General features: G+C 35.2%; 23 protein-coding genes and 2 long non-coding RNA genes across 36 annotated transcripts; 7 read left to right on the top strand and 18 right to left on the bottom strand.

Annotated features, from left to right (window-relative positions):
* Positions 1-2,803: 2,803 nt before the first annotated feature.
* Positions 2,804-10,900, bottom strand: LOC128178818 (zinc transporter ZIP1-like). Its single transcript, XM_052846183.1, has 2 exons — positions 10,561-10,900; positions 2,804-4,461 (listed from the first exon to the last, which is right to left on the bottom strand). The coding sequence occupies exon 2, from the start codon at positions 4,140-4,142 to the stop codon at positions 3,042-3,044; it is 1,101 nt and encodes a 366-aa protein (XP_052702143.1). The 5' UTR covers positions 4,143-4,461; positions 10,561-10,900; the 3' UTR covers positions 2,804-3,041.
* A 4,957-nt stretch (positions 10,901-15,857) lies between these two features.
* Positions 15,858-19,140, top strand: LOC128176151 (uncharacterized). Of its 2 annotated transcripts, XR_008242750.1 has the most exons (3): positions 15,858-15,903; positions 17,765-18,814; positions 18,847-19,140. XR_008242750.1 is itself a non-coding variant. In XM_052842253.1 (2 exons), exon 2 carries the CDS (start codon positions 17,833-17,835, stop codon positions 18,703-18,705), a length of 873 nt encoding a protein of 290 aa, XP_052698213.1. In that variant the 5' UTR covers positions 15,858-15,903; positions 17,765-17,832; the 3' UTR covers positions 18,706-19,140. The 2 variants fall into 2 exon arrangements, 1 of the variants encoding a protein (XP_052698213.1); XM_052842253.1 differs by having other exon boundaries at positions 17,765-19,140.
* On the bottom strand, positions 19,015-28,320 carry LOC128176152 (ras-like protein family member 12). Its single transcript, XM_052842255.1, has 6 exons — positions 28,223-28,320; positions 27,019-27,288; positions 20,609-20,665; positions 20,437-20,510; positions 19,851-20,038; positions 19,015-19,664 (listed from the first exon to the last, which is right to left on the bottom strand). Exons 2-6 carry the CDS (start codon positions 27,098-27,100, stop codon positions 19,346-19,348), a joined length of 720 nt encoding a protein of 239 aa, XP_052698215.1. The 5' UTR covers positions 27,101-27,288; positions 28,223-28,320; the 3' UTR covers positions 19,015-19,345.
* A 1,035-nt stretch (positions 28,321-29,355) lies between these two features.
* Positions 29,356-39,386, bottom strand: LOC128176149 (sodium/glucose cotransporter 4-like). The gene is made up of 16 exons (XM_052842251.1): positions 39,131-39,386; positions 37,920-38,113; positions 37,651-37,722; positions 37,435-37,539; positions 35,909-35,968; positions 35,227-35,331; positions 34,795-34,900; positions 34,431-34,511; positions 34,142-34,347; positions 33,781-33,916; positions 33,498-33,605; positions 31,720-31,870; positions 30,716-30,884; positions 30,273-30,488; positions 29,960-30,083; positions 29,356-29,746 (listed from the first exon to the last, which is right to left on the bottom strand). Exons 2-16 carry the CDS (start codon positions 38,022-38,024, stop codon positions 29,541-29,543), a joined length of 1,950 nt encoding a protein of 649 aa, XP_052698211.1. The 5' UTR covers positions 38,025-38,113; positions 39,131-39,386; the 3' UTR covers positions 29,356-29,540.
* A 2,035-nt stretch (positions 39,387-41,421) lies between these two features.
* LOC128176150 (G kinase-anchoring protein 1-like) lies at positions 41,422-45,992 on the bottom strand. Its single transcript, XM_052842252.1, has 10 exons — positions 45,763-45,992; positions 44,722-44,835; positions 44,032-44,109; positions 43,747-43,900; positions 43,326-43,459; positions 42,678-42,779; positions 42,499-42,562; positions 42,009-42,079; positions 41,823-41,900; positions 41,422-41,697 (listed from the first exon to the last, which is right to left on the bottom strand). Exons 1-10 carry the CDS (start codon positions 45,910-45,912, stop codon positions 41,674-41,676), a joined length of 969 nt encoding a protein of 322 aa, XP_052698212.1. The 5' UTR covers positions 45,913-45,992; the 3' UTR covers positions 41,422-41,673.
* A 3,283-nt stretch (positions 45,993-49,275) lies between these two features.
* Positions 49,276-52,952, bottom strand: LOC128177021 (mitochondrial substrate carrier family protein ucpB-like). The gene is made up of 6 exons (XM_052843530.1): positions 52,605-52,952; positions 51,724-51,883; positions 51,337-51,476; positions 50,743-50,948; positions 50,351-50,516; positions 49,276-49,975 (listed from the first exon to the last, which is right to left on the bottom strand). The coding sequence occupies exons 1-6, from the start codon at positions 52,675-52,677 to the stop codon at positions 49,788-49,790; spliced, it is 933 nt and encodes a 310-aa protein (XP_052699490.1). The 5' UTR covers positions 52,678-52,952; the 3' UTR covers positions 49,276-49,787.
* A 526-nt stretch (positions 52,953-53,478) lies between these two features.
* On the bottom strand, positions 53,479-59,322 carry LOC128175640 (uncharacterized). Its single transcript, XM_052841425.1, has 7 exons — positions 59,293-59,322; positions 58,887-58,970; positions 58,728-58,773; positions 57,931-58,047; positions 56,650-56,783; positions 55,560-55,764; positions 53,479-55,475 (listed from the first exon to the last, which is right to left on the bottom strand). Exons 1-7 carry the CDS (start codon positions 59,320-59,322, stop codon positions 55,060-55,062), a joined length of 1,032 nt encoding a protein of 343 aa, XP_052697385.1. The 3' UTR covers positions 53,479-55,059.
* A 1,206-nt stretch (positions 59,323-60,528) lies between these two features.
* LOC128178038 (mitochondrial substrate carrier family protein ucpB-like) lies at positions 60,529-67,230 on the bottom strand. The gene is made up of 6 exons (XM_052845030.1): positions 66,981-67,230; positions 65,742-65,901; positions 65,357-65,496; positions 64,758-64,963; positions 63,703-63,868; positions 60,529-62,859 (listed from the first exon to the last, which is right to left on the bottom strand). Exons 1-6 carry the CDS (start codon positions 67,051-67,053, stop codon positions 62,672-62,674), a joined length of 933 nt encoding a protein of 310 aa, XP_052700990.1. The 5' UTR covers positions 67,054-67,230; the 3' UTR covers positions 60,529-62,671.
* A 1,500-nt stretch (positions 67,231-68,730) lies between these two features.
* Positions 68,731-71,621, bottom strand: LOC128178037 (uncharacterized). Of its 3 annotated transcripts, none has more exons than XM_052845027.1 (6): positions 71,369-71,621; positions 71,210-71,255; positions 70,464-70,580; positions 70,163-70,299; positions 69,880-70,084; positions 68,731-69,790 (listed from the first exon to the last, which is right to left on the bottom strand). In XM_052845027.1, the coding sequence occupies exons 1-6, from the start codon at positions 71,483-71,485 to the stop codon at positions 69,027-69,029; spliced, it is 1,386 nt and encodes a 461-aa protein (XP_052700987.1). In that variant the 5' UTR covers positions 71,486-71,621; the 3' UTR covers positions 68,731-69,026. The 3 variants fall into 3 exon arrangements, with proteins under 3 accessions (XP_052700987.1, XP_052700989.1, XP_052700988.1); XM_052845029.1 differs by having other exon boundaries at positions 71,210-71,275; positions 71,369-71,491; XM_052845028.1 differs by lacking the exon at positions 71,210-71,255 and having other exon boundaries at positions 71,369-71,503.
* Positions 71,622-80,924: 9,303 nt separating this feature from the next.
* LOC128178631 (actin-fragmin kinase-like) lies at positions 80,925-87,476 on the bottom strand. Its single transcript, XM_052845877.1, has 8 exons — positions 87,275-87,476; positions 83,752-83,904; positions 83,505-83,653; positions 83,027-83,114; positions 82,605-82,757; positions 82,143-82,304; positions 81,618-81,791; positions 80,925-81,279 (listed from the first exon to the last, which is right to left on the bottom strand). Exons 1-8 carry the CDS (start codon positions 87,429-87,431, stop codon positions 81,248-81,250), a joined length of 1,068 nt encoding a protein of 355 aa, XP_052701837.1. The 5' UTR covers positions 87,432-87,476; the 3' UTR covers positions 80,925-81,247.
* A 100-nt stretch (positions 87,477-87,576) lies between these two features.
* LOC128178629 (uncharacterized) lies at positions 87,577-94,058 on the top strand. Its single transcript, XR_008242982.1, has 5 exons — positions 87,577-87,750; positions 90,587-90,744; positions 93,498-93,611; positions 93,708-93,837; positions 93,976-94,058. It is a non-coding gene; the product is annotated as an uncharacterized LOC128178629 (long non-coding RNA).
* A 196-nt stretch (positions 94,059-94,254) lies between these two features.
* On the top strand, positions 94,255-94,812 carry LOC128178628 (uncharacterized). The gene is made up of 3 exons (XR_008242981.1): positions 94,255-94,388; positions 94,641-94,679; positions 94,752-94,812. It is a non-coding gene; the product is annotated as an uncharacterized LOC128178628 (long non-coding RNA).
* Positions 94,813-99,628: 4,816 nt separating this feature from the next.
* LOC128177783 (uncharacterized) lies at positions 99,629-105,513 on the top strand. 3 transcript variants are annotated; one of them, XM_052844654.1, is made up of 4 exons: positions 100,143-100,794; positions 100,967-100,999; positions 102,423-103,729; positions 103,830-105,513. In XM_052844654.1, exons 1-4 carry the CDS (start codon positions 100,758-100,760, stop codon positions 103,881-103,883), a joined length of 1,431 nt encoding a protein of 476 aa, XP_052700614.1. In that variant the 5' UTR covers positions 100,143-100,757; the 3' UTR covers positions 103,884-105,513. The 3 variants fall into 3 exon arrangements, with proteins under 3 accessions (XP_052700615.1, XP_052700614.1, XP_052700613.1); XM_052844655.1 differs by lacking the exon at positions 100,143-100,794 and adding an exon at positions 99,629-99,737 and having other exon boundaries at positions 102,423-105,513; XM_052844653.1 differs by having other exon boundaries at positions 100,147-100,794; positions 102,423-105,513.
* Positions 105,514-106,334: 821 nt separating this feature from the next.
* Positions 106,335-118,527, bottom strand: LOC128178279 (importin-11-like). Its single transcript, XM_052845377.1, has 27 exons — positions 118,512-118,527; positions 115,781-115,924; positions 115,270-115,370; positions 115,093-115,165; positions 114,537-114,740; positions 114,255-114,384; positions 114,024-114,131; positions 113,769-113,839; positions 113,222-113,321; positions 113,008-113,097; positions 112,765-112,920; positions 112,602-112,642; positions 112,016-112,154; positions 111,828-111,933; positions 111,012-111,175; positions 110,648-110,688; positions 110,493-110,558; positions 109,922-110,086; positions 109,274-109,466; positions 109,048-109,127; positions 108,841-108,921; positions 108,529-108,624; positions 108,273-108,386; positions 107,949-108,070; positions 107,442-107,543; positions 107,166-107,244; positions 106,335-106,836 (listed from the first exon to the last, which is right to left on the bottom strand). Exons 2-27 carry the CDS (start codon positions 115,916-115,918, stop codon positions 106,681-106,683), a joined length of 2,916 nt encoding a protein of 971 aa, XP_052701337.1. The 5' UTR covers positions 115,919-115,924; positions 118,512-118,527; the 3' UTR covers positions 106,335-106,680.
* A 664-nt stretch (positions 118,528-119,191) lies between these two features.
* Positions 119,192-128,979, top strand: LOC128178174 (zinc transporter 5-like). 2 transcript variants are annotated; one of them, XM_052845217.1, is made up of 17 exons: positions 119,192-119,343; positions 120,947-120,985; positions 122,198-122,320; positions 122,838-122,904; positions 123,356-123,441; positions 123,606-123,693; positions 123,898-123,988; positions 124,144-124,220; positions 124,930-125,100; positions 125,512-125,794; positions 125,908-126,116; positions 126,394-126,551; positions 126,830-126,959; positions 127,132-127,321; positions 127,812-128,038; positions 128,198-128,326; positions 128,454-128,979. In XM_052845217.1, the coding sequence occupies exons 1-17, from the start codon at positions 119,282-119,284 to the stop codon at positions 128,616-128,618; spliced, it is 2,295 nt and encodes a 764-aa protein (XP_052701177.1). In that variant the 5' UTR covers positions 119,192-119,281; the 3' UTR covers positions 128,619-128,979. The 2 variants fall into 2 exon arrangements, with proteins under 2 accessions (XP_052701177.1, XP_052701178.1); XM_052845218.1 differs by lacking the exon at positions 120,947-120,985 and having other exon boundaries at positions 128,454-128,977.
* Positions 128,980-131,238: 2,259 nt separating this feature from the next.
* On the bottom strand, positions 131,239-133,173 carry LOC128177443 (elastase-1-like). The gene is made up of 6 exons (XM_052844153.1): positions 133,015-133,173; positions 132,664-132,841; positions 132,377-132,473; positions 132,101-132,278; positions 131,645-131,793; positions 131,239-131,463 (listed from the first exon to the last, which is right to left on the bottom strand). Exons 1-6 carry the CDS (start codon positions 133,043-133,045, stop codon positions 131,302-131,304), a joined length of 795 nt encoding a protein of 264 aa, XP_052700113.1. The 5' UTR covers positions 133,046-133,173; the 3' UTR covers positions 131,239-131,301.
* A 6,788-nt stretch (positions 133,174-139,961) lies between these two features.
* Positions 139,962-149,526, top strand: LOC128175637 (28S ribosomal protein S27, mitochondrial-like). The gene is made up of 11 exons (XM_052841418.1): positions 139,962-139,965; positions 140,459-140,608; positions 140,755-140,844; positions 141,033-141,103; positions 141,372-141,436; positions 141,803-141,917; positions 142,144-142,222; positions 143,668-143,816; positions 147,458-147,736; positions 148,439-148,588; positions 149,124-149,526. The coding sequence occupies exons 1-11, from the start codon at positions 139,962-139,964 to the stop codon at positions 149,523-149,525; spliced, it is 1,554 nt and encodes a 517-aa protein (XP_052697378.1). The 3' UTR covers position 149,526.
* A 512-nt stretch (positions 149,527-150,038) lies between these two features.
* LOC128176554 (uncharacterized) lies at positions 150,039-166,591 on the bottom strand. The gene is made up of 18 exons (XM_052842966.1): positions 166,158-166,591; positions 163,897-164,332; positions 162,104-162,194; positions 161,570-161,683; positions 159,477-159,703; positions 158,836-159,038; positions 157,733-158,637; positions 157,318-157,483; positions 156,958-157,238; positions 156,608-156,793; positions 153,347-153,460; positions 153,043-153,269; positions 152,757-152,959; positions 151,722-152,620; positions 151,465-151,639; positions 151,114-151,394; positions 150,614-150,799; positions 150,039-150,475 (listed from the first exon to the last, which is right to left on the bottom strand). Exons 3-18 carry the CDS (start codon positions 162,185-162,187, stop codon positions 150,401-150,403), a joined length of 4,326 nt encoding a protein of 1,441 aa, XP_052698926.1. The 5' UTR covers positions 162,188-162,194; positions 163,897-164,332; positions 166,158-166,591; the 3' UTR covers positions 150,039-150,400.
* Positions 166,592-168,100: 1,509 nt separating this feature from the next.
* LOC128175850 (hillarin-like) lies at positions 168,101-174,755 on the bottom strand. 2 transcript variants are annotated; one of them, XM_052841703.1, is made up of 10 exons: positions 174,618-174,755; positions 174,246-174,393; positions 173,872-173,985; positions 172,555-172,793; positions 171,839-172,041; positions 170,799-171,691; positions 170,033-170,198; positions 169,656-169,936; positions 169,398-169,583; positions 168,101-169,041 (listed from the first exon to the last, which is right to left on the bottom strand). In XM_052841703.1, exons 2-10 carry the CDS (start codon positions 174,339-174,341, stop codon positions 168,949-168,951), a joined length of 2,271 nt encoding a protein of 756 aa, XP_052697663.1. In that variant the 5' UTR covers positions 174,342-174,393; positions 174,618-174,755; the 3' UTR covers positions 168,101-168,948. The 2 variants fall into 2 exon arrangements, with proteins under 2 accessions (XP_052697663.1, XP_052697662.1); XM_052841702.1 differs by having other exon boundaries at positions 174,246-174,530; positions 174,618-174,717.
* Positions 174,756-175,238: 483 nt separating this feature from the next.
* Positions 175,239-181,775, bottom strand: LOC128175849 (lim and transglutaminase domain protein ltd-1-like). 2 transcript variants are annotated; one of them, XM_052841700.1, is made up of 10 exons: positions 181,666-181,775; positions 180,211-180,510; positions 179,627-179,740; positions 179,173-179,399; positions 178,852-179,054; positions 176,972-177,873; positions 176,619-176,784; positions 176,061-176,341; positions 175,765-175,950; positions 175,239-175,644 (listed from the first exon to the last, which is right to left on the bottom strand). In XM_052841700.1, exons 2-10 carry the CDS (start codon positions 180,475-180,477, stop codon positions 175,369-175,371), a joined length of 2,622 nt encoding a protein of 873 aa, XP_052697660.1. In that variant the 5' UTR covers positions 180,478-180,510; positions 181,666-181,775; the 3' UTR covers positions 175,239-175,368. The 2 variants fall into 2 exon arrangements, with proteins under 2 accessions (XP_052697660.1, XP_052697659.1); XM_052841699.1 differs by lacking the exon at positions 181,666-181,775 and adding an exon at positions 180,611-180,972.
* Positions 181,776-182,032: 257 nt separating this feature from the next.
* LOC128175851 (hillarin-like) lies at positions 182,033-187,049 on the bottom strand. The gene is made up of 8 exons (XM_052841704.1): positions 186,910-187,049; positions 186,573-186,692; positions 186,221-186,465; positions 183,626-184,733; positions 183,261-183,426; positions 182,848-183,128; positions 182,482-182,667; positions 182,033-182,354 (listed from the first exon to the last, which is right to left on the bottom strand). The coding sequence occupies exons 1-8, from the start codon at positions 186,991-186,993 to the stop codon at positions 182,286-182,288; spliced, it is 2,259 nt and encodes a 752-aa protein (XP_052697664.1). The 5' UTR covers positions 186,994-187,049; the 3' UTR covers positions 182,033-182,285.
* Positions 187,050-187,164: 115 nt separating this feature from the next.
* Positions 187,165-190,645, bottom strand: LOC128175852 (uncharacterized). Of its 3 annotated transcripts, XM_052841705.1 has the most exons (10): positions 189,972-190,641; positions 189,700-189,863; positions 189,515-189,623; positions 189,274-189,374; positions 189,100-189,190; positions 188,725-188,879; positions 188,441-188,621; positions 188,043-188,138; positions 187,822-187,938; positions 187,165-187,299 (listed from the first exon to the last, which is right to left on the bottom strand). In XM_052841705.1, exons 1-9 carry the CDS (start codon positions 190,566-190,568, stop codon positions 187,825-187,827), a joined length of 1,608 nt encoding a protein of 535 aa, XP_052697665.1. In that variant the 5' UTR covers positions 190,569-190,641; the 3' UTR covers positions 187,165-187,299; positions 187,822-187,824. The 3 variants fall into 3 exon arrangements, 2 of the variants coding, with proteins under 2 accessions (XP_052697665.1, XP_052697666.1); XM_052841706.1 differs by lacking the exon at positions 187,165-187,299 and having other exon boundaries at positions 187,818-187,938; XR_008242729.1 differs by lacking the exons at positions 187,165-187,299; positions 187,822-187,938 and having other exon boundaries at positions 188,441-188,607; positions 189,972-190,645.
* A 1,303-nt stretch (positions 190,646-191,948) lies between these two features.
* Positions 191,949-194,535, top strand: LOC128175846 (deleted in malignant brain tumors 1 protein-like). Its single transcript, XM_052841696.1, has 9 exons — positions 191,949-192,104; positions 192,201-192,255; positions 192,351-192,459; positions 192,549-192,658; positions 192,912-193,076; positions 193,510-193,600; positions 193,716-193,840; positions 193,945-194,193; positions 194,286-194,535. The coding sequence occupies exons 2-9, from the start codon at positions 192,219-192,221 to the stop codon at positions 194,426-194,428; spliced, it is 1,029 nt and encodes a 342-aa protein (XP_052697656.1). The 5' UTR covers positions 191,949-192,104; positions 192,201-192,218; the 3' UTR covers positions 194,429-194,535.
* A 1,181-nt stretch (positions 194,536-195,716) lies between these two features.
* On the bottom strand, positions 195,717-198,783 carry LOC128175848 (uncharacterized). Of its 2 annotated transcripts, XM_052841698.1 has the most exons (5): positions 198,316-198,783; positions 197,478-197,510; positions 196,675-197,305; positions 196,336-196,421; positions 195,717-196,219 (listed from the first exon to the last, which is right to left on the bottom strand). In XM_052841698.1, the coding sequence occupies exons 3-5, from the start codon at positions 197,220-197,222 to the stop codon at positions 196,005-196,007; spliced, it is 849 nt and encodes a 282-aa protein (XP_052697658.1). In that variant the 5' UTR covers positions 197,223-197,305; positions 197,478-197,510; positions 198,316-198,783; the 3' UTR covers positions 195,717-196,004. The 2 variants fall into 2 exon arrangements, with proteins under 2 accessions (XP_052697658.1, XP_052697657.1); XM_052841697.1 differs by lacking the exon at positions 197,478-197,510 and having other exon boundaries at positions 198,316-198,781.
* A 4,027-nt stretch (positions 198,784-202,810) lies between these two features.
* LOC128178714 (paramyosin-like) lies at positions 202,811-205,245 on the bottom strand. The gene is made up of 2 exons (XM_052846008.1): positions 203,956-205,245; positions 202,811-203,760 (listed from the first exon to the last, which is right to left on the bottom strand). The coding sequence occupies exons 1-2, from the start codon at positions 205,192-205,194 to the stop codon at positions 203,539-203,541; spliced, it is 1,461 nt and encodes a 486-aa protein (XP_052701968.1). The 5' UTR covers positions 205,195-205,245; the 3' UTR covers positions 202,811-203,538.
* Positions 205,246-215,381: the final 10,136 nt, after the last annotated feature.

Genomic DNA, 215,381 nt, shown 5'->3' with positions numbered 1-215,381 from the left:
ATAATTTTATTTTCAACCATAGATCTAATTATATACATCTTCAGGTTTCACTGAATAATATTCTAACATTCCCAAGCATCCATATAAAAACGAAAATGAATAAAAGTTCGGGTTTTTAAAAACATCTTTCATCTGAAAACGGATCAACGTTTGTATTTGGTTGTGACGTCGATAAACAATTAGTTTTCAGCAATGTTGATTTCTTAACATGGAATTTACAATTTAAAGTTGCAACAACACTTTTGAAAATAGTCATTTACATACTACAATGTATATTCAATAAGACTTAATTTCAAGCAAAACTCTGATCAACAATTACATATGTACTTTTTCAAATTTAACGCAGTATTTGATATGTATAAAACATTTCCATGAATGAGTTACTAGTATTTGGGAATATCTGCCGTATGATGTAATGCAAGATTTTGATTATATGATATATTTTTACATATAATGCAATGGGAAGAAGGATGAAATCGTTCGCAAATGTTCGGATAGTTTGTGTCAAACGGCAATTTGATAAAGGCTAGTTTACTTTGTTGTTGTCCATCCAGTCATTGGCTAATAGAAAACAACGACATCATGATATTTGTGATATTTGTAAGTTTTACTACAGGGATGTCATGTTGAATCACATCCTTCGGTTTTGTTGAAAAAATCTAATTATAATATATAAATAATGGCTGTTTGGGAGGGCAATAGTTGAAAATGACACCCCGAGAGAACCATTGTCAACCGACGCGAGGCGGAGGTTGACAATGGTTTTCGAGGGAAGTCAATTTTCAAATGTTGCCCTCTCAAATAGGCACTATTTATTTTATTATGAATGCCTTATTTAAAAAACTTTACTGCTTTTAATTGTGAAAATACGCGCTATTTCCTAATAAATGAAATCAGTTCTTTAAATATTCTTGTTTAAATCCGGCCCGTGTATGAATTTTTTCTTGAAAGTACGTGCTACTATCTAATAAATGGAAAAAACAAAACTGCGTACAGTTACCTTAAACCATGATAACGGATATATTGTCAGACACGAACGCGAGTATTAGAACAAAATATAATTCACACTACCAAACTAACAGTACTTAATTCACATTTTTTTTGCATCTGGCCACAATGATATATGTATAATAACCGGTGTTTTGACATATTTTCAATCATGATTTTTTAAGGTATATATATTTATGTAAAAAAAGGATGAGACTATAAATAAAACAATAAATCATAGGATGGGATTAATGAACCTAGCTGAAAAGAAAAGAGGATAAACTCTTTTTATATCGCATCTTGTACGCTTTTGCAAGTGAGAAAACTAGATAAAAGATACAAAAAATTGATAAAGAAAGTATTGATTCTATCGATTTACTACAAAAATCATACAAAAACACATCGAGGGCATCTTTCCTTCACAAGGATTTACAATGGATCTTCTCAGTGGAAACAGAAAAGACAATTTGTCTTCCTGACGAGGACCTTAATAGGATTATTGATGGCTACTGTCAAAGATTACAATTTCACCTCCTCGCAGTCATTTTTTGGATTGTGTGCGGAATCCTATTAGCCTTCCACCATTTTATTAGCATAGACCCGACACATTTCCGAACCCTCAATTTCTCCCCTAAGAAATTTAATGTGTGCGAGAACGAATTGTCTCGATTATACCAACTTTTCCATCTAATCTTCTTATGGTTTTCAACGGACATTACTGCTCCAGCTAAAAGTCCAGATCTTCATTGTATTTGTTTTCGGACAACTTTTTAGGGAAAATAATTTGCAGTGCAATTTGTTGTCAGGCGATAGCAATGAGATAAAAGTCCGAGACTATTCCCTTCGGTTTACATTACTTAATTGAAAGCGACAACGTATTCACTCTTCCATAATGGAAGAAAACTAATCTGCGCAAAAGATCGGTCCATAATGATTATTAATCTACTAAGACCGAAAAACAGTTCGCTAACATGCAAACCACGAATTGTCTACCGACCAATGAGAGTGCAGGGGATTACGTCATAGATAAATTCGTTATGGCCAGTCTTAACTGGGTTCATTCATATCACCGCTAAACTCTACCCTTTCCTGTGGAAATCTAAGTTTTGAATTTTATAGATACAGCTAAATTCGTCATTATAATAAGCATGTAAAATGAGAAATTCAACAAACTTCTTAAATGTAATTAAGGTGTTCAACAATTCTAAATATTTACATTTTCAACAGTCTTTGTCTGTGATACATTAATTTTGAAGCCTATAGCCCAATAATTTCATAAAGGACGAGCGACACAAAATCAGCGTGTCTTATAGCATAACCGAAAAACGGTTTTGGCTGCATCTCGTAATAATACACAGCATGTGCTACATGAAACAACAGTGGTTTTAAAATTTGTTTTAAAGTGTGCAAATTGGAAATAATATAAATATAAGTAAAAAGGAATCACTCTTCTAGTAATATGAAGTGATAATTTCGGTCGGAACGTGGTCAAATCTTTCATAAAGCCCTTTGGGCTTTTTTGGATTTGACCACGCCCCGACCAATATTATCACCTCGCAATACTCAAAGAAAATTCCTTAAATAATTCCAGTGTATTGTTTGCAAATACTTAACATGTCTTATGAACACATTTTCTGACATAGGTACACATTTGCTCAATCTAATAAGAGCCATTCTGATTACTAACTTGAGCGTAAATATTTCGTCAGTTATTGCTAAACGATAGTTACGTATTTGGGTTGCAAATGTGTGTTTTCCTATATTATAGATACGGATAATGTGAGAGTGTTTGAATCTAAAAACAATTTTATCAGAATTTTTGAAGCGTTGACATTTATTATTATTATACAAATCCAACTTTATGGCTATTCTATCATTATACATGCACAGCCTAACACCAGTGTTCAATCATTTATTGATGTATTTCTTCATTAACCAATTCATATTTAGGGCTTTAAAAAGAACCATTATCAAGCAACAAAAATACATATGAACAATACAAAACAGTTAGCAAAATAGAGCAATCTGGTAAGTCCTATGTATCCATAGGAATGTCACCTTCGTGTGACTGCAAATATTATGGCCATGACAGAGAAACCAACGAAAACACACGACAGCTTTTTGACCTCTTTGTTTCCGTTCAGTTCCTTGTAAAGAATATCAAAAAAGATTATATAAAACAGTGTTCCTGTAGCCAAGCTTTGTAAGATGGCGTCAGGAAGTAGAACGTCTTCGTAAAGCTGTGCACCTGTTGAAATAGCGATCCCGATAATAATTCCCACAGCAGCCAGAAGAGAAAATGAAGAAACACTGAAAATCATTGTACGGTGTTTTACCTCATTTCTCATGTGTTCTAGCCCCATTCCGAAAGCCAATATCCCCCGATGAATTGTGATGGCGAAACATAGGACCCAGACGTTACTCTCCATACTCTGTAGTCCTAGAGTCATTCCTTCGAACACACCGTGGAAGGATAAGGCCGTAATAAAAATGGCTGACCTCATCTGTCCTTTTCTGGAATCATCTCCCCTGCTAAGTTCTGACACAACTGATTTTACCGGAAGATCCTGGAGGGGCGCTGGTTCGATGTCAGTCTCCGGGGCTTCCTTTGTTTCTTCCTGTTCCGTCGATTTAATGAATGTGTTGTGTTCAGCTTGCAGTGTATCCTGCATGCTTATAGAGTTTACACTATGTTCGTCTAAATCACTTTCACTTCCTCCAAATCTGCAACTGCTGAACGCAAACATATTTCCACCATCATAATCTCGTTCTCTGTCCGTCAAACGCTGGAGTTTCTTGTACAGAGACCTAATGGCGTGCTCCATGAACAAAACTCCGAAGAAACCTACAACAGTGAGCAACTCGGCCACAGGGTATTGTGAGTAGGACCGTGACTGGGTCATCACAGCCTCGATCTTTTTACGAGTTTCTGGAATCAGGTGAAGGAAACATGTTCCAAGAAATATGCCCCCGGAAAAGCACTTCATGGATGAGATGGAATAATCTACTGCTTTCTGTATTCGTGCGATGTTTTCGGCAAAGTGCTGGTAGAGTTTACACGGGAAGAGCCCTAGGAGGACGGATATCACGGTGGATATTATCAGCGAGATTATTTTTGCCACCACGACATCCATGTCCACTTCCGGTGGGGACATTGGTAGGATTATTCTTTGACTTCAATTCCAAAGCCGCCTTGTTTCTGGAGCCTAACATTTATGGGTTTGAAGTCGTCTCACGTGACGTGAACTTGACGAAATTTTCTACCGTCGCATTGGAGACATTGTCATTCATTTTACTAGTAACGAAGAAGAGAAACTGGCTAAGTATTCGCGGGGTAATTCGTGTCCGCAGAGAATCAAATATTGATGCTTCACATATGAGGGCTGCAATCCGCTGTACTTCAATGCTAATAACTAACGCCGGAATATCTTAACTTCCATCGGCACCTCCTTAATTTCGTCCCATTGCAAGGTCCTAAAAATAAAAACACAACATTACCAACAATCCTCGGATTGATGCACAAAAATGGACCAACACTGAACAGAAAAACACGGACCTTTGGCAATCAATGGGCGGCTATCGCTTTTTGTGTCGTTCCATTTGTGTGATTACCTACCGGCATCAGATTTCTGACAATGCCTTTTCGATCTGATTTTCATGTCATGAAGCTAATTTGCCCTTCTCATCCTCGATAAAAACTTGGGTGCTTTTAGTGGCGAGTCGAATGCGGAAGAGCCACTCTTACTGATTTCACTGCGTGATGTGTTTGGGTATTTGTAAAATTCTAAAGGGTTGGGAAGACCTTCTTTAAGTAATTTCATGAAATTATCACTTGTCTGTTTTAAGTGAAAGGCGAGTGTTGATTTTCTTGATATATAATGGGTTAGCAGCGTGTTCAGTAAACGCGACTCACTGTGTTAGAATTGATTGGGATGCCGAGTTTGGCCTGAGTGATTTAAAAGCAAATATATGTTGAGATATCAGAATTCTTCTATACCACAGCAAGACAGTATGCTTTATTATAATAAAGACCCCAGTCATAGCCGAGATTTGTCCAAATGATACAAAGATGCGATTAGATTTAATGATAAACGTAAACATTCAGCGCCACCCCGTGGTTAAACGTTTTCAAATATTAAAGAAAGTTAATTAATCCTCATTAATATCGATCCTTGGTGAACGCTGAATTTAGATGTCAACACACTTTAACACGACACAACTATTTGAGAAATAACGACATTATTTCAATAACTCTGTGAGGCGGGCAATATGGCAGATTTCCTGTTGACCCTTCGTCTCCAGGTATTTACAGTTGGAATGGCTGACAATAGTGATATTTGCCTGCTGGAGACTCCCGATTCCCCTCTCTGACTTTTCATCGAGCTTTTAATCTATATCCATTGAGTGTAATTAAACGCAATGACAAATATTTCGTTAGGCTGTTTGACCCTCCTTCCATGCTTATAATCACTAAAAGCCCTGAATTACCCAACAAAAACAGAGATTGTAGCACTTTTGCCCACTGAATTCATCATAGCTTTGAGTAATTCTACAGTTTTACCGATATCACGGCACACAATAGTATTATAGTATTGTTGTTTTATTACAGCATGTACCATACTCGGTAATGAATTTTGATTAATTAAAGAGGAACCTTACTTGGCATTATTTCGGTTAAAGTGATTTTTTTCTCTTGAAATATATACCGGTATGTTTGACATTGTGTGTAATTAAAAGCCACCAAAATTCATACTTTATCAGGTTATATTTCTGAATCTCATCAATATGTATACCCCTTTTTATAACACGTTGAAGGAGGCCGATTTGGGTTTTTTTGCGGAAAAACAACAATAGCAAAACTCTTTATTTTTTAACCATATGTAAACCAACTTAAGTTTATTTGCGAAGTTTCAAGAAAATCGACCGTCTGGTTCTTTTTAGGGACCATCTCAAAATAGAGGTACATTCACTATAGGAATATATAGGAAACTGTCATTTCCCACATCAATGCAGATTAAAAAAAATACTACACTACAATAGCTTTTTACCTTATATGTAATAAATACTATATTCTACCCTCTGGGTTTTAGTGGTGGCCATCTCAAATAATTAATAGCAACAAATTTTGTTATATATTTGTATCATTACGAATGAAGATTGGAAAAATGGATTCATTCAAAAAATAAGGAAAATGTTCTCGAGGATAGCATCATTCTGTATATAATATTTCAACGGCGTACAATTTTTACTTTTTCTTTAATGCTATTTTTTCTTATAACGTTCTCCTGTAATGCTTCATTTTATCATAACGTCATAAAAGCGCAATGGCAACGCTCCCCTACCCCACAACGGAAAAATCGTTAAAAAATAAAAATTTCCTTAAAAAATATAAATATTTTTATCTGTATTTTATTTATTGTGTTCAATTTTAAAATGATATCGAAAAATCTCATAAGAAGTATAAATCAACTGTATTATACTAGAATGCGCAAAAACATGCGCATTGAAAACTAAAGTCGGCCTCCTTAAAACCGTTTGCATTTCAAGTTGATAATTTCAAATTTTCAATGCAGTGTTTACAAAACTTCTTGTTCAATAATAATCTCATTTGAGTGGGGACTCACCTTATCCCCATAGCCCAGCTGGGCAACTCAGACCCCAAGTTTCTTTTATGTCTGCAAATATTATTAATATTTTTCCCCAACATATTATAGGGACGAGAACTGGCCAAGTGTATATAATACCCGGCATTGCATGCCATTTTGTTTAGAACAGAGGATCATGGCTTGCATGAATCTTTGTTATTAGTTTTAGCAAGCAGACACAGTAATTCGGTCTTATTAATAAATCTATAGCCCCACTGCAAGATGGCTCGGTATTTTTGAAGATCACACGAAGAAGAACTGTTTTTTGCCTGGAAGCGGACCCAATACTGGTCGTCCCCCGGGAACAACTTAATCCTTAAATATTCACCAACACGTCATTTCTTCCTTTATGGCTGTAACGTTAAGACTGTCGAGACCGCGATTAATTAACCCCAAGGAATAGTCCCCGTGCTTCTCTATCCTAGGCACTAACCAAGTTTAGACAATAGACGCATTTAGACAGCCTCCAGAAATTTATTATTCTTACAGCTAAATGCAGTCCACTGGAGAATTAACGGCAAAGTTATGTGTATGTCTGAAAGCCCTGTGCATGGTCCATTATCAATTTTGTCTGAACATTAGGAAGAAACGACTTCAGTTCTAAAAGCTTTGGAATCTAGAGCGGCCGCATCTGTTTTTTCTGGCTTTACTTGAGTAATTTGACAGCACTGCGCCAAACAGATCTCAAATTTAGTCCAGTTCACGGGAAGTAAATCGGTTAGAACGTATACATTACAATCATTTACTATATAGTATCCATTTTCTGATAACTATCAGTTGCTCAAATTTCAGTTTTATGACTTTTCTCCTTTCTTTTATTCATTTTTTTTCTTTCTAAGACATTTGAAACCAAAAAGGAAGTGAGTCTTGAATCAATCAATGGTAGATGTGCAATCTTGGGGGCAAAACTTTGTATTAACGATCCGGACCACGCCAGGCTACTTGGAACTTCAGGAAGAGATCGTAAATATTTCACAGACTTGGAGAAAGCTCTGTCAAACCATATTTATCATTGTTTTAAAACAAAGATGCCCGTTGATCGATTTAGTTTCTGTAAGTGTAAAGTCTTCAGGAGCAGCAGTTACCCTTTGCCAAATCAACAGTCACGACAAGCCATGCCGACAGTTGGCATGCATGCACGTGTATCGCATGTACTCAACACTGGCTCATCGAAATACAGGAGATTTTCTTTTTTAAAATGATCTACCTCCAACATTTGTTTATGTTAGGATTCGTATTTTAATGATATTTCTTAATCAGATTTTACAAAAACTGGTCCTTGTTGTCCTCTTATTCATTAATTAAGCTGATGACGAACTTTTGCATCAGTTGATTTAGAATTAGGAATGAAATTAAAATTTTAAAATTTTGAAATTATGTTTTTGCACCAGTTATCTGCAATTTCTTCCACGTCCTTGTCGATCTGTTGACATTTTTTTTTTTCTCTTTTCTTTTCGGTGTACATCTTTGTTCAACGACAAAGTTTATATTCGATTCCTATGTCTTATGAACACGTGTACATGTATTTGGTTACCCCCACCATATTTTTCCGTGTATTGGAATAGATGTGCTCGACTATAAGCGGATCTTTGAGACAAATGAAAGATCTTAGTCAGTCTTAATCGGGTTTAGTCATGTACGCGTCCTTTAAGTAGGTATCTTCAGCGATTTGTTTATGAAGATTTCTAGCGAAAGTTCCGTTTATGGGTTTTTTTAATTATTTAAGATTTCTGACTTAAGTTTCTTTGTAGATGTTGAACTTTTCGGCAGTGTGAAACCTCCTTAATTTCCGGCACTGAGGACATTAATTTCTGAAAGGATTTTCTTGCATTTTGTAAAAATTAAACACCCCCTCCGAAAAATTATCACAAACTCGAACTAATGAGCCGATTGTGCGTTTCCAAATTATCACTCCGAGTAATTTATCATTGTCACCTCATCCCAAAAAAATTCAGAGTTTAGAATATCAAGTTTTATATTTTTCACATCTGTGGGATGTGAATTGAACTGTAGAAATCCCAATACTACAATAGGGCAAAATTTCGATGATTGTCCCAAACGAGCATTATTATTTACTGTCATCGCGCAGGAGCCAAGAACCACTTTAAATACTCAGTTTTATATGCGTTCCTTTAAATTATTGATCAATCCAAAATTATGACAAGAAAATCTGATACAAGTTAAATGTTTTATATCTACGAGAGATCGAAGCTATTACCGTATATATTTCAAATAGTATTTCCTACTTTCCTTTTTTACTTATATTGCTATTTCGAAAAAGATAATTTATCAAATTATAATTCTTTGATGGGATAAAGGCTTAATTTGTCTTCGAATTCTATAATGTACTTGTTTGATTTATGGATGAATGCATGAATTGAAAAACTATCGAAATTTGAGTTTTAAAATCATTTCAAGGACCAATAAAAGTGGACTTAAAACAAAATATTTGGTTGTTCAAACTATCTCCTTCGATTTTAAGTCATGTCGAATTTGTTAAATAATTTACATGCGAGAGAATGGATAAGATGCACTGGTCCTATCTACATTGGCTCTCTGTCTGTATATCACCTCACCGCCAAAATGGACCCTATTATGCAATCAGCCTGTTTTAGTGAAATCGATACCCTCTCTACATCTGATCCATGGCTCGCGCTGATAGGCGGCATTAGACCGTCTTTCTGATCTCTATCAATCGTATCTCTATATTACATTTACAAATTGCTCCATAAATAAAAGTCAAGAAATTACCAAGCACACTTTGAGCCCTATACTCGTGTTTTTCCTCGTTGTTTTCTCCCAATCAATAACAAAAAAGTGGCATCTTGTGAGACATCAATTTATCACGACAACAATGGACCAATTTAAATAATCAAAATCGTTATGTTGGTCTGAGAATCGATGAACGTTTTTAAAATAATTCTATCAAAACGAAATTTGTGCCCTGCCAAAATATTTAAATCGAACAATGTTAATGAATGGGCTGGGTCAAGATCAAACACCTCTATTGAAATTGTATTTAATTACTACGGGAAAAATCAAATTCTTGTTGTAAGCATTTTTTTGTTTGAACTTCGACAAATTTTTATGAATTTACTAATCAGGAAACGATCGGTCTCAAAATACATATTTTTGTTACCGCTGTTTAAATACACTTGAATGGGTGGCAAAAAGATTTTCCTTGTCCGTGATACATCGAAGGCACACAGATTGATTCATGCTCGTATATGCTCAGAAACTTAACAAGACATTTCATGAGATAAAGCACATCTCTTCACGCAAGGAAACTATTGTATTTCTGCTGTAAAACCACTAATTATCCATATTCAGCGCTGTCTCCGAGATTCTAATGAACGACGGGAAAGGAAAAGAGGACCCCAGCCTCCGAAAGAGCGCCAAATCACGCATGGCGGACGATCCAACCTGATCAAAGATCTATCGATTGATAAGTTGAAAGTGAACACGAAACTTGATCAGAGTCATTAGGCGCAACAATCTATGTAATATCATTGTAGTCAGTGCGATCGTCATTAAATATTCATACTGACAAAAAATACATCGCCATAGTTTATTGTTTTATAAATACAAAACCAAGCCGGAGTTCGACTCCGGGTATACCTTTAAATCATTCATTACATACATAACTGTTAGTTTTCCCAATGAATAATATATAATCATCTCAAAGAAAATGTTGCATATAAATTGTTTTAAAATATTATCAGATCGTTAAAATAAACAACTTCCCATATGTCAATTTTTCACGTACATATAATATATTATAGAACAATTTTACCGTTAATCTTAAACGGGATTTTTCAATTTTTATCAATTATCACGCAAAAAGAAAATCATTTGGATGAAAGGACCTAACACTAAAATCTTCCCAGTCTGATATTAATCACAAGGTTAACACAATCGTCAGATTTACCTGTAGGGTGCCCGGTTATGTCCAGGTATCTCCAGGTATTGTCAGGTATCTCCCTCAGCAGCTAGCGTGTCCGAGAATTCTCCGTTCCACGTTCAGCTTCGGTTGTTCCGGTGACCACGAGTGTTGTCTACACAATTGTCCATGCTGAATCAGTTATTGATCTACGGATACCTGGCTCTCCCGCCCTCCCAGTAATTCACCGGCTCTAACGTTTACTTCATTAATCTCCGATAAGTTACCTATGATGTATAATGAATGGTCCCCTTGCCACCTGCGCTGTGTGCTTGATCTGCCCTAGACCTCGTAATCACGCGCATTGAGTTGCAGTCATTGCATCACAAACAAACCGGAGGAGATCTCTTCTTTCGCCAAATATTGATAATTTGTGTACTCAGAGCCTATTTATGAATATGAACGTTGGCTTTGGACCTGTTCTGGCTTCCTTGTATAAGGTTCAAATATAAAGAACTGATAATCAGAATCTAATAAAATATCGTTCACATACGTACATGCAATCTCGCGAATCACAAAAAATGGGAAGCAGTTGCCATAATTATTTATATTAACAGACACTCTCCTATATTACAGCAAAAAAAAGAAAAATTCTAACGACGAATTCCGCAATATTACATACAGAAGGCAGTTCAAAATACAAGTAGACAGGTCTCTGTACAGTAGATTTAATGATAATGTCTCCCACACAATAAGAGTAAAAATTGTATATATTTATTATAAAAAGCGACGATGTTTACTCAGAGCAACAACACTAAAAGGATCTCATTTAAGCTTTGATAATCAGTGTATGATCAGGGCACTTCGACTCCTTTAATTTTTTTTTAATAAAGTGAAGTTGAGAAATGTTAATAAATCAATTAGAATATCAATTAAAATATCAAAAATTTTTAATGAGACCATTTGTTCATCCTCAAATAATCATTAATCATGTAATCATCTTTTTTTAATTACTAGTAATTAAAATTTCCAAACGTATATTAATTTCAATTCTGTTAGTGTTAGTGTATGTATCTATATTTTATCACTATCGACAAACAAGTACAATTTACATCAGTCTGATTGAATGTAAATAAAAAGTCATTTAAAGCAATCAAACATGGCGTCTCTTTGGAAACCGGAAGTTAATCAGTACGTTCTTGGATCCGTCAAAATTCTGTCTATTTTCCGTCTTTCGCAAATAGCCTGTAGATGATCTCAAATCGCGATTACAACCCGACCGCATAACCGTTGGATCTAAAGACATGCAATTTTCTACAGAAGTCTTGAAAGTCTTTGTCAGCCACATATTCCTAGAAAATTAAACTTCAATAGACGGCATGTCTTTGGTCTTTTCAGAAGAAATGATGATATTCCAAACCTCATCGGGATTTCAATTAAAGTAAATGATGTATCGATTTATTGTTCCTGGAATTTTATGACATCAATTACAAGTACAAAGACTAGAGGATAAACGTATCAGGTTTTCCTCTCCCAATATTTTGGTTCACTTCTTCCTTCAGACGGATAGCCCGATATCTGATTGCCTGTAATCCTTTGATCTACCTCAATTATTCCGAGCTTGACATTTCAATATTGCAAGCATTCAAAGCTTTCGGCTTTTTTTAACAACACACGATAGTCTACATTAATCATGTTACACTCTAAAGAATAGGGTAACGCCTCTCAACCCCTGTTTTTTCTGATTCTTTTTTTTTCTTTGGAGTTTTAAGTAGTGGGCCGTCAAGTTATGTCCAAGCTGTCCATACGAATCAGACTGAGGGCTGCAGATCTTCAGCAAATTATGTCACTTCTTTGTGTTAAACATAAATATGACGTTTGTATTATAAATTATAATAAAATTACCACCATTTCTCATTTCCTACGTATTTGTAAATTATCGCCCTTAAACCCCCGTAGAAATAAATGATAAATCATTATCAATACTAACTATGGGGATTCTTAAAAACTTAGACACTTATTTGTTTTGTTTTGAATAAATTGAGACATCCAATAAATAAGATATCTTGTATGTGTTTAAATAATCTTCGTGTGGTTTAGCAATCATTTAATAAAGTTTATGTGAAACAATATGACTAAAATTGTAAGGGTATGTTTTTGAAACATATTTTACAAAGAATAAGAACCATTTTAACAAGAGCTTGGACATTGGATAATTGTGTTAAGCAGCAATGTGACGTAGGCCTGTCTATTTCATTGCTGGTCACTCATATGGCCTTTGGAAATCAACAAGATTGGTCTGTCTTTTGAGCTATGACTACGCAAACGGTTTAAATTTTGCTTGAACCAGCGTCATTTTAACTTGTTTTGATGCAAGAATAGATAATTACGTCCTACTGAAAGTCCAAGGTCTTGTTAAAATGGTTCTAGGTTTTGTGTCCGGAACAAAATTTACGTGAAAAAAGAAATTTTAGGAAACATATTGTGTGTCTGTTGGGTTCTACTTTTGTAAACAGTTCTGATCTCATGTTACCTATGCAATACTATGACATTTTGATTTGCTACAGAGGTGTAGCTTTCCAGGCCACTTGGACTGACATTGGCCACCTTATTTTCTTTCGAGTACTAGTCTGCAGAAATCATTTGATTTGTTTAGAATCAGTCTTTTCAATAGTACTCTTGAATTTCCCTTTTTTAGTAGTATAAGCTATAAAATAAATGTTCAGTTTTACAGTATAGATGAACAAATTATTTGCATAAAAGATTTCTTCGAAAGCTCACCCATTATTAATGCATGACAACAGAAAATGTTGCTATAATTGTGATCACACTCCCTTTTTCGTTTTATACAAAAATTTCATGAAATTGTATATTTTGTCTAGGAAGTAATAATGATCATATATTTTAATGAGCTGTCATTGAAAATGCCCCTTTAATAAAGCTATGAATCCGCCCATGGAATTGTATTGGTGGATTAAAGTAATCAAAACAGGAAAATGTTTAAGTGTTCAAAATTTACCCTTCTTATTTAATACTAGTATCTTCACTTATTGAGTGTCATTAGAGTGTCTTATGAAATGGTTATAAAATCAGGGTATCACACATTAATGGCTGCGCTCTGAAGTGTTTAATCTCGGTCTTACACAAGCTTGTTTCGATGGTGGCGATAAAGTCTTGCATTATAAATATAATCCATTTAGATAGAGATGGAATTAAAATGATTAAATATTAATCGATATTGATTCCATTGGGACTAGGTCGCTTTACTGAGTAACCGTTATATAAGTCTAAGAGCTAGGATCAATATGTGTATTAATTTTAAAACCATGAAAGTCGGATTTTTCTTTCTGATGACCCCCCTCCCACAGACCACGCCCCATCCCCACTCCTAACTTCTTGATTGTTATTGGATATTGAAATTAAAAGATATTAAAAACAAAGAGAATTAATAATTGTAATATCTTTGTGGTCTTATTTTGCTATTTTGCAGTTGTTGTTAATTCGTTCAATTGAATCGACTTAACTTCTACTTTGCTTTTTGCCAATATATTTTCTATATAAAAATGTAGTTTTTTTTCCATTGAAATAAGATTCTCATTTAACAAGAAAAAGAAGAAAAAAATACCATCTATTTAACAGCACATGAAAAAATGCATACATTCAAAAGATAAAAATTCAACATCCAATCATTATCAATAAAACAACTTTGGTAAACAAAAATTTGCATAAAAGTGTTAACAAGTGATGATCAATGTCCAAACTAAAACACACGGGGATTCTCTTAATCACGTTTCTTTGGCAGCAATCACAATCGGATTAAATAGAAAACATCAGGCGCAGGATACGAACCTTCAATGGGATGCTTAAGAACTAAAAGCATTAATGGATATAGAATAATTCCATTTGTACCACTGTTGGTGGAATTTTTATCGCTTCCTTTGGAAACAAAAACACACAATTCAAAACAATTACAAATTACTGGTGCAGCCTCGGACACAGCTAGATTGGAAATCCTTCTATGGTAATAAATAAAAGATCTTTTACATTTATTCCATCCGGTAATTCCTGGGCTCGCAAACACGTTAAGACAACAAGGTGATATCTGTTCAATCAGACACGGATTTGGAATACCCGTATTTCCTTCAAATGAACTTGCTTTGTTTGGTAATGGTAGTAAAACACTGATTCGGAGTGTCGTATCAGACATATCAATTAATTTAACGTGTATGACCGGTGACCCCCAGGTACAAAACAGATGAATGGTATACGTATAGGCTGGAAAATGTATTTTATAAAAGGGGTTCACCAATATTTCCTCGTCAGTAATTTAACATGAAAATTAAGATAAAGGTCTCGATGTGCCAAACAAGTGATAGAACACGTGCGTTTAAAGTCAGATCTCCCGAGTGTTAGAGCGACGCGTATTTACATTGAATAAGATATGAAGAAAATATAAAAAAAAATGTGTATTGAAACGTAATAAAAATAGCTTTCAAATAAAAAAACAAACATACACCCATGCTCCTTTTCTCCTTTATTTTTACCACATGCAATCTCGGTACATTACATAATATAAACATACTGAATATTTGGTCGTTACCAGGATTTGTAAGATTTTAAATTAGTGTTTTCCAATATAAACCCATTATCATAAAACTGAATGTTTTACTGAAAAGGAAGCACAAATGCAAATTTTTTTAAGAAAATAAGATTTGAGCCTCCTGTGAGTCGAAAATCTACGATTTATCAATATAAATTATTAAGAATTTATGAATTTATTGCGATGTTGCTAAATTTTTTAATTCTATGTCTGTCATATTCGCATTTTTCACTGGCACGAATTTGCACTTTTTGTACACGTATTTGCATAATGACATTTTATCATATTAACAATGATCTTTGTATTAAAAAAAACTTTGTTTCCCCGGGTGAGGCATTTTTAACACCTTTCGTTTTTGTTTAATATTTTTCTAAGATATAAATTTTATTCATATTTCAAACATATACACTAAAAACCATTTTGTTTTCATAAGTTAGTAATTTTTTGAAGAACAAAAAACTATTTTCAAATAAACTTTTACCACTATTTATATAACCTTTGTATATTTAACATGGAACGAGCCCAGCTTACATTAAAATAAAAAAAGAATTGTGAGTCAAATGTCTCGCTTGTAACTGAACAACTCCATTACATTTAATTATCAATGAAGTAAATTCAATTAAAATAAAATGAATTAAATTATTGATTTTGTATTCTCAATTCTCAACAGAGAGAGAGAGAGAGAGAGAGAGAGAGAGAGAGAGAGAGAGAGAGAGAGAGAGAGAGAATAGTCGAATACGTTCAAGTGCAACTTATTATTTACTTTCATTTTCGGGACACTATATATAGGGGTATGTATTTGTTGATATTTATTGTGATATTATGAGAGATGTACAAATATCTTTACGCATATTTACTGAGGTAGGAAACTCTTTAATTTGGATACACATGCATAATGACATAAACATGACACTTTTCAAGAACTGAACTCTAAAATCACTGACGGACTTATTTTGGGACGGGAAAGAAAGACAACTCCAATGTAATCCAAAGTGCATTGAAGAAAATATTTTTTGAAAATTGTTATTATTTTAATCTATGGATATAATCTAAAGAATAACAAATAGTCACAAAAGCTACTTATCAAACAAATGAGTTTTTTATTACAAAGAAATTGAAACGAAAATGCGAAATTTCAGACAAATTGCAATTTATTAAATTTGAACCGATTCCGATTTTAAATAACCTGATCCTGAGCAGAATTATTTTAAGATTGAATTACAAAAATACTACTATTTATTCTGAATAATTGATATGCATAATAAAATCAGTAAATGAAACCAGCTGAACAACCCGGAATTTTCCAAAACTGCGATAATTCTGTCGTGTTGTAACTTTATGTGATTAAATGTTTTTACAATTTATACTTAATTTCACTATTATATTTCAATTTCTTGTTGAACTATGATTGTATAGCAATTGTTTAATGGGAGTTGCAGTTTATTTGTAGTTTTGGTCCATAGGTTTAAAAATATCTACAGTTCTTGATTGTCATTATCATATAAAAAAAAAATTTCAAAAATATTATAAGGTATATATGGCCGTCTTTGGAATGTATTTAAGGAATAAGGAACCATTCTTTGAGAATTATGAGGTAATAATTTCGGTTGGGGCGTGGTCAAATCCAATAAAGCCCGAAGGGCTGTTTGAGTGATAGATCTGACCACGCTCCGACCGAAATTATCACCTCATAATATTAAAAAAATGATTCCTTATTACTTATATTTATATTATTTCCGATTTGTGCACTTAAAACATTATTTAAAAACCACTATTTTTTATGTAGCACATGCTTTGTATTACTACGCGGCGCAGCCACTACCGTTTTTCGGTAATGCTATAAGACACGCCCATTTTGTGTCATTCAAGTTTTATGAAGTTACTAGTATTGGGTTTTAGGGTTCAAAATTGATTCGTAATATTATCACAGACAAAGACAGTTGAAAATGTAAATATTTACACTATTTATAGATAATTGTATTATGGATTAATGGTACCAAAGTTTTAGCTATAAAATATCCTCTTCGCAGCTAAAACGATGTTTCTGGTTTCTATTATAATATACAGAAAAAACCATAAAACAATTGGAAGACAATATCATGTCATTTTTGTATGAACATTTTATAAAATGATTCTTTTAGACTTTATCGATCCATCAAATAATGCTTTGATATATCGAACCACCTTAACCATTCCCTGTGTTTTCATATATAAGTCGTAGATTGATGTTTGGCGGTATTCAAAAGATTTTTATATTTCGCGCTTATTAGGTGCCAAATATGACGCCTTTCTGTATGATAATGCGTTGCCAGAACTTCTATTATCACATAAACATGAGCCAATATAATTATGTTTTGGAGCCCATTTCGATGTCTTGCAGATGTGCTTTAAGGATAAGAAATATTTGATTCCTACCCTGGGTGCCAAGTGGAGGCAGGGGAATGACCTTTTCCATACTCCTGTGATAATAGATAAACTGAATGTTTCATCATATAATATTCCTTTGGAATATGATTTATTTTGTCTTGTAGGCGTGAAGTATAAGCTAAGATTTGTGATATATCCCACATTTGCATTGAAATACATGTACATGCACTTATTTTTTATTAATGAATTTCTACATAAATGTGTACATGTATATTGTATTTTTAGAGTGTACCAAAACTTTATGCAACGGACCATGATTTGATTACAACTGAACCGAGACCTTCCACACCAAAATGGGTCTCCTTTTCAGAGGAGCGATGTCACGTGTTGCACGGATTCCCGGCTGTGCTTACCTTTCGAGCACCACCAAAGCCACACCGGAAGTTAAAGTTCACAAAAATCGTCTCAGCAAACAGTTGACCTTACGGTCTGTGGCCCAATACCCGGAAAAGAAACCTCGTGACCTTGTTTTGTTCTATGAATGGTTATATCCAAATGGTAAGGCTGTTGACAAGTACTGTATGCTTTACCATGAACTTGGATTTGATGTTCTGACAATAAAGGGGCAGATGGCGTCCTTTGTTTGGCCGCCAGTGTCTGTAAAGCTATCGCAAGAGATCCTTGCTTTTCTGAAAAACAAGCGGAATCCAAAGGAAGACAAATATATTGTCCATGCCTTCTCCATTGGTGCTTACAATTTTACGACGTGTTCCATGATCTCTAGTAGCCAAAGCAGCGAGTTTGGCTTCTTTCGAGAGAACATCCGGGGTCAGGTCTTTGACAGTGTAGTGGCGGGGAGCTACGACCACATGGTCACTGGAATCTGTGAAAGCTTATCTGTTCCACGACCCCTCAGGAAACCGTTACACGTACTCATGGACTCGTTCTTCAAGCTCACAAAGAAAAAAACCACAGACGTATACGACCAAATGGTGAGCCATTTCTGGGGGAGCGTGGTAAAGGTCCCTACACTGGTTTTCTTTTCTGAGAACGACCCTATGTGTGATGCCTCCTACGTCACGAAAGAGATAACCAAGTGGAAAGAGAAAGAGATGGACGTGACGTCCGTCTCCTGGAAGAAATCTATACACGCAGCACATCTAAAAGAGCACCCTCAGGATTATATGAGAGAATGGAATACACTGATGAATAAACTTGGAAGGTGAAGAAGTTCCGAGTACAAAGTTGTAATGATGAGAGCGCGTGAAAAACAACCAAGACATTAGTACTTATAGTAAGACATTAGTACTTATAGTAAGACATTAGTACTTATAGGTAAGACATAAGTAAGACATTAGTACTTATAGTAAGCACTAAAAGATGTTCTTACTAGAGAATTTACTATTGTAATTATTGACAATACACAATTTCTCAAGAAGGAAAACAATGTAGTGCTGAATGCAAACTTATATTGTATGTAGCTTTGTAAATACTTTGAAATGATATCTGTTTGATAAATAAATTAAATCAACATGCACAATTAGACAAATATTTAATCATATACCCTCCTATCTAATTTGACAAGGATTTCAAAAATGTAACAACACTAGTTTATTACAAATATATTGATCTCAGTGACAATAAAACATGTAACAATTTAATGTGTGAACATATATTGCAAATTCTTAGAATTGCCAAGGTACCAAAATATCTTTGATACATATGTACTCTTGGAAATGGTATCATTACAAAATATATAAACAATGTATATGTAAGTATACCTATATCCATTCTGCAGCATTTGCTTATACCATCTGGCAGATAAATAAATACCATACTAATCAAAGAAAGTTAAAACAATCACAATCAATTAAAGATTTTAAAGCTTTTGTTAAATAATTTGAAACTGGAACTATTTTTCTTGCTTCCGGTTTTATCGTCCTTCCGGTCTGCAGGAGACCGAGGAGACTTCGGCCGTCCGCCTCTCTGAGCACTCTGAAACTTTTCTTCCGTTATAAAAAGAGGCTGAAAGTGAATGTGTTTCTCGCCTCGTTCTCGCTGAATCTCGTGCACAAGACCGTGAAAGATGTCCTCAACATACTCAAATTCCTCTGCTGCCGTTGTCTCAAAGAACAGACATTCAAACTCTGTTGCTAATGCTGCTCCCTCTTCTTTACTGATTTGCCTGTAAACAAAACACATTTGGAGCTGGTAAAGAAAACACATTGGAGCTCGTAAACAAAACAAATTTGAAGCTGAATGAATCGCTTGTTTGAAAAATTTTCAAATCTATTGTGATGTTCGTAAACAAGACGGACGACCATGTGTTTGATATTTTCAGTTTCTGAATTTGATATTTTTCAAACCCTACCTGTATCTCTCTAAGTCAATTTTATTGCCAACAATGGCGACAGGGAGCTCTTTTCCAACTGCCTTTATATACTGAGTAATGTTCTCCAGGTATTTCCGGACAGTCTGGAAACTCTCTCGGTTCGTGATACTATATACCACCATGAAGGCGTCGGCCCAGCGCAAATACCGCTGGGGGTCGCTGTCCTCCTGCAAGTGTGCATGCTCAGTTAATAATTCCTCAAAGACGTTTAATAGTTCAAATAAAGTTTACCATTCAAGTAAAAAAGTGCACCTGACTAGCTCCAGAAATAAAGAAACAGGTCTTTGACAACAGAGATTTCAATTATTGTTTTTTACTGCTGCAGGGGGGAGATTTAGGTACAAATCGTAACAACACACAAGGAGTTCATTAATTTCATTTGAAAAGTTTTTGATGCAAAATAATCTCCGACATCAAAGTGAGTACAGTACAATTTTGCGGTCGCTCAGTGCGCTTTACATTTTACTTGACTTAATCGTGATAACGTTTCTGACAAAAAATAGGAATCACACTGCTTTAGAAATAGATTTATATATTCTGTATACACAATAGGTAATTGGCGCACCTTGTCACTGGTGTCCATGACGTGAATGGACAGTTCCTGCCCGTCAATATCCTCATGTTTTGTGTATGTGTCCTCTGTAAAAAGATTATAGAGAAATAACTGTAATTATTGGAGTTTTATAGCTAGGAAGATGCTACCTGCGATGTGATGAGTGCAGTCATTATAATTATACCTATGCAAGGATCATATTCCATGATAAATCTTCTTGTAATGTATTTCACTGTCAGTGCTGCAAACAGAAATAACCGGATTATTGATATAAGTCATGGAGAAAAATGACTCGAATATCTTAATGAACGATATGAATAGATTTATAATCAAAATGAGAACGCTGCTTAAGTTCAGAAAGATTCGTCATTGTAAAGTTCAGACTAGCGACGGGGTACCTTTCTCAAGGTAATTTCGGGAGTAGTCTCGTAGATAAGACATTTTTTAGATCCATGTACATAAAATACACAAGAGATGCACCGATAATTTTGACGTTTATTAACCTGATTGTATTGTGTTCCATGTTGCTTCAACGGGAAATTCAACCGAATGTTGCCGCGCACTAATGGCGGATACCAGCTCGTCAGATTGCATCTAAAGATTACCATCTACAACTGCCCGAGTCGAAAAATGTTTTCTTGTAGATTTTATTGAGTAAGTTAACACAGAGGAGACAAAATTACGAGCATAAAACAATTTATTCTGAATAGGAATACAGATGGTGCCCAGAAAACTCTTGTGTAGCAACTTTTTTATGGTAAAGTGCTATTCTGCCTTTGCGTTAATATTCGATCATTAAATTGATAACGCTCTGTATTTCGAGAGCATTGAACTTTCTTGCATTAAATGGTTACATGCTGAATTTATTTGCCTACAAATACACTTGTCAAAAGAATTTGATTTAATAAACCTATACCCTGGGTTTTGCTATAAAAGTTGCCGTTATTATAGCAGATATGTTTTTTATGTAGAATTTGTAAATTTGGTTACAGCAAATGTTTTAGTAGAATTTGTAAAACTGGGTAAAAAGATGAATAATTGAAGATATTAATAAATATGGCGATCTGCTGACAATAAATAATGGAAGGTAAAAGCTCGTTATTATAAAAAAAAACCCATCGAATAACATCGTTTTATATATATTCCAGGGTATTTTTAAAACAAACTCTTGGTTAATTCATTTAGTGAAAAAATACAAAGAACTGTTGAAAAACAGCCAAAGCAAGATATGACCAAATAGTTAAGAGATATGATATGTACAAATGCACTAACGATTTAATCTTTGTAACATATTGAATAATAATAATTTGTTTAAAAGCACTTTTGCTCACTTTATATGTATATGGAAATACAAGATATAGATATAAAAAGAGCCGATAAAATGCTGAAAATTTTACTTAACATGCATGAACAGCTTTCTGAACTATCAAAGAAAGCATTTGGTTTTGTTTAAACAACAAGCAATGAGTAATACATTTTACAAGAGGATATCTGTCACTTCATCTATATTAAAAACAAATTCGCGTAAAATACCTTCTGTTTGAAGGAGAAGAAATGAAAAATCAAAACCTCGCATATCTAACATGTTTCAAAAATGTATTTTCAAATACGTATATTCGATTATATATTTATTTTTGGCAATATCTGATTTTATTCTTGAACATTCAAGACACACTGACACGAACTGTTTTTGCAAAAAAAAATGTGTTTTGTCATTTTTTTATGAACTTTATTGCAATATTTATGAGATAGATTTCTATTTATGTGATGGTATGTTGCAAGCATGGTTTGAAAAATGACATGATCAACTGAATACTAGTATTGTAAATATGACTGATGATAAACTTTATACTCAGTACATGTATTGAAAATATTGTTAAGTAACATGTTTGTATAAAAGCACATTCTGAAAAAAAATGACTTATTGAGGCCAAAATAAGGGAGACAAGTTTAGGAAGAATGTTTCATATTTTTATGTTTGGCATCTGATCCCAATTTTTTCTTGATTTTTTTTTATTTGTCTATCTATTTTTGGAATTATTTACCACCACAATCTTCTACAATAGTATTGTGCTACTTAGAGTTCCAACGAGAATCAACACAACGGTTTAAGATAATTCAATGAGTTTTAGTGAATTCACGGCCGTCTTGAGCTTGTTAACTTTGGCCCAGAAGACCTTGGGGTTACCTAACACCACCAAATGTTTTTGATATCATGCACTCAATAGTCTAGTGATGTCAGCTAAGAGACATGCAAACAATATCAGGGTATTGTATTCACCATACTTCAAACCGAATCGACCTTGAGCTGTACTGTATCCCATGTCAAGGGCGCTAACATTCCAGACTTTTATACCGCGTAAAAAAGTATAAATTTGTCAGGTCGTAAACGTAAATCAAAGAATCCTCCCTCTTTATTTCTAGATATAGCTTATAAACCTCAGAGGGATTAATTTGATATAGTGGTATACCGCGGTTATAACGACACAAACCATCCATCCATCAGTCTAACCAGATCGCACTTGGAAGTCATCCATTCTCGGTATCTCAAGCCCCGATATCAACGTTGGATGAAGGTCTTCTTCATTAACGCAATTAAGCGATGTAATATGTCTAAGAAAAGAGATTTGTTATCAAGATTTCCCGAGTTATTCAATCTGGTGGGGATATCATGCACGGGGAATGTTGTATATTGGAGTCCAGATCACAGGGAAGTATATGTGGAATTATTACTTAGGGATCGTAAAGCTCTCGTAGAATTATCTTTGAAGACCAAAGAACAGGCAGTAATGGTAGGCGCACGTGAAAGATTACATAAGCCACACGCTCACTGAAATACACTTTGCAGGGAAAACACCCCTTTTAATTGTTTTGTTAAAAGATGCAAGGCTGCGAGGTAGTGTTTCTTCTTTATCAGAGAACTTTTAATATTTTTAAACTCTTTGGTATTATAAATCAGGCACTGGTGTCTAAATAGTTAAGAAAATTTAATTGTTGTTGTTGTGCAACATCGCCATGGTATCGATTCATCGTAGAAATACCAGTATCTTTTTCTTGCTCATACACTAAAGCAAGGAGTTCTCGCCAAAAAAGCAAATTGCATGAATAAACAACGTAATACAACAAAAACTAAAAGCACCCCTGCGAATGTTATTGTCATTCAAATTTTAGACCACGTGGTTTTATTTGACCCTTTCGATTTCGTAGTAAAAATCGTACCTCGTGTATAAAGTCTATTTCACAGTATCTAGGTTCTTATAGTCAAATATAAAATCTAGAGGTTTATTGATTTTAAACTTTATCTTCATTAATTGGTGAATAAAATGTGTTCTAGAAATAAATGTAACTATACAAAAATTAGTTTTTGTCTGCTGTTGCAACAACTAACATGCTTAAAAGAGATCCCTCCTGAGGATTAATTTTCGATCCGCGCCTGACCTAGTAATAACATCAATAGTGAAACAGACTATACCATTTTATGCAGAATGTTCCTTGAAAATGGCTCGATATACTAAGTTTTAATGCAAAACAGACACCCATTATTTTTTTTAAAACATGGTATTGCACACCACAAGCATCAAACATGGCTATGATTTTATTAAGCAACCCAATGTTTATATTTTCAACCACTCTACACGTGTTTGAACACGAACGATAACTCTGTTCTAAATATTATCGTTTAATATAAATAACTGCTAGATGGTAAAATAAGACATACATCTTGAAAGCTTTTCCCGTTTTAACATAAATCAAAGTAGGATATGATATGAAAAACGACCAGTACTTACGTATTTTGAGAATATTATCCGAACACTCATACTTCCGCTCGAAATTTCACAGGAACTGAACAAATATCGGTGAAGTCTCGTGAACTTTCATTTGAGCACCTCTGGATTTATTATTTACTTAGCAACGATAAAGAAAACATTCCGAACACATTCGCAGGGGTGAAAAGGGTAGTAAAAAGAAGATCGAGCAGGACGACAAAGCGAGGCGCTAATCGAAAATGATATTTAGTGGAAGGAAGCGCCAAAAATCGTCTGTTCTTTGTACATTGCTACAAATTGCACATCGTCATAAATCCTTTAGCACCGTTATGAGAATTGAATGAAGTGGTATATCAATTGTGTATTGTTAGGGGGCTAAGAGGCCTGACTTTTGCTTTCACGTTACATAAAGCCTACTTACGGGCTCTTGACGCCTGTAATAAATAAATCTTACATTTTCCATAACGTTATCATAAACATTAGCTAAAACAACCATCTTGTTAATTAAACATCATTAAGCGCCGCAGTGTTAAAGACATCGTATGGTAGAAACCAAGAAGAACGGATATTTCCGTTTCGATAATATGTCATTGCCAAATATCAATTCGTAAACAATGTTATGACGCACTTAAAGCTTTCAATGTGTGTAATATACCTTTAATATATTGCTCAAAAGTATTTTGTGAATGTTACAATATAATGAAAATAAAAAGGTAAACAACTTTTTCTGTAAACTTTGCGTCAAAAGCGGCAGTTGCTCTTCTGGAATATCTAGTTAATGATTGTTCCAATGAGAAGTTAAAAAAAAAGATATTAATGAAGAGAAGGAACTTTCACAAATGGTTTGACTGTAGTGTGTAGCTTATAAATACCCAAACTTCCGAATTAAACGATGGGTTTTTTTTAAAATTGATATTCTCTACTAATTAAAAAGAAATTAGGAAACGAATGTGTCAAATTATGATTCTCTTTTGAGATTAGTATTGTTAACAAAGATTATGATGTGATTCTTAAAACTAGAATTGTTATCTATTATTGGATATAAAAAGTTGGTAAATCTTACAAATTTTATATTATTTAGATAATGTCATTTTACTGTACATGTACATTATATTAAAAGATGACACAAACAAAGCTACGGGGTGAAACTCTGGACTTTAAATCTATTTTAGGGGACACACTTTGTGTATCGCAAGTATATTAAAAAATATTCTTTGGGTGTTATAATAATCGTATATTGTAATATATTTAGAATTAAATTTGTACTGAGTAAACACTACAAAATGTATCATTTAATAATTGTTCGTTAATTTATTCGTTAATTAATCAACACTTTATTCATTCTACGAAAATTCAACAAGGGTTAATTCATTGTCAAGTATCTCTTGAGGTCTTTCAAGAAGCAATATAAAATGATTTCTCAGTGGGAAAAAAAATTCTAGAATAATTCGTTATAATCAGAACCCTCTATTCGTTAACAAAAATGATAATTTTAATTATCGAGAAATTTATATCGTAATAATTATTTCTGGTTGTAACGCGCTATTGATTGGCTGAAAAAAAAACCTGTTAATGTTGCTCACGTCAAAGACTTGCGTAAAACGCAACAATCTGTTGGAACGTTACCTTTTTATTTTGTACGATTTGTTGTCATTTTAAAGTCAATTGGCCTTACTTTCTTCACAAATAGCGGATAGTTTAAGTATTAAGGAATGAATCTGAGCTTATATAGGCTGGGTTGGAACACTAAGCTTTTTGATGAACCAGGAAACAAACTTTCCAAAAATAGTTTAAACTCATATGATTATTCCTTTATCAAGTATTTACATTTCATGGTTTACTTATGTCTAGTTTCAACCTAGGGCACGTCATGCGTACCAATATAATCCCGAAAAATTATTGATGATAAATAGAAAATCGCTTTTACTTAATTAAGTGCTGAGAATGCATGGAAATAAAGTTTTCGATTTCTTTATCTTGGTCTAAACTAAAAAATATTCTAATGTACAGAATACTTGAACTGGTTTTAAATAATGCAATTTTTCCCTATTTTAGATCAAATGGCAGATGACTCTAAAATCAGTGTTCGGTGTGAAGTGGGTCCTTAAACACCAATAGATGCAAGTTTTATGAATGCAATTCTTCTAGACCTCCACTATCGTAAAAAGCAGGAAATTGAATGAAGTACGGAGATAGAACCTCACTCCGACAGAACACCCCCCCCCCTTCTTCCCCCGCCAACAACAAACATTAAACCTGGTCCGACCACAGTGACAAGCTGAACATTGCACAGGTGGTAAATTGGTACCAGCAATGCGCTAATTGCTGCTACGCTGCTAAAACAACCCTATCTTCTTCTCTTGCACCGGCTTAAGATATCCTTGCGCGAGACATCGGGCAACAATTACAGTCGAAAACGGACAACATTGTAACGCCAAAATCTGTATCCAACTTGAAGAATTCAGTCAAAAATTTAGGTTTCACCATTAAAATTACGCGATTTACCAAATTTTTGCTTTGCTTAAATAGTAGGTGTTTTTAAATGAGAAAGCTATTTCACAGATCTGATTTACTGGCGCGATAGCAAGTTTGCGCGCAATTTCATTGATGAGAATTCATGGAAATAGCGCAATCTCTTTGATAGCAATGAAGGAAAAACCTATCAAACAGTTGCTAATGCAGATCACTTGTGCTTTTACAAGTCCCACTTCTGGTAAGCCAATTATTTCTACATCATTTACGAAAATATATTGTAAACAAAAATCTGCACGTCGAAGAAAAGTACCAAAACCCCGTACGACACCTATAGCAAGGTGAAACATCTCACCTGATTTCCCGACCCCTAGGTCTCCCAACAGTGCGATGTTGTATTCCGGGGAGGGCTTCCCCCCGACTCGCCGACCACTCATAATTTCTTAATTATATCACAGAGATTCTCAGAAGTTTTTGTAAGATAAATTTACACGTCCGGTCCATTTTGAAGAGATCAAGTGAGTTCATAAAGAATCCCCCGGAATCAGATTAGGGTATCGCCAACGATCGCCATGTGCCCAGATGTCGGAGTCATTGAACAGTATGGTCAGTGGGTGCTTGGCATCTGTAACAGAGAGGAAGGAACAGGGTTAACGTGCGAAATACTCCGTAACAACTGTTGAACGACCGTCAATTACTTCATTAAATATTATATACCCTCACGTCAGATTCTAATCAATCTCTCACTGCTTCATAAATGAAAACACTTTCTTTATCATTTTTGAATATAAGAAATCATAAATGTTTTTATTCAAGTTCGTGAATCGTCAGAGACAAACCCAATAAACTTTCCAAAAAATTCTGAAAGATGATAGGATATAAGAGAATTTTCACCGATTAAAAATGACCCTCATGTAAGTGTACAAAGAGAATTTCATGACTGTTTAATTAAACACGCTTTTGCTGATAAAACTAGCTAAAACCACACGTAAACTGAAATATATCACTGTCGGTTTTAGCAATTAAAAAACAATATCTGAATTCTTCAACATCATCCCTTTATGCTTACAAATAACACTTCACTGTAATTGAAATACAGATAAGAGGAATCCAACGTTTACTTCAAAATTTAATCTATCACGAAACTTCGTTTTTCAAGCTAAAAGATTATTTTTTCTGTTCTCAAAACAAAGGCAATGTTAAATCGCGAGATGAATTCGATAAAATCGAGAACAGAACATGCCACCTGTCAATTTAGGTCTTGCATCACAGATCTGGTTATTAACCAGAAAATCAAACTCGGGTTCCCATGCACCAAGAGAGAAAACAGCTATCGATATTTTATTCCCAACAACAGCATAATTCAGACTTTCTATAAATTCAAGAAATAATTCCTACTATTGAATTTTTTGAAGAAAAATAATTTCTTTTCATATAAAAAACGATATATTAAAACAAATAAGAAAAAAACACATATTTTGAAGATTATGACCCCGAAAATCCTGAATTTTCTCAATAAATCTCAATGTTATATGACAGAATAAGATTAATGAGCGTACCTGTCCGAGGATAAAGAAGTACCTGCTCTAATGACAACTACTCACCCTCCTCCTAGCCCTGTTTACATCCAACATAGCAGCCTCAGTTCGCAACAGTCATGATCACGTGCGAGCCTCTGCGAGATTCACGTATCAGGCCGCAAAATACATTATACATACACATGAGCTTGCTCTCGAGTTAGTTTTGGTGTTTTCTAAGAATATTACAGTGATTGGCGAACCGTTCTGGATACACTGGGTGTTTACTTTATGCTAGGATCGCAGACGTCTGCCCGCCAGTTTCCAGGAAGTATACATTACCTTAATTTCACATTTGGTTCCTATTCCTCTTTGGATGTATCCAAACCACGTGTAATGTATATTTCTTGGGTCTCAATCGCAGTGTTCAAATAGAATAACTGTTTGTTGAACACTTAAGAGATCATATTGATTTCCCAATCTATTTCAAAATACATCCACACGCAGCATCGGTTAAAGAAATACCTGTGATGTAACCAGGACTCATCAAAGACCCAGCGTGGTTAAGATTTCATAAAAAAAGGTGCATGAAGTGCATACAGGGGCGGCCCTCACTAGATTCGCATCAATATTTTTAAAAAGTTTAAAATTAGATTAAAGATTAACATGGAATCGAATTCCATTTCATAAGATCAAAATCCATCTTATACTCGTAGTGTATGCAATCAAAGGATGAACGCTAAGCGGTGTGGCTACATAAAATTCTGAGAAAAGGGGGATGAATCATGCTATTCATTTCTTAAAACTTCTAAAATAATGTTACATTCATAATTATTTATCGAAATATTCAAGTTATCGTTATTTCTCTATACATGTGTAGATTAACAAAAAAAAAATCTGATATTCATTTTCCCAGATGGCATGCTGAATATGGTAGATATATCCCATATACCATTTTAATCGGTTATATTGAATGAGTGTAGTTTTAGATAAGTATAACAATCAAACTGTCACGACAACTCATAGAATGATTAGTGAAGAAACATTCCCATTTACAGGTGTATCGAGATGTGTCCGAGTCTCCTGGTCTTGTATATCACATTCAAGGGAAATGTGTCATATGTTGATTCAGACTTCATGGAAGAAGCTATTATTGACACGCATTCAAAAGGCAAGGTATATTTTGCCATGCTAAAAAGGTAAAATAAAAAGCACAACAAAACCATTTTTTGGACGATATAAATTGATCTGTACAATACAAATATATACAGGAAGCAATAAGAGTTACAGATATTTACAATATAGTAAACTACTGATCCATCTACTAAATTTCATCATATCTACACGCTATTCCGGAACACTAGCTGAAGAATCCCCACAGAAATATTCCGAATGTCATCAAAATCAAAGCATTAGCATTCACGAACCACTTCCATTTGCCCTTTTCGGTAATACTCGTTAAAAGTCGTTTTTGTTCGGCTATTTCCGCCTCCGTTGCCGTCACGGGTCTCGGTGGTTCGTATCCACACACAATATACAGAGCACGGCGCCACTTCGTCATTTTGACTGTAATGAAGAAGATAACAATTCTTTATCGTATTCCAAGCCTTTTTTAAACTACAAACTACATTTCTTTTGTTTTTGTTTAACGTCTTTGCATTTATAAGCGCTGCATCTTCGCAAGCCAAAGGTGTCGGTTTATGGGCACCTAAGTGGACCGAAAACTCTTTGCTAGCGAAGATGTAAGCGGTGTTGTGATTGGTTTACTTGAATCCTCACCTTCTTTCCTCTCTTCCATTCTCTTGTTTTGAATGGACGTTGATAAGTTATTAAATTCAAGTTCCTCTTTAAACGGTTCTCTCTCTTCCATACTATGTCTCGACCACCAAGTCATACGTATAAGCTGTAAAATTAATTTGGGCCTCAAGTATGTGTAAAGGTTTCAGAACCACAACTCTTAAAAAGGACGGAATGAGGTTTCTGAATTGTATTTTATATTATGTTCTATTCAAAATAGTTAAATAGTTCGTTAAATTCAGATGGTTTGTTTTGAAGAACAGGATGATATCAAACTTCGCATGTGAACACTCACATGTTTTTCTGGGATTGGGTCGGTGAGGAGAGAGATGACGACCATGGCGATGAGGCTGAGGACGAAGAGGATGATGGTGAAGTGGAGGAAGTGGACTTTAGCGATGATGGCGGGTCTGAACTCCTCCTCACCACACTTTGGACTTCCGTACCCAAAGTCCAACCCCATCCTAGTAGCTCCAACCAGCATCCCGATGATTAGTCCCCAGAAAGCGCCCTGTACGGACAAAATAAAACTATATGTAGTTTAACTACTTTAATTTGAAAGTACATAATGATTCAGTGTTCTTGAAATCAACCTCAGGGTATAAAACTTGGACGATCTCACTTTCGATCTCAATCTTACTTTTCCACAATATACTCGAAAGTGATTCTGGAATCAAACGTGAGCGTTTTATTATCCCAAGACCAGTGCTTGGATCAGAAGTTGAATAAGTCAGGTACCTTTTCATTGGTCCTCTTCCAGAATATTGCTAACAGAAACAAGGACAGAATGGGAGGGACCAGGTACCCGGTGACTGCCTGGATGTAGTTGAAGAGTTGTCCCCCCTGGGAGGCCTGCAGTACGGGCATCCAGATGACGCTGATCACTACTAGGATCAGGATGAACACTCTGAAAAAGGGCACCTGTTGTTTTTGTTAGAGTGAATTTTACAGGGTCATTATAAATATAGAATATATAAGTATATCTATAGATTTTATGGGTATACTATTTGTATCAACTGATAATTTTTTCCTTCTTTTCACTAAAGAAACAAGTAGGGTGTTATGGTGCAGGAGGTATAAATTTTTGGGTAGTTTGTATAAATATTCACCTGTGTATACACGCCAGGGGATAGTGGCTTTGATTCGTTTTTTAAGTATTTCTTATCACATTATGTTAGAATATGTTTTCAATATATGAGGAATGAAATGGCAAATGACTACGCTTTAAGCATGGACTCGTTAGAAGTATGTTCGCTTTAACTGTGTTTTACTGTATCATTTTAAGAGGAAATGTATGATAAATTTACGGACACGTTATCAACATGTTGTACAAAAGAGCTACCAGAGAGAGAGAGAGAGAGAGAGAGAGAGAGAGAGAGAGAGAGAGAGAATTAGTTATTCAAGGCTGACATATGGCCTGAATTCGTAAGGGTGTACCTTCTCGCCCTAATAACTCCTTGAGAAGTTAATCAAACCTCGGTATCATTAACGTAAAATTTCTAATTAACTCCGTCCTTGAATGAAGTAGTATTCGGAGAATTATACACGATGAATGAATACCCCGCTATTCTTTTATAGAGACGTTTTATCTCTGAAGAGTAATAAAAGGAGTTAGAACGTCTTGAAATCTATGGGCACTTGTTATAATTATAGAATCAACACTCAAGAAATCCCAGTTTTATTTCATGTACAATTAAAGTTTAATGATACACCCTCAAATCATTTGACTTCCTTACACTCACCTGCCCACAACCAAAAGTTCTCCCTCGGTGGATCCAGGGCGCACGCGCTTCCAGATATCCATGGTGAAGAGCGTGCTCGCGCTGTTGAACACTGACGTCAGAGAACTCATCAGCGCCGCCATCATGGCCGCTAACATCAGACCCTTTAAACCTGTTGTTATGGATACCGAACTATGATTGACCAAATTAAACTGTGCTTGAACATTTAAAAAACAATGGTAGATACATGTATATTCTTTTGACAGTGGTAGATACATTCTTATGAAAATGGTAGGTGTATTCGTTTGACTAAAAGACAATGGAGCTAGTATTGCAATGTTACATCTCGACCAGATACATTGAGGAGTTGATACTTGCGTCATTTAAACCGTGTTACGTCTCTTGACAACGGCAGTATCTATCTTTAAATTTTATGGTCAAAATTTAGTGCACGTTAAAATGCTAAGGAAATTGTGCTGATATCGATACACATCCATAGGTCTATAGAGACAGATCATTTTCTGGATCCGCGCTTGGTACATGTACTTGTAAGACACCAGTTTATCGTTAGAAAATATCCAAATACTTCGAACCATTTCAACAAAGCCTTGGACTTTGAGTAGGACGTAACTATCTATTTTTTTTATAAAATGATTAAGCAGTACGTGTTAACCTTTAAAAAGACGCTGGTTTCATGCGATATATAGACCAATTGCTTAGTCTTAGCCCAAATCCAAACAAATCTAAAGCCATGGCTGAATGGCCAGCAATGAAATAGACAGGCCTACCTCACAGTGTCGTTTGACACCGCTATCCAAAGTCCAAGCTCTTGTAAAAATGGTTCTAAATTGTTAGCAGGAATAGGTGGTATGTCTTTATACGTATAAGGAGTTTTTCAGTTTTTCATAAAATCCACACCAAATTCTTACGAAGAACTGTTACAGTACATGTAACATCATGGATTTTATAAAGCATTTGTATCGTGTTGCTTATATTTGATGTTGATATCATTGGAATTAATAAGCTCATGTCCCTAAACAGGATAAAACTTATTCCGATTTGTTTGCGACTTTTACTAGCTTTGGTTGTCTTTGTAAACAAGATCGGCAACCACTGTTTATCACGTGACTCTGAATCATTCCATTACACTTTGACATGCATCTATATTTTTCCTGCATGCCTGCATAATATCTATCCCCGCATATTTTGCTGTGAGAATTGTGGCTTCCAATGATGCATAATGCCGTGTATTTGACGGGAATGTTGTTTGTCGCTACGTTAAGTCTTTATCATGCTTGTAATATCCATTATCTTGTTGACAGAAAACATAGCATAGGCGATAGTATGTGTTCTTTTATGCGTATTACTATATAATGCTATGCATGTCTTTTGTTAACATGTTTATTATATATAATTATTCCAAAGCCTTTAATATTGTTTTACTTGTTAACACAAGTATGAAATAAACATTTTAGAAAAATACCAAGCTTTCTGCTATTCCTCGTTTTCTATATGTGACAGTATGTCAACACCAGAGTGATCCTTGTGAGAACAAATATAATTTTGAACGATTTAAATTTTAAGATTTTTAGATTATTTGTTCCATTGAAAAAATATAAGGAAACTATGACAAGATATGACAAGGGTGTCGTGAATTTACTGCAAGATTACCATTTCAGGTTGTTCCTGAAAGACGCGACAAAGCCTTTTATTTTTCTTGACTTAAAACGAAAAGGGTCTTAACTGTAATTAAAAAGTTCAAAATTTTATATCAATATATTCTTGTAGAATATAAGTACCTTCGGGCATAAGCTCAACGACTAGTTTGGGGTATGCGATGTTTGTACATCCAGCCTCGTTGTCGCAGACAGCTTTACATACTTCCGGGTCAACACAGCCCACCTGATCTGCAAAAGAGGTCAGTCAATGTGCACCATTAGAACGCATACAACGTTTATGGTTCTACAGATAGGAAATCAAGATATTCGAAAAGTTGCTCCTGAAAAGATCAGAGAGGGTACTTTGAAGTAGTTTTCTTACGCCATTGCAACAGAGTCTGCATGCACTCTGCAGACCGCTTACCTGTGAATAGAATCCTGCTGATCATCCCTGGAAACACCGTGGTGAACAGCGGTAGGATCTTCAGGTAGGCCGCCAGAATGGACCCTCCCTTCACGTGATGCATGTTCTTGGCGGCCAACGACCGCTGGACCAGCACCTTCAACGTACACAAACATGCACGAATAATGAGATAGACATGGAACAAAAGACTGTAATAATCTATTCTAAAACTCTCTAAAAGACTCTCGTTTTCATATTGATAAATGATACAACAGTGTTCCTTCTTTGTTTTTTACATTCTAAACGTATATATTTTTGTGAGGTAAGTCGTATCTGCGTAGCGTAACGACTGTGACGTAAATTAATGGTTTTGTCGCTTTACCTGGTCGGAGCAGAAATACCAGCAGCTGAGGATGGTGATGCCCACCACGTTCCCGGGCCACGGGATGGAGCCAGTGACCGGGTCACGCAGGAGATGGAAGGCATCGGCGGGAGGGAGGCCGCAGTCCGAGCCGTTCAGCAGGTGCGTGGGCACCGACTGGGGGTACAGGGTGTACACCTTCTCTATCCCTCCAACTTTGTTAAAGCCTGGCGATTGGAATACAAAGGTGAATAGAGGTAGATTTGAGTTTTCTTAGAGACTGTGAAGGCGTAAATGTCTGACATCTTACTTAATATCATGAGAACAATAGCACCGGCAACCATGATGACTGTCTGTAGGGTGTCTGTATAGATGACGGCCTTAAGTCCACCTATCAAAACACAGAAAGTTAAATGTAAGTATAGCCAACAAGGGAAGAGAACCATGTATTAGATGTACATGTATATGTCTGCATTCAATATCATAAAGTTCAACATTTTTGGAAGAAAGACAACTTATTATTCGATGTTGTAACAATTCAGACGACAGAGGACAAGATGTATAAGCAATTAAAGGATCCACATGAAAAAACAATATATTGCCAATATCATATCGAAATAGAGAGGCCTGACTGGAATCTGGGATATGGATGTCTTGTGAGGGGGTCGTGGTACCTGATACAGTGTAGACGGCTGAGATCGCCAATAAAATGACCACGCCCACGTAAATGTCAAGGCCGATCGCCTGTTGAATGAAGATGGTTCCAGCGTACATGTCCACCTGTCAACATACATGGTAGATCCAATTACTGTCTAAAGACCACCCAAGAAACACATCAGGTAATATTTCAATATATAAGTAAATAATCCAAGTTTAATGCATATTAGGAAAATGCTCAGTATGTAACTTGCATGTTTTGTATGGTTTGAGCTTCATGTGTGTTTAACTTAACCTTATCAGTGTCATTCAGAGATCTCTCTACATAATAAAGAAATTCTGTCAAATTCTATCTATATCAAAATTTTTCTAGCAATGGTAATGCCAATTATTCGTACACATAGGTGAATAATAAACAAACAATTTCCTCTATTGTTTTATTCCCTTACTGATATTTTGGTGAATATGTAGATCAGCAGAGCCAGTACGGACATGTACACCTGAAGCCGCTGACCCCCGAACCTCTTCTTCAGGTACTCAGGTAGGGTGTACACCTGTAAGGAATTGTGTATTGAGAACAATGATACACCTGTAAGGAGTTGAGTACTGAGAATACTTATAAACCTGCATGGAACAGTGTACTGAGACTTGAGGAGGCTGGGTGGTCATCAAATTACCGATCAGATATCGATCAATTTTAAATTAAGATATGGAATGTTTGGCTATAAACTATAATTTATTTAAGAAAAAATCCATCACGAAAATTCTCAAATTTAAAAGGTGAAATACTTGTATGTTCGTTCATCTTTAATTTATACAGAGCTCTTTTTTATAAAGAGATAAATACAGTCTAAAAACGGCCAGACCCTCCAGCCCTCTTAATATATACATCTGTAATGTGTCCTGTGTGACGAAACTTGTTTTATTGTGAATCACAACATTTTTAGACTGATTTTATAAGGAATTATGTATTGAAACAGAATTTGGGGAGAAATATTGTATAAAGAAATTGATTTTACAGAAGAAATATGTAAGATCATACCCTGACAAAGCGCTGGAATTAGTCATTTTCAAGATATAACATAAAACGTAAAATATAGATATAGCTAGTAAATCAGTAAGGTAGCTTACCCCGCTAGCGATGTAGACAGGAACAAAGAGCCATCCAAGCATCAGCAGACAGAACAGACCCTGTAGGAGAGAACAAGGGGGGTAACACAATAACTTATACTGCAGGGACGCGTCTTACAAAACATCTCAATTATAGAAGATACATGTATTCAAAGATATATTATGAAACTTTTATCATTAGTATGTTTAAGAAAATGTTTTATTATTTAATCTGCGATCGATTAGTTTGTTCAGGAGGATGAGTGTCAAACAATAGGTATACATATTTACGTACTATCGTCTTTTTATCAAGAAACTTAATCAAGCACCCGTCTCTAATGTAATCACAATTGACATCTTGCTTTGTTTAATCTATAGGCGTCGGAACCCTTATGTTGCAATGTTTTATATACCCATAACCAAATACATTTTTTTTGGGTCAAACCTTCTGATAAGTCTAGCCCCCCCCCCCCCCCCCCCCCCGCCCTCCTCCACTTTCAATTTGCTTCCGACGCCACTGTAATCGGGTACATGTATTAAAAGAAAAGTACTATTGAAGGAACGGGGCCCATAGAATATGCCAGCTTACGTGCAATTTAATTTATTAAATTTAATGTGCGTAATAATAGAAACTGATATTGACAATGCGTTTGGAATCAAAATAAAATTAGTTGTAGTGTAGTATGTAATATGTAAATCCATATTCAGAAGTGCATAAACTTCCTGTTACGTTCGCTACCTTTCCTCCTCAAACATTCTAATGGGTATCAAAGTTCAACACTTGAACACACAAAAAGATTAAACAGCTGTAAATCAAAATCAATTTATATATGTAGTCAAGAAAAATGATAATGCCTTACAGTGACAGGGATAAAAAAATATAATTTAAAGCAAAAGGTTATCCAGAAGTTCTACAAAATTGTACAAAGACACAAATTATTTCAGATGTCCCTGTTCTGCTTTTAGGCAATATGATTCCGTTGCATGGCATAAGGTAAACAGCCTTGCCGATTATCAACATTCACCCTTTTTTAAGATTACCTATGTTGGGTAAGTAAATAAATGTTATCTAGGCCTCGTTTTTCCTGCCGTTCTCAATGCAATTTAAGTCAGAAAGGCACCATTCACCCAGTCCGCCCTGCACTGAGCTGACGCTGTTAAAGTTCTAAGTAAACGCTTCAGATGGATGACCCGTGTTTTAGAATTTCTTGTTATGCAAATGATGTAGATAATAACATGCTAGTTTTCACTCAATATTCACTCAATTCACTTAATATACATAAGGATCGTTTCCTGAAACGCGTCAAACGATTTGGTCATTCATGAAATTTACGCAATAGCCCTGCGTGAATTGCCGCAAACGGACATCAAAAAGAAAATTTTCACAACGCTTAGCGCTAACCTACGTTAATGACGCCACACTACTTCTGTTGCAATCCCTTGACGTGTGGTAAGATTAATTAAATTAAAAAATCATTAATCCTCATATATTAAAATAACCATTTTTAATTTGGGATAACATTTGCTGACTGAGATGAAGAACTTACGTTGAGCTCGTAGCTGGCCACGGCGATCCCCGAGGCCGCTCCTGTCCCCGCCAACCCCACGAAACTCCCGCTTCCTATGTTGCTCGAGAACAGCGAGGCCCCGATCTTAACGAAGACAACAGCAATTAGCAAATTACTCATTAAATGATAAAATTTTTACATATTGACTCTTTTTTCTGTAGAATATTTGGCTTTTTGAATAGATCTGACACTTACGGTAAACCAGAGCATTTCTCTTCCCGCCAGAAAATAACCACTGATGCTGCCTCTGTTCGTCCTCCATGTTGCCTGAAAGAAGCTACTACATGTATACTAGAAGACACGGGTCACTAAAACATCATCAAAAAGTTAAAGCAAGATGGCAGGATAATTTCGCCTGTTCATTAATTTCAATGCATTTGAAAAAATCATTTTCGCAAACGATTTTGATAAATGAGAGAGAGAGAGAGAGAGAGAGAGAGAGAGAGAGAGAGAGAGAGAGTTACCCAGATTCCTGTGGCCAGACAGAAGGCCAGGTAGATCACTATGACCACTACGTCCACGGTCCCCACCCCCTGGGAGCTGAAGGCCGCGGTCCCGTTCTTCGCCATTCTGGTTACAGGACAGTCACTACCCCGGTACTGAGTGGTAGAGGTGTACAACGGCCGCGATCATGTCGCTGTGTACCCAGTCTTGTTAGCTGATAATACATCAAAAACTGTTAGCAGACATACTACACAGGCTTACCTGAGAAATTCAAATACTTAATCACCTTTCTGAATCGAACGTGCCCAACCATCTTTTAAATAAAATTTCTATCTGGGTCAATTGATATCAGTTTTTTGTAGGTAAGGGGAGGAGAGGTGGGTGTGTGATATCCTTATCAAACAGTAATTGTGTTAAAATTAGCATAAAAATGATTCCAGGGTTATAACGATCTACAACATCATAAATCAAAATGAGCACGTGTAAATGTTGCTCGTATATTAATGGTGTTTCATGCAAGACGGCGGTATGTTTAAAATTCATGTAGTTCTTTTTCACGCTGTCAGTGTTTAGTGAATTTCTAATTCGAAGTCACAATCTCTTTTCGCGAATATATGTATATTGACCAACATCTTGAATTTTGAACAAGCAATTGATAGTGCAATGTAAGAAGGTGACCAAGTGGTAAGAGTACTCGAAGTCAGCTGTGTTAGGAGCTAATCGACGAATCAAGAGTCTGTGAACGGACACTTGATATATAGACTAGTTCATGTATATCTAGATGTGTATGTACACTCACTGTGTTCAGTGTGACCAGGAAGGAGGTGGAGATCTATTGCCTGATATACAGATAGGAAACAAAGTTTGAGGACCATAAAACTAGCATCTGAATATCGTTTGGCGATCTAGGTTCACAGATAATCAAATGAGTGTATAGAATACTAAATAGAATACTAAACACATTGGTATATGGTGCATCTATTTTGATATTGTTATGTTTTAAATTCTGTATGATATATTGGTTTATTCCAACTTAAATCTCACATTATTCTTATATCTTTTGAGGGATGTAGGGACATGCGGGTCGTAATTTGCTTTTGTTAAAAAAAATCCGTAAGAATTGTTGAGTATGTGCAATAACGTGTTAACAGAGAGAGAGAGAGAGAGAGAGAGAGAGAGAGAGAGAGAGAGAGAGAGAGAGAGAGAGAGAGAAGGAGATGAACTGTCTTACCACAAACTTTGGATTTCCACTTTACAGAAAACATATATTACCAACTGCTTGCGATGAAACTGAAATTCTACACGCCACAATCTAAGCCTCAGACTGGAGAAGTGCATCTCGTCAATCTTAAAATCTCTACACAGGTGCACATCGTAAAAAATCAGAAAACCGACTGTGTTCATAAAGCTACTGACAGAAATGGATCAAGATTTAATCTGACGTAACTATTTATTCAACAGTATTTCGTAGGTGTTTTTTCTTCTTAAAAAAAACATATAATAAAAAATGATTATCTTTGTTAAAAGGTGTCTAATTGTAAAGTTTTGTGATTGACTAAGCCAAATGCATGTGAATTATGAGAGGATTATTCATTACTTCCTGACCCATCTTGGTTTTTTTTAGCTAGATTAAATAAAATAATTGGTATTTCCTGACATAAAACGTTCTGATTAACAACAAATCAAGTTATTCTGATCATTTCATAGAAAGAAATGGAAAACAAACAGTAGAATGCTTTCCACGGTTGTTCATTTTTTTTTTGCATCGCACGTCACCTTCATGCTCCCATGAATAACAAAGTAAGGGCTAGTAGATTCACTAGGGATGTGAACACTCTTAGAGAGATACATGTATTAACGTGATTATAACAAGAGACCCATGGGCCACATCGGTCACCTGAGCAACAATAGCCATAATAAAAATCAGCTTTATGAAGTCATATACAAAATATGTATACAATGCAGTAGAATAGATCCTGTATAAAAAGATTTTAAATTTTTTCTCCGAATATTCTAATGTTAAACATAAAGCCCCTTTTGTAATCCCTTGTTACGCGAGAGAATTGTTCAGACCCACAGTTTAAATAATTCAGAACCAACAATGTCAAGATACTTGCATATAAGTAACACCATGAACATTTGAGTTTTTAAAAATAATTTTTAAAAATTTCCTTTATAAAACTGGACCTCTTAATGTGGCCCAACCCTACCTCTGAAGATCTTGATTTTGAAAAACTTGAATCTACACTATATCAGGTTTCTTTTACTAAGTACAGCTTTAGAAAATATTTAAAGATTTTTTCTATATATTCCTGTTTAAAATTTTATCCTCATTGTGGCCCACTCTACCCTCTGGGATCTTGATTTGGATAACTTGAAGCTACACTACCTGAGGATGCTTCCACACATTACAGCTTTTATAGCCAAATGGTTTTTGAGATAATAAAAGTTTTCTCTACATATTCCTATGTAAAAATTCCATTGTCCATTGTACGTTTCAGCTTTTTAGCCTGGATGGTTTTTTAGAGGATTGAAAAAGGGTGAGAAAAAAAACCTCATTAATTCCTAATTATCTCCCCTTGAAAGAAGATGTGGCCCTTTATTTTAACAAAAATGAATCTCCTTGACCCAATGATGCGTTGTGCCAAGTTTAATTGAAATTGGCCTACTGGTTCTGGAAAAGAAGTCAAAAATGTAAAACATTTATAGATGGACAGATAGACGGAGTCCAGACAAAAAGTTACCAAAAAAGCTCACTTGCGCTTTCAGCTTAAGGTACTTCACTACACCGAGGCTTATACTTTTTAAGACACTACGTCACAAGATGGCGATTTAAATGTTTTGTTAAATTGTTTGTATCAATCGATTTAGATGTCTATCGTCATAGCTCAGTGGTTAAAGTATCAGGCTTTTGAACTGCAGGTCATGAGTTCGAATCCACCTGGGACTTTTGTTCATGTTAACTGAATGAAATTTTTGAGAATATCATTTTTTATCTAAAATTGCAATTTTTTTCGCCTATTTGACATACATACTTATTATCCATCATGCATTCTATCATAATGAAGTAATTTTCTGCTGATTTGAGAAACTTTTTCAAGGTGTAGTGAGGTACCTTAAGTGAGTTTAAAAAGCAGAGTTTATAAAATAGGATAATTTTCAATGCAACTGATCTTAACTGATGATTCTTCAATCCTTCTTGCAATTATTTTAATGCACTAAATACCCTTCAAAGAAAGCTGAATACTTTCTATGAAAGATCAGCATCCGCTAAATAGAAGGAACACATCTTTTATTATATAGTATTTATGATGATATACTAATCTTGTTAGATCTGATAAATAAAAAACAATCAACATCACTGATGATCAGTTCAATAAAATATAAACCAATAATATCTTTTTCACTATACCAAGATCACAATTTTATCAATGATAGTAATATGGCTTTGTTCTCTATTTTAATGCGCTATTAATTATTTTGATTATCTTCCTGAGGAACTACAATAATGAAAAACAAAGATCAAGGGAATTTTTTTTTCATCAGAAAAAAACAATTTAATGAAAAAATATAAAAGAACCATTATGATAAAATTCTCCAATTTACGTCTCACAACACTGCTCGGCTACAAGACTTCTCATTCCTTTGCATCACTTGGAAACAATAAGTCTGGAACAGCCATTGTCACATTTTCTTATGATGAACTGAAGAAAAACAAAACTGGCTTTTTTTTCTAGAGTTCTTTGAGTTCCTGTATTGTTTTCATTGCACCGATCATTTCCCAACATGTTTGCCTCCCTACAAAACCAAAAGCAGTTTGTTTTTTTATAATATATTATACTCAACAAATTGCAATTATATTCTGTACTTGAAACAGATGAATTTCTAGTTGAAATCTTTTTTGACAGACAAAATCTGATTACCTTAAATTTATCAACTTCTGACTTGAGACTGTGAACTTTTGACCTTTCTTTTTCCAACTCAGCTGTCAACTCAGCTACCTGCAAATCAAACAAAATATTGTATCAAATTAAGGAAATTCTGGTGTATTTGCTTCTTCTCAAATTGGATTTAAAATTTAAAACCTACAGTTGCCATGGTGATTTTACCTGTTCTGTGAGTTCATCCTTGACCTGAGTTAGTTGATCCACCTGCATCAGAACTTCTGCCTTATCCTTCACTGTAATAATATTATTGTATGGTTTTATATGTTGTCATTTTTGTTTTTAAAATAATTCATAAAAATAATGGTTGTAACATGCTGTTTGATTGGCTGAAAATTGGTAACATTGTATATAGAATGTTACCTAGGTCACAATGAAATAGTTGACTAATTTATTCTCATAACTCATAACTTATAAGGGGAAAAACTGTAAATTTAAAAATACAACAATTTAATTTTTGAACTCAGTTTGTTATCATTTCTCTCTCTCTCTCTCTCTCTCTCTCTCTCTCTCTCTCTCTCTCTGTTAGGCATTCTTTATCGAGAACATCATAAAATATCAAGAACATCATAAAACATCAAAACTATCTCTTTCCCTTAGTCAAGCTTTTCATATGATTTTCCTGAGCCATGTGTGTTACAAAACGATGACTTACTTTCTCCCTGAGCCAGTATTACACATAGCTGCTTGTTCCTCTTCTTGACTTGTTTGTATTCCTCCTACATCATGACATTATCAATAATAAAAGCATGAAAATGTATGTAATCTGATACAAAATAAAAGTACTATTGAGATTAAGAAACATCACAGGTAAATTATGCATAGATAAATCACCTCTAACTTCTTCATAGATGTTCTTAGAAACTCTATTTCTTTGTCTTTTTTCTCCATTTCCTTTTTATGTTTTGCTGAGACAACACTTTCAACTGCAAAATGCTGTTAAAATACCAATCATACATGTACAAGAGCTTTTTAAAACCAACAAGGTTTGGTCTGATAGTTCTGTGTTAGAATTCACAGTGTCAGATTGAGTTCAGGTAAATATCAACATTGTTTGTGTCAAATGATAGAAACTGTGTATTTTCAAAACTTAAATTTTATATGAGATTCTGGTTACTAGTTAACATTTATTGATAGGTAGGTAGAGAGAAAACTCTTATATCATAACAATTCGAACACAGGTTTGATAAAAAAAAATATTTCTTTATGCTTGTAGATTATAAACTTATACATGTACTATGTAATCCCTTCATAAAACCAAAGGATATTGCAAAATTGACCATGCATGGTTTAAAAATAAGTGCAAATAAAATACTCAGAAATCTGCATTTTCAAAATCCGTTTGAAAAGTACTGGTAATTCAATTCATTTTTTTAACAAATACATGACATGTCTATCAGGTATAATAACAATCACATGTAAATTATCTAATATCTTTAGAACATGACAAGTATTTCCTTTGAATACTTCTATGTATCCAACCTTTTGATATTCCTCCTGTATTTTTTCTTTCTGTATAATCTTTTGAACACTGTCGTCGAGGTGGGAGAAGAATTTGGGATCGATCTCTGCACCGTTTGTGTGGGGAGGTACAGGACTGGGGATCTCGTCTAACTCTAACAATGTCAGAGAACAAAATGAAATCTAACACAACTTAGCCAATTTAAATTGAAATAATTTTTTACATAGACAATGTTCTGATAAATTAGAAACATTTAACTGTTGTAATTTTTCCAATTCATTTATGAACATGTACTCAATTTCTTAGTTTATCTTAGAATCATAACCTCCAAAGTTAGATACAGAAGGACCAATTAAAGAAGGTCTTTAAATACATTTAACAATTAAAAAAACTTCATTTATATCATCATGTTCAGTACATGTACTAATATATGAAACAAACCATCAGGGAAGCCACTGGGTTTCTCTGCATTCATCTGGTTGAATTCGTCGAGACTCATCGTGGCTGGCTTATCTTTGTGCTTTCTCTTCTTTTTGTCCTCTTTTCCCTGGGTCAGGATTTCAAGAGGCCCTGTCTCAGGCACAGTCTTCTTGGCCTAATGGTGCAAGAAAAATAACTCTGATATTGCTGCTTAAAACTGTACTTGTCTTTTTCTCACATACAGAATCTAAATGTCTAAGTACAGAGTGGATTTCAACTTTCATGTATTAATTCAATACACACTACCTGTTCTTTTTTCTCAAATTCCAATTTGCTTTGCAATAGTGCTTCTTGTAGGTCTTTTTCATATGCATCGGCAGTTACCTGGAAAAAAAAAAATCATTATTTCTTTTAGATATAAACCCCTAACAGCAGTACAATGGTTATGGAGATTAAACATAGAGTATAAAGATCTGAACTGTTGGTCATTTTCATTTTTCTATGTCAACCTGTTTGTCAGATAGTTTGTCAACCTTTCTTGATCATGTATTTCTGTACATGTCTTCTTGCTGCCAGTTAGTGCAGTGATTAATCTAGGTTTTGGGGGAAACTACCCTCTCTGGAGAAATGAAAAAATCAGCCTGGGGCTTCAGCCTACTGGGGGCACCAGAGGACCAAAGCCCTCAAAGTGAATTTCAGCATTTGTATGACTATTAAGAGTACATAAAATGCTTACACAATTCAAATGCTTACATAATTAACACACTTAACCCATTTGGAGTACTGTAGCTATAAGCACAATAAAAAGAAAAGGATAATAATTTCAGCATTTATTATAGTAAAGAGGGAAAGTTTACTTATCAAAAGGGGAAAAGAGGAGATTATGAAAAAAAATTCTCTTGGGGAAATAAACCAAATATTGCTGGTAATTATGCCATAGATAAATCACTGTAATGTGAACCTGAGTATACCCTTTGTACCTACACCTGTTCTCACCTGTTTATCAGTTTCCTGCCATTTTTCCCACTCCTCCTCTGAGGGAGCTGCTGTCTTTTTCTTGTTTGGCCTTTGCTGGCCTGATGTTGGTCGACCAAACGCCAAACTCCGCAACTGTTAATGATAATCCATTATCAAAAATATTTTAAAATACACGTTACTTTCTAACACCACATCACTAAAAAGTACACACCGGCATTTAAAATCACAGTACCGAATAACTGACGGGAGTTCATTTTATTAATGGTTATCTATTTTAAAATCAACGATATGTTATATTGCATGACAAGTACAGGTAGTTTCTAATCTGTATTTCAATTACGCACCTTTTTATTATATGAATTTTCAGACTTTTTCGACACAAGAATGTTGACAAAACCCCTTATGAATCATGTTAAGTAATATTTAAAGATAGAATAAATTCAATCAAACTATGTGTCAGTGATATAAATATCTATGGAAAATTTATGGACCCAAGCAATATTGAACCCTCGTCTTGTTCAACCAAACACTTAGCTATCGCCGTTAATCTCCGACAAGCAAGAGAGACCCTCTGTTTGTCGGAGATTTACGAAGACAGCCGAGCGTCGAGTTGAACGAGACTATATTGAGCTCTGGCGTAAGAATACATACAACTACAAAAATATCTATATTGTTTGTACCATTTAAAATCTAATTATTTTCAAGGTATTTATAAATATGTTTCCTTGAAAAACAATGCTTTAGCATACATTATTTCGGATTTATCAATTATTCTCAGGAACTAATTCTTGTCAGCTTTGATCCAAACACTGTTTCACTTTCGGTTTTTCAGAGTAACTGCATATGAAAGTTGATTAAAATCAACTCCCAAAAATGAAAATTATATAAATACGAACATTATTTATTATTTGTCTAATAACTTTGCTTTAGTGTTTCGCACTATACGACAAACTTGTTTAGTAAATTATTTCACTCATAGTTCCAGTGGCATCTGCTGAATCCAGTCTGATTTCTGAGACTTGCTTCGATACGCAAAAGGAATAGGATTCAGAAAGTTACCTCCTCATCTTGTTGGCCGCCTTTCTTCTTTTTGTTCTTTTTCTTGTTGGTCTGTGCATTGGTAGCTTTTTGGGCAGCTTTCTTTTCCTTGTCATCATCATCTCCTTCAACTTTTAACAGAGCAAATCTAGACGCCACAACTTTTGCCATTTTCCAGATGTTTTTATGTTTTTTTTGTTATTCATCAATCTCACGTTGTTTGCAAAATTTTGTGCATTAATGTATCCCGAGCCCGATTTTAATTCAGATGCTAGAGAAGCTTTTGAGCCTTTTTGTGAACTGTCTTAATTTTGATTAAAAATAACATACTAAGGCATCTGACGTTAAATGTTCTTCTTATACTAAAAAGATATTATTGCTTTTTATCAAGAAAAAAATTTAAAACGTCAGGTGTCTGTATTCCCATAGGATGGTATATTCAGTGCCTTGTACATCTGAGATTCTAAAAACGATGTGCAAATGTGCTAAATGTCAACCAATGTGCTTATGATCCAAAGATCTACAGTTTCTTCAAAAAGGGGGACATGTTAAAGATTACTTTAAACTGTTAAAAAGAGTATAAAAAATGCACAACAAACAAAGAGTAACGTTATACATACGAGTCAGTGATATCTGCATTACCAATGAGTACTGATGTTATTTTAGGTAACCAAATCCATCCAATTTCACCGATCTCCAAAGATTTCATGATTTGCTTTACTGCAATCTCCCTACATATTATATACGAATATTCATCATTTTGCCCAATAGTGCATGCATGTTCTAAAATATTTGCATCATTTGTGACTTGTTCAAAAACAAATTGAACTTTTTAGATTTGCCTTTTTAGGTAGCTCGACACACCATGTATTATTTGATGGATCGATAAAGAATCTTATTTAGGTCACCTCAGGTGACCTATTGCTATCCGTTTTCGTCCGTCGTCGTGCGTTAACAATTTACATTTTTAACTTCTTCTTAAAAAACTACAAGGCTGATTGTTACCATTTTTGGTGTGAGGCATCTCTGTGGAAAGAGGAATCTAAATTGTGAAATCCATGGCTCTACCACCCCCGGGGCGCCTCATGTGGGGCCAAATATGCCCCCCCCAAAAAAAAACCAACCAAATTTAAAAAAATCTTTTTCTCTACTCCCACACATGTGAGGAAAAAACTGGTTGCATATCTATGATGTCCATGAGGCCCTCTACCAAAATTGTGAAATTCATGACCCCTGGGTCAGGGGTTCAGGCTCTAGGGTGGGGCCAATATGGCCATATAGTAAAAATGTATTAAATCTTAGAAATTCTTCTTCTCTAGTCTCATATACATTTGTTAAAAACTAAATGCCTGGTTATGATGTCCATGAAGCTCTCTACCTAAATTGTGAAATTCATGACCCCTGGGTCAGGGGTTTAGGCTCTAGGGTGGGACCAAAATGGCAATATAGTTAAAATGTATGAAATCTTAGAAAACCTTCTCTACTCTCATATATATTTGTTAAAAACTAAATGCCTGGTTATGATGTCCATGAAGCTCTCTACCTAAATTGTGAAATTCATGACCCCTGGGTCAGGGGTTTAGGCTCTAGGGTGGGACCAAAATGGCAATATAGTTAAAATGTATGAAATCTTAGAAAACCTTCTCTACTCTCATATATATTTGTTAAAAACTAAATGCCTGGTTATGATGTCCATGAAGCCCTCTACCTAAATTGTGAAATTCATGACCCCTGGGTCAGGGGTTCAGGCTCTAGGGTGGGACCAAAATGGCAATATAGTTAAAATGTATGAAATCTTAGAAAACCTTCTCTACTCTCATATATATTTGTTAAAAACTAAATGCCTGGTTATGATGTCCATGAAGCCCTCTACCTAAATTGTGAAATTCATGACCCCTGGGTCAGGGGTTCAGGCTCTAGGGTGGGGCCAATATGGCCATATAGTCAAAATGTATTAAATCTTAGAAAATCTTCTTCTCTTATCCCATATATATTTGTAAAAAACTAAATGCATGATTATGATGTCCATGAGAGCGTCTTCTAAAATTATTGTGAAATTCATGAATCCTTTGTTAGGTGTTCGGGCTCTAGGGTGGGACCAATATGGCCATATAGTAAAAATGTTTTAAATCTTAAAAAATCTTCTTCTCTACTCCCACACATGTGGGCAAAAAACTGAATACATGTACATGGTTATGATGTCCACTAACTCCTTTACCTAAATTTTGAAATTCATGGCGCCTGGGTCAGGGGTTCAGGACATGGTGGGGGGGGGGGGGGGCAATATGGCAATATAGTGTTAATGCATATAATGTTTAAAAATCTTCTCTATTCTCACACATCTGTATAAAAAACTGACAAATAATTATGTTTACCAGGAAGTCCTCTAATTTTAATTTTCATGTTCCCTCATGGATGGGTTTTGACTCTAGTGCAGGGCCAAAATGGATATATAGATGTTAATGCATATAATGTTAAAAATTATCTTCTTTACTCCCACACACCTGCTAGGAAAACTGAATTCATGATTTTGTAGACCAGATCTTTCAGTTTTTTGCCAAAATTATAGGTTTCATAGTTCTTTTTGAAAGATTTCAGGCATGGAGGTGGTTGTCATTACAAATTTATAATTTTTCTACTCCAGAATGAAACCTAATTAATTAGATGCATATATGAGACTCCTTGACAAGTTTGTGTATGGGTTATATGCTACTCAGGTGACCGTTAAGGCCAATTGGCCTCTTGTTTGAATATGATTTCATAAGACAGAGACCAATGTCGGCTTTAAATTATTTTTTTTGGTATTTTTTAACAGAAACCTGAAAACTCGTTTTGGCTGCGAGCATGATATTTCAGAGCAAAACAATGCACCATACAATTACCTAGTATTCATAAATTCATACCAAATAAGGCGAAATAAACCTTATGATTTTTTTTATGAAAAAATATATACCATTTTTAACCTATCTGGTCAATGTTAAAGCAAATCGTTAGGCTAACTAAAAAGAGTAATAATACGAGACAAATCACTTCTGTGTATGTAGGACGAAAATCGAGTAATTTTGCTGAAATGAGAGTTTTTAAACCATTTTAACAAGAGCTTGGACTTTAGGTAGTTGTGTCAAACGGCAATGTGACGTAGGCCTGTCTATTTCATTGTAGGTCACTCAGCCATGGCTTTTTGAAATCAACAGGATTTGTCTGGTTATTGAACAAAGACTACGCAATCGGTGTATATTTCGCTTGAAACCAGCGTCATTTTAACTTGTTTTGACGCAAGAAATAGATTGTTACATCCTACTGAAAGTCCAAGGTCTTATTAAAATGGTTCTAAATAGTTTCCCCGCTTAAAATAGTATCGTATGGGACAAAAACATGTTACAAAAAAATCTTTGAAAATCTTTACATTTGAGAAAGTTGTGGTCCACTACTGATAATAGATGAAACACAATGGTTGTCTATGTTTCTGTTTGAGCTACATATACATGTTGAAAGAGATTGAAACTCTATGCAGATATTTTCAGAACAAATTCATCTGGTTTTCCTTTTATTTATTTTCTTCGGGAACCGTTCAACATCATAAAAAATATCTAAAACATCTTGTACAAAAGAACATACATAAATCTCATGCTAAAATATGCAGATGGGTTAAAATCTTGAGAATTTCATTTGATCACAGATCTATAATACAAGTATGTCGCTTTAATCAAAGTAGATGTAGAAACTCTTGCGTTGGTTTTGTACCACCGGGGTGAACAGAATGTTAAAACAATCGTTAAAACAATATTTTAACGGACCCCGTTTAGAGCCCGTTCCGAGACACAGTAAGGTTATTTTTTTACTCCCACTGAGGTAGAATATCACGGCAATTCAAACGAATTTGTATACAGCACACATCTGTATTTTTTAAAATTCACATTGTAGTCCAACATTTAGCCCCTACTTTTTCACTTCGTTGTGAAATACTGGGGTCTTGCTTTAGATTGACTGTGATACATTGTATCAGGGACGCATTGGTTAATTATATCCACTACAAGCTCTGTAAGTTATACAGGGTCCATTCCTATGAGGTGGCGGAGTTCCTCAAATATAAAGAATGTGATGATTGTGTGAGGTCCTATACGCATCCAGTTAGGGATGAAGCCCTTATACAGTCCAAGAGGTCCCTCTGACCTCAAAGTCTTTAAGAAACAGTCAAAGGCATTCTTGTACATACGCTCATGATGAGCTACACCTGAAACAAAAAAAAGACAGTCCCAGGTATTATTTTCATTTTAGCTCTTATGAAAGTATAAGTTCGGTCGTAGGTTTTTTTAGAGGTCTAGTCATGTATTGGATGTGCATCTCTTTCTCTTGACAACTGGTTTCCAGAGGAACAGTAGAAATGTATTAACTATGCTAAACCGGTCTATGAATCCAACACCCCCCTACATAAGTATTAATTTTCTTATGATCTAAGGGGCACCCGGATCATTTATAGTAAACACATGTAGTTTAAAAGATGTATCCGAATTAAATCATGTTTATTTCATATAATTTTCTAAAGATAACCAAGTAACGTTTAATCCAACACAGAGATATGTAAAACACACGCCCTACTTAACTTTACCATGTGACTTTTGGTTCATGATTCGTGTTTTGATGACGTCAACTGGTGATGTGGTCAGTGCTGTCATGAACCCTGCTATCATGGAAGATATCACGTGAAGAGCAGGGCCTTCCTGCATAATTTCAGCGTTCAAAATGGTGTGTTTTGCGTGATCATAGCTTGGAATCTGTCGAGAAATTTCCATATCTTTAAAATTTTGGTAGAAATTGATAAAGGGGGCATTTGTAGTTAAGGAAATAACAACGGAATTTGTTCACTACACTTTCAACAATTAATTTACATGTGAATGGACATGAGTTTGGAAGTGAAACATCCCTGCTACTATATACCAATATTCCCATTATTCACATTTACAATGATTAACTTCGTATTGAAAGAACAGATCCACTTACTTGGGTAGCCGTCAATATGGCTGCTCGTTTTACGGTGGGCCCCACGCCAGTATACAGCCCTCGGAGGCCCTGGGTCTGGATAATCTCTTTGAATGCCGAAAATGTACTCTTGTATCTGGGCACTTCTCCATCAAAGAGCTTGCCCTGGGCTTGCATCCTGACTTTGACCAGATCTGTCGGCGTCGCAATGGCGCTCCCGATGGTCCCTGTTGAGGAAACGTTTCACTATCCATTAGTTGGGTGGTACAGAAACACTGTACATACATTGTTGGGGGTATTTTTTGCTGTTAATTCCAAGAACAACAAAGCAATTAATACTACAGAGCACCAAAAAATAAAAAATATGTAACAAAATTTTAAAGGAAATGTATACTATAGCCAAAAATATTCAATTTTTAAAGATAATTATCATCGAACTAAGGAAATTTATAACGTTAAATCAAAATATAAAACATTTATTCGCATTGATGAAAATACCCTCCCTTCTTTTAATAAGGTAACTGAATTGAAAACTTTTTGTTTCCATTCCTCCATAGCATGCGATACGAAAAACATTTGACTTGAGTTCCCTCTCTATGTCAGTCTATGACCAACCTGATATAGCCCCGGCACAAATTTTCTTCCACAGCGGGGTATGAGCAGGGTCGGTGGCGCCAAAGTACACCTTCAGCGGTTCGTAGGCGCCCAGTCTGATTGTACTGTAGGACCCCTCCCGCATCAAAGACGGCAGAAGGCTGACCAAAACAAGGAACGGGGTCAGTACGAACAAAGTTACAAATACCATTATTATTGGCGTTCAATGACCAAAAAGATTTGCTTAAATGCGTAAATTCATCTTCCGTTCGATTTGATTTTACTAGACGCTTCAACTTAATTTAAAAAATGGAAAATAAAAGTTAACCCCCAAAATATACAACTTTTAACATTTTAATAAATATAGCAAAATTGAAATTATGTAGCAAAGCCTGGCTTTATTCATACCCCTTGTAGAGGCCCCCTATCCCCTCGTCCCGTACGATCCTCGACCCTCCCTTCACAAATCCGTCATAGTAGCGGTTCTTGATGGCGCTCAGACCCTCGTGTACGGCCAGCTCGTTCTCCAGCTGCATCCGGATCTTTATGACATCAACCGGGTTCGTTACTACAAGTAAACATTAAGGACTCCATCAAATTACGCTAACAATTTATTGTGTTTCATTTGTAACAAGATTTGTGAGTATTTGTATTGTAATGCGAGCAGAAACCGTGTTCATTTACTAAAAGTTCAGCCTTTCCAAAATAATGGTATACAAATGAATTACAAGTGCCTTTGAGGACAGTTCGTTTTGTATTGTAATGCCCGAAAATAATTCAGACTCATGTCCCAAACATACTTGATTCGTTGCTTCATAAAGAAGTCTTGGTTTTCAGGACTATATGTGTGTTTAATCAAAATCCCTCGGATGAGGGGCATATGAATTGAAAAAATAATAAAAATACGTGTAAATTCATGAACATGACAAGCAATGGTACCATAATATTCATCAACTAAAGCAATCAAGTTGGGGTGAAATCGAAAGCACACGTCCAAACTCTCTGTGACCCTCAATCCCCACCCCTACACACATGGTAAGACAAGCATGCAGTGCTTTAATACACTAAGCCTTGTTACTTTATGTTGACTTATGTAACCCCATTATGCTATAGTCTAGCACTAAATTCCCGCCTTTGCCACTCTCTCTCTTTCTTTCTCTCTCTCTCTCTCGGATCCGCCATCCATGGTTGGTTGATCATAAAGTCAGTGCCCTCAGCGATCAACAAATATATAAACATGGTTGAAATCAACAACAATAAATGATGAAGAGATTCTTTAGTAGTCTGACCTGATGCCCCACACATGTTCGATATCCCAGCCAGCAGAAACCGCCATTGCTGCTCGTTCTCCAGCCGCCCCATATCCCCACTGCTAGAAGTAGGGTACTATAGTGTCCACTAATATACAAGTCATGCTTCCGTGCGTCTGGTCAGTTGAAGTTTCGGTCTGGTCAGTGTTTGTGATATTGCAGAGGCGCGGATTCAGATTTTTGCCGAAGGTTTGAAGATAATCATAGGTCTATTTACAGTATCTGCATATTTCCCAGGATGTAAACATGTATATATATATAAACATATCCGCGTGTTAGTATTGACCTTAATCACGTAACCAACACAGTCTTACATGTGTTGGTTAGCTGTGGTCATCGATTGATTGCCGCGTTCATTACGGTTTTTCTCTTTAAGGAAAACAACATAATTATAACGTTACAAGAAACATGAGGCCTAGGGCAACAGACTTGATTATCAGCGTGACAACAACCCCAAGGAGTTTTATAAAATATTTGAAGTATACTAGTGGGGGCCAACTAACTACAGTACATACGATTTTTTCTATTATTTTAGATGTGTAACAATACAAATTAACCTAATCCAGCGATTGTAGAGAAAAGGGGAGGGCTTTAATCAATCGTAAATACTCGGCGATTTCCGCTGGCGAAAAATAATTTTTTTTTTTCGCCAGCGGAAATGGCAGAGTAGTTACGATTGGGCTTTAATCAGACTGTAATCGCTCTTCTTATCATATAATGTTGCTTTTTATGTGGAAAAGAATAACATTTCGAAAGAAGATACACTTACATTCAAACGAATTTACGTGAAGCAATTTGTATATTTAACCTTAAAATAAATAAAAACGAATTTTAATACAAAGCGACTTTAAAATGTAGCAAATTAATGTCTAGTTACTTAATATATATAGTATCTAAATTCACTGTTAGATTATGTCTATTTGGTATATTTCAACTTTATCCCAATGTTTGCTAAAACAACTTGTAGAACTAAATCAAACAATATGGGGGTATACATGTTCAAGAGACTATCAAACAAAAACTAGCCGATCAATTTAGATAAACTATGTATTTTGTTAACAGAATATATAACTCTTAATAAATCTTTAATAAAAATAGCATGTACACTGTAGAATGTTTTAGAAATTTCCAAAAATATGAAATTTTGTGAATTCTTTTTAAATTTGTGTGGAGAATAATTGTAATATTATTTGTATATATTTTTTGTAGAAAATCGATAAGACATTTTCATTTAACAACTATCATTAGATTTTCTTAAATTGTAATCTAATTTAATGTATTTTGGTGCATGATTTAAGTTATGAGATCACGCTTCATTGTGTTAAAATTTGGCTGTTGAATTTTTGGACCTTTTGAGCTGAAGCTCACTGTAAGAAAATATATTGCAAAGGTATGAATATTTAAACCTTTTTAGTAAGTTTATAAGTTGTTTTGTTGTTTTAACTGTACACATGAAAAAAGTTTGGTTTGACACAAATTTCTAAAACACTTGGTCTACCTTAAAGAAATGCATACCGCTAACCTCTTTCAGTAATTGTAGAATTGGTCCAATATAAATTCTCAGGTTGCCACGTAATGCTATTTGAAACCCTTTTAATTAAAACATGCCTGACAACAGAAAGAAAACAACTTATTCCAGACGTTGTAGATTCATCCTTGTTTTCTTCTCTTAAAACACAAACAAACATCGTTTGATTGTTCCAGTGTCACTTGATGTACCAACACATTCAGGCACCCAAAACTCAACAGTAACTATCTGACGTCACCAGGGAACCAAGGACATTGGCATCTTTTATTTTGTCTGTCTTTCTGGTCGAAGTTGCGATTGTAGCTCAACGAACCGTGGGCCCAAATTTAACCACATATGTCTGCAGCTATGAACGGAAATGAAACTATATATTTTTCTACAGAGCAAATGAACGAATTTTTCCCCTTTAGATTTTAAAATGGTTAAAAAATACACAGAGATCAAACGCCTTAAATCTCGTTTTTAAATAATAACATTGTTCTGACATTCTAAAGGAAAATTAAACGATGCAAAGTATTACACTGATTAATTTTACATCCATTGTTAGAAACAAATGTCGTTTCATTTTCTACACAATTTTGGAAAAATTTGATATGAGAAACTCCTGTTTAATTTCTTCATCTATTGTCGACGTTTTTGAGTCCCTTTGATTACACACTTCCGGTGTTACACCTTCTGGTTCATACAGCCAATCTGTGACATATTCCGTCCGACAAACATGACTGCCACGTAGTTGGTCGACGGATACACGCAAACCTAGTTGTGTACATATATCCTCTGTATGGTCAGAGCTAGCGGAACTAGCCTCCGAGATGTCATATAAAAAATGAGATCCTGGTGGCTCCATTGTGTTAAGTATAGTCACTGATTGGTCAGAATGCAGTCGACAAGATCCTGATTGGTTATTTATAAGTGGTAAAGGCAATGATTGGCCAGAACACAATAGGTCAAATCCTGATTGGTCAGAGATGTATTGAATCGGATCAAATGTAGATATGATAGAGATTTGTTCTGATACACAAGTTGATAGATTGGATTCTGACTGGTTGGGACTATCTCTTGATTGACTTGGTGTAGAGGGGCAAAATTCTGTTTGGCCAGAAAGTGGCTGATAAAATTCTGATTGGTCAGAAAGTGGCTGATAAAATTCTGATTGGCCAGAATTGTACTGATCGGATTCTGATGGAATAAAAACTCTGGTCGACAGTTTTCGTTTCGCCAGAGAGAGAGAATGATGACACTAGTAAGTAATGTTACGATTACAGCTGAAGGGGTAATTATTGCAACGGCATACCAATCTTTGTCCTCTTTATAGGATATTCCTGGAAAAAAATAGGTTGATAAAATGTCGAATTATCGACTGAATGTGATGTATTTGATCTCCACAAAATCAATTAACGATAGACCATTTGTAGGAGGATTCATATTCACAGCGGTTATTCCCAATGACATCTCGGCGGTGCTGGAAATAGATGGAGGATAGTCGAGGGTTAATTTACAAGCATCATCCAGATAATTCAGATCAGAAGGAGATGGCAGACTGGATACATAGACGTAGAGGGGCTGTGTTAACGGTTCATTATACTCACACGTCATCTGGAAAGTCTCAATCTAAAATGAAAAATAAACACAACAGATAATTCATGGCGAAAATGATTTTATACATACACATTATGGTAACCTACCGTTAACAAGCATTCTGAGAGTATTGCATAAGCAATACACGTCCCCTACCGGTTTGTATTATTCTATGAAAGCTTCCAAGCACACAACTATTTCAGAGCTATTGTAAAGTTGTAAACGAGATATCATGCTTTAATTAGAGAAAAAAGAACAGAGGAAATTAAAACTATATGGTTGATATAGAAATTAAATACAAAATAGGTGAAGTAATACTCTTTATTTCATCTCCTGTAATTTCGCCAAGTCTATTCTGTATTCGCTGGTAAAAATTTGTGAAAACAATGCACTGTTATGCACAATATCATTTCTTACCGTCTTCTGTACCCCGAATCAAACCAAACAGTTAAACAGCTCAACCCGACAACCAACCCGATTGTAATAATACCAATAAAACCCCTGCCGATTAAATTTACAACACAATGTTTAACACTATTTTACAGAATTTATTTTTTTGTTAGATATGATAAAAGGAATGGTACAAGTAACGCACGATATTATTACTGACTACATACTGGCCTCGTTTATTCAATACACTCCGAACCCGAAAACGAACCCGAACATTAAAAAATTGGAATATAAAAAATTAATTTTCTCGAAAATATGTCAATCAGACGCTACAAAAGTGTAAACTTGATCTGTAATTTGACATTTTGAAGCTGTTCAGCAAGTTTCATATTATTCCTCAAATGCATAAAGAAAAAAAGTGTGGAAAACTGAAGTGGGACAGACAGACGGACTGACGGACGGACGGACAGACGGACTGACGGACGCAGAGGAAAGCTATAGTCCCCTCCGGTGAAACCGGTAGGGGACTAATAAGGAGAACAATGATCTATTGCTGAAGATGTGGCCATTATCAATGAGATCTATGATGTAACTTCCAGCTGGAAAGGCGTTGGAGGATAGAGCTATTTCCAGGTAAAATCCTCGAAGGAATACAAAGGATCCTTTTTTAAAATACTGTAACATTATAATTTATCTTAGGTATTGGTACCCTTACCCGTCGGGAGTCATTTCCAACTTGAAATAGTTGGTTACGACAGGCAGTGGACTTCCTGTAGTTCTTCTTTATTTTCCCACACATGCCTTGGTTGTTAACGTTACGGCAATTTTCTTATTCATCTTTCTTGGAATTACCCATAGTTCCGTATTCTATTTTTATAACGAAGTACCTTTTGGCGGATAAATTTAATTTACTTGTTTATATATATTAATTATAAAATACTTGTAAGTTATTAATTTTTGTGTTTAATTATTAACTTTAAATTGTTTTACTTATTTACTGTACTGTGATATTTTCACGTTAAATGATACGAGACCGACATTCTTTTACGGGATGGGGATTAACTATGATTGGATAATCTTTTTAACGGAATGAGATTAACGTATCTTATTGGTTATAATTTATCGTCTGCTTTTGGCACTCTATAAATACCCAAACACTGAGAAACGGGTGCCCTCTCCTTTATGTTGTGTGCTGGGTAAGCGCACACATATTTTTGCAGCATATTATAAGGTGTGTACTGTTTCAGTATCTAAGTGACTGAAGTACATTTATAGTCATAGGGTTTAATTAATTATTATTATTCGTTATATAGCGCTAGTTTAATTCATATTTACTATTTCAGTACTAGTTATTTCGATTTATAGAGAGTTAGAAAATATTTTCGCTGTATACTAGTAGTTGTAACTAGTAGCGGAGATACTTATTCGTATTTTATCGACAGTCTTTAAGTTTTATTTTGGTCGGGGGATTTTACGTATAGGATATAATTTTGTGTCGGTAATTGTACCGATTTTGCCATCGTCCCAAGGGTTGAGACTTGTCTGATTTTCTTTTTGAACGGCGTTGTTATATGGGTCATGTTATTTATGGTTGAATAAATTATAAACTTTAGATCGTTTTGTTCTCAACACAAGGCAAGCGTTCCAAGTGTTACAATACCAATAAAATCATAATGGAACCAAAACTTGAAACCATTTTTAACTAGAACACACGTGAAGAACACCATGCATAGCGAAAATGAAAATATTTTGATCGAATTGATGAATGGATATACAAATAGATGGATAATATGATTCTGCTTTTCTCACCATCAGCAGGTCCTGCCCACGTGATCACCAGCTGAAGCCCCGCCCTGTTTAGTAGAGGACTCGCCGTGATGTTGTGACATCTAGGGGCGTCAGGGAATGGCCCAGACGTCATATGAACTGAAATCACCAATTGATAAATTGATAGAAGTTCAAATTCATGGAATAAATAAAACATGGGTCGAAATACATTTTACGATCGACACATTATTTAATTTACTGAAAGCTTACGGATCACATAGCTCACATGAGATAAGATTTTTATTTCTAGAAAGAATGCATTTACATTAATACTGTGCATGCAAGAGCATGAAATTCGTTCCTTTTTATCTTTAATGTTCCCATTATAATTTTTGCTACTACTAGTATTCTATATCTATACCATCTTTACTCGAAAGAGGGCGTGACCTCCATTTAAGCAATCTTTTATCCCCTTTACCCGAGTATGCCCAGTGCCAAGTTATTAAAAAAAATAAACTTTGTGGTTCTATAAAAGAAATTATGAAAAGTTTACGACAAAGACAATGACCAAGACCACGACAGACCACGAACTTGGAATAAAAAAAGCTTATTTAAGCGTTTGGCTCAGGTGAGCTAAAATTGTATCCGAGACTCGTTCGACACTTATATGCCTGAATTTTATAAGGAACTTTATGGGTTATGTTATGTTATTGATATGTCCTGTAACGTATGTTATTTTAAAAATACTAGTGCATAAACAGTTTCATGTTAGTATATGAGATGTTCTGGATTATCAAACTGTAAAAAAATAAATAAAAATAACTAAACAAACAAACTACCAGTTGTAAAAGGCCCTGCATCAATGAAGCGGCATGTCACGTTTCTCTAGGAAGAAGAAGAAGAATCTGCAATTAGTTACCCCAGTTACTGAGACAAAACACAGCAGATTCTAACGCTTATGCCGTGCGGTATATACAAATGTTTAAATCTATACCGACCAGTGAGGAACATCTGATGTTAGCCCGACATGAAAGAAGATCAAGAATGACGGCATTGACAATCCACAGGTGTACACACAGAATCTAAATAGAGCAACAATGGACATTCTGGACGCGTTCCATTTTACTGGTGTCGACCAACATAAATCTGAGGGGATAAACCCCGTATTTCCGATTGTAACTGTTATCTAATTTGTCAAACAACAAAGGTTAACGGGACGGTGAACTATTGTATATATTAGGTATCGGTGACCCAATAATACCTGTATACGGTGTACCTGTTTTATGTTGTGCATACGTGCAATGTGTACATATTTACGTATGGTAAAGTCCATTGACCGAACGAGAACAGACAAATGCAGGTGGACTTAGTCTCTCAGAATCAAAAGCATTTTAAAATCTTTACCTTGATTTTAAAATCAACAGATGCAGGCATATCGAACAATTAAGGCCAAGCAAATGAATAGTGTACCCCGAGGGGGATCACATCTAGGTTTTGTAAGCCGATCCTAATAAGTTTATTGTTATATAATACTGAAGGTTATAATTTTTTAAGATTCCCCTTTTTAACCTGGTCTGTTTCGCACGAAAAAATGTTATGTTCTCTGTCATATTATGCAAAATATAACAGCGACAGAGTATTAAGTTACTATACAAAACTAAATTACAAAGTTCACGTCCCCGACCTAAACCTACACCAACTGAGTGTTGCGTAATTGTACAAAACTGTTTTACCAAGTTAACGCCTCGTGACTAATGATAACAGCAACTGAGTAATATGTTACGGAACAAAACTATAATTACAACGTACACGTCCCTACATCAATGCCAACAGTAACTGAGTGTATAATCTTGTCCAATGCTTACAGTAAATGATTGTTACGTTACAGTAGAACGTCAACGACCCTCGTCCTATGCTTACAGTAACTGAGTACTACATTACAGTACAACGTCAACGACCCTCGCCCAATGCATACAGTAACTAAGTATTACATTACATTACACATCAACAAATCTCGTCCAATGCGTACAGTAACTGAGTGTTACATTACATTACAACATCAACGACCCTCGCCCAATGCTAACTGTAACTGAGTACTACATTACAGTACAACGTCAACGACCCTCGCCCAATGCTTACAGTAACTAAGTATTACATTACATTACACATCAACAACTCTCGTCCAATGCTTACAGTAACTGAGTGTTACATAACATTACAACATCAACGACCCTCGTCCAATGCTAACTGTAACTGAGTGTTACATTACATTACAACATCAACGACCCTCGTCCAATGCTTACAGTAACTGAGTGTTACATTACATTACAACATCAACGACCCTCGTCCAATGCTTACAGTAACTGAGTGTTACATTACATTACAACATCAACGACCCTCGTCCAATGCTTACAGTAACTGAGTGTTACATTACATTACAACATCAACGACCCTCATCCAATGCTAACAGTAACTGAGTGTTACGTTATAGTACAACGTGTACGTCAGTTGATGTAACATACAATTACTTATTATTCATAAATACATGCCAAATACGGCGAAATAAAACACACACACACACACACACACACATATTTATATATATATATATTAAATACCTTTTAAACCTTTGTGGTGAATGTTAAAACAAATTGTTATGCTTAGATGAAGGAATAATAATACACGACAAGTCACTTCTGTGTTTGTAGGACGAATTCATGTAATTTTGCTGAAATGAGAATTTCTAAATATTTTTTCCGCATAAAATGGTATCGTATGTGACAAAAACAAGTTACAAAAAATCTTCGAAAATATTTACATTTGAGAAAATTGTGATTCACGACTGAAAATAGATGAAACAAAATGATTGTCTCTGTTTCCTTTTGAGCTACATATAAATGTTGAAAGAGATTGAAGGTCTATGCAGATCTTTTCAGAACAAATTCATTTGGGTTTCCCTTGTATTTATTGTCTCCGGGAACCGTCCAACATCATAAAAAATATCTAAAACATTTTGTACAAAAGAACATACATAAATCTCATGCTAAAATATGCAGATGGGTTGAAATCTTGAGAATTTCATTTGATCACACATTTATTATATGTTGCTTTAAACAAAAAGGATGTAGAAACTCTTGCGTTAGTTTTGTACCATTGGGGTAAATATAATATTAAAATAATCGTTAAGATAATATTGTCCTAACGACACCGTTTGGAGCTTGTTCAGAGGCACAGTAAAGTTTTATTCTTACTACCACCGGGTAAGATCAAACGAGTTTGTAGAGAGCACACATCTGTATTTAATAAAATCACACACACACATTGTAGTCTTACTAAAGTCTTTCAGCTCCTTTTTCACTTCGTTGCGAAATACTGGGGTCTTGCTTTAGATTGACTTTGATACATTGTATCAGGGACGTACGATGGCCGATATGGGCCGGACAAAAAGTAACCATGAGATGTGTTTGATTTGCCGGCAATTCCTGAAATGCCGGCAAAAAGTAACCACGAGTTGTGTTTGATTTGCCGGCAATTTTTAGATGCCGGCAAATCTTAAATGTGGGCAAATCTTACATTTAATGTTTAATTAAAATACCAGAAGATTGAGGTCACAAAAGTCAAGTTATCTTAATTGGTCGAAAGGGTTGAAAAGAAGCAAAGTATGAGGAGAAGTAAGGGGGGAATTGCGCGCCGACAATGTTGAGGGCTTTTCGAAACTTATTTATCACGGCAAATATAGAGATGATATACAAGAAAACAAGATTCTCAGATAGCCAGCGATTAGACATTCGCTCATATATCAAACCTACTAACAGCTTCCAATACCTGCACAGACAAAGTGCTCATAGCTCATCAGTTTTCAAGGGTCTAATTAAAGGAGAATGTACCAGACATCTGAGAAATACTAGTGATCAGGCTGTATTACAAAGTATTTTTAAAGACTTTAAAACTCATCTAAAAAAGAGAGATTAAAAACAATCAGAAATTGAACCTATTATGCAAGAAACTATTTCAGCAAATAGAATTAATCTTCTAAAAAAAATAAAAGAAGAACACAATAAAAAGGCTGTATCTAATGTTTTAGTGACCAAATTTGTATAAACGAATTAAGGAAACGACTTATGAAATACTGGGATAACATACAACATGACGAAGTATGCAAAAATTATTCACAACACCTCCTATGGTTGCATACAGTAAACACAAAAATATCATTAGATCCAAATTAAAACCAAATGAAGTTCAAAGAGATTAATTGATTTATGTATAAGGTGATCTCCTGACGAAGTGGGCCATATTACAAATTTGAAATGTCACATGTGCTATTAATACCGCCGAAACGATCTTAATTAGTTATGATATATAAGCAATTGACCAAATGCTTCATTAAGAGTGTCGGGTTCCAATGAGTTTAAGACATATCTGAATGTTTTGATGCCGTCTTTTTTTTTAATTTGCTCTTGTGTTCTGTTTGATGTCATTAATAATGCACGTTGCGAGTAAAACTGCCATGTTTTTGTCACACCCTTTTGTCAATTAAGATAACGAGACTTTTTGACCTCTATATCCTCTGGTATTTTAATTGTACAATAAGTAAGATTGGCCCACGTTTGAGATTTGCCGGCATCTAAGAATTGCCGGCAAATCAAATATAACTCGTGGTTACTTTTTGCCGGCATTTCAGGAATTGCCGGCAAATCAAACACAACTCGTGGTTACTTTTTGTCCGGCCCATATCGGCCATCGTAGGGACGCATTGGTTAATTATCCACTACAAGCTCTATTATACAGGGTCCATTCCTATGAGGTGACGGAGCTCCTCAAATATAAAGAATGTGATGATTGTGTGAGGTCCTATACGCATCCAGTTAGGGATGAAGCCCTTATACAGCCCAAGAGGTCCCTCTGACCTCAAAGTCTTTAAGAAACAGTCAAAGGCGTTCTTGTACACACGCTCATGATGAGCTACACCTGAAACAGAAAAAAAAAGACAGTCCCATGTATTATATTTATATGTATTTACATTTTCCAGTGTCTTTGCCTGTGATAACACTACGTATCGATTTTGTACTATATAACCCATAACTACAAAGGCGCCAGCGGGGTATGCTTATTTATATTTAAATATTTAATGGCACTATGGCTTAAATTTATATCAATATAAGTAATAAGGAATATTATGATGTGATAATTTCGGTCAGGGCGTGATCAACTCTATCATACAGCCCTTCGGGCTTTATTGGATTTGAACACGCCCCGACCGAAATTATTACCTCATAGTACTCAAAGAATGATTCCTGATTCATTAACTTATCATTTACGGGAGTATATTTGGTCCCAGGAATTTTTTAGAGGTTTACCCATGCATCCTCTTTTAATAAAAAGAAAACATAATTTAACCTTTCGCTACTTTAAAACCTTATTTTTTAAGCAGGGGTCTACATTTTCCTGTGCTATTATCTTACTCTTTTCAACTTTTAAAGGAGGTCTTTGTTTCCGGGGGATTTTATGTCTATTATTAACTACATATAGGAATTTATTAACTCGATCAGCTAAAGCGATGGATTAATCTTGAACCCCTACACCCCCACCCCCACCCCCACCCCCACCCATCCCGGGCACATGTATTTTTTAATTTGTCCAAGTGACACCCGGATCATTAAACGTATACTTTGAAAATTGTATCTGATTTGAAATTAGTTTCATTTAATTTTCCAAAGTCAAAGCCACGTTTTATCAAACGAAAAAGATATCTATAAAGCCCACAGCCTACATAAATAATTAAAAGAAATATATTATGCCACTTTACTGTACCATGTGACTTTTGGTTCATGATTCGTGTTTTGATGACGTCAACTGGTGATGTGGTCAGTGCTGTCATGAACCCTGCTATCATGGAAGATATCACGTGAAGAGCGGGACCTTCCTTCATAAGTTCGGCGTTCAAAATGGTGTGTTTTGCGTGATCATAACTTGGAATCTGTCGAAAAATTGTCATATCTTTTATAATACTTTTTTGTAAAGACATGATAAAGGCAGCATCTGTAGTTAAGGAAATAACCACGAAAATTTGTTTACTATACTTTCAACAAGATATTATTAAATGGATGGGCATGTTTGTAAGTCAAACGTCCATGCTACTTTATACCAATGATCCCATTATTTACATTTACAATAAAAAATCAAAGTACTGAAGTACTGTCGGGAGTTGATTTTATTGATTATTATCAATTTTAAAATCAACGATATGTTATTTCGTCTGGCAAGTAGTTTCTAATCTGTATTTGAATTATGCACATTTTTAAAATATGAATTCTCGAACTTTTCCGACAAGAATTTTGAGAAAACCCCATATGAATCATGTTGTGTAATATTTAAAGATAGAATTAATTCCACCAAACTGTGTATCAGTAATCAAAATGTGTCTAAAAATTGTACACGTCTGGATTAAAGCAATATTGAACTCTAGTCTCGTTCAACCAGACGCTCGGCTGTCTCCGTTAATCTCCGACTACCAAGAAAGACTCTCTGCTTGTCGGAGATTTATGGAGACAGCCGAGCGTCTGGTTAAATGAACTCTGGCGTAGGAATACATACAACTGCAAAAAACAATGGAATTGTTCGTACTATATAAAATCTGACTATTTTCAAGGTATTTATAAATACGTTTCTTTTGAAAAACAATGGTACAGCATACAGTACATCGAATTCATCTATTATTTTCAAGATCTACGTCTTGTCCGCGGTGATGATTTCTGCTTAGGTCCAAACACTGTTTCATTTTCGGTTTGCCAGAGAAACTGCATAGGAGAGTTGATTAAAATCAACTCCCAAAAAAACCAACGTACTGAAACACCAGATTCACTTACTTGGGTAGCCGTCAATATGGCTGCTCGTTTTACGGTGGGTCCCACGCCAGTATACAGCCCTCGGAGGCCCTGGGTCTGGATAATCTCTTTGAATGCCGAAAATGTACTCTTGTATCTGGGCACTTCTCCATCAAAGAGCTTGCCCTGGGCTTGCATCCTGACTTTGACCAGATCTGTCGGCGTCGCAATGGCGCTCCCGATGGTCCCTGTTGACGAGACGTTTCACCATCCATTATTTGGGTGGTACAAAGACATTGTACATATACTGTTGTTTTTTGATGTTAATTCAAAAACAACAAAGCAATACTACAAAGCATCAAAAAATAAACATTATGTGATAAAATTTCAAAGGATACATACACTTCAACCAAAGATATTTAATGTTTAAAAATAATTATAACCATCGACTAAAAGAATTGATGACATTAAATCAAAATATAAAAACATTTATTTACATTGATGAATAACATCCCCCCTTATTTCAAACGGTTACTGAATCAACAATTTTTGTTTCCATTCCTCCATGGCTCGCGATAGGAAAGACATCTAACTTGACGATTTAAGTTTGACGAAGAAGGGGTTCCCTCCCTATGACCAACCTGATATAGCCCCGGCACAAATCTTCTTCCACAGCGGGGTATGAGCAGGGTCGGTGGCGCCAAAGTACACCTTCAGTGGTTCGTAGGCGCCCAGTCTGATTGTACTGTAGGACCCCTCCCGCATCAAAGACGGTAGAAGGCTGACCAAAACAAAGAACGGGGTCAGTGCGAACAAAATTAAAACTACCATTATTATTATCATCATTCAATGACCAAAAAGAATTGCTTAAATATGTTTCATTTTTTGTTTGCTTTGATTTTATTAGATGCTTTAATTTACTTTAAAAAGTGGAATAAAAGTAAACCCCAAAAATATACATTGTTTAACATTTCATTAGAAATAGCAAAGCTGAAATTATGTAGCAAAGCCTGGTTTTATTCATACCCCTTGTAGAGGCCCCCTAACCCCTCGTCCCGTACGATCCTCGATCCTCCCTTCACAAATCCGTCATAGTAGCGGTTCTTGATGGCGCTCAGACCCTCGTGTACGGCCAGCTCGTTCTCCAGCTGCATCCGGATCTTTATGACATCAACCGGGTTCGTTACTACAAGTAAACATTAAGGATTTCACCAAATTATACTAACAATGCATTGGGCCTCATTGGTAACAAGTTTTCAAAAAAGTTCTAATAAATCGAGTGAGGATCTTTATTGTAATGCGTACAGATCGAGTGAGGATCTTTATTGTAATGCGGACAGATCGAGTGAGGATCTTTATTGTAATGCGGACAGATCGAAATGTGTTCCTGTACTAAAAGTTCAGCCTTTCCAAAATAATGATGTACAAATGAATTACAAGTGCTTTTGAGGACAGTTCATTTTGTATTCTAATGCACCAAAATGGTTTACTCATATCTCAAACAGATTTGATTCGTTGCTTATGGTACCACTTATACTTTTTAAAACACTACGTCACAAGATGGCGATTTAAATGTTTTGTTAAACTGTTTATATCGTATATCGTCTTAGCTCAGTGGTTAAAGTATTGGGCTTCTGAATCGCAGATCATGAGTTCGAATCCACCTGGAGCTTTTGTTCATGTTAACTGAATTCAATTTTTGAAAATGTATTTTTTCATCCAAAATTGCACATTTTCCCCCTATTAGACTTAAATACTTCTTATCCATTATGATATCTATCATACTCAAGAAATTTTCTGCTGATTTGAGAAAATATTTCACGGAGTAGTGAGCGACCTTAACAAAGAAGTCCTGCGGTTTCAAGGACTGTATGTGTTAAATTCACAAAATCAAATGTCCCTCTGCATAAATGATACATGTAAATTCATGACCATCCAACAAGAAATGGTAGCATAATATTCACCATCTAAATGAATCATCATAAGGTGAAATCGAAAGCTCAGTCACGCCCGAACTATCAATGTCAAATCTGTGTGACACCCCCCCCCCCCACACACACACAGGGTAAGGCATGCAGTGATTTAATTATACTCAAAGCCTTGTTACTTTAAGGTTGACTAAATCCCCGCATTTGTCACTTTCTAGGATCCGCCATCCATGGTTGGTTTATCACAAAGTCAGTGCTCTCAGCGATCAACAAATAATTATAAACATGGTTAAAATCAACGACAAGAAATGATGAAGAGATTCCGTAGTAGTCTGACCTGATGTTCCACACATGTTCGATATTCCCGCCAGCAGAAACCGCCATTGGTGCTCGTTCTCCAGCCGCCCCATTACCCCACCGCTAGAAGAAGGGTGGGTACTGTGGTATCCATTAATATACAAGTCATGCCTCCGTGCGTCTGATCAGTTGAAGTTTCAGTCGTTTAAATACAGAGGCCTGTGTCTGTGATTATGAAGGGGCGCGGATTCAGATTTTTGCGGAAGGTTTGAAGATAATCATAGGTCAGCGTCTATTTACAGTATCTGCATATTTCCCAGGATGTAAACATGTATATATACATAAACATTTCCGCGTGTTAGTATTGACGTTAATCACGTGACCAACACAGTCGTACATGTGTTGGTTAGCTGTGTGGTGCTTGGTCATCGATTGTTTGCCGCGTTCATTACGGTTTTTCTCTTTAAAGAAAACAACATAATTATAACGTTACAAGGAACATGAGGGCAACAGACTTGAACAACCCCAAGGAGTTTCATAAAATATTTGAAGTATACTAGTGGGGGCCAACTAACTACATACGATTTCTTCTATTATTTTAAAGATGAGTGTCACGATACATGTAACAGTACAAATTAACCTAATCCGGCGATTGTAGAGAGAAGGGGGGGGGGGGGGGTAATCACACTGTAATCGCTCTTCTTACCATATAATGTTGCTTTTTATGTGGAAAAGAATAACATTTCGAAAAAAAGATACACTCACATTCAAACGAATTTACGTGAAGCAATTTGTATATTTAACCTTAAAACAAATAAAACGAATTTAAATACAAAGCGACTTTAAATGTAGCAAATTATTATTAATGTCTAGTTTCTTAATTTAGTATCTAAATTCACTGTTAGATTATGTCTATTTGGTACCCAATGGCTATCCCAATGTTTGCTAAAAACAACTTATAAATCTATATAAATCAAACAATATGTGGGGTATACATGTTCAAGAGACTATCAAACAAAAACTAGCCGATCAATTTAGATAAACTATGTTTTTTGTTAACAAAATATATAACTCTTAATAAATCTTTAATAAAAATAGCATGTACACTGTAGAATGTTTTAGAAATTTCAAAATATATGAAATTTTGTGAATTCTTTTTAAATTTGTGTGGAGAATAATTGTAATATTATTTGTATATATTTTCTGTAGAAAATCGAAAAGACATTTTCAGTTAACATCTATCATTAGATTTTCTTAAATTGTAATCTAATATAATGTATTTTGGTGCATGATTTAAGTTATGAGGTAAAATTTGGCTGTTGAATTTTTGGACCTTTTGAGCTGAAGCTCACTTTAGGAAAATAAATTGCAAAGGTTTAAATACTTAAACCTTTTTAGTAAGTTTATAAGTTGTTTTGTTGTTTTAACTGTACAAATGAAAAAAGTTTGGTTTGACACAAATTTCTAAAACACTTGGTCTACCTTAAAGAAATGCATACCGCTAACCTCTTTCAGTAATTGCAGAATTGGTCCAATATAAATACTAAGGTTGCCACGCAATGCTATTTGAAACCCTTTTAATTAAAACATGCCTGACAACAGAAAGAAAATAGCTTATTCCAGACGTTGTAGATTCATCCTTGTTTTCTTCTCTTAAAACACAAACAAACATCGTTTGATTGTTCCAGTGTCACTTGATGTACCAACTCATTCAGGCACCCAAAACACAACAGTAATTATATGACGTCACCAGGGAACCAAGGACATTGGCATCTTTTATTTTGTCTGCCTTTCTGGTCGAAGTTGCGATTGTAGCTCAACGAACCGTGAGCCCGAATTTAACCACATATGTCTGCAGCTATGAACGGAAATGAAACGATATATTTTTCTGCAGAGCAAATGAACGAAATGTTCCTCTTTAGATTTTAAAATGGTTAAAAAATACACAGAGATCAAACGCCTTAAATCTCATTTTTAAATAATAACATTGTTCTGACATTCTAAGGCAAAATTAAACGATGCAAAAGAATAACACTGATTAACTTTACATCCATTGCTAGAAAAGCTAAAGCTGTCGTTTTATTTTCTACACAATTTTGGAAAAATTTAACATGAGAAACTCCTGTTTGATTTCTTCATCTATTGTCGACGTTTTTGAGTCCCTTTGATTACACACTTCCGGTGTTACACATTCTAGTTCATACAGCCAATCTCTGACATATTTCGTCCGACAAACATGACTGCCACGTAGTTGGTCGACGGATACACGCAAACCTAGTTGTGTACATATATCCTCTGTATGTTCAGAGCTAGCGGAACTAGCCTCCGAGATGTCATATAAAAAATGAGATCCTGGTGGTTCCATTGTGTTAAGTATAGTCACTGATTGGTTAGAATGCAGTGGACAAGATCCTGATTGGTTATACATAAGTGGTAAAGGCAATGATTGGCCAGAACCCGATCGGTCAAATCCTGATTGGTCAGAGATGTATTGAATAGGATCCGACTGTTCAAATGTAGATATGATAGAGATTTGTTCTGATACACAAGTTGATAGATTGGATTCTGACTGGTTGGAACTATCTCTTGATTGACTTGGTGTAGAGGGGCAAAATTCTGATTGGTCAGAAAGTGGCTGATAAAATTCTGATTGGTCAGAAAGTGGCTGATAAAATTCTGATTGGCCAGAATTGTGCTGATCGGATTCTGATGGAATAGACACTCTGGTCGACAGTTTTCGTTTTCGCCAGAGAGAGAGAATGATGACACTAGTAAGTAATGTAACAATTACAGCTGAAGGAATTATTATTGCGACGGCATACCAATCTTTGTCCTCTTTATAGGATATTCCTGGGAAAAAAATAGGTTTGATAAAATGTTGAACAATTATTTACTAAATGCGATATATTTACTTTCCACAAAATCAATTAACGACAGACCATTTGTAGGAGGATTCATATTCACAGCGGTTATTCCCAATGACATCTCGGCGGTGTTGGAAATAGATGGAGGATAGTCGAGGGTTAATTTACAAGCATCATCCAGATAATTCAGATCAGAAGGAGATGGCAGACTCGATACATAGACGTAGAGGGGCTGTGTTAACGGTTCATTATACTCACACCTCATCTGGAAAGTCTCATTCTAAAATGAAAAATGAATAATCACAACAGATTATTCATGGAGAATATGATTTTATACATACACATTATGGCAACCTACCGTTAATAAGGAGAACAAAGATTTATTGCTGAAGATGTGGCCATTATCACTGAGATCTATGATGTAACTTCCAGCTGGATAGGTGTTGGAGGATTGAGCTATTTCCAGGTAAAATCCTCGAAGGAATAAAAAGGATCCTATTTTAAAAATAGCAATAAAATCATAATGGAACCAAAACTTGAAACCATTTTTAACTACAACACACGTGAAGAAGACCATGCATAGCGAAAACGAAAATATTTTGATCGAGTTGATGAATGGATAAACAAATAGATTGATAATATGATTCTGCTTTTCTCACCATCAGCAGGTCCTGCCCACGTGATCACCAGCTGTAGCCCCGCCCTGTTTAGTAGAGGACTCGCCGTGATACTGAGACATCTAGGGGCGGCAGGAAATGGCCCAGACGTCATATGAACTGAAATCACCAATTGATAAATTGATAGAAGTTCAAATTCATGGAATACATAAAACATGGGTCGAAATACATTTGACGATCGACACATTATTTACTTAAAGCTTACGGATCACATTGCTCACATGAGCTAAGATTTTTACTTCTAAGAAGAATGCATTTACATGAATACTGTGCATGCAAGAGCATGAACTTCGTTCCTTTTTACCTTAATGTAGCCATTATAATTTTTGCTACTATTCTATATCTATATCATCTTTACTCGAAAGAGGGCGTGGCCTCCATTTAAGCAATCTTTTATCCCCTTTACCCGAGTATGGCCTGTGCCAAGTTGGTTTAAAATAAACTTTGTGGTTCTATAAAAGAAATTATGAAAAGTTTAGGACGAAGACAATGACCACGACCAAGACAGACCACGAACTTGGGATAAAAAAAGTTTATTTAAGCGTTTGGCTCAGGTGAGCTAAAATTGTATCCGAGACTTATGCCTGAATTTTATGAGGAACCTTTATGGGTTATGTTATGTTTTTGATATGTCCTGTAACGGATATTAGTGCATTAAAAGTTTATATGTTAGAATATGAGATTTTCCGGATTATCAAAATTGTAAAAAAAAAAAATAAACAAACTACCAGTTGTAAAAGGTCCTGCATCAATGAAGCGGCATGTCACGTTTCTCTAGGAAGGAGAAGAAGAATCTGCAATTAGTTACCCCAGTTACTGAGACAAAACACAACAGATTCTAACGCTTATGTCGTGCAGTATATACAATAGTGTACATCTATACCTACCTGTGAGGAGCATCTGATGTTAGCCCGACATGAAAGAAGATCACGAAAGACGGCATTGACAATCCACAGGTGTAAACACAGAATCCAAATGTAACGAGACCGAGCAACAATGGGCATTCTGGACGCGTTCCATTTTATTGATGTCGACCAACATAAGTCTGAGGGGACAAACCCCGTATTTCCGATTGTAACTGTTATCTAATTTGTCAAACAACAAAGGTCAACGGGACGGTTAACTTTTGTATATATTAGGTATCGGTGACCCAATATTACCTGTATACGGTGTACCTGTTTTATGTTTTGCATACGTGCAACGTGTACATATTTACGTATGGTAAAGTCCATACGAACGAGAACATATTAAAGCAGGTGGATTTAGTCTCTCAGAATCCAAAACATTTTAAAATCTTTACCTTGATTAATAGTATTTTAATCAACAGATGCAGGCATATCGAACAATTATGGCCAAACAAATAAATAGTGTGTCTCCCGACGCAAATCACATCTAGGTTTTGTAAGCCGATCCTAATAAGTTTATTGTTATATTATACTGAAAGTTATAATTTTTGGAGATTCCCCTTTTTAACCTGGTCTGTTTCGCACGAAAAAATGTTATGTTCTCTGTCATATTATGCAAAATATAACAGCAGCAGAGTATTACGTTACTATACAAAACTAAATTACAAAGTTCACGTCCCCGACCTAAACCTACACCAACTGAGTGTTGCTTAATTGTACAAAACTGTATTACCAATTTAACGCCTCGTGACTGATGATAACAGCAACTGAGTAATACGTTACGGAACAAAACTATAATTACAACATACACGTCCCTACACCAATGCCAACAGTAACCGAGTGTTACATGTACGTTAAAGAACTACGTCGACAGCATTTGTCCAATGCTTATAGTAACTGATTGTTACGTTACAGTACAACGTCAACGACCCTCGTCCAATGCTTACAGTAACTGATTGTTACGTTATAGAACAAGGTCCGCGACCTTTGTCAATGCTAACAGAAACAAAGTGTTACGTATCAGTACAAAGCTGTTTTACAACGGTGCTGCTCTCTGTCAATGCTAATAACTACTGAGAGGTATATTAATTTAATAAATTGTTCTTGAACATACTAGTACTCGTCATAACTGTTCCTCATATAGTCCACATATTAGTTTTAAAAAATGATCACGCATTGCTAAAATACTGCTGCAAGTTGTTTACATATGCAGAATCATTGTGCGTTCTAACTGCACAATGATGCGTCTCAACTACTCATGTGTAAAAAGAAAAAAAAATGAATTTACTAATCAAAGATACCAATTATTTGTTGATAAGAATACACTGTATTCGGTTATTTTCGCGATTATCCAATAATTTTTTTTTGGGGGGGGGGGGGGGGGTTGCAACAATCACTTTTAATTTACAAAAATACACAAAACGCAGAAATGATATGATCCGGTATATTTTGTCTTTAGAAATGACATACTTGTATTTATCTCCATTTTTGCCATTTTTGAGACACGCACAAAATCTCAGATTTTATATACGGTAATCAACACAAGGTGCCTATACAAAGATAAAATTTATTTATTTGAACTTCATGTCATTTTCGAGGCCACGCCTTTCACAAAGGTAAAGCACCCGGGTTTTTGGCACCATAGACAGAGGATGACAAAGACGGCATACAAAAGGGGCATCACAGAAACTGTGGCGGGTGTACAAACTTTGATAAAACTTAAAACTTCAGGAAAAGCGTGGATGTAACACCGCGCAGCTTCCGCTTATTTCATAACAGTTCTTTTAAGAATGTCAGTAATTTCTGTTACCTCTGAATTAAAAAGACTATTTCTTGTTTTTAAACTTATTACCTACCGGTACTTCTTCCTGATGCCAAAAATGGTTTGTTAGAGGTAATTCCCCTAATTGCCCTTTTAGAAGATAGCATACCAATGATTTCTTGAGAGATCACTACAAGTATAAACATACAAATCATTATCAATATCAAGCATGTTTAATATATCTGATAAAAAAGATAAAGGCTTATACTAAACAATTATACCGGACCAAAAACTAAAAAAAAAATAAATAGGCCATTTGTTAAAAAAAAAAAGTAAAATGAAAATAAAAAAAATCTAATCTTAATTTTCAAATAAATAAGGTGAAAGTTACACAATCTATCATTTGAAATTATTATTTGAATTTAGATAAATTTACGTAAAAAAAATATAAATATTATTTAAAACCCATACTTTTTGTAGTGATAAGAATATTTGTAAATGGGCATTAGATTTATAATTTGATGTTATTCGTAAAAAAAAAAACGATACATGAACCACTTATTTTTCTATTTCAAGATGCAGAGGTGGTTGGGGAACACAGTAGTCCATTTTGATGTTTTGATGATTTGCCCCGCGTTCATTAATGGATATCCCGGTTATTCAAATAGTATTAGTAGTATAAAGTAAAATTTTAAGTCCAAAATAGGTGTCATGAAAAAGCTACATGTCAATTTCTTCAAACGGCGGAATTACAATTGTACTAAAATATGTTGCTAACTAAAGAATTTAAAGACATTCGTAAGAGATGTCCACTTTTTGTTCTATTGATCTTATTCTTGCGTTTCAATCTTGATAAAAGGAAAACGAAGTATTTGCATTAAAAAAAAATCAGAATGAGTAATTCCCTAAAATTGCCCGATCACCATCAGTTCCTAGGAACATGAACATGGCGAAAGTCGACGTGGGGCCAACGAAAGGAAACCGGACAAATTATACTCAAAGTTAATTTCAAAATTGCCAACGAATCAAATGAAAACATTAAAAATTCCAAAAGACAAATAATGTGTTTGCACAAAGTTATGTCTGGTCAGATTTATAACCTGTATACTTATCATAAAGAGAAGTGTGACCCCCATGGTAAACCCGATCAAAGCCCAAGAAGGAAGACATATTCCTTTATAAAAGGGTCTCGATTTCAATTCTTTTTCACATTACCCCCATCATGGCTGCCCAGTGCTACTACCGCTTCTTGACAATTTGGGTGATGGTTGCAACTATCCCTACCAGTTGGAGCGAGCAGCAATGCCGCTACGAGTTTATCGTTCCCGAAGGAAACGGGGTGTCTTGTGGCACCCCCGATGTTGGAAGGATTGATTCGGAATTAAGCGTTGCCCGGGAGAGAGCGAACTCAGTGGCTGCCACTCTTGGGGCCGAAATAACAAAAATGCAAAACGCTTCGGCAGCAGTCCAGGAAGAGATGAAAGCCATCTCACAAGATCTGGGGCAGATCAAAACCGAACTTGGTAAAATAGACACCGAGAATCAGAACTTTGCCGACATGGAGGAAGCGCTTCATCGAATGAACGAGACAGTTTATAGTGACTATAAGTTTCTAAGCAGAAAAGTAATGGATACAAGCGTTTCTCTACAAATGCAACTGACGCGTCAGATGGACATCGTTGCTGCGCTGGCGTCGGAACAGTCGTCACAAAGACAGCTACTAAACAAGCAGACGATAAGCCTGAGCGATCTCCAGCGTCTGCCCCAGTCAGTTCAGGGAGTTCAAAACGAGGTGAACTCGCTAAAAACTACCGTAGAAAAGAATGGTCAAGGAATGACCAACTTTGAACGGGAACTTCAAGCTGTTAGAGAGAGTGTCCAAAGATCAGAGGAAAAGGTCGAAGGACAAATATCCATAGTGAACTCTAAGATCGATGGATTGCAGTCAACTTTGTTGGGAGTAGATTTAAAGACTATTCAAAGGGACGTTGTGTCACTCGTACAAAAAACAAAATTGCTCGGCAATAAACTAGAAACTCACTCTAAACTCTTGGAGGGGTTTGATCCAGGTCGACTGCACAACACCTTGTCTGCATTCGAAGAAGATCTAAACGCGCAACGAGAGACTGTCAATAACCTTCGGAACAAGACATTGAGCTCTAGCCCTGCCCTCATTTCACAGAAGCTTTCGGAACTTTCGGACACCGTAAACAGAGACCGGGAGGCTACGAAGGATATGTGGAATGGTCTCTGGGAGCGCCTCAACAGCGCCACTAAAATCATTGAGGCACTATCACGTGACGTGGCCAAGATAAAAACAAGTGACCAAAACAACGAAAACCCCGGTAACGCATAAAGTATCCAAATTTGCTTTCATGTGTAGAAATTTATGTCACTTCTGAAGTGGTTGACAATGCCATAATGACTGTTATGTAGAATACACAAATCTAATAAAACATAAATTGTCATTCGAAATAAATGTTATGCACATTTTTAATTCACATATATTCATTATAATGATTTTTCCAATGATTATATGAATGCCAAATCTCTGTTGACAAGGCTTATTTCTTTGTTATAATTTATAAACTTAACTGGCAATTAGTATAGAATAACTTCAGTACAAAAGCAGCTATTCATTAAACTGTAATAAAACCACTTATGCATAAAAATTAATTTTAATTTGTGCATGTGTATGTTATTTTACAAATAATTGTTAAAATCAATTAATGCATGTTTTTACGTTAAATATAACCGAATATCCTTATCCAATCATACTACATTTCATAATGGTCCTTAAAATTTCACTTGAGGGGACTGGAAGGTCAACAATCTACCCATCTGATCTACCTTATAATTAAGGTCAGACAACACGTTCCTCAATTTCATATAACTTTTTCCAGGAATTTGTTATTGATTTACTTATACTTTGACAAGCTTTCTTACAAAAAATTAGAGTACCTTACCAGGCATTTGTGCAAAATACTAGAATAGGCAATTTCAAATATAGTCGTATTCAAAATACAAAAATAAATGTATATTGTACACTCGAATTGCTGATATAAAAAAATTGGCATAAATACTTATATATCTTTTTAAAAATTTAATTATTTTAAAACTGATAATAGACAAGAACAATTTTATTTAGTGTATTATCATGGCGTTGAAAATTTGAAAAATAACCATCGTTTTTCGAGGAACGTGTCTTCTGACCTTAAGGTGGTATGGGACATATGTCGATATTTATGTGGATGAAAGTACATCATAATTAGAATACTTTCACTTGTTTAGAATTTTCAAAGTTCACAATATCAAACCAAAAATAATTTTTTTTTATTTTGGAAACATAAAAACTTTAAAATCCCTAGCGGTATTCGAACTCATTACTTACAGTCTCGTAGAGAAACCTTTGACCCACTGCGCTATATCTATAAAATTACATTTGATTTTAATGTTTATTTCGATAAATAGTACGTCACAACACGGAGGTGTCCATGCCACCTTAAATATATGATATTTTTAGCCGCAAACTATATTATAGAGAAGAAAACTCAAAATAATTTACAATTCGAATAGAACATGTACCGAACTCTCCATCACAAGAATATTATTTTATAGTCTAAAAATAGAATGACCACCCATCCCTCCTAACTCGTAGACGGTAATCCAGGTCATTTTAATTATCAAATTCGATTAATGTTTTGCTTGTAGTATATTTGTAAAATAAGCATTTAAAATTATAAAGCTCGACAAAAAAATTCACTACAAAAGACTTGGGCTACATCGCTAACCTGATATAGCGGCCAGGGGTTACATCGCTCTCTCAATCTACAGGCCCGTGGGCAACGTTGATAACCTGAGTAGCTGGCTTAATTATTGTGTCTCTGAACTCGCATTATGGCATTAATCTAAGAAATAAGATTTTAATTACATAAATCTATTAAGAAAAAATATATGTATTTATTCTTTCGTAAAACGGTTTTCAAGATGAATGAAAACAAAAATTTGTATAATTTTTCAATGCAAGCATTCTGATATAACGCATATTAAAGTTCAAGTTTTAAAAATAATCCTATGCTTGAAATTTAGAATGTTTTTGTATACAATTCTGTGCTTTTAGCATAACTCATCGATTGATTCAAATGATCTCATTGTGAATAACTCAGTCTTGAATACAATAGTTAGGGGATGGGGGGGGGGGGGATTTAATGTTAAAACGGGTGTATCAATAATTGCAGAATTAAAAATATACTTTTAGGTCCTGTGCTAAACTACAATTACATTAGACTACAGATTATGATTTAAAAAAATTAAAAGAACATCAGTAAAAATGCACTGCAATAGTACACATTTTACCGATGAAGTTCTTGGTAAGAATGTTGAACAAAGCACTGTCATTATTGGTCATCGGGTCATAAAGTCAACAAACATGGCCATATGTATACGTTTATACTGATCACAAATTGAGGCAATGTTAACATACAGTTCTTATAAAAATATTTAAGAGATGTTTACTGACATACAGTTGTTATTCTTGGGCATCAATTCTCGAGAGTTTGTAAATCATGGACAATATATTCCTGCAGTACTCTTTTGTTGAATTTGACCCCCCCCCCCCCCCGGGTCATCATCATTGGTGATTTTAGACTATATTTAAAAGGATGCGTTTATTTAAACAATAAAATGCTTTCTTTGGTGATTCATGCGGGTTATAAAGGTTGCGACATTGCAGAAAAATACGCCTTAGCGGGTTATGTAATTTTTTCTACAATAATCGCTACCTTCATAACCCGCATGAATCAATAAAGAAAGCATTTTATTGTTTATATTTACATCTTTTTTTTAACAAAATAATAAATTGATTGTAAAAATGAAGTAAAATTAACGAAATTATTGTTTATGTACATCAGTATGTTAGCTAAAAGAAACAGCCAAATCGTCTTCTATGGGAATTTGAGTCTGGCGTCATCATGATTATTTTGTGTAGTCCGTGATTTTTCTTAGGTCGCTTTAGGTTTCAACCATTCGATAAACAGGGCGTGTAGCTATCAGTCCTGGTACTGTAGTAGTTTCTACAATATAATGAATAGTAATTTCACACATCCGATTAGCAAAATCGGTAACAAAAAAAACCAAAAAACAAACAAAAAAACAGGAAAAAGTAAGATATTTCCGAATATTACATATACACTTTTTCAGGATGATTTCCACAGCATTGTTGTATTGTAATTCCATATAAGGCTTCCTTTTAAATAATGAAGTTTCTGTTGGACTAGTTATTAAGAACATCAAATTTAATTTCAGTTTAAAAAATTGTTAATATTACATCAAAATGTATTGTCCTTTGAATACAGACGCCGGACGAAGGATAACTTGAGCTCGGGTAAGCTAAAAGGCGAGATAAAACTGCGAACTTTTGTAATCTGAAATGATACATAATTTACCTGAATTTTAGATTAGGTGTTTTAATATAGATCACGGCAATTAAACACAATGCGTAAAAAAGTGTCAAGAAAAAGTGAGATGTCTTGTACAAAAAATGAATTGACTTGTCTGGAGACGCCGGGGCCGACAAACAACAGATTAAAACAGTAACATACACGTCCCGTCCCTAAAGAAAGTCAACATCTCTTATCGGCTGTGAAATGCGAAAGTGAACATCTGACACCAAAAATCCTCAATTACGAAAGAATTAACCAACCACCAACCAATGCAAATATACTTTATCTTTTCCAGGGCTGAGATTGTTTCGGATGGACCCATTTAAGGGTTTATAGGAATGCGGAGTTTTGGCTGATTTTACTTGCATTTTTGACTTTCAACACGATGAGGTCTGTTGCTACTGCAGTGTTTTTGGCGTTTGTCAGCGTCGTATCCTACAGCGGCCTAAGCATCGCTTACACTCTGGAAACCGGCGGACAAATCGATCATCTAAACCATGAAGTGGAATTAAATCAGAACAGAATTATGTCCATGGGAGAACAGTATGGAAAAGTCATATCTGAGGTGCAGGAAAAATTTTCAAAGATGAAAAAACAACTAGAAGAAGCTCTTAACCAACTATCGGGGGACAACCGGAAATACCTGACGCTGTCGTCGGATGTCGCCAGTCTCAAGCAAACAATTACCGAAGACAGGGCCACAGCTTCTAGCGCAATAAAAAACGTGGAAGAAGAAATCAAAGACGCAGTGAACTCCCAACAATCAGCGGTGGTGTCTCTAACTGAAAAACTGTCCGAACTACAAAGGAGTATGGAGGAGCTAAGAGAGGGCAGACCGGAAGTCCAGGCGGGGCAGAACGTGGCGGGGATGATAGAGAAGAGTCCGGTGGTGATGGACCTCGCGGAGAGGATAAAGGCGATGGAAGCCTCACTAATGGTGGATCCGCCCCTAGCTGACGTCCTGAAGAGGACCAGTGCCAGCCTGGGGCTGTTACAGTCCGCTTTACTGCCCGCCGTTAGGGACCTGCGCACTCAGATGTCACAGGTCCAACAGTTGGTGGGGAAAGCTGGAGAACGTTAAAAAGAGTTTGTGATTTTTTAAAGCAACGATTCTTCGTAGACGACACATTTGTGATGAGACTGGCAGAAAATTCATGTATTTGTAGAACGTTTAGAGAATAATAAACATCAATTTATCCCTTATTTCTGTTTTCCAGACTTATTTGATTCACAATTATGCTTTAGTTACTGTCGTTCGACGAATAGATTATGTGAAGGACGAGTCGGTAGGTGCTTAAACCTTTTCTTCTAAAATTGAGTTTTGTGATGTACTAGTTGTCGGATACAATGGCGCAACAAGCATACATAAAATATTTAAGTATTGAAGTCGTTTAAACGTGAATATTTGTATTGTTAAATCGTAGATTTTGAATATATTGGGTGGGTGGTAATGCAAATGAACTTCCAAATCAATCTGTGATTGTTCATTTTCAATCAGCAAACAGAGTTAAAAAAGAAAGATGCAGAGATTGAAATGGTATGTAACAAACGGCATTGTTAATTGTGCGTGCTGAGGGTCATTCCATGAGACTGAACAGATTCAGGACTTAACGAGATTGTCAAAAATATCCTATCAATCTTGATTCAGTTTGTTGTATTTCTTAACAACAGAGTCTTTTATGTGCATGTTCAAATGTGCGCCTTTGAAAGGAATAATAATTTCAGATAGCAATTTATTATTTATATTTTAAGTTTTTCATGTAATAAATAATTGAATTAATCATAAACAGTAGGTAAAAGTAAGTACATTACTATTAATGTACATAAGTACGAAAGCTTAAAGACACAGTCCAATCGTCTCCTTTGGGAATTTGAGTCCGACATCATCATGATAATTTCGTGCAGTCCATGATTTTTCTACAGGTCGCTGTAGGTTTCGACCAATCATAAACGGGGCGTGTAGATTTCAGCCATGCCAGTTTCTACAGCTGTTGTGTAGAGCTGTGAATTAATATGAAGTTCCGTAAGAATTAGAGGGAATCATACTCGATAGATGTAAATATTAAACTACTATCAAATTTCTAGACGAAGAATTATTTATTTGGGTACATAACACGTGCATCATCATTAGCTTTGCGTTGGCCCATTCGCGAAGTGTCAAATCACATCACAAAGTAGGAAAAAGTTCCATTCCTGTAAAACGTCATTATCCCCTGTTCCAATTTCAGACCTAAATAACTGTTTCACAAATGCATGCACATATACGGTTGAGATATTGGACTCGAATCATATAAATGTATAAACATTCCATGGTGTAAAATATAAGCCTTCAAAATTCAATAAAAATTTATTCATTATATGTATAAAAGTAAAGTACATGTACAATATTACATGTATATTAAAATAAAATATTGAGTATGAGAATATAACATGAATTTCTTTGTTAAATTAGACAGATTGCATATACATGTGTATACCGGTTAGGTTCAAACACATTTCAAAGTTTCTAGAAACTACGCCTCAGCAAGTTTGTTGTGTTGTTTTGTGTTTAGAGTCAGAATCGGGTGTTGCTGTATATACACAGATGAATGACTTGGATACCTAGCTGCCAGGTCCATCAATGCCTCATCCCTGAACAAACCAGACCAAAGGTTGATGCTATGACTGGCTCTGTGTCTTAGAGATCTCATCTAAAGCAAAAAAGTAAACTGTTTTAAAGAGTGCCTTTGAGGAAATTGTAAACCCATCAACTGCTATTCTCTGTTTCCAGATATATATGGTCAGCGAGACTAATGGAAAAAATAGTACATCGTTTACAATGAGCAAATTTTTCTGTTTAATTCTTTCGGAAGATCTTCACATCAGCATCTACTGAATGTAGACAGCTGTTTTAAATAAGTCTACTTTTGATCCATTTACTCTACCTTATTTAGTTTCAGACATTCTTAAGTGTCACAGATTAGCAATTAAGACATACACAATCAGACAAACAGTCTCATTCCTGATATGGCAGTGTTTGATTTTTTACCTGTGCTGAATATGTAGGTATCTGTGAAGAACTTGTTGCATGCATTGGTCTCCCGACAAAAGTCAGCTGTTCCTCCAAACATTATCACCGAGTTTCCTATCACCCCCAGGGAATGCTGGCTCCTACCCTCAGGGACCGTACCACCCTGTTTCATACTAGACCAGGTAAAAGATTCTGAAAACAGAATTTTTCTTTTAAATAAGCATTTCTACCACACACACTGGACTACACAGTTTCTAACAGCCAACATAAAGATGTAAATAAATGTAAAGAGGGGTGAAGAACTACAGTAGATTCCTTATTTTACATGAGTACTTTGTTCCACAAGTCTAAAATTTTCCATCAAATCGTGAGAATATCAAATCACGAATGCCAAATTGTTTTCATTGTTTCATGTAGTTTACATCTATCCAAAAAATAAAAGCAAGATTTTAAAGATTCCCGAGTTGTGTGTCTTGCGATTTTACGTGAATATTAATTCCTCATGTTTAATTAGGGATCTACAGTATATACACATGTAATTACCACAGTCAAACACATGGACATCAGCGAAATGCTGGTGAAGAGTCCCTCTCCCTCCTATAACAACCAGTTTGTTACCGATGGCAACAGCTGAGTGGAACGACCTTGGCTCTGGTTTCTGTCCCTGTACTTTCATCGCTAGATCTAGATTCCACTTCATCGTTTCTTAAAGAAAAAAATAATATTTATTTCACAATAATAACTATATTATAATTATGAGAGAGAGAGAGAGAGAGGCATGTTAAACTCAAGATTTTCTATTATTCACCTTTCATGTCTGATTTTTTTTTTAAAGGAGAAGTGATAATGATGTAATTAAATTTACAATATTTCAATTTGCTAGAAATTGTTAACCCAACTAATACTGATACATATTTATTTTTTACTTCTATTTGATGTGCAAAAACCCTGCTCTGCTTAACATCTCTCAGTTCATGCCTGGTATACTACTACAATAAACTTTACCTGTATTGAATATGTGAATATCATTCTTGCGGGCCTCTATGTCCTTCCCTCCAAAGATTACCAGCTGCTTATTCACAGCACACATAACATGAGCAGCTCGAGCTGTGGGCACCCCCAGGTTCATCTGCATAGGCTGTGACCATTTCTGGCTAACTGTAATTTATTGAATTTTGAATTTTTGTTCTTTAGTTTTGGGCTATAATGAAATTTGTATTATGTGATCCTTTCTTTTAATTATTTTACAAATCTTTATAAACAAGTATTTAGCAATTGAGGACACTTAACAAAACATTTAACAAAATCAAAAAAATGAATTTAAACCAAGAACTGGTGAGAACTGGTACATCAAATTAACTAGTGCAGACAACCCTTAATTCTTTAAAAAAATAAGTTAGTTTTTCCTGTTATTTTCCATGCAGTACCTGTGTCAAACACATAAAGATCATTGAACCAGCCCAATTCTACCCCCTCTTGGTCTGATGGCAAATCTGCATTATCTTCATCCTCCCACTGAAAGTTAAATCAAAATATACATGCATTCCGTGAACCACCAAGTGTTAACATCAATTCTATGAAAATCAAATGATTGAATCATATATACCTCTTAGTACTTTTGTATTTAGACTGTTTCTTTAGTCAATTATGGTAAACATATATTAAATTTCTCTACTTGCAATACTGTGGTTTCATCAATATTTGTTGAATACCAATTTTCGTGGATTTCGTTGTTAATTTAATCCATGAAATTTAAATGTTCATTGAAATGCAACATCTATTAACATTTTGTATTGAAAGGGTCATTGGCCACGAATTTACGTATCCTTGAAACTGTGATTTTCATTTTATCCACGAAAATTGATACCCTTGAATATTAATGAAACCACAGTAGCAATCACAAACCTCTTCATCAGAATCATCTTCTAAACCAGTAGATTTAGGACCAAACCCACCGAAGTAGTAAATGAGAGGACCCAGGGCAACACCTTGCAACTTGTCTCTGGTACTGGGTACCGATCCGTCACCCTTAACAACTGACCATGTGTTGGTTTCTATGTAAAGATCAACATATGCAACTGAAATCTCCTTAAAAAATATACTGATGACAAATTGATGCGAGTCCTGTGAAATATAACACATCAATGCTTACTTGTGTCAAATTTGTAGAGGTCATCCAACCATCCTGTAGAGTGACTGAGTCCCCCAAACAAATACAAGCTGTCCCCCACAGCCACCAAACTGCTGCCTGTCCGCGGGGCTGGAGGGTTACCACAGACAGCTACCTTCTCCCACTTCTTTTTATCTATCCAAAAAAAAGGAACAATGGATATTAAAAGAATTACACCATATGAATTATATAAAAAATTATGCACAATGTATCCCAGTCAGTAAGTAAGTATCATAACAGTTTGTAATCATTTGAAGTGTAAAAAATTAAAATTTTGATTTGGTAATTCATAAATAAATCCGCAAAAATACACATCAAATGCAACATTGGTCAATGTTAGCAAGTTTTCTTACAAGCCCATAGTTTGTCAGATTGCTCCCCAAGAAGTTTAATTTGGATATATTGAGGGATCAATTTCCATAACAGTGGGTTACTGGGTTTTTTAACCAGTAGTTGTTACATTTTATCAAATCTAATGGAGATTTATCATATTTTTGCACCATAAAAAAATCTCTATTTTTGCATAATATATATCCCTTTTGGGAGATTATATACAAAACTGGCCATTATTACCCATTTGGGCAATTGGTCCCAACCTGTCATAATGGAGGTTTTCATAATCAAAATACAGCTTACAATAATCTTTTTAGAGTTTTATGCATTGTGCAAGTACTTTGCCTTTCCCTTCTGAGACCTTCTGGGAATTATTCCAACAATTTAAGATTGTGTCTGTGTACTGAGGCTGCCAAATAGACACATCCAATGATTACAAACAACTGATTATCTGAATAATCATTGCCCTTAATGTAACGTTTTCGCGCTCTCGCTTTATAAAATAACCTGAATATTACAGGCGGCACCCCTGAGGCACATCACAACACTGGGTTTGAAGGCACTTTTAATATAATAAACAAAAGAATCACATAATAGGTTAAGTTTCTGAAATTTTATTAACATGAACTCAATCCAGAAGGTCGGTGCTGACTCCCGTCGGTGCTCGGTTCTAGTCGGTGCTCAGCCCTGCACCGAACCCGGTTGCGTGGTGCTAATCTATAGTCCGGTGCTACAGGTGCTAAATTCTGCAATTTTATCTATAAAGTTCTTGTACTATAATAACTTTTACCGCAAACAGACTAATCTATTCAATCAACGTTCAAATACAATGTAATATTATAATCAGTACAAATACGAGATTTGGGTAGTGCCATGCATAACTACACCCATATAAAGATTCGGTGCACACCGGGTAAACTTGGAAGGTGCAACCTGACTAAATTGCACTAATTTAGCAAATTTTACACAAAGCAATTTCTCCGCCTTACTAAAGACAAGGCAATTCTAAAACTTAATCTAAACTTTTTAAAAAACACATAGAGAAAACCGAGAGAAATAAACTTTCCCGGGGTCAGAGTATAGGGATGCACCGACTAAATTCTACATATTTCCTAAACTTGTAAACTAATAAATTATTTCAATATTCTTTAGTTTTACATTCTTACTAAATTTTCTTCATTTCTCCTACATTAATCAGCACAAATACATAAATTTATAATTTTACATATTCATACCTTCTCTCGGTACAAGCACAAAATCTCGGATAACTTTCTTCTAATTAGGATTCTGGCCTCTGACAAAGCTCACTCTGTGCGTTCCTTTTTATACTATGACGCACACCATATTTTACGTCATAACTTTGTATGAAAATTAATATTCATAAAGAATCTAAAGTTATTCTCTATAAAAATCAGCTAAAATTAAAGATCAATCAACTAACTAAACTTTATTAATACATCTTTAATCAATTCATAAACCAATACCGCCGTATTGATTATTATTTAAAATCTGAACTTCGTATACTGGACTTAATCCAGAAATATTTACGCTATCTGTATCTACTCAACGTTTACACATCAAATGGCATTTCCAGTTTGTCTTGAAAGAAACCAAACGGTAATATAGTTTTTACTATTAAACAAACTTCGTAAAACTATCTATTTTATCTAAAAAGCAAAGTCTAAATCTTTTGCCAACAATAAAGACTAAGTTCCTGATTTCATTTACAATATTCACGTAGTAGAAGACGTATGTATATTCTGACTATAATAAAAACAGCAGATGCTCATAGTCATATTCACCCATTTAGACTTACGAAATTAAGACGGCTTCAAGGACGCAACACTGCCCCCACCTAAAAAGGAGTTTGGTCCCCAAACTGGAGAGATTTAAGGTAAGTAATCAAATATTTCAATTATAATGCTATAAGTACTCTTGAATTTAAAATATCTACATTGGCTAAAGTCAATTAACAACTCTTTTGGATGAAAGAATTTATTTAACCATTTCAAAGGTGCTTTTTAAACTCGTCCACATCAATTTGAACTTGGAGGCCCAGCATTACTGTAATCTCTTTCACCACTGAAGATCTAATGATGTTCTCTGGAGCTATACTGCAAGACGAACTAGCAGAAGACGAAGATGAGGATGAGGACGAAACACTAAGGGTCCTCTTCCTAGCAGGAAGGGCTACAGGGGAGGGCGACTGTCTCTCCTGAGGAGGATTCACGGGGGAAGGTGATCTCCTACTGCGTCTAGACCTCTTTGGTTCCGGAGACACTCTAGGGGAGGGAGGGACAGTTCCTCTATCGGGTCGGGCAACTGGCGATGGGGTGTGGGAGATCCTACCAGAGGGGTGGAGGCTTAGCTCCCTAAAACTCCTTGGAGACACCATCCGAATAAAATCATCAATTCTACTAGTATACTTGTCTAACTCATCCTGAGCTCAACTACCCCGCATCTCATCGGAGCGTCTTACTACCTCCATCCTTCGGGAACTAGAATATTTCCCATGGCACGATGTGTGATTGTCACCACGTGGAAATATCATATGGCAGCCAGTACAGGTAAAGGCAAATCCTGAGTGTTGCTCCAAGATGTGCCTTTCCCTTCTGAGCTAGACCTTCTGGGAAGCATTCCAACAATTTTAGATTGTGTCTGTGTACTGAGGCTGCCAAATAGACACATCCAATGATTACAAACAACAGATTATCTGAATAATCATTGCCCCTAACAGAGATTAATCAGGTCCAGTACACGATTACACGTCTAGAACGTTTCAGGGACTGCACGTAGCTTTATTTAACTACCTGAAGTAGGTTTATTTGGTTACTCAATCATTCTTTATCCTTAAATGGACATTTTTACTAAAAGTCGCACTCAGGTGCAGCAATAATTGTCAACTTTGAACTATCAGAATACAATTGATGAAAAAAAATTACTCTTATAAATGTGCTCATTTTCCGCAAATGCAGTCAAAGTTCTAAAAGTTTTCGGGCTATTGTGGAGATGAAATTATTCACCTTTTAATAGTTTGTGATTGATCAAAAATTTATACAGAACAAAACCCTTAGGCTTTTTCACATTGAAAAGGCATACTTTTATTAGCGGGTCATGAGCTCTTATATTTTTTTCAAATTCAGACAACAAAGATAATAGAACATAACGTTACCAAATGAAAATCGAATCAGGTCGTTCGTTTCTATGAGGTCTTCTGTGTGCAAAACGCCCCCAAATAAAAACATGGAATTTCCTGACACACATGAACATTGACCCTCCCGTGGACTTAGGCAGCTATCTGATTCTAATTTTTCCCATTTTAATTCCATTTTGATGGAGAGGATTTCCCGCGGTCTTAATACCGGAAATGAAACGACAACTGTATTTATTGAATAGTGCTATTCGCAATGGCGTGAAGTCACCGGAAGTTCAGGTAAATTTATCGACTATATTAGCTTCGGGCTCGACATGATGTTTAGGACTCGTGCTCAAGATGCTGCACGAAGCAGACACTTCATATGATAAAGATGGATGAAAATGCAGAATATAAAGATTTTGAAGAGGCTATAAGGGCTGTTAGGGATATTGAAATTGAAACTAATTCGCAGTTTGTAGTTGCTCGAAAAACCAAAACCTTTAACACTAATTGTAAGAAATCAAATTCATGAACGATTTCAGGCTGTTTTATTTCAATGAAACATTTACTAAATAGTACAAATTAATTTATTTGCTGCATGCAATAAGTTTCAGACATATCATCCTATCATTTTTTCAGTTTTATTGATTTTTTTTTTTACAACCAGTGCACTCTCCGTTAAGAAAAACGCCCCCCCCCCCCTCCGCAAAAAAACAAACAAAAACAAAAGAAAACCCCATACGGTTCTTTTTTTTTAAATTTGTTTTATTAAAATGTTATTTATAATAATTATTTATTTATTTCCAATGTTGGACCCAGAGCTGAAGGGCATGTATACAAGTTTTCAATTATTATATAGAGCTGGAGAAAAAATCTGGATCAGCGCCTGCTAATAAAAATTATAGCGATGTCTGTTGTAAAAATAATATTTTATAAACACATAATTTAAATGTCATGTTAGTTGCCGAATATTTTTTAAAAGAGATTTAAATTGTTTAAAATATATTCAAGTTAATAAATTAAATCATTACGCATCATTTTATCAGAGAATTATAACTCAGATGTACGCGTTTTTTTTGTGTGTTCCATTCCGTTCTGTTTTTGTTTTTGTTTTTGTGTGTCAGTCCTTTGCAAAAAATCCTACTCATTATCGTAGTTAAATGTTAACTAATGTGTGCTATTAACACTAACAAATAAATAATTTTAAAAAATGAAATCAACTTGTCACCAGTCCAGAGGTTAAATCGAGATCAGACTAATTACTTGCACACCAGTGTTAAAATTTGGAACAGCCTTATCAATTCCATCAACAGTCAATCCTCTGTTGTGGTCATAAATAACTCCCCGAAGAGAGTAAGGGCGGTGTAAATTACTTTATAAACTTACTCTGCATCAGAAACAATTGAAATTTTTGTCGAAATCTCACGTTTGACTAGGCTTCATCGGCGATGAAGAGAGGAACCACACGTCATTCTGTCAATGTCAGCACTGCAACCGTAATAAAATTATAATTGAAACTGTAACAGCCATTTGGTTTGCCCTTTTACCAAGCAGTAACGAAAGTGGGGATGAAATCAAGATTTATGATGCAAAACCAAAGGTAAAGGGAACATTTGGGACAAAGCGAGACACTTGATAGTTTGCTTGAAGAAACAGGTGGGAACAATAACTGGGGGGGGGGGGGGGGGGGCGGGGGGTAAAAGGGCGTCTTAATAAGCGCAGCGGTCGTCGCCCAAACAAGGTTTTGCAGAAATATTTTAAAAAAATTAAGATTGAAGCAATAATTAATTATTTGTAAGACTGATCTGTGTCACTGAAGCGGTTGCTGTTCAACGGAGCATTGAAGTGTATATTGTTTACACTAACAAACCTGTATACCCGTATAAACTTTTGACATCAATTAACTGGGTATTAATTAGAAAGGTTCGGCATGAAAGAAATATCAATGTCAATATCAAAGCTAGCATTGATGATAACAAGTTGCAAGTAACTAAACATTCATTGTTGAATATGTACATGTAACAATGCATGACCGTATGAATTGCAATATGCTAAAAACATATTGATAAAATATCTTACAACTCTATATTGTGGAAATAAAATTAAAACGAGAAAACAATCAGAATAGACAAATGTTAACAGCCTTAGGATAACCCAAGACAGAGGAAGATTGTGTTTTATGTGTTATTGATCATAATGATTATAATTGTTTCAGGTCAAACGAAAAGAACGAAATGAAAACAATTCCTTTTATTTAATTATGTGCTTGTATTAATTTCCTCCTTTTTTGTACATGTATTTATTAAGACATTTGTATATACATTGCTTAGCGACGAAAAATAATTAAATGATTTACATACATGTCACCTTATCTGCGAATCTGCAGCACCACTCATTCACTTCTGTAATATAATCCCTTTAACGACCGAGGGCTCGGTATAAGTAAAGGTAGTGTTTAAAAAATCAGGTTAATTGTTTATAAAATGAAGGAATGCAATAAAACATGTGACGACTGCTTTCACTGTCCAACTAAATATCTAATACATATTCAGTAGATTCTTCCATTTATTATCACTATTTAAACGAATGTTTTAACAATTAAAAAAAAACATTTAAAACGAATCTAAAGACTTTCTAGTACTGAAAGGACTATGAGAATTGAGCAGTCAACATTGCACGCAAAGCTACCGAGTAATTTACCGTGCCATATTTAATACAAATTTAACACTAAATCATTTTTAATGATATAAGAAACATTGGGTTTTCATAAGAGAAGCATAAATGATGGATGGGGAAGGGGGGGGGGGGTAACAATAGCCTTATTTATTTAATTTATAGTGATTTCAGTCTTGGAGCATAACTAATAATAGAGTGATATATTTTACTTCAGTTTCGTAGAACTATATATACTTTAAAATAGCTACTTACTTTTAGTTTATATATACATGTATCAACTTACCGACAACCTTCTGTCGTCGATAATAAAACAAGCAAATCACAAAACTAAAAAGAAAATCCTACATGTGTTGAATAGTGTCACATCATGCTCCGTACTCTGACCCATAGTCCGCATCCCCCAAAAAACCTCATTATTAGTTGATTTTTCAAGGTTTAATACATTTTTTAACAACATAAAATTTTGAAAGGCTTTAAAATTAATAATAAAGACTTCTTGAGCAGGTCTGCATTTCATTAAGACTAATACATTGTTATATAAAGGGATATTATTTGAAAACTATTATAGAACATGATATTTAGAGCTTAGGGCATGATAAAATGAAACTTTCTATCCATTGTTCGTGTGAGTAAATATTATGTAAACAATTTCCCCCTTTATTTCCCTCTAAGATTTTCCTGACGACCTTCAGAAGCAAAGAATTTGGTTTTCTGGAAACAATAACGTGGTTGGACCCGTGATAGAAAACATCCCCTTCGTTGTCATTGGTTCCTGCGATTTAGCATGCATTCATGGCAAACCAAGGAAGAAAGAGAAACAACATCAAAATGTATAAGAATAACATAAACATGCAATAAGTAACTTCAAACAAAAATGTTTTTTATTAAAGTAAAGGTGATAAGACTTCATGCCATTGTCGTATATAAAGGTGACTCTACGCCATTGTGGTATTATATGAAAATGTATATAGAGGTGATTTCACGCCATTGTGGTTTTATAAGCATGTAGATAGAGGTGACTTCACCCCATTGTCGTTATACAAGCATGTAGACAGAGGCAACCTCACGCCATTGTGGTTTTATAAGCATGTAGATAGAGATGGCTTCACCCCATTGTCGTTTTATATGTTTGTAGTTAGAGGTGACTTCACGCCATTGCCGTTTAATAAGCATGTAAATAGTGGTGACTTCACGCCATTGTCGTTTAATAAGCATGTAAATAGAGGTGACTTCACGCCATTGCAGTTTTTTCAGCATGTGAAAAGAGGTGACTTCACGCCATTGTTGTTTAATAAGCATGTAAATAGAGGTGACTTCACGCCATTGTCATTTAATAAGCATGTAAATAGAGTTGACTTCACGCCATTGTCATTTAATAAGCATGTAAATAGAGGTGACTTCACGCCATTGTCATTTAATAAGCATGTAAATAGAGGTGACTTCACGCCATTGTCATTTAATAAGCATGTAAATAGAGTTGACTTCACGCCATTGTCATTTAATAAGCATGTAAATAGAGGTGACTTCACGCCATTGTCATTTAATAAGCATGTAAATAGAGGTGACTTCACGCCATTGTCATTTAATAAGCATGTAAATAGAGGTGACTTCACCCCATTGTCATTTAATAAGCAAGTGAATAGAGGTGACTTCACGCCATTGTCGTTATGTGGTAATCGTATGAAAGGTTTGATAAGGTTGCAGGTGCGTGACGCAGGAGTTTTAGCCTTGCTTCCCTAGGGTATCAGTTGAGCTCGTTAGGAAAGTGATAGAGAGCGAGCATGAGTCTATAATTTCTGAGTTAATATCTGTAGTACTGTGCATGATAGAGTTCTGAGAGATGAAATTTAGTAGTTGATTGAGTTATGGGTTAGTCTGAGGTGTAAGAGATAATTGCTATAGCCATACCCAGGGTATACGTTGGAGACAGAGGACAATAAGTTTGGATGTTTGAGAGTAAGGACGAATTTTCATAAAACCCGTGTTTAATATGTAAATAACCTTGTAAATAAAAACAATAGTTATCAATCAGTGCCGGTGACTCCACGCCATTATCGTTATATCAGCATGTAGATAGAAGTGACTTCACGCCATTGCCGTTATATAAGCATGTAGATAGAGTTGACTTCACGCCATTGTCGTTTAATAAGCATGTAAATAGAGGTGACTTCACGCCATTGCACTTTTTTAAGCATTTTAGATATAGGTGACTTCGCGCCATTGCCGTTTTATAAGCATGTAAATAGAGGTGACTTCACGCCATTGCACTTTTTTAAGCATTTTAGATATAGGTGACTTCGCGCCATTGCCGTTTTATAAGCATGTAAATAGAGGTGACTTCACGCCATTGTCGTTTAATAAGCATGCAAACAGAGGTGACTTCACCGCATTGCCGTTTTTTAAGCATGAGAATAGAGGTGACTTCACGTCATTGTGGATTTATAAGTATGTAGAAAGAGTTGACTTCACGTTATTGTCGTTTTATAAGCACGAAGATAGAGGTGACTTCACGCAATTGTCATTTAATAAGCATGTAGATAGAGGTGACTTCACGCCATTGCCGTTTTTTAAGCATGAGAATAGAGGTGACTTCACGTCATTGTGGATTTATAAGTATGTAGAAAGAGTTGACTTCACGTTATTGTCGTTTTATAAGCACGAAGATAGAGGTGACTTCACGCCATTGCCGTTTTTTAAGCATGTAGATAGAGGTGACTTCACGCCATTGCGGTTTTTTAAGCATGAGGATAGAGGTGACTTCACGCCATTGCCATTTTATAAGCACGAAGATAGAGGTGACTTCACGCCATTGTCATTTAATAAGCATGTAGAAAGAGGTGACTTCACGCCATTGTCGTTTAATAAGCATGTAGACAGAGGTGACTTCACGCCATTGTCGTTTAATACGCATTTAAACAGAGGTGACTTCACGCCATTGCCGTTTTTTAAGCATGTAGATAGAGGTGACTTCACGTCATTGTGGATTTATAAGCATGTAGAAAGAGTTGACATCACGCCATTGCCGTTATATAAGCATGTAGATAGAGGTGACTTCACCCCATTGTCGTTATATAAGCATGAAGATATAGGTGACCTCACGCCATTGTCGTTATATAAGCATGTAGAAAGAGGTGACTTCACGCCATTTTCGTTTTATAAGCACGAAGATAGAGGTGACCTCACGCCATTGCCGTTATATAAGCATGTAGATAGAGGTGACTTCATGCCATTGTCGTTATATAAGCATGAAGATATAGGTGACCTCACGCTATTGTCATTATATAAGCATGTAGAAAGAGGTGACTTCACGCCATTTTCGTTTTATAAGCATGTAGATATAGGTGACTTCACGCCATTGTCGTTATATAAGTATGTAGATAGAGGTGGCTTCATGCTATTGCCGTAATATAAGCATGTAGATAGAGGTGACTTCACGCCATTTTGGTGTACTTAAGCGTCTAAATAGAGGTGACCGTTAGTCATTATAGTTTAAGAGGCATGTGTTTGAAATAATGTATAGTATTGTGAAACGTACTGACAAACCTGTATTGTTCTAAATGAGGTTGTTTAAATTCTATTAAAGGAAAATCTTGATCATGAATATCAAAGGAAGAAGAAACATTTTAAAAGAACGAAGAAACAAGGGTGCCCATGTAAACTTGTTATTCAAGAAGTAGTTATATTCAGAGGTTTTCAGGTACGAAATCTTTCAAAATAAACCTCATATAAATTATCTGTTCATTTTATGTATTTAAGCTCTTTTATGTTTTAAAATAATTTCCTCTTCTTTCAGGCACCCTTGTCAAGGAAAATACGAACAAATATTTCGAACAACCATAAAAGATCCTAAAAAACCAAGATCCACTGAGAGACTATTTGTTCTTCACAAAAGGAATGTTCATGAAGACCATCTCACTGGAAAAGTACGTTATTTGTATTTATTATTTTTTATTCTCAAACTATTTTAATGATATTTTGGTCATCAGATATCTATATAAGAACACAAAACATGTAAATTTTACTGGTATGTATTAAATTATATGATATTTATATTAATTTAGATTGCTGGTGTTACTAGAAATCTCTCCAAAGAGATTTCTAATAAAATTCACGAATTGGCGGAGGAGGGCGTCGTGAAAGTTGGAGAAGTCAAGAAAGAATTAGAGAAGTAAAATCAGTAAAAAAAAGTTACACTTTTAAAAAATTATGAGTCGAATATTCTAAATATATCCCTCTTTATATCATGCAAAATCTCTCTCTATTTCTTTCTCTCTCCCTCTGAATTACTGATGCTTTGTATTTTTACACATTGCAGATTCCAGTACCTGATTACGCTGAAATCAATCCTTACAATCCAAATCTAATGCGAATAAAACCACGTGAATGTCGATTAAATGACGATGACATTCCCGATTCAATAAAGAATTACAAGCCAAAAAGGAAAATCCGCGTGTCATCTTTACAGCATTCAAAAGTACAATTGTATTTCCATTTTTAAATCTGTGTGGATTGTTTGATATCAAGATACTTTGTTTTGTAATTGTACGGTTTTAGGATACATGTAGGTGGTACCTGTAATTCTTAAAACGTTTGATATATTTAAATTTGTTCACTTTCTTTTTATATTGACGTTACTACAACTTATTTTCTTAATTGGCTTAAAAATAATGTTATACTTGAATTGATTTCATACAAATTAACATGATTATGCAATTATTAATTTTAGAGCTGTGAACAGACTAAAATCAATGATGCAAAAGTAGAGGTATGTTCTCTCTCTCTCTCTCTCTCTCTCTCTCTCTCTCTCTCGTTATTTAATTTGTTTTTGAAATTTTAGAACTCAAAAGACAAACCTAAAAGCGAATTGCCAACCGACGATTGCACATCCTCCCGCAAATCAACAAAGGTAATTATGATGATAATCGTTCAAATATTGATCCTTCGAAAATATATCATTTTTTTTTAGTTTTTCAAATATAATAAAAAAAATGTATACATTTCTTTCGTTGAAGAATACAGAACAAAAAACAGGAGATGAAGATAAGGTATCTGTTTTATTGATACTAAGTACGGAATAGTCTACAAATATTTTAATATATAAACGATATTGTCAGATATTTTATGAAATGTTTAAATAAATCCTATTGTTAATATTAATATTGTTGACTTTTATTGTCTGCTATTGAACTTTTAACTTTTTAATTGATCTTTTGCTTCTGAAAAGATATATTTTTATGTATTACAAACGATGTTTGGGGACTTGCTGTGTTTGATCATTTGTAATAAGAATATAAGATTACATATATTTGAATATTTCAAGAGTTTTCGAATTCTAAAATTTTTAGAAATTTTCAAAATTTAAACTTTCTTTAAAATTTTACAGCCATGTCCAGAAATTCGAAAAAGAAAATATATCGTTGAACACAAGGTATTTTATTAAAATGGAAATTTTATATATATCACAACTGAAACATGGTCTCATATTTATTTTCACTATTTTAAAGGTATGATAATTTAACCTATAACAATAAGCATTGATAAGCATGATGTTATAATACTTTATAACACGTTTTACGCCATTTTTCATAACGCTTTTTATCTGTTAATTATATACTTTCACATTTTTAAAAATGCATTCTTCTCAAAAATATGATGTAAGTCTGAAAAATCATTTCAAATTCATTAGAACAAAATGTGGTGTTTGTATAAAAAGAATGGTATATGTACATGAAGATGTAAGCTGTTGAGAATGGGGTAATAATTATAAATAACATTGACATTAATACAAAAGAAATTTAAAATATTTACCTTTTACTGGTATTAAAAAAACTAATAATAACTAAAAAAATTATAAAAAACGGCAATGGCGTGAAGTCACCTCTATTTACATGCTTAAAAAACCGCAATGGCGTGAAGTCACCTCTATTTACATGCTTATAAAAGTGCAATGGCGTGAAGTCACCTCTATCTACATGATTATTAAACGGCAATGGCGTGAAGTCACCTCTATCTACATGCTTAAGAAACGGCAATGGCGTGAAGTCACCTCTCTCTACGTGCTTATAAAAGTGCAATGGCGTGAAGTCACCTCTATTTACATGCTTAAAAAAGTACAATGGCGGGAAGTCACCTTTATCTACATGCTTAAAAAAGTGCAATGGCGTGAAGTCACCTCTATTAATTTACATGCTTAAAAACCGCAATGGCGTGCAGTCACCTCTATCTACATGCTTAAAAAACCGCAATGGCGTGAAGTCACCTCTATTTACATGCTTAAAAAACCGCAATGGCGTGAAGTCACCTCTATTTACATGCTTAAAAACCCGCAATGGCGTGAAGTCACCTCTATTTACATGCTTATAAAAGTGCAATGGCGTGAAGTCACCTCTCTCTACATGATTATTAAACGGCAATGGCGTGAAGTCACCTCTATCTACATGCTTAAGAAACTGCAATGGCGTGAAGTCACCTCTATCTACGTGCTTATAAAAGTGCAATGGCGTGAAGTCACCTCTATTTACATGCTTAAAAAAGTACAATGGCGGGAAGTCACCTCTATCTACATGCTTAAAAAAGTGCAATGGCGTGAAGTTACCTCTATTAATTTACATGCTTAAAAAACCGCAATGGCGTGAAGTCACCTCTATCTACATGCTTAAAAAACCGCAATGGCGTGAAGTCACCTCTATTAACATGCTTAAAAAACCGCAATGGCGTGAAGTCACCTCTATTTACATGCTTAAAAAACCGCAATGGCGTGAAGTCACCTCTATCTACATGCTTAAAAAACCGCAATGGCGTGAAGCACCTCTAGTTACATGCTTAAAAAACCGCAATGGCATGAAGTCACCTCTATTTACATGCTTAAAAAACCGCAATGGCGTGAAGTCACTTCTATCTACATGCTTATAAAAGTGCAATGGCGTGAAGTCACCTCTATCTACATGCTTAAAAAACCGCAATGGCGTGAAGTCACCTCTATCTACATGCTTATAAAAGTACAATGACGTGAAGTCACCTCTATTTACATGCTTAAAAAAGTACAATGGCGTGAAGTCACCTCTATCTACATGCTTAAAAAACATAGTCATCTCTATTTACATGCTTATAAAAAACCGCAATGGCGTGAAGTCACCTCTATCTACGTGCTTATAAAAGTGCAATGGCGTGAAGTCACCTCTATCTACATGCTTAAAAAACGGCAATGGCGTAAAGTCACCTCTCACTACATGCTTAAGAAACTGCAATGGCGTGAAGTCACCTCTATCTACGTGCTTATAAAAGTGCAATGGCGTGAAGTCACCTCTATTTACATGCTTAAAAAAGTACAATGGCGGGAAGTCACTTCTATCTACATGCTTATAAAAGTGCAATGGCGTGAAGTCACCTCTCTCTACATGATTATTAAACGACAATGGCGTGAAGTCACCTCTATCTACATGCTTAAGAAACGGCAATGGCGTGAAGTCACCTCTCTCTACGTGCTTATAAAAGTGCAATGGCGTGAAGTCACCTCTATTTACATGCTTAAAAAAGTACAATGGCGTGAAGTCACCTCTATCTACATGCTTAAAAAAGTGCAATGGCGTGAAGTCACCTCTCTCTACGGGCTTATAAAAGTGCAATGGCGTGAAGTCACCTCTATTTACATGCTTAAAATAGTACAATGGCGGCAATGCTTATAAAAGTGCAATGGCGTGAAGTCACCTTTCTCTACATGATTATTAAACGGCAATGGCGTGAAGTCACCTCTCTCTACATGCCTAAAAAACCGCAATGGCATGAAGTCACCTCTATTTACATGCTTAAAAACCGCAATGGCGTGAAGTCACCTCTATCTACATGCTTAAAAATCGACAATGGCGTGAAGTCACCTCTATCTACATGCTTATTAAACGGCAATGGCGTGAAGTCACCTCTATCTACATGCTTAAAAAACCGCAATGGCGTGAAGTCACCTCTATTTACATGCTTAAAAAACCGCAATGACGTGAAGTCACCTCTATTTACATGCTTAAAAAAGTGCAATGGCGTGAAGTCACCTCTATTTACATGCTTAAAAAACCGCAATGGCGTGCAGTCACCTCTATTTACATGCCTTAAAAAACTGCAATGGCGTGAAGTCACCTTTATTAATTTACATGCTTAAAAAACTGCAATGGCGTAAAGTCACCTGTATCTATATGATTTATGAATCCATAATAGTGTGCCTTGTACCCACCTTTGTCTACTCGCTTATATGACGGCAATGACGTGAAGTCACCTTTTTTCTACATACTTATAAAACCACAATAGCGTGAAATATCCTTCACGACAATATCATTAGCAAAACCCCCATTTTATTATTTTTGATTATTTTTTTATTGGAAATATCGTAAAATTTCCGTAATTCCGTAAAATCGTATATTTTAACTGATAACTAATGTTATACCAACTCAGAAAGTCTCTAAAGGTAGCTTATACACCATAATCATAAAGAAAAAATTAAGTTTATTCCTATATTACTTTAATTAGTCACTTCTACTTAAATGTGCTTCAAAATTATTTTACCCTCCTTATTATTTTTTATTAATTTCATTTGTATTATACTTTTATCTCACTTGAAAAATTAATTTTGTCGGGATCGGTTTTCAAAAAAAAATAAGCGATAACCTTAATTTTTATGTTTCGGGAAAAGGTGACTTCACGCCATTGTATTTAGGATTAACGGTATTTATTTTACAATAGTAAACCGTGAATTTCCGGATGTATGTTAACCCCCCCCCCCCCTTCATCTCCTCTCCAAACTGCTAAAAATCACAATGAGAAAGGGTTAGAATTAGAATTCTTTATAGTGTGTTAAGATGTTAGTGTTAAGAAGAAGAAGAAGAAGAAGAAGAAGAAGAAGGAGAGAGAGAGAGAGAGAGAGAGAGAGAGAGAGAGAGAGAGAGAGAGAGAGAGAGAGACTCAATTCGAAGTGGAAATCCATATACAATGCCTCAATACATACTAAATTAACTTGTCCGGGTTGATGGTATACGTTATTTATAAATTTGCAAATCAAAGCAAAGAGATAAATAATTGTTATTTATGTCTCTGATCAAAGGTTCGGTGACCAATCCAATGCAGTTCAATGTATGTAGTTCAATTATTTATCACAACATCATATATTCTGAAGGGTTCTGATAATATTTTTTTTTTCTCCAAACATCAACTGCATCGCTATGAATTATATCAAAATAAAATGTATTTTATGAATCTAATTTTCTGGCACGTACACTGTCTCGATAGGTATCCTCGACGATATGAAAAATGTTCTTTTATTTTCTACATCTTTTATATAGCTTATTTTTTTTTTTTAGTGTTTAACTTGTATCCTTTTTATAAATTGTCATTAGATCGCACTTCTACAAGTTTTAAAAAATATAGTCAAATATCAGCTGTAAAACATTTTTTAATAACGTTACTGCAGTAGATCTACAGTATTGAAATAACAAGTTTCATCATTTCATTGTCTTTGAATATCCGATAAAATACAAAAGTAGGCTACATGCATGTACATGTATCAGTTGAATGACATTACAGGGCCTAATCCTTTGGATCCGCCACCAAAAGTTGAATCCGTGCCGTCGTCAAAACAGTTCGGCATTTTCCAACTACTGATGATTTTCTTGTAAATATCTATTCTTCCTTTGTACGCATTTTCTATTTTCTTTATTTTTCCATTTTTTTTTTTGGTAGATATTTATATCCCATCGGATCAATAAACTTCTACTTCCGTTCTCGTAAATCCCAAAACTGAGTGGTTGACAGAACCTACCGGCCTTTCTGCATTTGAAAACAGGTATTTTTCTGAGTTAACAACAAATATTTTCTATCGCAAATTAATAATTGAAGAACCATCCGATCATATGTTTATGAGTTCATTCAAAATACTTGTTGTAAAATAGGATTTTAATGCCTAACTGAAAGAAAGGAAAAACACTGGGGCCCAAAGAGGTTAAACTTGTGAAGGGAAGAAAAGGAAATATTTTGCTGTCAATGTAGGCCTATTTAGACGATCAATTATATAATTGACAACCACTCATTAATGTTTTGGAATGTGTATGTTGTTTAACTTTGAATAAATAGAACATATTCTGTTGATGAAATGTTAAAAATATAGTATCAGATTGTTTTTCTGTATAAAATATTGATTATTTTTATATTTACTATAAGGAGACTTTATATGAGAACAAAATAATTTAGAGTTAATGATCATCTTTTAGCTAAACTGTTAATGTTTGCAAAACTGTGGGTATGACTTCTAATAAGCTGAATTCTGCAAAATTAACTGAACAAGTTTTGTTAAGAATTTCCCCCTTTTGGGGCCCTTGTACCTGTTTATTTGTTTTGCCTGACTTCATGATATCTTTTTGAAGAATTTTTACTTTGAGCTGTCAGAATGCTTGAAATTTTACAACACTTATCACAACTACCATAAAATGATAAATGGCCATAGAAACCTATCAAGAAACAAGTGCTGAGAGAAGCATTTTCTCCTTTTTACTGCATTCCCTGTGTTCAAGTGCTTCCTTTTAGAGTCACGACAGTAAATCAATTTGCTATTTGGATTGTTTTGACATATTAAGTCTAGTTGTAGAAGAAGAGTTTTACTAGAGGAACAAGGGTTAGCAGCCTAATAAATAATATAATTTTCATGGTGATCTCTGCAGTTCTGATAGTGATATAAACATATTATACAAGAAGGTACGACATAAACCAATATATAGTATTGGAAAGGATGTTCTGTGTCATAATGGACAAATCGTTACTGTAACATTAGATGTCTCCACAATACTGAAATTTTCGCTGAACAGACAGAATGAACAAAGAATCGGATTACAGAATTGTCAGTATAGGTAGATTAAATTTCTGTGTGGATCTTTTTCAATATTGACACTGCAGGAGTTAAGTCGTAGTGGAAGAAGACTTTTTCTGTCAATGTTATAGCATTTCCCAAATGGAACTTTTTTTTTGATCCAGGTATTTCGGAATAATGATAAACTTTCAACAAGATTTATTTATTTTCAGCCAGAAGAACAGAGGGCCGGGCTGACTCTGTTGGTATGTTTTTATTTTATTTTTTATCAAAACAAGATTTTGTATTTTAATACAATTAAATGTTTATTATGTCAAATAAGATATTTGAGATTTTAAAGCAAGGTTATTGACTTAATTAAAATTGGTTCAATTTTTCATTTTTGGAAAATACACCAAATTTATTAATTTGAATTCATTATTTGTTTACTGTAATAATTAAAGCTGCTTTGTCTGATTTTTTTGTTAATATGTACAGTATTGTATAACTTTCCATACAAACCAATTATCAATATCTTAAAAATTTATAGTCTTTCACTTACTTACACCATCGGAATCGGTCTCCTTTCAAAGATAGATTTATCCAAAGTACTATTATGAAATCTAAATAAATTTCTGAATCGTACTTTTAAAACATCATGTTCAAATAAGATATTTTTGAGCTTAAGGTAAGGTTTGTGACAAGCATCAATTTCTCATTTTTAAAAAATCACCAAAGTTACATTTTGTTACCTCTAATATTTATTATTAAAAGGTAGCTATTGTTACATCACAATGAAAATCTGAGTTATCTCCCTGTAGTTGCAAACCTTACCATAGAAATGGTCTCAATTTAAGCATCATTCCCTGATATAATTATCAAAAAATAAGTCATATCAAAACAAGGCAACATTTTAATTGTTTGAGTAAAAAATATTTGAGAAGGAAAAATATTTTGTTGATATCTTTTAAATTTAGAAAAAAAATCTTCAGCAACAAAAAAAGTTGTTGGTATAAATCAATTATCAAACAATAAAATTTGAAAAAGAAATTGAAGTGCAGGTGCAAATATTTTTAAAAATTGCAATTTTTCTATGGTAATTTGAACCAATATCAATTCCAATTGAAATGAAAAAGGAATCGATAAAATACATTTCTTTATGGCTTGAGATTTTAAAAATGGTTGTGTTTGATGATAATTCTCACAACGGGTCTAAACGACGCTCGATCTTTTGACCACATACATTGGTTTTAATTTATCATCTCTCACGAAAAGTGAAAACTTAATTATCTAGAAGTATTCTATATATGTTCTAGATATTTCTAAATAAGTTACATGTGAAATAATTATACATGTATACCTCTTTTGGGAATTGCAAATAAAAAAATTTAGCTTGCGCCATGAAGATCTGTTTTGTGATAAAGTTAAAACAGTTGTTAAAATGGGCCATATTTAAACAGCTTAAGTGGAGCTCTACTTTAGTTTTAAGGATAAAAGAAGCTTTATTTGTTGTAATCTTAAGACAACCGTAAGAGATAATTCAGTATCACATACTGTACTTATCTTACAAAATATGTCAGTAGTTTATCATTCTTTCCACTTGTACCTGTATTGTTTCTCTGAGGTCACTCTTTTGAAGTATCCTCAATTCCTGATCAACGTCCACTAATTTAAAACAATTGCTTGCAGAGGAAGAAGGAATCAGATTGATGGATGTTCGGAGATTGAGGAATAAAAAGCACAGAATCAAGCTACACAGAGAAAAGCTACGTAAGCCCTCACTGGTGGACAGTTATTGCACAGACGATGAGAGTGTACCGAGCTCCCGGCGTTATTCCAACACCACCTTCCCTTTGTTCTCAAACTTGTCAGATGATGAGGTTATTCTGTCTCACAGTCAGGAAACAGGAAGTGGGCTAAAGGTCTCCCATTCCGCTCCGTCATGTCGTTTACTCGTAGAAGACACCGACGATGCCCAAAGGGAATTTTTTCCATTTGTACACCTCCCTTTGGATTGCAAGCTAAAGATTTTGTCGTATCTGAGCTCAATCGAAAAAGGCCGCAGCATGCGAGTGTGCAAAGAGTGGTGCCATATTCTGAGAACGCCAAGCTTATGGATCAACATAGTATTGTGGGACTTTCCGCTAACTTGTGTTCCAATGGCGACATCATCAAGGGGAGGTAACCATAGCAATGGAGATTGTTACACCTGTTACAAGAGGCGAGTTCATGGTTTTGCTTGCTTTTTGATGAAAATCAGGCCTCTGATCAGAAGGTTAGAGTTCAAGTTTGACATCTATCCAGACTCTGATGGGTATTTGGAAATGCTCAAGAACCTGCTGCGCTGCATTTCATTTCGGGAAATCAGATACATGATGTTCAACTGGAAGGATACCCCAGCACGACCCTTTTGGCTTGAAGATTTGAAAAAATGCCGATGTCAAGATGTTTTGTACTCTTGCAAGCTGAGAGCCAGACAGTGTATCTATTTCTTTGATGATCTCTCCAGACATCTTACAAAAGTTGAGACTTTGATACTGCCTTTTGATTGGTCCTGTAACAAAAACGTGGAAAATCTTGTGAGATTGAAGACTTTAAAAACTCTTGTATTGGAGAAGAGTAGTGTCTTCCAGTCCGTGGCTCAGTCCCGACTGGATAGAGTCCTTTCAGGTCTCCCCAATCTCCGTCAGCTGATGCTTGAGATCTGGGCTCCGAGCGGGGTAACTATGTGTAAATACGAGCTCAACTCCAAATCAATGGAGTTCCTTGACGTTTCACAGAGCCGAGGATTTTATCTCAGATCTCTAAACATGCCGAGTTTGAGACGTTTCCGCGTAGCCCGACATCCATGGAACGGGCCTATGGTATTTTCGGCTCATCTTAACATACCCTGTCTATATGAAGTGTTGCGCAATGGAGCTCCAAATCTTTCGATCTTGAACGACCATTATCTGATGGAGGATTGGAAAGATGCATGTTATCCACGACTGGAAGAGGTTTTGAAGTCAGTCTGTTCATGTCGAAAGCACAAAACTGGATGGATGATGTGAATGCATAGTGTATACATACAAGTAACTACTGAAACGACTGGAAGAGGTTTTGAAGTCAGTCTGTTCATGTCGAAAGCACAAAACTGGATGGATGATGTGAATGCATAGTGTATACATACAAGTAACTACTGAAATGTTATGGTCTCAATGATTCCGTTGGTTGTTCATGTTGTTTTACATATATTTGTAATATGTATTCATTTTGCTTTTTAGATGAGAATGAAATAGAGAAAATGATATTATATAAATAGTGCATGTTTGGGAGGGTAAAAGTTGAAATTGACACCCCGAGAAAACCATTGTCAACCGACGCGAAGCGGAGGTTGACAATGGTTTTCGAGGGGTGTCAATTTAAACTGTTATCCTCCCAAACAGGCACTATTTATTTTGTTATACTGAATGTCTTAATTTTTAAGAAAATTTTACTGCTTTTATAGCAGAATAACGTAAATTCTACAGCGAACCGTACGCGCATAATTTTCGCGCATGCAACATTTTTTAATGTTACCCGTTGCTAAGTGCGTTGCTAACGCTGAGGGTAATAGAAAATATTATTAACTGCCTCTTGACCAATCAGATTTCAGTATTTAACATGAAAGTATAACAATATTGTTTGATTCATTCCCTTTGTGATTGAGATTTTAAAGCACTGCTTAGATTACTATGCACATTCATTGTATTTTTTAGATTGTAAATGTAATCATGATATCATCTTTATACTGTACATGCAAATGCATGTATAATATTTTAATATCAGGATATTAACCATATGTTGGTTGGAAGTGATTGAAATTTTTGATAAACTGTGATGTCGCCTTCAGAAGTGCCATTCTTTCAGTATGTCAGGTATATATAATGTGTCAAGTCAAGCTGATCAACGACTCCAATGTTAACAGCTTCAAAAGATTTTGATTCTTTGAAAACAGTGCTTGATTTTTTTTTAAGCTTTGTGTAAATGGCAGTAACTCAGCGACTGTAAACCAATTTATTTTTTTTACAAATTTTATTGGCAAAGTTTGAGTTATAGACTGTTTATAATGGCATTAAGTTGTTGTTTTTTCTTAGAGGCAGTCATGTTTGTTAATTATGTTAACTTTGTTAGAGGACACATGCAAGCTTTGTGAGATGCGAGTTGCAGAAATCAAACTTGGTAGATGGTTCTTTTTTAATATATATAAGTGACTAGATAGACTTTCTTTGTTTTTGAGGCAATTTTTCACTAGTCACCCTTGTAGTACATGTATTGACACACTTCCAATTCTGTCTGTACGTTATCGTACACTGTCAAATTGGCCAGCAAAACTTGACCATAACAAAGTCCCAATTATAATCAATATGTTCATAGACCTATATACATGTACATTTATGCACCAGGTGTAGGTGTTTTGCAATTTCATTAATACTTTTTAAATGAGCAGTTGTTTATTTAGTGCTAATCATCTAACAATAATTATCAAAGTGAAAATATTTTTGGTAAAGATATTCATTTTTCACACAGGGTTTCATTTTTCAATAATTTTTTACATTCTATAACAATACATTTTTACTTTACAGACCATGTTATGATTGTAATACATCTATTTTTTGTTTGTTGGGGAGGAGAATGAGGTTCATATATATATATGAACGGCCATCAGGCATCCAGAGAACCAGGTCACAGAAATCAAAATCTATTTCTGTCTCAATACTTTTCTATGAATTATATTGTTAATAAAATTTCTGAAGAAAATGCGCATTTGTGATTTTGAATTACATGTACTGTTATTTAGTTCAATCTTTCGATAATGTATCTCGAGGACTTTAGTATCACTGTATACATGGTTATTTTTGCCTCATGTTATTTATTTATCTCCCTTTTACACCTGCAGACCTGTTTCGCCCTGTCTTGAATTCACCCAAAGTAAGAAATATACACTCTATTAAGTCAATACGGTTATTTAAAAATTGTTTAGAATTTTCCTGCTGACGAAATGGGGCCAAAATTAATCAGAGGCGAACATTGCCCTGTATACAGTAATATTTTGCCTTGATGAAAACTGGCATTTGGAGGATATCCCATCTAGTGGTACTTCATAATTATACAAAGTACATGTATATCCACACAGTGCATCTTGTGCCACTTCATAAAACAAATGGATAATTCTTTTTCTATTGAGAGGATCTTAATGATTGTCATAATAAATTTCATCAGATAGAACCATTTTAACAAGACCTTCGATTTCAGAAGGGCGTAGCTAACTATTCCTTGCATCAAAACAAGTTAAAAATGACGCGATTTCAAGCGAAATATGCACCAATTGCATAGTCTTAGCTCAAAAGCCAGGCAAATCATGTTGATTTCAAAGAGCAATGGCTGAGTGGCTAGCAATGAAATAGACAGGCCTCGTCACATTGCTGTTTGACACAACTACCCAAAGTCCAAGCTCTTGTAAAAATGGTTATATTTATGAATTAAACAGAGAGATTATTTTTGTATTTATGGAAGGTCCACTGTTTGGAATTGTATCTCAGAGGTCTATGATATACATCTTTCAAAAAGATTCCTTGAAGAATAATTTCAATAATTTATTAAAATTTTCAATAGTAAATTACATAATAGTTAAAATCAAATAAGACTCTCATGGAGTGTCTCTCTAACTCCTTCCGTCACTTCACAGAGGTACCCACAAACAACTGGGTATGGATACTCCAAACTGTCACTCTCAGATAATTAAAACGTATCCATAATCACAATAAACACATGCCAGTAAAGTGGATGAGAATTTAGAAGCATTCCATTGGCTGCGAATCAGTTACGGAGATTGCTGGGAGGAGCTTGCTTCTGTTGAGTTTTTAATGACTAGCGATATTCAAGCTGATTGAAATACAATTGGCAGGGACCAAAGGCATCACCATGGCTACCTGGTGAAGCTCTTCAGCTGTTGGACGATTTCTGGGTCGACCAGTCCCATCAGTTGGTTGAATTTTTCACCTCTCTGTTCCTGACATGCCCTCAGCTGAGACACCAGGTAGTCTTTGAGGGGAACAGTGTGCACTGGATCCTGCTTTGATAGCTGTAAAACAATGCACAAAGCCCTTAAAAACAGCACTTTTATGAAGAGTGAAAAAAATACCTGTCGGTAGTTCCAATGTTGATGTTTGCGATTGTTATATACATGTATGTTTATCATATATTTATGAAGTTTGAAAAGAGCAACTTTTAGGAATGTTCACATATACATGTACAGGTATAAATATATTCTGGTCATCAAAATTACCATGTTTACAGTAAATAAGTAAATGAAAAATTACACAGCATGTGGAGAACAAGGAACTATCGGGGGTATAAAGTACATATCATACAAAGAATGGGAATCTATTTGATTACGAAGCTACATGTCACCTGATGTTTCCGCCTTTCATGGAGTACTTCCTCATCATCCCCTTCATTGCTCTGATCTGTATCACTGATTACAAGGGAACTGTAGGAACAAGAGAAGATATAATGTAAACAGAAGTCACGCATGTAACGATGTACGTAATTTAACTGAACATTAAATTTGTGAACCTTATTTACATGTCCGAGCAATACTATGTTGATTCCATTCAATTTGCATGTTTGTATTTTCTCAAAAATGTTGTTTTTAAAGTATGCTCATAATCCGAGACAAGTCCTTACTCTAATTGCAGAAGTGGGTCATCATCTACAGGTATCCGGGTCACATCGTGCAACACGCCTACACACGTGGTCACAATCCCCACAAACTTCTCCTCTACAACACTACAAATGTATAAAAAATAAGCAATAAAATAGTAGAATAAGCAAAAAATCCACAAACCATAACAATTGTCCCCCGAAAATTTAAATGATTCCAGGGTATATTAAAATGAACAAATTTAATATTATACCATTAATGGAATTGATGAATTGATATAAAGTTATCTCAAGGAGATATGGTAAGGCTACGTGTTAGGTCTCAGTCAATATTAGATATCAAGAGACTGTTAAGTGAGGGACAGGGTACTTTGAGTTGACTTAGATTATACATTATGTACCCTGCACACGTGTAATGGAATGGGAGAAACAAAAACAGACCAGTCATAGAACAAGTCTAATTGTCATACACGTAATAGAAACACAGGGTACCCTGGGTTAAAGGAGATTATAAACCAGGGGACATGGTACCTTGTGTTCACAGACAATAGGGAGGCTAGGGCCAATGCGGACAACTTTCTCCTCTCTGGCTGTGTGATGTAATCCATATTGTCAAACCAGATATCCAACAGATGTCCAAAGAAACTGTCTGCCTAAAACAAACCAAAACAGGCAAATTATAAACAACCAATTACATTTATACTTGTGTATCTAAACAAAGAGGGCAAGACCACAACTAATATGAAGATGTATGGTAAAGAAAAAAAAGACAGGTGTAAAATTTCTGGAAGCTTTTATAGATCATACCAGTAGATAAACATTTGTTAATGTCTTGACTATATGAACACTACCTACTTCTTGATGGTAGTGGTGTGCCATCTGCTGGATAAATTTCCACAAGAACTCCTGGTTTTGTAGAACAATTCTTCCAAACAAAGTCAAATTCATAGCAGTCAATATTGACTCGTTCTATAAATACAAATTTAAAACTTTGTCAGTAGTTTTGGTACAAGCTGAAAGCAAACTTTCATGACTGACTACAAGTATTAGGCCTAAAATACCAAGATAGAAAAGTTAACAAGAGGCATTATGTTATATTACATAAACATACCTTCTCTTCTACAAGTGATTTCACCATCGAAACTAAGATATTTAGAAATATATCTGGTCCTTCTTTAGGAAATACTTTAAGTGCTAATTCAACAACCTAGGAAAAAAATTTACACAAAATTTATATGCATGAAACTGTATGCTGGTAACTAAATATGCAAAGCTGTACAAGTTAGTGCATTGGGTGTGAAAATATTCTTTTTAATTCCTTATTTCTTGAATTTATGAACTAATTTACTCACAGTTATAAACATACATGTATTAATAGGGATTACCTTATACGTGTATCTACTTTGTTCTTGTCACTACATACCCGTAATATCAATAGCTGTCCTTCCTCTCGAATGTCGGACATCAAACTGTGTAGTGAGGAAGCCAGACTGTTACAAAAGTTCTGTAAATAAAAATGTCGATTCAGGTAGGGATTATGGGAACTGTATGTTTTATAGTACATGTACTGGATTTTCAATAATACGGGTGTGTTAAGACTTCAGAGGTAGTGTGAATACTGGATACATACATGCATAAACTGGTTTGGACATAGAAGAAGATAGGCCTCAATGATCTTCAAACTAATTCTTAGATTCTCTGTTCCAGACTCTGTAATATATTTTCAAATCAAAATAAGACCATGTCTTATCATTCTTGTAAATTACAACAATGAAAATACCAGATACACTGCATAATAATACTGGAGCTTGCAGCCAGTCACTATTTGTACAAGTACAGCTATTTTGGTAATTTACCCAGAAGTCCCGGCATGTTCCTGTAGAGCTGTAGGAGATGATCATTAGGATTTGGGGAATTCTTCAGTGTCTCTAACCAGAGTTCTAGTCCATCCTCAGCCAGATAAACATACTGATCCTGCGTCACGTCAGTGCTGACCTGAATCACCGGGAGAAGGAACTCGTACATCGATGTACAGTTCGGCCCAAAACCCTGACAATTTTAAATTTAGACCTGTACAGTACAAATGTTGGTGCATGTTTGTGCAGTCATCAATCCTTAATTGTGTGAAATCAGAGTATCTTTTCTAAAATGTGTCAGGTATGCAGAGACAAAGTACTTGTACCTGTAGGAATTTTAGTTACATGGACCCATTTTATACTTTTTAATATGGATTGAAACAGAATATGATTTTTCATAAACTTTTACGGTTTTTAAAACAGACATTTTTCTAACTCAGTATATAATCAGAGAAATTGGGTACTATTTATTTTATTATTCTGAATGTCTTAATTTTAAAGAAAGCTTTACCGCTGAGAGAACTCTACAGCAAACCATATGCACATCACTTACGCACATGTAACAATTCGTTGTTACCTGTTGTCAAGTATATTGCTAACACTGATGGTAATAGAACAGATTACCGGTAAATTGCGTCTAAACCTTACCTGTACCAAATGCACCAATGTTGTGAGTATTGCACACTTCAGCATGTTATGTTCCTGTGCTTCCTGCCATAAAGTCTGTAAATACTGGATGAGTGAACTAGCGTAGGGCTTGATTTGACTACCAGTTCGCTCGATTAGGAAAGATATCACATGTAGCACCTGCATCTGGAGAGATCAAAACAACATCAGTATGTGTAAAGGCACCAAAACTTTGCTGTCATTGTGTGGTATGCAATTCTTTTATATGTTAAATAAATAGCAAACCAGCTGAAGTAGTAAATAAAATCTTGTCAAAAGTCATCTCTTTGCTCCATCTTCATTTCTCAAGGGGGGGCACTTGAGATTAACAATTCACATGTATATCATCTTTCCAAAAATTAAAGCTTAAAAAGATACTGTATTATGCAAATTTACTTTAGACATGTACTTCACATATACACATGTGTATCCAAGCCTCAAGACCCAAACCCCTTACCCAAAGTACCTAAGCCAAATCTTACATGAAGAGGTGACAAAAAAAAGCACATCTTGGTTTGATATACTGAAGACATACCACATGTCTAGGTATTACCTTTGTATCACATTCCTGGACTTCTTTTAATAGTTCAAACAACTGAGAAAACATGGAATCCAAAAACTGGAAAAGAAATTAGGGACATCAGTAAGAACCAGGAACCTTCCAAGGTTGGGTATATCATTGTCAACAATTTCAGATTCAAAACTTACTGGCAAAAATTGCTCCACATTAAACTCAAAATCATCTACTGGTAAAATAATGTTAAGAAAGCTACATACATGGTTCATAAACATGCAATGAGCAATGCTCTCAATAATGGTTTTTTTTAGGAAATTAAAAGAGATCAAATTGCATGTTGATGTCAAAAAAAAAAATTAAACATATTTATGATTGACATGTATTTCATAACCTTTCTAGTAGAAAGAATAATTATATTTAATTGTTACAAAAAATATAAGATACCAGTGGTGAATATCTTGCTTACGTGGCTCTGATCTAATTTAAACTTAATCATTTTTTTTCCATTGACAGGTATATAATTCAAATTTTCATTAAACCAGTGGTAAAGGATATCAGTTTTGAGGGTCATTGCAGCCTCTATCCTGACCACTAGGTCTTCTGATTGGTTGAGGAGAGATATGATGGCCTGGTAGAGGGTGGGTCTCAGAGAGGAAGACATTTTGACTCCTACCCACTGACCACACAACCAGATGATTCGGCGATGGATGATACGGTAACTGGAAAAAATCAATATATACATGACGATCAAATATCACGTAAAATTTAATCAATTAACATCTTCATAAGTCAACAATGAAGATTCTGAGAGTATGTGGATTGTGACCCTAGATTTTAAACATCAATAAAGACATAAACTACCAGTAGAATAAATGTCGACCTAAACTAGAATAAATTTAACGAGTCCTCAACCCCTTGGAGATATTTTACTAATCAAAATAAACATATCCTTTAAGTTGAAAACACATGTACTGTATAAACTTACTTCCGATCCATGTATTTACTTACTTCTGATCCATGTATTTACTTACTTATGATCCATGTATTTACTTACTTCTGATCCATGTATTTACTTACTTCTGATCCATGTACATGTATTTACTTACTTCTGATCGATGTATTTACTTACTTCTGATCCATGTATTTACTTACTTCTGATCCATGTACATGTATTTACTTACTTCTGATCCATGTATTTACTTACTTCTGATCCATGTATTTACTTACTTCTGATCCATGTATTTACTTACTTCTGATCCATGTACATGTATTTACTTACTTCTGATCCATGTATTTACTTACTTCTGATCCATGTATTTACTTACTTCTGATCCATGTATTTACTTACTTCTGATCCATGTATTTACTTACTTCTGATGCTTAATATTAAGTTCCTGTAGAAGCTGTGTGGAGAACCATTTGTCAAAATCCACATCATCGAACAAGTCAAAAGCTGACAGTCCAACGGCATTGTATACTGAAATCACAAGCATTATGTGTATTGTCATGATCATACATGTCACTGAAACCATCATCGAAGACAATGAGATTCGACTCACCTGCATCCTTTCTGAGAATGGCGACCATATCCTCTGGGTCACATGGGTTTTGGACAGCTTGCACCATTTCTAGAACCACAGGGGTCAACGACGTTCGGAATTCCTTAAACATCGTCAGATACAGGACCTCTGAACTTGGCTGCAACAAAATTCTACAACTCAACATAGGGCTGCAATGCTTTAAAAGATCTATTATATGCTCTTTGAGACTATAACTATAACAAAATATACAAATTTCAACTACTCAGATACTGACTCTTCCAGCTTAGCTTACATAGATATGATCAATTTGCCCAAAATTTTTTATTTTCAACCAACTCAATTCCATGAAAATATAGGTTGACTACTGTAAATGTATTACATTTGGCTGTGTATTCTATTTAGTATTTTTTGTGGAAAGTCGCAACTGCTAGATCAAGTGCATCGCTAAATGTTATGCATACATATATAAAAATGGGCACTTCAGGAAACTGCTAATTCTAAATCCAAGCTAACTTGTTGAAAAATCATTTTCTTCCAAATATATGTTAACAATATCACAATGCCAAAATAACCCTCTTCTAGAACATGTCTGAGCTTGACTCACCCTCAAAGAATACTTGTAGGAATCTCCTCCCTCTTCTAAACCTGAAGAAGAAACATTGCCATGTGTATCTTAATGTAAGTTATGTACAAATGTCACCCATGCTCACAACACAATGTATTTATATTCCAATGTACAAGTACATATGCACTGCACTCTGACTCACAGAAACCCTCTGGGTCTGCATCCCAATTACTGAGATCCTCCGATGTTAACAGGAAGTATTGAGAGACCAAACGATGGCAGATTTCTCGAAGGGTTCCAAATTGGAAAAAATCCATTTTTATCTTGTAGGCTTCCATTTTAACAGTATCAGTAAGTTCTGAAAATCAATAAGATTGATGAAAACAGATTACAGAATTGTTTAACTTCTTACTTGTTTGTCTGTTTATGGGTTCAAGAGTCATACCTGGAGATTTCATCGGTCTGTACACATCACTGGAGAGGATTCCCCTCATCAAATTAAAACAGTTGACTGAGAATCTCTCAAATAGCAGACCTGTAATAACCAAAGCAAATCCTCAACAATTTCTACATGTTAACAAGGTAAGACTTTTTATTCTAATTGGATATCTCAATTTTTTGTGTTCAATTATGATTTGGACATTGAAAACTGATTTTACCTTTCTCAGACAATGAAAAATTATATGTGACCACAAACTCTAACGTCGGTCGGACAAGCTGTATAAATGAGATAGGGTGAATGTCCAGTAGATCCAGCAACTGGAAATCAAAACAGGAACTCATTTTATTTCAATAAAATCCTGAAATCATTTTATTTATGTTTAATTTCATGCACTTCCTTATATTATTTTATATCATTAAGCAAGGGAGCACTTCTACATTACACTGCTTCCCTCTTGCTTTTCCCTATCACCTATGGCCCTATAAGTTTCTCTACCATTGAAAAATTAAGTCATAGATTAGCTTGAAGTTTTTAATTGTATGCTGTTAATGCATGTACTGTATGTGTACATTACACTAGACAATAATTTTGTTTAGTCAAGATATTCAAAAATCATTTCCGATAAAAGATGGTGAAGTATTAGGTTCACACTTTACAATATCTTAGCACTTTTTTGGTGTATTTTGATCAAATGAAAGATTTTTGTGAAAAGAAGTTTGTATTGCATGTGTGTGTATCCCAGCCTAGCTAAATTTTGTACTTACAATTTTAGTCATCATCAAGATCATTTTCTGACATTTCTCCAAAATGTGAGGATTTCCCCACATACTCTGTCCTAAATAATGAATAAAATTAAACCTGAGGGAAGATATACAATGTAATACCAGTAAAAACACTTTTAGCATATGTCCAAAAATCTGTTTTATTTTGAATACACATTTACATTTTAAATGATTACAGGTACTCATAATGGTACATCTACCAGTAATTGATAAATTAATATGTAAAAAATTTCTTACTAAACCCCAGAACTTGTTTTAGTCTGACAAATATCTGGTTTAAAAAGCTAGACATATCCTGGTTGGATGAAGGATCTTTAGTTCCGTACGCTATCTGCTTTCTAATGACTGAAACAATACATAGAGGAAAAAATCTGAAGAATCTGGTTTCATTAAGAAATTCAATAACTGTATGAAACACAACATTGAACATGAACTTGTAATCATGAAGACAATTAAATAAAGCAATACTTTTACAAGAAAGGTTTGCTCTATCCATCGCTGGTCCCATATTTTCACTGTGAACCAATGAAAGTTCAGCAAAGAGGTCCAGATCCCGGGTCCACAACCCATGCACGAATCCAAAGATCTCACTTGTCAGCTACAATAAGTCTAGGTTTTACTAGGGTTTTAACAAGTCAAAAACTTCATTTTATACTATAAATCAGCATTAAATTGAAAACGCTCATTAAGTAAAATACATGAATGATATGCAGAAATTCTCAAATAAGGTGATACACCAGTATAGCTTACACTTTCAAACAATTTTTTATCAGGAGCCAATCTTTTAGAAGCCAGTGTTTTAGTCACATGATGTAAGATGAGGAGAGCCCTCTCTTGTATGAGGAGGTCCTCACACCGAACAGCCTCAAAGAGGGCCGGGAGCAGGGCATTCCAGTTACGGGGGCAATCCAGTCGGGCAATCTTGGATACCAAGACAGCGAGCTGGGTGGCTATCTAAAAATCATACGCAAATCTAAATCATCATTATAAAGATACATAAATCTAAATCAACATTATAAAGATACACAAAGCTGAACATCTTACATGTCTTAATGAAATACATTCCATTGCTTGGTCTTTATTCAAACTTTTAAACAACATCTTATTTTTTATAAATCAAATACATTTAATTGTGATGTCTTGATTAAAACTTTCAAACTACAAGAATCAATCTAAACAATATTTTATTATGTAAAAATATTACTTAATTGGGCAGCAGGCAATCTGCCTATATCAGCCCTCTCCTTAAACTACATGGATTCTTTGTCATATATTGGTATCAAAGATTTATAACCTCATGTCTGACCTGTGGAACTGGCTCTGAAAAATTTGAAATCAATTTGGATTTAAGCCTTTCTTTTTCATCCTCAGACATGGCACTAGAAGTAAAGCATGAATTAATTTATTAATGTTAATTTAGTCATGCATCATAATTTGTTAGTAGGAAAAAATTCATGTTGAAATGGCTGAATTGCAATCTTACTTGGGAGCTGTTTTTCTCCAGTATCGTTCCACTCCATTTTTACAATACAATACTGCTAGCCACCTCACATTCACGTCAATGCTGTGATTGCTGAATATTTCCTGAAAATTAATAAACAGTTTTGATAAAAATAAACTATTTCCGGAAATTTTAGAATTTTATTACTTTACTGTTTGTCTGTAACAATTATCAAATCATTGTTGCATGCACCAATGACATTATCAATTTAAATGTTCACTTTCCAAAGCCTAATACTAGCTCAGTGGACACTTTACTAGAAATTTTCGAAGGTTCAAGTTTGCTCGTTTCCTCCCCCCTTAAATGATCACCACCCTTGATCAAACATCCCCAGATTCTTTCACCTGGCAGGTTAGTCTGTAAAGGGGAGAAAGTGAAAATGAATGAGCAGATTAGGATTTGAGCCCCCTAAATCTCTAATCAAGTGCTCTACCTGGCGCCAGATATCGAACCAGGCTGACTGTCACAACAGTAAGCATATAAAAATTCATACCGATAGTATGGAATAAAATCCTGGTTGTGTTTCCCACTGCTGGAGTTGCCGTTCTGCAGGTTTAAGGACATCGGCTTTCTGAGAACATGCATTGGTGAGAGTCTCCAAAACCAATGGTCCAGCAGTTGATATATCCATTTTATCCTTTAATTCAAAATTAGGTAACACATGCTTGTGTGTTTCTTATGGTTTCAAAACTTTACTATAAACACCCAATGTGATGATTGACCTTGTCTAATTTTTTATCCTGGTATAAAAGGGTTTGAAAATATTCAGGAATTATTCATAAGGCTTCAAAGTTTTACTTTCTGCGACGAAACTGATATAAGTAATGAAACATTATTTTCATTCACATGGAGGCTGCCATCTTTTTAACTGGGGTGCTGGTCACTTCGCCCCAAAGCCAAAGCGCCCCATGCACGAGCGCCCCAAATTTTCCTTGGTGCGCCCCAAGTACAATTCACGAGCGCCCCAAATGTATGTCACGAGCGCCCCAAATGTTGCTTTTTTTCATGATTAAATTTTTTCACATGTATGTCACGAGCGCCCCAAATGTTTTTTTTTTTCATGATTAAATTTTTTCACGTGCGAGCGCCCCAAAGTAATAATTGGAATGTTTTGAGCAAAATTTTAATCCAGGGTGTTGGGTGTTATTCCTTCGTTGACATTCGTACGATTGCAAGAAAAAGGTAAGTGAATATTCTCATTTATTTTCTCACATATTCTCACATATTCCCCTGTTCGGTGAGGTTTCCTTAGTTAATTTTTTTAAAGAATCTCGGAAAGATGCAAATATATATATATATATATATATATATATATATATATATATATATATATATATATATATATATATATATATATGCATTTAATCGTTCACATTCTATCGACTAAAGATAAAACATTCAGAAATGGGGGGGGGGGGTCGTCATATTTTATGTTAACAAATGTTCATATATACTTATATAAACAGAATCTTTATATACATGTTTCTTGGTGTTTACGCCAAATTAAAGAATTTACAAATAAGGACAATATGAAGAACCTACAACTATGCATACCTTTTAACTGGATACTTATTACGAAATTCGAATCATAAGAACAAACATAGATCATAATTTTCCATGTAATTAGATTTTCTTGTTTAATAATAATTAATTAAAGAATATATGCCAATATTTGTAAACAGGTCTGTTCATTGCTTCCTTTATAAATATCACGTTTCCTTTTGGTGTGTTTTCATTACTGATAGTTTCTACAAAATACCGAACACAATCAATGTATACATACAATACACACAGTGATTACTAGTACATGGTGTACACTGTACACACATCTAATCAGTAATCAAAGGGGTATGGACGAAGCCAACGTCTCCCGCGTGTCTGGGTATGTTTTCTCCTGATACCGTGACAGGATACCCCCTCCCTTGACACCTTTTAATGTTTCCGAATATCCCCTTCTATTACATCAGGGACGTATATACTAACAATATACGTCCCTGATCACATCATCGTCAGTTGTCTTCGGAAGCTATAATGTTTTAACACATACGGTATATGTAAGACAAAATAAATAATGACACACCCGTCCCATTGGCCCTATATATCACTGCAAATACAATTATAACATATATAATACACATATTACGCATTGTTGTTGTTTTTTTCTTATAAATATAATGATTGACTGTAAATGTAAGCTTAAAAACATATTTACAGGTTTGCGCGGAAAATTTGAGAGAAGAAGAACAATTGTGTTGGATTATATCTGACATTATTAAAAATTTCCTTCAAAAATAAGAATACTTTGTACAATTCAACAGAATTGGTGCGCTCGAAATAAAAAAAAAAATGAGGTATGTATTTTGGGGCGCTCGGAATAATAATGTGTAAGTTTAATGAGATTCCATAGAAGATAAATAAGGACTAATAAACAAAACCATTTTGGGGCGCTCATGAAATTAATCCAAACTTGGGGACTCACAAACCAACGTTGATTTTAGTTCAAAATAGAATAATCTCATTTGGGGGGCGTTCGTGTAAATGGTGTTTATTTAACGTAAAAGTGAGATTCTCCAACATACATTTTAAAGCAAAATCAGGTTTCAAATATTTATTACACATGTAGTCAAATATTAACTTTATAGCAACATAGAATGCTGATTTGAGAGCAAAGTTAAAAGTTATTTTGGGGCACTCGTGGAAATGAGATTCTAATCATAAGATACTTTTCTTACAAATCGTAGGCAACTTCAGGGCACGTTCGTTAGAAAATAATCCAACAAGATTCTATGCAGAAAGACATAATCAGGATAATCATTTTGGGGCGCTCGTGGAAACGATCCCGATTTTAGTACAATATTGGAAAATCCAATTTGGGGCGCTCGTGCAAATTTTCCAAGACGTAAGGTATAATGATAATTTTACTTTGGGGCGCTCGTGAATACATTTGGGGCGCTCGTGAAACGTAATTGGGGCGCTCTAAAAAAAATTGGGGCGCTCGTGCATGGGGCGCTTTGGCTTTGGGGTGATACGACAGTAACCCTTTTAAAGCTGCTTGGTCCGATTTTTTTGTAATTACAGTATCAAATTTTTTTCCATACAAATCATTTATCTTAGAAAGTTATGGACTTTCTCCTATTTACACCAGCAGAATCAGTCTCCTTTCAAAGTTAGAAATATTCAAAGTAGATAAAATAATTTCTCTTTGGGCAAACGAAAAAACAAACCAAAATGCATCACGGGAATGTCTAGAAAAGGAAACCGCATGGTTTCGTCCCCCGAATGATTGGAGTTATTCAACCAGCATGCTATGCATCGATTGTAAAGAAAGTAGACTTTGGAAATATTAGCGAACAAAACGTACACATGTATATTTGTAATTTGTCTGATCATTTCGACCTTTATTTGAAGCGATGTCAAAGTCGTAATACAACCATACCCGTCTCGTCGTCAGGATGAAATATAACATGAGGCGAAATAACGCGGTACCTTTTAATGTCGTTTGTTTTGTTAGCAAATTTTGTACGTATTTTTCTTCATTGAAATTTGGCATAATTGACGGGTAAAACTACTGCAATGTCTATTATTATACATATACTAAGCATAGCCATCGTTAAAAAGCGTGCATAAAATTTGATATAAAATCGGGCCAAGCAGCTTTAACTGATAAAACTCAAACGATGACGTTTATGTTCCCGGCAAAAGTTCATTACATTCTCAATATACCTCTAAGAGATTATTAAATTAGAAATAATATAAAAGAATAGCAAAATTGAAATTTATCTACAGATTATCATTATATCATTATTAAAATTGTGCAGACAATGGCAAAATAAAACAAAATCTGATGTACTAATTTACGTACGAGTTAACTTCTTCAGAATGCGAAACTAAAGATTGTCTAACTTTGAATGAAGATGAGATACTTCCGGAATGTAAACGATGCATTTCCCCACGTAACATAAATACAAAAATTTAATAAGACTGCAGTTATACCATGTCGGAAACAAACTACCATGGCAGTTTACTTCCAAAACACGCAATATATCATTCATCAGGGTAAGAATGATATTTATCATGGAATAGTAACTCATAGCCATGCCATTTCCTACTTGTCAGATACCTGATAATTTTGCTACCGATTATAGGCCTAGTACTTTCCTATTTAATTCAGTGTGTTAAAAAAAATTTGTAAATGTAGGATTAATATTATACATGTATTACAACTGATTCAGATAGGAACAGAAATGCTTCCATTCACGAGGTCCAGTGCAATCTCTTGATTAACCTATTTATACTCTGTCCCGAGTTTTTGCTTCCACCACTTTTTGCTTGATATTTCAATAACAGTAAATACCTTTGTGCTCAAACTACGTTCATCCACTAATATAAAAAATGTCCAGATTATCTGTTTTGAAACGCCCCCTCTACCGCTTCAGGTTTCAATACACATCCCGAAATTGAAAGTCTACGGAGATTTTGCATTGCAACAGCCATTAATAAGCCCGGATGATAACGTTAAAAAATTGCGCGATGTATCCCGAGTGTATTCCGAAGGGAGAAAGATGTAAACATTCCCCATTATAAATCTCCGTAAAGAATCTGTTTTCGTTCCTGTGAATTTTTCTGAGTGGAAAGGGATAATTGTTCAATGAAGATATCTTGGATATATTCCCTTTTAACGATTTCAATTGTATTTCTTTCACAGGTATGTGTAATTTGATTAAAAATCATCAAAAAGTGATGGAAGCAATAACTTGGGACAGGCTATAGCTAGAGTCAGTTTTATAGCCTGTGTAAGAGCAAAACAGGAAATTACTATTTTTATGATTTTACCATGTTGAGGGCTAGGTCAATAAACTCAGTGACATTTCCACTGTCAATTTGCATCCATGAAACAGAGACACATATTGCCTCGGCTGGGGTTTGAACTTGGTTCCTCTGGCATACAAATCAATCTGTTCAAACTACACGGTTAACCCACAAACCAAAGTTAAAAGGAGTGTTGTATACATGTATGGCATGCCAAATTCACAAAAATGAACTTATCATAGTTTCACAGTCGTAAAACTAGGTTTAATGGTTGTAAACTTTAGTTTAAAGACATATTTATTGTTAAAAATCAATATTAATCTATATTTCACAGCTGTAAATCATAGTTGATGCAATCTATGTTTCAGAAGTGTAAAACTATAATTAACACCTTAAACAACCATTTGCAAATGCAAAACATAATTTATTTGATATACGTAGTTTAGCAATTGTGAAACTAGGATTAACAACTCTTAACAATAGTTAACAAATGTAAATTATAGTTACTGTTTACAGATATGTATATTTCTTTGATCAGCAAAATCTCTTGTTAATGTTATATGCAGACAAATCATAACCGAGGCTAAAGAAAACATTGCAGGGCAGGGCCATGTTCAAATAACAAAGATTTGTGAGCACTATCTCATACATGTATAACTCAACATTTTGGTAACCCATTAAAAACACATCTGATAGAAAAGTATTGTAGACAATAAAATTGGAAGAAAAGAAAATGAAGATCATGACCATGCTCCTTTAATATGATTTGATCTATATCTGCATGTTTTAACTTGTTAATTTGATTTGTAATTAATTTTAACTTAATTATTGTACTATATTGATTTTACAGAATATTTCCTATTAAATCAAATCAACATTTCAATCAATGGTAAATGTATTCTTTGTGTTGTTATATAGCGTTACACATTTATCCAGTATGCTCCGAAGTTTGGCTTTGCAAGCCTTGCTTAAATCCAATAACTGTGACTTTATACAGTTTATTTGACATTGGAATTTTGTTTGATTCTGTGATTGTGGTTTATATATTCAATCAATTTCTGATAAAATTTCAGAATTTAATTCCTAAATAAGGTTTTCAATTGATAATGCAAGTGTTCATAACAAGTATGCAAACCGGCCAGCATTGATTTACATCTACCGGTATTTTACATATAGGTATTTGAGGTCATATTTGCAATTAATGGAATACTTTTTACACACATTAAAAGGTTACCTGTGGCAAGAGTCAAAAGCCCACACTCCCGAGTACTGTATACAAAGAAATATTTGTCCCTGTTTTATTTTTGTCCCTTTTGCCCTCGTCAGTGGCCGAATTTAAGACCTTGTCAATTCCAATGTCTCAAATTACTTCTCTTTAAACACAACTGTGTCTGTGTGAATTCAAATTGGGTCAAAACTCTTTACAAGTATAGAAGGGCGAAAATTACATGGAACAAAAATAACCCTGTATACAGTATTTACTTGTGTTTGGATTTGCCTATTCACTCCCAGCTTACTGAATATTCATGCACTGTGTCACACAAAATGCACCATCTTCCCACATTAAATATACATGTAAGAAAAGATTAAAAAATCAAGGAAAGACATATATGTCAACAAATTGTGTTTTGATTGCACACAGGTTCAATGTATAGACCAAATAATTTATTTATTGGTAACTTCTTTAAAACTAACCTTTTTTGTAGTTTAAATTTGTAATACCTGTATTTATCAAATATTGTTTGGTCAAAAGAAGGAAGTAATCTATATTTAAAAAAGTAAAACAAAAATTATTATACAATCTTAAAGGCAAAGTACTGGCAATTTAATGGAAGATCTGTCAACAGCTTTTAATTAAAGTATTTGAATCTATTAAAACACATTTGACAATTATAGCATTGTGGTTCATAAACAAGCAAGTTTACTAATAAGCAGCTTTGATTTGTTTTGGGTTGTTGTTTCATAGTTCACATAATACTACTTAATATTAACATTCATTCAATGGACAAAGTGGAAAGTTTTTTCTTTAGAATATATTGATTTCTACTTAGTAGATACACTTTCTCTGTCATTATTTACGGATGTTTACTTTTGTTTTCAGTTTGTCTGTGTATTTGATTCTGCTGGTAGCTGCCAAGTTTCTGCGAGCTGTAGGTCTCTTTGTCTCCTATGACTTACTCAAAGTCATACCAGTTGTACAGTTCCTGTTCCTCATTAAGTTCTGGTAAGTTGAAAATTTAATTATTATAGATATTTTAACATGAATTCATAATTAAGATTTTCTGAGGGCAATAGCTTAAGAGTGTCTACTAATTTAAAAACGTGAACAGAGTAAAAATAATGTTGCCACTTACATTAAAAAAAAGCCCAAATGAATCAAAATAACAGTGAAAATATTCGGAGTGATCCAGGTAACAAACTACCGAAACAAAGGGGGAAATTGATGATACTTGTTTCATATGGGTAAATAAATGTAATGGAAAACTTTCCTCTATCTTCATCTATGCATATATTTATGTCAATCACATATTTATGATATATTTTTCATCCAAAATATATCAAGTAATGAAGTCTTTCATCATTTGTTTATTAAATATCTTAAGTCTTTATATTTGTTACTCTCTACTCTCTAATGTGTTTGTTTCATAAAGAAATTGAGTGAAATATGCACACTAAGGAAATGTATCAGATAATGAAATGTTTCAGATAATAAATAATGATTTCTTAATGATTCTTTGTAGGAGTTCCCTGCCCTTGCTAGTTCTTCAGAAACCATTTTCCTCTGGAAAGAGATTAAGTAATAATCAGGTAAGAACATTAACACAGCATACATGTACATCAGGGATGTGATTTTTCAGCAAATATGCTGATTTCAGTGGATTAGGAAAATTAATCAAAATATTCACTTTAGAGATCAGTACAGACCCACAATGAAATGATTTCCTCCTTTTTCTTTTTCTGCCATTCACATTCCTGATACATGGTTCATTGATTTGACATGTGCATATTTTACTTTTTTAGTACATGTAATATGTTAGAAGCTATGTATGTACATCAAATCAGTTTTCAAAACTACCCCTAATTGAAAATTTGATGATATTGAATTGAAAATACATAATACAGTTGTTACACAAATGTTATTTGTAAGATATTCATATCTGTAACAAAAAATCTCAGAACTGTGGTCAAAATCAGCAAAAATTGAGTATTTCAGTTTACTTTTAACACAAGTTTTACCCTTAATCTTGTTCTGTTGCAGTACTTTCGTATTTTCCGCCATGCCTTCATTGGTGCATTCATTGGTTTGCTGTGGCTCTTTGGCCTCACTCTCTGTGGTCCTCTGAGGTCAGTTGGAAAACTTATTTTTCAATGAAAGTTGGAAATATATATATATAAAGCTATCTTTCAGAATCTATTGAATTTTTACATGCAAGAGATTCAGTATTGTACTTGAGTGTGTCATTTCAAATTTATGGTACGATGAAACATCTTTATCATTTCATTGACAGGACCATCCTTCTATTTGAACACAGCGATCTTGTGATAATTGCTGGTGCCAGTGCCCTCTTCACAAACAATGGGGGAGGACCAGCAAAGGTAGGAACCAGTGACAGCTGGAACATGTGACCTGAGGCCTGTTCAGCAGAGCAGGCGCTTGATAATGCTGGCCAATATTTGTGTTGTAGTGAAGGGGAAGTTTAGCAAGCCCCCCTGGGTGCCCGCTCTTGGGAAGAGGCTTCAGATATTTGTTTAATTCCTGTCTTTCATTTTATCTTTAATCTGTATTTACGTTTTATACAGACGAGAGGTGCCATATTTTTCCTGGTTGCAGTGATCACTCTGCTTCTGTTTGACCATGATGAGAAGTTAGATCACTTGGGTGACCATGAACGTATCCTTTGTTGTGTACTAAACTACTCTTGTACAAATATTGATGACATTACAGCTGTTAATAGGTGGTTAATATAAAATTGATAACTTTAACAAGGAATTTTCCTTGTTCATAAGTTGTTTGGAAAGAGACATTTTCTTTAACAGAGGCTACAGCAAAGGACAAGCATCATTCAATATTTTCACATCTGTTTTATCACACAGTCAATTTCATTGGCTGGTCGGACCACAAGGTAAAATTCAAATATTTGAGTCTACCATAAATGTGTTACTGGTGTATGCATACAAATGTGAAGATACAAAAGTAATGAAAATGTTGCATCAAGACTGATGATACAATATCCGATGATTTTGTATTTCATACCTAGTTGTTTAAGATAACATTGGAGCCTTTTTAAAGGGACTTGGACACGATTTAAGATCAAAAATTTTATTTTTATTTTTTATGTATAAAATGCTTTACTGGTGCATTTTAAATGATTGACCAAAATATTGAATGTTAAAGTCAAGCTACAAGCGAGATACAGAAGTAAGAAATGGTTGTTATGTAAACAAAGCTCGAGTCTTATAGTTGTTTACAAAAAATGAAATGTAGAGAATTACCATTTCTTCGACAAAATGACAAGTAAAAACTAATTAAACTAATTCAGCATCTTCATAAATACTATAATCAACAAAAGAAAGATACATGTGATTGAAACTTACACCAATACAACACATATGTAAAAAATGACAATATTTAAGTTTGTTTACAAAACAAAGAATTATGAACTCTGTATCTTGCTTATAACTCGATATTTGACTTTCAAATTTTGACATAGCATTATAAACTTCTATATTTATCAGTATAAACATTGAAAATGGAAAAATAAAATTTGAAAATTTTAAGTCAAATCGTGTCCAAGTCCCTTTAAGAGCCGTTTATTTGGACTTGTTTTATAGGGAGGAGTGGTTCTGCTTGCCATAACTCTGTGTATGCAGGTCGGGTATAACAGTGCCTCTCGTAAACTGTCCGTAGATGTGGGTGGGGCAAAGAAGCTTCATGCCCTCTCTTCACTAGTCCAGGCCACAGTTCTCTTCCCCTGGGCAACCTTCATTTATTTTACGAAAGAGGTTTGTATCAACAACTAGTATTATCTAACATTGGTCTAAATTTGATTATGAAAAAAAGAATACTAAAAAAATTACTTAATCAATTACTGCTCAGGATACTAGAAAAAATATATAAAATATTATTATTTTGTTTTTTTATATATCTTCCATTTAACGTTATCTGTGTAAATTTACAAGCATATTACTTTACTGATGTGAATGTGTGTACATGTATGAATGGGCGGTGAAAGGAAAATTAAATCATTGTAAAACCTGTATCTATCTTAAAATTGTTTATGAAATACAATAAATGAATAAATGTTAATAAAAAAAATAATAATTTATTATGTGAATTGCAAAATTTTAAAAATGCAGTCATTTTATTGATGAATTGACTTTCTTCTATTGTAATGTTTTTTTTTCAATTTTCAGTCTGAGGTGGAGTCTTGGTTGTATTTAGTCATACCCATGGGATTGGTGATTCTGTTTGTGTTTCTGCTTGACTTTTACATTGAGGCGGTAGCCTCTAACCATCTACAAGGTCCCCGCACTGCTGTGTATGGAACGTATGCTATATTTATCAGTGCTCTGTTGCTAGGAGTAACATGGAACCATCCGATGGTGTCATGGATCACCACGGTAACCAAAGACATCATCACAGAAGACCATGTCTTGTCAGGGGGCGTTATTTTTAGCTTGATGACATTCATTTTAGGTAATTTTTGCTTTCCACAGATGTCTTTAAGATAAATTTTCTGAAGGACCTTTTTACCTAGATTTTAATCATCTCATTTACTTTACAAAGTTTGAATCTGCTGTATTATTCAGCCACCAGTATGTTAGGATGGCCAGGCCGCAGTAGTAAGGCGGGTAGTTTTATTGGATACTCACCGTCTGGTCAGCCTCTATACAGCTTCAACACTGACGCCTTCGCGCGAACCTCACACTCCATAGCCACTGTGATGAAAAACGGTTTAAGGCAGATCCTAGAAGAGTCAGACTCCAGAAAAATATTTTATTTCTTGTGCATTAACTTGGTAGGTTTTCCTTCCTTTGTGGTATACCACATCTTCATGTATGTGATACCTTATGAGATTATATTTGTTGATATTATCTGGTGTGTACTTGTATGTATATGTATTCAATGGTTTAATAGACATCACCATTTTGGCAAACAGTCAAAATGAAATCATGTGACAGACAAAAGAATATTATAACATAAAAGCTATAGCATGCAAGACAATTTTATACAATTCTTTCTAGTCCCTGTGTGCATGTTGAGACTTAACCAAAGTTTTGCCTGACTTCTTTCAGATGTTTACTTTTGTGGAGTTGATTTATGGGGTATGGACTAACAGTCTGGGTCTGATCTCTGACGGATTCCACATGCTGTTTGACTGCTCAGCTCTAGTGATGGGACTTTATGCTGCAATCATGAGTAGATGGAAACCTACTCGAATATTTTCATATGGGTAAGAATGCCTTTTTTATTAAAAATATGTCTTTTTGATAGCTGAATTATAAAAGGAAATTTAAGTATGGAATTGTATTGGCATGCAGTTTTAAACTTGGAATTGTTGGTTTTATACATGACGGTTTGATTGATAACAAGGCTTGAGCATAATCCAAAACAGATATAAGCACCTTTTTTCCAGAAAGAACCCATTTTTAAAAACACAATAAGCAAATTCATTTATCATGTTTATATATGATTTATTTATTATGTCAATGTAATGCCTTTTATTTTCAGCTATGACAGAGTGGAAGTTCTCTCTGGCTTCATCAATGGATTGTTTCTGGTGGTTATTGGTATCTTTGTCTTCACGGAGGCCCTTGGGCGATTAGTGGAACCCCCTGTAGTATCCACAGAGAGACTTCTGGTTAGTATTAATGTCAGTAAAAATAATTCAATGCTCTAGAGGAGTAAGATTTTGAACTTAAAACTGTTTCTTTTCCATAAAAAATGTCATCTGCAGTATATCTCTTCAAATTTTTATTACTGCAAGTAAGTATACACCTATGTATGTTGAAGATCATTACATTTAATTTCAGACTGTGTCAGTATTAGGGTTGCTAGTCAATTTATTTGGAATTGTTGCATTCCGAAGTTCACATTCTCATGGGCACGGAGGTCACGGACACAGTCATGGTGGAGGTCATGGTCATAGTCATGGCGGAGGTCATAACCATGGACACAGTCATGGAGGTGAAGGTCATCAGGATAGAAATGCAAACATGGAAGGTAGGAATAATATATAAAAAAAACAGGAGGACTAACATTATTAACCTGTATATTGATTTATATTTACATGGATATTGAAGTTGATATTTATGCCCCCACTCTGAAGGAAAAGGGGGAATTCTGTTTTTACTCATGTGTGTCTGTCTGTCTGTCCGTGCATAACAAAAAATTGTGTCACATTTTCCTCAGCAACTATTAATCGCAGATGCTTGAAATTTTAACACACTCTTTGTTAAGGCATGCCATATGGTGGGATTTATTTTGTACCAATCGAATATCAACTTCCTGTTGAGTGTCCACTTTGCTACTTTTGTATATTCACATCAGAGTGGGGGTATTATTAGTGAACATTGGCTCTCAGATATCTTGTTTTGTCTCCTGCATCAGTGGGAAAGTGGTATTTGGCTAGTGTTTGTGCATCTAAAAAATTACTTTGCATTGTGGGTGTATTTCTCCATGTTTTGTAAGCCCTGAGTACTTTGTGTTGTAGGTGTATTTCTACATGTCTTGGCCGATACTCTGGGCAGTGTTGGGGTCATAATATCCTCACTCCTGATAGAGAATTTTGGTTGGAACATCGCCGACCCCATCTGCTCTCTGTTCATTGCCACCATGATACTCCTGAGTGTGTTTCCTTTATTGAGGGAAACCTCCACTATCCTCCTACTGCGTACGCCGTCCAATCTAGAGGCGGAGATCCCAGACGTACTACAGAAGGTGAGAAAGGATGGAATATGAATCACACCTAAGAAATGAGAACAGAGAACTTTCAGTTTCATCAAATTCCCATCCGATGACTTCAAACTGGTCATTTATAATAGTGCTGTAATGTTATGGTTGTTGAATATGTTTCATCAAGGGTTTGTTGTTCTTCAGATTATGTCCCTTGATGGAGTATTAACCTATCGACATCCACACATCTGGAACCATACCTCCTCAAAGATCCATGGTACTCTGCATGTACAGGTGTCTACAGAAGTCAGTGAACAAAAGATTGTAGCTCAGGTAGGTACATGTAATCATTGAGGGAACAGGTGTCTTAATATATTGCATTTAGAGATTGACTGTATCAAAAATGGAAATTTCTGTTATTTTAAGTCATTGTACATGTGTACGTGTATTATGTTTACAGGTAACCAACATATTAAAAGAACACAGTGTGTCAAACTTAGTGGTTCAGGTAGAGAAGGAGACATATTTCTATCACCTGTCTGGACTCGGTGCTAGTTTTGATCAAATGACAGACTTTGGAACAAAACGTGAACAGTTCACAGTGGAGTCAATCAAAGCCATATGAGTAAGCCATACCATGAAATCATTGGGAGAAACCGCATGATAAACTAAGAAGACATTGAAGCAGAAGGAACCCAGAGCCATGAGCTACATACATGTAGAGCGGAACAAATGATTGGGAGTATTGAGTGAGTGGATCAGAGTGAGTCAGACATTTTGGTGAGAGGGTTGTCAGCTTTGTACTATCAACACATTGTGATATGCTGTATTTTCTTGTTTTTTTTTTTTTTATTTTTGCCACTCTTGTTATTCTTTTATTATAATAAGGAAGTGGCAATCGCAAATAAAACATTTCAATAAAAAAAATTGGATATTTCCTTCTTGGCAAACAGATAAACTTGAGCATGTGATAGAATACAATATGTATTAAACCATAAGCATGAGGAAAATGAGAACCCATATGCTGAAAAGGTTACATACATCACTCCACTGTTGATTGTATGCAAAAGTGATTTCATCCAACCTAAGTATCACAACTCCTGAACTATGTCACCACTTTGGGAAAGATGAATATGACAGGCACGTAGCACATCGGGGGGGGGGGGGGGGGGGGGGGGGGTGGGGGGGTGGGTGGGGGGGGGGGGGGTGGTGTTAAATATCATGGAGCGCCCCCCCCCTCCCTTTTTCCTATGGTCTCTATGGGAGCATGTAATAAATGGAAGTGAAAGTAATGAATTCACTAGTGAAATTTTCTTGCTTGACCAGACATTTGGATGAGGCTGCACCCCCTCTCCCCCTTTCCTTTCAAAAGTTTTGCAGAATCTTATTGTTATGAACTTGGATGCGTTGCATCAGCATTAGCACTTCATGAAAACTATTTTGGTGTGAAGCCTTGTTCATCATAACTCTAAAACAAAAAATATTAATGATTTTCATATCTGATATTTACGTTTGGGAAATTCAATTCCTTTATTTTCATTTAATTTATTTGAAAGTACCCATGTTAGTGCACAATAATGCAATAGATGTGTTATCAATAGGGCGTCAGAAACATGGCCCGTTTAACCGTTAAACGGTTCGTGCAGATATGAACTTTTTGCATTTTAGAGGATTCATTTAAAGCAAGATAAAAAAAATCATTGATCGGTCGAAATAATCATGATGATGTCGGACTCAAATTCCAATATAAGAACAATTGGCTATTTCTACTATCTAACGCACTAATAAACACAATAATTTACTTACTTTCGCTTACTCTTTTGAATAATTCAAAAAGTTTTTGTAAGAAAGATTTAGATATAAACGCTTTATTTGATGACTTATGCGGGCTCTGGAGGTGGCGATCATTTAACGTGGGTTATGTATTTTTTCTGCGATGCTCGCTACCTTCATACTAGCATGAATCTCCAAAGAAAGCATTAATATATTGTTGAAAGATCTGCGTGTTTTATATTGTGCATGTGCATATTAAAAATAGATGTATTTGTTAAAACAAACTCATATTCACCATGGCAAGATTTTGTGATTATGGAACTGAACAAAACTTTGGCATTGTGAAGATGAAATGAACCATATGTTCTGTATGTTTATCAAGATAACTGATAAACAGTTACAGTGACCACATTGTAACCGCAGCCACGAACCTGAAACGAGCTCACTTTTCATCATATACATGTATTCATTTAGCTATATCAATAATGAGCTCGGCTAACTTTAATGCCCCGGGGCCTATATTACAAGTGAGATGTGCCTGCGCATGAACAACAGACCGAATCACAAACGCGCAAATTTAATCACCGCGTACCCACCGGCGTACAAGAACCCTGTGAAAAACGATGTAAAATATTTCGGTTTTTTATTTGTTGTTCGTTTCAATTCAAGTACTTTTCATTAAAAATGTTAAGAATTGTCGTATTTCTTAAGGAATAAGGAATCGTTCTTTGAGTTTTATGGGGTGATCAAATACGGTCGGGACTGATAAAATCCAATGAAGTCTGATGGGCTTTATGATGAATTTCATCACGTTCCGACCTTTACCACCTTATAATATTCAAAGAATGATTCCTTATTACTTATATATACATGATTTTCAATTAAATATATAGTCAGTGATTAAATGTATTGGAATATAAATTATAAGATTGATTGTAGTGTTATCACAGACAAAGGCACTGGAAAATGTAAATTTTTAAATGCAAATAATTTTTAGAAACTATTTTAAGATCGATACATGTTTCACCAGAGAGCGTTTTGTTGTTAAGTGTAGCCAGTGAACATTTAGAAGTTGTTTATTGTACTTTTCTGGTTTGCCTTGGTCAATAATATTTAACTCCAATGGCCATCTGACCTGATCACAAATATTCCCAATACAACATATTAGTACTTTGTTATTTCTAGGTCTCCACTAGATGATCACATGATTTATTGCCCGTTTGTTCTCCGGTTTGCCTGATTAGTATATGACTGTGAAATGTCCACCAGAACCTATCGTTTTATTGACAAAACCTTATCATCATTGGGAACTTCATCGATGATTTATGATTGCATGAAATGCATTTATAATGTTATTTTTCACGTTCATGTAGATTCTTGATTGCATGAATAAATTATAAAATATTTCTCAATAAATGATTTTTTCGGCTCTTAATAGTCAGTGCATATAGTTCAACAAACCAACAAATATAAATGGTGATTATATGCCGTATTTATTTCCGTAAGTTCATAACATAGAACAATATATATCCGGTTTACAAAGCGTCTGTGTTGGCACTGATCCAGGACAGGTAGTTGGACACGCGGGTGTAGACTGTGGGGCTGGAGGTGGGGCAGTTCTGGAGACCCCAGGAAGTGGCACCGACCAATTCCCATACACCGTTGACGTCACAGACCAATGGGCCGCCAGAGTCTCCCTGCAACAAGGAATAAAAAAAACAGTGTGAAAAAAACACAGTTCCTCACCTTTTTTAATAAAAGATATCAAGGAGTATACTTTTGTAGGCGCGTTAAATATTAAATCCGCCATAAATAAAACATTTATAGATATCTGGGTGGTTTTTTTTTCATTACAACGACCACGTGGTGATATCTTACGTTGCAGGCGCCGTTGCTGCCGGTGTAGACACAGACGTGGGGTCCCTCCTGAAGGTACAGGAGACCGGTCAGTCCCAGGGCGCTGCGACAGTTACTGTGGCTGATCACGGTGGTCTGGGCCTCCTGGAGGATGTTGGGAAGACTTCCACCTTACAATACAAAGCATCAAAGGACTAAAAATGTGCTAAATACGTTTCTAGTACACGTATAAGAAAAATACCAATTATATTTGCTTATCAATTGTTTCAGTAAAAGGAGACAAAAGTCAAAACTATTTTTTCAAATAATGCTTAAAAGTAGCGCTTTGTAGACACAATGTTATACTAGTATGACAAGGTTTTTGTTGCTGCATGTGATAGATAAATATCATACAATTTTAGTCATTTTTGTTGGTAAGCAAATAAAATAAAGTAATACTAAGCAACTGTCTCTCTGATATGAGAATTTGTAATCTACCTCCGGTCAAACGTCCCCATCCAGTGATGAAACAGGTTCTTCCATTGTAGAAGCTCGTGGTTGTAGAGGACGGCAGGCGGGCGACTTTAACGTATTCATTCAATGTGGCGGGAGTTGACAGCCGCAGAATGGCGATGTCATTCGGGAATCCCCCAGAGCTTTCGCTGTACTGGGGATGCTAAATAAGAAAACGGTGAATATTGTAATGAGAGAGAGAGAGAGAGAGAGAGAGAGAGAGAGAGAGAGAGAGAGAGAGAACGAATGAGGGAGAGAGACCATTAAGATGCTGGAGATGGTGATCGTCTGTTCTGTTCCTGTATTGACGTTAAAATCCTGTTCTCCCAACAGCAGTCTGTATTTTGAGACGGTCGTACTAAGGTGAAAGAAAAAGCTTCTATTACATTTGTAAAAGGTGAATAAGATTTAATGTAAACCGTTTTAGATTTTTAAGATAATTCAATTTTTTGATCTTATTCAAATAAAAAGGGTAAAAACGCCCGTAGGTTTCGAACTCGTGACTTTTCGATTAATAGCTGATGCTTCAATCTATTGCGCATACTTACTCATGGGAGACGCAGTGGGCAGCAGTAAGGGCGTAGTTGGCGGAGATGAGAGAGGCCCCACAGATGTGTCCGTACCCTCCGGTAGATCCCTGGAACTGGAGGGAGATCTGCCACGGCCAGTCGTGAGCGGTGGAGTCACTTCCGCCCACGATTTTGTGGATTGGAGTTGCGGTGCATGCTGTGATAAACGACAAAGACATTAATTATCTTACTGTCGCGTGAAGTTTAGAACAAGAAAGCAACTCTCAATTTCTTTTCCGAGATAACTAGGAAAAAGGGAAAGATTCAGTTTTTTGTCGAGAGAAAACAATTAGCTTTTTGCTTTTTTTTTTCAAATATAAAATGTCCTACCTCCGATGAAAAGGAAAGCTAGGGCCCACATGTTTGTAAGTTGCTGGACAGGAAGCTGTGAAGCCGATGGCTAGGGACGACGCTTATATAGGGCTCCCCTGATCGCAACCTGGACAGTTCCCATACGCTTCTCACCCCTCGCCATCCCCATTGTTATGTTTTCGTGCTACTTGACAGTAAGAAATAACTCTATTTGAGCTGTAAAATATCCATATCTGCGATAGATACGAGACTCTTTAATTTATGATCTTACATCCTAGTCGCTATTTTCATGCATAGTTTTTTAAACATAACCGTCCGAGAGACACAAAACTGGTGTAAGAAAATTTTTTATAAGATAGGACCACCCCCCACCTCCCCCGGTAACTTATACCATACCCCCTTTAATTTTCGTATTAATGTGATATACACAATACATTATATCAGAATTTGAATTAAGAAAATAAAGATTCTTGGGACGTGAGTTTAATGAGGGGAAACCCCGAATGTGGGTTGTATTATTGTTGCGGGGAGGGGTCTCTCCAAAATTGTTTACTTTTCACCTTATTTCTTGTACACATAGGCGTCGGAACCGGGGGGGGGGGGGCTAGGGGGGGGGGGCTTAGCCCCCCCACTTTTTTTGCAAAGTTATACCTTACCATTAGAAACATAGCATGATAAAGGGTTCAGCCCCCCCCCCCACTTTTTCTTGCCGGTGTAATGAAGAATAATGACCCCCGTAGAATAATGACCGGGGGTCATTTTTCTACGTAGAATAATGACCCCCCTAGCTGAAGAATAATTGGATTTTTCTGAAGAAAAAAGACCCAGGGGTTATTTTTCTTCATGTTAAACATGAAGAAAAATGACCCCCATAAAAAAATGACCCCCCCCCCCCTAAACATGAACAGAAATTGGTTACTTCGTATCCAAGATGTGACTTTTAAATTACTTAATTTTTCACTCTGTTCAACTGATTTTGAAGTTATAAACATCGAACTTGTAAATAAATCGCTGTATATATCCGTATCAAGCACACGCAAAACACTCTGACATTGCCACAAATTGATTGTTAACAGTTACGTTACTTCTCTCGTCGACATACGGCGGGAAATGACGCAAATAAAGAAAAATTCATACACAATGAGGATATTGTGAGACAATTAACGAACAATAATCATGAAAGAATAATTGCTGTAATGATATAAGCAAAATTCATTGGTGAATGAATTGTCAATCGAAGAATGATACATGTATATACATGTATCTTTATGAAAAAGACTAAGGGGCAGGTAACGTAGGAATATGAATACTTCTTATTTACATTTCTTGGGGAAAGTGATTTTTAAAAAAATCATTCTGCGTTAGTTTTGTTTTCTTCTACGTACTACATGAACATCAATATTCTAAACATTTGTTGTAATGTTGTTTTGTGATCATGAATAGACTTGATTCTTTTAGAGCAAATTTGTGAAGAGTACCTGAGTATAGTAAATCTTAATAGATAATAAACACTGATCGATTATAATAAGAAAATATTGTTTCTAAAAGCGTTGATAAGAGGTTAGGGCCAATGTTTATATCCCGCTTGATTTTGATCACACGCTCTTTATTGTATAAAAAGTTACCAATGCTCATACAAACTATTGATGCATTAATCATCTTGATATTAACTAAACTTACTAAAATATGCCGAGGATAAAGTAACATATATTTTTTGTACGAATACTCTCAGTACTTTGACGATTTTCCTTATTGGCCGTTAACCTCTACTGGCGTAATGGCTGCTGTCAGTGCCTACTAACTTCAGCTTGGTTATAATGCCTACAGTAACAGTGAAGTAAACTTTTCATAATTTTGGTTTCATCATTAATTCTGGGTGATGAACTTGTATGTACCCAGCAGTTTGTATTGTGGAAATCCTCAATGCAAGTATAATTCATGAACAATATGAAGAATATAGAAGATGCGACGGCGAAGCGCGAAGATGCGAAGACGAAAGTGCTAAGTTGCGAAAGCGAAGAAGTGATACTACTATCGCTTTTTCGCCTTTGCAATTTCGCACTCTCGCCTTCGAATCTTCGCGCTTTCGCCTTTTTAGCTCACCCAGACAAAGTCAATGGGAGCATATGCTATACCCCCGGCGTCGGCGTCCGGAGCTGGTTAAAGTTTTAGTTGCAGCTCCTGTATCTAAGCTATTACTTATCCTCTCTTCACCAAAATTACATGGATGATGCATCTGGACCTACTTAATCTGGTTCCTAACTTTCAGATGCTGGAGGATGTTAAGGTTTTTGGAGCAGATTAAAGTTTTTGTTGCAGGTGCCCTTTAATAGCAATATCTAAGTTACTGCTAGTCCGTACTTCACCAAACTTGCATGGATGGTGTGTCGTATGATACTGATGCACCAAACAGGCTTGAGTGCTGAATAGGTTTTGGATCCTTGAGGAGGTTTAGGTTTTTGAAGCTGGTTAAAGTTTTTGTTGCAGGTGCCCTCTAATGATTATATCTTAGTTACTACTGGTCCTAACTTTATTAAACTTGTATGGATGTTGAGTCTTATGATACCGATGCACCTGGCAGGCCTAAATGCTGAATCTGAACCACAGGTTCGGATGATAGAGGAGGTTAAGATTTTAAGAGCTGGTTAAAGTTTTTGAAACAGGTGCCCTCTGATGATGATTTCTTAGTTATCACTTGTCCTAACTTCACCAGACTTCCATGGATGGTGCGTCTTATGATACTGGTGCACTTGACAGGTTTGAATGCTGAGTCTGAGCCATAGGTTTCGGATGCTGGATAATGTTTTTTGGAAAAGGTAACATGTTTTATAGATAATAGTACTATTTCAAACTTGCATAGCTGATTCAACTGTTATATGAATGAATCGCAGAGGTAACTTAAGATGCAGAGCTTGATCTTCATTATTAAGGATGCTCAAAATATATATCTTAGTTATTTCAGGTCCTAACTTCACCCAACCTGAATGGATGGTGTGTCTTATGATACAGATGCACCTGACAGGCATGGATGCTGAATCAGAGCCATAGGTTGGAGATGCTGGAGGAGGTAAAAGTTTGAATTGCTGGTGCCCTCTGATGATGATATCTTAGTTAACTGGTCCTAACTTCACCAATCTTGCATGGGTGGTGCGTCTTATGATACTGTTGCACTTGACAGGCTTGAATGCTGAATCAGAGCCATAGGTTTATGATTCTTGATGAGGTTTAGTTTTTTGGAACAGGTCACCTGTTATATAGATGATAGCTTGCATAGTTGATGTAACTATATTATAAATGAAACGCAGAGGTTGCTTGAGATGCAGAGCTTGATCTCCATTATCAAGGATGCTAGAGAAATCTCCTACCTCACTCACACCTGCTTGATAGATAGATGTGGTTGTTGTTAAATGATGTAACATGATTCCTATGATATAGTATTTTATGATTTGAAATACTATTGTTTAATAGGATACAATATAACAAAATATGTTATATTGTAAAACGTTATATAATACGATAAAATATTGTATCAATTTTTATGCCCCCTTTGAAGAAGGGAGGGCATATTGCTCTGCTGCTGTCGGTCTGTCCACTAACAGTTTCCGTTCATTTTCTTCGCAGAGGATGAACATATTCAAATGAAATTTGGTATACAGGTTTATCATGATAATATCTAGGTCAAGTTCGATATTGGGTATGATCGAGCAATTTTCGACAGAGCTATGGCCCTTGGACGTAGAAAAATTCTAGTTACATGTATTTGCAGTTTTCGCTCATTTTCTTCACAGAGGATAAACATATTGGAATGAAATTGTGTATACAGGTTTATCATGATAGTATCTACATGTAGGGTACGATCGAGCAATTTTCGACAGAGTTATACCCCTTGGACATAGAAAAAATTCCAGTTATTTGCAATTCATTTTCTTTGTGGATGTTTCCAAGGGAGGGGGGCATAAGTGTTTTACAAACATCTCTTGTTTTTATATTTTATGATATGATATTGTATCATGATATTGTTATGTATAGTATTGATTAATATGATACAATATTGTATAATATTAGATTGTATTATTTATTTATTATTGAATCACATGACAGTATTACATATGACATTGCAATATATAATATTGCATCCTATGTTATTATATTGTATATTCTATGATATTGTATCATACAGTATTGTGTTATAATATTGGTTTCTGTAATATAGAATTATATAACATAAAATTGAAAATATGATATTGTAATATTATAAAATATCGTATCACACGATATTGTATAATATGATATTGGTGTATATGATATATTATCATATCACATTAAATTGTATTTTATGATATTTTAATATATATTATTGTATCATATGATACAATGTGTATGATATGATTGTATTATATAATATTTTACTTTATCCCATGATATTGTATCTTTTGATATGATACAATGCTGTATCAAATTATATTGTATTATATAAAACAATATCATATTATGTATCAAATATGATACAGTATCATACAATACAATATCATACTATAATATTTACATTCATTTCTTTCCCTCTATTAAACTGCATTGGTTGATTTGAGTGATATTAACGCACAACACAGAAGACAATATTTTATATTGTATAATTAAGCATTGATTCATTATTTTTTGAAAGATGAGGTCTTATAACTGCAACGATGAATGCAAACAAATTTTCATAACGCGCTAGCGCGCATTATACAATTTGTATGCACACCATTGCAGTTATGAGACCACATCTTTAAAAAAATAATGATTCAATGCTTAATTATACAATATAATATCATATGTTTCAATGTTATGATGTATCATTGCAATATGATATTGTTTCATATAATACTATATTGTATTATGTTTTATGATATTCTATTATTTGATCAAATACAAATATAATGTATAACACAATACAATGTCATATCATATGTTATAATATCGTTATAATATCATATCTAACAATTTTGTACGGTATTTTATGGTAGTATATGATATATATTGTAAGTTTGATAGGATTCAATTTTAATTATTTATTATTGTGTTGATTTACATATGAACATATGATTATCATACAATTTTTTAACAGATGATATACGATATTGTGTCAAAACAGAATCCATGAATATCCAAGATCATAAAGGATGGTTTTCATATAATATGATAAAGGTGGTCTCATAAAGGTGATGCCTCATAAAGGTGATGCCTCGTCTCGGTGAGCTTTGTAGTCTGTGATTACCTATGTTTTATAATTGCGGAGCTCTCCATCGTTTAAAGGGTTCCGAGGCATATTTTGGAAAAAAAAATATAAAATTAATAAGATTAAATTATCCAGAGGGATGGGGTCCGGACTCCCTCTCCCGATTTACTGCGTAAAATTATTAATATTGAATTTGCCGGGGGGGGGGGGGCGGACCCCCTCTCCCCTCTAGATCCATGCATGAGCAAGGAGTGTCGCATAATGAAATTAGAATGTTACTGTGTTTGGTCCACGGTAAACAGACGGCTGGTTAGTGACAGAAGTTTAGAAGTGCATATGTACACATTATGGCGGACATTAAATTTTGTGTGGAGTAGATAATGATTAGGCATAGCCATTATTGGTAAACATATATGTTACATGTACACATTAAAATATTTATAAACATTCATAGTAAGCGCGATGGCCTAGTGCATTCGTACCAATAATAGCCTGGATTGATCGGAAAACCTTTGCAAGTACGGCGCCTGTATTAAATTCTATGTAATCGACCTAGACTTGCTGAATGCAATAAAAAAAGGCGAAGGCGAAAGTGCGAAGATGCGAAGGCCAGGGTGCAAAGTTGGAAAGGAGCGACAGAAGTATCGCTCCTTCCACTTCGCACTTTAGGCATCACATCTTCGCGCTTCGTCGTTGCATCTTTGCACTTTTGCTCCTTCGCCTTCGCACTATCGCCTTTGCAATTTAGGTCGAAGTGGCCCTATCGGAACACCATATATAGATATATGTAATTGTTAAGATGACAACCATACCCCGATGCAATACGTCAATATCTTGTTATAACGGAAGGATTTTTATTTTCTAAGATATACCCCTTCTTTCACATAAGTTTATTTGAATATGAATTATAATTTCTGTTACTTTCTCTAAACTGCAGCAGTAAAAATTACAATACAGTAAAACACGCTTATAACGAAGTCCCAGGGACGGCCAATTCGTTATAAGCGTTATTCGTTATATCCGTCAAGTTTACAACATGAAATAGAGACTTGGGGAATGAAATTCACTTCGCTGTAAGCACCAATTCATTATAAGCGTGTTCGCTATAACCGTGTTTTACTGTAGTGTAAAGACTATTTCACAAATAATAAAAAAATATACTGAAAACTTTAATCTACAAGGGGGTCATTATTCTACAGGGGTCACTTTTCTTCATGTGGAGTGTGCTCATTTTTATGAAAATGACACTTATTCTTCAGGCAAAGGGGTCATTTTTCTACGTAGAATAATGACCGGGGGTCATTTTTCTGCGTAGAATAATGACCGGGGGGTCATTATTCTACGCAGAAAAATGACCCCCGGTCATTATTCTACGGGGGTCATTATTCTTCATTACACCGGAAAGATTATTGTTCCTAAATTTACCTTTTATAAAGTAAACTAGCCCCCCCCCCCCCCCCCCCCCCCACGGATTAGTAATGTCATGATTTTGGGGGAAAAATTTGGGTAAGTAAGTTTTTTTTCTTTGTGAAGTATAGGTATACCCCCCCCCCCCCCCCCCCCCCCCCCGGATTAGGATTTCCATGATTTTGGGAATTACTTTTTTCTCAATATTTGTGAGGATTAGTCTAGCCCCCACACATTGAATTTGCTTCCGACGCCAGTGGTACAGACTGTTCTCCACTGCATCAGTGAAAAATGTTTCTGAAACTCTCAAAATAACTGTCACTGTCCTTAATTGCCGATGATGTGTCAGGCGTTGAAACAGATGCTGCGCGAATACTATTTGCTTTGATCTACACATAGAACTCAGTCACAAAAAAAAAAGAAAAAAAGATTAAACCATGACATGATTGTGCAAAAAATATCTTCGAGTTGGAGTCAATTAATGCTGTGTTGGAAAAGTACATGTATGTAAACTGTTCTATTTATGGAGACATTTTATATGCAACATTTAAATACTAGTACAGTGTAGGATGAAAATTGAAACTGATACATTGTGTGGACTATTTGTGGGTTGGGTGGGTTTCGTTTATTTAAAGTTTTTTTGTCGGTTTGATTTGTGATTATGATATCGAACTTATTAAAAACAGCAAAAATTCAACTAGGAAAAAAAAAATCATGCGTCATCTGGCCCTGGGGCCATAAAACTTAGACGAGCTCACTTTTGATCTCAGTCTCACTTTTCCACTATATGTTCCTTTTGTAAAAGTGAGACTTAGATCATAAGTAAGCTCGTCTAAGTTTTATGGCCCCGGGGCCAGGTCAGCTTTTGTAAACTGTGTACGACTTATCTAACAGATTGCATATTTTTGTACTTTCACTTTCTCGTCATGTGGCGACACTGTCGACGATCCATTGTATTATGCAATGCATGCAACAAATTCAGACATGGTAAAGTTGAATGAGAAGCTTTTGACTGATATTCAACTTTTGAGTTAGATAATTCTTGTATTCTGTGAATCATATTTTACTGATTATGTATTAGTTCGAATTTCCTCTGACAAAGACATTGCATTAACGCATTTTTATTATTTCAGTTTCTCGGCGCCATCTTTTGTCCAGTAATTATGCGTTACAAGATACTTGGGAAAACAGGTGGCCATCAACTGTGGAGAATGTGCCGTTCGGTAGGTTTTTGTCAGACTAAAGGTTGAACACACATTGATGTAGCCTAACGTAAGATTTCTAGTATTGAATGATTTTTATTATATATTGTTTTGCTTTACAGTCTTCTTTTATTAGCTTATATTAAAATGACTGAAAGCAACATTAATGTTGAATTCAACATTACTGTACAGTGTTTCTTTTCTCTTAGGACGATTGTCACTAAAAATGATTGAAAACTTTGAAAAGTTTGGAAAGAGCAGCGTCATTGACATGGAAATGGTAAGGTTAATAATTTGTCAACAGATATTTTGTTGTTCTAAACTTAAAAAATTGAAAATGGTGTATATGAGTATGCATTACATCATGCTTACATCATGATATGGGCCATCATGCTTGCATGTGATTTTTCCACTCTAGATACTAGTTTATTTGTGCCCTTGTTTACAAGGAATATTTTTTAAATAGTTTTAAAAACTTATCCAATTTTAGCAGGCATTTTTTTTTTTATAAATTACTTTATCTCATTGTGTTATTGTTACCTGAACAGTTGGTGAAAAGTTTGCAGAATGTATCAATGGAAAATATAGAACTAACAGAGGATATTATGTACAGGTGAGAGGACATAATTTATTATCTTGTGATTTTTATCCTTTATACTTACTGAAATTAGTTTCAGACCAGTGCATGTCAAAGAAAATTCTGGATAACTATAGATTATATAATACTAGCTATACCAAAAATGTTGGCTGAATGAAAACATGAAATGTATGTACTCATATAACTTAGGTTCAACCTTCATTATATCTGTTTCAGATTAATTGGGATAAAAATTAAGAGTTTTAGGGATTGAAGTCATATGGGTTGATACAAGAAACTTAAAGAAAAATGCATAAGATTACCTTACATGTCGTAAATGTTTACTATAACCAATAATAAATGAGTATCTGTATAAATGATTTGTTGATTTATTTTTGTCAGGTTTCGACATTCAGATGATGGTTTCCCGGTGCGAGATTCTATTGTTAATGCTATCGTTAGATCTTATATAGACCTGGAAATCCCAGATCGTCTTGTTCCTCTTTTAAAAGACAAGGTTAGAGGATCAAAAACACTTCCTATTATCCTTTCATAAAATTTTTCCTAATTGATTAATGCATGTGATTTGTAATGTGCAAAAGATAAAGATTTTGGAGAAACAGGAATTAATATGCTTTATCAATATCATTTATGGTTGTCTTTTGGCCCCATAAAGAAGAGGCAAACCTCAGGGCTTTATTTCTCTGAAGATTGATTTAAATAAATCTGTGTTATTTTTTTAGCTGGGTTATGGCCTACTGTTAGATAACTACACTGCCAACTTGTTAATGAGCCATTTTCTACAGCAGGATATGACAGAAGGTAAGATCTATGACTCCAGCCTCTAAAATTATGAATTCCTCACAGGTCCTACTGAGTTTTAAGTGGAAGTGCAAAAGGGAGAATTTTAAATTTATAGTGGCCTGATAAAATTGAAGTCATACAGGTTTAATACTCCACTTATATTGAAATCAAGCATTTTGAAATTCCGCTTATTTTGAAATAGAAATAAATCCCCAGTTTTTGCCTCTCATTTTCTTTGCATTGATTTAACGGATATGATGAAATCTGCTATTTTGAAATATCGCTTATATTGAAGCCACTGATCGGTCCCCGTAGGTGATAATTAGTTGTTTTTGTAACGGTTATATTAAAGTACTCCCTGGCGGTTTTCGTCATGGTTGGTGACAGTAATTATGCCAGACTGACCAGTTGATATACAAAGGTGTGAATTGATAAGTTCTCATCATGTGTGTTTTTATACTTCTTTTAAAAAGTAAAATTTATTCACTGTTGAATTTTTTGTTTTTACGGATGTATTGAGGCTAGACGTAATATGGAAACCCCACGGAAGAGAAAAACCTTATCTTTGGACACTAAATACGAACTAGTTATGGCTATTGATAAAGGGACAAAGCCTAAATTTGAAATAGCTATGAATTTTGAGATTATCGCGCGTACACTTACGATGATATACAAGCAGCGTTCAGCAGTATTTGAAGCATTTGAGTCTTGTGATTTTTCTCTAAAACGTAAATGAATGCAATCTGAGATTATGATGAGGTTTAAGATAGTAACAAAATGAAACTTACAAAACTTACTGATATAATTTTAATCAAACTTTGAAGGACTAATACAGGTACATGTATTTCATGTAATCTGTTAACTTTAATAGATAAATGATGACCAAATAATTTGTTTGGGTTTGGTTTTCTATGCTTACATCGGGATTGAACTTTCAAAAATGGAGGCTTCACGTCAGTCAATTTTGCTTATATTGAAATACGGATATATTGAAATAATTTGCATGGTACCCTGAATTTCAATATATCTGGAGTAGGCTGTATTTGGAAAGGGGACAGTACTTCATTTATTTTTCTTGAATAAGATGAGAACATCTTTTACCATATATCGAGTAATTTCGCTTTTTTGCTACATGTTTGAGAAACTTTTTAATCGCAAAAAATGACCGACCCAAATAAAAAAGTAGAACATTTTCATAATTTCCGGGGAAAAAACCCCGAATATACGGTATTTCATTTCACTCAAAGATTGGAATAAATGATATGATTTCTTATGTTATGATACACTATCAGAAAAATAATAAACAAATATCTTGTTCTATTAAAGCTTTGCATTTTCTACCTTTCAATTACAGTACCAGGTGATTGTTTTTTTACCTGAGGAATTAAATTGTGTGGGCTCCGAATCCAATAAATCAGTGTTGTAATTATCTTTTTAATATTCGGTTCATTTTACGTTAACAGAAGCAGCCATGGTAGCGTATGAGATGATGTTACAAGAGGACACGAGCCATCCATTCACAAACTGTATGTCCTTATATTGCTGTGTCAAACGTTTACAAGAGATCGGAGACGTTCAACCACCAGAAGATGCCCCTATAGTCGCTGATGAGGTAAGAGAATCCAACGTGAGGGCGAAATCTGTGATGTTCAGTCACAATTCTACCACAGAAACAGGAAAATCTGCTTTTTTTAAATATCAAGAATAATATGAAGATCTACACAAGATGTTGGATAATTGTTGAAAAGAGAAATACAAGTATAAACCTTCTTTAAAAAGAGCATGGTCAAATTGATCATTTGATTTCTAATGTAAACGATGCTTACCGTCGCTTTTTCTAAATTTACTGATTGTGAATGTCCATTGTCAGGCTGGCAAGATATACAGAACGCACAACTCTTTGTAACTCGACAATTGACATTTTAAAGTTTTATTAACTCTTTGCATTGTAAATATTAACTAAGGATAGATATAGATAAAATTAACTCTTTGCATTGTAAATATTAACTTAGATAGATAAAACTTCAGTTTATTGTGATCATGCCCCTTTAATTATATTTCACTTACTCTACATTATAGCATTAAAGATTCATGGAATTAAAATTTCAAGTAGGACAATGTTTAAGGTACTTAAGTCAGTAATTTTCATCTGTACTGATGTAATCCATTTTAATCATCCGTATTAGATGCAAGGAATTCTATGAAATTTAAAGTGTTAGATACACTAGTTTAGTGTTCCCTGGTTGATTTTCCTTTCTGCATAATAGCTTTTTTTTAGCTCACCGAAACGAAGTCAAGGAGAGCTTATGCTATACCCTCGGCGTCGGCGGTGGCGTCGGCGTCGGCGTCGGCGTCCGGACCTGGTTAAAGTTTTTGTTGCAGGTCCTGTATCTAAGCTATTACTTGTCCTATCTTCACCAAACTTGCATGGATGATGCATCTGGACCTACTTATGGACTTGAAAGACTTGGATGCTGAATCTGGGTCCTAAATTTCAGATGCTGGAGGAGGTTAAGGTTGTTGGACCAGGTTAAAGTTTTTGTTGCAGGTGCCCTTTGATAGCAGTATCTTAGTTACTGCTGGTCTGTACTTCACCAAACTTGCATGGATGGTGTGCCTTATGATACTGATGCACCAGACAGGCTTGAGTGCTGAATCTGAGCTATAGGTTTCGGATGCTGGAGGAGGTTAAGGTTTTTGGAGCAGGTTAAAGTTTTTGTTGCGGGTGCCCATTGATAGCAATATCTAAGTTACTACTGGTCCTAACTTCACCAAACTTGTATGGATGATGCGTCTTATGATACTGATGCACCTGACAAGCTTGAATGCTGAATCTGAGCAATAGGTTTCGGATGCTGGAAGAGGTTAAGGTTTTTAGAGCTGGTTAAAGTTTTTGTTGCAGGTGCCCTCTGATGATTAATCTTAGTTACTACTGGTCCTAACTTCACCAAACTTGTATGGATGGTGCGTCTTATGATACTGATGCACCTGACAAGCTTGAATGCTGAATCTGAGCAATAGGTTTCGGATGCTGGAAGAGGTTAAGGTTTTTTAGAGCTGGTTAAGTTTTTGTTGCAGGTGCCCTCTGATGATTATATCTTAGTTACTACTGGTCCTAACTTCACCAAACTTGTATGGATGGTGCGTCTTATGATACTGATGCACCTGACAAGCTTGAATGCTGAATCTGAGCAATAGGTTTCGGATGCTGGAGGAGGTTAAGGTTTTAATAGCTGGTTAGATAAAGTTTTTGAAACAGGTGCCCTCTGATGATGATATCTTAGTTATTACTTGTCCTTACTTCACCAGACTTCCATGGATGGTGTGTCTTATGATACTGATGCACCTGACAGGCTTGAATGCATAGTCTGGTTTCGGATGCTGGATAAAGTTAAGTTTTTAGGAACAGGTCACATGTTTAATAGATGATAGTACTATTTCAAACTAGCATAGTTGATTTAACTGTAATATGAATGAATCGCAGAGGTAGCTTCAGATGCAGAGCTTGATCTCCATTATCAAGGATGCTAAAAAATAAATCTTAGTTATTACTGGTCCTAACTTCACCAAACTTGAATGGATGGTGTGTCTTATGATACAGATGCACCTGACAGGCATGGATGCTGAATCTGAGCCATAGGTTGTTGATGCTGGAGGAAGTTAAGGTTTTAATTGCTAGTGCCCTCTGATGATGATATCTTAGTTATTACTGGTCCAAACTTCACCAAAATTGCATGGATGATGCGTCTTATGATACAAATGCACCTGATGGGCTTGAATGCTGAATCTGAGCCATAGGTTTCGGATGCTGGATGAGGTTTAGTTTTTTGGAACAGGTCACATGTTTTATAGATGATAGCTTGCATAGTTGATTTAACTTTATTATAAATTAAATGCAGAGGTTGCTTCAGAAGCAGAGCCTGATCTCCATTATCAAAGATGCTAAAGAAATCTCCTACCTCACTCAAACCAGCTCGATAGATAGATGTGTTTGTTGATAAATGATATAACATATTCCTATGATAAAGTATTGTATGATATGAAACAATATTGTTTGATATGATACAATATGATATCATATGTTATATTATAAAAAGTTATACGATACGATATGATATTGTATCAATTTTTTTGATATTTTATAATATGATTATGTATCATGATATTGTTATGTATAGTATTGTATATTATGATACAATATTGTATAATATTATATTGTATTTTTAATTTATTATTTTATCACATGATACAATTACATAAGATATTGCAAAATATTATATTGTATCCTATGATACAATATTGTATATTCTATAATATTGTATCATACAATATTGTATAATATGATATTGGTTTCAGTAATATAGAATTATATCACATGAAATTGTATTATATGATATTGTAATATTATATAATATTGTATCATACGATATTGTATGATATGATATTGGTTTATATGATATATTATCATATCACATGAAATTGTATATGATATTGTAATATACTTTATTGTGTCATATGATGCAATATGTATAATATAATAATGTATTTTATAATATTTTACCATATCACATAATATTGTATCATTTGATAAGATACAATGTTGGAATCAAATTATATTGTATTATATGATATAATATCATATAATGTATCAAATATGTTTCAGTGTCATTCAATACAATATCATTCTATATTATACAATATAATATCATGTTTCAGTGTTATGATGTATTATGTAATATGATATTGTAATATGATACTATATTGTATTATATTTTATGATATTGTATTATGTGATCAAATACAATAAGGTATAACACAATACAATGTCATATCATACGTTACAATATCAAATCTCATTATTGTTTATTACGGTATTTTATTTATTATATGATATATATTATATTAGAAATATGACATGATGCAATATTTAATTTTATATCATTGTATTGATTAACATATTAACATATGATTATCATAAAAAAATTTATCAGATGATATACGATATTTTGTCAAAACAGAATCCATGAATATCCAAGATCATAAAGTATGATTTTCATATAAAATGATAAAGGTGGTCTTATGAAGGTGATGTCTCATAAGGGTGATGCTCCGTCTCGGTGAGCTTAGTAATCTATGATTACCTATGTTTTTTTTTTCTTTTTACAAAATCAGGAAAAAAACCTTATTTTGGCATGTAACTCATGTACTTGAAATATATCTCACGATATAAATGGTACCTGTTTACATTGGTAGGAAGAAGAGTGGACCAGAGTAAGAATTATACACCGTCCTGTTTATGACGACCATTTTGACATCAAGAAAGAACATTTGAAACTTGGGAAGTCTCTGTATTACCTTGGGAGAGCAGGTGTTGTTCCTGACAGAGACTCCTCCACAAAAGACTTAGTCAGCCGTTCCCTGCAGTTCGTGGGGCTAGGACTCTACAACAAGTTCTCTAAAGCCTTGGATTTATTGGAGACCTGGATCGCAGCCGCCAAAACGAACAACACACCTGTATTATGTCAGAAGCAGGTGTGCAGAATGTCTCCTTAATACCTCAATACCTGTACTTTTAGGCTTAGCTGTATTTGATGTAAAGTTTGTTACCTTCATTTTGTGACAAGTTGTGTACACACATTGCACATAAAAGTTAGGAATGGGGAATGTTTTTTGTGTGCCTTATCTAAATTTAAATATTACAGGCCATTCATCAATCTAGAATATATTGATAACAATGTATGCTGTTAGACAGCAGTTGTTACAATCTTCTATGATGGTTAGATAATTCTTGTATTTTTGTAGACATTATGAGGCCCCTCAGTAGGTGCCCTGTAATGATCAGTATTTCTGGTCCACCAGCTCTATTATGAATATTTTCTCTCCCCTTGGTATAATCTGACTAATACACTGTACTTCATCCTATGAGTGCCTGTACATTGCACCAATTTTATTGATGAGAAGTCAAGGGTAAAACAAATATTTTAAAAATCTTTATGACCACATTTTTCTGCCTTTTGTCTAATCTGTTTTACATTTAAATGAAAAACTGCTCATGAATAAAGTTTATGCATTAATTAAAATATAAAAAATTCATTGTATGAAATAATCCTTTCTAAGTCATTTTCATGCTTCCTTGCTGTACCACAGTATTTCTTCATACCTCTGTATTCTGACAAGCAAAACATCAAAATACAAATTTTCTATAAGATTCTACGACTGTTGTCTGTGTTTTAGATCGAAACATTTAAGAACCACTTAGAATGGAGTCCCACCAGAGATCCGGAGGAAGAGGAACTAGAACTGGGACAACAGACTCAGGATTATGTCGCCAGGAAGCTGTACTTGACGGAGGAAGAAAAGGCGGCATGTATGGAAAGATTCGAGGCAAGTGTTTCTGAACTTCACCTCTGACATCAATATCAATTTGTACTAATATGTAACATTGATTGGTTGAATATTTATTGATATCAAGACATAGAACATGCCTTGTCACAATTCTTAGGAATAACGGTACCCTTGATAGTAATTGTTAATTGAAAGTTGTACATACATGTATCAGAAGTAAAATATATTATAACTCAATGCAGTTTGTACAGTTTTGACTTTTAATCTCCTAATATTGAGAATTATTGAAACTGCAGGCTATTGAAATTACATGTACTTTATATGTGAAAGTTTAAAGCTCTAGAATGTCTGTTTGTTTGCAAATGAGTTTAATAGTTTAAAGTTTTTTCTCTTAATGTTGTAATGATTTTTTCCATTTTTAAACTTTTTATTTGGAACCAATCGAATGATAGATGATGAACCAAACTTCTTATAAGTGACTTTTATGAAATCTTCTCTCTAAGCTTTATGCTGTCCTAAATCATACATCGTAACCTTTCTTTAGTTAATTGGTTGAATTTGTTTCATTTTGTAGAAATTGACAGAGGAGCTGAAGTCTTTTGGTGGAATTTCTGATCAAGAGATTTATTCATACATTTTGAACAATGTTCAAGAGCAAATGAAAAACTTAGAAGGACAAGAAAAGTCTTCTCAGGAAAAACGTTACCAAGATTGGAAAACTGAAATGTTAAATTTGTACAAAGAGCAAATGAAAGAAGAGTCGAGACTAAGAAAACAACAGGAGATTGAATTAAAAATGGCAGAAATGGCTGAAAAAGAGGAACTTATTCTAGCTCATGAGAAGAAGAGAGAGATTCTGCTGGCACGATTCCGAGTTCCAGTTGAGGCAAAGAGGAAGGAGAAGGAAGAACTTGATGAGGATGAGCTGGAAGAGAGGATGAAGAACAAGAGATCTATCATCAAGAAGAAGAAATAATCCAGGAACAAGATTTCAGCCATCAAGAAAAAAAAATAATTTGTGAAAAGTTGATTATTTCAATACTGGTGTTGTGAATCAGCTAGTGGATAAAACATGAAATACTGTAAATGCATTTTATTGACACTAGATGCTCATCAATATGATACAGTTGTCAGTACATGCACCGGTATATTACAAACCAGTGACAGAGGACAATTGGAGTCCATGTGTGTTTTCAATTAACACTTAATGTATGTGTGAATAAATACACATGTAGAAAAGGCTTGTTGCAAACAAAAATTATTTAGTGTTTTTTGTACGCAAAGGTAATAGGAATGTGCTAGTACATGTATTCTGATGGATCCTTCTGTGCTTACAAGTAAAAATAACAAAATCATAGGAATTGTTTCTTTCAGGCCAGTTTACTGTGTAAGAAGATTGCAATCATTTTGACTTTGGAGTTTTATAATTTTTACAGGTTTCAGAGTTTTGTAAAACTGTTGGCCTTTTATTAGTTAATTTTTTTGGACTGCCATCAGTGCCAGATTTTGCATTGCGTTAGAAATTCATGGTATCTATGGAGAAAAGAACTGTAAACGATGATATTGTTTAGGTACCTATCACAAGCTAGGGGTTGGGTGTGTTACGTGTACCGGTACTCGTACCAGTTCAAAATCTCAACCTCTCTAATATTTGGCACAGACCACAAAATACGAAATTATGCATTGAACTGCTGCAAAGGAAAACAGTTACTTTCAAAAATTCAGTTTAACAGACTAATAAATAACAAAATCGAATTATGATTTATTGTTCTCCATTTAAAACATTTTTTAAAAATTGAAACAAGTTTTATGGCAGTAGTGGTCCCATTTCTTATATGCTACTAATGCTTCCTATTTCTTTTTAGTTTTGGATGGTTTTGCTTTACCCTGCTTCCGTCCATTGACTTCTGTGGCTATGTTCTTTGCCTGTAGCGAGAAATAAGTCTGCAATATTTTCTTAAAAACACTGAATTTAATCCGACTATAAAAATGCATGTAATATCGATAAATAAACATGCAGTGAAGTGGCAATCAGTATAGAAAATTTGACAGTATCTGACCTACCCAGTTGTAGAAGGTACCTGCTCCAGCACTGGCGCTGCTGACTTGCTCCACAGTGTAGGGCTCCAGAATGTGGAGAACTCTCGTGGCCAACTCCCTGTCTGTTCCCAGGGTGTCAAACTTCCGGACCTTGTATAACAGACTCTGTCTCCCTGTCTGTCTCATCAGTACTTGCAGGTCTTCCCAAATCTGTCGAACAATGTGTGTTGTTATGAATAATCAAGCAATTAGAATTGCCACGGAAAGACTAACCCCTCCCTCCCAAAGGATCCAGATAAATATGTTCCAATCATTAAAAAGTTTAGGCCTATAATTAAATTTATATGGTGAATAAAAAATCTATGGTACATTTTCAGATAAATCCTTGCTCAAGCTTTTAAACCCTCTCCTGAAAAAAATATTTCAAACCAAGATGTTGATTCCAAAAAGAATGAACCCCACTCCCAATTAATTTTGTTTGCGGGGTTAATAATGACATACTTTTTTCAAACTTCAAAACATACTTCCAAGTTCTGTGGGTGTTCTCCCAGCAGTAGAAAAGTTGCTTTCATGACGTTGAATATCAGAGAGGAAGGAATGGAATAGCGATGGATTTCCGATATTGTCGTCTGCTTCATATCGAGTACGTCATGTGCAAATCTCTTCAGGGTCAGTAAGTGGTCTCGGAGTTCCTCTGCCTCCTTTATACGGTCCGAAAGTTTATACACTTGATCCGATATTTTTGCCGCTTTGATAGCTGGCTCAAGAATATCTACATTTCTTCTGTTTATACCATCATCCAGGGCTAAAACAAAAATTAAACCTTTAGTTAAACCTTCTTAGCAGTAAAAACTCAATTTCTATCTTTGCAGTACCTTTTTGCATCTGAAGTAAATCTAAACGTTCATGGGCGAACTTGAGATCTCCCTTGTCTTCTAAACAAAGTTGGTTGGCCTTTTCAATCGCATTCTGGAGTTCTTTAGCATTCTTGGTGGTCACTGACAATGTCTTCGCTCTGAGATCCTGCCTCGCCACTTTTTCCCGCGCATTCTGGACCATAATTATATAGATCACAAGACTGAATAAACAAATGCTTAAGCACGCTTCATCATTAAAAAGAATGATAACATACCTCCCAGGATCTTGTATTCTTGACATCAGTATTCAAGAGATAATTGCAAACGTTCATGAATCCATTTTTTGACCCTTTCTCTTTGCAGTTGATGTGGAGAGTGTATTCGCCATCTTGTGGTGGGGTGACGTCAATGCGCAAGTTATCGTTTTGTATGCGCTGTGAGACATACTGCGCAAGACTGTTGCTAGATACATCAAATCTATGCAAGGTAGAATGAACTAATACAAATTTCGTCAATGTAAAACTAATTTCACAGGTTTTGTTTCTATGAACTTGCACACATCCCGACTTGTGAGACATTGCTATAAGTCCCGCCTCCTCTGTAAGTTTCTGGGGCCCGAAACCGATGTCTGGGGCAGTTGGATAAGGAATGATATGGTCGCTTACTTCAGCACACACGATGCAACTTGAATATAACCACCGCTTGTCACCTTCCCGACCACCATATATTTTCAGCTTATAAACTCCTTCAGTGGGGCACCTTACTGAAAACGACACCTTGTTATCCTGGTGGACCATAGCTACACAATTCTGAGGCTGTCCTTGAGATGGGGGTTTTGAATCCAAGTCTTTGCTGCTAAATTGCAACTCGTAGGAAAACGTTAGCGACAGGTTATCCGGTGTCTTTATGACTACGTCGCATTCTCCTCGTGTGGCTTCGAGCCGACATGAGGAAGTGCTCATCAGTTTGAGTTTGTTTTCGAAAAAGTCCTGTCTTAAAAACGGAAGTGAAAGAAACTTTTCCAAAGAGATAACCTTGGGCACCAACTGCCACAGTGGGTCATTTGGAAAGCAGTGGTACTGAAAAACGTCAGGATCTGTGAGGAAGAAGAACTCGTTCAGCTGCTGTATCACAGCACCGCCTGTCGTTTTCTCGGGTTCTAGTTTACCAATATCTAGGAAATAACGACAAAAATTGACATTATTGATCTTACTAAACCTACTATGAGATGTATTAAATTTTACATACAAGTTTATTCAGTGAAAAATCAAACGAACTCTTCAAAGCATCAAACTTTATACGACGACTACCTTTCGGCTCTTTCAGGATCCATTTCCCTGTACTATGACCGACGACACTTCGACATGCCCAGAGTGGAAATATAAGTCGCCATGACCCTCCCACAAAGACCGCGTTCCAGGAATTGGTCAGTCCGTCTGTGTTAGTCTCCCCAACTTCATAGGTGACACTTTTAGCGATTCCATGTATTATAACACATTGAATATCAACTGCCCTGTTAAAAAATAACCCGCATAACCTTTATAGTTTTAGAAAGCATTATTTCCATTAATGCTTCTCCAAGTTGAATAAACATACCTACAAAGCATGGCAAAGAACGTGGCATATGACATCTCTCCTCTTTGCATCATGCTGAGTATGCCATCTGGAGATTCGGCTTGAGCGGAAGAGGACCACTTTTGACTGAGAATAGGTTGAGCAGACAACCATACCAGCAACGCGCGGACCTTTGACAGCGTCTTTGGGTAGGCCGCTGTGAGTCGTCTGCTAAGGTCCTCTATTGTACTGAAGTCACCGGGAACCACCTAAATCATTGAGAATCAAAACCCAGTGAATCCATGCATACTTACACATGAAAAGAAATGCAGGTTTGATTACCTACGTCTCTAGCATCATCATCCACTTCTTTGAAATTGAGAAATTGTAGGACGTCCGACTTCCGGTTGTGCGAGGGTCTAGGAACAGGATACCCATCCAGTGTGTCAGGAACCGAGTTCTATATTGGATAATGAAAGAACAATTGAAAAGCTAGAAAAATTGTCTTCCTTGGACAAAAAATACATAAATAATATTAATGTACCTGTTACAATTAATATAATGTCTTGTAAAAATAGATACATGTACGTCACTGATGATAAGGTAAAACAACCAAAGTACACGATGAAAGGTTTCAAATCTTGAGGAACTTTAAATAAATTTCATTTTAGATTGATAAAGTGTTTTGGACTGCCTTTTTACCAGTTCTGTGGTGGGTTCTTGTAACGGGTCGGTGGAATGGATGACGACTACGACGTCGACAGTCGAGGATCCGCACCCCATTCTTACATTAGGACCGTCTGTCTGACATTTTTCCGATATAGTTTGACTGCATGTGCATCTAAATATCTATCTTCAACTATGAAAAGAAAGTAAATAATTTAAATGTTAGAAAACTTCTTGAAGAAACCTTTATGAAGAAACCAGTGTACGAGTTATTTTGATTTTTAAATGATTACAACCCTGTTACCATTGAACGTTTTGTACTACAAACTAAACTTACGTTTTCTTTTTCTGTTGTATCTGTGGATCAAAGCAATTCAAGATTTGGCAATGTCTTTTAAGATTATGTTTTCCATTTAAAATTAAAAAGACAAAGCAAAATGGAGGGAATAGCATGACTTTTAGTTTGTAATCATTCATGCATATATATCTCCTCTTTAAAACAAAAGGGACAGTTAACGAAAGTCTACAGTACCTTAAAAAAATTGACCAAGTTGTGTTTCTTTTATGCCATATTTTAAAGATTACTTTTACAGACATAGTAATTAAAGTTAAAGAACACCCCCCAACACACACTAAAGGCTATTGTACACTAGCATATAGAAATCGTCATTCGTTCTAAACAAGTGATAAAACTATTCACCATGCAGCAAATCCAAACCTTGCAACCTATTTTTACGGGAGTCGAGGCATTTGAAATTATAAATTTCTGCTTAAAAAAGTATAACAAAATGAAATTGACTTAACAGTATCCAAGGAATGCACGCTTATTGGAACATAAAACATTATAGATAGCAAAATAATTGTACTAATGGGAATGGTAATTATAAAAATCTGTCTTACCTTTGTCGATACATTTCTACCAATATTTCATCGTATTTGATATATCTATGACGTCACGACGCAACGCTATTTACGTCACAGGCGTAAGTAAAATAAGGTACTTTCTGTAGCTTCTAAGCCTTCTCTTCTTTTTTCTCTGACAGTTCTTTAAGATTTTTAGATAAACTTAATCAATAAAATCGATTGCTACTTAAAGAACCGACAACCATTGATAGTTACATGTGATATAAGAAGAAAATACTTATTAATTTTTTTTATTTTTGCCGTTGCTTACATTTTAGTTTTAGTTTTGTTGCCATTTTATTCATTATATTTATTTATACGTATTGGAATACTTTTAATATTTCTTTAAGCATATAATCTGTATTTTACCGTTTTTAAAAAGCAGTAAAAACAAAGAATAGAATCCATTAATAGAGCTGAATGGTCGTAGTAAATACTAGCCTATATTGATTTCCTATAGAAGAAGAATTTTGTATAAAGATATAGAAAAATGCTCAAAATTTAAAAGTTGAAAAATAGTGATTCTATTTACAAACATAGTTTATAGCTTTTAATTAATAAATTATAATTATCTAAAAGTTTAAGGAAAACTAATGATGTCTATACTATAATATGTTGACCACTCGGCTTTCTTAAGAAGTTAAATTCTTTTATACAATGAACTTTTTAAGAAATTAACAGTAAATGGAAAAGTTCACTAGGATATGAACTTAGTTGGTCACGTGATAAAAGGACTTCTCAGAAGAATTGATCGCGTACCAACCAAATTCATATTCGATGAACTTTTAACATTTAAGAAATGAACTCGATATCTACCCAATATATACTTATAACCCAGGTTGTATGAGTATAAGTTGGGCAGATATTGAGTTCATTTCTTATAATTTAATTTTTCTGTAATTTTCTGTACAAATTGAATGCGTTTTCCTTTTGAAAATGATATTGATTTGTTCAAAATTCAAACTCAATGTCAAGCGGATTAGTACGTTTTTGACGTTGGTGCATTGTGACGTGCCATGCGACGTGCAAACCAGGTTATATTTTAACTAATTTTTTTCCTATCCAATCGTTGATTTTACGTTTGAAAAAAGGCAAATCGTACAGAATTTTTAACATAACAGTGTTCTATGTTAATTTACAATAATACAACAGTCAAACGATAAGGGCATGCGGTAATCATTGTGATCGTTATATTAAGTTCACACGGAATTGAACGTTTATGCTATTCTAGAAGCATATAATTGCAAATGTAAATATTATTTGATAAAATAAAATAAAACTAAATTCATTCAAAGACAACGGTAAGAACTATCATTCATGTATCAAAGGGTCTTTTGTCTCAATGTTTACATGATATCATAAACTTAATAAAACGTCTTTATTATATTTTATTCATCTGATGATTTCTTAAAGTGGGTATTTACGTGGCCATTTTATAGCACCATTTTACCTCTGAAGAATGAAGAGTTCGACGATTGTTCAAAACAATGAATGGCGTAAAGAATTCAATTTTTAATGAAACAAATTGCCAGTGAATTTTACTTTGCCTAATATCTATTGTGATTAAGGAATTCGAAGAGTAGACTAAGTTTGAGGGCGTTTGTTTCGACGACATGTACAATCCAATGCAAAACAATTAATGTAATAAAGTACATGTGCACAGACGTTTTGTTTCAATTTTACTTAGAACAAATCCATGGCAAAACAGCGCTTAAGTTTATAGAATAGACAATGAGTATGTAAAGCCATTTATTTTTAGGATGCATGTACACCACAAGGATCCTGATACGTATTGCAATTCAAGAAAACATATATATCACAGAAAAAGTTGAAATTGTCAGTAAAATCTGCAGTCCGTTAAATAATCCGGTCAAACTGTGAAAGACGGTGGCTTTATGTCATATTACCAACTACATTCGACGCCTGAAAATATAAAAATACAATGTTAGAAGCACAATAAATTTGTCCTTGAAACTACAAACCGGGCACCTATAGGCCAATCGGTCAAATATTTCGAACACGTCTGTAACCTACTGACCCATTTATAGAAGGTTCCAAGGCCGGCACTGGCCGTCGTCGCCGTCTCTTCGTCGTACTGACGTAGGAGCTGCGCCGCGCTGTTCACCATATTCTCCGTTACGTTGATGGTGTCAAACTGGCGCACGCGCCGTAGCAATCCCTGTTTTCCGGATTTTCTCATAAGACCCTGAATTTGTTCCCATTCCTATTATAAAAGAATGTATGCACGATATGAGAAAAACACGCTTTACATCCAATAGGATATTGCTGATGACCGCTTTGATAGTAATGAAACTCAAGTGCCATATTTAACAGCCAGTGAGGTGATGAAACATAATTTATCCAAAACTTCCAGTGATGATGATGTACCTGTAAATGATCCTCTTTCTCACCAAGCAGAAAATACGTCGCTTTCATGACGTCATAAGCCAGGGGACGAGGGTTTTTGTAGGAATGGATCTCTGATATGGTAGACTGCTTCATCTGCAAGACCTCGTGTGCAAACCTCTTTAGTTTCCTCAGTTCTGCCAGTAGTTGCTCCGCTTCCGTGATGTGATTCTGGAGATTGGACGAGAATTCGGAAGACTTGGCGTTGTCTATAGCGGTCTCCAGCACATCTACATTTCTCCTCGCTATTGCTTCCTTCAGTTCTGTATTTCACAAAATTTTGGTATTATTCATTGAACATATAAAAATGTAAAAACTCACATTATATAGAGCATCGCTCACCTTTCTGGAGAACGAGAAAGTTTTTCTTTCTCTCTGCCTTTTCTCTCTTTCCTTTGTCATCCAAATCAAACTGGTCGAAGTTATCAATAGCTTTCTGTATGGATTCCGGGTCGTTTGACTTCAGACATCCTTCCAATTCACTGCGAGCTTTCTTTTCAGCAGCATTCTAGTAAGGAATCAAATGATCATATTATATACTAGTACTGAAGACAGGACTTTTTCGCTACCGTTTTAATTTCATCCATATCTTCCAAATTAAATTTAAAGGGTTTTCATTCAAGATGATGTAATAAACCATGGGTCGCAAAATTATTTTTAATGTCACTGTCTATATATATTTAGGCAAAAGAAGTAAGGGGAATTTAACCCTATGTGTTTAGTAAATAAACAAAATTACCTGTTAAACATAACTTACCTCATAAAATCTCTTTTTCTTGTTCATGTCCTCCGATGCCAGCAGGTAGTTACAGGCGTTTTTGAAGGGTTCCGAGGACCCTTTCGGTTTTGTGTTTATCTGCAAAGCATACTCTCCCTGCTGAGGAACTTCTACGTTGACCTCTAGGTGTTGACCTTTGACCTTATGATTGACATGGCGACTCAGCACCTCCTCTTGAATATTGTTGTGAACCAGAACGGTTTGAACCTGAACGTGTTTGTTGAGGTTGAACCTTATGTTAACATTTTTGTTCTTTTTCACGTTGATAAAGCCTGTTTTATGAGACTCTGCCTCTAGCCCCCCAGCAACTGTGACTAGATTTGGCCCGAACCCTGATTCGGGGTTACATGGGAAAGGTTTTACATTGCTGACGCCTTCATTGCAATCCAATCGAAAAGAACAAATCAGAGGAAATCCGGTCGGCGATCCGCCGTAGATCTCCATTTTGTAAATTCCTTCACCAGGAAAACGGATTCTAAAGTTCACCGCCGATTTATTGTTCATGACGGCGACATACCTATCTAACTGAAGTTCTTTTGATAATCTGGTCTTTGACAACTCATGGTTGAAGTAAAGTTTGTACAAATGTTTAAATTCCTCTTCATTTGCTTTTTTAATACCAATGTCACAAACACCATTTTCTGACTTGTATAAGCATTCCAGCTTTGTTGTGATTTGAATGTGATTTTCAAAGTACGCCTGCTCACAGTTGGCTATATCTATGAACTGTTGCTTTGTGTAAGGCTTTGCCAATAGCTGCCACTTGGAATCATGAGGAAAACATGTGTAGATGAATTCGTCGGGGTCGGTCAAAAAGTAGTAGTCGTTGAAGTTGGCGACGGTGACCCCAGAGGACTTAGCCTCCGTTTCTCTTGCGCCTTGCCCTAGAGAAGAAAGGAAATGCGTTTTGTAATAAAGAAATAAATTCGTGACGCATGAAATCGAAAACCAAAATTTGGACTTTGTGATTAAAGAATTAAGAAGAGAAAATGATGTCAGCTGTGAATATCAAGTGATTGAGACTTTATATGCTCTTTTAATGAAGTGTTTAGTGGGTGTTAGAATTTTATTGGGTACTATACCATCGGATTCAACAAGGGTCCAGGTTCCAGTACTGTGCCCGACAATGGCTGAAAAAGCCCAAAGCGGAAACACAAAGCGCCACCCACCGGATACAAACACGGCGGTCCAAGAGTTCCCCAACTTATCTACAGTTCTGTCTCCTACCTCATAGGCGGCGCTTTTTGCAAGACCCCGTATGAAGACACATGGTATCTTTACAGCCCTTTGTTTAGAAATAAAAATAATTCAATCATGATTATTTAGTATAAGCATTGTCAACTTATGGATTACATATTTAGTTACTCGCTTTGATGTTACAGCCAATTCGAATTTTAAACTGGGATAATAAAGGGGATTTAAATCCTCTCAAGTTGATTTACAGCTCAATATGTTATAAAATACAACTAAAGTATCATTATATTGACGCAGTTCGAATTATTGAGAACTGTTCCATCGATTGTAAGGACAGGAGCGTATAATGTTGTTAGAAACTCTGGTAGAAAAGATTTTATTCACTTGTCAGACATATATAAATCAAAAACGTACGTTGCTTAGTATGAAACTCTTTAAATGCCAATCCCTTTCCCCAACAAAAGTTTTTTTCAAAATAAAAATAACCCCAAACAGATAAATGGTAACCCATTCGTCGCCCTATACCCACCTACACAACATGACAAACAACAGATTGTAAGAGGCCTTCCTCTGGATAACCAACTGCACGATGTGTTGGGGGGACATGGGTGCCGCATTATTCTTAGAATTGTTTCCCTTGGTTCCCTGGAGGCCGATCCAGGTGAAGATAGCTCGCACTTTCTGCACGTCATTCTGTAAGCCCTCGGTGAGAGCGCGGGACAGCTCTTCAAAAGTTTGATAATCCTCCACTCGTATCTGTAGTTTAGAAAGATATCATCTCACATAATGGAGGACTCACTACCGGGTAACAAATAAGCACCAGGCGATAGTATAAGAAAATCACATAAATGGGGGGGGGGGGGGGGTGACTGTCCTATTTGACATAAATTCACATTGTATGTTTACTTTCATATTGAAAATGGAAAAAAAATATAAGTAGGTTTGCTTAAAGATCTCAGTATGTTTAACTTTCATGTATTGGATTAATACTATGCAATTAATTTAATTACGTTTTATTTTAAGAAATGACACCATGAAAATGATTTTGCTGTTCTCCGAGAATAACTATGACTCTCTAAACTAACTCTCTTAAATAACTATGGCGAATTGCGAAATTATGCTCGTGTGCAGTATTCTTAGAGAAGACACTTTTAGTTAGTGCATGTTGTTACATATAATCAAGTATGTTTTGAATTGATAAAGGGGCCTCAAGATAACTGCAAGTTCATCGATAATCCACCAACAATTAAATCCTTACACTTACACATCACTCGTCCATCTCGTCGGATATTTTGTTTTTGTATAACTGATGCTAGAAACATGTATTTACCAAAATATTATATATCAAGCCCAAATGTTTCAAAATTTGAAGCATTGTTTAATGTATCAAACAAAAACCAACTTATCAAGATTTGTAAATTGATGAATACAATTATTGAGAATGTTAGCTCTCTTGGTTAATGTACTAATCGTTCTTCACAATGTAATTTGTATATATATTCTCTACACTGTAAACAATAGAGTTCATCGTCATTGTCATTGATACGTGAAACCAATTCATAGGAAATAGATGGTCGATTTTCAATTTAAAGAGAGCAAAATATATTTTTCATCGTTTGTCCAATAGACACGTCTATTTGTCTTTGTCTTTCTGTAGTTTTTTTTCTTGGTCTATCGAATTGCAACACTATTTTCATAAGTTTCATACACATATATGAACTCGATTCGTCGTCGGTTTTTCATACACGGTGTGTTTGATGTGTCATCATCTTTGTGATACAGAACGCTACTCACTGTATTGGCCGTACTGTCTGACACTCACTGTATTGGCCCTACTGTCTGACACTCACTGTATTGGCCCTACTGTCTGATACTCACTGTATTGGCCCTACTGTCTGACACTCACTGTATTGGCCCTACTGTCTGACACTCACTGTATTGGCCCTACTGTCTGATACTCACTGTATTGGCCCTACTGTCTGACACTCACCGTATTGGCCCTATTGGCCCTACTGTCCGATACTCACTGTATTGGCCCTACTGTCTGACACTCACTGTATTGGCCCTATTATCTGACACTCACTGTATTGGCCCTACTGTTTGACACTCACCGTATTGGCCCTATTGGCCCTACTGTCCGATACTCACTGTATTGGCCCTACTGTCTGACACTCACTGTATTGGGCCTACTGTCTGACACTCACCGTATTGGCCATATTGGCCCTACTGTCCGATACTCACTGTATTGGCCCTACTGTCTGATACTCACTGCATTGGCCCTACTGTCTGACACTCACCGTATTGGCCCTACTGTCCGATACTCACTGTATTGGCCCTACTGTCTGACACTCACTGTATTGGCCCTATTGTCTGACACTCACTGTATTGGCCCTACTGTCTGATAATCACTGTATTGGCCCTACTGTCTGATACTCACCGTATTGGCCCTATTGGCCCTACTGTCCGATACTCACTGTATTGGCCCTACTGTCTGACACTCACTGTATTGGCCCTATTGTCTGACACTCACTGTATTGGCCCTACTGTCTGATACTCACTGTATTGGCCCTACTGTCTGACACTCACCGTAATTGCCCTATTGCCCTACTGTCTGATACTCACTGTATTGGCCCTACTGTCTGATACTTTCTTGTCCTCCTCCGTGAAGATATGTCTCTTTTTATCACGCACTGCTTTAGGGGGAGGATATCCTTCCACGATGTCATCAAGAGAAATCTAAATACAATCTAAATATGTAAACAACTAACACTGAAACTGTCATCATTGTATGTACACTGTTAATTAAACTGTAAACACAAAAAGGCGACTTTTATTTAACTACAAACACAAAAGTAATTTATGTATTGATATAAATTCAGGTTTCAGACAGGTAGCATCGTTATTGAAAAGGGGGGGGGGGGGCTTAGGTAATACATTGTACTTAAAAGTTTTATTATAAAGGTACATTTGCTAATTTTGCAAATAATTTTCTTATACCCAGAAAAAAAGACGGATGAAGAGCATTTCCTTCAAAATTTAAATCTTTACGATGATAAAAATGCTCTGATGTGAGAAAAAAAATGGGGGGGGGGGGGTGTCTAGTTTTTGCGTTACCATAGCAGGGACTTCTGTTTGCAGACAGCATTCAATACTTACTGGTTCCTCGTCTGTTTCTTTCAAGACATCCGCTTTCGGTCCATTTTTCTGACTGTCTGTAGATTTAGACCCACCACTTCCCATTTTTTATCTATTAAGGAAAAGTATCTATTGTCTTTTCTTTTTAAATATCACAAAATGGTCATGTTATACCAATGCTGTTACTAGGTGGACGTTTTTAAATTATTACAAACTTAACAAGTCGGTCACATTATTAAGTGTTGATTACATTATGAATATATTAGATATTACACTGTATTCACTATTGGTTTTGAGTCCAGTGTTGAGTTTGAAGCGTTGGACATTAATTAATGATATAAAAAAAAGATTGGTCGATTTTTTCCGCCGTTATAATATGTGCAACTGTTGGATCCAGAGCTATGGTGGCATATCTCTGCCTCTTGTTTGCAATTATTTTTCTATCAAATATGTCGACATGCAAGATAAATATGTTGACATGCAAGATAGTTATGTCAACATGCAACATAACTACGTTGACATGCCAGAAAATTGCAATCAAATGAGAATTGTAAAAAATCCCCCAAAATCTCAAATATTGCCCACATGTGTGACATCCAAGATGCTAGATGATACTTATTTATATTGAAATACAACTTATGTATGTTAAAATGCAAGATTAATATGCTGACATGCAACTTATTTATGTCGACATGCAACTTAGTTATGTTCACATGCTACTTATTTATGTCAACATGCAACCTTGTTATGTACACATGCGACATAAATATGTTGACATGCAAGTTATAAATTGCATGTCAACATAACTAAGTTGCATGTTGACATAAATAAGTTACATGTCAACATATTTATCTTGCATGTTAACATAACTAAGTTGCATGTCGACATAAATAAGTTGCATGTCGACATAGATAAGTTGTATGTCAACATATTTAAATTGCATGTCAACGTCAATAAGTTGAATGTCGACATAAATAAGTAGCATCCAGTATCTTGGATGTCACAAGTTGGCGATATTTGAGATTTTTTGAGATTTTTATAATTCTCACTTGATTGCAATTTTCTTGCATGTTAACATTGTTGCATGTTGACATTAATATCTTGTATGTCAATATATTTATCTTGCATGTCGACATATTTGGTAGAAAAATAACTTGCATACAAGGGGCAGAGATATGCCACCATACAAAGCAGAGCGCAATCAATTTAGGAGCATTTGTTTAAACTTGCAGCTTTAAATCAAAGAATTGATCTTTGTTCAATGCAAAATTACACAATCAATTCAGGGGTTACTTTCAGCTGTTCATACCTGATAAATTCTTGCTTTGATTTTTTTTTTGCGTTATCAATGAGTTTATCAGTTTATCATTTAAAAAGAAATGTTGTTATTTTGAGATTTGGTCTAAAAAATACATCAGTGTAATTTCCGTCGATTTCACAAATACTTAAATATTTCATTACATCTGCAGTTCACGCAAACAAGGTACACATTAATTGATTTAAAAAGTCTAAATTAAAATGGAATAGGGTTACATGCAAGCACATCGTTCATTAAAAAAAATAATAAGCAAATCTTTTACTGGCAGAACTTTGTTATGAACTTTGACATCTATCCAGTATAATCCACAATTAAACTTAGAGCGAATTTTTGATAATCGCTATTAACCATGTAAAAATTCAAATTAATAAATTATTTAGGGAAAAATCACTTGGCATTTAGCTCATTTGACGTGCATAGGATTTTTTAGCACGGCAAGTTTTGCTATCTTCTCGAGATAAATTGTATCTATATAGTCTAAAAAAATTTAACTTACCAATTTTTTTTTACTTCTGCTGATTAAATAAATCCTATATTTCGCTTTTATCCCTTGCTTTCATGTCTCCATTTCAAATTGGTCAAACAAACAAGACAGCTTAGCAAACACAAGCAAATCGAATTCCGGGAATAACCCGTTCGCCGCTCGAGTTTTACTTCCTAGTTGCTGATGTCCAATGCATCACTCTGTAGCCAGGGACGCTCTTTGATTTATTGTGCCAATTTTAGTTATGATGTTCACAGTTTAAAATGTAAATGAAAAATCGATGTCACTTTTTAAACTGTTGCCGCTCCTAGTCGCGCGCCGTTTCTCGATTTCTTCACAGAGGCCCTTTTGTGATCGCTGTGTACACACCGCAGATACCTTATCAACGCAACAGGTATTCTCAATCCAGTCCAGTTCATAAAGGAAGGCGTTCCTAATAACACACAATCTGTAGTGGATTTGAAACTTTAATTACGAGTGAATTCGTTTAATATCAATCGAATATCTTTACGGGGAAATACTATTACAACTTTGTAAAAATTATCTGTACTTCGTATAAATTCAAAAGTAATGAATAAAAATGAGAATTTTTCATTTTCAAGTGTTATTTAATTTTTTTTTAAAGAAATAGACGGTGCTAGGAATATTTATATGTGGCTTTTTATTTAAAAGTAAAGAACTTTTAGATGAAAACATTGTTGTTGTCCATGACTGCCCATTACCTACTGTATGATTTCCAATCAAGAGAGTAAATAATTGCGGGAACACAATTTAACATACAGGTAGACATATCTATACAGGTAACAGTTGCCAATGACCGAGTGGAGTATTGGTTTTTATCATTGAACACTTAAAGTTGATAATACATGCTTGATAACCAGAATATTCAGCGAGATTTTAATTAATCTACACCAAAGACCTGCATGCTCGTGTTGTCGATATGCGACAAATTAGATACATGTAAATAACATGTGGACATTGTTTACCACAAGAACTTACGACTTACACTAACGACTCTATATGGCGTGTAAAAGTTTGCATTATTTAAACTAATGTTATTATTCATGCAAAGAAATTTAAAGTTTGAATATCGTAATAGTGCAATGTACACAACCAAATAAAATGCTTATCAGATAGTACTCGACGCACATAATTTGCATCTTTGCGTCAAATATAGTTTTCCCCAAGAATTTATTTAATTTAAGGGTTCATAAGATATAGACAAGGATGATTTATGATTTGTATGTAAGTTATTATAAGTTATTCTGTAAACATGAGCCAAGACTTAGAGTGGGTTTTACCTATATCCAAAAGAAGCATCTTGACACAAATGCCCTTTTTTAAAGCATTCATTTATTTTCAATATTCTAATTCATTTATCATTTTTGTTTAGTAAATAATAAGTTTACTGTAATCTAATGCTGCACGAAAATCATTTAATTAAAGTACATTTCTTCCAAAAACATCAAATTACTTAAATGCGACATTATTTACTTACATATACAGTATATGTACTTTGATTATCCATAACCTTCAATAAATTTGCACGGTCGAGTATATCGATTTATTTGCGTTATGCAATTTGCTAAAAAAAATCGTACAGTTTACATACACATATCAAATTTCCAATCACCTTGTTTAAAGCTAATCAACCCAAGTATCAGTATTCTTTCAGAGAATTATATGTGCAAACGTCCGTGCCACGAAGAAAAGGGCTGGTTAAATAAAACAGTCTTGACAGTTCGTTTTAACTTGTATTAAAGAGCTGAAGGAAGTTTAAAGATATTATGACCCAATCAATCTAACTTTTCAACAGTATACATGTATCAACAACTTGACAAATGGAATATAACACAGAGCCCTGTCTGCCTTGTTGACTTTTTTTCCATCTGATTAAAATAATTAACAGAGGCGTATAAGGGCCATCATTGCTCATCTGAATGTAGCAAATAAAATGTAAATTAGTTTTTTTTTTAGTTGCCAAGACTAACTAGGCTAAAAAAGTTTTAACGTAAAAGCTTTCAGGAAGAGTAGGGTGTATTATCCCTCTAACTTTTTCAATAGTTCCGATATTTGCAGAGTGTATATACACTCATTGTTTCATTTCATATGAGAATTCTTGACAGATAAAAGAATAGAGGATTTCCAATTTTAAAAGCAAATGTCAAATTTGAGTGAATAATCATTTGAACGAAAGGATTGTAATATTTTGATGTACACCCATTCCATGCATTCAAAAACTTGGAATTTCCCTACTTTCATTTTTAGCTCACCTGAGCTTTTCAGATCAAAATTTGCCCGTTGTCTGTCGTCGGCATTGGCGTTGTCGTTGTCGGCGGCGTTGTCGTTGTAAACTTTTCACATTTTCTTCTTTTTCTCCAGAACCACTGGACAGAATTCAACCAAATTTGGCACAAAGCATCACTTGGTGAAGGGAATTCAAATTTGTTCAAATGAAGGGCCACGCCCTCTTTAAAGGGGAGATAATTGAGAATTATTGAAAATTTGTTGGTATTTTTCAAAAATCTTCTTCTCAAACACTTTTTGGCCAGAAAAGCTTAAACTTATGTGGAGGCATCCTCAGGTAGTGTAGATTCAAGTTTGTACAAATCATGGTCCCCGTGGGTAGGGTGGGGCCAAAATAGGGGGATCAAGTTTTACATAGGAATATATAGAGAAAATCTTTAAAAATCTTCTTCTCAAAAACTATTTGGCCAGAAAAAGCTCAAATTAAAATGGAAGCATCCTCAGATAGTGTAGATTCAAGTTTGTTCAAATCATGGTCCCCGGGGGTAGGGTGGGGCCACAATTGGAGTATGAATTTTTATAAAGGAATATATAGAGAAAATCTTAAAAAAAACTTTTTTTGAAACTATTAGGCCAGGAAAGCTCAAATTGGCTTGTAAGCATCCTTAAATAGTGTAGATTCAAGTTTGTTCAAATCATGGTCCCTGGGGGTAGGGCGGGGCCACAATGGGGGATAAATTTTTATATATAGAGAAAATCTTTAAAAATCTTCTTCTCAAAAACTATTTGGCCAGGAAAGCCCAAACTTGAGTGGAAGCATACCCAGATCGTATAGATTCAAGTTTGTTTAAATCATAGTCCAGGGGTACGGTGAGGCCACAATGGGGGATGAATTTTTACATAGGATAGATAGAAAAAATCTTTAAAAATCTTCTATTTAAAAACTATTTGGCCAGAAAAGCTTAAACTTGTGTAGAGGCATTTTCGGGTAGTGTAAATTCAAGTTTGTAAAATCATAGTCCCTGGGGGTAGGGCGGGGCTGCAATGGCGGGTTGAATTTTTACATAGGAATATATAGAGAAAAACTATAAAAATATTCTTGGAACGTTTTCAGTCCAAAACTCAGTACTTTGTGTGAAAGCTCAGGTTATGCAGATTTAACTTTGATGAAACCACAATTCCCTAGAGAAAAGTGGGGCCACAAAAGGAGGGGGGGGGGGGGGTATATAGGATTACATGGAAATCTTAACAAAAGGGGCTTGGTATTTACCAAAAAAAGATATGGATAAAATTTGGCAGATTTTCATTTTTTTTTTTAGCAAAATCTACTGTACTTAGTTGTCAAGAAATTTTGATTTTGATAATGTAATGCTTATTTGATCAGAGTTAAGGCAATTGTTGCTCAGGTAAGCGACGTGGCCCCTGTGCCTCTTGTTTTCAGTACAGACGCATTTTGCCGGAAAACGAATCCGACATCACAAAATTTTAACACAAGAGAAACAATTCGATGAACTTTCATTAAAGGGGTCTCTCGTTGCTGAACGAAAATTAGGGTTGGAGCTTTGAGCCCTAATGTTAACATTACCGCCTATGGAAAATGCATAATGGAATATATCATAACTTTTATTTAACTTATTACTTCGTATGCACTATGACTTTGATTGTCAAATATTTTAAAAAGTTATAAATATGTAGAATTAACAGTTAAAAAAATAGAATGGAAAAAATTGTATTTGTTGAGTCAATTATTAAATACTAAGTAATGAATGATCAGATGTTACATTTTTTAGGTTTTGTCCAATTGTTTTCGTTTCTGAGTTATTGGCAAAATACAAGCACGTTTACGATTTAAAAATGCAAATGTTTCGCGAAGGACACACGTATCACAACATTGCTTAAGTGTGTTATGTTTTCAAAAATACTAAATTATTTGGGCTATTTTGGTCAAGTGAGCTTAAAGGGGATGCAAAAATGACTACAGATTTATTGGTTATTATTCACAGTTCTTTGTCTGCAATGTTTTATGATGGAGACACAAACGTTAATTAAAACCGCCAGGAAATAGTGGCAATTAAATTCTAATGGATTTTTGTTTTCCATTATTTTCAAACTGGAAGTTGAATAATTTAAATATTGACACATATTAATCCTGTACAAATCAATCAATTTAGTCGATGACCCTTCGAGCGACACCTGCATGGTGCAATGGTCCGACGCTTGACCCACGGGCCAAATGATTTGAGAAATTGCTATTTATCGATCTTCAGAGCACCAATAAAACGAAGATATAATTTCTTGATAAATTGATACCGATGAACTCATTGCTAAAATTGCATGAAAAAAATACATAAAACAGTCCAATATGATGTCTAAAAGAGACAACCAATTAAATACTAGTATCCAGCAAATTTGCCTGCTTAATCTGCAAGAGAATTTCAGAGGAAAGAAATTGTATAAAAGATGGGCGAACAAGTGGATCAAAATAACAACGACGTATTTTGTGGATTTAATTCCGCAAAGTGCGCTTACAAGCATTGTTTTAAAATCTGAAAGACACATTAATTTGTCACATATTTTTCTCCTTCGTTTTCCCTACTTGAAGCAGAAATTTATTAATTTTCTTGCTACAAACTTAAAACCGAAGCAATATCAAGTTTTTTTTTTTATCATCCAATCTAAACAGACATCCATGTACGTGTAAAGCCAGCTTTAATCTAGTGAGTTGAGGCGGTTCCTGGTAATACATTAAGATTAATAAATAGGTTCTAATAAATAAATAAATTAACATAAGTCATGTGGAATAATCAGAACTGTGAACTACTTCTTTTTTTTTGGTGCGGGCTCCGAGGTCTTGCTTTCAGTTGGCGATTCATCAGAGGCGTTCATCACTTCATCAATCACATTTGTCGCCTAAAAATTGTGAAATATGTTCTATGTAAGGTTGGAAATGTGATATTGATATGAGTTCTCACTGTTTTGTTTTTGTGTTAATTGATATTTTAATACATGTTTGAAATATTCACATTTTGAATTATGTATAATCACCTTGATTTTAATTAGGATCATTTTTAAAATTATATATGAAGTAAAATACGTTTAAGCCCATATTTTTACAAATTACTTATAGATTTCATTTTTCAGACTAGACTTGCTGTCAATGAATGAAATATAACATACCGGTATGCATTTGTCATAACTGCTCGTCTATGTTGGTATTTTTTCTCTCAAAATTTGTATAAGAATAAATAAAATGCCGTTTAGATTACCCATTTATAAAATGTGGCAAGGCCTGCACTGGAGGCTCTCACCCGCTCCTCGTCGTAATCCCTCAGAAGCTGAGCGGCAGAGTTCACCATATTCTCGGTGACGTCAACAGTGTCAAACAAGCGCACGCGCCGCAGCAACCCTTCTTTCCCTTGCTTTCGCATCAAAGCTTGTATTTGTTCCCATTCCTGCATCAAAATATGTCGTAAATTCATACCATGCGATACAACTGAAGATAGACTACGTTTCATTAATGTTACCTCGACTCGTCCTTCCTCCTCCCCAAGAAGGATATAAGTGGCCTTCATGATTTCGTAGGCCAGCGGTTTGGGGTGTCTGTAGTTATGGATCTCTGATATTGTCGGCTGCTGCATCTTCAGAACCTCGTGGGCAAACCGGTTGAGCCTCCTGAGCTGTGCGAGCAACTCCTCTGCCTCTCTGATCTTGTTTTGTAGATTTTCTTCATACTTCGACTGCTTGGCATTCTCTATCGCCTCCTCCAATTTCTCCCCATGTCTCCTGGCTATTGCGTCTTTTAATTCTGCATGTAAGTTAATAACAACGAAAATCAGAAAACAAATGCCAGTACAATATGTCTTTTGAATTAATGTGTAATTTCGGGGAATAAACAACGTACCTTTACGCAGTCTTAGGAAAGTGATTCTTTCTACCGCCCTCTGTCGGTCACCTTTGTCCTCCAAATCGACCTTGTCAAAGTCATCCAGCGCCTTCTGCAGCTCTTCCAGTTTACCAGAGTTGGTACACTCTTGCAAATTCTTCCTGATTTTCTTCTCTAGTGCGTTCTAACAATATACATGCGTCAGGACACAAATATTATATATCATGCAAATTCGGAATAACTATAATACGTGTATCTCTAAATCATTCACTATATACTCGTGTAGGATAGTGAAATTCCACTTATGGGACAAGATTCACGGTCTGGGACGAGGCTAATGTGGGAGAGTGAAATTCCACCTCGGGGACAATATTCACGGTCTATGACGATTTCATGGCATTTCACTATCCCACAAGAGTATATAATGAATGATTATTTTTCTCGCATCAATTACTTTGAAAAGACGATGTCTGACAACTTTCTGTTACGACGTTCGAAAGATAACCTTTGGTTTATCCCTCTGCGTGCTTCAAATAGTCCATGTCAAAATAAGACGATTTCCTCAATAAAAATATCCTAAACTCTAATTATTAAACAAAACTAGTGCTTAATGGATAATCTCAATTATAATTTTGCATTTCCATACAGCAGACAACATTTGTTTTAGTTTAAAAGCGGCGTAGTAAAACATACTGTAAGACAGAAAAATCTCACACGGCTGTCTCACACTGGACAAACCTATCTCACATCGGTGGTAATGCAAGAAAAATGTGTATTCACTCACCTCATAGTTTCTCTGTTTCCTGTTCATGTTTTCTGCTGTCAAGAGGTAGTTACAGGCGTTCGTGAAGGAACCACCCGATTCTTTGTCCTTCGTATTAATCTGCAGCGCATACTCTCCTTGCTGTGGCAAATCAACATTGATGTCCAGTTCCTGGTTTTTGACTTTGTGGTTCACGTATTGACTGAGCGTCTCCTGGGCGACATTGTTTTGCAGTAACACTGTCTGGACCAGCACATTCTTGGTGACGTTGAATCTGATGTTGACGTTCCGTGTTTTCTTGATGCTGATTACCCCGCTCTGGTGAGATTTGGCCTTAAGCCCCGCCTCCTCTGTCGTTGTACTGGGACCAAAGCCAGACTCTGGGTTACACGGGAAAGGTTTAACGTTGTCGACATCCTCGTCACACTGGATTTTGAATTCACACAGAAGCGAATGATCACCATAAATCAACAGCTTGTAGATACCTTCGCTTGGGAACCGTACCCTAAATCTGACAGATTTACCTTCATTTAAAATCGCCACATATTTTTCAAGCTGTATTTCTGCAGGAAGGGTTGCTTTAGATTGCTCGTGGTTAAAGTACAACTCATAAGTGTAAACACAGTCTTCTTTGCCCAACTTCTTTATCCCCACGTCGCATACACCATTAGCAGATTGATAGAAACATTTAGCAGGTGTCGTAATTCGGTGGTGGTTCTGGAAATAACGTTGTCTACAATAGGCGATTTCTGTAAAATCTTGCTTAGTAAACGGTTTGGCCAAAAGTTGCCATTTTGAGTCATTGGGATAACAACAATAGATGAATTCATCTGGTTCTGTGAGGAAGTAGTACTCGTTTATATGACTGATGGTTCTGCCGGAGGATGCTTCTTCCTTTTCTCTTGTACCCTTGCCTAAAATGTCAAATTTTCATACTCTTTTACACTAGGATGAACTTGTATATAATCAGCTGCCATGCAGAGTTTTCACTGTAATATCTTTGATAAAACTGAATCATACGATCATAACTGAAAGCACCACATTTATCGTACTGTGCATACCTTGGGTTTCCACTAAGGTCCACGTGCCTTTAGAGTGACCAACCACTGCAGAGAACGCCCACAGCGGAAACACGAAGCGCCACCCCCCGGACACGTACACTGCCGTCCAGGAGTTGTTCAAGCGGTCGACATCTTGATCCCCCACTTCATACGACACACTCTTCCCCAGTCCACGGATCAGGACACATGGTATTTTGGCGGCCCTTTGGAATAATAAAGGTTCATTCAGTCAAATAGCTTCGAGGGCGGTACAGTATCTGAAGGACGATATTGTGGCATCCTTAAAACATTTTGTTTTGTTATTGCTTATGAGCGGTTGTAAGGATTTTTCTGCTTTATTTCATTAATCTTATGCTATTAAATACACTAGTTACCAGCTAGAGCAAAATAGATAAAATTTTAGTTTTACGTTTTGAAATGTAATTAATGGGTTTTTTTTCTTTCAAATACTTGTAAAAACATAAAGACATCTTTTTGATAGTTGGCAAAACTTCTCAGTCTCATTACTCCGCATTATAACATGAAATAAGCATGCGAAAAAAATTATTACGGTTCAAAACTAGTTACTTTTTCTCTTCTTTGGTGTTTCTATGTACTTGTTTTATCCAATTATCTGCTATTGTCTAGTATGTCACTTGTAGCCATCCAATGAGTTGAAACTTATTGGAAAGCTACAGGTTACTTTTTGGACAATATGAGTTTTATTAAAGCCTCACCTGCATAAACTTGTAAAGAGGAAATTATAGGAGAGTTTTCTTTGGATGACTTTTTGTACAACGGCTTGGGGTGACATTGAGTCTTGGTTGTTGTTGTTTTTGTCTTTTGATCCGCTTCCATTTGATCCCTGCAAACCAATCCAGGTAAATATCGCGCGCACCTTCTGCACGTCATTTTTTAATCCCTCTGTCAGTGCATGTGCTAGGTCATCAAGAGACGGGTAGTCCTCCACCTTAATCTAACCAAAAACAACTATTATATCAAGGCTGTCCAAATAAAATCCCCCAAGTATGTAAATGCAAATAAACTGTGTTCTATTCTCGGTTATGATAAATCAGTCCTCAGCTGTGATACATTTAGAACTGAGTTGTGGGGTTTTAAAATTCTGTGAATTCTTTTTCACTTTTTTAAAATATACTTTGTATCAAACCTTTGCAACAAAAAAGTCGGGACAATAAATATTAAAGAGGAAATTAAACACTGAATTTTTGTAGCATATTTCGTTTACAATGTTTACGTTGTTAATTTGCGTTTTTGGTATTTTGTTTATAAAACATTTCCCTCCTGCATTGGTTCGTCTGGGCCTATTAGTGCAAAGTGGAACAATGCGTAAAAACTCATTGCTAGATGTCAGCAAACACATTGGAAATACATCGGGTAGTCTTATACTGTCCAGTTAATTTTCAGTATACAAACTTTGATAAAAAGTTATCGATTATTTTTTAAAAGGAAAAGTTTTTCGTGTAAAAGATATTTCTTTGATCTGTTATCTTTGGCATCTTTTAAGATTTAAAAAAGAGATTTCTTGAGGGTTTTTATTTTTTTTTTAAAGTAATTTAAGAGTTACGAAATGATCTAATTCGAATTAAGATCATTTCGTAACTCTTAAATTACTTTTTAAAAAAAATACTGTTTCACACAAACACTGTTTTTTTTATATAAGGGGTTTGTATGGTCATAATAAAAGAAACGAATACTAGATCGCCGAGGAGTTTAATAGCTATCTTTTTTTTTTTTACCAAAATATAGTTTGGGGCGTTGGTCGTTTGCTCAATGTTCATCATGTGTATCTGTAAATAGGGTAGATATTCAAAATATCAATTCATTCTCATTTTCATTTATGAAAGACATTTAATATTCTGATTTCTAAATATGCTGGTTCCATTCAATTCCGTTATACACAGCAAACGACTGATATTGCGGAGAGATTATAAAAATGTTAATACCTTTTCGTTTTTTTCAAAACTGTGGTCCTCTGCAATTAATGTTTATCACAACAAATCTAAAAACAAACCCATGGGTATTGATTTTAATACCTGTTTAGCCCTGGAGTCCCCGGCCTCTTTGTCTTTTTCTGTGAATATGTGCTCCTTCCTGCTAGAGTTGGGTTTAGGGGGAGGATATCCTACAACTATGTCCTCCAAATCAACCTGTAGGACATAAGTCAGTTGACCATTATTATATTTCTCAAATACTCAGATGACATTATTTTACCTCGATTACTACATCAACAACCCCCCCCCCCCCCCCCCCAAAAAAAAAAAAAAAAGATCACGTATCTTCATTTAAATTATTTCATTTTTTTTTTACCGATAGGTTATTTTTTTCTTCCCTAAAAATCGCAATTGATTCGATATAACTTAGTTCAGAGAGACCCCAGTTGGAGCAGGTGCCCGCTGATTCTCCTTACCGGGTCATTCTCAGGCTCCTGTAAGTAGTCCTCTTCTTTTTCTTTGGATTTCCCGTTACTGACAGTGTCCATCGACTTGGATCCCCCACAACCCATCAGTCCGAATACTTCATGCACAGAACCTACACACTCTGCTTGTCAACGCCAGCTTAAAAGATCCAAGGGGGTGTTTGCTTAGTGTAAAACTTGAAATGAGTTCAGATACCTGGCCATCTGCACCCCCTCGCTGTCTCTTGTGTTTACTTTCAGTTAAATTGGTTTAGATTTCAAAAAAGTGGTCTATCTCTTAACAAAGAAAAAATTTTCATTGTATTTTAGAGCATACCGAGTTCAATGAAAATAGAGAACTAGGCAAGAAACCCCGTTACTTACCTGCGCTGTGATGTGTATTGCAGGAGAAAACACCGTCTCCAGTACTCAGTTGACGTAATTGGGAAAAACGCTCTAAATGGGCTTACGTGAAGAATGACAACCATTATAGAATAAATATTTGTGACTCAAGAGTTTAAACTCGTATTCAGTCCAATGTTTGATGGCTTATCCATTTATTACTGCACTTCACTATACATAAATTCGTAGCTTTTAAAATATAATTGTCAGAGAGAGGAATTCCAAATGTTTAAAGTTGATCAAAACTGTCTGTTATTTTTAAAGACTTTTAATTATCGATTCAGCATATATTAGCGAAATGGAGAGAGAGAGAGAGAGAGAGAGAGAGAGAGAGAGAGAGAGAGAGAGAGAGAGAGAGAGAGAGAGAGATTTGTACTGATTTCTGCGAAGCTTTTAGCAAATTAAAAGAAGTACTAAAAAGGTGATTAATCATGGAGAACAAAACGTTAATTAATGTATTTACTAACTGTAAATTTAATGATGGGGGAACTTTTCATTATAGGTTGGTTCAACGGGTATGCCTTAATTATAACTCCTGATTAAAGAGAATTCAATTAATGGCAGTCGGGGTTTTGGAGTACAAAAGAGACTTGAACGTTCAGCCTGTCATATTGCCCTTTAATTCATAGAACATTAATTTTACAACCTTAGGTAAACATTTTATATACATTTTGACACAATGCACTTTTACATATTTGTGGTTTTCTATGGGTGTTTTGTACAATCCGTTGCCTCAAGAATTGTACCCGTCATCTGCTTCATGATGTCGAATTTCATCCGGGTTATTAACCCCACCGTGGGAGTGATTGGACCGACCCCGAGGGTCTGTTGAATCGTCCCCGTCAAGACTAAACTGGTCCAGTTCGTTATCCACCCCCTCATCTTCGTCACCGCTGTAAGGATCGGTGGCGGAGTACTCTCTTTTGGAACTACTTTTATAGTGACTCGATGTTTGATGTTGCTTCTCGTTTTTCTCATCATTTGCATATTCGGACACGATCTTGTTTGCCTAATAGAACAAATGAAATTTAAAACATAGTCAATATTGCCTGATATAATTGAACAGTTTTCATGACAGAAACTAGGTTTAGGAACATTCTATACACTTGTGATACAACATGTAAAATACCCAGACGTAAAAAGTCCCACATCCAGCGCTGGTAGCGTGCGCCATGTCCTCGTCATAAGGCTTCAGACATCGTGCTGCCACCTTGACCAATTTTTCATCTACACTGTCCCTGTCAAAGTTTTCAATCCTCTTCATCAGAGCTTCTTTTCCAATCTTCCACATCAGATTCTGAACATCCATCCAGTCCTTCAATAACAACCAAACAAGAAATAATTAAATTGTTATACAGTACTAAAAATACTGAGCGCACTGTTTCATTGTAATCATCTACTTATGAAGTATAGAGTGTGTTTTACCTCGAGCAAGTCTTGTCTCTCTCCTAGAAGGATAAAAGTGGCCTTCATGACGTCATGGACTATCGGTTTGGGAGTCTTGTAGTTGCGGAGTTCTGTGACCGTGAGTAAGTTCATTTCTAGAATGTCATGAGCGTGTTTGTCCGTCTTCTTTAGATCCGCCACCTCTTCCTCTGCTTTCTGGATCAGTGGCTGCAGTTTGTGGGAGAACTTAGAGGATTTGGCCTGTTGGACACTCTCCTCTAGAGCCTCCAAGTTTCTTCTATTAATGCTGTCTCTCAGACCTGTAGATACATCAGATCGTCTGACATTTTTCAAGTATTCACACGTGTGGTATAGACAATGTTTTATCTTCTCCTTTTTTTTAAATTTATATTTTCTTTCCTAAAACTTTTTATATTTGTCATACAATTTTTAAGGTGTGGTGGGCGATTGTTTTAGAGAGGTGTAATGATAAATCAAACCTTTTTTCATCATACAAAAAAAATCAATCAGAATATACTTCTAATGATGTAATATCCAAGCAGAGCTTATCACGTTTGGTTCAGTCTACATACAGACCTTTTGAGAGCTTCAGGTACACCAGTCTGTCCCAGGCCTGTTGGGTCTCCCCGCTGTCCTCTAAACCAGACTTACAAAACTGGTCGATAGCGCGCTTAACAAAGGCAGGGTCCTTAGAGCGCAGGGACTCGTGAAGTTGGCATCTTAGTTTCTTTTCTGAAGGCGTCTTTTAGTGAAAACAGAAAACACGTGCATGTCCAAATGGGTACGATATATAAGGAAACGTGCAAGAAGAATTCAGCTTGGTTGATATTTCATTTTTCAGTTTACATGCAATTAATTATTAAAATCAACTAAAAAGTTGCGATATTTAGAAAGGTATTTGTTATAATAACCATAGATTGTTAAAATACCTCGTAGTTCCGTGGTTTCTTCTCCCCGTCCCCTGCCTCCAGTAAGTAGTTACATACGTTCTGGAATTCAGGCTCTTCCATCCATCTGTTGTTTATCTGGAGTACATATTCTCCTTTCTGTGGGATTGCAAGTAAGATACAGAGCTGGTTCCCAATCTTTCTGTGAGAAACATACTCCTTTAACTGTTGACCATCTATCGTCTGGTGAAACAGTTTAGTTTGAATTTGCATCTGTTTTGACATTGTAAATATTATTTCAGTCCCTCTCCTACAGTTAAAGCTAATTAAACTTTCGTGATGTGATTCGGACAATAAGCCTGACTGGTTCGTTATAAGGTTCGGACCAAACCCGATGTCCGGATTACAGGGATAGGGTTTGATGTTGTCTCTGGTTTTATTGCAAACAAGCTTAAAGGAACCTAACAACGACAAAGCATTTCCTATCAAAGATCCATGTATGTCGAGTCGGTAGATCCCCGGATGTAGAAATCGAACACTAAAAGCGATTCTTCCTTTCTGTTGCATAATGGCCACACATCTGTCCATGGGAACCCCGGAGGGTAAGGAGGAACCCGACTCCCTAACGTCATAGTAAAGTTCATAGGTCATCAACATGTCCTCGATTTGAGGACTCTTTATCGAGATGTTACACATCCCGTCCTTAGAATTCAGAACACACTTGGGTTTTGTCAGAAGTTTTAATTTGTAGTCAAAGAATGGCGGCATGAGAAAGGGCATGTCAAGAAACTCATCCTTTGTGAGGGGCGTTCTCAGAAGCTGCCAATCGGGCTTATCTGGAAAGCAGCGGTGTATGAACTCCTCTGGGTCGGTAAGGAAATAGTGGTCACTGGTGGTACTGACGCTGTCTTCATCAATGTCTATTCTCTCACTTATATCGTTCACTGTTCCAAAATATGAAGTTAGATATCAAGATAAATCAAAATAAATATGATTTTTTACTAATACAAAATACAAAGACGCCAAAATTTTCACATTTAATTATGTAGCATGTGTACGATTAAGATTGATACAAGAGGCCTCGATTTGGTAAAGATACTGCGCCGTAGCCTGGAAGGTTGGAGCTTCCGGTATGTGATATTATATAAATAGTGCCTGTTTGGGAGGGTAACAGTTGAAATTGACACCCCGAGAAAACCATTGTCAACCGACGCGAAGCGGAGGTTGACAATGGTTTTCGAGGGGTGTCAATTTCAACTGTTATCCTCCCAAACAGGCACTATTTATTTTGTTATACTGAATGTCTTTTTTAAAATTTTTAAGAAAATTTTACTGCTTTTATATAGGAATAACGTGAATTCTACAGCGAACCGTACGCGCATAATTTTCGCGCATGTAACATTTTTTAATGTTACCCGTTGCCAAGTGCGTTGCTAACGCTGAGGGTAATAGTAAATATTATTAACTGCGTCTTAACCAATCAGATTTCAGTATTTAACATGAAAGTATAACAAAAGAACTTGCAAACTCAGAAATCAGGGTCCAGTTATAGTTGCTGTTGGCACAATATGCGCCATTTTGTTGCGGTTATTTTATGTGTTAACGTTTTAAAATAGTTTTATTGGTCACTTTGAAGAGTGAGTAATACGTCAAATTTAAGACACAGAGTTTAAATAGAATTTAAATACACGTATGAAATCAAATTTTGATGATAAGTTGCATGTATACATGTAACATAAAAACCCAGAAACAATTTAGCCCTCCGTCTTTGCGGAACCATTGTTCTGATAATTCTTGTACATTATAAAATACATATATGAAGTCGTGTATTTGAACTTTTCTGATAATATTATATCCAGAGTAATTCTTTTTTTTTACTATAAAATTCGTAAACTTTATCAAATACATGCATTAACTATTACCCTTTGAGTCCACCAGAGTCCAATCTCCAGGTGCATGCTCCTTTACAGCTCGGCACGCCCACAATGGAAACACAAAACGCCACCCGCCATTAATGAAAACAGCGTTCCACAAGTTCCGCAGATTTTTCAAATCCTTCTGACCAACTTCATATCCAGCGCTCTTTGCAGTTCCGTGTATTATGACGCAAGGGATATGTGCTGCTCTAAAATAAAAACAGAATTGTAAGCGACATTCGCATCATAAACTGAACTCACACTTCGTCTTCAAAATGTTTAGGCGTACTTTTCAGTTCTCCCAAACATGTGTTAACATTCACATACCGGCAGAGTAATGTAAAAAGAGTGGTATAAGACGACTGCCCATCTCTCATGCGTCTCAGTATGTCCATGTGAGAATCCAGGATAACGTTTGCGGGGAATTCAATCTCTTGAACATTCTGTGTAACGACCCAGGAGAAGATAGCCCGAATTTGCTGGACATCACGTGCCATCCCTTTCGTCAGGAGGTAAGCTAGGTCTTCAAATGTGTTGGCGTCTCCAGGTTTGATCTAATTAATGAGTAACAGCTATCATGGATTAGAATACTGAAAGTCCTTAGTGTATGTTTTATTATCTGATTTTAAAAGGTTAATCATAATTTGTATATACGATGCATGGCCACTGTTTTTGGAATACAAGTGACAATTGTAAGAGGATACAAATACGTGACAGGACAAATTTGCCGAGCCCATTTAGGTATGCAGAGTTTGATCTACACCGGTAATTATGAATGTACCTGTTTCGCTCTTTTGTCACCTTCCGCGATGTCAGCAGGTCTCAAAATGTCGGACTTCCGGTTGACAGCTGGTTTGGGTGGAGGGTAGCCAGTCTCGTTAACAGGAATATTGGCCTGGGAGAAGCATGAAAAAAAAAGATCACAAATAGACCTATGTCATCACATGTCACATTAAGCCATTGGAGCCAGCAGAGGTTTTAACGAGAATGATAGAATGAATTGATTGTTAATCACGCAAAATGATTTTAGAAATGTAGCCATTTTACATAAAAAAATTTACCGATAGTTAGGTTGCTATATGAAACAAAAATGAAGATACTAGTAGTTATACAGAACTAATACATTGCAGTAAGTCGGTTGGTTATGTATGTTTAAACTTTATTTAGACTTTGTGGCTCTTTGCACATTGAGAAAAATCAAACACATCAAGGCGTCGTTTTCTCTGGAACAATAATTTTAATTAAATAATCGTTATTGACTTCTATTCACTAGACTGTATTAGTCAATTTAAGAAGGTATCATTTTCATTTCAACCCATCAAAGATTGAAGTAATAATGTTCTACACCATACCGGCGCCCCTTACCGCATCTTTGGTGTTTTCCTGCAGGGGATCGAGAATGCCCCCGCTGACCCGATCACTCCGATATCCCTCCGCCGGAGAATTGGGGGTGTCAGAATCTCTCCGTGACCCCGAGGGTTCGTCCTCGTACCCAGAGGGAGGCCTTATGGAGACGGACACACCTTGGTTCTGGTCCGGCTCCGTTTGGTCAGCATGCTGCTGTGTTGGTTGCACACTGCTATTTTCTTTGGGCGCCTCCTGTTTGGGGGTCTTACTAGCTCCTCCTCCCATGTTAGTCCGCCACCTTACACATCATGGAATTCCCTTAATTAAAGATAAGCATTTTAAACTTTATTTGAAAAGAAAACAAGGCATAAGAAATAAAATCATGATAAAATGGTGGTTCTGGTTGAACTCTGCCTACCTGATGGAAATAGTCCGTGTGATTGGAGAATTTTTATATATACATGTATATCTGTTATTCCTTCACAAGGATAATCTGTTATCAATAATAGAAGCCTATTGTTATCTTTTAATGATCGAGATCGGGGATTTAATTGGCCTTGTACCTTGTTTTATCATGAATTGTTTTGTTATTGACAGTAAAAGAACTAAGTAAATCTTGGGTTTCAGTTAAATGGGTTATAACCCCCTTAACGATCCATTGACATATGGTGGAATAACAAATAAACACAGTACTGAATGAATAATTTAAGTGTTTCACTAATACACATTTTATGTGAACTGTCGTTAATCTAATCGATTTGCATCTACTGATAATGATTTTATATACAAAAACGTTAACAGTGAGTTCATTTTTTTGCATATACTCAGTATTTTCATTAAAAGTGGTTCAGTATAATACGTAAATGAGAGATTGTGGGGGTGAGAGCATTAAAAATGAATAAGTACCATGGGTTGGGCATTCAAAACGTAAAAGTACCCCCCCCCCCGGATATGGTCTTGAACAAGTTATATTGGAATGTCACTGGTGCAACAAGCTTATCTGATTAGTCGATCGACTCACACACAATATCGATGAAATTAATTATGCATACATGTTTAAAAAATCATTAGATCGAATGCTAGATTTATATTTAAACGAGTGACAAATTAATAATTGATTACTTTTTCTAAGAACACTGTGCTTTACTTGCAAATTTCCGAATAAAAAAAGAAAAGTATTCCAAATGTGTCATCATACGTCAAGTTAAATGTATTTTAAGAAAGATAGTTTTCTATCGTAAACGTTTAGTCTCCTCATTGCACAAACCAATTTTCCTTAGTAGAAAATAAAACCTAGTTTTATAAATAAGGCTTAAAAATGAAAAATAGGACATTTGTAACAAATGACTTTAAAGTTTTATACGTAGCAAGACAAATATATAGTTTGCTTCTGCTTTCTATCTTATTAAAATATATTTGTAACAAGCCGCAATAATATATCGAAAAAGAAGAAAAATATAATCTCAGACATACCTTGCACTAGTAGGCGTTAATCAATGACGTCACGATGACAGCAAGTAGTTCTTACGTATCCAAGCAGCCGACCGGAAATATTGCAACCCCTCTGTCCAGAATGTAACGCGCGAAACAATAAAAGACCAAAGACTCAACACTTTACATCGATTTCGTTTATAGATTTTTCTCTCTTTACCATATTTAAATTCCAAAATAGAGTGTAACGATTTTTTGGACCACAAGGAACACTTATAATGAACTGTAAAAAAACTTTATTGATGTTCCTAAAAGCTTTAGAAAGCTTGATAATAAAGTGTCTTTTTACTATTCAAACGAGAGATATTTCTCTAAACGTTAAATTGTAGCATATATATACGGTGGTATTGAGTTTAATAAAGTTTATAAAGTTCTCGTCTTATTTTGTAATTGAATAAAACAAAAGAAGTAATTTGAAATGTTTACTGTAATATACATGTAGCACTGTTTGTAATATACGCTTCTGCTTGTGTAAACTACAGATAACAGGGTGATTCATGTGTAGTTTTGTATGTATTACGCATGTAACACTTTTATACAGTCACGTTTATTTTAAATCATAACAACAATGCATTCTGTATTCCATTGTAAGATTTCTTGATTCACTTTTTCCGTTTCTGTCCATCTGTTGGTACAGGGCTGGGGTCGGGTTTTGTCATCACTTTTTGAATCTGAAAAAAAAAATCCCAAGACCAATAAGTTTCCAAACAATCATGAAACTATTTTTAGCTTGAATAAATTCTCTTCAGTTTAAGGAAGTATACTGTAAAGAAATTGCCGCGCTGATCCTGCACTTACCCACACAAAGAACGAGGCTGCGCCTGCGCTGGTTTTCCTTACTTCGTCCTCAGTGAACTTCTTAAACATATTCTCTGCCTTGGTTTGTACCTCTGTTGGAACCTCTGTCAGGATAAATCGCTGGAAGCGCTGCAGAAGACTGTTCCTTCCTGTTGTCCTCATCAGAAGCCTTATGAACTCCCAGGACTGAAAAAGTTAAAAAGGACAAGGGTGTAAGTATCAATCCATTGTATTAAATTTTGATACAATGAAACGATAGTAATACCCCTGTCATTTGATACAATGAAATGATAGTAATACCCCTGTCATTTGTTTGAAACAAATGAACATGAATTCTAATGGCATTGGATAACAACAAATATGTACCTTTAGTTCTTCCTCTGTTTCGCCCAGCAGAAGGAAGGTTGCAGTCATGATGTCACGGACGATTAATGGTGGGCTGACGTAGTTCATAAGCTCTGCAATGATTGGTTTGTTGAGGTCTGGAATCGGGTGTTGGAATCCTCCGAGACACCGTAAATCCTCCAAAGTTTCCTCGGCTTTTTTTATCAATAAAGTCAGACGTTTTTTGTATCCCGATCCATTCGCCATCGAGATCGCTGGGATAAGGATTTTTTCGTTCCTTCTCTGTATTGCCTCTATCAATGCTACAAAAAAGTGTGATACAATACAGTTGTGCTTCGTTTCCTCTTCATGAAATTATTAAAATCGCTAGCCATAATAAGCGTTGTTAAAATTAATATTTTCATAGATCTTTCATCTACAACTTTATAACTAACCTTGCTGGACCTCCAGAAACTCCAGCCTGGTCGAGGCCTTGCTGTAGTCCCCTTTATCCTCCAGACCGGCGCCCACAAACTTATCTATGCTCAGCTTCAGTCGCTCAATGTCCTTCACATTGGTCGCTTCTTTCACGTCTTTTCTCAGATTCTTTTCTCTGGCATTCTTTAAAGATAAAGTAAATATCAATGAAATGAAAAGTGCAAAACACAATGCAAAAAGATACGGTGTATAAAAAAGATTATAGTATAATTTATGTTGTGAATGTATTTATCGGTTGGCAGTAAGTACAAGCTATGCATCATGACCTTTGTTTAATTGGCGCCAATGTAATTTATATTTTTTTAAACTAACACTTCAATACCTCCCACCCTTTCCTCCTTTTCCCCGAAGGCCTTGGATCTTCCGTGGTAATAAGATAGTTACAGATGTTCTTCAACTCTCCCCTTGTACCCTTAGGCTTCCCAAAAATTTTGATGAGATAGTCGCCATGCTGTGGTATTTTCCCGATAATGTCCATCCTCCCAACTATTCTCTTGAAGTAAAACTTTTCCTTTAGCTCTTCTTCACTCAGAATGACATGTAAAAACTGCACTTTCATCTTAAGAAACATTTCCATCATTAATGTCATGTGGATTTCTTGATGAGGTTTCATAACGATGATTCCTGATTTGTGGGATGGGTCCGCTAGTCCCGCCTTTTGGGCCTCGTATGAATAGCCCACTCCAATCCATGGCGCATCGGGAAAGGGAACACAGTTATCTCGAGTATTTTTACAGATAAGTCGGAAGTCCGCGATCCACGGCACGTGATCACGATCAACATGGCCGCCAAAAATTGAAAGTTTGTAAACACCTGGAACCGGAAACCTAACGATAAAAGACCATATATTGTCCTCAAAGTTCATCACAACATACTTGTTCAGAGAGGTCCTGCTGTCGAGGTCAACATCGGACTCGTCTCTCTTATAAAAAAGTTCATAATTCATTTGTATTGGGTAATCTTCGGGAACTCGAAACCCAATGTCCACAGCTCCATCGATATCGTTCAAAATACAGCTCTGTTCTGTGACGAGCCGTAGCCCGAGCCTGAAGTACGCTTCTTGAAGAAACGGAACGCGGACAAACTTCCTCAGATCATACGGTAGGATCAGCAGTTGCCATTTTGGGTCATCAGGAAAACAGAAGTACAAAAAATCGTGTGGGTCTGTAAGGAAGAAGAACTCGTTGATTTTCTGCACTGTCCAGCCCTCGGTGTTTTCTTCCTCGTCGTCGTTCGCCGTCCAATCGTTGAGCTCGGACCGTCCTACCACCGTCTGACACGCCCACAATGGGTGAATTAACCTCCAGCTGTCATTGACCCACACGGCATTCCACTTGGTCCGAAGGTTCTTCAGTGTGTCAGAAGTCCCTACCTCATAGCCAGCGCTCTTACACACCCCTTTTATTATTACGCATTTGATCCCCGATCTTCTACAAAATTTAACAAGAGGCCCAGGGGCCACATCGCTCACCTGAGCAACAATTGCCTTAATTCTTATCAAATTGGCATTACAGTATCAAAATATCTTGACAACTAAGCACAGTAGATCTTGCTAAAAAAAAATTTGAAAATCTGCCAATTTTTATACACCTCTTTTTTTGGCAAATACCAAGCCCCTTTTGTTGTTGTACCTGTAAGATTTTTCTCTCTTCCTATACACCCCCCCCCATTTCGTGGCCCCACTTTTCTCTAGGGAATCATGGTTTCATCAAACTTAAATCTGCATAACCTGTGCTTTCACACTAAGTACTGAGTTTTGGACCGAAAACTTTCCCAGAATATTTTTAAAGATATTCTCTATATATTCCTAAGTAAAAATTCAAACCGCCATCACGACCCCGCCCTACCACTCGGGACTGTGATTTTGCAAACTTGAATTTACACTACCCGAGGATGCCTCTACACAAGTTTAAGCTTTTCTGGACAAATAGTCTTTAAAAAGAAGATTTTTAAAGATTTTCTCTATATATTCCTATGTAAAAATTCATCCCCCATTGTGGCCTCACCCTACCCCTGGACTATTATTTAAACAAACTTGAATCTATACGATCTGAGGATGCTTCCACTCAGATTTGGGCTTTCCTGGCCTAATAGTCTTGAGAAGAAGATTTCTTAAGATTTTCTCTATATATTCCTATGTAAAACTTGATCCCCCAATTGTGGCCCCACCCTACCCCCGGGGACCATGATTTGAACATTCTTGAATCTACACTATCTGAGGATGCTTTCACTCAGATTTGGGCTTTCCTGGCCTAATAGTTTTTAGAAGAAGATTTTTAAAGATTTTCTCTATATATTCCAATGTAAAACTTGATTCCCCCATTGTGGTCCCACCCTACCCCCAGGGACTATGATTAGAATAAACTAGAATCTACACTACCTGAGGATGCCTCCACACAAGTTTAAGCTTTTTAGGCCGAATAGTTTTTGAGAAGAAGATTTTTGAAAAATACCAACAAATTTTCAATAATTCTCAATTATCTCCCCTTTAAAGAGGGCGTGGTCCTTCATTTGAACAAACTTGAATTCCCTTCACCTAGTGGTGCTTTGTACCAAATTTGGTTGAAATCTGCCCAGTGGTTCTTGAGAAGAAGACGAAAATGTGAAAAGTTTACAAAAACGACGACAACGCCAGACAACGGACAAATTGTGATCAGAAAAGCTCACTTGAGCCTTTGGCTCAGGTGAGCTAAAAAAAACCAGAATACACTAATCAATAGTTGTCATTTATGATTTCATATTTCATTAATCATCGGATTCGAGTAATATACGACCCTTTACTTAATTGAGTTTGCACATTTCTATAATAATTGAATACATGTTTTCATGAAACTGATATGAACAATGCGTGCAGGGTTTTACTTCGTAAGTAAAGGTCATATAGAAATCGTTTGACATATCGTAATTTGTGTTTTACCTGCACAGAACGGCAAACAGGGATGCATAAGAAGCCTTCCCCTCCTTGATGAGCTTCATAAAACCTCGAGGGGTCTTAGCAAGATCTTCAGGGAAATATCCTTCCAAACTTTTGTATCTGGCAGTTGTGACGGGCTGCACGCATAGCCACATGAACAGCGCGCGCAACTTCTGCATATCAGTCCTAAAGGGTTGTACCAGGTAGTTCAGCAATTTTTTGAATGACATATCAATCTTTGCGGGAATCTGAAAAATAGAATAACACAAAAGATATTTTTAGTAAATGTGAATTATAGTGCGGATTTGAAAGTAGAAAAATTGAGGCGAACTAATTTTGAATAAAGCCGAGGTACATTTTTAACGTGCTTATGGACGTCCTTGTACCGCGAAGGTTCGTAAATGTCGTTCTTTTTCTGTGAGTTTTGTTTTGGGGGAGGGTAGTCTTCATCAGGTGGAAATTCGGGAACGTCAACCTAAAAAAATCGAACAAATGTAATACAATCAATCTGTTTTAAACAGCTGGTACTTTATTTATTACACGGTACATACGTGGTACATAAAATACGCTATAAAAACAATAACGTAACAATATCATCATATTTCGATTGTTTTTTATCATTTTTCTTGGTCAATAATTCATAGACAGACAAAGCTATTTATAATATGATGATATAACGAATCGTCACTCACATCTTCCTCGTCCGGCTCCCGGGGTTCTCCATTCTTCTTAACATTGGTTCTGGAGGAACCCTGCACGGAGGCTTTAGTACCCATTGTTGTACTCCTCAACTCATTACTTATCAGTTATTATATTATTGAAATAAAACTACTTAAACTTTCACATTCTTTTCGATCAATTACTAGCGAGTGTAATATTGCAGTGTATTATGAGGCGTAGCCTTGGAAAGTGTTTAAACAAAGTTGTCTGATTTGATGGCCACCGGTGCAGTTGGGTGAGTTTTTTGTTTTTCGGTATATTCGCACCAATTTATCTCACGACCTTTAAGTAAGGAACAATAACTCTTACACACAAACAACCAGTGAATGATTTATTGAAAGGAAATTTAAATCTTAGTTTAAGGTATTCGATCCATAATAGCATCGGATTCAATGAATCTGTGTGCATAACAGATATGTATGGGCCTAATACTCAATATATTTGGACATAATTTTCCTATTTATATTAATTATCAATATGTAGGAGTGTAATGTGTTCCAATTAATGACCTTTTCCTTTTTTTGAAGAGTTGCCCCCCCCCTTTGTTTTTATTCTATAAAAATTAATTCTAAAAAAATCTACACTGAATAAAATTTATTTTCAAAAGTTTTTGTTACCCTTATGATAAAATACATCTTTCCACCAAAGCATTTTTTTGATATTCCTAGTAATTCCTTTTTTATCTTAAAAAATGTGCTCGTCTCCATAGACCTTAATGCAATCTTAATTAATTAATTACTGCTTAGTTAATAATATTTTTGAAAATTTCTCTTGGTGAATCTTTTTCTACTCTTAAATGCTTTAAATAAATATCAAAGTATTAAATATATGATGGATATTCAAGGTTGGAAAAATTTGGTCCTAATATGGATCGGATACCTTAATTATTATTGCGAAAAACAGTAGTAGTTCGTGTATAATTTCATCATGTCCTCGAAAGTCTCGCTCCTACGTATGACCTTCACCTTCTCACCATCAACAAGCAACTCCGCGGGTCGTACCTGTGATCAAAACAATATCTCAATATCTACGGTCGCTGAAGGAAACTCTCCGTGAAATGACATCTTGCAGGAAATCACCTACCTTCATTATGGAAATTACCTACCCTCATGTTGTAGTTTGACCCCATGCTGCTGCAATAAGCGCCAGTGTCAAACACTGCAATGCTGCAACCTTCATGTGGTGTCAATAATAGCCGATCCTACAAAGTTCACACATGGTGACTTCTTTACCTTTATACTATTGTACGTGTATTTTTTAACAACTTGAAGTAAGGAGATACTTATTTGTAAGTATTTCGACTAAATTTCATTTTATTTTAATTATTTATGTTAAAGTGTTTATTTTTAGCAGCAATCATTTTCAAGCACCTTTTGTACTGTTTCTATAATTTACTGCAACTTTATGATCAACTAATCAAATAATGAACTGTTCTAAAATTGAATTAGATTGATATTGTGCTAGTTTTATGAATGTACTGTGACTGTAAATTATTTTTTTAACCTTTCCAATAAAATCAGCACTTTCGCATACAGGACCAACAACGTCCCAAACCAATTTTGATTGGTCGCTGGCGTTTTGGAGATGAGCGGCTCTGCTAGGTTCTGCTAACTCGACATGGTGATAGGCACCATATAGACACGGCCGAATTACCTCTGTCATTGCACCATCTATTACAATGAAACTGGAACGATACAGGATTTTTATACTTATTTCCTCTGAAGTATCTTGTAAGTTTCTTAATTGATATGTCATTTTTCATCAAGTTAATAAATCTTATATTTTACTTTTTCTTTTTGGATAATTTTGTTCCTAGAACACGTGACAACAGAATAGCAGAATTTCCGACCAATGAACGTCCAGGTTCCAGAATGACTTTAGCTTCCGGTGGTATGATATCGCTGATAGAGCTAAGCAAATCGTTTGGTTCGGGAACAAGACACTGCTTGAAAGATTGCAAAATCTGCATCAACTTTGTTTGATTCTTGTCCTATTGTTAGCATACATATATAATTTTAAAAAATCACATTTACGAATACAGAACCTTAATTTACGAAATAGCTCCCAAATAAAACAAGATATACGCAGGTTTTTTCAACCATTTTCATTGACCATTAGCTGCTATTGTTTGTGTGATATTTATAAGAAGCTTTATAGCTCACCTCAGAAGGAACCTGCTCCTGTAGTTTAAGAAATATCTCTTTTCCTCGATGAAGAGGTTTAATTGCTTCAAGGAAGGTGGAAAGAGTTAACCTAAAACAGTTTGGCGTTAATCTTATCAATGGATGATGGAACTATGATAAATTTTAACATATTACAACAGTTGATTAACTTACTTTGATGTGAGAAGATTGTCATATAATCTTGCTATCTCTTGATCATCGTTCTTGTCGATTTCGGACTGAACCACCTGTTTGCATTTTTGTGGTAGTGATATCTAAGACAATGCAACAACATAATCTGGTTTTAAATTCTATTTATCGTAATAGTTGTTAAATGAATGTTAATTTTGTATGTGGATTAATTAATATTTCTAATGTAATTAAAGTTTAATGAGTATCTTCACAAAATTTAAACCTGAGATTTGTATGGAATTGATAATCCTCCGCCAAGATTCAAGACGTACAAATCAGGGAAGCGGCTTCTTAGCTTATTAAAAAGGTCCACAAGTACACGTGTACTCTGTCTGAAATTTAATGTTATTACACAGGGGGCTAAATCAAACGAATTTAAAACAACACTAGTATAGGAAAAAAACTGACTTGAATTTCTCCGGCTCTCTTATAGTGGAACCAATATGACAATGCAGGCCGACTACTCGGATTTTCTCGAACGTTGTCGCCATTTCCAGAACCTCCTCAAGCTCATCAGCAGAGATTCCAAATTTTGATCCCTCTTGACCAGTCGATACATATCCGTGAACATTCTAAAGAGAAAGTTAAAATTGTCCTTTACACTTCTTTTCTCAGAAACCTTGACACTTTTCAGATTGGGATTATGGTAATTGGTTCCAAAAGATGAGCAAACAATATACCGGGTTTATGTCCGGATTTATTCTGAACAACACATTTGCCACATATCCCCTCGCTTTGCAGACATCTATGGTCTGTCTCATATTGAAGATACTGTCCACGTTCAGAAGGACGCCCGATCTACAGGCAAGATCTACCTCCCAATTCATCTTGCCGTTCCCATTAAAGATAATCTTCCCAGGTTCTTGTCCAAGGTCAAGAGCTAGACGAAGTTCATGGCCACTGACCAAGGTCAGAAACAAGCCGTGGTCCCTCATCAACTCCAGAATAGAGGGATTCATGTTGGCCTTCAAGGAGTAACTAAGCTGAATGTTAAGTCCTGAATTCTTCATGGCTGTCATGTATTTGTTGATATTTGCCTCAATTTGTTTCTTGCTGTACAAATAAACTGGAGACGACACATCCTTTAAATTCAATAAATCACAAACACGCATATCTTCACAATATAGGTAATCTTCTTCATACCGGAAGCCCAGATTAATCTGAAAGTTCTTTGGGTGCCCGTGTATTATGTCTTCCATGTTGTGAACAGCCAATGTTATGTCGTGATTCTTAAAGTCAACGCCACAGTCTGTCATAGTATAGGTCACTCCAACCATTTAAATGATTAGGAAGGCATGTCAACTCAAGAGAAGTTAAACATGAACTGTTTCGACCCACATGTACAAGTAATTTAAAATTCAATCAATAGTTTATTGTTTACAATATGTCACAATGTTCCTATAACGTTAAAAACGTTTCTAAGTGACAACATACTTTTAGAATTAAAATGAGATACCAGTTTAACGAAACAAAAAATAATTACTGAAAAATCAACAGTTTTCATTTTTGTGAAATTATCATCTCGTCAAAAGTCAGTTCTAAATAAGTATGCATATACATGTCCTATATTGCTCGCTGGAATAATGTCTGTACACGTATTTGTTTTTTCAAATGCTGATTTGAAATTCCTATCCAAGATATACTCGTATGCACAGACTTGGGTAAGGACATATACCAAGGAATCTAAAATATAAAGCTGACAGTCATTCACAGATCATAATGCATGCTGCATAGAACAAGTTACACAGCCTATCTGAGACCACTTTAAGTTTAATGAAAAGAGGAATAATTTAAATGTTACTACTCGATATTGAGTCAAAACTCCTTAGGTCAAACTATCTGGGTCCTTACTGCTGTTCCCTGGGCGTAAACAGCGTTTATCAGTTTAATTTGTTTGTTCTGTTTACTTTGTGATGAAGGCCACTATCTTCTGGAAAGTAATCAGCCGAGCGATTCTTATTTCACTTCATTATACATAGAAATAAAGGTACCTAATACAAGAACAATGTCATTTACAAATGTTAGAAATTCTGTATCTAACAGACTATTTAAAAGTACACGGCCGTTATAGTTACATCTCTTCAAGTCTTCAAACGGTTTTTTACATTCATTCATAATTTTGAAGTTAGACAAAAAAATAAGATCTTTTTTTCTTTCACAAAACACACTACTGACGAAACAAACTTTTGTAGTAAGATTCTATGGGACCAGGACACTGGGTTCACCAAAATTTAAAAGACATGTAAAAAGATAATGAAACAATTGCACGATGTAGATAGTCGCTGCGGCATTATGTCTTATGATTATTAACGCGATACTTTGGGGGTTTTAGGATGAGGACATCCAAAAATCGCCACATCTGATATCACGCGTACACAACCAGGTATGCAAGGTAAGGACAAATCTAATTTAGATTTACCCTTTAATCTCTGAATAGAAAGCACCAAGTAATCAAATCAAAAATTACAAGTAGCATTTATTGCATCTTTTAAATCACGTTTCTGAATGTCTGTTTTCTTTCTCTTACACAAAGTCACCGTTCCTTACTTAATTAAAGACCCACATTATACAAATGTACTGCAATATGCTGAGGCTATTGGCCTCAGATAAAGGACCGTTAAACAGCTTTATAGGGGAATAATTAAAGAATGAATTGAATTAATTCCAGATGTGCGTTTTGATTAGAAATTGTTGCTATATCATTGGAATTCAAATAATTTTTTACTACTATAAAACACAGGTAATGAAAAATATCGACGTAGTCTTCACTAAGCAGATTACATTTACTGGATTTGGAAGACATCATTTTTCAGGTATTACACAAATGGTACTTTCGCGTTTCGTTTTGTTTTATATTTTTGTTTTGGTCTAAACAAAAACAAAGAATTGTGAAATGTTATTTTTGCAAGGTACTTAAAAGAAAAACAATGGTATGGATCCTGATGCTTTTTCATATGCTAATAAGTAAGTTACACGTTTCTTGTGCTATTGATTTTAAAGAATATATCAGATAGCTTTTTTTGTTCTCTTTTCAAATTTTGGTCTTATGTATATATTAGAATACGTTTCCTCCACTTGTGACGTCACTGCTCAGGAAATCCAAGCTGACTCCAGCTTGCGTTTTCTCACTTCCACGGGGTACAACGAAGGGAGCGGATCATACATTAAGTGGGTAGAAAATATTTTTTTGTTTTATGTATCACAGCAAAGATATATAAGCAACTGTTTTTATAATTTTCAATAATTTCTAATTTTAGTAACATGGATTGTTGGTGGCGGATTGACTCGGGAGGGGATGATCTCAAGCTTTTGTTATTTCTGACTCGAGACCTTGCGTGCCCCGGGGATAAAATTTCCATTTATGACGGTAAGCCACATTCACGGTACTAAAGATGCCTAATTTAAGAATTAAACGAACAGCAATTCCTTTCAAATCATGAAAACTGTGCATGTTATATAGTCTTTAAAAGTTCCATGAAATAAAAAAAATAATAACTTTTGAATTAACAGATATGTGTAGATAAGTTCTGGATTGATATTCACAACTCATGAGCTATATTGTTCAATTAGTTGTCTTTGAGGTGATCATTCAAGTTTTAAGAAAAAATAAATCACTGTAGGAGACAGTTCCACGGCCACGCCCCTCGTCAGCGACCTGTGCGGTACATCAGCCACGCCCACTCACTACTCCACCACCCAGCGCCACGCCTACATCCGTCTGGTGACGGACGCCAGTGTCAGTAGGGCGGGGATCAAGCTGGAGTTCCTGGCTGCCAAGGACTACTGTAGGTTTATTACAATTCTAATTTAGACCTCATATATATAGATGAAAAAGATATTAAATAAACACTTGTGTATGTAGGAATATGAATCGCTCTATACGTATAAATGCTAATAAGTGCTTTTAGTTTTTCAAATGGTGATTATTTAGATAAATTTTAAAGAATTAATTTTGATTTTATGCTTCTTAGGATCAACAAAAGGAGAAATCTAGTTTTTTGCATGCATGCAATTTTGAGTTTAGTCATTTCATTAAAACTGTACAAATAGGATTTTTTAAAACTTCTAGAGCAAGCCCAAAGTCAGGGGTCGCTGTCATAAAACCCAAAAGTCTTTGAAAGGTTTTAATGGTCATTTACCAAGACCACCAACAAACAGACTCCTTATCTCAGTATCGATGATATTTTGTTTTATAAATAAATTTCATAACATGGACAGCAGGAACAGGTTGTACAGCATCACAGACGTTGATTGCGGGAGACAACTCCAATCTTCTTTCAAGTCCGAACTTTCCAGGCCTCTACACAAAGTAAGGTGTCACAATACATTTGCGTTTTATTTGTTATGTAACAATGATAAAAATATATGAATAAACACCATTTACTCTGATAGCACTGAATTTTATTTCTTTTCATCGTGCACAGTGCCAAAACATGCCGATGGCTGATTACAAGCCCCGTTGGAAATGTTGACCTTGACATCGTGTTTTCTGACATTGAAGATGACCTTCCCAGTCGGTGTGACTATGACAAGTACACCATTAACGACGGTGAGTGACAATCAGTTGGCCTTGTTTTTTATACTGTGGTTATTATTTCTCATTTTTTATTCATCGAGATAGAGTACTTATTAATGTTGTTTTCTCGCTTGAAGGTAATGACCGCTGTGAAAACAACGTGGTAAGGACCGTGTGCTCTCAGTACCCAAAGGTCACGCCATTCACATTTACTTCTTCCGGGTCATCCGTTGTGGTGTTTTTTGTCAGTGATAGCAGCGTCAATCGAAGGGGGTTTCTTCTGAAGTACAAATCGAACGCGACCTATACAACAACGACTGTTACCCAGACAACAGAATCAAGTTCATCCCAGACTACGTCCTCAAGCGTGGAAAAAAGTAACAAAGGTGTGACTAATTTGTCAATATGTTGACATACAAAAATGTTTGTAAAGGCAATGTTAGTTCAACTACTTGTAGGATTTATTTATTTTTTTTAGATCCGAACACTTGCATGGATGCCAGGATGGTGATCGGCATTGTTTTCGGGTCCCTGGTTGTGGTGATATTTTCTGTTATCGTTGTTGTATTTATGATATTACGCTTTCATAATTTGCAGAAGACAATTAAGCCAAAAGATTGAAATATTCGTCATTTATCTTTGATCTATGACTTTGTTAGACTTTAAAAATTAGTTAAGTCATACCATTTGATTTGAAAGTTTTGATTAAAATAAAACAAATTATTTTATTTATATTATGTGTCTTTGTGATATCGTGTGATGTACATTATCTTACTGTATGACGGCATATAGGTTCAATTTTCCAATGCTCAGTAACCTAGTACAATTGTACAGTATTCTTACATCAAAACTCTAATTATCACAATTAATTGAAAGATTCTGCCAGGGTATTTAACTGCAATCGAACACTTGCTATAAATCTTTCAACTCTAAGCGTTTTTGGAGGGCGCATTTCAATCTCGGCAAAAATATTCGGGAGTATATTTTGGAGTTTCACTTTGAATTGCGAAAAAGCTGTTTCTTGGTGCGATGGTTTCATTGTCTTTTTAAATGTATGAAGGCCTAGTCAAAATATTTCAGACCAGCAAATTTCAGTTTTTATATGGGATTACTATTATATTAAGAAAAGCTTCTGAAGGTTAATGACTTAAACGTGGTCATTTAGTCATCATATTGTATTGTTATTTGATTAAGATAGCATTCATAGAGAAGAACATGTACATGTATCCCAATTCTCATTTTTTTAAAAAAGAGTTACTGGGAACCCCTCTTGGAATCGACACCCTAAGACCAGCTGGCTTCAGCATGTTCGTGTAAATGGGAAAAGATCAAGAATAGATCTTGAATGTTAATTACTTAAATTAAGTCAATTTATCATCCTGCTGTACATCTTTACATTAACAAAGCAACAATGGAGAAGTATCAAATTTATCATTTTAAAGAAACGAGATAGGCTTCATATAGGATAGATATTCATTGTAAGCAAATGAATACAGCTAATATGTGGAAGAACATTGCCTTTAAGATGATACATACATGTTCATTGAGGAAATAATCATTTTATTGTTTTTACGAGTTGTCTAAATATTATCAAAAGAACTGAAGTGTAAACAGATTACATGTTTAATATTGGAATATTTTAAAAAATATCTCCTATATGGTAATGGCATTAACTTTAACATTGTGTCGCCCTTCTCTTCGTGTATTTATAATTCATTCATCGACCAAAGCAAACAGAGATGAATTCGATTTAACTTTTCTAAATCATGTTATGCTTGAATATTATTCAAGAAATATGACACGATATGCATTGTTAATTGCTTTAAATGCAGCTAAAATGGAGCTTGCGAGAACCCTACCTTTAAAGAGTATTTTTCATAATAAGCGGGTTTTAAAGGGCTTTAATCTGGAAAATATTTGCATGTTTATTTAAGGATTCTCGTTGCAAATGCTTTAAATTATAAGATCATAAAACTGTACGTATCGACATTGCTAAAACATTGTTTACAGTGGTCCTAAGATTGGCAATCACATCGTCTATCACACACATTTAAACACATCCTTTAACACAAAATATGCATAATGAAAATTTTGTTTGCACCGGCATAAAAATGACACACTGGCATGTACTGCACACGTCTTGACATGCACGTGAGTAGGACCCTCGCCCGGCCGGCAGGGGAGGTCGTCTGTGACGCTACACTAACGTGTTGAGATCCCTGCTGACGTCATCGTCTTTGTTACTATCTTTGTACGCCGGAAGTCCTCGTGAAGCAGACGACATTTCGTCATACCAGTGATAAATGTTTTGCACCATGCACAGTAATCCTAGGACTGTCCCAATGATTAGCACCACGACAGCAGTCAGAGCAGGTGTCCTTTTTAAACGTAACACTACACACAGCATTAGAGCTGAAAAAAGATACAATGAGATCAAATACACATTAGATGGATAAAGGTAATCACATAGTCTAAGTTTACAAAAAAAGACGTGACATTTATATAGGGGATATGGTTTAATTTCTTACTGATAAGGAAAACTGGAAAGGATATGAAAAATCCAACCACAGCTATTAATCTGCTGCTGGAGCATTCTCGAAAGTACTTCATTGCCCTGGAAAGTAAAAAATTAAACAGTTTTATTGTTAGAGTTGAAACTTTTTAATCATTCTCTAATGTACTTTAGGGCCAATAAGTTTACTGTATTAATAAGCCTTGAAACTTTCGAACATAATCTTACATAGCAATATTGCCCTGCAGTGTAAACTTTACTGCAAGTCTTTGAAACTTCTGAACAGTAAATTCATAAAACTAGTATAACAATTAGACTTGAACTTGAGTCGTACGTAAAAAAAAAGTATACCAACCTCTCAGGGCCATCGATGGTTTTACTGACTTTTGAAGCTATAAAACATTGCATAGAGCACACTAGGACACAGTTTGACGAGAGAATCATCACCAGCGTGGAGAAAGCGGTGAACACCTCCGTCACGTCCTCATACTGCTTCACTGACGACAGCAAACTGCCGTTCCGAAATCCTCCCTCAGGAACATCTCCAGTTCCCATAAGAAACACATATATATCCAACACAAGAATTACAGAAGCCGCTAGACACAGAATGGCCAGGCTGTGAATGGTCTGGGTGACGTTGTTTTTGGCTATGGCCTCTTTACTGAGTTTAGCTATAGCGGGATTCTCCTTTGGGGTTTGTTCAGTTTGAATGGTCGTTTGTTTCGATGACATTCGACTTGATGGTCTGCTGACCATTTCCGGTGTTCTACGCATGTGCACAATTTGTTCCTTCTGTTTTTCCTCATGGTCATTGGTTTTAATGGTCTTACTGTCCTCCTTCTTTTGAATGACCACTTCCAGAAGGTCCCGGTTTCTGAAGCTGTCCGAGTTATACAGCTCCATCACGGAACAAGCACCTGCCTGAAATAGTGGTTCAAATCCTCATTGTGTCTGTTCTCTGTGAATGTATTCAAACCTGTGCTAATCTGTAATTAGAGACATGCAAGGTGTTAGTTTGTCATTTTCTAGATTAACAAAATATTCATGACAAATAAATACCCTCCGAGTTTTTTAAGTATGCAATATGATACTTATCAAAGATAAATATCTCGAGGAAAGAATGATAAATTATATACTAGAAGTCACTGCTATACAAACCTTTTTTTATAAGAGTTTTCTTTGCTAGTCTATCTGAACAGCGGCCATATGCAAAAGACACAAAATTCGTGATTTCAGATTTCTCCTTGGGAAACGTTTTGCAGGCCAATTTGAGTATTATATTTGATCTCAACAAGGAGGAATGCACATACTTTAGTTGTGCAATAATCTGAATTTTAACACGCATGCTTCAAGATTCTCAGACACAATGTCACTTAGTCTTTCAAGACATTGATATTACAAAGCTGAAATTTGATGAGTTTTTCAATACCCTGACATCTGAGTTTCGAAGAGTTGTTTTGATTCTGTGGGATTTTAATAATTGCAGGTAAAACTGTGGAAGAAGAGAGCAGCTAGGCAGGAATTGAGCAAGGATACGTCGTCGATCGCGCACCTGTCAAGATTATGTCATTCGCATTTTTTTAGAGCTCTGTCAGACCCCAATGAAGACAGCATAGAAATACAGCCTTTCGTTATATTTTTTTTTTAAGTTTTATTTCCCTATGTGCATTTTGGAAAACCAAGTATGAGATGATTTAATGTTCTCAGGTAGGATAAATACCTGTCGACCAGAACAAAGGTTTAGCATGTGTTGCACAAACATTTCCTTAACATTGATAACCTTACACTGCGCGATCGTTTGTGAAAATTTCTTATCAATAATTTCATTGAATCATCCCCATTCTTACCTCCCCGGGAAATCCCCGATGTACGTATGCAACTATAATCTTGGGGTCTTATTGAAAAAAAAAATAGCTATAAAAAAGTAGAAATCGACAATTACTACCTTGAAGTATGCGAAGTCGTTTTACAATATCCAATGCACATTCAGTCTTACCTTTAGTTTCTGTGTAGACAGGAAACGGCCATTCTTTCTCTCAAAACAGACCACAGAAGTATCTTTTGAATACAAACAACAATTGACATTAAGACCCCGACGTTTGAGGACCAATAACTGCTTCTGAGCGCAGACTACACAATTATTGATCGGAGCAGACGACTGTAATCATATTTGATGAACATGCCAGCCACCTTTTTTCTCGGGTTAAATCCTTGATCACGCTGAATTTACCGCCGTGCATGCATAATTCTGCACTGTTTACATCCACCAGTGAATGAGAAAGCGCTCCTTTTTTAGTCAAAAGTACAACATGAATCCTGACGTGAATGACAGTCGTTGGAGTCAGATTGGGGAAAAGATAAAATATACACCTGAATCTACCTATTTAAATTCATCGCCTCTATTAAAGCTCTCTAATTCCTGCCCATTCAATTTAAATTGAAATATAGCTATTTCTGTAATGGGAATAATTTGTTTATTGTAGGGCTCATTCACCGTGTACGATTTAATTGAAAATCATTACTGAATACCATGGAGGAGTAATATATACACTCGAGCCGTCACACTTCACCGGCAGGGGGGCAATACAAGTATGTACAGAGTCACCCGCAGACCACTCCCCGAAGGGCGAATTATAGGTATTGACTTTTTTGTCAATTTTTCACTCTGAATGTTTCTGCATACTTTGATTTTAAAATGATGAAGTAAAATACATATTTGATGAATCTTAATTGGTCATTTAATAACAAAATGACGATAAACTTTGTCATATATACAAATTATATACAACATGTGAAGTAATATTTTTAAAATTGCTGAATACTTTAACATAGTTAAAATTTATCCTTTAAAATCAAAGGTGAAAGATCAACTTTTATGACTTATTTGTTATTTATCGACGGATAATAAATCTACTGAAGCTCAGGGTACATGGCTGCCGCATGTAACCATTCTACTTCAAGGAGTATATTTCACCACGCCCATCCGATGTAATAACGGTGTAAATTACAAGGCATACTGTATAATCTCATTGTCAAATCAAAGTACTGAAGTACTGACGGGAGTTGATTTTACCGATTATCATTTATTTTAAAATCAATTTATCTTGCATGGCAATTAGTTTCTAGTTTGTATTTGAATTATGCACTTTTTTATAATATGAATTTTTTAGACTTTTCCGACAAGAACTTCGAGAAACCCCATATGAATCATGTTGTGTAATTTTTAAAGATAGATTTAAACTACTAGTATGTATTAGTTATCGAAACAATTCTAATCCTATAATCCTTCAATACTATCCGGCAAGCAAGAAAGCCCCATCTCTGCTTGTAGCAGATTAACGAGACTATATCAACTCTGACGTAGGAATACATGAGACTTCAAAAATATCTAAATTGTTCGTAGTATATAAAATTTGACTATTTTCAAAGTGTTTATAGATAAGTTTCCTTGAAAAACAATACTTCAGCATGCATTACATCGATTTTTTTTCTATTATTTTCAAGAACTTAGTCTTGTCAGCGGTGTTGATTTGTGCTTAGGTTTAAACACTGTTTCACTTTCAGTTTGCCAGAGTAACTGCATAGGAGAGTTGATTAAAATCAACTCCCAAAAAATGATATAAAAATGCATTTATTCAAAATATACATCGTATTTTAGTGTTATTAAAGATGATTTACATATACATGTATGTTGATCGGATTTACCAATCTTTTTAAATGACAGAAATAAATCAATGCATATGAATTAATTAACAATTTTACTATGAATTAATTCAACAGCGCCAGTTATTTTTCTGTATAATTAACAACAATGAAACGGTAAAAGAAATACACAATTCCTATACTGGACGTCAAAAATCCTTAAAGATTTCAAACACTTCACAAAAAATGTTCATTCTTAAGTCCTCACGTGGGCAGGCCTGTAGGTCTGTAACACAGTTTATCCTTATCGGAGGAACACTCATGCATAAACATTCTATGCTGTTAGAGACAATTAAATAAAAAAAATCCCACACATGCACACGTGTTTTAATTATTTCTTTTAATCCATATTTAAATGATATTCTAAATAATAATTATATTAGTTTAGATGTTTTCTAAATCAGGTATCAATGGTTTGCATATCTGAACCTTTAAGATATCATTGCATAATATGTTGGTCTTTGTGCAATGCTAGAGTTATCTATCTTGTGGCAAGATCCATTCTCCGAAAAAGGGGGGTAGGACTTGTTACTGTCAGTACAGTATGTATGTAAAAACTGAATAGAATCTTTATTTAAAGTGTTATTGAATAATGATTGTAGTCGAATATTTATACTTGTAATGCTGAAAGCGTATACATTGATATTTTTAAGCCACGCCTTGTTGCTGTATTTCTTATTAAAACCGTCGACTTTTTGTCTGCAAACATATAATGTCCATCTCTTGATGAACATCAAACACTGTCAGAACCAGTCTATTTATCACAACACCGGAAGTCAACGAAATGATAAAAATACTCTCAGTATTTAGAACATCGATATGCATGGAAAAGTTTGGACGTTGGAGAATACCAACCGAGTGAATTGAATGAGAGAATAATATAGAACACTGTATATTATAAAAAGAATGTCTTATGAATTGTAATGATAAATAAATTTTATACAACACGTATTTTCATATAAAACTCCAAACTTGTTGAATTATATATATATATATATATATATATATATATATATATATATATATATATATATATATATATATATATATATATATATATATATATATTCACTGACTATCACACAGAAATCACAAGAAATCCTATATGTATTTAGGTTCTTGTACAGGTATAGCTGCTTCACTTTGTCCTTTGTCATATTATTTATTTTTTATCAAAGGTAAAACCTATGAATTTTTCACAGATATCTTACAATAGAACATTTTGTGTAAGTCTGTAGCTATCGTTTGGGTTAATTTTGAAAAACCGAAAATTATCTCAATAAGAAATCCCTTTAAATCATCGCATTGACCAATGCAGGCAATACAAAAACTCTGACAAAGAATTATTTATTTATAAATGTATATATATATTTTTTTACTTTTAAAACATTTTTATCAAAATTGCCAAATTCATATGATTTTTTTTTAATTTGCTCTAAAACAATGGACAATTTAATAAAAATATTTTTAAATCAGAGAAAAAACAAGATAGTCGTACAAAAGTTATACCTATACATTTGAATAATTTTGAATTTTTGCACTCTTTGCGAGTCCCTGAACCTCGGGATATTTTGTGCTGGGCGGCGGTCTATATACATGTACTCGTTTCGCTGGAGCTTTATCGGGGCTTATCGCGCTGGGCTAGAGTTGACAGCGAAACAATCCCCCTTAATAATGCAGAGTTTTTTCCAAACTCCATCAGTTGGAAACCCTAATGGTCGTGGGATGGGTTTTGGTAACGAACAGGAAAGGACGTAATATTTCTGTAATGAGTCTGTTTGTTCAACAACCGCCCGTGGCGGAGATTTTCTGTACACGTGACGCCAAAGTTAGATTCTTTTTTAGTTTCAGTAATTAGAACAATGCCGTACTGATCACAGTTTGGAGATAAAAGTATGCAACTATTAATATATACTGTGAACATATATATTTTCAAATACTTATAAACTAACCATCGAAAGTTAAGCAGCTGTAAATTATCAAGCATTAAGTGGAAAACAGTTGACCAGTAATAATTTTTTTTTCAATATTGACATCTAAATCTGTAATTAACGGTTTGTTAATAGATAAAAACTAAATGAATTCTTATTTATAAGTTCTGTAATTACACACAACCAATGTTAAAATATGTTTACTCATTTTTTATATCATGTAACAGAATAATGTTTTCTTGTTGCTTATCCTTTTAAAAATTTATCTGAGATATCTGCCGAGCCTAGAAGTTTGAAGGATTTTTTCTCTCACTGATATTATCACAGAACTAAAATGAAATAAACATAAATAGTTAAAATAACATATACCAGTTTTAGTATTTTAATATTCTATTTTGATGTATTTCATAGACTGTACTAACATTTCAAAATACTATGCTATCAACACCAGCTTCTGTTAATTGATAGTGTGGCGTATATATTTTATTTTGCTTTTCTCAAATTTGAAATTTTTAACAGCAACTTTTGGTCCCGTATGGCGAAAAAACCCCTACAGTTTTATGCTAATCCTGTAAAGTTGTGATTTATATTCCAAAAATTAACCGTGTTATTCATAAGATTTATTTCAAAAAATTGATATCAATATCGGTAAATATCTAATTTATGTTAAAAAATTGTTTTAATTTAGGACTATTAATCTATTTTAAAAGAAATATTACCAGAAACGTCTCGCGTAGTTTCTGCTAACATACATATATGTTAACTTTTTTTAAAGTGTTGTCTTTAAAATCGCGTAAATATTAGCACGAATTTTCATTTACAAATTTTCTTTAAAGACACAAGTAAGTGATAAACTCATTTTAACCAGTTGAATGATTTATTGAATATCTACAGAAGTCACATTTTTACAGCAGAATAAATCAGGTCTCAGACATTATGTGAACCCTATATAGCCTGGCTTGGTACTACTAGATTTTAATTACGAAGACACAATAGCTCGTGACTCCTTTGATTTAGACGTCAGTTATTCGGAATAATTTAAGTTAAACTATTAACTAGAATATGGAGGGAAATGGTGAGGAATCAACTCTATTCACTACTGGAATAAATCCAAAATATCACGACTGTTCCGTATTCCAGTGCCTAAAATTATTTAACTGTAACTTCTCAATTAAAGGAATGTTAATATACAAAACCAGTTATTTCGGTGATTCAAAAACTGAATTGGAATTAATTGAAATGATCCTCAGTTTCAAGACTCCGGTACTTTGTAAGAATAGACTAGTCCAATTCAATCTCGTAATCAACTTTCAAACATATTGTGTAGTAAATCATCTGTTATTCTTCTTTTAAATTTAAACTATAAATGACAAAAACGCAGGTGTAATAAATTATTTCAATAGTGACAATTGATGAAAATATAAAAATACAAACCCTTAATATGTAGCAAATAACAAGTGCAATCATGCTAAAATGTATATTTCGATAAAAATATGCGGAGCAATATCACATTGTACAAGCATATGACATAAATATCTCAGGTATGAAGAAAAAAATTAGTCTCTAGAGCACGAAATGTCACGTGACTATCCGCAGAGCTGGCTGAGTCTGGAGGACTGTCCCATGAGGGTCATGATGTCGGAGGTGGCCGAGTTGAGGGTGGTGTTGAGGCTGGACATCTTGTTGTTCATGTCTGTCTTAATGGCGTCCACGTACTGTTTGGCCGACTGGCCGTTGGCGGTAAAGTTTCCTTTGAGCGCGTGCACGTCCTGCTCAAGCTGTAGCAGCTCACCGGCTTGATTTGTAATCTGAAAAAAAGTTTTCAAGCGTTGGAATTATTAATCAGTTCAGGTATCAAATGTCTTCAACTGATTGACACATTCTCGTAAAGAATATGCTGAAATAACTGTGTTTGAAAAATTATCAAAAACTTAATAGCATATACTTTTATTTAAATAAACGAAAAATCTGCGACAACTGAACAAAAGCTCCCTTTCACTTACCGTGGTGTTAAGTTTCTGTAGGTCGCTATTGATCTTCACGGCGTCTGGAATCAACTTCCTAATGTTTATTGTGTTCTTCACGATCTTCATCTTGTCTGACATGATGCTGGTGCCGAGTTGTTGGAGACTGGAGATCACCGTGGAAACGTTCTTACTGGTCTCCAGGATCTCGGCCTGCAGGATGGACATCTCCGGGTTGACCCTCTTCTGGAACTGCGTGAGGTTGTTGATGGCGTCCTGAACGTCTTGCTCTGTAACCTTGAGCCGGGCGAAGGCCGCTTGTGACGTTGTCTTAGCTTTAGCGATCTCCGTCGTCTGGTTGGCGAGGTCGGTCTTAATTTGGTCGGCTTTCTGGGTGAGATCAGTGATCTCTTTGGTTTGGGTCTGTTCTAATTGTTTTACCTCGGACTCCAGCGTCTGAAGTTGTGTTTTGAGCTGGTTCAAGAGAGCAGTAGGCGCTGTAGGTGCAGGGCCAGTGGTGGTTTGGGCGCCATTTGTTGTGGTTGGCATTGAGTTTGTGGTGAAGGGTTGTGGCGGCATGGTGGCGACAGGGGTAGACCCAGACTGCATGTTCTTCAACATATTCTCTAGAGTGATTAACTTCAGTTCCGCGGCTGCAATTTTCGTTGTCTGGTCGTTAATCTGCTTATTCAATGCTGTTTGAATCTTTGTTTCTTCTACTGCGCTTTTCTGCATTTGCATGGTGATATTGAAGATTTTATTGTTGATGTCGCTAATGGCCTTCGTCAAAAGATCTTTGGTGTCATGTAACATCTGATTGAGAGCTGCAGAATTCCCGGTTCCTGTAGGAGCAGACGAGGCGATCTGTTTTAGTTTTTGGATCTCGTTGTTTAGGTCTGTCAGCTTTGACATGTAACCCGCGGCGTCACTCTGTATACGCGCCAGAGTGTTCTGAATCATGCTGTTCTGTGACACGTATTGGAACTTCGTTTTGTCCAAATCTTGTTTCACTTGGTCCACCTTTTTATCCAAAGCCGACGAGGTTCCTGCACACAGTCCATTTGGGTCCGCTACGTGAAATTGGTACGTACATGATCCACTGTTGGATGGACCCCCGGAGTTAGGGTTGGGCTGAGGGGCCTTAGTAGTGGTCACTTTCGGCTTCTGTGTTGTTGTCGTCGTCTGGATCTTCAGTTTCGTCGGTAACGGTTTAATGGGTATGAACTGGGCTGAACATGTCGCCAATGCAACCAAAAGGATAGTCAGTTTACCGTACATTGTGATGTCCAGGTTAGTTGTTCTGATGTAGGCGACGTTTATTACAGTGGCCAGGGTATCACTGATCTTTATAAGTCTAGGGGCGGGAGAATAGGCGGCTTATCTTGTTGGTGTAAACAATCGGAGAATGATTGGCGGATACAAGTACAGAAGGCAAACACAGCAAACAAGCTTCTAACAGCTTCATGTTTTCTCAGGAAAAAGGCATCCTGGTAATCTACTGGACTCTGAAAGAATTACTGATGTTGACCAATTTCTAGTGTCAAACTTATACAAAACCATCTGTTGTGGTGGGACTGGTTCTGTCGCCAAAACATAAAGCATGCACTCGGTGTTCCCGGGGAAGCTTTGCGTCAGAACTTCAAAATAAATGGCGATGCCAGTCTCCAGCATACGGCTCCACACACAACCCAATTAAATTTACTTTAGAACCTTCCCAAAACCCAAACTTGTCCCCAATTTCCAGCCGCGAAATATCTAGGTGTAGCATCTTTCTGCTATGTATCCATAATTTGACAGTATTTTGTAGTAGTGTTAAGAGCAATTGTTGTCATCTGCAGTCTGATCTTTTAAACAGACTCTTCTCTTAATGGTCTAGTTTTATCTTATTTAAAAGAGGTCACGGAAGGATGAAGTGTTTTTTATGGCATGGAATGAACACAATTTTGGTCTCGAGGTACTTTGGTTTAAATTTTAGAATGTACCTTTGAAAAGGCTAATGCTTCAGCCTTGAACGCATACATTTTTGCTGACTTATCATTATGTTCTTCGATAAATAATGTTTCAAGATCTCTATTATACATTTATTATGAAATTGGAACAATGGCATTTCTTTCATTGGATACAATAGGTACCTAGTTTTAAGTAAAGATATGCTTGCATGCAATAGAGAGAAACAATCGATAGATAGAAATTATGCAAATACACAAGGTTATGATAGAAACGGGGAAATTTAATTAAATGGTTAATAAAGAATCATTGAAATAGCCACGAATTAACTGGGTCTTAGTCCGTTTTATCTCGAGCTCTTCGTATACCCGTAATTATTGAAAGGTTTAAGGAGATTGGGGTTAAAATGGTCTGAGCTCCCGTGCATGAAATTTAAGGAATAAAAAATCCTTATTACTTTGTCCATATTTTCAACAAATGTACAGTTAAATATTAAATCATCGCGCCCAACAGTACGTAATTTGCGTCAGTTATGAAATGTATTGAATTTTGGTTTGTGTTTTATATAACAAATTATCAAATATTTAAACGTAACAATGATGTTCTAGTCAATTTAATTTTTCTAAATCAAATGCTTGCGCAATCCTTCACATTCAATTTAGGCGAAAAAGCAGAATTATTAGAAAATGTCGTATTCAAATTCACAATCCCCATAATTCATGAAATAGTATAAGCTGTATGCAATGAAATTCATTCCATGGTATATAATCTTAAATTTACAAATATAATTTAATATACTTTACATTCCCGTGGTGAATTCAATTTCCTACAATATCAAATCATCCACAAATTCGATATTAAAGGAAAATACGCCAATGTATACTGGCATAAAAAGAAAATAATTTTTTCACAAAAAGGGCCGTTTTGATTTTGAAATTTGCTAAAAACGAGAAAGTTCTCAAATTTGCTGAGTTTACCATCATGTAAACAATTGTCGATTTCAGATTTTTCTTGGGTTTTTTTTTTGGTTTTGTTTTTTTGGTTTTGTTTTTGTTTATGATTAAAACTTCAGACCGATTTTTTCTGTTTCTGTTACAAATAAACATGTATAAATGCCTATGGTTAACAGTTTAATTTTGTGTCATTTGAATTGCATCTTTAAGCTTTCTTGCATCCCTTACGTTTAGAAAGATGCGAAAATACCGGTAACTGTATATGCATGATAATTTTTTATTTAAAGTAGCATTTTAAGAAAAACAATTCATTTAAATCTTTCAAAATGAAATGACTGCACTATTCATTACATTCCGTATTTTGCGAATTACTTTTAATTTGTAGAATTATTACAAGAGGTAGAATTCAATTTCTCAACTTTTGAAAAATTTATTTAACAGATTCAATGTAGAATTTAAAGTAAGTACGTACGTGATTTTCTATTATTAATAGTAACTTGTATATAGGCACGTAGCATCGTATTTTAAAGTGGTTTGGAGGGGGGGGGGGGCATTAAAAAATTTTGATTAGCAAAAAGAAAAAACTAACAAAACACACACAAAAAAAAAAACAAAAAACAAAACCAAAAAAACCCAAAACCAGGGAAAAAAACATGGGAAATTTTCAAAATATCATGAAAATCTTAATCTGTGGGGTGGGGGTTAGTATTAAATCTTGCTAATTCAATTTTACTGTTGAATTCTTTATTTTCACTTCCATTTATTTCACACTTCCAAAATGTTCAACGCCAAAGTCAATTACATGTTGTTATTTCAATTTCTTATATGCAAATTTTAAAAAAATGTCTGCTGCGAAACAAAAGTGGGTGGGGGGGGGGGGGGGGGCGGTTAGCCTCCTCCCCCCCCCCCCCCCGCCCTCACTTCGATGATTTGCCTGGTATATATCAGAAATACAGTGTAGTTACAATACTTCCATTGATACAGTCTATATTACGCTAGTACCGGTCCATTTGACATATGATACTTTAAATATACATGTATACAAATTTCATAGAAAAGTCAAATTAAATTGCTTAGATGTGTACAAATACTCTTGTACTCACTAAAATAAAATTCAAAAACTATAGCAGTTTGTCTTTAATTTTTTCATTATATTGTTCAAGTTGTCATTTATACCTGTTCTGATTAATGATTTGAGAGAAAGTGTTTTCTATACGTTCGTTAGATTTGGAATGAAATTAAAAGGTGTCTCTTTCTCGACTTAGTAACATTCCTGTAGAGGCCCGTTTCAATATCAAGGGAATTATGGTATATAATTTAGATTTTTATAGTTTTTTTACATATATAATTTGTAATCCTTTTTCGTTTAAAAAATAGATTAAACAGAAGATATGTAAAGGAAATTTCATAAATTTATAAGGTTACATAATTACCCTCTTGAAATGTTTTTGAGAGGTGGACAATGTGTAACAGTGCATGGATTGTATACAAGGAAAAAAATAAATCTAATTCATCTGAAACATATTCTTTTTGTATCCACATGGTAAACTGAATTTTTCACAAAACAAAATAACCAAAAAATTCGAAGGAAAGCGAATAAAACGCGGAAGTTCATTAGCACAAAAAGAGACGAATTTTTACACAACATCTTTATTTTTTAGAAATCAAAACTACGAAAAACGAGGAAGTGTCTGGACTGGCTGAGGTCACCGCCGTGTAAACGTTTGTCAAGGTGTGCAAATGACCAATAGCTGGAAAAACAGTGGTTATTAATGGAAGCAAGGGTCACGGAGAGGGGGACGTTTAACAACTCAGTGTTATGGGAGTTTGCTGCTTGCCCTGTGTTTGTTGCAAAACTTGCAACAACAATGCGATAATGTTTCCATTGTATACGGTACTTAGTCGGCGCCGTGAGCAAGTCTTTTGACAAAACACTTTTTTTTAGATCTGGTCATTTCTAACCGCAGGTCTCGTGAAATTCTGATTTTAGAGTTTCACATAATCTGAAATATTTTCTGTTTGTCTCCGGAGATAAGATTAGAGAGTTAGTTGTTGGCTGCAGCCAAACTTTCAATTAGTGTATTCTGTCAAATTCCATCGGCAGCCAGGACTGGTGCCATTACGCAACCAATAAGCGATTTGAGGGATTTTTGTCCAAGTTGTTTTCTCGTCATTGGCGGTGATAAAACAACTAAATTTCCGTCGCCGATAGCAGGCTATCACCAACCACCGTAATCTCTAAAGCCGAGGTTTACGCCTCCCGATCTCCATCATATCGCTGACGTTTTAGACTATAAGATACGAGACCGTTTCAGGCGACAGACAGAGCAGATTTAATCCTTAAAGAACTAACTACTGACATGCGGGCTGCAGGATTCTATATTTGGCTACTTTTGGGTGTGGCCCGTGCAGTGTGGGGGTCCAATTCCTGTAGCTACTACTATAACGTGCCCAAGTCCCCGGGGGCTTCCTGCGAGTCCCAAGGCGGAGTTGACAGGGATTTGGAGGAAAAAATATGGAAGATGGAGGGCAACCTAGAAGGAATCCAAATGATAGGAAAGGCGAGCTTGGACTTGGTACAAACTGTTCAAACTACTGCTGCACAGTTCCAGGGCAGTCAGCAGATGAGTAACCTCGATACCTTGAAGAAACAGATGGACGGTCTCAAAACGGTACTAATGTCGCTTCCTACCGGAAATCAACATCCGCGTGCTGTCAAATCAACGCTCCAGAAAGAGGCTAAAGAACTCTCCACGATTGAATGGAAACTGATCAACGTTTCCATGGAAATGACAGCCAATGAGAGAAGTCGATCCGTTCTGATCAGTAGCATGGAGAAAAAACTACAAGCGCAAGAGCAAAAGCTTACCGATTTGTTCAACAAAATTGCCCTATTGGAATCAAAGATTGTGTCTCACCACAGAGGGAAACGCGCCGCACCCAACCCGTCATCTCAAGCCGCCGAGATCAGCAACATGACTGACAAAACTATCAATCTAAGAGTCGAAGTCCTATCGTTAGGAAAGGTTGAACAACGAAAACTTCAGGACCTAACCAAAACAATCGATGGGTTGAAAAAACCGGTGGACGACGCCAAAGCCGATCTTCATAATCTGACATCATCCTTAAACGGAGTGGGTACGAGGATAATGAAGGTCGCGATGGGTTCGAGTCAACTGCAAACGGATGTGCGAGCGGTAAATGCCAACATTAAGCCGAAACTGGACCAGGTGGTGAAGGAATACCACAACCTCTCTGAGCAACTCCGCAACGCCACCAGCGACTACACCACCGCAATGAACGACATGGCGAAGAAAGTCAGGGACATGAATCAAAACGAGAAGGACGTCACAAAACTGAAGAAAGATTTTCTGACGTATTTTAACAGCGTCAGCTACTTGGGTATGAACGTGAGTGCTCAACATCAAGACATGGTCAAGCTGGAACAGAACTTCATTGTGCTGATCGGTAAAGTGGACTTTGACGTCAAGACGTTCGATCTAAAGGCACAGAAATCTCTACAACAAATTACCCGTGTAATACCCGTGCTGCAAAAACGATTCAATTTACTGTCCAACAAACCAACAACTGTAGCCTCCGGTTAAAAAACGGCTGTCGTTTTCCTTTCTTCTATGGTGCAAATTTATTTATAGACTGAAAAAATGACCATTCGTGATTATTTCATATGTTGTGATTTCTTGAATTTATAATGGTAAGAAAACCATAAAGCTTGTTTAACAAACTAGAATTTAGCTCGAGCATGCAAAATCGAGGTTAAACATGTATTGTAATCTAACTTGTGAATAAATTAAAATTTTGCAGAGCAGATATTTTAACAATTTTATTTATTAGTTTTTTTTATCAAATTGTTGGGGCATTTTCTTACTTTTATCATTACAAACATTTCTTTTTGTTCAAAAGAAATAACTTTTTAAGAAAAGATTTTTTTTGTAAAATTGTTGGGGAATTTTCTGCCTTTTTGTCTTATAATACATTTTTTTTTTCTATTAAAAAAAAATTGTAAAGAAAGGAACTTGAGTCGTAATAAACTTTGTAATATCTAAACGAAGGTGTGAATCAACATTGAACCTTTTCAAAGGAATGTGCAAGTTTTAAAAATTACCTTGAGCAAATCATAGATGTACTCGAAATAAAATGATTTAATGCTGAAACTAAAACAGAACCTTCCATATGCAAATTCAATGTATAGCTCGGAGTGTGTTTTTATATATACGCATAGACGTTTGACTCACGAGAATCTCGGGGTTGCGGGCGGATGAAAGTCATAACGTTAAAATCACGAAACTGTAGGCATGTTCACGAAACTTTCCTAAAATGTGACCTAGGAGTGTTCCTAAAATATGACTCGGAGAAAAAAGTTAGAAACATCCTAAGATCAACTTAGGACACGTCTTTAAAAGATAAAAGATATAGCTCGACGATAACTTAGAAACGTCTTAAGTTAGGATATCCTAACCTTTTACTACCATTCTTACTTTTAATTAACATTTGATATACATTAACAGAAGTCAATTAAAAGATTAACTGTCCATCTCTGTGCCTCCGTTGGGATTAAGGCTGCAAGGAATTTAAAACGTTTTTAAACAGTTGTCGAAATAGACGAAAATTTTTGTAGCAATTATCATAGAGATTTATGGAACGCCAAATTAACATATATTCAAATATTTGTACCTATCTTCAAATAATTGTACCTATCTTCAATTAATTGTACCTATCTTCAAATCATTTGAAGATAGGTACAATTGAATTAAAGATAGGTACAATTGAATTGAAGATAGGTGTAAATAATTATACCTATCTCTAAATAATTATACCTAGGTACAAATGAATTATACCTAGGTACAAATGAATTATACCTATCTTCAATTCAATTAAAGATAGGTTCAATTGAATTATACCTATCTCTAATTCATTTGAAGATAGGTAAAATTCATTTAAAGATAGGTACAATTGATTTGAAGATAGGTTCAATTCAGACATATCTACAAAGTATTTGAAGATAGGTACAATTCAATTATACCTAGGTTCAATTCGTTTTGTGTATTGTTGAAAATAATGAACGCTCCCTTGAAGACATTTCAACATGGAGGGAAACAAGGGAAGCACCAACAACGAAGATGAAAGAAGAAATATATATGTGTGTGCAATATATTTGCAAAAGGCATCATTTACTTAATATGTAAACGGTGTGACCGTTGGACCGAGCGCAGATTTAACACAGTGTAGTGTAGTATAAATAAACAAGACAGAAATGTCTTTCAACATCAACCCAGGTTCATTCTTTTCAGTTTGCCTCTGAATTACAAAATAACAAAGATAACGAAGATTTACAAATTTATTAAGCAAAATCAAATATTGAACATAAATAACATTGTTTGATTCCGGTTATAACCTAAGAAGGAGAAATGAAAATTTACCTTAATGAATGCCGAAAAAGGGGAGAGGGGGAGAGCTTGGTCCGTAGACCAACAAGAGAGTCTCTCGACAGTCCTCTGACGGCTGTATTTATATACTTACAGACAATAGAATTTAAATAACACTAGACAGGGCATCAATAGTCTTAAACAAAATATAAACGGAGTATAAATTTCCGGAATCAAATATATACAAATACATATAGATATACCACAGTAGTTTGATTTTTGTATAATAAAATCTATTTAAAACGCATAAAGTAGGATCCGCCAGTATAGTTGCCTACTCAAATCATTCGTCAAAGTTAAACTAAACGTCGCGTGCTCAGTCTACATTATGACGTCATATTTCAGACGTAAACGTTCAAGTTTTGTCTTCGGAAATAGCCGAAGAGAGTTACGTGATTCCGAAATTTTTTTTATTTCTTCTTTCATTGTTCATTAATTTAATTCATATGAATGTCAATGTAATAAAATTGAATACTTTATTCAGAATCTAAAAGATCAGTTCCTTGACGTTTATGTTTTTATTTTCCATCTGATAATTGATAAGACATACATAGAACAAGTCGTGTTTCTTGATTGAAACACTATTGAAACTTATCTGGTTTCTTTTTTAATTTCTTTTAATTCAAATTACCTTCTATTGAAACACTGGAACTTATTTGATCGAGTTTAGGGACAATAAACATCGATAAGCACCAGTCAATCAATGATCGAACTAACTTTTTAAAAACAAAATGGCTGCCAATATGGCGGCGCCCAGGGCTGGAAGAAAATTTTTTTGGCCTTAGTACCCCTGATTCAACTTTCATTTTTCACTGATTTTCTTATATATACGTGTTACCATTAATCCTCGCTTCGCGAGGCGGGCTTCGCCCGCCTCTCGCTGCGCTCGGTATTAAAATATACATGTATATCAATAAGAAAGCCATAAAACATGTATACCCGAATACCCCAAAAGTGACGGAGTTAGGGTAGTGACGTAGTTAGGGTCACTATATATACCTAAATAAAAAACTGGCTTTATTTTTTTCCATAATTTTATCAAAGAATGTATAATGTAGTTGATAATCACTCTATTTATTAAAGCGGTACCAATTATAATGAGTTTTTGTTTGTTTTAAGGCTCAATCTTTCGAAAAGTTGACAAAATCATATATATTGCCTATTTTATCATCCCGATCCCGATTTTATTTCTAAGTCACCTTTCTTCAATCTTTTTTTAATTTTTATTTTTTATAAATATATAAAGGTGTTAAGCAGTAATGTCACCTCTGATTTTTCTTTTATAGATCTTTAGGACATCCATTTTTTATTATTATCTCGTGTATATACCGAATGACTTTATTTATAAGCTGTGACGTAACGGAAATGACGTACTATACAGGGAGTATTCATTATTGCCAATATTTTAGTAATTGAAGATAGGTTCAATTCAATTGTACCTATCTTTAATTCAATTGTACCTATCTTCAATTCATTGCATTTGTACCTATCTTCAAATCAATTGTACCTATCTTCAAATGAATTAAAGATAGGTATAATTGAATTGTACCTATCTCTAATTCAATTTGAAGATAGGTACAATTGAATTGAAGATAGGTACAATTGAATTGAAGATAGGTACAATTGAATTGAAGATAGGTACAATTATTTGAAGATAGGTACAAATATTTGAATATATGTTAATTTGGCGTTCCATAGAGATTGCAAGAACAAAAGAGTTTTATAAATTATTTATTGGCGATAATGGGCACGGCTAATATATACATATATGTATATTTTTAAATTTAGAAATGAAATACAATATTTGTTCAGAATTCAAATCAAGATACAATGTAAACAAATGTGACCTTGACCCTGGGGGTGCAGCGGTCAAGGTCAAAGTGTCAAACAGCAACTGTAAGTTGAATATAATTATTACAGCAATGTGACCTTGTTCCTGGGAGGTGCGAGACTCAAGGTCAAAGTACAACTCATATACAATGTCAATGTCATATATGACCTTGACCCAGGGAGGTGTAGCGGTCAAGGCCAAAGTTGTTAACAACAATAAATGGGCATTTAAGAGAAGAGCCGCTCAATACACTTCCAGGTTGTCAGCCGTTCCAGGTAGTATGATTAATGGTGGATAGTCTGCAATAAAGAATTAGAACCAGAAGTACCGTGTTTCAATGAATAATCGCATACAGTCAAATTTAAAAAACAGTAATAGAGGGAAAGTTTTTGTAGCAATTAAACCAAAGTCCGAAAAAGTTGATATGCACAATGATTAAAAATAGTCCGAATGATTGAATTTCACACCGTGACAATATATCTAGAAAATACATAAATACAGTTTATTCTACATTACAATTTGTTTAAAGATTATTTTTTTCAGAATGAAGTGATAAAAAATCACACCTGGTTATATAAACCGATGTAAATTTACTTTTTAGCCAACGATATTTGAATGATTTTTATCTAAAGGTAATCAGAACAATGAATATATATAACTTACTTAGTGTACATTGTAGATATTAAAAATAAATAAATAATTTTCATTCATCAGAGATATAATTAGCGAAAAAAGAATTAAAAAATTGCTTAATTTGTCAGCTCCGTGGCAGGCATGAAGCACCGGGGAAGGGGGAGTTCGAGGTCTGTCCCCAATTAATTTTGATAACATGAACGTACATCATAGAATACATGTAAATGACTATGCCCCATTATGAATTTTAGGTTTGTCGGAAATGCTGAAACTGTAGAAAATATTGCTATATTCTACCCAAAAAGCTTCACAACATTCTCGATATCGGTATCTTACAAAAAACGTTATTATGATGGTCTTAGGGCTGGATAAGTGATGTCCTAAAGTTAGGCAATGTTATGGTGTTTCCTAAATTTAGGAGAGCTAAATATATCCTAAGCTAATATGTACATGAACTTAGGTTTTTTTTGCTACACACACCTTGAAATTTTCATTGTAGCCATGCCATGACTATGCAGATTGCGATCTGAACGATTTGGAATTCTTTCTGTTAATAAAATACTGTCTTTGTTATTTCACGTTAGTATAAAGGTAGCGAGGATTGATAACTTGCGTCCAAAAATTCTTAAATTCTATTATCAAAATATTGCTATGACA

The sequence above is a fragment of the Crassostrea angulata genome, chromosome 3 (genome assembly GCF_025612915.1).
Source record: "Crassostrea angulata isolate pt1a10 chromosome 3, ASM2561291v2, whole genome shotgun sequence".
Taxonomy (NCBI): Eukaryota; Metazoa; Mollusca; class Bivalvia; order Ostreida; family Ostreidae; genus Magallana; species Magallana angulata.
Note: the sequence above shows the minus strand (reverse complement) of the source record. Positions and strands in the feature narration are given on the sequence as shown.

What these genes read in the sequence shown, in the direction of transcription:
- LOC128178818 (XM_052846183.1), bottom strand. Translation starts at nt 4,142, where the DNA reads ATGTCCCCACCGGAAGTGGACATGGATGTCGTGGTGGCAAAAATAATC.
- LOC128176151 (XM_052842253.1), top strand. Translation starts at nt 17,833, where the DNA reads ATGGGTCTCCTTTTCAGAGGAGCGATGTCACGTGTTGCACGGATTCCC.
- LOC128176152 (XM_052842255.1), bottom strand. Translation starts at nt 27,100, where the DNA reads ATGAGTGGTCGGCGAGTCGGGGGGAAGCCCTCCCCGGAATACAACATC. An exon ending in GGAATATGATCCTTGCATAG is followed by an intron (nt 20,511 to 20,608) that starts GTATAATTATAA and finishes ATCTTTTTACAG; the next exon opens with AGGACACATACACAAAACAT. An exon ending in TCATGGACACCAGTGACAAG is followed by an intron (nt 20,039 to 20,436) that starts GTGCGCCAATTA and finishes GCACACTTGCAG; the next exon opens with GAGGACAGCGACCCCCAGCG.
- LOC128176149 (XM_052842251.1), bottom strand. Translation starts at nt 38,024, where the DNA reads ATGGCGAAGAACGGGACCGCGGCCTTCAGCTCCCAGGGGGTGGGGACC. An exon ending in GTCTGGCCACAGGAATCTGG is followed by an intron (nt 37,723 to 37,919) that starts GTAACTCTCTCT and finishes AGCTTCTTTCAG; the next exon opens with GCAACATGGAGGACGAACAG. An exon ending in AGCCGTCTACACTGTATCAG is followed by an intron (nt 34,512 to 34,794) that starts GTACCACGACCC and finishes GTGTTTTGATAG; the next exon opens with GTGGACTTAAGGCCGTCATC.
- LOC128176150 (XM_052842252.1), bottom strand. Translation starts at nt 45,912, where the DNA reads ATGGCAAAAGTTGTGGCGTCTAGATTTGCTCTGTTAAAAGTTGAAGGA. An exon ending in ACCCAGTGGCTTCCCTGATG is followed by an intron (nt 43,460 to 43,746) that starts GTTTGTTTCATA and finishes TGACATTGTTAG; the next exon opens with AGTTAGACGAGATCCCCAGT. An exon ending in TACAGGAGGAATATCAAAAG is followed by an intron (nt 42,780 to 43,325) that starts GTTGGATACATA and finishes GTATTTTAACAG; the next exon opens with CATTTTGCAGTTGAAAGTGT.
- LOC128177021 (XM_052843530.1), bottom strand. Translation starts at nt 52,677, where the DNA reads ATGGGGCGGCTGGAGAACGAGCAGCAATGGCGGTTTCTGCTGGCTGGG. An exon ending in GAACATGTGTGGGGCATCAG is followed by an intron (nt 51,884 to 52,604) that starts GTCAGACTACTA and finishes GTTTACTTGTAG; the next exon opens with TAACGAACCCGGTTGATGTC. An exon ending in TTGTGCCGGGGCTATATCAG is followed by an intron (nt 50,949 to 51,336) that starts GTTGGTCATAGA and finishes TTTCCTCAACAG; the next exon opens with GGACCATCGGGAGCGCCATT.
- LOC128175640 (XM_052841425.1), bottom strand. Translation starts at nt 59,322, where the DNA reads ATGCCTGCATCTGTTGATTTTAAAATCAAG. An exon ending in GTGGGCAGGACCTGCTGATG is followed by an intron (nt 56,784 to 57,930) that starts GTGAGAAAAGCA and finishes ATTTTAAAAAAG; the next exon opens with GATCCTTTGTATTCCTTCGA. An exon ending in GATCATTGTTCTCCTTATTA is followed by an intron (nt 55,765 to 56,649) that starts GTCCCCTACCGG and finishes TTTTCATTTTAG; the next exon opens with ATTGAGACTTTCCAGATGAC.
- LOC128178038 (XM_052845030.1), bottom strand. Translation starts at nt 67,053, where the DNA reads ATGGGGCGGCTGGAGAACGAGCACCAATGGCGGTTTCTGCTGGCGGGA. An exon ending in TTAGGGGGCCTCTACAAGGG is followed by an intron (nt 65,497 to 65,741) that starts GTATGAATAAAA and finishes TGTTTTGGTCAG; the next exon opens with CCTTCTACCGTCTTTGATGC. An exon ending in CATGAACCAAAAGTCACATG is followed by an intron (nt 62,860 to 63,702) that starts GTACAGTAAAGT and finishes TTTCTGTTTCAG; the next exon opens with GTGTAGCTCATCATGAGCGT.
- LOC128178037 (XM_052845027.1), bottom strand. Translation starts at nt 71,485, where the DNA reads ATGCCCATTGTTGCTCGGTCTCGTTACATTTGGATTCTGTGTTTACAC. An exon ending in ACATCAGATGCTCCTCACAG is followed by an intron (nt 71,256 to 71,368) that starts GTAGGTATAGAT and finishes TCTCCTTCCTAG; the next exon opens with AGAAACGTGACATGCCGCTT. An exon ending in TGCAGGACCTTTTACAACTG is followed by an intron (nt 70,581 to 71,209) that starts GTAGTTTGTTTA and finishes TGGTGATTTCAG; the next exon opens with TTCATATGACGTCTGGGCCA.
- LOC128178631 (XM_052845877.1), bottom strand. Translation starts at nt 87,431, where the DNA reads ATGGAATTAAAATGGGAAAAATTAGAATCAGATAGCTGCCTAAGTCCA. An exon ending in CCTCTACAAATTTGACACAA is followed by an intron (nt 83,654 to 83,751) that starts GTAAGCATTGAT and finishes ATCTTTACATAG; the next exon opens with AAACCAACACATGGTCAGTT. An exon ending in TGTCCATGTGTTTGACTGTG is followed by an intron (nt 81,792 to 82,142) that starts GTAATTACATGT and finishes TTCTGTTTTCAG; the next exon opens with AATCTTTTACCTGGTCTAGT.
- LOC128177783 (XM_052844654.1), top strand. Translation starts at nt 100,758, where the DNA reads ATGAACAAAGAATCGGATTACAGAATTGTCAGTATAG. An exon ending in GGGCCGGGCTGACTCTGTTG is followed by an intron (nt 101,000 to 102,422) that starts GTATGTTTTTAT and finishes AATTGCTTGCAG; the next exon opens with AGGAAGAAGGAATCAGATTG. An exon ending in GTTATCCACGACTGGAAGAG is followed by an intron (nt 103,730 to 103,829) that starts GTTTTGAAGTCA and finishes CGACTGGAAGAG; the next exon opens with GTTTTGAAGTCAGTCTGTTC.
- LOC128178279 (XM_052845377.1), bottom strand. Translation starts at nt 115,918, where the DNA reads ATGGATATATCAACTGCTGGACCATTGGTTTTGGAGACTCTCACCAAT. An exon ending in CTTAATATTAAGCATCAGAA is followed by an intron (nt 111,176 to 111,827) that starts GTAAGTAAATAC and finishes GATTTTTTCCAG; the next exon opens with TTACCGTATCATCCATCGCC. An exon ending in CTATTGTCTGTGAACACAAG is followed by an intron (nt 107,544 to 107,948) that starts GTACCATGTCCC and finishes ATACATTTGTAG; the next exon opens with TGTTGTAGAGGAGAAGTTTG.
- LOC128178174 (XM_052845217.1), top strand. Translation starts at nt 119,282, where the DNA reads ATGTCGGAAACAAACTACCATGGCAGTTTACTTCCAAAACACGCAATA. An exon ending in TCACTTGGGTGACCATGAAC is followed by an intron (nt 123,989 to 124,143) that starts GTATCCTTTGTT and finishes CAGAGGCTACAG; the next exon opens with CAAAGGACAAGCATCATTCA. An exon ending in TCATTTATTTTACGAAAGAG is followed by an intron (nt 125,101 to 125,511) that starts GTTTGTATCAAC and finishes TTCAATTTTCAG; the next exon opens with TCTGAGGTGGAGTCTTGGTT.
- LOC128177443 (XM_052844153.1), bottom strand. Translation starts at nt 133,045, where the DNA reads ATGTGGGCCCTAGCTTTCCTTTTCATCGGAG. An exon ending in GCCCACTGCGTCTCCCATGA is followed by an intron (nt 132,474 to 132,663) that starts GTAAGTATGCGC and finishes CTTTCACCTTAG; the next exon opens with TACGACCGTCTCAAAATACA. An exon ending in GCAGCAACGGCGCCTGCAAC is followed by an intron (nt 131,464 to 131,644) that starts GTAAGATATCAC and finishes TCCTTGTTGCAG; the next exon opens with GGAGACTCTGGCGGCCCATT.
- LOC128175637 (XM_052841418.1), top strand. An exon ending in ATGCAACAAATTCAGACATG is followed by an intron (nt 140,609 to 140,754) that starts GTAAAGTTGAAT and finishes TTATTATTTCAG; the next exon opens with TTTCTCGGCGCCATCTTTTG. An exon ending in TTCCTCTTTTAAAAGACAAG is followed by an intron (nt 141,918 to 142,143) that starts GTTAGAGGATCA and finishes TTATTTTTTTAG; the next exon opens with CTGGGTTATGGCCTACTGTT.
- LOC128176554 (XM_052842966.1), bottom strand. Translation starts at nt 162,187, where the DNA reads ATGGGAAGTGGTGGGTCTAAATCTACAGACAGTCAGAAAAATGGACCG. An exon ending in AGAATACAAGATCCTGGGAG is followed by an intron (nt 151,640 to 151,721) that starts GTATGTTATCAT and finishes ATTATGGTCCAG; the next exon opens with AATGCGCGGGAAAAAGTGGC. An exon ending in TTTACTTCAGATGCAAAAAG is followed by an intron (nt 151,395 to 151,464) that starts GTACTGCAAAGA and finishes TTTTTGTTTTAG; the next exon opens with CCCTGGATGATGGTATAAAC.
- LOC128175850 (XM_052841703.1), bottom strand. Translation starts at nt 174,341, where the DNA reads ATGGGTTGTGGGGGATCCAAGTCGATGGACACTGTCAGTAACGGGAAA. An exon ending in GGGACTCCAGGGCTAAACAG is followed by an intron (nt 172,794 to 173,871) that starts GTATTAAAATCA and finishes GTTTTTGGTTAG; the next exon opens with ATTAAGGTGGAGGACTACCC. An exon ending in AGGAGGAAGGACGAGTCGAG is followed by an intron (nt 169,584 to 169,655) that starts GTAACATTAATG and finishes ATTTTGATGCAG; the next exon opens with GAATGGGAACAAATACAAGC.
- LOC128175849 (XM_052841700.1), bottom strand. Translation starts at nt 180,477, where the DNA reads ATGGGAGGAGGAGCTAGTAAGACCCCCAAACAGGAGGCGCCCAAAGAA. An exon ending in CTTTTTACATTACTCTGCCG is followed by an intron (nt 179,055 to 179,172) that starts GTATGTGAATGT and finishes TTTTTATTTTAG; the next exon opens with AGCAGCACATATCCCTTGCG. An exon ending in GTACCTGAAGCTCTCAAAAG is followed by an intron (nt 176,342 to 176,618) that starts GTCTGTATGTAG and finishes ATGTATCTACAG; the next exon opens with GTCTGAGAGACAGCATTAAT.
- LOC128175851 (XM_052841704.1), bottom strand. Translation starts at nt 186,993, where the DNA reads ATGGGTACTAAAGCCTCCGTGCAGGGTTCCTCCAGAACCAATGTTAAG. An exon ending in TCCATAAGCACGTTAAAAAT is followed by an intron (nt 186,466 to 186,572) that starts GTACCTCGGCTT and finishes TCTATTTTTCAG; the next exon opens with ATTCCCGCAAAGATTGATAT. An exon ending in CAGCCTCGTTCTTTGTGTGG is followed by an intron (nt 182,355 to 182,481) that starts GTAAGTGCAGGA and finishes TTTTTTTTTCAG; the next exon opens with ATTCAAAAAGTGATGACAAA.
- LOC128175852 (XM_052841705.1), bottom strand. Translation starts at nt 190,568, where the DNA reads ATGGTTGGAGTGACCTATACTATGACAGACTGTGGCGTTGACTTTAAG. An exon ending in GACAATCTTCTCACATCAAA is followed by an intron (nt 189,191 to 189,273) that starts GTAAGTTAATCA and finishes AAACTGTTTTAG; the next exon opens with GTTAACTCTTTCCACCTTCC. An exon ending in AGGAGCAGGTTCCTTCTGAG is followed by an intron (nt 188,880 to 189,099) that starts GTGAGCTATAAA and finishes TCTTTCAAGCAG; the next exon opens with TGTCTTGTTCCCGAACCAAA.
- LOC128175846 (XM_052841696.1), top strand. Translation starts at nt 192,219, where the DNA reads ATGGTATGGATCCTGATGCTTTTTCATATGCTAATAA. An exon ending in TAAAATTTCCATTTATGACG is followed by an intron (nt 192,659 to 192,911) that starts GTAAGCCACATT and finishes AAATCACTGTAG; the next exon opens with GAGACAGTTCCACGGCCACG. An exon ending in CCTGGCTGCCAAGGACTACT is followed by an intron (nt 193,077 to 193,509) that starts GTAGGTTTATTA and finishes TAACATGGACAG; the next exon opens with CAGGAACAGGTTGTACAGCA.
- LOC128175848 (XM_052841698.1), bottom strand. Translation starts at nt 197,222, where the DNA reads ATGGAGCTGTATAACTCGGACAGCTTCAGAAACCGGGACCTTCTGGAA. An exon ending in ACCATCGATGGCCCTGAGAG is followed by an intron (nt 196,422 to 196,674) that starts GTTGGTATACTT and finishes TTTACTTTCCAG; the next exon opens with GGCAATGAAGTACTTTCGAG. An exon ending in CTTTCCAGTTTTCCTTATCA is followed by an intron (nt 196,220 to 196,335) that starts GTAAGAAATTAA and finishes ATCTTTTTTCAG; the next exon opens with CTCTAATGCTGTGTGTAGTG.
- LOC128178714 (XM_052846008.1), bottom strand. Translation starts at nt 205,194, where the DNA reads ATGTACGGTAAACTGACTATCCTTTTGGTTGCATTGGCGACATGTTCA. An exon ending in TACAGAAACTTAACACCACG is followed by an intron (nt 203,761 to 203,955) that starts GTAAGTGAAAGG and finishes ACTTTTTTTCAG; the next exon opens with ATTACAAATCAAGCCGGTGA.